We start from the raw sequence: 281,964 nt of genomic DNA, 5'->3' as shown, positions 1-281,964 counted from the left end.
TACTAGGAAGCCAAAACATTCACATGATTCACTTTATTATGATATCCACTTTATTGTGGTGGTCTAGAACTGAATCTGCAATATCCAAGGTATGCCTATATTTGCAATTCGCTAAGAGAGTAGATCTTAAATATTCTCACCACACACACAACAAAGGATGACTATGTGAGGTGATATGTTATTGTGATAATCATTTCACTATATACATATATATGTTTATATATAAAATAATCACATGTGCACTTTAAATTTACAATGTTGTTTGTCAGTTATATCTCAATAAAGCTGGAAAAATAAAACAGCTAGTGTGAGTTTGCACTTAGGTTCTATCTTACTAAAAAATGAGATGTAATAATGAACCCAGGACTTAGGCTTCATCACATATGCACCTAATATCACAATCTGTTACGTTTTGGACAATGACATGCTTGCCTCTCTAGGGAATAGAGGTGATATGCTACGACATGAGTGGGACAATGTTTCACTGGAGAGGCGCTGCGATGTGTCTTTTGCACCCTCTGCACCCACCACCCTGCACTCCCCTCCCAGCAAATGCTGACCTAGGGTAGGGGAAAGGAGGAGGCTGAGTGAGCTGGCACCAGCATCTTGGGGGGGAAGGCACCCACCCTCAGGACTGCACCCAGCCTGCAAACTCACCCCAGTCACCTAGCCAGTGGAGAATTTCATACAAGTGCTTCTCTTTAGTCTTAGCATCGTTGGAGAATGAGGTAATTTTCTCCAGCAAGATGAATCTGTTCTTGCCCTTTTGCTCTGTCTGGTGAGATTTTGCCTTTTTTTTTGAAATCATATCCTAATTCTTCCTGGAAGCGGCTGATGACACAGTTGACATTGTCCAAGATGTCTGAGAGCTGGGAAGAAATATCCTATATGGGAGGCAGCAGACTGTAGTGTTTTGGGGTGTGAACTCTGGTGCCAGATGCCATGTCCTAGTAGTGTGATCTTAGACAAGTCAGTTAATTTCTTGGGGCCTCAGTTTTCTTATTTGTGAAGTGTAGATAATTATAGTACCTGTGTCACAGGGTTTTTGTAAAGATTAAATGAACCAGTATTTGTAAAGCACTTAGGACAGCGCCTGGCACATAAAATAAGTGTTAGCTCTAATTACTGTCATTTTGATTATTAAGACCAGCTCAGGGAGAGAATACTAAAAATCCACAGCAAACATTTCTTCAGAATTTCAGAATTTGCTGGGGACTTCTGGACATCTCTCCTCACAAGGATCCAGAGGCAACAAACTAGAAAAATGAGGCCCCAAGAAACCCTCAGGATCAGAGGCTCCCGTTAAAAAAATGCACCAGAGGCTCACGTGCAGGGTGATTTGAATCTTTGGCCATTTCCCTGTGAGTTTCTAGGGCTCAGCTTGGGGCACTCTGACAGGCTGCCAAGAACAGACCCCAATCAGGAACTCTGGGCCCCTCCTCCTGCCCTGGTAGGACCCACCACGATGTGTCTCAGGGCCAACCTAGGGCTTCCCTGTGGGCTGTCTGCTTCCTGGGCCCATCCCTGCCTCGGGGGCAGTTTGATTCCAGCTCACCCTCCACTAAACTGTCCACAAACCCAGCTTGCTGAGGATCCCAGGACCCCTGAGGGCCCAGAGCTGGAATCTTTCCCAAATCTGGGCTCAGTCCCTAGCCTCCACATCAGACCCCAACAGAAGGATGACACCCTCATCTCAAGGGGTTACCTCCTGAGCCCGAGTTAGTTGGGCAGCCTCAATTCTTGAGATGATGGCTTTCACCGACACAGGGGTCACCAACAGTAGGGGCTTGTCTTTCTCCATTTGGGATCACTCTGTCAGTCACAAAGATGTCCAGTGTCTCTGGTACAGGGGCCTGGACACACGATGTTGGCTGCTTGGGGGTTAAGGACTCCAGGGCAGCTTCTGAGTACCCTCTTCCTAGCCACAGCTCCCTGTAACTGCCAGACATCACGTTCCAACTGACCTTCTTTTCTCCAGTGACATCATGAGGTTGATTGGAAGAATGACTCCCTGTCATCTATCTGCTTGATTATCTAGCTTTTTAATCCATCACCTAATATATATTAACTTGACCTGTTGCTTTTTAAAAATCATTAAATGTTATGCTCCTAAACTAAATATTAACAGCTAAAAGTAGGAAACAATTAGAAAACAATTAGAAAAGCAATTAGAAAAAGTTCTTTTCCCAAAGAACTTTTAATTAAAAAAAAATTACAGCCGATCAATAACTAATGGGAATATATTTCAATTTGCACCAGGGGTCAGGGCTTAACCAACACTGTCACTGAAGGTAACCATCAGTGCCAGAGGCCTTTCTAAAACAAATGATTAAAATGGACATCACTGTATGCCCAGGACTAGAACTTTGCCTGGTATATAGTAGGCACTTAATAAACATTTGTTGAATTAATGAATCTGTAAGTAAAAATACATATATGTGCAAATTATTCTTCCATGTTACTGAAACATTTAACAGATAAGGAATTAAACATTGTAACTTCAGTTCTTAGCAGTGCCATAGCCACTTAACAACTTGTCACCTGACACCCACCTGTCTTTTACATACTATCATTCATTCACTTATTCAAAGTTAATTCTTTCATTGCCTCACTTACTCAACGAACACTTACTGGTAACGTTCTATGTTCCAGGCATGGGGCTAGACGCTAGAAATACAAAAAACAGTGAGACCTAGTTCTGTCTTTGAGGCAGTCTCACCCTGGTTTATGGATACCTGTCTATCTATACATCTGGCACTGGATGGTCCTTTAATCCCTTATGATTTCAGAGCATGTTGTAGGTTACAAATAACTTATTTATCCTTACAAACATGTAGAGCCAGCTGAGGCTCAGAGTTATGAGACTTATCTAAAGTTACAGAGCTGGGAAGTACAGACTCAGGACTTCAACCTGCTTTTCTGATTCCCAATCTGAGGTCCTTTCCCCTTTTCTCCCTTTCTCTCCCTCCCCACTTCTTCTTTCTTTTACATATAATCATACTGATAATTAGATCACAAATAGGTACTTCCCTGGTGGTCCAGTGGTTAAATCTGCCTTCCAATGCAGGGAATGTGGGTTCAATCCCTGGGCAGGGAACTAAGATGCCACAAGCCTAAATTAGGGTAGTCACCAAGGAGAAGACACATAAAATGTAGACTGGGGGCTTCCCTGGTGGCGCAGTGGTTGAGAGTCTGCCTGCCAATGCAGGGGACACGGGTCTGTGCCCCGGTCCAGGAAGATCCCACATGCCACGGAGCAGCTAGGCCCGTGAGCCATGGCCGCTGAGCCTGCGCATCTGGAGCCTGTGCTCCGCAACGGGAGAGGCCACAACAGTGAGAGGCCCGCGTAGCGCAAAAAAAAAAAAAAAAAAAGAATGAACTACTGATACATGCAACAACATGGATAATCTCAAAAGCTTTATACCAAGTGAAAGAAGGCAGGCACAAACTACCACACACTGTATGACTCCATTCATATGAAATTCTAGAGATGCAAAACTATAGTGACAGAAAGCAGATCAGTAGGTGACAGGAGCCAGATGAGGGAGAAGCGGCTGACTGCAAAAGGGAACAAAGAACGTTTCTGAGGGGAGGAAATGTTTTATGTCATGATTATGGTGGTGTTTACATGACTGTACCATTTGTGAAAATTCACTGTACCCTACACTTAAAATTGGTGAATTTTATTATGTGTAAACTATACCTCAATAAAGCTGATTTTTAAAAATGCAATGTTTTATAATGCCCAAGACTGTGGCGGGATTGTGGGCAGACAGTGCAAGGGGCTGGAAGTTAGGAGGGTATAAGGAAATAACTCTTTCTCTTTTCTCAGGTGGCAAGTCTTCTCTTTTTTCCTTCCCTTAACCCTTGGGGCTGGGATGCTCCCTCCTCCAAGCCCCTCTCCCAAGCAGTTCAGGCCAGTAGCAGCTCCTTCACCACAGTTCAAGGGTCACACTAGTTGATCACTAGCCCAGAAGAGATGCTTCTAAACCTTTTTTAAAAAAGCAGCTAACCCCCTTTTGCAAGCAAAGCCTTCTGTAGAACCTCACTATCTAAAACAGATAAAAGCAATGTCTTATTAGAATACATTTGTAAGTTCAACTTCATGATATCTCTGTATTAGAAAATCATTCGATATCAACAAGCTTGTTCTGACAAACCCAAAAATTTTATACGTAGGACATCTGAGCGTATATATTTTTAAACTACTGTTTTAAAAATATTTAAAATATATTTAAAGTTTCTGGGTAAAAATGGTAGATTGAACACACGTATCTAATTTTGTTCTACTAAAAATATACTAAAACTATAGCAAAGGGATTTTTTTAAGGCATAAGTGCACAAAGACAGGGAAACAGGAGAGGAGACGAGCAAAATACTTTAGGAAGCTGTTAAGCATATGGATGAGTGGTTGCTGATAGACTAGAGAAGGATGAATCCTAAGGCAGAAGTGGGGCAACCATATGGCAAATGGAATTAGTTGTGCCAGATTGCTGACCACCCCAAGAAGGAAGTCCTAAAGATGTGACATCAGAGATTCCCTGCAGTGAAGCTCTTGGAGACAAGCCCCACCCATGTACCTCAACCCACAGAGCACAAACGCTTCTCACTGGGATTTTGGTAACCCATCCTTAAATGTGAGCAGACAACCAGGGATTATAGGACCTTCAAGCAAAGAATCTAACATGAAAGAGATCAAAACCACAGAAAAAGAAATTTGGAGAAAACAGTGATTATGCAAGAGAAGAAAACTTAAACCACCATTAGTAGTGTCAGAGATAAGCTATTGCAACATTGAAACAAAATAATATGCTATAAAAAGGAATAGCTGGAGAACAAAAATAAAGTGAGAGTAATAAAAGTCTTTAAAATATTGAAAAACTCAGTAGAAGAATAGGAAGATTTGAGGAAATCTCCCAAAGACAAAGTAAAAAAGATGAAAAGTAAGAGAGAAAAACAAGAAATGAGAAGGACCAGTCCAGCAGATCCATCATCTGAATTATAGGAGTTCCAAAAAAGAAATAAGAAAAAATGGAAGTGAAGAAATCACTAGTGGGATGATTCAAGATTATTTCCCAGAAGTTAGGGGCACTGAGTGCCCAGCACTACAAATAGCTTCTCTAAGACATATCACTGCCATTTTAGAACACTGGAGACAAGGAGAGGTTCAGAGAGGGGGTAGAGCCCTTGCTCCACAACAAGAGAAGCCACTGCAACGAAGAGTAGCCCCCGCTCGCCACAACTAGAGGAAGCCCACGCACAGCAACGATGACCCAACACAGCCAAAAATAAAAATAAATAAATAAATTTTAAAAAAACTGTAAAAATAAAATGTGACTGATAAAAGTTTATGGAACCTCTGAACCACTTCTGCTGTGCCTAGAGGTCTCAATAATAATGTTTGAAAACAACAGGACTAGGCCCTCATTTGAGGCCATCTAGGTATTACAATGAAAACCAGATGAAGTTTTGGAATTCCCTGGTGGTCCAGCGGTTAGGACTCCACCCTTCCACTACAGGGGGCATGGGTTCCATCCCTGGTTGGGGAGCTAAGATCCCCCCACGTCACAGGGAGCTGTCAAAAACAAAAATAAAACACCCACATGAAGTTTCTCTCTACGTCGGCCCCAAGAATGACTCTCTCTTCCTTTCCTCCCATTTGTCACCTTTAATTTAGGACTTCTACTTCGTATTGGTTGCTTTCCTACCACTCCCCTGCTAGACTCTAAGCGCCTTGGAATTGGACCCAGGTGAGACTTCTTTGTATCTTCAGGACCTAGCACAGTACCAAGCACGGAGCACAGGCTCGATTAAGTGTTAATAAATAAAGGAAAAAAGAAAAACCTTTACCCGGGCCTTGGACAGAAGGTGCTCGACCTTTCTGCACCCGTATGCCTGGAGCTCTGTAAGTTACTAGCCCTGAGACGTTCAGCAGTCATTAAATAGCTTTAGGCTATAATTCCCTTACCTGGACAACATAACATTTATCTCACATCTTTATTCCTAAAATAAATTGGGCCCCTCGCCTCACGATTTCACCACTTGGTGGGAGCCAAATCTCAAAAGAAGTAACTTTGGGGTCACGTAAGAAGCCCGTGTACGCCGCACAAGGGCAGGAGTTTCCAGGGATCTGTCTGCTTTTTTTCCCCACTGCTATTTGCCCAGTGCCTGGAACACTTCCTGGCACATAACAGGTGCTCAGTAGTTGTTGAATGAGTGAATTAAAGTGCTAAAAATACGCATCGAACCAAAAAAACGCTCTGTGAAGCGCAAAGATATCCCTACATTCGGAATGAATACTTGGGTCCAGCCTCTGGTCCTGGGAGCGAGCGCGTGGGATCCAGCCGCTCCGCGCGCCCTTGCAGTCGAGCCGCGAAGGCGGAGAAGCGGCGGGCCGAGGTCTGGAGGCGGCCGGCGGGAAGGGTGGGAAGGGCGGGAAGGCAGGAGAGTCGCGGGCGCGCGCTGAAGGGTCGGCACCCAAACTCAGGCCGCGAACCGCAGCCTGGCGTCGGCCCTCCGGCCGTCACTCAGAGTGCGGAGCGGGCGTGCCCCGCGTCCCGCCCCCCGGTAGGCGGACCCCGGACCAGGAGGCGCAGGGGCGGGGCCTTGCTCTCCGCGCCGGGGGTGGGGCCGGGCCGGGGCTCTCTGGGCCGGTGGAGGACCCGGCTGGTCGGCGGGAGCGACCGGAGCCCCGGCCACCAGGGCGTGCGACCCCCCACTGGCCCCGCCTTCCCGGCTGCGGCCGGCCAATCAGAGCGGCTTTTACTGGTGGGTGGGCCGAGCCGGCCCAGCTGCTCGGAGGCTCTGGCATGGTAACGTCCCCGCGCGGGTGTGGAGGGTCCTGGGTCGGTCCCACAGCGCCCCCGGCGGCCCGGGCCTGGGCCGGGGGGGCGGGGAGGGCGCCGGGGGTACCCGGGACCCCGGGGCAGAGCTAGGGGAATGAGGGGTTAGGGAGAGAAGCCAGGGAGGGGGGAGGGGGCGGGGATTTGGGGGAGAAGGGGCGGGGGAGGCCATGATGGAGGATGGCGGAGGGTGGGGGTGTTGAGGGGAACTAGGGTTGCGGGACTGGGTGAGGAGGAGCAAGGGATGAAGCGAAGAGTGCGTTCGTGGAGAAAGGTCGAGAAAGAAGAGGGGGCGAGAGATGTGGGAACCGGTGGACTAGGGGAAAGCTGGGGGCCACAGTTTCCCCCCTGGGATATTTGGCGTGCGACATGCCCCTTACCCAGACTCAGTGCTTCAACCCTTTGGAAGCCCTGGGTGCCCCATAAGACCTCTTGGAGACCCCCTCCTTCATTTCCCCGCATTGTCTCCTGAGGTGAGGAGGGGGCATTGTTTCCTGAGGAAAGAGAGGCTTCCGGCCCCCACGCAGTGCTGGACAGTCCAAGAAACGGGAGAGCAGAGGCTCCTTGGTCCCAATCCTGGCTCTGCCGTCAACAAACTCTGTAACAACTCTGTGTGACCTTGGGCAAGTCACTACCTTGCTTTGGGCCTCAGATTTCCTATCGATTAAAAAAAAAAAAGAAGATGCATGGGAATGACATCCTAGATCTCTTTCTGCTCCAAAACGGGGGGGTTCTTGAGAGAGTTCAGGAGAATGGGTTCTAGGACGTCGGGAAGCAAAAGAAAGACGAAGATGGAGGCTAGGCCTTCAGCTGGGGCTGCAGAAAATCCCCAGGGATGTGGGGGGATGGTAGGCACAAAGCAAGGATGGGGCAGGCCAGCCAGCGCCTCTGGAATCCTGTTGGAGGGATGGGAGAACTCTAAGTAGAGGAGGGGTTGAGACCTAACCCAAGAAAGATGAAGACCAGAAGTAACATTCTGTTCATCAGAAGGAGAGTGATGAGATGGCAGGATCAGAGAGAAGCAACGGAAGGTATTTTCTAGTATCTTTGGGGAGCAGGAGGAATAATGAGGCTGGTACAGGGGAGTGGGGACTAGAATGGTTTCGAAAACAGGGAGGGAGAGGCTGGTGCTGTTTGGGGCAGCTGAAGAAGGGCAGCAGGTAGATAATTAGAGCACAGGGTAATCAGCTGGTCTCTCAGTCTCCATGATACTTTTCTTTTTGATGATGGCTACCTCCTTCTGAGAGGTGTGCTTCCCAGCCTTCATTTTCCAGCACAAATCCCTTCAGGGAGTGAGCTAGACCTGGCCAACCTTGGGATCCCCTGGCTGTCTGAGGATTTCAGGATTGTGTGAGCATTGGGGTAAAAAAGAAAAGAGGGGAATGAATTTGAATGTGAGAAATACCTGTGGCACTATTGTCTTTGCTGGGAGGCCGCTTTGGGGTCAGACTGCTTGGATTCCAAACTTGCCTCTGCCATTTAATCTCTTGGAACCTTGGTCAAGTCACTTGATCTCTCCGAACCTCAGTTTCTTTATCTGTAAAATGGGGATAATAACCTCTAATATAATTGCAAGGATTAAACGAGTGTTTGGCATGGTATCTGGCTCATAATAAGCGCTCAGTAAATGTTATTTTTCCCTCTTTCCATTCTCTTCCTTCTGTCTCTCCAGTCTTCTCCTTTTCTCGTTTTGTTCTTCTGAATCTTCAGTTCTGAGATGCCCCTCAGATGTGGGGGCTGAGAAAAACTGATTGTATCTGTCGGGGCCAAGGGTGGTGGGGTGTTGGGGGAAATCCTCCAACTGGCCCAGGTGAACACATGATGATCAGATGATCAGTTATCTCTTCACTGTCTGTCCCCAGCCTACAAATGTGTTTTTGTTCCAGGGAAGACACATGATCTGCTTCTCTTTCAGCCCCCTTTCCTATATCCCTCTCTCATACAAGTTACGTCTTCAGATTCTCACACAGAAGTATAATAAGACCTGAAGTTGCATAGGCACTGCAGCAAGTGAGATAGGGGCAGGGGTGTTTCAGGAAAGAAAGGCTACACGTCGCACAGGGGAGGCTCAGGGAAGGGAGGGCTTTGGAAGTTCCATAGTAATTTATGTTCATTCCATTGCTGTGTCCTCTCTGGGGAACTGTCCAAAACAGGCTAGTGTCTGGATTCTGGCCAGGGGTCTCCATTCCAAGTTAAAGATGGTCATATACAGTAAGTTTTTAAAATTGTTTAGGTTTTCCCGTGCCAGTATTTGGTTCTAGTTCACTTTCCCCAGCCACACAGACCTCTGCCAAACTGCCTGTCTCTCACATCACGGTCAGCTTTTACCCAGAGAATTTATACAAATGTACCTGGGTACATGTGCACACACATACACATTTGTCTGTTTTAGGATATTCCAGTATGCAAAAATAAGTTAAGGGGTGAGTCTGCATCTTATCACAGCACTTTGTGTGCAGGGCCCTGACTAGACACTTCAGAGGAGGCTTAAAAGGAGAAAACGCAATCCCTAAATGTAGGGAAATCCCCACCTGAGTAGGGAGACAGGCAGTCCCATGTGAAACACCCAGCAAGCATCCACAGAGTAGCATGTCACTCTGTGCAAAGTAGTGCAGCATTTATCCTGAGGTAGGAGTGTGTGTATGTGTGGAGGATAGTCATAAAGGTAACCTGAAGGAGGTGACTATTGGATCATCTTGAACAAAATAAGAGACAAAGAATAAAAGAAACACATGGAGTAATCTAACAGTTTGTGCAAAGAGGAGGAGGGGAGCCATTGAGTCAGGGTGAGCCAAGAGGAGTGTGGGATGGGTCTTGTTTAAAGGCTTTGAATGAGATGAGATGAGAGATTCTGTAGGGTGGGCAATAGGGACCCACCACTGGTTTTCAAGCAAGAAAATGTTGGAACCTTCCCAGTTTAACCACATGGGTCTCAGGGGATATGCTAGAGTGAGGAAAACAGAACTGCTTCCTGTGGTAAGGACTGTGCTTTTAAGGGAGTAGGGCTAGAGGGCAGATTGGATCCAGCCCTGGGACCAATTAGTCCCCTTTAGTTTTTTATCTGAAAAATGAGGACTGCCTAGGGTGGTTGCCAGCATCCTCTCCAGCTCTGACATTCTGTGTTCCCTGAATAACTGCTAGACCTTAAGATGGCTTTGTTTTGTGGGATTTGCCAAGACCATTCAGTCAGTAAGTCAAGAAATAATAGCACATACTGTGTGCCAATAGGGGGTGGTGAGGAAAATACAATGGGCATAGGATATTGGAGTAAGCAAAAACAGTCCCTGCCCCTTAGAGTTTTCAGCCTAGTGGAGGTGCCAGATATTTCATTGATTCTAAGACTCACATTTTAACATTTTTGAACTCAAGATGCATCTTAAAATCAGTGGAGTATCATAATTTAATTGGCAGGATTTGTTTTTTATTAGTGCCACGTAAAATAAGAATACAATCAGAATTGTACGAATAACTGTAAAATTCCAGTGGATAATTGCTGAAGGGGGAGGTAACATGGTGTCTGAGTGTGTAAAAGAGGGCTCTGACTAGTCCGCTGGGTTGGAGAAAGGCATTCCTGAAGAAATGATGACTGCCAGATGTGAAGGATATGTAGGCGAGTTGTGTGGGCTTGGAAGGAAGATTGCCCCAGGCAGAGGTGGATGTCTGAGGTGGGAGGATTGAGAGAAGGAGCTTAGCATGGGTGAAGTAGGCAAGGCAGTTGGGAAGCAAACGTGCCACAGCCTCCCAGGCCCATTAAAGAGTTTTAAGCAGGGGAGTAACATGCATGGCCTGAGGTTGGAGTGGGTGTCGGGAGACCAGTCAAGAGGCCACTGAGGTAGGTCAGATGAAAAAAGAGGGGTGGTAGGGGTGGAGGAGGAAACGGAGAGAAATAGATGGATTCAAGAAATCTTTAGGAGGTAAAATTAACAGGACTCATTGATGTATTGACAAAAAAGGAGGTGTGGTGAGTGACTCACAGATTTCTATCTTGGACAACTGTGTGAATGGTGGCACCAGTCTCTGAGATGGGCGACCCTGGAGCCTGGGAGGACCCAAAGATGGTTACGTAGCGTCCGGGAGGTTAGAGAGGATCCTGAGGCAGCTTGGGTGGGAAAGTGTGGCACAGAGAATTGGATTTCCTCCCATGTTGATTGGTTTCTGACTTCCACGCGGAAGAAAGTTTCAGGGGGCAGGAGCAGGTCTGAATACAGGGCTTAGAATGTGTGATCCCTGAGAAAAGGTGATCCATGTTGGAGTAGTTTGACTTACCCTTCCTTCTCTTCTTAGGACAAGATGGGTGGGAAGAGAGGAAGTACAGATACTGCTAAAAGTAGAGATTAGAGCATTTTTAAATGCTGAGCCTTCATACCATAGGGATAATTGGGAAAGTAGGGAAATTGGGCAGCAGTGAGCCAGCTCCCACCTTTCTGTGGAACTCCTCCCTACCACCCCCCACCTTCCAAGCAAAGAGGAGGAAGGGCAGAGCCTTTTAGCTGCATCTCTGTGCCCTAGTTTACTTTAAAAATTTTTTTGAAAGGGTAAATATAGTCATATTCAAAGTTACAAAAGGGCAAACAGAATTCTCCTTTCTACCTGTCCCCATTCTCATTTCTTGTGTGTCATCTTTTGTCTCCAATTTTTATACAAGTAATAAAACTTTGCTGCACTTTGCTTCCCCCCCCACTTGTTTATGTATCTTAGAGATTATTCCCTATCAAGACAATGAGCCTCTTCATTCTTTTTTATGACTGCATAGTATTCCATTTTATGTTTGTGTAAAAGTCCATAGTTCCTTGCTGATATTTAGGCTATTATAGTCTTTTGGTTTTATAAATAATGCTGATATGAAAACCTTGTACACAGATGTAGGGCTATATCTATAGGATGAATTTTTAGAATCGGAAGGTTCTATATAAAGAGGATTTGTTCCTTCATTTGTTCGTTCATTCACTTAATATTTGTTGAGTACCCATTATGTGCCAGACACTGCGGCAGATACCAGGAATCCAGCTTTCAACAAGTCAGATACGATCTCTGCCCTCATGGAATGTTATTGTTCTCTGGTAAGGGGAAACATATCCAAGCAAACATAATAATTACGAAACTGTATATGTAAGGAAACTAAAAAGGGGATCACAATAAATTGGAAGTGCTTTAACTAGAGTCAGGAAGGCTTTTTAGAGCAAGTGATAATTACTCTGAGAACTAAGTGGAGTGATGTGGCTAGCCATTAGGTGTAGGATAGGGAGACCTAGGCTGTTCAAAGCCTCATGCACTGGGACATGAATTCAGAATCTGTAGGGGAGGTGATGGTCACTGGGTGCGGGGACTGGGGAATAAAGCTAAAGAGAAGAGGGAGGGAATGGGAATGGAAGATGTCAGAGTGAGTGAGTGACTAAAGATGAGGCCAATTAGGGGAGGGGGCTGGTAGTAAAGAGAGGAGAGTTAGGGAAACTAGTACTTAGGAAGGACTAGTGACTATGTTTAGAGACCTTTGGGTTGAGTCTCTGTACTGGGTGAATTCAGGCAGGCGAACAGGAAAAGAGGCCACTTCCTCCCTGAGTACTTTGGGGATGAGAGACCTCTGTTTGCCTGGTTTAAGGGAAGCACAGCCTTGCCCACAGGCAGGAGGGTGGGTGAAAAGCCTTGGGAAGAGCCCATCTGTGCCTGTAGTAGAGCCTCCTCCATCTTTTCTTGGCTTTGGCAAAGTGGAAACTTCCAAAATAAAGATGACATTGAAGGAGCTCAGCCAGCTGGCTCTGAGCTAGCAGAAGAGAGAGCAGAGCTACCCAGGGCTCAGAGCTGGGGGCGGGCAGGAAAATGGGCTTGGAGACCCTTCCTCTGAACTTTTGTTCCTTTTTCATCCTCACCCCTCTGCTTCCCTTCTGCAAAAGCCCATCTCTTTGCCCATCCTGGGTCCTATGACTTTTCTCTCCCTCAACAGTCGGTTCCCGATTCTGGTCCCCGGCCCCCAGCAGCGCCTGCCCCCTTCCCACCGGGGCCCCCCATGATGCCACCACCCTTCGTAAGTTTTATGTCTTTCCCTGGGCTTGGCTTTTCCAGCCTGCACCCCCAACTTCTTAGTCCCTAGCACTGCTGCATCGCCAGTATGGTTTTTGTGTAATGCCCCCGTCTGTTGCCCTTGGATGAGGGATGGTTTTGTTTGGGCATCGGGGTGGGAGGAGCTGCTTTTAAGCTCTCAGTCCATAAAGTTGACAGTTCTCCCTTTGTCTTTTTGTCCTTGGGACACACAGGGGCTGGGGAAAGGGAAAGGAGAAGTGGATGGGAAAAGACCCCCTTAGTGTGAGGGCAGGGTGGGGCTGTCTTTCTCTTTCACTGCTCCTTGTCTATATTCTTTTTTTTTTTTTTTTTTTTTTGGCCGTGCCTCATGGCTTGCGGGATCTCAGTTTCCTGACCAGGGATTGAACCCGCACCCTCAGCAGTGAAAGTGCCGAGTCCTGACCACTGGATTGTCAGGGAATTCCCCTTGTCTGTATTCTTTATACAAAAAAGTCAGGCTGGAATAGCAACTGGTGGTCATCAAACTGGGGAAAAAGAGGTAGGAGGCAGGGGACTGGGGGATTTGGGACTGGACACCTGCCTCTGGCCCTGCATCTGAAAGGCCTCTTTGGGGACAGGCATTGAAGCAGTGGAGCCTTCCAGTTGCAGTCTGGTGGCAGTTCCACCTCCCTTTTCCCTCTCCCTTCCCTGCCTCAAGAAGCTTCGTGCTTGCCTGTTATACCCAGAGGGACCCCCTGTTATCAGTCTCAGTGGTGAGGAGGGAGGCGGTTTCATGCCTCTCAAACCGAAACCTTGGAATTGTCTCAGAGCCAGGGTGGAGGGTTGGGGTGGGAGCCGAGTGGCTCTTTCCTGACAGGTGCAAAGCAGTGTCTTCTCTGCTCAGGATCTCTTCCTTTCCTCATTTCCAGATGCCTCCTCCAGGAATCCCCCCACCTTTTCCTCCAATGGGGCTCCCTCCGATGAGTCAGAGACCACCGGCCATCCCCCCCATGCCACCTGGCATCATGCCTCCAATGCTTCCACCAATAGGGGCACCACCACCACTCACACAGGTAATCCTCTCCCCTGTACCAGGGCCTCAGAAAACCCTTGTCATTTTAGCTGCGGGTAGAGGTGAGAGTGGATATCTGGACTTGAGAAGCTGGGGTGGGGAGGGAGGGAACGTGGGGCCAGGCCCAGGTGGATTTGTCTGCTGAATGGCTGGAGGACAGTCTGAGGCTTGGCTAAGAGCCCAGAGCCTGGGGTTTGCCTGCGGAGGCGCCCATGTGAGGGTCACAGCCCCGACAGGATCTCTCAGGACCCTTCACAGCCTGTGCTTACCTTCACCTCGGTAGCTGGTTTTTGTCTTCTTTGTATCCATAGATACCAGGAATGGTACCACCCATGATGCCAGGGATGCTGATGCCAGCGGTGCCCGTCACCGCAGCGGTAAGCACTGAGGGGACAGGAAGTAGGTTCTGCCCTGCAGCCCAGTGGGCCTGACTTGGAGCCCAGGGACATGGCTTCCATTCTTTCCCTCTTCTTATCGCATCCACCGTTGGCCCAGCTGCACTCCCCACACTGAGTCCTCCTCTCCTGTCCAGCCATGTACTCAGCTCTTCTAGTTTCTCACTCTTCCCCAAAGGCACATACATTCTCTCTTTTTACTCCCCCTGCTATGCGCAGCTCCCTTAAGGAAACACACTCATGCCAGACACTGCTTACCCTCACAGAGTTAGCACTGTGGACACTTGAATACAATTTCCTCTTCATCTTCTGTGTCTCTGGAGGAAGCAGCAGTACCTGGGGATCTCTCTGTACCTTCTTGTGCTGTTGTTCAGTGTAGTAGAGTCTGGGTACGATGTGGCATTTGGTATTCACTGTGGAAAAGATGTGCCATGGAGGTTTACTCAACAAAATACTCTCACTTGAAAACGAAGAAAGGAGCTGCTGTGCAATTTCCCTCTGGGGTCTTAGAGCCATGGCCCCAGAGGGCAGGGGAAGCCTGTTAGGGAGCAGAGATCCCTGGGAGCAGGATACTTGGATCCTGGCCTGGCCTGCTTCTTCATCCCCCATGGCCTGGGTCTTGGGGGCCACTGGGCTTGGCCCCAACCCTTCCCCCTCCTCTTTCTTCGGCAGACGGCTCCAGGTGCGGACACCGCCAGCTGTGAGTCTTCTGGGGGTCTGTTCCCCCCAGGCTCGGAGGTTGGGGGGGAGAGGGGACCATGGACTAGAGCCCACCCCGGATCATGCCTGTTGGGATGCCAGGGATCCTGGGATGTTGATGGGACCAGGGGATATTTATTGGGGATGGAATAAGGGAGGAATAGATGGGGATCAGACAGGGGTTGGAGCAAGGACTTAATATGTTTCCTTTGGCTTCTTTTCTAGCTGCTGTGGCTGGGACGGGCCCTCCGGTGAGTTCTTTCAGCTCAGGGGTCTCTGGGTAGAAAGGCTGAAAAGGGGTGCTAATCATTAAATTTTGGGGGTGAGGAGAAGAAGCTTTGGGAAAGGGGCCTTGACCACCATTCTGTGCACCCTCCCCTCCCCCAGAGGGCCCTGTGGAGTGAGCATGTGGCCCCTGATGGGCGCATCTACTACTACAATGCTGACGACAAGCAGTCCGTGTGGGAGAAGCCCAGCGTGCTCAAGTCCAAGGCAGAGGTCCTGAGTGGGGCTTTCTGTCCCTTCCTTTCAGCTGCCCTGACCCTTCCACGTCCTTGGCTTCCCCTGAGTCTCTAACCATACACGTGGTTCCTCTGATCCCAAGATCCCTGACCATTCCCCGACCTCCCTAGGATCTCAGGAAGTCCACCTTCCCCCACGTTGAGCCAGGCCAGGTGGTCGCTAAATACTCCTGTGTCCCCTACTCACTGGGTCCCCTTAGCTCCCCCAACTGTGGCTGGAAGGTATGCCCAGCCCACTGATGTTCCCTGGCCCATCCTCTTACAGCTCCTGCTATCCCAGTGTCCCTGGAAAGAGTACAAGTCGGACACAGGCAAACCTTACTACTATAACAACCAGAGTAAGGAGTCCCGCTGGACCCGGCCCAAGGACCTGGATGACCTGGAGGGTGAGGAGGGGGTGGGCCCAGGCAGGGGCTCTGGGTGTGGCCCTTGCTACCCTATAACCATGTTATCCTTTCCTGTTGCAGCTCTAGTCAAACAAGAGGCTGCAGGGTGAGTGACTTGCCCACCTTGCCTACCTATCCACCTGTACCTGGGGCCACCTAAGGGGTGGGAGTGGCCTCTCCCCACGATCCCTACTCTGTGGGAGGAAGAGCCAGCTCTCAGTCTCCTTGTGGAGTGGTCTGCTCTGGCCCCAGTCCTTCACAGGATAGAAAGACCAGCCAGCCCCTGACCACCTCTATCCCTGCTCTACTGGACACTGCCCTTCCGGCTCACCTGCAGGAAACGGCAGCAGCCACGGACACTACAGCCTCAGCCTTCTCAGCCACAGCCTGACCCCCCACCTGTGCCGCCTGGCCCCACCTTGGTGCCCACGGGCCTCCTAGAACCTGAGCCAGGTGGGAGTGAAGATTGCGATGTGTCAGAGGCTGCCCAGCCTCTGGAGCAGGGGTTCCTGCAGCAGCCAGAGGAGGGCCCCAGCAGGTGAGGGCTGCCCCCCATGGCATTCCAGACACTGGCCTCAGGCTCCCAGCTGGGTTCAACCCTTGACCTCTGCCAGGTTTCTCGGGAAGGGTGTGAAGATCTGGGCATGAGCTCTGAGGAACAGAAAATGGCTTCCCTGGGGAGCAAGGGGGAGTGTCCTGATCACGCAGGGCACTGAAAGCTATAGGGACTGGGGGACACTGTGGCAGAGTCCCCTTTGCCCCCCAGTTCTGCTGGACAGCATCAGCCACCACAGCAGGAGGAAGAGGAATCAAAGCCAGAACCGGAGAGGTCTGGCCTCAGTTGGAGCAATCGGGAGAAGGCAAAGCAGGCCTTCAAGGAGCTGCTGAGGGATAAGGTGCTGAGAGTGGGGCTCCCAGGGTAGGCCTGGAGGGGGCAAGAGATGGGCAGGCCCCATGACCCCCGCCTGCTCCATTCCAGGCTGTCCCCTCCAATGCTTCGTGGGAACAGGCCATGAAGATGGTGGTCACCGACCCCCGTTACAGGTAGGTCTGGGCAGGCCCTCCAGACCTTGTTCATGGGGGCAGCTGAGCCAGGGATTCCCCAGGAAACCCCAAGGGGGCCAGAGTGAGGAGAGTGATAGATGGGTGAGTGTGCTGGGAAAGAGAAGCTGGAGAGCCTCCAGGAGAAGGAGGGGAAAGGGATCTGACATGAGACATTCAATAAATGCTTGTTGAATTGAATTGATTTGAATTGAATTAATTGGGGAAACAGGGGGCTGGATAGGGCAGGGGCCTGACGGCAACTTGAGAACCCCAAAGCGAAAGGGCCCAGTGTTAGCAGTGTCTTAGAGCCCCGTCTTGTCACCTCACTGCCTCTTAACCCTCCCCACATCCCAGAGACCTACCTGTCTTGCCTCCCTGTGCCCTTGGAGCCCCTGCAGCCTGCTGTGCCCATGCATGGACACCTGTTAGTTCTATGAGACCTGTCCCCAGTGTGCCATGACCCTGCTTTGTGGGCTGTGGTTCAGGCTGACTCCTCTGTCCCCATCCCACTCCCACCCTGTCCACCCCAGTGCCTTGCCCAAACTGAGTGAGAAAAAGCAGGCATTCAATGCCTACAAGGCGCAGCGGGAGAAGGAGGAGAAGGAAGAGGCCCGGCTAAAAGCCAAGGAGGCCAAGCAGACCTTGCAGCATTTCTTGGAGCAGCATGAACGCATGACCTCCACCACCCGCTACCGGTCAGGGGGCCGGGCTGGGGTGGGGCCTGGGAACCCTGAGAGCCTGTGGGCCGTCTCTGTTCTCTGCCTGCCTACTCACGGCCCATATGCTCCACAGGCGGGCAGAACAGACCTTTGGGGAGCTGGAGGTCTGGGCTGTGGTCCCCGAGAGGGATCGAAAAGAGGTTTATGATGATGTCCTTTTCTTCCTGGCCAAGAAGGAGAAGGTAACAGTCACTGGGCTGGATCCATCAGTCACAGTCTCATCTAAGACCTTCCATGTCTTTGCTTCCTTGTGGACCCAGCCATTCACTTCTTGCTGCCCCCAGGGTCCCAGCTCCTTACTCAGAAGCTGGTGTGGCACCTACACATCCCCCATTTATGCTTTGGGCCTACAGCTCTGGGTGTGGGAGAACAGGAAGGTCTCTGAGGGCTTGGTCTGTAACCTGTTTTCTTCCCCTTTCCGGGGACATGAAGGCCTTGAGTCTGGCCATCCCAGAGTCCCCAGGCTGCCTGCCTTTCCCCAGGTATTCCTCTACCCAGGCCCACTTGAGTAGCCCCAGCCTGCCCTGCCTCACCCTGACCCTGTGGCTCCCTAGGAACAGGCCAAGCAGCTCCGGCGCCGCAACATCCAGGCCCTGAAGAGCATCCTGGATGGGATGAGTAGCGTCAACTTCCAAACCACATGGTCCCAGGCCCAGCAGTACCTCATGGATAACCCCAGCTTTGCTCAGGACCATCAGCTACAGAGTAAGCCTGGGTCTCCACTCCTTCCTGTCCCTTCCCTTTTCCTCACTGACCCCTAGCACCAGCCTCAAACCACTCTCCTGCACCTCTTGCCCTCTTGGATGTCTAGGAGTCCCCAGCACTTACTCAGCCCAGAACCTTTCTGGACTCTGGAGATCCCAGAGTGCTTTGGGACACCTCCTTTCTCCCTCCAGGGTCCACTGTTGACCTGGACAATGTGTGTCCTTGGGGGAAGAGCACTGGGGTAGGAATCAGAAGACTTGGAGATGATTTTTATAGCTCATGTGAATATGGTCTTAAATTGCTTGGTAGGGTGGGCCTTAAGTGGTCACACATGTTGCAATAAGCTGCTGTTGGCCTGTCATCACAGGCAGTATCTTCAGATATCACCTTCTGAAGTTATATCAAAGCCTGGTTGATTCCCAGTCCCATAAAAAATGAAATCTCAGTTCCTGAGATAACTGATTTCGTATGATGACTTCTACTAACCAAATTCACAAGAGCTGAATACTTCTAATTTTTTCTCATATAATCAAGGAACCCTCCTCAAGAACCATCATTCCAATAGCTTCTCCTGCAGAGTCCCCTGCTCCCCCAACCCCACCACCCTGGGTGTCCCCAACACCTACAGGGGCAGCATCTTTGAAGTACTGGGGGTTCTGGGTCTGAGAGGGTGTCCCGCTGGTGTGGTGCCCACTGAGCCTCCTCCCTGCGGTTAGACATGGACAAGGAAGATGCGCTGATCTGCTTTGAGGAGCACATCCGTGCTTTGGAGAGGGAGGAGGAGGAGGAGCGAGAGAGGGCCCGGCTTCGGGAGCGGCGCCAGCAGCGCAAGAACCGGGAGGCCTTTCAGGTAGCTTTGCTGCCCTCTGGATCAGAGCTCAGCTCTGCCCCAGACCGTCACCTCTTCACCCATGCCCTGCCTCTTCTCGGCCAGTCCCACTGCTTTCTCTATGCCCAGCCCTGTCCCAGCTCCACAAGGCCTCTCTGTGCCTGCACTTTTGCTCCCACTGTGTCCCCTCAACCTTGGGCTGTGCTCCTCTAGGGAGACTAGACATATGCACCACCCAGAAACTGCCAGCAGAGAGCGCTCTACAAGTGTGGCTCGCCAGCTAGGCCAAGTTTATTTCCCTTCGCTGGGGAGCCAGACAGGTATAGCTAGCTTGTCCCCCAGCTTGGAGGTGGCATTGGTATAGGTAGTGGCGGGGGTTACTTGGCTGTAACACATTTGGGAAGCTGAAACCAAGTCATGGGAAGATAATGCTGCAGGCAAGTTTCCGCTGCTTTGCTTCCTGGTCCGGCTCATTTTCCTTTTAAGTCTGTCCCCTTCTGTTTTACACTCTCTGATTTCACATTGCTCTCTGCCTCCCCATCCGTATCTCTTCATCTCTGCCTCTTGCCTGCATTTCCTCAGTCTGGGTTGTCCCTGCCTCTCTCTGCCAGCTTTTGTCTTCTTCCCCAGTCTGGCTCTGCCTCCCTCCCTTGCTCACTCTCCCTGTAACTGGCCTCTCCCTGCTTAGACCTTCCTGGATGAGCTGCACGAGACAGGGCAGCTGCACTCTATGTCCACCTGGATGGAGCTGTACCCAGCAGTCAGCACTGATGTCCGCTTTGCCAACATGCTGGGCCAGCCGGGTAAGGCAGCTGGGCTCCCCCTCCTCTAGCCTGGCTTTCTGCCCTGCCAGCCTCTCTGCACTCCCACTCCCTGGTCCTGTCCTCAACCCCACCCTCAAACCTTGGGAAGCTGCCGCCCGCCAGGCCCCCCTCCCTCCCTTCCCCGCAGGCTCCACCCCTCTGGACTTATTCAAGTTCTATGTGGAGGAGTTGAAGGCACGATTCCATGATGAGAAGAAGATCATTAAGGACATCCTTAAGGTGAGGGAAGCCTGGGTCTGTGGATGGAGGCAGGCTGGGTGCAGGGCAAGCTCCCAGGACAGAACTCCCCAGTAAGGCCTGTTTTGTGGGAGCATTGCAGCTCGGTTCAGGAGATAGCTACTGTGATCCTTTACTGTGCGCTGGGGACACACAAATGAATAATATACAATTTCTGTCCATAAGGAGCTCACGGTCTAGTAGGAAGATGACATGACAGTGGCTATACAGAGGGGCAAGTGTTAAGACAGAGAATCGAAAGAATTGCCATTTGAACTGCACCTCTAAGAACGAGTAGGTGGAGGAGGGTGGAGGTCCTGGGCGTAGGGTACCACAGGAGCAAAGAGGAGCGAGCAGCACAGCTAATCATAAACTGGTAGCCCACAGATATGTTCCTTCTGCCTGTACAGAGTTTTAGAAAAATTTGGAATTTGATGCTAACATGTTAAAATCAAGAGATTACAATTAAAATCTGGATCTTCAGCGTCTCTTGGAAATTTGGATTATCTAGCAGCACTAGGCTCGTTTTGTGAGGCATTCAGTGGACTTGAGCTGAGATGCCACTGCCTTTTAGAAGGGGCCTGTCCTCCTTATCTATCCTCACTCCTCCCTGTCACCTCCGTGATGTGGGAGCGAATTCACCTGCCATTTCTGATCGCACGTGCACGTTGGAGAATTCTCAATATCCATGTCTATCAAAGGGGGAAAAGTGAGTGATGGACTAAGAGAGCCCCATGTTTCAGAAAAAGATAACAAAGAGAAGCATGTGGAAGTGAAGACCATTCTCATGGGTTTGAGAGGGCAGTGTGGATAGTGGTTAGGAGCAGGACTGTGAAGGCGGACTGCAGGGGTAGAAGTCCAGCTTAACCACTTACAAATTGTGTGACCTTGAGCAGATTACTTAATCTTTCTGAGCATGTTTCCTCGTCTGAAAAATGGGGAGTATTCCTTCAGACTTCACCTGATTACCAAGGGGAGTAACTTGGTACCTGAGGTGGAGAGGGTCTGAGAACAAAGTGGGGAATGTCCCACTGCACACACATTTCTTTAAAGTCCTGTGTTTTGCCTTAAGAATTCATGCAGGTGTTGCATTTTAATACCATAATACTTCTCTGTTAATATAAACTTAATATTTTAAAATTACTTACCATTAGGTAAGATGTATCATAATGTCCTGTGGCTTCCTCTGTTTCTCTGGAACCACATGCCCCAGTTGGGAAGGAGAGCCCTGCCTGTAAAATTCCTTGAATGGTAAAATAAGGAATTTGGATTTTTATCTTGTAAGTAATGGGGAGCTGGGAATGATGTGATTAGCTGATGTCTTGGAAAAGCCCAGGTGGTTGTGTAGAGCAGCGCTTGCAGCCAGAGTGCTTGTATGCTTAGGGATAGGCGTGGTAGGAGGACAGGACTTGAAGCCTCAGGATAGTAGAAGTGGTAGTGGCCAGTGATTAAGATAAATTCTGAGCTTGAGTCTTCCTCTTCTTACTCACCCCCAGACCGCTTTCCTGCTGCTGGGGCCATTTGCTAGAAAAATCTGGGCAGCATGGACTCAAGGCAGGGTTCGAAGCATGGGGGGTGAATAGGGAGACCAGGCAGGAGCTGCTGCAGTGATCTAGGTGGGAGTGAGCTTGGCGAGGGCGGTGGGGATGGCCAGTGAGCAGAGCTGTAATGTTCCAGTAGTTTCTGAAACTCCCTAGGTCTCCTCAGAGGGGCCTTGGGACAAGCCGGAGGGGGTGGGGGAGTGGGGGGGGACTTTATGCTCCTTCCTGTATTTTCAAGTGTAACAGCTTGTTTCTCTTTTATACATCGAGGTTCTGCATAAGATTTTTATGGAAAAAAATGTTTCTGCCGTGAAAACAGAAAGAAAGTTTAAAACCAGTAGGCTAGAGTCACGCAGAAGTAGAATTGACGCATTTTTTTGTGAAACTGAGGGAAGGAAGGAGTTGGAGATGTCAGGAGTGGATCGATGGCACCATTGGTAAGGATTAAGCAGGAAGAACAGGGCTGGAGAAAATAGGAATTCCACTTCTGGAATTATTCTCAAAAGCAACCAGGGGCAGGGAGGAATAAAGCACATACCAAATTTTAAATAGGATAATTATATAAAGTAGAAATATCTAATCCAAGAAGAGCTAAATTTTATTGGACTCTTAACTTTTAGCCACAGAGCGGCCGGTACTGCTGACAGGCCTGTGGGAGTCCTATCCTTGCTGAGTCCTGTGTCTCCACACCTCCTGAGAAAGAATCTTCTTTAGATAGTTCCTCCTTCTTCTTCCCCCTTTTGGGCTCCTGCCTATGGAAGGCAGATGAACCCAGGGCTCCCTGAGACCATCTACCAGCCAGGCAGACTGTGATGGTACCTCGCATCCCATAGGGTAGTGCAGAGTCCTGGACTTGGAATAGCTGAAAGACAGAAGATCTGGGCCTGAGAGATCCATGGGAGTGGGGTGGGGGTCTCCCAGGAAATGAATTCTCTTGGGATCTGCTGAATTTGAAGTGTCTGCAAAATATCCAGTCTAGTATGGGTCTGAAAATCAGGAGAGAGGTGGGGAATGAGATTGCGAAGGACAGTGTAGATTGAAAAGACTAACTGCAGGTCTCAGGGGAACAAGCACATGCAAGAGAGGTGGTAAAAGAGGTCAGAGACAGGAGGGGACCCTGGAGAGGGGAGCACTGAAGAAGTGAACAGAGGACGAGAAGAGTGGGGACAAGGCATCCTTGGAGTTGACTCTTGGGACATGAGCAACCTCTAGGAGAGCAGTGTCCGTGAAGAGGGCAGAGTGAGTGCAGCACAGGCTTTAGAGTTGGGTAACTCCTGGCTGTTTATTGGTTGAGACCTCTGCACGTTAATGTCTCTGAGCCTCCGTTTCCTAATCTGTAAAATGGGGATGATAACACGTGCAAGGTCATGAAATTAAATAACATTTGTAGTATCTTGCTTATAGTAGGCTTAATAAATGTTTGTTTTCCTTTGCGCTGCATTTAAAGATTTTGAAACAAAGGGAAAGAAGCAGAGGTTGTTAGCTTGAGGAAGGTGGAGAGCAGAGTGGAAGGGGTGTTCCAGGTTAAGTGAGCTGTGTGCTTGACGGAAGGAGCCAGTGAAGAGGTGAGAGTGAAGCTTGCAGTTCCCTAAGCGAGAGAGATTGGTATGTTTGAGGAGAAGGGCTGGAGAGCATGGGTTGAGGAAGTCCTCTTGGAAGAAGCAAGAAGAGTGCGCCTCTGCCATCAGCAGGAAGGCCGGGGCAAGTTCGAGCCGAGTGGAGGGAGAGGGAGGGAACCTGGGCCCGTGCCCCAGACCTCGCACGCCAGTGGCTCCACTTTCCACTGAGTCATCTTGGGCCAAGTGAGAGAACTCTCCTAAGCCTCTGCTTTACTGGGGTGTTTTGAGGCTTAGGTGAGAAGCACAGCGCCAGGTCTGTGTGTGGTGTTTTTAATAGTGTTTCGGGAGTTGTACACCAGATGGCCTCTATTTGTCCCGTGGATGAGGTGATCTGTGTGGGTGTAGTGCTTAAAAGTAGGGGCTTTGTTGTTAAAAAGACCTCAGGCAGAATTCTCCTTCAGCCGTATATTAGCCCTGAAGACCTTGGGCAATTGGCGCTAGTTCCTCCAAACCTTGGTTTCTTCTTCTGCATAAAATTAGGATACTAGGACTTGTGCTTAAATTCAGATACGTGAGGATTAAATGAGGTAATGTGTGTGAAACACTCAGCATGGTACCTGGTACATAGTAAGCACTCAATAAATATAGCCAGAGGGTGGGACCTGCAGATGCTGGAATGCAAGGAACTTACTGAGCAGCAGGATGACCCAGCAGGGGCTCAAGCTTTAAGCCAAAGGGACAAAGAATTAATTGTGAGAAACACACACACACACCCTGCACACCTGCCCCTGTGATCCAACCCCCGCCCCCAGTTCCCTGTGACAGCCAAGCCAAGGGTGGGCATGGGAGTCTTAATTGTCAGATGGTGAGGACTTGGACGACTTGGTCTCCAAGTGCATCCCAGTCCTGTGGATCCCTTCCGGGGGAGGGGGCTCCTTGAGCATCCTGTAGTCTGATTGCCTGCCCTGGAGGCCAGCCAGCTTCAGGTTCGGGCCTGTGGTGCCCCCTGCTTCATGCGCTGCTGTGCCCACAGGACCGGGGCTTCTGCGTGGAGGTGAACACAGCCTTTGAGGACTTCGCCCACGTCATAAGCTTTGACAAGAGGGCTGCTGCGCTGGATGCAGGCAACATCAAGCTGACTTTCAATAGTGTGAGGGGCCACGTGGGGTGGGGCTGTAGCCAGGGCTCCGTTCTCAGACTCGTCCCTCACTCTTGTTCCGTGCCTTCTCACTCACTGCCCCAGTGTGACTCTTCCCCCGGTTCAGGGAATGATAGTAGGAGCCCAGGCTCCAACTTCCCACCTTTTAAGGTATGTCTGGGTGAGTCGGGGCGCCCACCCTTCTGGGTGACTCCGTTCTGTGTCCCGTCTGCCCTCAGCTGCTGGAGAAAGCAGAGGCGCGGGAGAGAGAGCGGGAGAAGGAGGAGGCACGAAGGCTGCGGCGCAGAGAAGCTGCCTTTCGAAGCATGCTGAGGCAGGCTGTGCCTGCTGTGGAGCTGGGCACTGCCTGGGAAGAGGTCAGGACTGCAGCCTGGCACCAAACACCACCCCCTCAGTCCTGAGGGCAGCGGTGCTTCTCCACCACCGGGGGCCCACCCCAGTCATAGCACAGCTCGGGGCCAGCTTCGGCTCCCTTCCTTCCTCTGCCCCAGCCCTGCCCTGTGCTCATGGCGGCATCATGCTGTGCTGGGGCTGGTCTGATCAGCAGTGCTCTCCTGTTCAAGGTCCGTGAGCGCTTTGTGTGCGACTCAGCCTTTGAGCAGATCACCCTGGAGTCGGAGCGGATCCGGCTCTTCCGGGAGTTCCTGCAGGTACTGGAGGTGAGGCAGAGCTTCTCTTCCTCTGCATCTGCCCCAGGCTCTTGAACACCTGAGGCTAGCTTAACGGAAGCCTCACCAGGGCTCTCCTTTCCCGGACAACTAAGGAAGGGGAGGTCTTAGGGTAACCTGGATAGACCTAAGGCCCTAGCCTCAGAAGAGGAGGCAAAACTGGATTGTAGAATGCAGGGTCCTTCCTGGGGCTAACCTTCCTCTCCCCTCCCTCTGCCTCCACCAGACTGAATGCCAGCACCTCCACAGCAAAGGCCGGAAACACGGCAGAAAGGGCAAGAAGCACCATCGCAAGCGTTCCCACTCGCCCTCAGTGAGTTGGCGGGTAGGAAGGATGTGGGGTGAGGCTGGATTGTCTGGGGGAAATAAGAGCCACTTTTCTTGCTTTTCTCCTACATCACCTCCCCTGGAGGAAGATCTGAGGATTCCTTTGGTCCTGGATTCTCCTCTTTGTCCCCAGTTCCCATACTTGAGGGCCTCTGGAGCCCAGGTAACCTCTGTGCTGACACGTGTCTGCCCATCTCCCCAGGGCTCTGAGTCAGAAGATGAAGAGCTGCCCCCACCATCTCTCCGGCCCCCCAGGCGGAGGCGGCGGAACCCCTCGGAGTCAGGCTCTGAGCCCTCTTCCTCACTTGATTCTATTGAAAGTGGGGGTGCTGCCCTTGGAGGACGGGGTTCCCCATCCTCCCGCCTTCTCCTTGGATCAGGTAAGCAGTTGGGAGCTGGAGAGGAGGCCTTCGGGGAGCCCCACCCTCTGAGGGTAGAGTGGATTGGGACGGCTGCACCTGTTGGAGAGTAAGGAGAACTTCCCGTCCCTGCCCAGGCAGGAAACGGAGAGAAGGAAGGAAAACTGGACTGAGACTTCCTCAGACAGGTCCCTGTCTGTGAAGAATGAGCAGAGAAAAGGATGAGGCCTCCCTTCTCCCAAGGGACTTAGTGGGGATTTTTCTGTCTCCAGATCATGGCCTTCGGAAAGTCAAGAAACCAAAAAAGAGAACTAAGAAGAGAAGACACAAGTCGGTGCGTAGAGAAGGAACTTCCATCCAAGGCCCTGCTGTTTTATGAGATGTCTTCACCCGCCTCCTGGGCTGTTCTCCACAGGAACTGAGGAGGCGGGCTCTGGGCTCTTACAGAACAGTCCTGAGAGTGAGACAGACCCTGAGGAGAAAGCGGGCAAGGAGAGTGATGAGAAAGAACCAGAGCAGGACAAGGACAGGGACCTCCGGCGGGCAGAGCTCCCTAACCGCTCCGCAGGCTTTGGAATCAAGAAGGAGAAGGTGAGAGGCAGGCACCCGGCCCCAGCCCAGTCAGCGCTGTGCCCAGGCCTCGGCAGCCCTCGGGGGGAAGCTGTGGGTGAGCTGTGCCTTTGCTCCACCAGACGGGCTGGGACACGTCGGAAAGCGAGCTGAGCGAGGGTGAGCTGGAAAGACGGCGGCGGACGCTCCTGCAGCAGCTGGATGACCACCAGTGACCTGATGAGGCACCGTGCCTCGGGTCTGTGTGAGGCTGTGGCCTAGTTTACCCTCGCTGTCTACCCCAGACTTCTTCCTTAGTTGGGTCTGTGTCCGCTTTTCCTCAAGTAGCCCCAACCCCAACACATCATCGCCAGCACCTCCCAAGGTTGCTCGCGGTGTTCAAGGGTCCTCCCAGCTTCCCGGACAGCTAGTGCGGTCCCTGCCCTCAGCCCCAGACCAGCGATTGGTGGTGAATGCCATGTGGGTGGGTGGTGCCAGTAATGTGAGAAGGGGCCCCCAGGAAGAGTGACAGGCTGGTGGACACAGCCTGGGTGGCAGAGGGCGGGGTCCTTACCCTCTAGCATCAGTACCTGCTCCTGCCTGCCCGGGCCCCGGGGCCCAGTGTATGTGTGTTTCGTTTTGGTTTTGGTTTTGTTTTTTAAATAACAATATTTATAACGTGCCCAGTGGCTCTTTTGTCTTCTCCGTGTGCTTGCACTGGGGCTGGCTGGGGCTGGACAGGTGCCCGCATGGCCAGCAGGGGGCACTGGTGCCTCACGGCAGGCCTGCCTCCCTTTGTGTGGCTGGAGCCCACCTAGCCAGGTTCTCCTTCTCCAGGCTTCCGCACTCACCTCCCCCTAGCGTGGCAGCTCTGCCCAGCCTCCTTTCTATCCCCGTGGCTCGGGTCAGCCTAAAGGGGCAGCTTAGCCCTGCCGCCACACTCAGAAAGAGGAGACAGAGTCAGGCCTGGTATTTCAAGCCTTTGTTGAGAGAAGGAAAGTCTGGAGTTTATGTACAAGAGAGAAGGAAGTGGTACATGTACAAAAAGGAGTGGGCCCCTGTATTCCCTCCCAGGGGCCGAGAAGAAACCGGCAGGGGACGGAGAAAATAGCTAAGACCGACATGACCCCGCCCCTGCCAACAAAACCTAGCTGGGGGAAGAAGGTGAGGACGTTCTTGGCACACCGTTTCTCTAGGCAGAGAAAACTAGTCCTCTGCCCACCTCGGCAAGGACAGTCAGCCTAGAACGCAAAGGGCCAAGGGCAGGGAGCATGGCATCTCTCCTTTCCCCTTATCACTAGGGCACACTGCCCAGGCTTAGGAGAGACTTGCTCCTGGTAAAAGATGATCTGAGACTGGCAGGGCCCCGCCCCAGGGCTCCCTAAGCTTGGACACTTCTAGATCGCAGCTGACCATTGGGTTGCAAAAAGTAAGGGGGAAAAAAGAAGGAAAAAATTGTTTTCTCCTCTCGTCCCTCTGGCTCTAGTGGTGGTGGGCCTAGGTGCCCGTTCATAGCCTAAAGCTGGAAATGGTTTTCTCCAGCCCTGAGCTGACCCTTGAGGAAATGATGTTGAAGACCTTGGGAGCAAAGTGCAGTACTGGAGGCACCAGGGAAGTGCCAGGCCCTGAAAGACCTAGTGCCCACAGTGGCGGCAGGCAAGATGCAGCTTTGAGAGCTAGGGTGGACACTGGGTTGAGAGCAGCATAGCCCTCTGCTGGGCCCTTGGCCAATTCCAGGGCTTCAGGTCTACTGGTTGGACTTGAAGGACTCAGGATTGAAGTGCTTCTGCCTCCAAGAAGGTCTCAGTGGGGGCCTGGAGCCCGAGGGGGGCCAGCAGGCGGTGCGGCACTCCTGGCTTGGTGGCGAACGACAAGGGGCTGGTGGTAGAGGCCTGTAGGGGAAACAGAGGCCTATGAACAGGCAGGGAGGCTGGGCCAGGCCCACCTTCTGAGGGCCCAGCCGCACAGGCAGGGCCAGCCAAGAGCCAGCCGTGAGGTCGATGAGGGAGAAGATTAAAGACAGACTGGAGGGGATGGTCAGGGAGATTTCTGGGGCGGGCTCTGCACATTCAGAAGAACAGGTGGGGGTACTAGAGGCCACTGGGGAGTGACAGAAACAAGGTGGACTCAGCAAGATCTAGAAGCTGGGAAGAGACCCCAGGCAGATTGGATATCAGGAAACAGAGGTCAAGGGTCATCTGATGCCCCTGGGCAGAAGCCACTGCCAGAGCTCTTACAGGAGACAAGGACAAATGATACCTGGGCCCAGGACCAGAGACTCTCAGCCTCTGTGATCAGCGGCGGTGGCGCGCCTGGTCCTGCCTGTTTTGGCAACTCCCTACCCCTTAGGTCTTAGTAGAAGCCAGACAGCATTAGTGGGAGAGATAACCACTTCCCTGAGGGCACATGCAGGGGATAAGCCATGCTTCTCAGAGCATGGGGCATGCAAGGGAAGGAGTATGTGTCCCCATCACCACGGGGCTGCCAGAGGATGGTTCCAAGTCATGCAGGAGAGGAGGCGCCTGTGGGACCCAGCAGGAGTCCTGGGAGGTGGGCATGCAGAGAGGGCAACTGTGGTGCCCAGTACCTGTCAAGGGCCCCAGCCTTGGGGGTTAACAGTTTGACTCATCATGATGGGCTGCATCGCAGAAGAAGCGTGAGCCCCGCTTGGCAGTACGGGCCGTGAAAGGGACACTCTTCAGCACTGTGGCCCAGGAGAGAGACACAGTGGTCAGGCCCCGTGGGGGTGGGGTAGGAGGAGGAGGGCCCAAAGGGCTATGGTTGGGGTTTGGGAGCTGGGCCCAGTGGCCAGGAACCAGGGATGGAAATGGGCCCCACCTGTGATGATGTCCTCAATGGTACCATCCTTCCCCTCGTAAACAGGCCGGTGCTCCTTGGCCTGGCGCCGCCTCAACTCTGCAATTAGCTCCTGCTGTTGCCACTTGTTCCGCTGGGATGGGGTCTAGAGCCGAGCATTTGAAGAGAAAGGGAGTCACCGCTAACGTACCGCGGGGCTGGTTCCTGCCCCGAGATGCAGTCTGAGGATGCCCTTGATTGTGCTCGCCCGCCAGCCCAGCCCCCATCATTGCCTAGGAATCCCCTCCCATAGCCCCCCTCTCCATCCCTCTGGACTCCATCATCAGGCCCTCTGGGTGGTCTGTGGGCTCCAGTTCTCCATCTCCTCTCCAGCTCTCTGCTCCACCCCCTCCTAATCCTTTGCCGTGTTTTCCAGGCCCCAGTTCTTGGTCCCACCCACCTTGGCATCCAGTTTCTTGGCTTCCTGAGCCAGCTGCTTCTCCCGCATTACCTCCTCCTGCTTCTTGCGGGCTTCATTCTCTTGTTCTGCTTCCTAAGAACCATGAAAGATGGTGTGTGTGTGTGTGTGTGTGTCAGTCACAGGGGCTGTGAGCTGTGAGGGGAGGGGCTGACACTGAGGGTGGAGAGTGGGTGTCAGTGGGACCAGCAACCCCAGGTGGCCACTCTCTGGAGGGGCACTTCCTGCCCCAAACAATGACAGGAAGGGCCTGGGCCCCCACCCTGCCCACCAGTTCACAGCTAAGAGGCCTGTGGCCAGCTTCCATCGCTCCCTCGCAGGACTCAGAGGAGGAGACGGAAAAGGCCCAAGCCTGAAGCCCAGCCCTCTCTCCCCCTACCAGTTTTCTCTCAGCCAAACTCCTCTTTAAAAGTCTCTCTTCTGCTCACCTTGTAAGAACGAATGAATCGGACAAATACTGGGAAGAATACAGAAGGAGGCGTGGTCTTGGGACTCTCACCAAAGTAGCGCACAACAGCATTGTAGGCCTCCTGGGGAGGGGGTGGGCAGAAGGGGTCAGCCTGGCGGGGAAGGAGAAGCCCGGCTCCCAGCAGGGGCAGGAGGCCCACAAGAAGCCGCAGCCCCCCACAGCCCCTGTGGGAGGGCAAAGAACTAGGGGCTCGCCAAGCCCCCTAGAGTGCGTCTCCAGAGGCAGCTGCCTGCCATCCCCAGCGCCCCCTCTCCCCACGATCAGCCAGCCAGCTGCTTGACAAAAGTTCTCTGACCCAAGAACCAGAACTAAGCCCGCCAGAGGCTCACGGCACCTTGGCCCCAGCCTCTCCCACCCACCTCCACCCTGTGCTCACCTCGGCTGTCTTGGCATCGCGCTGGAGCTTGTCCAGTTTGCCTTCGTTGGTGCTAAGGAAGCTGCGCAGGACGCTGTTGTCATGTATGCTGCACTCCCGCCGAATCAGCTCCATGCCCCGGCCCAGCTCCTTCACGTCTAGCAGCACGTTCTCCAGGGACACTGTTGTCACCAGAGCCCGGGCTGAGGACTACAGCCAGCTCCAGCCCTCCCGCTCAGCATGGGCTCACTCGGTTCCTCACGCCCCCCTTCCAGAGCTACCAGCGTGGACAGAGAGGGGCAAACCAAGCTAGCCAAGCTCTCACAGGGGCAAGGAAAAGGAAAAGAGGCCGTGGGCTCATGACCCCGAAGGTAGCAAGGGAAGGTGAGCCGCAGACTGCTGGGCTCCAAAACAGAGCTGCCCCAGGCCTGCCCCAGTTTCACGAGGGGGGCAAAAATAACAGCCACCCTATGTCTGTGGGGGGCTTTATGGGTTTTCTAAGCACTTCCCATACATCACAGAGACACAGGCTCTGGGGCCAGCTTGGGGGAGTTGGCAGTGAAGAGCCACCGCTGCCCTTCCCTTCCAGCTCCCACAGCACCCAAGTGGAAAGGGCTGGGTGGGGCCTGGTGCCTGTAGGAAGGCTCCCTCTGGGGTGGCCCCTGCCCATGGCCCCAGCGGAAAACTTTGAAGTGGTCAGAAAAAAGAAAACAAAAGCAAGAAAGAAAGGCACCCAAGTGCTCCCCCTCCTCATAGCTTCCAGGGATTGTCCTGAGCTGGACGCGAGGCAGGCTCGCTGGGCCAGGCTCCCCTCACCTGCCGCAGCTTTCTCCACAAAGTGCAGCTCATGCCAGAAGTTAGCCAGGTCTGGGTATTTCTCCTTTACTGTCAGGGCGATGAAATGCAGCAGTGTCATCTTCCTGTCAGTGGACTTGGTGTCCAGCAGCTGGTAGAGGGGGACAGCGGTCAGTGCAAGAGGGCTGAACACCCTGGTGCCCCAGCCGCTGCCCCATCCAGCTTCCTGGCCGCTTGCTGTCCCCACCATCTCACCAGATCCAGGCTCTGGAGCTTGAAGCCATACACAGCTCCCCGCTTGCTGCTGTTCATGTAGTTCCCCAGGGCAAGTATGATCTGTCCAAAGGAGGCACGGGAAGAACTCAGGGCAAGACCCGAGGGCTCCTTCCTCCTCTCTCTATAGCGCCAGGCCCCCACCCAGGACCCGGGAAGCCCCGGCACCTCCATCCCCAACCTCTCCCCACCTCCAACATCTGCTTCAGCTTCTGTGAGGACTTGACGGAGGCAGAGGCTGCAATGATGGCGTTGAGTTGCTGGAAGGCAAGATGAATAACTGAGTGACCCCATGCCGGGATGCGGCAAAGTCAGGGAGGGGCTGGCAGGGGAGGGGACTAGCAGGTAAAGGGCGGAGGGGCGGCCGCAGACAACCATGATACAGGTGGGGGCCGTACCGGCGTGAGCATCTGCAGGTTGTCCTGGAAGTTGCCCAGGAAGGCCATGCCAGCCATTCGCTGGGTCAGCCGCTCCACCTTGCTGAAGAGCAGCATGAAGCGGTCCTCGGCCGCCAGCTCCTCCAGGGGCTGCCGCTCCCGCTCGTATTGCCGCAGCAGCTTCACCTCAGCCTCTGTGGGCAGGAAGCGCATCAGGCACTCCACGAAGTCCACGGGTAGTGTCTGGAGGTCAAACCTGTGTAGGAGGGAGGGACCACCTCAGGTCTTGCCTTTGCCCACATTATCTGTCATCCCTTCATTTTCCAGCTCCTACAAGGACGGAGGGTGGGGTCTTGAGCACCACACAGCCAGAGGCAGAGGACTCACTGTCTCACCTCCAGTAACTCCAGGGCTGGTGTTACTCAGCACCAGTAGCAATCCTAGGGTCACATTCCATGCCCTGTTTAAGAACCCTTCAACATCTTCCCTCTGCAACTAGGGACAAGTCTTAACACCCGGACGTGGCTTACGAGGCCCAGCCTGCAAGACTTCTGCTCGCCTCTCTACTCTGTCTCTCCTACTCCCCTCCTTACACTAAAGCCAGAGTCAATTTTCAGTACTCAGGGCACCATGCCTCTCCCTCCAGGCCCTGACCTGGAGTTCATATACATCCTTCAGGTTGCAAGTGAGACATCACCTCCTCCAGGAAGCCTTCCCTGATCACCAAGCTCAGCTACCTAGCCCTCCCTGTTCTCCCAAAGCTGCCTGTACCTCCACTACCTTGGTGTTGTCACCCAGTGTTACTGGACTGTTCCCATTAGACTGGGAGCTCCTTTTTTTTTCTTTTTTTTTTTTTGCGGTACGCGGGCCTCTCACTGTTGTGGCCTCTCCCGTTGTGGAGCACAGGCTCTGGACGCGCAGGCTCAGCGGCCATGGCTCACGGGCCCAGCTGCTCCGCGGCATGTGGGATCTTCCCGGACCAGGGCACGAACCCGTGTCCCCTGCATCGGCAGGCGGACTCTCAACCACTGCGCCACCAGGGAAGCCCTAGGCTAGGAGCTCCTTGAATGAAGGTCCGGGCTGACTCCCCAGCACCTCACACAGTGCCTGGCACACAGCACAGATGCAGTAAATTCTGGCCAAGCCACTGGATGACTGAGGGAGTTCTGTCAATGCCCTGGAATCCAGGGAAGGCTAGGATCCTAGGTGGAGATCCTAGGTGGGTTACCAACTAGCTGGGGACCAGGGAAAGGTCAGTGGGAGCCTCACGTGTGGATGGCCCTGCAGATCTCCTCAGCTGAGCGGCCAGCCTTGCGGAGGGTGATGGCCAGGTTCTTGGCACGATTGGCTTCCAGCAGGGTCACCTTGCTGGCAGCCTTTTGTGCTGTCTTGTTCTTGGAGCAGATGAGGTCAAGGGCAGGGCCCTGGGCTTTTGTCTTGAACAGTTCTTCAAACTTGTCCAGATCCAGGTCCTGGCAGGAGTTGATGAGAAGGGAAAATGCTGTGGCCTCATCCTACAAGAGGACCCGCTGGCAGCACACCAGCATCAGCTCAGCTCTGGTACATGGAGGGCTGAGTCTGAGGGCTCTTCCAAAGCCAAGAGATCTACCTTAAAGGGCAACCTGGGCCCCAGCTCCCAACCCCAGCCCTGAGGGCCCCAGGCCCTGCTACCTCCAAGATCTTCTCATCATCAAGTTCGCTAAAGACAGTGCCGCTGATCTGGTTGGGTTTCAGTGCTGTCCAGTTGAAGACAGGCAGCCGGAACTTGGTCTTGATGGGTTTCTTAATGCGAATGGCTAATTTGGAAGGAGGATCAGTGAGGCAGGAGCCAAGGACACACTCCCTCGGTCCCACTAGCCCTGCCCAGAGCCCTCGGGACACTCACCTGACAGGCCTACTGTCAACACCACAGAGGGAGCAGCGCCGGGGAGAGGTGGGGCTGGGGGACACTTGTCTGGGAAAAGAAGAAATAGCACAGTGACCCAGGGGCCAAGAGACTCCCCTCTGTCCGCCCTACCTGTCCTTAAAGACTACCAGGGAAGGAGGCTGCATGAACTCCCTGCCCAAGTGGCTCCCAGGGGTCCTAACTGACGGGGCAGGTCGTGCGGTCTCTGACCCACTCTCCCCTGCTTTGGTCTAAGCCCTCTCCTTGGATGTCTTCAGAGGAATCGGGAGCAGCATCTTTACGCTCCTTAAAACAGATCCACGTCTGCTCATAGACATCCCTTCCCTAGTAATCTGAGCCTCCCTCAGATTCTAACCCTCCCTCAGCCTCTCCCACCTGACTTTACATCCTTCCAGCCACATCCCCAGTTTCTCCCTGTGGAGATGCTGCTGACTGGGCCTTTGGTCTGGCCCCACAATAAGGCTGCACCTCTTGCCTTCTACCAGGTAAGGGTCCTGCTTACCTGGTAACGGGGGAGGTGGAGGGGGCAAGGGAGGAGCCGGTGGCGGAGGCAGAGGTAGGGCCTCCTCGGGGGGCGGGGCCGGAACCAGGAGGTCCAGGTCGGAGGGGGGCATGCCCTCATTCAGTTCCTCAGGGCCTACCCGGGCCAGGGCCTCGCTGCCCACTGACTCTAGGTCCCGGGCGGTGGGCTCCAAGTGGCATCGGCGCTGGAAGGCCTCCTCCTTCTCTTTAATGAGCCGCCGCAGGGTGTGTACCTGGTGGCTCGTGTTCTCGTAAGTCTCCTATTGGGCAGACAGCACCATTAAGAAAAGAGCACCTGAAAGCGCAGCAGGCGATGCTCCTGGGAGTGAGACTTCCTACCCAAGGGTCTCCAGGAGGATACTCAGAGGCAGAGAGCGGCAGAAACCCAAGGAAAACTGGAATGCAGCAGAACAAAAGAGGGGGGCGGAAGAGCAAGCCTGCTTGGCTGGCGCCCTGCAGTGTCCTTCCTCACTGCTCCAGCCCAGTCTCACTGGTCCCTCAAGGCCCAGGTAGAAGGCTGCCCTTGTGAAACTCTCCTTAACCCACCAGCAGCCTGCTATGGCAGTCTCAGCCCTCTGTGCCTCAGTCCTGCTCTCATTCCATTTGGTTTGTACAGTCGCTCAATTGGAAGCCCCCTACAGACAAGACCCTGCCTTAGCCACCTCTGTATCCTCCATACTCCCGACTCAGCGCTTCAGACTCTTAGCAGGGGCTTGGCAGGTATGTACTGAGCTCAACAGAGCCAGCGTATTTGTATTCCTGTGGAAGAAGAGATGGGTTGGGGCATGATTTTATAACTAACAAAAAGTTAGGTGAGGGACAGAGAAGACACCGAAATGTGAGGAGGCCCTGCTCTCCAATCTGGAATACCTGGTAGATATCCTGATAAACAGCCCCAAGTACCTGGGCTATTCTGAGCCTGTTCATTGCGCTGGGCTGGGGAAGCACGTGGAGGTGCAGGTGAGGGAGAAGCAAGGGGGGTGGGCTGGCAGGAGGAGACAGGGGCTCCAGAGGTGCCCCACCTGCTCCCACCCTCCTGTGTGTGTATGTCTGGCCCACTCTGGCTCCAGCTTCCCTCTCCAGCTAAAACATGGGGTGAAATCATCAGCCCACCCTCATTCGAGTGCCTCAGGAGTGAATTAATATCTGGATGCTCGAGGACTTGACATGACTGACATGGAACGAAAAGCAAGCTCCCCAGGCCCCAGCACCCAGTACCAGTCAGGGGCTCCCTTCCCCACGTAACCTGGTACCTTGATGCTCTCGAGTTCCTTCTCCCGCTGCAGCAGCTGCTTCTCTAGCTCTGCCACACGCATCATGTTCTCATTCTCTAGGTCCAGAAGCTTCTCTGTGAGCTGCAGGATGAAAAGGGCAGGTTTGGGGATGGCCCTAAAGTCTGGGCACTCAGCACAGTCTGAACCCCAGTCAGGACCCAGGCCCGACCCCTCCACCCAGGGCCCCAAAGGCAGCTTGGCCCAGTGGCTTCCCTAGGTAACTCCTGTGAGCCCAGGGTCTGAGACCACATGAAATAGTGCAAGACAAATGGCCACATCTGCCTCTCTCGAGCCTGAGGCCACCTCACACCCAGTCCTGAGGTCAATGTGTGTTCCACCGCGGATGAACTAGTGTCTCAGCCAGAGCGTGCGCTAGAGAGCCCCAGTGGATTCTGAGGCTTCCCTGAGGCTCAATCGGGAGGTAAGCAGGTCAGCTCAGGATTCCTGGGACTCAGATGTCCCCACTCTCTCCCCACCCTCAACAGTGGTTCTGGCAGCAAAGGAGGACCACCTACATGGGACACATGCTCCTCCAGCTCTTCCACCTTCTCCAGGGCCACATTCTTGGTCTCGGCATCCTCCAGCAAACCCCCCACATCAAACACGTTGTCCAGGTATGCCTGGATCTGCACCTGCAGCTTCTCGCTCTCTGTGTGCCTTGACTTCTGGGGGAAAGCAGAGAGAGTAGTAGTTGGGGGAGCCTCCTCATCAGCCTCCATGACCCCTTCCTAGAGCCTAGGACCCAGGGAGCTCCTACTGTAGCCGTGTCAGATTCTCGCCCTGCGGAGCTGACTGACTGAGGAGCCCTCTGCGCAAAGGCCAGAGTCCCAGGTCACAGAAGACAGGCAGGGTGCCAGGAGCATCCGTGACTAGGCTCTTGTAAAAGAAAAACTCCTCGTGATACAGCTAAGCTGGTCCTCTTCCCCGAAGCGCCTCATCCCGTGAGGACTCCAGCCCAGCTCACCTGCAGGAACTCCTCCAGCCCCAGCTTTGTAAACTCATACTGCAGGTGGACCCGGAAGTTCATGTCCTCCACCGAGTGCACCACGATGTTGATAAACTGCATGCAGGCCACCTGGGGAAGGAGCAGCCCAGAGGGGCAGAGAGAGCCGAGACACGGAGGGGAGGCGGCTGTTAGAGCCAGCATCATCAGGCGGATCATCAAAAGGAGTAAAAAAGGTACGTCTTTCAGGGAGCAATAAGAGAATTTTAACTTAGAAAACGTCGAACTTAATATTCATTTTACGAAGACAAGTAAATTACATGAGAAATAGGTGTACATGAAGATTTGGCGGATTTCCTTTGCACACCAGCAGGTATTCCTTGAGACAACCCTACTAGCTGTATACCCTAGACTGAAGGGAAGTGAGGAGAACTGAGGAGAAGCTGGGGAAGAGGAAAGCAGCTCACAAAGGGTCCAAATCAGGGACAGTGCGGCCACACAAAGCGGGAAAGGAGGAGACCCAAGACAGAAATTGTCCTGGAGTTTCTAAAAGCTTTCTGGGGTGAGTGAGTGAGTGGATGAGGAGCGTTTGCTGAGAAAAGAACCACTCTGGGTCCTACACGGAACGTCAGAGTACGCTGTCGGCTCAGCCCCGTTCTCAAGGAGTGGGCGGCCCTGCTGGGCATGCACCTGACCCAGGACCAGCTCCTCACCATGAAGTCGATGTTGCTGTCCTCATTCCGGAAATACTCCATCAGCTTCTCAAAGCGGTGCAACTCCTTGCATACCTGAACAAGCAAACTTTCTCAGTAACAGGATCTGTCCCATGCAGAACCCAAGCCCCTGAGCCCTGGTTCCCAGGAACATCCAGCAAAGGGACTGGTACAGACCAAGTGTAACCACAATTCTTTCTATGTAACGGGTCACTTGGGACATGATAGAAGAAAGCCTGGGACATGGCATCTGCTCTGGGTCCCTGAGGGAGCTCAGTAAAGCGTGTGCCCTTAGTCTGGGCTCTGGGTGCCTCTGAGTGTAGGCCAAGAAGAAACACAGGGGCCTGGTGTTGCCGAGCTATTGAAGGAAAGAGGGAGGGTGGAGGAAGGTTGGAGGCCATGGCTGAGGCAGGAGGCTGAAGTCCTAGTGGGGACGCAGGAGAGAGGCCTGGGTGCAGGAAAGCCTCTGTGCTGAGAGGGGTCCAGAGACTCCTCTGAGCCTCTGGCTTCAAGGAGGAAAAGCCATTTCCTGGCTTGAACAATGGATGCTAGGGAAGAGGTCCAAAAAGGAGGAAGAGGTGGGACCAGCAGCTGCAGCTGTATGCCGAGGAATCCTATGTTCAAGCAGATGGGGGTTTCAAAGCCAGGCCAAGTCTGGGGAATTCCAAGTAGGAGCTCCCTCTCCCCTCACCAATGACAGCCAACACCCCAGGAGGATCCCTGCTTGCCTTCTCCTCCCACTACAAATATCACTGCCTCGGGTTCTACCAGTGGGTTCACTGCCTCAGAACGGCCTGGGGAGCCTGTTAACGCACAGATGGCCAGGCCTCCCAGGGGCCTGTGCATTTAACACACGCTCTTCAGGTATTCTGCTGCACAGCAGGTTAGAACTGCTGGACTATAGCCCTCAAGTGAGGGCATCCTTCGCTGGCCAGTCAGGAGCTTTCCCGGCACAAGATCTAGTAAGAATGAAGTTTTGGTTTTGGTTTAAAAAAGCAGGGGGCAGAATACCTAGCTAAAAGCACTAGGCTGTTAAAATCCCTAGGATGTGTGAGATCACAGGAAAGGGCGCTTACCTACCTGGCTCACACCTCCTCCCCGCCAAAAACACACACACACACACACACACACACGCACGCACGCATGCACGCACACACATGGGTATAGGAAACTGACCTCTTTGAAATTGTCAAAGGCAGCAAGAATGATTTCGTGACCTCCCCGTACCAAACACACGGCTGCCAGGAGCTCTAAGACAAGTGCTTTGGTCCTAAGGGGTGGAGAATGAAGATTAACACCCTAGCCCCTGACCCTGGCCACCACACAGCTCGCTTCCACAACTGGGTGAGTCCTTTCAAGAGAGTAGAGACAGCCTCGGTGGTGAGGGAGAGGGTGGGTTTGGGAAAGAAGGCAGGGGAAGGTAGGCTTTCTCCCTCCCTAAGCTGTGTAGACCAGAGGAGAGCAGAACACTCCTCCTCCAGCAGAGGTGAGGGGCCAAACCAAGGTGCTGACCTAAGCCGCAGGACCCGAGGCCAGGCGGGACTTCTTGGCAGGGACAAGTGCAGCCCAGTTCTCCAGAGTCCTGGGCAGAGCGGGGAGGAAAGGGGAGGGAAGGAACTCACCTTGGATTCTTGTTGTTGAGGCTGAGCGCAATCTCATTGACAGCGTGAGGGTGGGACATGACCAGGTTGAATCCATACTGTAGCAAAGGGAAAGGACAGGAGGAGGGGAGACCATGACGGTGGGGAAGACAGATCCCAGCCGGAGCTCCCTGACTGCAGGCCCAACAGCAAACCTGTCTTTTACAAGCTAGTGCCTTCCTAGCTCTCCTGGTGCGGGAGATGAGGCAGAGCACCCGTGGCTAGTGCTGTCGCCTTACCTGATAGTTCATGATGGCTCTGAGACAAAGGATACAGACGTGGACGTCATCCTTCTGGCTCACCAGGCGGGAGTTCTTCAGCGCCCTGCGCCCAGGGAGAGTGCTATACCTGGGGGAGAGGGGCTGCTGGTGAAGGGTCTAGAAGCACTTGCCATCACCCAGACAGCAGGCTGCCCCTCAGCAGCAGAAGAAAAGGGGGATGGAGGACTTTGCACCAGCAGCCCAGAGAGATGCAGGGGGTGCAGGTACAGGGGGCAGGGCACTCCACTGTTTTCACCTCCCTGGAACAGGTCTTTGTCAGTTAACTATCCAGGATCCCAGCATTACAACCAGTGCCCAAACCATCCTAAGCCCAGACGTCCTCCAAAATACAACACAAGGTGTGTAGGCCTTCCTAGACCTCAAGATGGGTCCAGGAGACATTCATTTGAGGCATCCTTCCTCTTCCTTCTAGTCACTGTATCTTCAACACATTCCCTGGGGCAGGGGCATCTTAGCTCCCATCCCACATCTATGTCCTAGAAAAGACAGAGCAGACCCCAAAGGCTATAGAAGGGCTAGGGACTATATCTGACTTTGCCCCTAGTGATGTTTCATGGAAAAAACAGGAAACACAAGTGGTATCTGCTCGTGCATGACTAGAATGGGCAAAACCCAAAGAAGACTGGGAGAAAAGCATGGCTGAGAGACAGAGGCCATGGAAAGGGCCATAGGACCCAAAGGAAAGCCTCCCTCTGTAGGAGGGCTCTCAGAAATCATCCGGTCCGTCCACCTGCCTCCGGGCAGGATGGCTCTTCAGATACTACAGACAAATGAACACGCTGTAGCCTTGGAGGGAAAAAAAAGGCCTAAAGGAAGAAGTGAAGGGAAGGTGAGCGCAGCAGGTTGGGTGGGAGCTGGTCTTCGGGCAGCCGATGGGGCTGCGTGCAGAGCAGAGGGAAACAGACATGAGGGCAGGTGCTGGACCAGCTGGTGAAGACTAAGGAGCTGGGTGAGGACCAGCCCTGCCCAGAGGCCTGGAGGAACGGCAGAGTGAGAATGATGAACGGAGGGGCCCCCAGAGACGGGGAGAGGAGAGGGGAGGGCTGGAACCCCAGATGGGGTGGGCACAGCCAAGGGTGACGTACTTACCCAGGACAGATCGCTGGGCAGAGTCAAGGAGACAGAGAGGACAGACCAGAGACAGACTGGCAGGCAGAGGGCAAGAGAGCTGAGCCTGGAAGCAAGAGTGAAGGGAGGAGCATGAGCACTCACCGCTGTCACCCAAGACCTGGACGGGGACGAGGGTGGGAGGCAGGCGGGCAGAGCGAGAGCACACATACCGGAGCACAGACTGGCGCGCAGAGCGAGCGAGGCTGTTGGTGAAGGGGGCTGACAGGGCGCTGGGTGGCTGCAGGTCCTCGATGGACCTGCTCCAGGACCGGAGCTTGTCAAATGCACCATCGTCACCACTCTCCAGAGCCTCAAAGTCAAACCTGGAGCAGGAAAGGACACAAGCGCACACACAGGAGAAATTCAGTGCCAAGCCGCCTGGCGAGCCCACCCCCGCCCTTTAGACGTCTAGGGCAACAAGAAGCAAGGGCAGCAGAAGAGAAAGCGGAATTGGGCAGCAGAGACCCAACCCTGGTCAGGAGGGCCGAGGAGGGCAGAGTAGTCACCGGCAGCAACCAGGAGGGGGATCTGAGGAGATGCGGGTGCTGACTGAGGCCAGCCGCTGCCCCCCACTGGCCTTCAGGAGTCACCTCCCCATGGGCCCGAAGAGACGCGGGGAGCTGGCAGACTTTCTGCACTCCCAGCCATAGAGGGGACATCTCAGAGAAGCTGCCGCTCCCCTCGGAGAATCTGCCCTGCAGAGCAGTGGTGGGGAACAGGCCAACTGAAGGGATTATTAGGGGGCAAACGGCAGCAGCCAAAGGGGCCTCTCAGTGCCCTGAGGGTGGGGCCCAGGTGGCTCTGGACTAGGTTCACGAGGCCAGGTCTGAGTGGAAGGGAATGGGGGTCCCGAGAAACCCAGAGTGGGACAGGCCTCTGTGTTCAGGAAAAGCACCATGGTCTCATCCTAGCACTGGGTTTTAATGACCGGGTTTTCTTTCCAGCCTCTACTTGAGGCTTCTGGGTTTTTCTGGTTTAGAGGCTCCTTGGGCTTCAGCTTCCCTCGGGGAAGAAATCACAGGTCGAGGGTGTGAACCGGGGTCCTTAGTCCCCACAGGAGTTGGGATGGTTTCTACGTCACTTCCTGCTTCTGGGACCAGGCATCTCCCACCACCAGCAGTTTGGGAGCGTAGCCAGGGCAAGAAGGACAGCTCAAGATCACAAACCCACAAGGCCTTCTCCTTTACATATCCCCACATCGGGATCTACCCTCTCTGAGAAACAAGCCCCACTCCTCTTTCCTGTCCTCTTCCCCCAGTAGGTCACCCAGGACTTAGCAAGCATTTCCTACAGGCTCTTCCCGCAAGGCCTTCTGCTCAGACACGCACAGCCCCAGGGTCAAAGGCACAGAGGCCGAGGCTCTCTGAAATAGGAAGCGGTATCTGCAGATGCCTGAGTGTTCCCAAGGAAGCAGGAGCAGACTTCAGGACCCTGACCATCAGATGCTTAACGGGGCTCTCAAGCAGACATCAGAGGAGTCTCCCGGACAGGGAAGCCACTTGCCAGTGGTTTCCCTCCGTGAATAACAGTATTCCCCAGAGCTGGGATGTGCAGTTTACAAATAAGTGCCTTCACTCAAACTCTATTTGGCTTCGCTCTTTTCCCCTCAACCCTTCCCAAAACACACACTCTTACCTCACCTGCTCCGAGTCTTTCTTTTAAAAACACAGTCAAAGGTACTGCTGTGGACACTACAATACTGAGGTTCCAGTGTATTTTGGTTTCAAGCAGCTGGAATTTGTTTGCTTTTGAAGCAAGATATGCTTATTTGGAAAAATAATCTACATCTTTTTCTATAAAAGCTCTGAATTTAAAAAAAATCGCTTCAGCAAATGTTTTTCATTTCTTTCTATAAAAAGAGTGAGTTTCTTTTAAGGGATAGGAGGATCATGAGCCTTGACTTCTGTAGGGACGGGAATGGGGAGTGGGCCACTCTTGGTTTTAACAGGCGATGACCTGCAAAAAATGACAAAGGCCAAACCTAGGAGAGGCATTAGTTTGAAACCCTAAGGAGATGAGGGTGAAAACCTGCTGAGGAAGGAGAACAGCCCAGGGGCAAGGACAGTAGCAAGGAAAGTGGAAGTCGAGGTTGGGGCTGAGTCCCAGAACTGAGGAGTTCCCCAGGACACGGGACTTTCAGCGCAAACACTCGGGAAAGTCACGGGCAAACCGGGGTGATCAGTCACCCGAGGGCCAACGTAAGTCTTGGGTCTGAGTCTGCATGTGCTGGCCATGCCATGAACGGTCAATATAATCCCTCTTTCCATATATTTAGGTAATTATGGTAGGGAGCAACCCCTTAAATAATAACAACTAACAAATAAAAAGCGGCCACCACAGTATAGACTATGTTCCAAATACTACAACTGCTTTACACACGTTATCATCTAATCCTTACGGCAACCCTGGAATATGGATCTCCTCTTACATAGGAGGCCCTCAGCAAACTTGCCTGAGGTCACGCAGACAGTAAAGGACAGAAGAGACCCACACCCGGCTTTGGGCTTTGTCTTAACTCGAAAGCCCTCGTTCCTTCCACTACCCCACACTGCCTTCTCCTCTGCGCTGATTCACTTCCAGCTGCCTCCAAACCCCCCATCTGCTTGCAAAAGGCTCCTGAATGCTTCACTTTCAGTCTGCGTCAAAGGTCATGCTCACTGCTCCTGGGGTGACCTGGAGTAACCCTCTCACAACTGGAGACCCAAAGTTGCTTCTTGAAGACTGAGCTCTCCCAAAGCAAACGAATCCCACAGGGCCTCCCTCCCAGAAGCCAGGACATTTCCTTGGACGGCTCCCAGCATGGAGTCGGATCCTTCGGGCTCGATTCTGAGCTCCCTTTCCACATCTCTCCTCCTGCTCCCCAAAATGCACCTTCTACTCCAGCCACCTGGCATTCTTCACTGATCTCAGACAGCCCCTTGGCCACCTGTCCACCCCCACGCTGCTGCCCAGGCCCTCCCCTCCTGCCTGGGGTTCCCATTCCCATCTTCACTACTGCAAGCTCACCCTTCCTCGTCAAAGTAGAATGGGACCATGTCCTTCCTCATGGTTCCCCAACCCTCGTCCCAGGTGGTACTCACATGACGGAACATTGGGCAAATGACAGGTAATCCACCAGCACGTCCAGGCCTTTGTTTTCATCATTCAGAAACTCCCGCACCCACCTGCAGATAAAGGAAACACAGTGGAGGGGTCTGCTAAAGTGGATTGAGGGGGAGGAGGAAAAGGTGTCTCTGACAGAACGACACCCCCTCCTGGATCCTCTGGAACTCAGCACCAGGCTGGGAGAATTCTGAAGATCAAAGCCTGTGGCAGACCCAGCCATGGTCACGTCACCGGCCTGGACCGCCCCTCGGCGGCAGAGCCAGGGATAAGGAAAGGTACAGGCCTTCCAACACCATGTTAGCCAAACCAGCTTTCAGAAGCCCCCTCCTCAAGGGCCAGGGCCCCACTCAATCATTTTCTAGGTCTCTGGTGTCTAGCACGTGGCTGGGTGCACTGTCCTGATGCCACGTTCCTGGGAGGAATTGAGGTTAGACAGAGCATTTACTGTAGCCCTCGTGCAGAGCTGTTCCTGACAGAAGCCAGCAGGTCCCTGACTTGACCGAAGTCTCAGTTAAAAGACAGGCAGGGAGCGTCAAAGAGAGTCCGGAACAGAGGCATACTGGGCCAAAAGACTCTCCACCAAGTTCAAGGAAAGGTATTTTGGGAAGTAGTGAGCAGAGGAATACGTGGGACTGCAGCGTTTTGTCAGGGTGAGTCTGGCAGAATAGGAAAAGGATGCGGGGACAGTCAGGAACTCAAGTAACCCCAGAATGGCTCTGGCCACTAAGAGGGTGAACCAGGGAGGCAGCAGGGAAGACAACTAGGCACCCTAAAGACAGTGGACCGGGGCATGTTCACCTTTCTGCCTTCAGGCCTTTTGAACTCAGACATCCCTGGAAGGAAAGTCAGGAGCGAGTCCCAGGACTGTTACAGGACAGGCTCATTCCTGTCCTATAGACATACAGGACCCAGAGAGACATAAAACTCTCAGGATGAACCCTGACTCTCCTGTGCTCTGTTCCCTCCGAGCGTCCAGGTGTCCTTCTAGGCCAGCTGCGCCAAACAGCCCTGCAAGGCCGCTTCTCCCCCACAGCTGGAACACCAGCGCCATGTTTGATGGCCACACCCCGGGCTACAGAGAGAGGCCGGGCCAGAGCACCAGGCCCGGCTAAGATCTGGCAGCAGGCTCTGGCTGCGGCTGACTGACACCAGAGCTGCCTGAAGTTAGCTTCCTCTCTGGGGGCCGACAGGCCTCCCGTTTCCTGTCTGTCTGCGCTCCAGCTCCCCACCCCCTTCTCATTTCCTGTCTGAGTCTACACTGCTATTTTCGGGATCTTGACACTTTGAGGAGAGGTTAAAGGGCACTTAGGCAAGGCCGCAAACCAATACAAACCAGGGAGAGGAGGAGCAGGAGAGGCTCTGGAATCCTACTTCCCAGCCCGCCCACTCCAGGCCCGAGTTCCCATCTTTGCAGGCCTGGGGCTGATCGGGCTGCTGCCGAAGCAAGATCCTCCTCTCCCTACCTTGCCCTGGGCTCCCACTGCCCTGAAGCACCCACACCCCAGCCTGACAGCCTGACAAACTCCTCCTGCCCCAAAATCCGGGACGGATCCGGGCCCTCCCACATAACTCTCCCAGAGAAGCCACAGTCCGGATGACAGGAGCTCCTAAAATGCCAGACACTAAGCTGCTCCTGGGAACCAACGACCAGGTCCAGACCTCTAGCTTGTGTGCCAACCGCCAAGAGGCCCGGGCCTGGGAACCATGCTGCTCTGGCCCCAGCTCCTGGCCAGTGGCCAGGGGGGTTGGCGCCAGGTAGAAGGGGCAGGCAGAGGGGACTGCCCTGCACTGCTCTGTGGCCCTCTCCTGAGAAAAGCGGACCCCCATCCTCACGTAGTAGGACTTAATAAGCAAGACAGGAGGGCCTGAGAGAGAAGGGAGCAGGGAGGGGTAAAGGCCCTGTGGAGCAAGGCAGGGTGGGAGATGGCGTCTGGAGCTGCCATCCGTGTCACTCTTGCTCTCTCACGTGGGGTAGCTGATGAGGCTCTGCAGTTTTTCCTGCTGTGAGCGTCACCATATAAAGGTGAAGGCTAGTTACACATTTCCAAGCAGGTCAGTTCTCAATGTCTGGTTCACAGAAGAGGTGTGAAAGCCAACTCTGGCCATCCAGCACAGCTACTGAGGCCAGGAACTGTCCCTTTCCTGTTCTTTCCTGTGCCATTTCCCCTACCACTGTTGCTGAGGCAGCTGGCTGCACACAGGTAGCCTCCATAAGAACCCCAGGCAGCCTCAGCCTGGGGAGGGGACAGGAGGGGAAGGCATATGATGTCATTTGGCTCTTTCTACCCCTGCTCTCAGGAAGCCTAGGACCCTGGGCCTGGAACCTGCCCAGAAACCTCCACCCCGAACCCAGGCTCGACTTCTCACTTGTGTAAGCTCTCAATGTTCATGCCAGGCCCCTCGGTCAGGCCTGTAGCCCTGCCTGCAGTTCTCCATCAGGTGTCCCTCACTGTCCTTTGTGTATACATATACATACACACACACACACACACTCTCTCTCTCTCTCTCTCTCACTTTCACTATATTTACTCTGGCTGGTTACGGTTTTATAAAACTGAGACCATAGCCGTCTTTCACTGTATCTCACGCATTAGCCCTCTGTCTGTTCAGCAGGTCCTGGTTCCCCACTTCTCTGGCAAAAAAGACGCATGTAGTTTCTAGGGGCCCCGTCAATGGGTTGGAAGTACCCTGGTCAGTGAATACGGAAGATGTTCAGCTCCTGGCCCCCACTGCCTTAGATCTTTCCTGGTACTTCAGGAAGCTGCTTCTGCTCATGAACTAAAATTGTCTTATAATCAAGCAAATAATCTTCTGGGCACCAAACAGTCCATGAACTAGGTAGGTCTCAGCTACCCAGTGCAACACACTCCTCCATCCCCAGCCTTCTCTGGGCCTCCCTTGGCCCAGCCCCAGGCCACAGGCAGACTCCAGTCTCAGCTGCTGTGGGAATGTCTTCCACTCAAAGCCACAGGCTGAGGACCCCAGGAGAGGCCCCAGGCTTGCCAGCAGCATCCAGTCAGCAGCTGGCAGAGCTGAGGGGGAGAAAAGCCAGAAAAGGAACCGTCTGAAGCTCTCTGGGGAAATAAAAGCCATTCAAGAGGCAAATCTGCCCTGTGGCAGGGAGATGAAACCAGGTCCTAAGAGGCCAGGTGAAAAGGCTCTGATGGTCACATCGGACTCACCCAATGTGGTTGGTACGAAGTGAGATCTCCAGCTCTCTCAGTACTTTGGTTGACTCCTGCACTCTTCTCCTGAACTTCTGTAAACATGGAATTTTCTGTCACTGATGGAGGTCCCCAAGCCAACTTTACAATACAAGCAAAAGGGGTAGAAAAGGAAAGGGAAGGCATACAAGAAGGCAGTTATAGTCTTTCCCTCTGTTACTAGCCAGCCACTCCAGGGCCATGGCCTCAGAACACAGAAACCCAACTCCCATTGCTCAGAAGCAGTCCCAACCCAAGTCAAACGGTTTGCCCCACAGGACTGTAAAGGGCAGCAAAACGGGGACTCCCTGCCTCGCACTTCACCTTCCGAGTTACGCTGGGGTCCAAGAAGCTCTGGAGTTTCTGGATGTAAGTGTGGGGAGGATTCTTCACCTGGAATCGTTCCTGTAAGGGAAACACGTGTGTGTACACAGCCACCCAAGGTTCTGAGGGGAGTGCTGAGGAAGTAGGGCACTCACAGTGTTTGATGTGAGGGGACTCCTAAAGTTATCACCTGGCCCTCAACATCATCCAAACCATAGGTTCCCCTTCTTGACTTATCCTCAGCTACTTCTCATCTGTTGCCATCTTCTCCTCCTTCAGTTAGTACTCCCTGAGCCTCAAATATTTTTCTACACTAAAAATTATTTTAAGAGTCTGCTGCTTCCTAAGAAGATGCGGGGATTACATAGCTCTAAACAGCATCCAAAATAAAGACATGATTGGGAAATGTTGTTCACTTCCTAGCCAGCTAATGGACAGCGGTTAGGAAGGCGAAAGGGAGGGAACCTAGGCCTTGTAGAAGTCAATTTTCTGAGCCCTGAGCCCAGACTTGGGACTGGACTGGTTTTGCTGTGTTAACACAGCTTAGGAGTGCAAACACACTTTCTGCTCCTTGCCCAGGTCCCAGGCCCCCACAATCCAAGCAACCCCAAATGCTGCAGGCTGTTTTCAGCAAGATCACTGCTCCGTCCCCTTCCACACAGGGCACAGGCTCCCCATTGTGGCCCAACCCCCTCATCTGACCCAAGGGAAAACTTTTAAGCATTCTGGTCCTGTAAGGGCCTCCACAACGGAGATATTTGAAGAGTTAGGGGATGGAGAGGGTCCAGGAGAATGATATAATGTTAGGAAACAGAACCTAAAAACAAATGAAAGAAAAAAAGGAAAGGTTTAAGAAAGAGCTGACATTATGTGACCTAGAAAAGACTGAGAGATTATCAATTAAAGACACTCAGTACCAAAGGGCTACTGTTCTCCAAACCCCAGGTAGGTGCTCAACTCCTCTTAATGCAGAATTCAAGGAAATTGGCCTTCCCTGGATAAGCGACTTGGACTAGGTTCTCTGAAGCATGATTCTACCTTAGGTCAAGCAGCATGACTTGGGAAGCAGAGGAGCACAATAGTTAGCACAGATGGAGTTGGCAGCCTGAGCCCTGGCTCTATCACCTACCAGTGAAAGGCAAGTTACTGAGCCTCAGGTTCTGCTTCTATAAAATGTAACAGTGCCTTCCTCAGAGGGTTTTTGTGAGGATTAAATATATATATATATATATATATATAAGTGCTTGGTCCATAATAAGTACTCAGTAAATGTTAGCTATTGTGATTTTTGTGATTTTGTTCAGGGCTTGAAAAAAATTATGTTTATGACAAAACTCCATCAGAAAGTGCTGGGTAAACAGAATGCCTACACTCTGGGCCAGGTGCTCCCATACCTCCCAAGAGGTAAGGAACTAAAAGTCAACTCTCCCAGCAGTGCAGACAGGCCTGTCTGAGTTCAGAAACTCATGACTTGTGATCTTCAAATGTGGGCAGGGGAAAGAGCAAGGCCGCAGGCATTACTTCTTGATTCTGAGCTAAGTGATAATCTCTATTTTCTCTTCTGTCTATAAACACTTTCGTGTAGGGAGAGCTTCCAGTCCTCATGTTCTGAGATTTGGGAACAGGAGACTAGAGGACTGGGGCTTCTCATTCCTAGAGGCCTGTAAATAATGGGGAAAATCCTGCTATTTGCCAGGTCTGGAGCAGAGTGAGAGAAAAATGGTGCTTTGAATTTCCCAGCCAGGGACAGCCCTCACCCTGGGGAAAGGCAGAAACAAGCTCTGCTGGGAAAAACACCAAACTCCTCCACAGCAGACCCTATACCTAAGACCTACACAAACCTCCTTGAGGCTGCTGCTCACTGGAAAGAAATCAAGACAGTTCTTTGTGGCAGCTAGAGGGGAACTTGGCCTACCAGCCCTGTCTCTGTTAGGAGAGGCGTTTTGGATCAGGAAGTAAGCATGGACTGATGCCACGCCCAGGCCAGGGTTCCTCAAGGAACCCCAGAGCTGCAGTCAATGCCCATGGTCCTGCTGCCTCGTCCAGCTCAAGACACACCCCCCACTTCTGGGCCCACTGCAAACCCCGTACCTGGTCACAGATCAGATCCCACTTCTTCTCGTTGTCATACTGCCGCAGGAGCCGGGCTTTGTCAGGAGGCAGGTTCATGGAGCTCTGAGGAGAGAACCTGAGTCAACAGGGCTGATAGGCTTCCCTTAGGCCTGGTCCCTCAGGCTTCACCCTGACACTCTGTGGCTCATAAGGAAGGCTCAGAGAGGCATGACCATCCTCCTGCTTCCCCTTCATATTTGCTTAAGCTTGGTTGAACAATGTTTTCCAAACCACAGGTTGTGGAATCAATTTAGTCAGTCAAGAGTAACTTTATTTTAAATGAAAATGAACAGATTGGTTATCAGGGGGTGGGGGTAGAGGGATAAACTGGGAGATTGGGACTGACATATACACACTACTATACATAACATAGATAACTAGTAAGAAATGGCTGTATAGCACAGGGAACTCTACTCAATACTCTGTAATGGCCTATATGGGAAAAGAATTAAAAAAAAAAGAGTGGATATATGTGTATTTATAACTGATTCACTTTGCTGTACACCTGAAACTAACACGACATTGTAAATCAACTATACTCCAATAAAAATTTTTTCTAAATAAAATTAAATTTAAAAAAAGAAAATGAACAGATTAAAATAGAATAGGATTGAAGATACCAGAATTCATTGCAAGTAGGAAGTATAAATAATGTTTCACAGACTTCCCTGGTGGCGCAGTGGTTAAGAATCCACCTGCCAGTGGAGGGGACGCAGGTTCGATCCCCAGTCCAGAAAGATCCCACATGCCACAGAGCAACTAAGCTCATGCACCACAACTACTGAGCCTGTGCTGTAGAGCCTGTGAGCCACAACTACTGAGCCTGCGAGCCACAACTACTGAAGCCTGCGTGCTCTAGGGCCTGCGTACTGCAACTACTGAGCCCGAGTGCTGCAACTACTGAAGCTCGTGTGCCATGCTCCAAGAGAAGCCACCACAATGAGGAGCCCACGCACTGCAACAAAGAGTAGCCCCCGCTCACCGCAACTAGAGAAAAGTCCCACGTGCAGCAACGAAGACCCAACACAGCCAAAAATAGATAAATAAAAGTTTCATGAAGTTTTGTTTCTTTTTATGTTATGTACACACACACACACACACACACACACACACACACACACACACACAGATCACGCTGTAAAATGTGTTTCTTAACATGGGACCGGGCAAAAAAGTTTGAAAGCTACCAATCTAAAGTGGCAACCTTCAATCGATTTCCCCCCACGGTCTGAGAGCTGAGCGGGCTTCCTGCACCACGTGTGCCCATGGGTGAATCCTGAGCCACCCACAGCCTGTGCAGATGTCACAAGTCTACCCCTTTCCCTCATATCAGGATACAAGTGAATGAGCATAACATTAACATAAAGGTAACTGCTCAAATTTTTAAGGAAATAATTTACAGAATTTCAGGACTTTAATTATTAGTATCAATTACTTATGACACAGCTCCCAATTACTTAAGACACAGTAAAGTGTCCCAACCCCTCGTTGAGACAGTCTAACCTAGAGTACAGGACAGACCAGGAGTCATTTTATTTTGTTCACTACTGTTTGCTGAGTGAATAAACGAATACAAGTGTAAATGAGTAAAAGCCAAGGCATCCATGGGTGAGCTCCACCCAGACCAGCAGCCCTACCTTTCCCTCCCTTTTTACCCCTGTCCAGCCAAGGCCCTCCTCTAGCCAGTCCGGCGGCTGCCTTGGTGGCAGTCACAGCCCTTGCCTCCAAAGGCAGATCACTCACCTGCACCCCACCCCCAACTCCTGAATCAGATATGATCTCCTACCTGAAGTATCAGAGCTGTCTGATGACCCACGTGACTACCCACAAATCTGGCCTCTTCCCCTAGCATACTCAGGCCACCTGGAAGGCCTTCCTCTCATCTTTCTCTCCTTTACCTACTGCTCCAAGTTGAGCTCTTAACTCCCGGGTAAACGAAGCATGACCACTTGGTTTACCGCTACCCACTCCTTGACATCCTCATCCCTGGGAACGTGAATCGTGTGTGCCCCGGATCCCAAGGAGTCACACAGGCCCTGCATTATTCCAAAAGCATCAGGAGTATCCTGGGAGTGGGGCCTCCATTTTCTAAGAAACTAAAAGAAAATCCTTAAACACCATTTATTTCTGTTACATGTATCTATTTATTATGCATTTATTTACATACATACGATTAAGCCAGTTGTATGCTCATCTAGCTCCTAAAGGACTGTATCTATTCATACGATCTCCAACCCCCAATAATGTCTAACCCTGTGACAGGCACTGAGTGGAGAGTAAGTTGATGGTAAACCTATGGTTAAGATGTCCCGGTTCTGAGCTCTGGGCCCAGCTCCTTGCTGGAAACAGGGTCACTATGGTTCAAAAAAGAAGTAGCGTTGGGATCTCTGCTCAGTGTTTAGAAGTAGAAGAACTCAGGAATACAAAAGAGGTCAAGAGAAGAAAAGAAGGGGACGAGACCACCACTTCACACCTCTCCCCATGGTTTCTGCTGCCCTATTAACCTGCCTGAGCTTCCGCAGGCAAGAGGGGCTAACCGAATCCTCCCCACTGCCGATGTAGCAGGGATGGCCGGACGGGCAAATACAACCCCAGATGTTTCTCTCTGGAATTACTTTGCTAAGGGCCAATCTCAGCATGTCTCTGTGGATAACAGGACAGGAGCAGGAGGCCATAACAGAACAGGGACCCAAAGATCAAAGGTGGCCCAGAGCAAGTTCTCCCACCTAACCAGGGCCAGGCTTCTGCCAGCTGAGCCCAAGTGAGACCAGGCCTGGTTCTGGCTCTGTGTGCATCCTGAGATGACTTCACTGTCATCTGCTCCTTTCTCCCAAGTCTGTGCCGTGAAGGTAGAAAACAGTTGTCTCCCTTGGAAGAACACGACCGGGCCGGGGGTGGGAGCTTGTCGCTACTGTGACAGACATCACATCCCGTCTACACCAACCTCCTCCCTCAGCCACCCACTGTCAGCTGCTGTGGCCTCAGACTTCCCCACCAGGTGAACTGGTGAGAAAACGTCCCCCCAGGGCTTCAAAGACGAAGCAGAGTCACCACCTTGGGGAACCCTAGCCTAAGAGCATGGAGGAGGAACCTCAGGGACCTGGCCAAAATTTAGATGCCCAGGCGAGAGGGACATCAGTGTATGGAAATGGGTGGCAGACGCATGAACCAGCTCCAACCACAGGCCCACATCCTCCAGTCCAGAGTTCTGGGTGGCACTTTCTGGACAGTGATGGCGGCGGTCTTCTCTGCTCCTTTGGGGCTAAAGTGTGATGGGGAAGGAGGTGGGTGGGGGAATTCCCCAGCCTGCAACACTCACAAGAAGCCCATCACTGACTGGGGGGTGGGAGCCACTGGCTAGGGGGCAGGACCAGGGCCTGGCAGTTCTCCCCCTGCCAGACTAGGGAATCGGGGCTTCTGCCTCCACCAGAAAACGTGCGTGAGGCCAGCAGGGCTCAACGTCCTGAGGAAGGGCAGCTTCCTGGGTTCCGGGGACAGCCAGGGAGCAAATCTGACATGATTCCTTCTGGTCTCAGTCAGAGGTTTGTTTCCTTGACATTTTCCTGCCGTGGTTCCACAGAGACCTCAGGCTCTCTTGAGGCAGAAGTTGGGCTGAGTTCTTGCTAACTCCTCACTGAGATCCTTGCTGAACAGAAAGGAGGTTCAGCTGTCTCGGAGCAGGGGGCACTGAAGGTGGAATCAGACAGCCCACGATCAACTTCAGGCTCTTCAGAGTCACAGAATCTCAGTGAGCTCACCCATAAAATGGAGATAATCTCACGACTTCACAGGGTTTTATGAGGATTAAATGATAAATACTTTGGGCCCGTATGTGTCTGGAACACACAGTTCCCTGCCCGCTCTTCCTAGAAACACTGAGTAATGTTCTGACATCCCAAGGACCTGCCCTCTGGCTCCTGGATTGTCCCTCTATCTCTGCCTCTGTCCCTCCTCCTTCAGCACTGCTTCTCCACACTCTGGGGACAGAGCAATCCCTTACCCCTCCTTTGATCCCTCTCTGGTTTCCTCGAAGCCTAGGAGGAAATGAAATACCACCATCCTTGGGGAGGGAAAGGGAGACCCCATGGAGATGGGAAGAGAGGGGGAAGAGGAACTCAGACTGAAAGCAACTCTGGGACTAATTCCTAAATCAGAGGGAACCAGCCAGAAGTCTAATAATAAAAACCTACAACAGGAAGAAGCAGAAAGGGGTGGATCCGATGCTTCTCCGGCAAGGCCGCTCTGGTTTACTGCCAGTTTGCGGCCAGGCAGAGTGCCCTGCTCAGGGGCCAACCCCTTCCTGGGCTCTGCGGGAGCAAAAGGGCCCAGTCCCCCCAAGCGAGGCTTCCTTACTCCCCACCGGACTCCTGTTGGCCCCAGAGAAGCAGAGGAGGAGGGAGGTGGCTCTAGTCGCAGAGGTTCCTTTCCCTTTCCTGCTCTGCACCCCAGGTCAGTTAGCCCCTCCTCGTTTCCTTCCCACTGCAGGGGAAGGGAAATGCCGGTAGGGTTGGAGTTTCCTTCAAAGCTGTGTCTCCTGTGCTGCGACTCACCCCTGCCTCTGTCAGTCTCCTTGGGCCAGGCCTGGGGAAAACCCAACAAACAGAAATAGGAACCACCCAAAATTCCCAGCTGCTTCTATTGGTCCCAGTCAATCACGATAAATCTCAGGAACAGAGACAAAAATGGCACAGGTCCTCTGAGGAGAGGGAGAGAGATGTCTGAAACTTTCCTGTGAAGGGGATTCTGGAGGCTTGAGGGAAGGCAGGCGAGGGCTGTCTATTTTGAGCAAATACAGAATGCGAGCTGGTGGTTTTCTTGATGTCTTCCCTCTCAGAACCTCCTCCCCACCAAGTCCCCTACGGCTGGCCACTTCTCCCCAGTGTGGCAGCCCCAGCCGCCAGGCTCAGCCCACAGGGGTGGGGAGCCCTGAGAAGCTGAGTCTAGAACTTCCCCAGAGATGAAATGAGGCACTGTCCCGGGCACTACATGCTGCTGAGCCCCAGCTCCGGGTCACAGCAGCCAGCAAAGCCTCTCGGGCATCCACAGATCAGCCCATTATACAGATGGCAGAGGAGAATGCAGTGAGGTCCCAGGTTTGGGAGTCCAGGAGACTGCTGTAGGAGCAGCTGGAGCCCTGCGTTCCCGCCCTGTGTTCCTGCCAGGATCCCCTCACATCTCATGCCCCCAAGTCAATGGCGAAACAGGCAACACTGGGCACAAAGGGCCATGCCCAGCCACCAAAAGGACAGAGTGTTAGGAGTGGCCCGGCCTACTCTCCACGTGTCTCTCCTGGTGGGCAGTAGACGCAGCTGTGGCCAGCTGGGCACTGCTCCCAAAGGGCAAGAGCCCAAGGAGGTGGGAGGTACCCGCCCCTGCTGCCTCGGCCCCCTTGGCGGCCACAGCCAGACCTGCCAGCCCTGCGCAGTAGCAGCTCCCAGACAATGAGAGTTATTTTCAGCCAACGCTTTAACACAAGCCAGCTGGCCAGTGTGCAGGGCGGGAGTCCTCCTCCACCCAGCCGGCCCAGACGGCAGGCCCAGCCTGTTGCTTACGCTGCTGCCGCCTCTGCGTCACTGTTTGTTTATCTCGTTGTTTCAGCACAGCTCCTCCTAACTGCCCCCCAGAAGTACAATCCTGGCAAAAGGAAACCAAAAACATCAGAGAATTTGGTCAAAGGTCCAAGAGCGAAAATTAAGAAGGTCCAGACATGGGAAGCACAGCAGTCCCTGCAAACACCCACACCTTCCCCCAGCCCCGTGACTGGCGGGAGTAATGCAGGGTAGGAAGCAGACCAGGTCGGTGGCCAGGTCTCACTGCAGCTCCCACAGACCGAGCCCAAGCCTGGCTTTGCTGCCAACCTGGGAGACGAAGCTCAGGATGGCTCTCCTTGCCTGCCTCCCTCCCATCCTTCTTTTCAGAGCTCAGGTTTGGAGAAGATAACTTGAGACAGAGTCTGGAATGAGCCTGAGCCAACTGGGAAAGGCTCTGGGAGAAGAACTATATCCTGCAGCAGAAAGGAAATCACAAGAACAGTTCATGACACTTGGCTGGAGGAAGAGGTAGCCCTGCCCGTGATGGAGTGGAATGAACACTTCAAGAATAGGAAGGAGTGGACAGCAGCAGTCACCTCCCTGGACTCGAGGCTTCCTGCCCTGGTGCTACCAAACCCCATAGCCTCAATGGTACAGCTGCCCCTCCCTCCTCACCTCCCTCCATCTGCAGCCCCATGCATAGGGGCTCATGGGTGTGACACAGCTCTAGCCACACACACGGTTTCCTCAAGGCCTAAGCTACCCTACTAGACTTATGGGTGGGTGCTCCTTGACTTAAGTCTCTGTAATGGCTTAGGTCTGGCTTTCTGGTTTTGTTTACTTGAAGCTATCACTTTGGGGACAAGCTGCCAGGGAAAAGCCAGCTTTCAGAGCCCTGTCTGGAGAACGTGCTTCTGTGGTCACTGATGACTCTATAACCAGAAATGACTTGTTGAGCAGTTACGGGCCAAGTCCCTGAGCAGCCTGGAGGAAAAAGAGATGGATTCGCCAGATGTCTCAGGCTGAGCTCTGCAACTCACACCAGGGAAGTCGGGTAAAGGAGAGGTCCTAGAAGGCCAGCAACAATCAAACAAAGAGGTGGCTTTATCCAAATACAACTATACCCCCCGAGGCCTCTTCTTCACCCTGGAACACTCCCGCGTTGGATCCTGAGCCGGCACGGGAAGTTGGCCATGACCCCAGTGCCGGCAAAGCCCCCCAGCTCTACCCTCTGCCACACTGTCGGCCTCATACCTGACATCAGGTAACCTTGGCAGGTAACCTGGCCCCGGCTAAGGACACCTTTCTGGCCTACTCAGTCAAGAAGCACACAGCCTCGGATAGAAGGACTTTTGTTAGCTAGGGGCCCCAAGCCCCAGCTTGAAAAGTCACTGCCACAGCAACTTGATCTATCTGCTGGCTCCTCAGCCCCTCCTCGCGGTTAGCCAGACCCACACAGTCCCCAGTTACGCAGAATGGAAACTATTCTGCTGGGGGCAGCTGGCTTTCCAAAGCTAAGGAGTCTTGGGGCAGAGCCTTACATTATCCCGGTAGCCAACCAAGGTCAACCCTTCTCTTCATGACATTCTGCCCTCCCGCCAGGAGAGACCTAATAGGCAGCGCTACCTCACAGAGGACACAACGTTTCTGGGGTAACATCCTACAAAAGGCATCTTCTTCTCTCTCCTCAGACCACAGCCCATTACCACTAGGACCCAGGGCGTGTCCTTCCCAGGGTCTCTCATCCATACCTTCCCTTCCCTTCCATTCCCACTGCCACCATCGGATAGGCCCTTGTTCACTCCTGACCTTCTGGGATAACCTTCTAGCTGGCATCCCTACTTCCAACCTGCATGTGGATGAAATTTCTAAATTTCCTAGCACATAAGATAAATCATGTTTCTTTTCAGTTCAGAAATCTTCTCTGACTCCTTACCATTTACACAAGAAAACCTAAACTCCTTGGTCTACTGTTCTTAGCATCTTAAATAAGAAAGAGCTTCACAGGTAAGATTCTCCCTGGGTTGGCCCCAGCATCTCTGACCAGCTCATTCTCTCCTGGACTCTCTCTCAGAACAGCCACTCTTGCCATAGGATTTGCTTATAACTGACGTTTCCCCAATCTTCTGAATCCCTACCTATTACTACCTGACTCAAAATCCAACTCTGTGACTACCCAACACAGCTCAATCCCTCTTCTGAGCTCCAAAGCATAATCATATGTGAAGAATGATATGGCAGAGACCTGCTTGTTATCCCCAACCTCCTCTCACCTTCCTTATTAATGAACCTCCAATGTTCAGCTGAGCACTTAGCAACCCAGAATTAATATATTTCTATAAACAACAAGGTCCTACTGTATAGCACAGGGAACTACATTCAATATCCTGGGATAAACCATAATGGAAAATAATATAAAAAAGAATGTATATATGTGTATAACTGAGTCACTTTGCTGTACAGCAGAAATTAACACAACATTGTAAATCAACTATACTTGAACTTAAAAAATAAATTTAAAAAATTAAAAGAATTAATATATTTCTCATCTTCCCTAGCATTCAGGTGTGGCTATGTGACCATGTAGGATGCAAGTAGAAGTAGTGTGTACAACTTCTGAGAAGTATCATTAAAGGGAGGGAGTATACCCTTCTTTTCTCCTTCCTCTGTCCAGCTGGTTGGAATGCAGAGGTAATGGCTAGAACTTCAGCAGCTATTCTGGACCATGAGGTGACCTTGGAAATGAAGTCCAGATGAGTGAAGCAAAGAGGAAAAAAATAGCTGTTCACTGATACCATGGATCTTAACACAAACTGAATGAAGTCATATAGTGTCTTTTCATGAGTGTATTTCCTTTATTTACAATTAGAACATGAACTCCTGGAGGGTAGGGGTCATGCCTTATCCTTCTGTGAATTCTGAGCAGGTGCTTAATAAATAACTGATTGATCCTGCTACTACCTCTCCCATCACCAAGTCTCTGGTTCAGTCCCTGGTTATTTCTGGAGGGGATTATCCAAATTCTTACAATTGTCCTTGCTATTTCTGGTCCCTCTCCTATAATCTGCCTAATGTGCTACAGCCCAAGTCACTTTCCTTAATGCTGCTTCTCCCTCAGCAAACTCCCACTTCTCATTCTGAGTTTCAACTCTGTCCTTCAGTTCACGCCATAAATCTAAGACACTCCCCTGACTCATCTTCTAACCAGACTCATCTTAAAGCCCGCTAGCCCACAAGCTCCTGAGCACAGGCACCATCATCACCAGCTTGTTTATCACTGTAGTAGGTGCTCAATAAAGTTTGGGCAAATTGAATTTCCCCATACATATACTCCTCTTTTTCCTGACCCTAAGATTTCTATTCTACATTGTCCTCAGAGATCATCTCCTTCCCAATTGCCAGCCATGCGCCTCATCCAATTCACAACGGGTGAAATCCCACCTTCTCTAGCAAATCTTTCATAAGCGAGACTGGTAAGGTCTACACTCGCCCCCTAACAGCGTCTCCACACATTTACTAACGCCTTTAAAATATGTTCATGGAGTTGTAATTTATAGCTAATGTCTCTTCACCTTTTCTTGGGTGTTCAATAAATATCCTATCACAAATCTCAGAGTGGTTAAAGCACAGAATGAGGAGCCACACTGCCCTGGTACGAATCTCGGTTCCACCACTTACTAGTGTGGCCTTGGGAGACTTATTTAATCTCTATGAGCCCCAGTTTCCTCATCTATAAAATGGAGGTAGAAATAATACTTACTTCATAAGGTTGCTATGATGATTAAAGTTAATATATGTAAAGCATTTAAGTCAGAATTAGGTAGTAAACGTTACACATAAAGCTAGCTATGCTTTTTGAGGGGGGTGGGGTTTGGATTTCTTATTCAACAATTAGCTGGAAAATAACATGCCAATCACTAAGCTAGGAGCTGGGGATATAAAAATAAATAGGACAGGATCCTTACATTCAGGAAGTTTATATCCAGAGGGCAAGGTAGACAAGCAAACCAGGGATGAGTGCACACAGCACAGCTGTGAAACAGGTGCACGTGGCACCGTAGGATCCCGAGGATGCAAAATCTAATAGAGGAGTCGAGTAAGGCTTCCTGGAAGAAATGCTATAGGATTTAGTCTTAAAACATCAAGCAGGAGGAAGGCAGGAAAAGCAATGAAGCAGGGGAAGATGGTGATATGCTAGGCAAGGACACAGCAATTGCAAGTACACAGACACACAAAACGCCATAAAAGGTCTGGGAGTCCCTGATTTACAATAATGGAATAAAAGTATATATGAGGATATTACAGCAGGCAGGGAACAGCCAGATGACACAAGGTCTAGGGAACTAAGGTAAGTAGGTAGGCATGAGTAGGATAATAATGATACTACTATTAAAATGATAAAATAATGACAAAAGCTAACATTTATTGACAAAACTTTGATAAGAACTCTGTATGAGGGACATCCCTGGTGGTCCAGTGGTTAAGAATCCATCTTGCAGTGCAGGGGACGCTGGTCAGGGAACTAAGATCCCACATGCTGCGGGGCTACTGAGCCCTCGTGCCACAACTAGAGAGCCCTCACACCACAACTAATGAGGCTGCGTGCCACAACTAGAGAGAAGCCCTTGCACTGCCATCAAGAGCCCACGTGCCGTAACAAAAGATCCGACATGCCACAACTAAGACCTGATGCAGCCCCAAAGTAAATAAATATTTTAAAATAAGAAGAACTTTATACGATTATCTCATTTAATTCTCACAAGAACCCTATGAAGTTGGGACTAACATCATTCCTATTTTACAGGTGAGGAAACAAAGGCTTTGAAAGGCAGGCCGTGGAACTTGCCCAGGGTCACACAGCCAGTACGCAATAGAGCTGAGATTTGAATCCAGGTCTGACCCTGAGTTTGTATTCCCATACAATGCCTCTTCTGAGACAACCAATTGTTTTAGCCCTTCTCTGAACCTTTTCAAATTGCATGCATCCTTCAGGATCAATACGATCAATGTTCCTCATGAAGCCCCCTCCAAACAACCCAGACCTCTGCACACTCCTTCCCCTGAACTTCTGTGGGGCTTCCTGCCCTTGCTTCCCATCCACAATTATATTCAATCATTCCTTCAATACTAAATACTGGTGTCTTCTAGGCATCATACACTGTGCCAACTGGAAGTCCTATTTTGCCTTGCAATAACTCTTGTATATTTACCAAAAAAGGGAAAACTATGGCCTATAAACGTCTACTCTGGGCCAAGCACTATGCTAGATCTTTTAATTATAAGATTTCACAAAAAAATTACTGCACTCTCATATTACTACTCACATTCTGTATTATTTCCTGAACTAGACTGTAAGCTTTGTGAGGGCATGGACTTTCCTTGACCACACCTGTTCCTAGACAACGATGTCTGACACACAGAAAAAGCTTAATAGGTGCTGTGAGCTGCCTGTGTGGATGGCAGAGGCCAGCTGGGGGCAGCACTCCATCTCACCCAGTGTACCAGCTGGGGGCCTGGCTTGGGCTTTCTAGGCGTCTCATAAATCCAGGAGCTTATTATCAAAACATAAAACTTAATGAATCCCTTCCTACATCCAGACTACACGTGGGAGGGGCACGACTCCTGCTTTATGCCCCAGCATGAGCTCACATCTGTCACCAGTCATATCATCTGGGGAGAGGCACTACAAGTCCTTTGTCTCTCCTTGCTTTTTCCAATTGCTCTCAAATGGAGGTGCATCTCAGTGCCTCAGTGCTCCTCTGCTCTTTGGGGAGGAATCGTAAAGACCCCAGTCTGCTCTTGATCCACAAGCCACCCTCCCAACATTGTCCCTCCTCATGACTTTAAAGGCCAGAGCTTGACACAGAGGTTATGACTGCCCACACCCTACCCCGTCTTTGAGTGCCCCAGCTTTTTTACATCTCATTTGATTGTCCAGCTAGAAAAACACCTCTTTGGAAGTAGCCTTCTGGGAGTTCCCACCCCAGAGAGACCCTGAATCTTGTCTGCTTCTCTCAATGTCTGGTGTCCTAGGTGCCATATTCACTTGGGGCCACAGATGGGAAGGAAAACATTACTGAGCGTCTCTTATATGCCGGGCACTTTTCTCACAAAATCTCACTTACTGTTCCTAATAACCAGTGGAGGTAAGTGGTATTATGCCTGCTTAACTGGTGAGAGAATTAAGAATCTGAGACCAACTAGCTCAAAGTCATACAGAAAGTGGCAGAACCCAGATTCAAACCCAGATATGTGGCCTCCAACAGAACTTTTGCCAGGACATGGCTTTTTCCACCATACCCTGCCATCTCCTTACAAAGAAATCAAATCTCCATTTCTAACTTGGGAAGGTCCATCTGTATTGGTCTGACCGGCTTTGGTTGATCATTAAAATGGTGCCTCCCTGTCCAGCAAGACTGGGTGAAACTAGCTGAACGAGGTATGTGTGCCAAACACCTGAAGTTCAAGGTTTCTGTCTCAGAGTAAGAAGGACACCATGCAGAGCAAAAAGACAAGGGAACTCCCCTCTTGGACACCACAAGGTGACAATTCCCTCATACCTGAATGGCATTTTAAACATTCAGAAAGCTATAAATAACAGCATGGGCTTTGGAACAGAGAGGACCGAGATTTGAATCCTGGTACTTTTCATGAGACAGTGGGAAAGTTACTAGCCTTCTCTGAATCTCAGTTTCTTCATCTATAAAATGTGAATCACAATCTCTACCTCCTAGAAGAATTAAGTGAAGGGATGAAAGAATGAAAAGGAGTTTGAATAGTGCCTAGCCCAGGAGAAGGGCTCTATAAATGGTAACTGGGATGAGCTACTCCAAAGAGTTGCAGGTGACTCAAAGATAGCTTCTAAGCACATACATAAAATATAATTTCACAGTACTTTAAAATGCATAAAAGAGAGAGTATATACATGTAGCTGAAGAGTATAGGTTAAATATATTTATACGCTTATTAATTCTCTAGGTTAGAGCAGTTGCACACACGCCCCTCCGAAAGGTAAGACTGAAAACACCAACAGTCACCCAGAGGATTCACAGGAAAGCTGGGACCAGAATTTGGGGGGACAGAATTGAGGCATCGACTAACTAAGGTGCTCTGCTGAGTGATCTGGGACAATTCCTCTAAACTTTGGGATGAGATTTTGCAAAGAAAATTGTTTTTCGTGTTCCACCTTATCTCAAGTCCCTCACCTCCCCGTTGTCTCCCAACCTCTGCAGGTTAAATCTGCCATCTGCAAACCTGAGGTTTGATCTACCACAAATCTCTGTTTTCGGCCCCCTCAGCTAACTACTCTTCTCAACAAATGTTTCTCTCCTTGTGACCTTGCATAAGTCTCAGGAGTTTTCCCTCCCAGTCCCTGAAGGTCTGTGCTGTCTGTGGGAATAGAGAGAGAGGCATGAGAATGTTTTGACCCCAAATTTTATTTGACCAGTAGACACCAATGACTCTCAAATATGCATTTCCATCTCAAACTAGAAATCTGGGTATCGTCCTGAATTCCTCCCTTTTCCCTTATCTCTACCTTTCCAATGTCAAATCTAATCCATCACTGAGTCCCCAAATTTAATCTTTTAAACTACTTATTGAGTCTGTCCTATCATCTCCACCATGCAAACCAGCTCTGGTTCAGGCTCCCATCATCATCACCACACTAGAAGGCCTCCCACTCGGCTGCCCACCTCCAGTTCTGATTCCCTTCCCATGGCTGCCACAATGACCCACTCACACCTCAAAATCTGACCATGACACTCTCCAACAAAAAGCATGAAGTATGGTCCATCCGCATGGCATTCAAAGCCCTCCTTACTACTCGAGCCATCCCCACCCCGCCACCACTGTCTGCCTTACACCTTACACTCCAAGAGCCCCGCGCAGCAGCGGGAGGATTCTCTGAATACATCACTCTGCCTCACCCTGATGGCGCCACTCTACCTGCTTTCTCTTCCACACTTCTCTCCAACTCCTAATTATCCCTTTAGCCAGCAGAGATTTCCTCCTACAGGCAGTATTCCCCAAGCCCCTCCCTGTGCTCCCCAGATGCTCCTGCATGTCTACACCATTGTGCTTCCCAAGCTGAAGACTGCAATTAGATGTTTAATGTGTTTGTCTTCCCCTCCAGACTGAACTCCTAGGGGCAGACACTGTCTCAGTCATCTTTATTTCTCTGGCACTTCACACAATCCTAAGTGCTCAGTAAGTGCTTGCTGAGCGAATGAACACCGTGCTGCACTCGGGAGTCTCTGAGGGCTAGTACTGCATCCCTCTCCCTTCCTTGTCTCCAGGCGAGGAAGATGACACCTGCGCCATTCTCAGTTCGCAGCCTCCAGAGGCCCTCCAGAGTCCTGAGTAAATTTTCACCTAGCCATAGAATAAGGCTGGAATAACCTCTCTGCCCTCTCACCTCCAAGACAGTCAGAAGCAGCTAGTAGTGCTTTTACAACATTATGACACCATTTGACATTTCCCTACAGGCATCTGTAGGCAACAAGTACTAGATGGTTTCTTTACAATTCTTAGAGGGAATCAACTGAGAAGCCAAATGCCACCCAATACTATCTGGCTGGCTACCCTTCAATTCCTGAGGTTTTGCTCACAACTTTTAACAAGGGTATTCTGGGGAAATGACAGATAAACGCTTTGGGAGCTCACCAGGCCCTGCTGCCCCGTAAAAGCATAAGAGATTCTTAATTCCTTACATACGATGCCAACAGTAATTAGTCAAGCCCAAAAGGAGCAATTGATAGTTGCTATTGCACTGTCAGTCTGGAACTCATGCCAGATACATCAGAAAATAATCTGTAGACGTGAGCACTTTACAAGGGACTCACCAAGTGCCCTGACTGCCAAGGGCCTGAGGATAACGAGTGTTTGTGTGATGCTGATTCTGCTGAGTGGCAAGTAAAAACAAAATAACCACAACCATTAGCAAGAAGTCTGTGCAAAGTAAGGGGCCCAAGCATACTCTGGACACAGAAGGTTCAAACTAAGATGCTCCTTCCCACTTAGCTATCTTTCGTCCATCAATTCTAGAACATTGTCTGGGTCTCACTCTGAGGCTGGTTTTAAGGGGGAGTCTGTGATCCCTTCAATCTGCAAATGAACCCACATAACAGTGGCCACCACCACCCCAGAGTTCAATACAGTCCCAGGGGCAGAGGTCTGGACCTCGGTAGCCCTATGCTGGCTACTCTGGCCTTGGTAAGTTCCCCAGTCCAGAAGACTCTTAAAGGCCGATCCTTCCATGGCTGTACTAGAGATGAAATGTGCTAAAGGATAGGCCAAGGGCCACGTTAGTTCCTGGAGATCCTAAGGCCCGTGCAGAGGCCATGACAAGGCCAACATGGAGTAGGAAAGCCAGGTGACTAATATGTGGTGTGCAATTCAGTGATTTCACAACTTTGAGGTACACAGGACCAGTCTCTTACCCATCAATAATAATCCATATTTCTTGAATATTTTCACTGGGCTCCTTAATACCAGACCCCTGACTTTAAGAGGTTAGTGGTCTTAGAATATGTCAACTTAAAATTTATTGAGCACCCACTATGCCAGACACTGTCCTGGATCCTTTATATATGTTATTCAATGCTCACCAAATCCCTAGAAGTCAAGTATTCCTACCCTGATTATATAGATAAAGAAAACAAGGCTTGAGGAAGCTACAGCACTGGCCCAAGGTCACAGAGCTAATAAATGGCAGAGCCGGGATTCAAATCCAAATCCACTGAGCCCCAAAGCCCCTGAAAAAGGCCTGGTGAGCAGCAGGCACAGGCAGAAGGAAGCCCTGCACTCCTTGCAGCTTCCCAGGCCAGATTTCTTAGTCCTCCTCTAGCCAAGAACACACGGTGACTTCAGGAAGTCTTGAGAGGACCAGGCTTGAGGAGCCCTGGAAAGACAGTTAACCAGCACCCTGCCCAGCCCTGCAGACAGTTCTGACCAGTGGAGCCGGGAAGAGGCAACCACAGGCTCCGACTGGGCCCACCTGGGCTAGGAAGCAGCCAGGCCCCTCGCTGAGCACGGACCTAACCCTGCCCTGCTCAGGGAGCCCCTGTCCTGGGGGGCTCTCGGAAGCTGGGGTCCAGAGTCCACAGAAAGTTGTCTTCACTATTCCACTTTTCTCCTGTACTTCAACCCCTCAAACTGCCACTTCATTAAAATAGTGCCCCTCTTACTCGCCACCCCTTTACCTTCTTTTTCTTCATGGCACTTATCCCTGCTCAACATTCTATGACAGACCTGAGTATGTGTTTATTGTTGTCCCCAACAAAAACGTGAACTCTGTGGGGCAAGTCCCTTTGTCTCTTTTGTTCACTATGGGATCCCTAATGTCTATAATACACAGTAAACACTCAATACATTTGTGTTGAATGAATAAATGAGTGATCACTCAATCAAACATTTAAAAACTCTACTTCCCTCCAAGTGGGTTATATGAGAGGCAAGACTGAATAATGCCAACCTCCCAGGAAGCACCATCAAACCTGCTGTTGGACCCTAAATTCCCTTCGAAATATCTCCCTAAAGCTCACCCCCAGGCCCAAAAACCCTAACTCACTGCAGAGCAGGTACTCAAGAGAAAATGCAGCAGCTCTTAGGGAGGAGACACATTTCTCCTCCAGTTAAATACAGCCCAGGACCCCTGCAAATTAAAAGCTCCCTCTTTACTGAATCCACTCAGCTTTAGTTATAGGTCACACTTTTTATTTTTGTAACCAGCCAACCCACCAAATTATAGGCTCAGACCATGGACAGGCACACTAAACACTGGGGCCAGCCCAGCAGAGGCACTGCCCTTTCTGGCCTGAGGAGGGTGTAGGAAGGAGGGTTGAACACCAGTCAAACCTGAAAGAGCAGAAGGCACGATCACTCTGCTGGGCAGAGTTGACTGAGGAGCCCGGTCACTTCCCAAACTCCTTATCAAGGCTGATAAGGTTCCATGACCTAAGCCCTGCTCACCTTTCTTCTGCCTTCCCTGATGTCTCTTTAGCATCCTTGCTGACCAATCTGGCATCTCTTCCTCGAAATGTGCAAAGTTCTTTCCCATCCCAAGGTTTACTCTCTCTTCCTAGAAAACCTCTCACCCAGATCTTTACACATGGCTATAAGGATGAATGGGGGGTGGGGGGCAGGAAGGTGGAGCTGGGTCTGCAAGACTGCAGTAGAGAGACACCTAAGGAGTCTACTACAATGGACCAGGCAAGAGATGAGGATCCTCTACCCCAGCAGGTGGGGCTTCTGGCTGCCCTTCATATATCTGGCTAATTCTTCCTCTTTAATCCCCTCCCACACTGCTCTGGCCTTCAGTCTCCTCTCTCCTGATCCACACCTGTCCCCTGTAAGACCTGACAAAGTCCATGTCTTCCTGAGAGCACTGCCTGATTAGCAATCCCATGCCACGCTAATCCTTCCCTAACCCTCTAGTCCTTCTGTGCTTGGAGCTGTGTGGCACCTCATCACTTCATGATCTCACTTGGTCTTCACAAAAACATGTGATTGGGCAAGACAAATATCCCCATGTTACGGATAAAATAACTGAGGCACATAGGGAGCCTCACGGATAATCTGAGGACACGCACTTGTTTTAATTCTCTAGTTGTTCAAAGTACAGTTCTATTTTGTCTCTCCAACTTGCATTATCTTCTATTTCTTTGTTATTCTCCAAAGCACTCGAGAAAGTGCTGTATATGCAGTAGGCACCTAAGACCTATTTCCTTAATAAATCAAGAAAGGAAGGAAAATGAAATGAAAGTAGAAAGTCTCTCAGAGATTCCAAGGCTGCCTCTGGCCTTCATTTAGAGGGAAGCTTTGGTTATACTCTCTCGTAACAACCTGTTCTTTGTCTCCCGAGGACATATAACTTGTAGTTAAGTATTTATTTGTTTAATATCTGCATTCCCATAAACTCCATGAAGGCAGAGGTGATATTTGTTTTTCACCACTGTATACCCAGTGCTATCACTGGCACACAGTAAATAAAAAAGGAAATACTTGTTGAATAGTGAAAGTCCTAGTGGGATAGCTGTGATTCAAACCCAAGTCTGGCTGACTCCAAAGCCCAAATCTTCCCACCACACCTCTTAGCAAAGGAAGACTTGTTCTACTTTCCCTGTGTTCTGCCGTAATGTACACAATCCCCACCAAAGCCGTACTGAAGGCGGGGGCGGGGTGGTGACCCTGGAAAGAGAAGGAGATTGTGGTTAAGGATGTGGGTTTTGGAGTGAAACTGCTTGGATTCAAATTCTGACGTCACCACCTACTAGCTGTGTGATCCCAGATGAGCTATTTAACCATCCTGGCCCTCCATTTCCTCATCTATAAAATGGAGATAATTATAACTACTTCATAGTTATGGTGATTAAATGAGATAATGCGTATAAAGAGCTTTGCCAGATGCTTGGCATACCATTAGCATGCAATGAACATTAGCTGTGAAAATGATTAGCTATCCACATTTCTGGGAGACAAGAATCTAGAGAACATAGTTTCCTTGGGGGTTGGGGCTGCTGAACTGACTTAACTTTGAGAAGCTTAGCTGCAGTGAAGCCCAGAGCTTGTTTATTCTCTTTGCTGACTTCACCTGCTAAACTGAGGCTGGAGGTGCAGCTTTCACTAGCCTAGAAATGAAACAGGCTAAAAATATACAACTTGGCTGTGTCTGGGAGACCAAGGTTGGGCCTACATTTAAGAATTTAAAATATAGCCTCAGGGCATAAGGGCATCTCTTAGGATTCTTTCTACTATGAAAACTAGTGCCAAGCTCAGTACAGGGCAGGGAACGACCTCACTGGTGTCCTTTCTCCCTGTTGCTCTCTTCTTTTGGGTCAGCGCAGAGAGTGAGAGAGAGGAGCTTTCTTTTTTGCAATAAAAGTTGAGTCATCCTCCCCTATTTTTATTCCTCCTTTTCCCTTAAAGGAGGAACAAATACATGGGTACATATTGTTAAAAAATTAATCAACTCAAAAGCTTATAGAATAAAAAAGGAGTCACTGTTCGGCCCCCAACCCTATCCATTTCCCTCCGTAGGTCACCACAGGGACTAACAGCTTGGTATTGACTGTTCCAGGCCTTTTTTCTAAACATTTACATACAAACATGTGGCTTTATAAAGCATTACATATACTCTTCTTTTAATTCCCTTTTTAGACGATTCTATTTATACATACACACACACACATATCTTCGAGATTCCATCAGCCACAACCATTTATTGAGTGCCTAGCCGGTGCTAGGTATTTGGCTGGACAGTGATAAGCATACAGAAAGTTTCCACCCTCATGGAGTCAACAGTCTGGGGAGACAGATAATAAGCAAGTGATTAAACAAATAATTTTAAAATGGAAAATAATACAAAAGAAGTTAATAGGATGCTAAGAGAATAATAAAGAAGAGAGGCCTCTCTGAGAGGTGGCATTACTAAAACTGAGCCCTGAAGCATAAACTAGATTGAGCCATTTGAAGATCCAGGGACAAGGCATTCCAGGAGAGGAAACAGCTTGTGCAAAGGCCCTGAGACAAGAAAGGAACTTGTCCTGAACTAAAGGAAGGCTAATGTGGAGGTCGGCAATCAGTACGGTTACAGAAGTCAGCAGGAGCCAAATAATGCAGTGTTAAGGGCCAAGGCCAGGGGTTTGCTTTTTTTTTTTTAGTGCAAAAGGAAGCCATTAAAGATTTCTAGGTAGGAAAATGATGCTATTTGACTTATATTTTAAATTTGGCTGTTTTGTGGAGAATGGCTGGGAGGATGGAGAAAGGAGCAGTAGAAGAAATTGGGAGGCCAATTGTTTGGATGTAATACAAGCCAGAGTTGACATCGGCTTGGACTGAGGCAGTGGCAGTAGAGATAGAGAGAATGGGTAGATCTGAGACATATTTTGAAGATGGAATTGGCAGAGTAATAGACTGAGTATGGAGAAGGAAGAAGGAAAAATTAAGGATAACTCCCAGTATTTGCCTGGAGTAACCAGATGAGTGGAAAAGAAACAGATATGGACAGGAAATGGACAATCAGGTTTCTCCCAGGTGTTTACTGTTAAACAATGCAGCCCTGAGGATCCTTTCCATGCACCTTCATGCCATGTACAAACAGTTCTGTAGGACAGTTTCCCGGAAGTGAGATGACCAAGTTAAAGGGTATGCACATTTGAAACTGGCAGACGCTATAAAACATCTTCTAAAATGTCTGTACCAAATTACACTACTACTAATGGTGTATTAATGTACCACTAATGACAACCATAGACATTGTCAATCTTTAAAACTTTGCCCAGATGATTAGTATAAAAGTGTATCATTGGGCTTTCCTGGTGGCGCAGTGGTTGGGAGTCCGCCTGCCGATGCAGGGGACACGGGTTCGTGCCCCGTTCTGGGAAGATCCCACGTGCCGCGGAGCGGCTGGGCCTGTGAGCCATGGCCGCTGAGCCTGCGCGTCAGGAGCCTGTGCTCCGCAGCGGGAGAGGCCGCGGCGGTGAGAGGCCTGCGTACCGCAAAAAAAAAAAAAAAAAAGTGTAGCATTGGAATGTTCATTTCCTTGATTTCTAAGGAGGTTAAGAATTTTTTATTTAACTTTTAATTATATAACTGACATATAAATACATTCTCCTTGTAGAAATGTTAACATTATAGATAAAGCTAAATTCCCTTTGACTTTCCTGGTCCTCTTATTATGATTCCCTCCCTACATTTCAGAGGTAATCATTGTTATTAGATTTACTTGTATTCTTCCAGAAATTTTTCTAGGCAGTTTAAAATATATATATATATATAATCAAGGATTAAGCATCTTTTAGAAGTTGTGGACTTCCCTGGTGGCACAGTGGTTAAGAATCCACCTGCCAATGCAGGGGACATGGGTTCGATCCCTGGTCCAGGAAGATCCCACATGCCGCGGTGCAGCTAAGCCTGCGAGCCACAACTACTGAGCCCACACGCCACAACTACTGAAGCCTGCGAGCTGCAACTACTGAAGCCCGCACGCCTAGAGCCCGTGCTCCGCAACAAGAAGCCACCACAGTGAGAAGCCCACGCACTGCAACGAAGAGTAGCCCCCGCTCGCCACAACTAGAGAAAGCCTGTACATAGCAACGAAGACTCAACACAGCTAAAAAAAAAAAGTTGTATTTCTAGCAGTCCTTTTAGCATTAACAAAAAATCTAACCAAAAATTTTTACTTAAGGCCTCTCCAAGTGACATCTAAGTTGAGACTTTCTCAAGGTTACTTAACCCCTCTGAGCCCTGTTTTCATCACCTGTAAAACAGAAATAAAAACCATATTCAAAAAGATACATGCACCCCAACGTTCATTGCAGCACTATTTACAATAGCCAAGGCATGGAAACACCCTAAATGTCCATCAACGGAGGAATGGATAAAGAAGATGTGGTACATATATACAATGGAATACTTCTCAGCCATAGAAAGGAACGAAATAGTGCCATTTGAAGAGATGTGAATAGACCTAGAGACTGTCATACAGAGCGAAATAAGTCAGAAAGAGAAAAATATCGTACAATACCGCTTATATGTGGAATCTAGAAAAATGGTACATATGAACAATTGCAAAGCAGAAATAGAGACACAGATATAGAAAACAAACTTATGCATACCAAGGGGGTAAGGGGGAGTGGGATGAATTGGGAGATTGGGATTTACATATATACACTAGTACGTATAAAATAGATAACTAATGAGAACCTACTGTATAGCACAAGAAACTCTACTCAATGCTCTGTGGTTACCAAAATGGGAAGGAAGGGCTTCCCTGGTGGCGCAGTGGTTGAGAGTCCGCCTGCCGATGCAGGGGACATGGGTTCGTGCCCCAGACCGGGAGGATCCCACATGCCGCGGAGCGGCTGGGCCCCTGAGCCATGGCCCCTGAGCCTGCGCATCCGGAGCCTCTGCTCCGCAGGGGGAGAGGCCACAAAGGTGAGAGGCCCGTGTACTGCAAAAAAAAAAAAAAAAAAAAAAAAGGGAAGGAAATCTAAAAGACAGGGGATATATGTATATGTATAACTGATTCACTTTGCTGTACAGCAGAAACACAAGACTGTAAAGCAACTATACTCCAATAAAAATTAATAAAAAAAGAAGTGAAATAACTGCCTTACAGTACTGTTGTCAAGCTTAATGAGATAATACATGTAAAAGCATGTGGCATATCCCCGACAAATGTTGAATTCTCTTTCCTTAACCTATACAAGTTAAATCTAGGCATTTGGTGGAGACCAGAAACTGAGCCATTCCTATAAGGATGAGATGGGAGACTCCACCCAGAAAAAAACAACATTTTTAATGTTGTTCTGAAAAAAACTTTTTTTCATAATAAAGCCCCCAAAAGATCTGAATTTTTCTTCAAAAATTTTGGTATGAAATATTCTGAGCAGTCAAAAAAAGTATAGGTAATTTTTGTCTGTTTGTTTGTTTGTAAGGTAGAAAGCAAAAGGATTTAAGCATAGAAGTAACTGCTAGAGACTGGATGTCAAAGTCCTCTTTAAGGCACACCCTGGGAAGCCACAACTGCCTGGATTTTCCCAGAGACCTTAGGCCTGCTGGAGAGAGTTGTGGCTTCAGGCAGACAGTACCTCAAAACATAGGATATGACCTAACTTTTGGGCTTCACTGCAAGGATGCCACTGGTTCCCCTGGCTTGTCAAAGTACATCCTGTCATCCCTACCTGGATGTTCCTGGAGGTTGAGGGTCTGGCTCAAAGGGGAAGACCTCACCACAAAGTATCCTTAGTCAAAGTTAAATTAAGGCATCATCAGAAAATCTACAAACAACAAATGCTAGAGAGGGTGTGGAGAAAAGGGAACCTTCTTGCACTGTTGGTGGGAATGTAAATTGATACAGCCACTATGGAGAACAGTATGCAGGTTCCTTAAAAAACTAAAACTGGAATTACCGTATGACCCAGCAATCCCACTTACTGGGCATATACCCAGAGAAAACCATAATTCAAAAAGACACATGCACCCCAATGTTCACTGCAGCACTGTTTACAATAGCCAGGTCATGGAAGCAACCTAAATGCCTGTTGACAGACGAATGGATAAAGAAGATGTGGTACATATATACAATGGAACATTACTCAGCCATAAAAAGGAATGAAATTGGGTCATTTGTAGAAATGTGGATGGATCTAGAGACTGTCATACAGAGTGAAGTAAGTCAGAAACAGAAAAACAAATATCGTATATTAACGCATATATGGGGAATATAGAAAAATGGTACAGATGAACCGGTTTGCAATGCAGAAATAGAGACACAGATGTAGAGAACAAACGTATGGACACCAAGGGGGGAAGCGGGGCAGGGTGGGGGGGATGAATTGGGAGATTAGGATTAACATATATACACCAATATGTATAAAATAGATAACTAATAAGAAGCTGCTGTATAAAAAATAAATTAAATTAAAAATTTTTTTAAGTTAAATTAAGATGTCCAAGGGCCAGAGTATCTCCCTCTGAATGACAGTCAACCAAGTTTCAACAAGCTCTCTTTTTTGGAACCACCAACAGAGGCATTATTTTATCTGAACTGACAGCCCTTTTGTAAGGGCTCCATTCCCCTTACAAAAATATTGAGTACTGTTTGTGTCAAGGAGCTCTTGCAGTGGCTTCTCCTCGCCCAGCTCTCCCTTCCCATTCCTCTAGGTTCAAAGTCAGGGATTCCCTAGCAGATCCAAGAATGGGTTTTAAACCCCCAAAGGACTGTATGTGTGCACAGAATTAGGGGTCACAAGTTTAATCAGATTTTCAAAAGAGTCTTTTACTCAAAAGATCCAGAAGCACTGTTCAAAAAGCTCTCAAACATATTCCCAACCTAAAAGAACGTTTACCCTGGCTTGAGGAGCTAATGGGGTTAGTAAAGGTCAGCAGTGAAGTATGTATACCCCAAACTGCTCCTTGACAAGTTTTAGGGTAGAGCCCACAGTACAGAAGGAACCAGGGAATCAGTCCTTAAACCTACAGACAGAGGTAATAAAAAGATGGATGTCCACCTCTTGCTTGAAGGTGTAATAGGAAATGGGAAAACCAAGAAAGCACCAAAAACTGTTATTCTGCCTTTACTTTTACTGCTCTTAAAGCTTCATCCCCAACTGGGACACAAGACAACGGAGGTACAGAAGAAAATCCAGGGACTTCCCTGGTGGCGCAGTGGTTAAGAACCCACCTGCCAATGCAGGGGACATGGGTTCGAGCCCTGGTCTGGGAAGATCCCACATGCCGCGGAGCAGCTAAGCCCGTGCACCACAACTACTGAGCCTGTGCTCTAGAGCCTGCAAGCCACAACTACTGAGCCCACGTGCCTAGAGCCCATGCTCCACAACAAGAGAAGCCACTGCAATGAGAAGGCCGTGCATCGCGACAAAGAGTAGCCCCTGCTTGTCGCTACTAGAGAAAGCCTGCACACAGCAACAAAGAACCAACGCAGCCAAAAATAAATAAATAAAATAAATACATTTATAAAACAAAAAAAAGAAAATCCAAAAAAGAGGGATATATGTATATGTATAGCTGACTCACCTTGCTGTACAGTAGAAACTAACACAACATTGTAAATCAACTATACTCCAATAAAAATTAAAAAAAAAACGAAACACCTGACTTCCCTGGTGGCGCAGTGGTTAGGAGTCCGCCTGCCAATGCAGGGGACACGGGTTTGAGCCCTGGTCTGGGAAGATCCCACATGCCACGGAGCAACTAAGCCCGTGCGCCACAACTACTGAGCCTGCACTCTAGAGCCCGTGAGCCACAACTACTGAGCCCGCGTGCCACAACTACTGAAGCCCGCATGCCTAGAGCCTGTGCTCCACAACAAGAGAAGCCACTGCAATGAGAAGCCCGCGCACTGCAACGAAGAGTAGCCCCTGCTCGCCGCAACTAGAGAAAGCCCGCACGCAGCAACGAAGACCCAATGCAGCCAAAAATAAATAAGTAAATAAATTTTTAAAAAACCAAAAAAACAGAGTTATCCCCCCCCCAAAAAAAAAGACAACAGAGGTACAGATTAGTAGAAGATAATTCTCAGCAGAAGCGCTATCAGCATTTTGGGTAAGATCATTCTTTACTGTGTGGGACTGACCCAAGTGCTGTAGGATGGTTAACATCCCCAGCCCTCGGGCACTAAATGTCAGAAGTAACTCGCCCCTCCCCACTCCAAGTCAGTGTGATAACCAAAACATCCTCACTTGCCAAAAAAGCTCCCTTCTGGGACAGTACCTTCCCCAGCTGAAAACCACTTTAACTGATGGGAATAGGGGTGGTATATACTGGGTAATGTATATGCCACAAACATTTAATTGTAGAACCTTTATAGATTATAAACTATTTTCATTATGTTGTCTACTTTAAACATCTTCAAAACCCTGTAAAGTAGGTATGATCATCACCAATTTCATAAGGATGAAATTGGCTCAGAAAAATTATAGACTTTGCCTAAGGTCATCAGCTGGGGGAAAAGAAAAACAAAAAGGGTATCAAGCTGGACCAGAACCCAAGTCTCCTGATTCCAAAACTGATGTTTTTTCTTTCAAAACACCCTAAGCCTGCAAGAGTCTCAAACCAGCTACTTCCTTCCAGGACATATTTTTTTTAAGGTTTCACGGGAAATACTGGGAAGATCTAGGGACTGGCTCTCCAGCTCCCTGCAAGGAAGCTGGTAAAAACTGAGCGGAAACTAACTCTGCTCTAAACTGTAGCTAGTCCTTAAAACAAGATAACCAACTCCAAAAGTACCCAAACACAAGGCTCATGCCCAGCTCTTACTTAGAGATGGCATGAGCAATTGGAGGAGGGCTGTGACACTCTCTAGTCCAGATCTAAGTAGAAATGAGCAAGCAGGGCAAGAAGAGAGTATATTCCTTCCCCGTTAATGCTTTTAGGGACCCAGAGACAGGACCACCAGCCCATCCAGCTCTGTCAATAACCCGGGTGAGGGTGAGAAGGTGGTAAAAGAGATGGGGAGGGAACGAGGAAAGAGATGAGGACAAGAATTGAACTATCACGAGCATACAACAGCCTAAATCCTTCCTCTACTTGCAAAATTTGTCACGTAAATAATTCTGATATCCCCTCGTGGTTCTGAACATTGTTTATAACACCCTTCAAGTACCTCAAAGTACTTTATAAACTGAGAAGAGTATGCATATTAGTAAAGGGCGGGGGAACTGCTCCACCAAAACCCTATCCAGGTCCTCCCCTACCCACCACACAAACTTTCAACCCACAACTTCGTTGTAAAGTGATGGAAGACAGAAAGCATAAGAGATTCTGGAAAGAGGATTCTGAAAGGTGAAAACAGAAGAAGTAGAGAGGAGTGTGGGAGGCACAGACAACCAGAGTATTTTAAGGACAGAGAGGCAGCCTAATACCTTTATATCTTTCTTGGGGGACTCATTCTCCCATGGAAGAAAAACAAGATAGAAAAATGTGGCTCTGCTGAGGGAGGCAGAGAGACTGGAAATGGGAACTCAGGGATTCTAGCTGCCTAGTTCATCTCTATTCTGGAAATCTCTTCTTCATGGATGACAACCTCGAAACCCTTCAGTTCCCACGTGGTGCTATTCAAAAAGAGGGGGCCCTAGAGTACCCAGCAAGGAGCAGGGGGCAGGGGCTGTGTAGAGACAGCACCCTCTCTTATCTTTTAAGAAAAAGGTCCTTCCTCTTCTCTGAAGTGCATTTCCGAACTGGAATGAACCCCTGGCCTTTCCCTGGCGCTGCTTCAGCTCAGTGCAGACTTAGGAGAAACATTCCCCAGAATGGAGGTGACCAGCCTGGCTGAGCAGATAACACGCTGACTTCAGGCCGCCAGCGCTGCTGTCCCCTGGGCCGACTACAGTCAGCTCTGGGGCAGATTCTTTGGTCTCGACCACGGAACTGCGGCCCTGGCTCCGACCAGCCTTCCCAGGCAACCCCAGGGGCAGGGGAGGATCTGTGGTCTCATTTCCTCTCCACCTTGGCTTCTTTTTTCACTTCATTGAAGATTAGCTATTTCCACCACAACCAGTTCCTGTTCTCACCAGCTGCAGTGGTTGTTTCCCCACAGACAGAGCTATGAAGCACTGGTGTGGCTGCCACCTGGACTGTCCCAGCTGCAGAAACAGACCCAATAAGTCCTGAGCTAAAGGGCTTTTTCATCCCAGATAAAATAGCAGAGAGAAGAAATTAAGGGGCAGGAAGCAATTCCAAGAACTCTCCAGTGGATACACTGTTATCCATTTCATTATTATTTTAATCTTACATAATAGTTATATATGCTCTTTCATATATGAAAAATATTTTATAATGAACAAGTGTGGAAACATATACATTTATTACATAGAAATATGTATGTATAATAAATCCCCAGCAGAGAGCTAAGAACACATAAAAAAGATGGCCAAGTGCTCACTTTGGCAGCACATATACTAAAATTGGAACGATACAGAGAACATTAGCATGGCCCCTGCGCAAGGATAATACGCAAATTCGTGATGTGTTCCATATTTTTAAAGATGTTTAAAAAAAAAAAGATGGCCAAAACACTTATGATGAAATGTTAAAAGAAATACAAATTAAAACAAAATACCATTGCTCACTAATTAAACTGGCAAAGGTGTTTAAAGTTAAACCATGCAGTAATGGTTAGCTTATGGAGAAAGGGAGACACACTATCAGTGGAAAAGACAACTGGTACAACTTTTTTAGAAGGCATACTTCTCAAAGGCCTTTAAAAGCAATTTATCCCAAGGAAATAATCAGACATGCACCCAAATATTTATGCACAGAAAATTCATCACAGTGTTAATTATAGTAGCAAAAAGCGGAGAGAGAGAGAAATATAAGGCAGTAATAAAATACTGTATTATGGAATACTTTACTAGCCATGAAATCATAAGACTGAAGAATATTTAGACAAATGAGAAAATGCTTCAAATAGTAAAATTAAAAATCAGTTTACAAAACAATATGCACAGTATGACTCTAATTGTTAAAATATATATATCAAAATGTTAATAGTAAATGGAGAGATTACAGGTGATTTTAATGCTCTTCTTTATACTTTTCCATATGTTTTATACTTTTCACACTTTTTACTTCTAAATTTGCTTACTAAATATGTCTTATTTTCATAATCAGGAGAAAAGAAGCTATCCTCAATCCTGCAACCTCCCTTTAAGGACACTCACATGAATTACTCTCTTTTTAAAAAAAATGTGGAAATATGTATTTAGGACCTTAAAAACATATCCTACAATCTAGGAAGTTCAATTTGGGGTTTCTATCCCAAGGAAAACTCTAACTATTGAAAAGGTACACCAAGATGTTCATCACAGCATTGTTTATGATGGCAAATAGAGGCAAACAACCTAAATGTCCAACAAGAGGAGGAGAGTTAAGTAAACAATGGTACATTCACTTGATGGACCATTGTACAAGCATTTAAAAATGTTTACAGTGACTATCCTGGGAAAACTAACGAAATAACAAAAGCAAAAAAAAAAAGCCATGTTGGATAAATATATGTGTGTGTACACACACACGCACGCACACACACACTACTATCACAACATTGTACAAAACCCTGTGCAGAGGGCTTCCCTGATGGCGCAGTGGTTAAGAATCTGCCTACCAATGCAGGGGACACAGGTTCGAGCCCTGGCCTGGGAAGATCCCACGTGCCGCGGAGCAGCTAAGCCCGTGCACCACAACTACTGAGCCTGCGCTCTAGAGCCTGCAAGCCACAACTACTGAAGCCCGTGCGCCTAGAGCTTGTGCTCTGCAACAAGAGAAGCCACCACAATGAGAAGCCCACGCACTGCAACAAAGAGTAGCCCCTGCTCTCCGCAACTAGAGAAAGCTCACACGCAGCAACAGAGACCCAACACAGTCAAAAATAAATAAATAAAATTAATTAATTAAAAAAAAAAACCTATGCAAAGACAAAAACATGGAAAGTTTTAACACACATTGTCGGGCTTCCCTGTTGGCTCAGTGGTTAAGAGTCCGCCTGTCAATGCAGGGAACACGGGTTCGAGCCCTGGTCCGGGAAGATCCCACATGCCACAGAGCAACTAAGCCTGTGAGCCACAACTACTGAGCCTGAGCTATAGAGCCCGCGAGCCACAACTACTGAGACCGTGTGCCACAACTACTGAAGCCTGCACGCCTAGAGCCTGTGCTCCGAGACAAGAAAAGCCACCACAATGAGAAGCCCACGCACCGCAACGAAGAGTAGCCCCTGCTCGCCACAACCAGAGAAAAGCCTGCACGCAGCAACGAAGACCCAATACCGCCAAAAATAAAACAATAAATTTTAAAAAATAATAAAAATAAAAAAAATAAAACACATTGCCTCCATTTGCTAAAGGAATGGAGAAAATATGGACTTTTTCCTTCAACCTAAATCATCAATCTTTTCTTCTTTCTAAATTGCCCAAACTTGTTTTTAGAGAATGAGTATTACTTTAAGGGAAAAAAGGAAAAAAGCTGAACTTCCCTTTGAGCCATGAAAACATTCCCAAATCACAAGGAGTCCACTGCATCAGTTCCATCTCCCTCCCACCTACCCCTACACCTCCCCAATCTAAAGCAGGGTCATATGGGAAAGTCAAGGAATGAGGTTTCTCTCTGTGCCCTAGGGTCTTCTCAGTGGGGTCTCTAAACGAGGGGGTTGCTCTGACAGCTGTCAAGGGCCCTTACCCTCCCCCAAGTTCTATCCCAGCCTGAACTAATTCACCACAATCCCCAGGGCTGGGAAAAACATTTCCACCATGGCGATTTGGAACTTGATATTTAGTCCAAGTTTTTCCCAGCCCCTTTCTATGTCAAAGGAGGCCTCTCAAAGCCTCTTGACAACTAGCACCCAGGCCAGCTTAGCTCCCACATCAATGCTACACTTATAGCAAAACCCCAAGTCATCAGTCTTCACCAGGGAAATGTGAAAGGAGGGGCCACGGCAGGGACAGCCCGTCACACAGCCCCACCCTCATGCCCTGAGAGCCTCCTCTTGAGGGATATCCAGGGCTTTTTCTGGCATTAGAACCTTTAGACTTCGTTTCAAATCTGTAGTAACCCAGTAAACAGAAAAATCAGGGTGCAAACACAGCAAAAGCAGACAGCTATCCTTTTAAAGCCATTAAAGCCCTCTGCCTCCCCTCTCTATCTAAGGAAAGGCCAGTACTGGCCAGCATACTAGCTTCTGAGCAACTAAGGTAGTAGACTAGTCAGGACCAAAACACAGAAGGGGGCTTTACCGGACCAGAGATCTCATCCTGGTATTAATAAAGAGGAGCTCCAATAACTGACCATCCTAAACTTCTCAGTCCTCAACAGAATAGGGGCTGCTGCCAAGACAGGGGGTAAGGAAGGATCCCAAGAAAACAGTGTAACACAGCAGCTTCACAACCTTTTTAATATCAGGACACACCTAGAAAATACTATTTGCACAGTATACAGGGTAAATGGTGGAAGCTGATCCAGCCAGACGGGACCAATCTGGGACCTGAGCTGCTGCCAGGGCTGAGGGGATCAGTATCCCAGCATACCAGCAGGAAAGCCCTGGATTAGGGCACTGGGCTGGGGTAGGACTATGTCCTGCACAAACCACCTCATGGCTTCAGACGAGTTACCCAACCTCGGCTGACAGGCTGTGGGTCAGATCATGTGTCTGCACCAGAAAGCTGGGAGCCTGTGGTCTTGACTCAGCAATGATACAACTTCCCCAGCCAGGGTGTTTTTCAGGGGGGGTTTCCATAGATACAGTGGGACTGGGGAAGCCCTCCATGTAACAGCAGCAGCATATCCTGAGTCTGGCTAATACAGAACAGGGTAACTGGTTTCATCAGATTACTGAACTTAAAATACCGTTTTGGGAATACAAGTGATCTCAGATCTGAGTAACTGCTGAGAGTTACACATTTAAAAACTACCATTTACCAAGCATATAGTAGATGCCAGACTCTGCTAACTAAGTACTTAACTTCTAGTTTCATTAAATTCACACAATAACCTCATGTGGCAAATACTATTATTATCCTCATTTATAAGAGGAAACTGGGACTCAAAAAGATTAAGTAACTTGATTAAGGTCAAACACTTTTCTAACTGGAGACTGTGAGGAGCCAGTATTTGAGCCCACTTTGACTTGAAAATCCATATGCTTAACCAGGACACCAGTACATCACTTCAGCAAAACCAACAAATAGCTTGTCCGTAAACCAAATCAATCTGGGGAAGAAAATGGTATAAAAGGAGCAACCTGTCTTACTCTTTTACACAATCAAGAAAAGAAACTGATCTATATTGAGTACCTACTGGGTGCCAAGCACCTTATATACACCCCTCAATTCTCAAAATCCCACCAGGATGGTAATCATTAGCCCCATTGTACAGATGAGCAAATCTAGGCTCAGAGAGGTTAAGATGATCGCTAAGACACGGCTCCTGCTTTTTCTACTGTACTATGCTTCTCCTGACTGTCAGGAAATATACATGAGCCTGTTCCAGGGTCAAACATCCAATAGTCAGTACTGTTCCCAAAGGATACTGGAAAGGGCATGTTTTAGAAACAGAGGAAAGAGGGATCTTTAAGAGTCCCTAGCGAAGAACTCAAATCCCCAAGAAAGCATGATTTCCCTGTGTTAGAAAACTGAGGTAAAATCTCCTCCCTTCCTAAGACAGCTAATTAGCCCTGGCCTGCCCTGTTACAACTCCCCATTAGCAGCGGCTCAGGCACACAGTAACAAGACGAAAACAAAAGCCACGAGGAAACAAATCAAAACTTTATGCTGAAAGTTAGGCTTACAAGTGGGTGGTACGGTCCCCAGTTTGACCTAGGCTCTCTGGCTAGTAATCAGGATACCATATGCATTTTGTAAATATTAAGCCATTAATCTGCCAACTAAACAAATGTGTCAACCAAACTCCAGTGAGGACATGACCAACTCTGGTTCTGAGCTCTCACAACAAACAGCCTGGTAGCACCTACCTAAGGCAGCCCCCTACCCAGTCCACCTCTGAACATCCCTTTACATCCCTTTTTCTCCAATTTCTGTAGCTACCTCATGCCACTCCATGGGGGTTTTCACACCCCCACTGGAGGGCAGATTCCCTCCCACTCTTTTCCCCCAACAGTTGAGCTCTTGTTTGCAAGGGCACCAAGTCCCAGGCTCTCCTCAGCCTCTGAGATGGCCACAGCACATTAGTAATCACTGACTCACCCCATCCCCCGAGGATGCTGGGGGAAATGCAGAGGGCCACAAGACATGTGGCCCAGATCCCTTTGGCCCTTCACAGAGCTGATGGGCAGATAGGTGCCAGCTTCCCCTTGGAACCCCGTGAACCCTCTCTGATCTGGCTATGGTGCCAGTGGGCTGATGTCAGGCTCTGCACCATCGGAGAGGCCAGGATCTCTAGACAGCTTCACTGGTGCCAACAGATCTAATCTTCCTATTCCAAAGCAGATGAAATCCAATAAGGCTGCTAAGTCACAACTTAACCCTCCTCACAGGCAAAGGCAAAGTCAGCCCTTCAGGCCATAGTAACAAAAACGGCAGCATTAACACTGCCTCTTAGAGAGTTCTTTGAGGAACTGGGAACTATTTCCCCAAGTTTCTCTAAGATTTACCTCTGTTAGCAAACGTTCCTTCACCTAGCTCACTTTCTTTCTCCAAAACTTCATTTTTAGCTCTGACATATTCTCTGCCTCCATCTCAGTGATACCAGTTCAGACGCTCTCTGTCCACAGAGCCACCGACATCAATGTCCAGTTCCCACATCAAAGAAGAATCTCAAAGTCAGCTCTAAAAACTCATCCATACAGATCATTTAGGAACCTACAGAAAGACTAAAAAGAAGCACAGGCAAAAAACACAAACCAGCCACTAGGGCTTAACATAAAAGGGGTGGGGTGGGGGAGGCAGGATGGTTTGTGTATTGTTTCAATTGGAAAAATACACTAGTGAAATGGCTTATCCACATGTTCAGCTCTTTTAGGCAAACCCACTGTAACTTTGCAGGATGCCTGCAGGCCGTTCTGAAAATAAGTAGAATGGCATCACTCTTTATTCCACCCCCTTCACGAGCTGCCAGTCCCCCTCCATTCCCCCTCCTCTCCCCCAAACATCTGGTCTGGGCTGGGAGTAGGACCCACTCCCTGGAAAGCCTCCATGTTAACACGAGAGGCGGTCTCCCCAGTCAGAGAACCCGGACTTAGGCTGGGGAGTGGGCCGGCCCTGAGCTTCTGAATTCCCCCGCACCAGCCAAAGGTTTAGGAATGAGAATCCTAGGGACCTGCGGAGACTGTCAGGGAAGTGAGGAGAAGTGCGAAGGGCGGCAGAAGGGGAAGGGAAGAGGAAGAAGTCTGGATCCTGGGGCGGTCCCGGGTTGGGGACCCCTCCTCCTAAGTGTCCAGCGGTTGAGGCGTCGGTTGGGAGGTCCCCGACGGGGCTGCTCAGAGGTTCCTGGGAAGGCGCTGGGGGCCGAGACCCATCGGGGGCCCTGACTGAAGGGGTGGGCCGGACCAAGGAACCCACCCGGGGCGCTGGGACCTGCGGGGCGGTAGGAGGGGGAAGGGACCAGGCTCAGCTCTCACCAGCACCAAGGCGAACCTCTCTTCCAGCTCACAGGGCTCAGGCATCGGCATTTTGCCGGGCGGCGGCAGCAGCGAGACAGAGGGAGGCTCGCCCTGGCCGCCCTCGGCGCTCTCCAGGTTGCCCATAGCGGCGGGGCCCCCTCGGGGGCCTCAGCCCCCCACCTCCACGCCCGGGGGTCTTTGGCGCGGCCGTTCGGACCCGACTCCTCCCTCAGCGCCGGCTACCCCAGTCCCGACTCCTCCGCCGGGTCGGGGGCTCCTCGGGGTCCGGCAGGAGGCGGCGCAGCGGACAGCGGCACCGAAGCGACAGGAACCACGGCCACGGCTCTAGCTCACACCCGCCGCCTCGCCGCTCTCGGCGCGCCGCCCCGGCGCTGCCCCTCCCCGCCCCCCGCGTTCTTTCCCTCCCCTCCCCACCTCGCTTCCTCCCACCCACTCCCGGCCGGGACTCCCGCTTCCCCCCCGAGCGCCGACTGCAGCCGCGCGCCTCGCGCCCCATTCATGCAGGCCCCGCCTCTCGCCCACGGGCCTCTAGGGCGGCCCGCCCCACCCTGCCCCCGCCTGCGCCCGATTGACTGCCGCAATTGCCAATCACAGCGCCTCCAGCCCCCGGCTGCCTCGCGCCTGGCGCTTGGCGCGCCCTGGCGGCCTTGGTGCGTATCTAATCACCGCAGTTGCTGCCGCGGGAAACGGCCCTTTTCCACAACAGCTCATAATGTGTACAAATAAGTGAGATATAGGGTACAGTGTGAAAAGATAACGACAAGAGAAGTAGAAACAACTAGGATGCTCAGAAGTGGGAGAGAGACCACATCTGTTAAAGAGTCATGGTAAGGGAGATCATATTTGAACTGGGCATTTAGGGACGGGGAATACCTTAACTGACAGAGACAGGTGAAAAGGCATTTAGGAGGAGAGGACTTTACCAACGTTCAGGGGTTGATCTAGTTGGAGGTGAAAATGGAGGGGCAGGAGAAGAATGTTGTTCTGGACTAGGTCTGCTGGGTGGGTCATCATTTATGATGTGATGGACATCTGTTGTTTCTGCTGGCCAAATCTACATCCCTCTTCTTCAAGTGATAGCACCCCCATTTCCTTTTAGGGAACTACATTCCCCTGTTCTCAGTCTGCGTAGAGCTGAACTTCACCCCCATCCCAGGAAGCCCCATGACCCAGGCCTGGCCAGTCACAGCATTTTCTTGCTCTACCTTTAGAGACTGTTTTAGGGATTGACACTTGACCCAAGCCAGAATATAAAACTCATTTCTAAGGCTTTCGCTGGAATAATCAGGAAAGAGGCACTCTTTTCCCATTAAGACTGCTGAATTGTGAGAATGTAAATCTGGAGCTGCTGGTAGCCAGCATGCCATTACCCATAACACCTCAAGCCTGTTTGAGAATGAAGTCAATGCAGAGGAAAGTGAAGCTAAGAGAGTTCTAATAGCATGCTGAGAACCTGACTCCAACCATTTTCATTCATTTATTCAACAAATATTTACTGAAAAGTTCATTATAGGTCAGATACTGTTTTAGGCATCAAAGATACAGCTGTGAACAAAAACAGGCATAGAGGGAATTCCCTGGTGGCCCAGTGGTTGGGACTCTGTGCTTCCAATGCTGGAGGCCTGGGTTGACCCCTGGTTGGGGAACTAGGATCCTGCAAGCAGCGCTGCACGGCCGAAGGAAAAAGAAAAGAAAAGAAAAAAAAAAGGCATACACCTTGCTCTCCTGGAATTTACATTCTGGGTAGGAGAAGAGATAAACAATAAACTAAATAAGTAAAACATACAGATGTTAGTGATCCATGTTAATAAAAATAAAATTGAAAGGGGATAGATGTGGAAGGGGATTACAATTTTAAATAGGACGGAGCAGACCTCACTATTAAGATAACATTTGGATAAAGATCTGAAGAAAGTGAGGAATTAAGCCATGTGACTATCTGGAGGAAGAATGATCCAAACAGAGGGAATGACAGGTACATACTATGCCTGATGTGTTAGAGGAACAGAAAGGAGGCCAATGTGGCTGGAGTGCATTGAGCAAGGGAAAGAGTAGTAAAAGATGAGGTCAGAAAGGTAACGAGAAGCCATATTGTGCGGGGCATTGTAGGCTGTTGCAATGACTTTGGTTTTTCTCTAAGTAGGATCAGTAGCCATTAGAAGAGTTTGAGCAGAGGAGTGACATGATCTAACTTATGTTTTAAAGGATCTTCTGGCTCTTGCATGGAAAATAAACTGAATAGAGGCATGGGCAGGAAGACCAGTTAGGTGAGAGATGATGGTGGTTTGGAGTGAGGTAGTAGCTGTACAGGTAGAGAGAAATGGTCAGATTTTCAATGGATTGAAAGTAGAGCCAATAGAATTATTTGACAGTTTGGAATGTGGCGGGCGAATGAAAGTTAACTCCAAAGCATTTGACCTGAGCAACTGGGAGAGTGGAGTTTTCATTAACTGAAATTGAGAAAGATTGTGGGAGGAGTCGATTTGGTGAGGGACAGCCAGAAAGGGAAGATCAGGAACAGTGTTTTGGCCATATTGAGCTTGATTTGCTGATTGGACATCCAAGTAGAGTTAGCCACTAGGCATTTGGGTATGTATGAGACTGGAGATCCAGGCTGGCAATGTCAATTTAAAAATCATCAGGGGGTACTTCCCTGGTGGCGCAGTGGTTAAGAATCTGCCTGCCAATGCAGGGGCACGGGTTCGATCACTGGTCCAGGAAGATCCCACATGCTGCGGGGCAACTAAGCCCGTGAGCCACAACTACTGAAGCCCATGAGCCTAGAGACCATGCTCCTCAACAAGAGAAGCCACCGCAATGAGAAGCCTGCGCACCACAACAAAGAGTAGCCCTCGCTCACCACAACTAGAGAAAGCCCGCATGCAGCAACAAAGACCCAACGCAGCCAAAAATAAATAAACTTATAAAAATTATCAGGAGGGCTTCCCTGGTGGTGCAGTGGTTGGGAGTCTGCCTGCCGATGCAGGGGACATGGGTTCGTGCCCCGGTCTGGGAGGATCCCATACGCCGCGGAGCGGCTGGGCCCATGAGCCATGGCCGCTGAGCCTGCGCATCCGGAGCCTGTGCTCCGCAGTGGGAGAGGCCACAACAGTGAGAGGCCCGCGTACCACTAAAAAAAAAAAAAAATTAGCAGGACACTTCCTTGGTGGCGCAGTGGTTAAGACTCTGAGTTCCCAATGCAGTGGGCCCGGGGTTCGATCCCTGGTCAGGGAACTAGATCCCACATGCCGCGGAGCAACTGAGAGTTTGCATGCCACAACTGAGCCTGCCTGCCGCAACTAAGACCCAGCACACCACCCCCCCCAAAAAAATTGCTTAAAAATAAAAATCATCAGCATATTGATGCAATTTAAAGCTGGTAGATTCTACTTTTTTGTAAGTCAGTCTGAGTTAGGTTTCTATTGTTTACAACCAAAAACTGAAGTCCCTGTCTTTGCAAACCATTGAAACTCCCGAAAAGCTCAGCCTCCTCCAGTCAGTTGGACAAATCAATTAACTCACATCTTATCCCCTCTCCTCGTCCCCCCACCCCAAACACACTTTCCCAATTGCTGTAGCAGACTCTTCTAGGACAGATGAGTTATAGCACAGCTGAAGACTTCCACTAGACAAAAAATTTAGAATTCAAGAGAGGAAATAACTCATCAGTCATTTATTATGGATTCTCAAGGAACATGTAGCAGAAAGGAGAGACTTGACAGTGAACAGCAATGTATTCACTTTGGTGCAGTTTCTTGGTCCCAAACCTTTTATTTGTGGTTTTATTTGATCACCAAATATACATACTCTAGGGTCTTCTGGAGTCTGCTAGATTACGTCTTTCATTGTTAACTCTCTGCTCACCCACCTTCAAAGCTTTCTTACTTTATACAGATAAAGCCGAAACTTAATCTGGTATTCAATGATCTGTATCATCTCCAAACCCCAATGCCTCTTCAATCTACTTTTCCTATCTTACCTGGCTCTACTATTCAGAAACCCTTTGCTTCAGCTGGAAAGGTCCATCTCCTAACATTAGCTGTGCATTCTTATGTCTTCAGACGGAATAATGGCTCCCCAAAGTACCACATCCTAATCCCCAGAACCTGTGAATATGTTATTTTATGTGGCAAAAGGGACTTTGCAGATAAGATCAAGTTAAGGATCTTGAGATGAGAAGGTTATCCTGGATTATCTGGGTGGGCTCAAGGTAGCCACAAGGGTCCTTAAAGGGGGAGGCAGGAGGGTCAGAATGAGAGAAGGAGATGTGACAACAGAAGCAGAGGTTAGAGTGATGCACGGTCACCAGCCAAAGAATGCAGCAGCCCCTAGAAACTGGAAAAGGTAAGGAAGCAGATTCTCCCCTAGAGCTTTTAGAAGGAACATAGCCCTAACACTTTAATTTTAGCCCTGTAAGATCTGTTTTCAGACTTCTAACCTCTAGAACTGTAAGATAATAAATCTGTATTGTTTTAACCCACTAAGTTTGTGGTAATTTGTTAGAACAGCAATAGGAAACACATACACTCCTGCTGTGTCCCTGATCTGTATTTCTGCTTTCTTCTGTGCAGCCTATTCAAATCCACCCCCACCCCAGGTTCAGCATAATCTTTGGTATTTAACAAAATGCAACAAACTCTATTGGATGCTTATCACATGCAAAGCATCTGGCTAAATACCAGTAGATAAAGAAGGCAAGGTACAAAGATGAGTGAGAGACTCGCCCCTCCGCACTTCAAAAGAGCTCAGAGTCTGGAGCAGAGGAGGTAAGGTAGAGAGGAGAAGTATGGATGAAGTTTGAAGGCACCAGATAGGATAATTGGTGTTATTTTAGTGGATACCAGCTTTTAAATCCCATCCTGGATTTCTCCCAGATTTAAATGATCATAATTCTTATTTTCTCTACTTTTCCTTTGGAACTTAATTCAGTGATATTACTGAGAGTCTACTACATGCAAGACACTGGGCTAGGTGTCATGGAGGATACCTGATAACTCGTGGTTCCTCTACTGCCTTTTTTGCTTAATTTTTTTGTGTATGTCTTGTCTGGGCTGTGGGTTTTTTTGGTTTGTTTATGGAAGACATGCGTATGCAGTACCTGCTTTGTTTCAAGTACAAAAGAAGATTCAGTGATGAATAAGTGTCTTTCTTTCAGGTTCTCAGAATCTAGTAGGAAAGACTCTGAAAATAGTGTTTACAAAACAATGTGGTAAGTTTTGTAATAGAAGGTTGTGCAAAGTGCTGCCTAAGCCTTCAGGGAGCAGATGACATTTGATCCAGGGCTGAAGGATAAATAGAGGTGCCAGTGGAAAAAGTGAGACAGTGTGAATGAGAAGGTGATGGAAGGAAGGGTGATCAGGAAGGGGAAAAGGCATTTCAGGAAGGAGGAACCATACAGGTGAAAGTGGAGAACTGTGAAAAGAGCACAGAATGTCTGAGCAATGGTAAGAATTTCAGTGAGGCTGGGGCATAGGGTATATAGTGGGAGGACAGGAGACAAAGCTAGAAAGGCATGGGAATCAAGTTTAGAGGAGTCTCATGCTCAGCTGAGTCTTTTATGCTGTAGATATCCTGTGTCCTAGTCAGTTTTTAAGTATACTCTTTGGAAGGATTCCTTTAGCAGCATTTGAGAACACAGAGAGGTCTGCAGAGATGATACGGAGAAGACAAGGGCCTGAACAGAATCAGGATGGGGGATGAAGAGAAGTAAAACAGGCTGGGGGGGCGGGGGGGAGGCGGAGATTACATTAGTCTGCTCAGGCTGCCGTAGTAAAATACCAGAGACTGGGTGTCTTAAACGACAGAGATTTACTTTCTCACAGTCTTGGAGGCTAGAAATCCAAGATCAAGGTGCCTTCAGGGTTAGTTTCTGGTGAGACCTCTCTTCCTGGCTTGTAGATGTCTGCCTTCTTGCTGTGCCCTCACCTGGGCTTTCCTCTGTACTCATATGGAGAGAGGGCTCTAGTGTCTCTTCCTCTTCTTAATAAGGACACCGTCCTGTCAGATTAGCACCCCACCTTTATGACCTCCTTTAACCTTAATTGCCTCTTTAAAGGCCCTGTCACCAAATACAGTCACATTGTCCACGTACAAATTTGGGGAGGACACAATTCAGTCTATAACAGAGATATACCTGTGACAGAATCAACAAGACTTAGGTACCTACTTGATAATAGTGACTAATATTTTTATAGTGCTTTATAATTTACAACGTTTTTTTTCACATCCACTATCTGATTTGACCTTCACAACACTGTGGGAGGGAGATACTGTCATTATCCTCATTGCATAGATGAGTAAACAGACTAAAAGAAGTTAAATAATATGTCCAAGACCTTATAGCTCATAAGCAGAGACCCTGGCACAGAACCTGGCTGTGGACTCGGAATCCCATGCCATTCTGATTCTCTTGTGAGAAGTGAGGGGTAAAGAGGACTGAAAAGTTGAGGCCAGCTTGAGGTTGCCTTACCCTTATTCTCTAGGGAAGCCCAGAATCTCTCTTAGGTCAACTGCTTCCACCCCCTTACTCAAAACGCTTTCAAACTCCTACCTCCGCCTGCTCCCTCCCCATCTAGGAGGCGCCTACATTATCCCCAGCCGCCTCCTTTAAGGTCTTTAGAGACACACATCTGCGCTCTCCTTCTCTCTCCTGGGGAGGGGTGTGTGTGTGTGTGGAGGGGATGTGACTAGACATTTAAAACTTTTGATAATAAACTGATATTGATAGAAGGATCTTCCCCTTCCTCTTGGCTGGCTAATTCTTATTCATCCATCAAAACTAGGCTTACAGGTCACGTCTTTCATGACTTCTCCAAATTTGATGAGAACACGTCTATGAGCACATAGTTTCCTAATATATCTCTATCATCAGATCATGAATCATCAGATTGTGTAAGCTCCTTCAGGGCAGGCTGATATTCCTAGTATCTAGCAACAGCGCCCACTTTGTGTCTGTTACATGCTCATTGAACAAATGAATGATTTCATACATTGTGACATTCTTCCCACACCACTGAGCCCTTTTACTCTTCATCATTCCTCTCAGATACAGTCTGACTGCTTGTATGACTGAGGGTTCAATGCAGGAAACAAAAAAACCCTCCAAGTAGTACAAGGATAGCTCTAGCAATGAGCTCCAGAACATGATAAAAGTGCTCTGTCGGGGAAGGTGCTACCTCTGCCATAGTCAGAGAGGGTGGGGCACCTAGAGGTTTCCACTGATGATGGGGCTTGAGAACAAGTGGTTGCCAACTGTGATCCAAGGATCTGGAATCTATGATCAGGACACTGCCGCTGCTACACTCTAATGCAACCACCTCTCAATATTTGCAAAGCTTGAGACATCATTGGATTACTGCAGTAGAAATAGATCATATCTCTATGGGCTTGCTTGCCTGGAGAAGCAGCCCAAGCAGCAGCATGATGGCCTTTGTCTCACTTCTGCCTTCTAAATCTCACCCGCATACATCTGACTGGCTACAGGGTATTCTGAGAAATATAATCCTTATCTTTTCAGCCTCTGCAGTATAAGAAAGCACACTAGAAGGAAAATACATGCTGGGAATGTGGGAATATATGCTGAATGCTAATAAACTATATCCACTACTCTGCTTGTGCGAAAATCCACCCAGTGCCTTAATCACCCGCAACTGGGTCTCTTCCTCCTCCCCCACCCCCCTTGCCCAGGGCCCCCCCTGGTGACTGTCTCTGGCCCTGTCTCTTCAATCTTCTCCTTCAGGCTACAGTTTGCCCTTTTCTGTGACCTGGGTGAGGCAAAATTTCTTAGTTATCCTTAGCACAATCCTTAAAAAGACATATGGATATACTGGACTTCGTCAAAACTAAAAACTAATGCTCTTTGAAAGGCATTGTTAAGAGAACTAAAAATAAGGCACGAACTAGGAGAAAGTATTGCAAATCACATATCTGACAAAGGACTTGTATCCAGAACATAGAAATAGCTCTCAAAAATCAATAATAAGAATGGGACTTCCCTGATGGTCCAGTGGTTAAGACTGCGCTCCCAATGCAGGGGGCCTGGGTTTGATCCGTGGTCGGGGAACTAGGATCCCACATACTGCATCTAGAGAAGCCCGTAGGCCACAGCTAGAGAGCCCGTGTGCTGTAATGAAGACCCAGCACAGCCAAAATAAAATAAATTAATTAATTTTAAAAAAACAAAAAATGTTTTTAAAAAAATCAATAATAAGAAAACAAACAGCCCAATAAAAAAATTGGGCAAAAGATTTAGAGGATTGTTCAGCAAAGAAGATATATGGATGACAAATAAACACATGAAAAGATATTCAACATCATTAGTCATTAGGGAAATGCAAATAAAACCACTATACATACACCTAAAATTCAAAAGTCTGATCTGAGTGTTGATGAGGCTGTGGAGAAACTGGATTTCTCATACGCTGCTGGTGGGAGTGTAAAATGAATGGTGCAAACACTTTGGAAACAATTCGGCAATTTTTTAAAAAGTTAAACATGTATCTACCATATGATTCAACCATTCTACTCCCAGATACTTACCCCAGGGAAGAAGAAACAGATGAGCACAGAAAGACTTGTACACAAATATTCTTGGCACCATATTTATAATGATAAAAAAAAAAACCCACAAAAAAACTGGAAACAAACCCAGAATTCATCACCAGGTAAATGAATAAACAATTCATGGTAATTCATACAATGGGATACTTCTCAGGAATAAAAAGAAATGAACTATGGTACCACACAATGAATGAATCTTGAATTTATGCTGAGAAAAAAGAGGCCAAAGAAATAAAGTATATATTGTATGATTCCACTTACATAAAATTCACACTAATCTATAGTGATAGAAAGCAGAAGTGGTTGCCTGGGGATAGGGGAGGGTGAAGGCAAGAGAGATTACAAAGGGGCATGAGGAGGCTTCCCTGGTGGCGCAGTGGTTGAGAGTCCGCCTGCCAATGCAGGGGACACGGGTTCATGCCCCGGTCCGGGAAGACCCCACATGCCGCGGAGCGGCTGGGCCCGTGGGCCATGGCCGGCTGAGCCTGCGCGTCCAGAGCCTGTGCTTTGCAACGGGAAAGGCCACAACAGTGAGAGGCCCGCGTACCACAAAAAAAAAAAAAAAAAGGGGGGGGGCATGAGGAAGTTTGGGGGAATAATGGATATGTTCATCATCTTGATTATAATGATGGTTTCATGTCAAAAACTCACAAAATTATACACTTTAAATGTGTGCCGTTTATTATATACCAATTATACCTAAATAAAGTTATTTAAGTATTAAAGCAGAGACATTTGGACTAGGGAAAAATACCCTATACTCCTTGTGTATATTCACTTACGTGATTTGTTGTTGTTTTTTGCCACACCACGTGGCTTGCGGGATCTTAGTTCCCCAACCACGGATCAAACCCACCTGCCCAGTCCACCCCACCTCCCGCCCCCCACCCCCTTCCCTCCGGCCCCAGCAGTGAAAGAGCGGAGTCCTAGCCACTGGACCGCCAGGGAATTCCCTCACTTCCCTCACTTATGTGATTGTTTGATGTCTGTCTTCCCCAGTAGAGTGAAAACTCCATAACGACTGGGGCCGTGCCTATTTACATCTCTAGTGTTTAACATAGAATCTGGTGCATGTTAGGGATTTGACAGATATTTGTTGAAGAAAGAAAAGAGAGAACAGTTGAGAATAACTCCAAGTTTTAACCCTGAGTGAAAGAGAGAATGCGTTGTTGTTGATAGATGTGGAGGAATGGGAGGAAAGGCAGAGATGGTACAGTCTGAGAGGGTGAAGGGGAGCCAGGTAACGCTGTGCCAGCAAAGCCAAAGGAACACGGAGTTTCAGGGAAGAGAAGAATTAGGAAAAGGCCTTTGGATTTTTGGATTCAGCAGTTAGAAGGCATTGGCTTCCCCGAAGAAAGTGACTTCAGACAGAAGCCAGGTTGTTTTTCCTTCCCCCAGTCTTCCCCAAACACAAAACACAAAACTTCCCTATACAGTGAAATATCCATTGGGTTCCCTCCATCTTCACAAGTTGCCATTTTAGTCCAGGCCCTCATTCTCTCTCACTTTTTCTGTTCCAATAGCTTAACTCCTTTCTTGGATGCCACTCTTGTTCTCTTTTGTTAGAATGTTGGTTTTAAAACCCTAATCAGGTCATGTGCCTAGTTCTTCCACAGAATCTCCTTGTCATTTAGTTCCCCTCTTTACCCCAAGGCCTGGCACCCAAATGTGTTCAAGCTATGAAACTCTCAAGCTACGTCACATCAGCTGGAATTAAGAATGGAAACTAAATAAGGGTATTAGTTATATATTTCTGCCTAACAAATAACCCCAAAACTTTGAGGCTTGAAACAAAAACAACCAAAGCAACGTTTATTATCCTACAGTTTCTGAGAGTCAGGAATCTGGGAGAGGCTTTGCTGGGTGCTTCTGACTCAGGGTGTCTCATGAGGTTGCAATAAAGCTATCGACTAGAGCTCCAGTCATCTGAAGGCTTGACTACCTTTTTTTTTTTGGCTGCATTGGGTCTTCGTTGCTGCGCTCGGGCTTTCTCTAGTTGCGGTGAGCGGGGGCTGCTCTTGGTTGTGGTGCGCGGGCTTCTCATTGCGGTGGCTTCTCTTGTTGCGGAGCATGGGCTCTAGTTGTACGCGCCCAGTAGTTGTGGCTCATGGGCTCTAGAGCGCAGGCTCAGTAGTTGTGGTGCACGGGCTTAGTTGCTCCACAGCATGTGGGATCTTCCCGGACCAGGGCTTGAACCCGTGTCTCCTGCTTTGGCAGGCATATTCTTAACCTAACTGCACCAGGGAAGTGGTGTATTTTATTTTTTTCTGTTTTGGCTACGCCGCATGGCTTGCGGGATCTTACTTCCCCAACCCTCGCCCTTGGCAGTGAAAGCACAATTCTTAGCCACTGGACCGCCAGGGAATTCCCTGGACTCCTTTTAAGATGCCTCACTCACATGGCTGTTGGCAGGATGCCTCAGTTCCTTGCTAGTTGTTGGCAAAAGACCTCAGTTCCTGACCACCTGGGCCTTTCCACAGGGCTGTTTGAGTGTCCTCCTGACATGGCAGCTGGTCATGAGTGATCAGAGAGAGAGCAGAGAGGAAGGTGCAGTGCTTTTTCTGACTTAGTCTTCCTAATCTTCATCACTTCTACTTTATAGGTAGTCCCCAACTTACCATTGTTAAACTTACAATTTTTCAACTTTATGAGGGTGTGAAAGTGATACATATTCATTAGAAACTGCAGTTAGAATTTTGAATTTTAATCTTTTCCTAGGCTATTGATATGCAGTACCATACTCTTTCCTGATGCTGGGCAGAAGCAGGGAGCTGCAGCTGCCTGTCAGTCATGTGATCATGAGGCTAAACAACTAATACACTTACAACCATTCTATACCCATACAACTGTTATATTTTTCACTTTCAGTATGGCATTCAATAAATTACATGAGATATTCAACATTTTATTATAAAATAGACCTTGTGTTAGATGATTTTGCCCAACTGTAGGCTAATAATATAAGTGTTCTGAGCACGTTTAAGGTAGGCCAGGCTATGATGCTGGGTAGGTTAGATATATTAAGTGCATTTTCTACTTAAAATATTTTCAATTTTTGATGAGTTTCTTGGGATATAGCCCCGTTGTAAGTTGAGGAAGATCTATATTCTATTTCTTAGAAGCAACTCATTAAGTCCAGCTTGTGCTTGAAGGGAGGAGAATTAAGCTCCGCCTCTTGAAGGGAGAAGTGTCAAGGAACTTGTGGACCTATTTTAAAACCATCACAGTAAGGCAAAGAAAAAAAGATATGTTGAAGCTTTACGGAAGAAAAGATTTGTGTGATTAGTTGTGAATAGTGATTCAAGAAGTCAGTGCAGTAAGCAACGGTTATACAAATGTAGTGCCTTTCTACTGAAACCGAGTCCCCCTAAAACCGAGTTTCCCTGTGGAGTTTATGATTAACCTCTCTATCCAAAACTTTATTCCCTTTCCGGTCCCCTCTGACCTCAATCCTGTACTAACTGAGTGCTAATCAGTCAGAGTCAGATGGCTAAAACTGCTGTTGTCAATAACAGCGTTAATGACTAAAATTGCTGTTGTAGATAATATCGCTACCGTACAAACTCAGATTGTTTCTCCAGGGCAAGATGAGCTAACAGACCCCCAAGCCATGGACCACCTGGCCAGAGACTCATAAACCAGAGATACCCTGGCTTCCCAAACTATGATTAAGAAGCGTCACAGAACTGTCACAAGATGATGATTAATCCCAGCCTCTTTGGTCTTCCCCTTTAAAAAGCCCCTAACTCAGAGACCGAGTGGGAAAGGATCTGAGGCTTGTCTCGCACTCCCTTACTTGGCACCCTGCAATAAATCCTTACTTTGCTGCAAATTCCCGCTGTCAGAGGTTGGCTTTCTGCGCCTTGGGCACATGAGCCCTTTGCTCTGTTTCACTACCTGTACTACATGACAGAGGCAGGACCAGGGAAAGCAGATGAAGAGGTTGGCCAAGTGTTCGGGGCTTGGAAGTGGTGATGGGATAGAAGAGTGTAGACTTTAGAGTGCTGGGAGATACTAAAGTAATTGATCTGGAACTCAGACTGAAGCTCCACAGTAAAAGGGAGAGAGCTAATTACTTCTAAGAATGAAGCATCTGTCATAGCTCTTTACAGAAATTAACTTCATCTAATTGAGTTTCAGATTCCTCATCTGTAAAATGGGACTAATAATATCTGCATTACCTTCTCCACTGAGTTGTTATACAGATAAAGTGAAATGACAGATGGAAAATTACTCTGAAAAGAGTAAAGCGTTCTTCTAATACTCTTGTTACTGTTAATCACTGCACTCTGAAAAGTTAAAAGGGACTGAGCTGATAGTAAAAAATCTTGCAAACTATATTTTTTAGTTTTTTTCTCCTGCCAGTCTTCAGTAGTAATAGCCCACAATACTGTAATTGGAAAAAGAAAGCTCAATTTTCTTCACTCCTGTCCTTCAGATGTCAGTGGAAATGCAAATGAGATCTTGGAAGTGAAAAGGCTCCTCCTGGATCTTAAACAGAATGTTAAATACTCACACATTTATAGGTGATGATGTGGATTTTAATGTGTTTTTTGATTGCTTGTTTGTTTTTTAATTTATTTATTTTGGCTGCATTGGGTCTTTTGTTGCTGCGCGCAGGCTTTCTCTGGTTGTGGCGAGCGGGGGCTACTCTTCGCTGCGATGCGCGGGCTTCTCGTTGCGGTGGCTTCTCTTGTTGCAGAGCACAGGCTCTAGGCGCACGGGCTTCAGTAGTTGCAGCACGTGGGCTCAATAGTTGTGGCTCGTGGGCTCTAGAGCGCAGGCTCAGTAGTTGTGGCGCACGGGCTTAGTTGCTCCGCGGCATGTGGGATCTTCCTGGACCAGGGCTCGAACCCATCTCCCCTGCACTGGCAGGCGAATTCTTAACCACTGAGCCACCAGGGAAGCCCTAATGTGTTTTTTTCTTGTTAGCTGCTTGTTCTCATAACCATAGAGCAGAACAAGGTCAGTGAGTTTGAAGAAGGGAGTGGCGTTATAAAAGTAGACAAAGAAAGGTGTAAGATTCAGAAGACATGACCTCAGGGAAGCCATGTTTATCGCCATTTGTTGGGGAACTACTCAGCCTCCCTACAGTTAAGTTGAGAGTAGGGCCTCCAGTCATTCCAAGTTGTCCTGCTTCTGCTCCTCTCCATACTTGCCCTAGGCTGAGGAATTCAGCCTGCTTTTCACCTCCTCCCTAACTTCTGGGATGAAGAATCTGTTGCTGTCTTCCCACATCCTCCCCACCATTTCTTAATCTCCCTTAGCCCTTAAAGTCAAGTACAACTGCTATTTTCTTTCAAAGATTTTATTCAAAAAAAAAAAGACAAAACTTTACAAAATTGCATTAACATGCAAATACATGCCAATTTTACAGTGAGAGGCAGTATAGCTTAACGATTAAAAGTACGGGCTTCAATGTGGTACATATATACAGTGGAACATCACTCAGCCATAAAAAGGAATGAAATTGGGTCATTTGTAGAGACATGGATGGATCTAGAGATTGTCATACATAGTGAAGTAAGTCAGAAAGAGAAAAACAAATATCATATATTAACACATATATGTGGAATCCAGAAAAATGGTACAGATGAGCTGCTTAGCAAGGCAGAAATAGAGACACAGATGTAGAGAACAAATGTATGGACACCAAGGGGGGAAAGAGGGGGGTGGGGGTAGGGGTGTGGTGGTGGTGGGATGAATTGGGAGATTGAGATTGACATGTATACACTAATATGTATAAAACAGATAACTAATAAGAACCTGCTGTATAATAAATAAATAAACACATGGGAAAAAAATGATTGAGGGACTTCCCTGGTGGTCCAGTGGTTAAGATTCCGTGCTCCCAATGCAGGGGACCCAAGTTCAATCCCTGGTCAGGGAACTAGATCCCGTATGCCGTGACTAAGAGCCTGCATGCCGCAACTAAAGATCCCGAGTGCCACAACTAAGACCCAGCACAGCCAAATAAAAAAAAAAAAAAAAGTATGGGCTTCAGAATGTGGTACCCAGAGCTCAAATTTGAGCTCTGTGACCTTGGGTGAACTGAGTCTTAGTTTCCTCATCCTAAATGTAATACTTGCTCCTGACTTGCAGGGTGATTGCAAGGATTAAATTAGTTTATAATATAAAGCATCTTAAACACTGTCTAGCATACAAAAAGCAGCACACAATACATATTAACTAGTATTATTACAGAAAGCAAAGTAAAAAGAAAAAAATTAACCTATAATTACACGTTTTGCTTCTACTCACTAATAAAAACAGACAAACAGTAACATTACAAATATGAGGAAGTTACAGGGTTTAAGAGATCTTCCTGAGGTCTTTTGCTTCTTGGTTATTATTTGCATATATGCTCTTTGAAATAATTGGAAACCCAACAGAATTTTCCTTCAAATTTATTTCTGTGGGAGGAGGTCACTTATCTTTCTCTTCTGTCATATTCCCTGCCTAGCCCTCCATCCTACACCCCAATTCTGTCCCAGGTTTAGGGCTGGCAATCATCCCAATTTGCCTGTCCTACTTTTAGCACTGAAAGTCCTGCATCCTGGGAAACCTCTCAGACCCAGGTAAATGCTCCCTCAACTTTAGGTTGGACATATACACACTGAGGATCTTCAGGTGAACTGGGTGATGGCCATTTCCCTGGGCCTCTGTCCTATATAGAAACAGTCTCCTTGAGCCATTTCCTAAGAATATTTCTATGCTTTCTAAAAGCCAAGTTCCAGGCTCTCCTGGGAGGTGCCTTTTATGTAACTGAGCTTGGCATTGGTGGGTAGAATGGGAACCAAAGGGTAGACAGTGATGTGGACAAATAAAGAAGCAAGGGGGAGAAAAACAAAGTCTAATTTAGGAATCTTGTCAGTTTAAATTTCACAATGTTGTGGGACTTCCCTGGTGGCGCAGTGGTTAAGTCTCCATGCTCCTTCCACATGCATGCCACAACTAAGAGTTCGCATGCCACAACTAAGGAGCCCAACTGCCACAACAAAGACCCGGTGCAACCACATAAATAAATAAATATTAAAAAATTTGTTCACAATGTTGTAAAAGGATCTAGGGTACAGTGCCTATCAGATAGTAAGTACTCCAAACATGGCAGCTATGGCTGAGTGCCTTAAATCACATTTTAAGATGTTCCCCTTTATTTTCCCCCTATTTTCCCCTATCAAGCAGTTAGTTTGCTTTATGCTTATTGCCTTGGGGGAAAATATGGCAAGTAGGACAGGGTTGGTGTACAAATAATGCCTGCCAAACGTTTCGCTCATTGGCAAAATACTCAAGGGTGTGGGTATAGTGTCTTGGCCAGATAAGAAAGGAGAAGGATCTTCATTTCACCAAACCATGAAGAATTTCCCTCCCTTGGATTAGAGATAGGACGGAGGGGAGGTCTGTAGGGGCCTGAGAGCAGAGGGTGAAGCAGGCAGGGTTTTTAAAAACTATTTGTTTTATATGCAAACCTTGTCTGCTTCATCCATTCGTATTCTATCTTGCTAAATTGGATTTCATTGACGCAGACCCACTCAAAACAGATGCACTGCACATACACCTAAAACAAAAAGGATTTTTTAATATTTAAATTTTCATTTTCTTTCAACTTGAAAAGTTTGGGAGAAAAAACCCCAGAAAAACGCAGAGAATAAAAATAAATGCCCACATTCCCATTGGTTAGAATTAATGAATGTTAAGATTTCATAACTTTTTCTTCAGATAATTTCTCATAAGGATAGGATATTATACGGCTTCCCTGGTGGCACAGTGGTTAAGAATCCGCCTGCCAATGCAGGGGACACGGGTTCAAGCCCTGGCGCGGGAAGATCGCACATGCCACAGAGCAACTAAGCCTGTGTGCCGCAACTACTGAGCCCTTATTCCTAGAGCCCATGCTCTGCAACAAGAGAAGCCACCGCAATGAGAAGCCCACGCACTGCAATGAACAGTAGCCCCCAATCGCTGCAACTAGAGAAAGCCCGCACGCAGCAATGAAGACCCAACACAGCCAAAAATAAATAAATAAAATAAATAAATTTATTTTTAAAAAAGATAGGATATTATAAATATGTTGAAACTTCCTTTCCCTAATTTCATTCACCAAGCGCTCTCCTCTGAGACTCCTATTGTCACGAATCTAATGTTTATACAGTCCGTTTTCTTTTTTAAACCTTTGCTATGTATATATTTAAGCAATACATATTATTGTTCTGGGTGTTATTTTACATAAGTCAATCGCACCATTTTGCGTGTAACATTATGTAATTTGTTCTTATTCACATTGTGTTCAGGAGGAGTCCGTGTTGATACATATAAATGTACTACATTTGTTGTAGCAGCAGCACGGTTTTTCACTGTATTAAGCTGTTTTTCAACCTTTCTTTTGTATTTTCCCCCAAAGGGAAAATTTCATTAATTATGAGTTATTAAATGAATAACATTTAATTTTAATTTCTCCCAACAACAGAAATTAAATACTAAGGAATAAGATTTTTGTTGGATAGGATTGAACTTTGAAGAGTCACTACCACAAACCACGTCTAATTTTCGGCATCCCTAAGAACAAATTTTCACCCCTTTCAGGGTGATATTGCCCCAGTTGAGAATGCATGGTATAAATATACCATGTTTCTAATTTTTTTCTTTCAAGAAATGTTGCAATAAATAGCCTTAGTTTTGTATCTTTATACATACGCCTTAAAATATATACCTAGAAGATATGAGGTATGTTCATTTCAGCTTTGCTGGATCTTGTCAAATTGTTCTCCAAAATGTTTATGCTAGTTTTTCATTACACCAATAGTGTATGATTTCCTGTTTTTCCACTTCTTCACCAATACTGGAGTTGTCAGACTTTTTGATTTTGTCAATCTTGTGTAAAATGGTATACCATTGTTTCAATTTGCGTTTTTCTAGTTACTAGTGAGAACGAACATATACTTTCAGTGTTTATTGGCCATTTGGGTTTTCTCTTGGGTGAACTGCCTGTTTATACCCTTTGCCCATTTTTTTGTTGGTTTGGTCTTTTTCTTACTGATTTGTAGAAAGAACACATTTATCCACACCACCCCGAACTTGGCATAAACCAACAATTATTTGATTAGGCCTGTGGAGTCTATGAGATAGGAATTTGGATACGGCACAGTAGGGTATCAGCTGGGAAGACTTGACTTGCTAGAATCGTCTGGAGCCTGGAATCGTCTGAAGACTCCGTTGCTCACATGTGTAACATCTGGGCTAGGATGACTCAGACGTTGGATTCAGTTGCAACTGTTGGTGGGAGAACCTTTACATGGTCTCTTCAAATAGCTTAGACTCACAAGCTAGCAGCTGGGTTCTAAGAGAGTCTCCAGAGAGTATTCCAAGTAGAAGTGCTCCAAGAGAAACAGGCAGAAGCTGCACGGCATTTATGAGCTAGTCCTGGCAGTTACACAGCACTACTTCTTCTGTAGTCTATTATGGGAAGCAGTTATAAGCTTGTCCAGATCCAGGGGAGAGGAAATAGACTTAATCTCTTGATAAGTGTCAAGCATTCAAGGCCATTTTAGAAAAACCACCCCAATTATGGCTCCAGATCCAGCAATTCCACTCCTAGGAATAGACCGAAGAGAAATTAAAACATGTGTTCCCACAAAAGCTTGTACATGAATGTTCACAGCAGCATTATTCATAATAGCCAAAAAGTGGAAACAACCCAAATGTCAATGGATGAATGGACAAACAAAAGGTGGTGTTGCCATACAATGAAATGTAATTCAGCCATGAAAAGGTATGAATTACTGATACATGCTACAACTTGAATGAACCTTGAATATATTATGCTAAGTTAAAGAAGTTAGACACAAAAGGCCACATATTGTATGATTCTAATACATGAAATGTCCAGAATAGGCAGATTCATAGAGAAAGGAAGTTAATGGTCGTCAACACTGTGGAGAAAGGGGAATGGGGAGAACTGCTCACGGCTACAGGGTTTCTTTTGGCGGTAACAAAAATGTTTTAGAATTAGGTAGTGGTGATGGTTGTGCAACTTTGTTAATATACTAAAAAAAAAATACTGAATTGTACAAGCTCCAAAAGGAGGAATTTTATAGTATGTGAATTATATCTCATTTTTAAAATGGATTACCAAATTTATGAGCCTATATGAGGTATAATGACTTATTGATGAAGATTTAGACTAATGGATAGCAATCAGTTTATTGTACACATCAGAGGAGGTGATGGTTCTTCAGTGTCCAGGTATCATCTCTTCTTGTTCAGGTTCAGAAATCATGTTCTTTACTGTCAAATGTGTCATTGCTGTCTAATTTCATATCTCCTACAAGAAGAAAAGTAATAGTAACACTTTTTTAAAAATTGAAGTATAGTTGATTTATAATATTGTGTTAGTTTCATGTGTACAGCAAAGTGATTCAATTATATATATATTTTTTCAGATTGTTTTACATTATAGTTTATTACAAGATATTAAATATAGTTCCCTGTGTTATACAGTAAATCCTTATTGCTTATTTATTTTATATATAGTAGTGTGTTGATCCCATACTCCTAATTTATCCATCCCCCCCTCCCTTTCCCCTTTGGTAACCGTAAGTTTGTTTTCTAAGTCTGTGAGTCTGTTTCTGTTTTGTAAATAAGTTCATTTGTATCATTTTTTAGATTCTACATATATAAGTGATATCATATGATATTTGTCTTTATCTGACTTACTTCACTTGGTATGATAATCTCTGGGTCCAATCATGTTGCTACAAATGGCATTATTTCATTCTTTTTTATGGCTGAGTAATATCCCACTGTATATATGTACCACATCTTCTTTATCCATTCCACTGTCAGTGGACATTTAGGTTGCTTCCATGACCTGGCTATTGTAAATAGTGCTGCAATGAACATTGGGGTGCATGTGTCTTTTTAAATTATGGTTTTCTCTGGGTATATGCTCAGTAGTGGGATTGCTGGGTCATATGGTAATTCTATTTTTAGTTTTTTAAGGAACCTCCATACTGTTCTCCATAGTGGCTGTACCAATTTACATTCCCACCAACAGTATAGGAGGGTTCCCTTTTCTCCACATCCTCTCCAGGATGTATTGTTTGTAGACATTTTTTTTCTAAACCTTATTTTTTTTTATTTTTTAATTTTTGGCTGCATTGGGTCTTCGCTGCTGCACACGGGCTTTCTCTAGTTGCAGCAAGCAGGGGTTACTCTTCGTTGCAGTGCACTGGCTTCTCATTAAGGTGGCTTCTCTTGTTGTGGAGCACAGGCTTAGTTGCTCCACGGCCTGTGGGATCTTCCCGGACCAGTGATTGAACTCGTATCCTCTGCATTGGTAGGCTGATTCTTAACCACTGCACCACCAGGGAAGCCCTGTTTGTAGACTTTTTGATGATGGCCATTTTGACCAGCATGAGGTGATACCTCATCGTAGTCTTGATTTGCATTTCTCTAATAATTAAAATTGTTGAGCATCTTTTCATGTGCTTTTTGCCTACCTGTATGTCTTTAGAGAAATGTCTCTTTAGATCTTCTGCCCATTTTTTGATTGGGTTGTTTAGTAACACTGTTAATGCAATGCCAAGGTCTTTGTACTCTGTTTATAGTGAAACAATATAGATATTCTTGTTCCTGTAGTTCCCTTATACTATTTGTTTTCTCCAGATTATATCATTACCCATGACACCACGTTATCCACATGTCACCCATGACTCTCTCAAAAATTATTACTGTGCTTTGTTTATGGTGACCACAAATGCAAGTCTTACCCAGAATATGCAAGAAAATTTGAACAACAATTTGTTTTACAGTCATGTTAAATTTTCATTCAGAATTTTATACCATAAGCATAGAAAAACACCTCTTCTAATCATATCTTCTCTTATACTCTTTAAACCATAATCACAGCATTCCCAGACTGTGATCTCTTTCAATGTTAACGACATCCTTACCTTCCACACATCATGGATAGAGCAAGAGGAATGATATCATTTGTACATGTCTCCTTTGGCATGACTTAAGACTGACATGGGTAAGAACATTGTATCACCACAGCATTCAGAAGAAAAAGAGGACATTAGTTGGGAAGGGCCTGTTGGCACTGTGGAGCGACAGTCTCAAAAGCAGCCAGAAGTGATCTTGGAGGAGGAAGGGGGGGCTACTCCCAGAGGACTGCCTGACATACGTCCCAGAGTCTTTGGAGGAGATGGAGTGACTACCCTGGGTGCCAGTGGTGGCGTGGGCAGGGGGTGGGGGTGGGAGTGGCTTGAGTGTAGTGATGTACAGGATAAAAGATGCCTGCTGTCATTCTGTTGTCCTCTGGTGCTGTGGACCACACACAGCTCCACAGTCAGAACACTGACAGGAGAGGATCAATACAGGGACCCATACATACAACTCAAGCCCAAAGGTTAGTAGAAGACTGTTGGTAGCCCAGAGGCCTGAGCTCTTCTTCTGTCTGACCCCCAAGTAGGCATGTCAGCATGATCCTGGAGACCCAATCTCATGCGATTCCACAAAAGAAATACTGTGCTGGCTAGCACGAGTGATCAGCTCACCAGGATGCCCTCTTGGAGTTGAGACCTGATCACAGGGCCTTGGGATAATGCCACAGGCATGAGTTTCAGAGCTCCTCGGGCATCCTGGAATTGGAGAACCCCATGAAGGGAGAAATTGGGAAAAGGGCTCAGCAGGACCTGGTCTGGGCTGAGCCTTGATGGCACTACTGGCCCAGGTTGGTCCCAGGCACATGAGGGAGACTTAGAAAATTTTCAGGAAGGCCTTCCAAACCATGAGGCCCTCTGAGGCACAAGACCCAGGACAGGGGTCTGGGAATAAGTGTATTATTATAAGTGATTGCAACTTGTAAAGATAAGTTGTAAAAAGAGCTTCCACCTAGTTCTGTCACTGGGATTGCTCACTCTGGGAGAAGCCAGCCCTCATGCTGTGAGGACACTCAAACAGCCCTGTGGAGGAGCCCATTTGGAGAGCATCTAAGGTCTCCTACCAATAGCCAGCACCAACTTGTCACCCATACCTTGGAAGTAATTCCTCTAGGTCCAGTCAAGCCTTTGGATAACTGCATCCTTGGCTGACATCTGATTGCAACCTCATGAGAGACCCTGAGTCAGAAATGGAGGGAATAATCTATGCCATCAATGAATGAATAAACTATGTCAGTCAACACTGTACAGGACAAACTCTTAGCAACCTCTTGTTCTAGGTGGAGAATTCAATATTAGCTTGACAAAAGATTTCTTGTGGCTTAAGTATGGCAAGGAAATAGCTACTGCTGTACCTGAAAGGGCCACATCAGTACAAAGGTAAAAACTTCTGCAGCAACCTGTGTGAATTGATGACCAGGAACCAGATAGGCCCTGTTCCCAAGCACTTTAGCCCCAGAAATGTGGCAGAAATTAGGGTGGGGTAGGGAGAGAAACCTCAAGGAAGACTTAATGTATTTTCTCCCACTCCAGTGGAATAAGGTTCAGAGTAAACATTAGGTTGCACTATAGAAAATAAAATGTTTATTGCATATCTGCATTTGTGTACTGAGAATCATACCCTGTCTATTTGTATTCTTTACTGAAAAGATAGTTATTCTAGCCTTCTAGGGATTTCCCTGGCGGTCCAGTGGTTAGGACTGCACGCTTTCACTGCTGAGGGCCCGGGTTCTGGGTTCCATCCCTGGTCGGGGAGATGCGGCCAAAAAAAAAGCTATTCTATCCTTCTAGAAAGCAGTTTCCTAAATCCTGCATTCTGATTTGATCTTCACTGATCAAATGCTTAATCTAAATTTCTTCTCTTATTTTGCCAGAACATTTTCTGTCCATGGGCCTGTTTCCTTATTTGTAAAATGAGGGGCAGGGGTGGATCTATGTTTTGTGCAGTCTCAAACATCTACAATTATAAGGCTGTATTTAAGAAAAAGAACGCAAAATTATGTAATAAAGTCAATATTTATTTAGAATAAAAAATCATTACAGATTTTAAAATGCTGACAAAACCACAAACATAACACAATTCAAAAAACCCACATTATTATTACTAAATTGCCTGTCAACCACTATACGCTTTTTTATCTTTTTCTACTTTTTTTGGCTGCATACTCTTTGCCTCTTCGTATGACCATGTTGTATTATTTTTATAAGATATTAAGCGATACTAGACAGATAAATTAGCAAAAAAAAGTTTTTGAAAAAAATTGATAGTGCAGAAACTTTTTTTTTTAAATCTGTCTCAGAACTCCTTACTATAAGTTCTTGCTTCTTGTCCTCGGGGAGCTCCAGTCCTTTGATTTTCCTTGGCTTAGTTTCTTCAGGGCTGCCAGAGCAGCTCAGCCAGATAGCCACACTCGTTCCCCTCCCACCCACTGCACTAATACCCACCTCTCCCAAGCAAGGTGGATGGGGAGGTGGTCCTTGCAACCCGCTGGCCCCGCCCAAGACCCCAGGGCCACCACTTAGGCTTAGAGTGTGATTTCCAGGGTGAGGTCCGTGCGTCCGATGCAGGAATGGGGCTGCTAATTCCTCCTCGAGTTCCTGGAGAATGCGCTGAGCCCGGCTTCACTAGATTCACGGTAAATTGGCCCTTGTGAGAGCGCTTTTATAGGTGTTCTCTGAATCTCTTTCCCCCTTTAACAGTCCATGACCAGAATCCCGGGACTTCGCGGTGCTATCCCACCGCGCGTATTGGAGGCTGAATTACTTGCTCTGTGTCTTGGGTGGGGCCTGCCCCTCTTCTTTTTGTCCACTAGAGGCGGCTTTGGACCGCGACCCTTTCTTACTATGAGGGAAGAAGGCGGATATCTTTCGCTACGACGCTGGTTGGCGGCTAGAGTCTTGATCGACACGGGCGTCAAGCAAATGGCTCGGAAGTAAGCAGCCATTGTTTATGCACGTACAGCCAATGGAAAGGCAGAAATGCAACCAACGGCCAATGAGGACTTGCCTTAAGCGGAACGCGGGGGCGGGGCTTCCCTCGAGGGGCGGACGCGAGGTAAAGAGTCCGGAGCGGACCCTGGGAGAGTCAGAAGCACATCCGGTGGTAGGAGAGCTGTCTGGGCTCCTGGGCGGCGGGTCAGAAGGTACGTCTGAAGCTAGGACTGCGCAAGCCGGGAGTGAGAAATGGAAAGAGGGTTAGCAGTTGTTGCTTGAGCAAGAGTGGGAGTAGTCTCCGTTTTCGGACTGACTGCATCCTGGGGAAAGTGGGCCCTGGTCGACAACTGGACTCCGGAAAGCTAGGCGGGGAGGGGAGGAAAACGAGAACTACTATCGCGCCTGCGCAACCGTACCGGAGCGGGGGAGGGGCGGGGACGAGTCCAAGGCGCGGATTCTGCATGCTAGCGCTAGCGAAGGCTCCTTCTTGGCCTTCTTTCTCCCCCCCCCCCATTGCGCGTCCCTCCTCCTCCTCCGCCCGGTGTAGACGGCCCAGGCCCAACCTCAATCCCTTGAATTCAGGGCACGTCCCCCGCACCTTCCTTCCGAGGAGAATGAAAGCGAAACCTTACGGGTTTGTGGTCATCGCCGCCCCACCCGACAGATCCCTGGCCTGCTAGGGGTTCTCTTGGCCGGGCCCCATTTGGGTGAGCGGCGGGGGCTGGGACTCAGGAGGGCCTGGTCCGGCAGGCTGCCCTGTCACGGCGGGGCGGGTGATGTCACACTCCTCTGTGACCCGCGAGGCTCCTTAGTTACTTGGAAGCCAACAGCAGAGGCGGGAGGTGAGGAGAGACCCGGGCCAGGCCTGGCTTGCCAGGCCCCCAGGGCGGCCCCGCTCTGGTCTGATTGGTTACCTTTGGACAGGTGAGGTGGCTTTAGCTTTGCTTGGTCCTGGGCCTTGTGGGCGTCTTTCTCAAAGTCCGCTCAGGAAAGGCGTCGTTGGGCGGTTGTTTTTCTTTTTTTCTTGGACGTACTTGCTGGAGCTGTGGTATTTTTGTGTGTTTATTAAGTGAGGAATTGCAGCCCGGTGCCAGCCCAGGTTGCATTGCCTGCCGCATGAGCCTTTCATTGACCAAACAACAACAAAAACCTTTCTGAACTTGAGTCTCTGTTCCAGTAATAGTTAACTTGTGAATGTGTAATCACGTAGAAGAGCTGACTGTGCCTGAAACATAGACAAAAATTTCAAGGTTAAAGGTTAGTGGCGAATGGGCTTTTCTAGTTATTTATTTATTTCAAGTTTATCTTTTGGTTGTATGTGTAGTTTAAGAATTAAGTTCAAGAAAGATAAAAGTTTCATAACTACATTTCTTACAGCTTCTGCAAACACATTTCTGTAATTATTTGATTTACCCTCTTTGGTGTTTTATTATTCCTCCTTGTCTAATTTTTTTTTGGCCTGGCTTCAAGAGTATGTTGACATTTAGATTCTCTGCCATTTTCCTCCAGTGGGGTCAGAATGGTTGAATCCTTGAGAAATGCAGTCTGTAATTTGGATTCAGAGTTTCCTTCTTTCATTATTCATTTTGTTGTGGAAACCTGGCTTAGTACCCTCTTTCTTCCCTTCTCTCCCTTCCCCAGTATTCATCCAGTGAAGTCTCACTCTCCTAAAGAATAGGAAAGGTAAAATTAATCCAGATATTTGGTCAGCATTTCCACGTCTTTTCTTGATTTATGCATATGGTTCGTACTTACTGTAGAAATGCTGAAAAATGCAGAAAAGTATAATAGGAATCAACATATGTTTGTTGTTTTACAATTTCTCTTGACCTATAGCTGAAACTATAGGAAAACTTGCTTTTCAGCTGTAGGGTGTAATAGTAGAAAGAGCACCAGGGTTGAGAGGTCAGAAGACCCCTAACCTGATTCTGGCTCTACTATTTAAAAAAATAATAATTATTTATTTATTTATTTTTGGCTGCATTAGGGGTGGTCGTTGCTGCGCGTGGGCTTTCTCTAGTCGCGGCGAGCGGGGGCTATTCTTCGTTGCGGTGCGCGGGCTTCTCCTTGCGGTGGCTTCTCTTGTTGCGGAGCACGGGCTCTAGGCGCGCGGGCTTCAGTAGTTGCTGCGCGTCATGTTGGATCTTCCCGGACCAGGGCTCGAATCCGTGTCCCCTGCATTGGCAGGCGGATTCCTAACCACTGCGCCACCAGGGAAGTCCGTGGCTCTACTATTTCAACTTTCTGATGTTGGTCAGTACTAATGTCCATTTAATGTCCATTGTAAAGTGTTTAGCACTTTACAATAATTTCACACAGATTTTCTTATCGGCATTCATTGAGCTTAGTTGAGCAGGTGTTAGCTAATCATCCTTCCAGATGAGGAAGCCTAGATGACCTTAGGTAAAATGATTTCCCCAAAGTTATGTGGTAGAATATGGCAGGACTTGTGACTCCAAATCGAGTGCTCGTGCCACTATTATGCTGCCTTTTTGAACTTACTTTTTAAACTTTAAAGTGGGACTAATCATTCTTGCCCTTTCTTCATGTGTGTGATGGTCAAAGGGAATAGTGTATATAATAAAACACTTTGAAATTTGTTTAATTTCATATAAATGCAGTCAGTGGTATTGTTATAAAAGGTACTATTGCTAGCCTGAAGAGTTTCACTTTATTTCATAAACTACCCAAGGGTATGAGTCTCCTCAGGGAAGACACTGAATATTCTCTTGAGGCACTATCCTGCTAAATTTTCCTTTGCTACTTTGACTTGGCTGTAGAATCCGCTAGAAGTGTCTTTTACTCCACCTTGTTTTCCTCTAGAGTTTCTAACCAAATTTCATGAAGTAGCTTTTATATTATACATACTCATTTTTGTTTTCAAAACCAGTATTCAAACCAAGGAGAAAAACTGTAGAGACTGGTTTTTAGGGCCACTTCAGTGGCCCTCTATTAAGGTAGGCTCCTCTCTGAGCCAGCGGGGGAATGTTGATTTGTGGTCGCAACACTTGATTAGATGATGGGGGTCTAGATTTACTCTAGAGACTTCAGTGTGGGGGGGGTGCTTACAGGGAAAAGTGTGAGAAAAGTTCCTGAACAATTAACTGGAATCCAGAACACTTGGGAAAAAAAGGGCTTCAAGGATGAGGGCTGAGTGGGTGTGCTGTTTGTCCTAATCTATGTCTACTCTCATTTGGGCTAAATATGGTTTTATTGGGCAGGGATTGCTGGTTTATACTGGAGGATGATTATGTATTTAGGACATTGGGACCGTTCTGCGATTCAGTGTCTGTCAAACAGTTGTGCTTATAGAGAGGGAGATTCAGCAAAGTGTGTTAGTTTGATGCAAAAAATAATAATTTATTGAAGGAAGTAGGCATTCCATCTCCAGTTACTGGTTTGGTTCTGAGGCAGCCTCCTAGAGATTCAGGGTTACCTAATCCAGGGATTTTGGTTCAAGTTAAGGGATGGGCTGGGACATCTAGAGTCCAAATCTAGGACAATCAAAGCCCAGCCCTAGTCGAGACAGAATTTCTTGGATTTCCTGAAATCAAACTGACCTACCTCCTAGGGGTTGCAAGGAAAGCATCAAGCTAATAAACATTTACTTCATCAAATCCTCTACCACATCACATTATCACTTAGTGGTCATTAGGCTGTCTCAAAACACCTTTGTGGTCCTGGGGGACAGGAGGTACCGTGTAAATGTGCCAGAGGAGAGGCATGCCATTTAAACAAAAGTCATTTTAATCAGTAGTAAGATTTACCAGGTTCCTTCAAATTCCGGTTTATAATTTTCTTAGACTCCCCCTCCCCCCCATTTAATTTTACTCTCTCATTTGGGTAAATATTATGCCTTCAGGATGTAGCTAGCTGTGAGTTAGTGATTCAATTATATATATATATATATTTTTAACATCTTTATTGGAGTATAATTGCTTTACAATGGTTTGTTAGTTTCTGTTTTATAACAAAGTGAATCAGCTATACATACACATATATCCCCATATCTCCTCCCTCTTGCATCTCCTTCCCACCCTCCCTATCCCACCCCTCTAGGTGGTCACAGAGCACTGAGCTGATCTCCCTCTGCTATGTGGCTGCTTCGCAGTAGCTATCTGTTTTACATTTGGTAGTGTATATATGTCCATGCCACTCTCTCACTTTGTCCCAGCTTACCCTTCCCCCTCCCTGTGTCCTCAAGTCCATTTTCTATGTCTGCGTCTTTATTCCTGTCCTGCCCCTAGGTTCTTCAGAACCAGTTTTTTTTTTAGTTCCATTTACATGTGTTAGCATACAGTATTTGTTTTTCTCTTTCTGACTTACTTCACTCTGTGTGACAGACTCTAGGCCTATCCACCTCACTACAAATAACTCAATTTCGTTTCTTTTTTATGGCTGAGTAATATTCCATTGTATAAACGTGCCACAACTTCTTTATCCATTCATCCATCGATGGACACTTAGGTTGCTTCCATGTCCCGGCCATTGTAAATAGTGCTGCAGTGAACATTATGGTACATGACTCTTTTTGAATTATGGTTTTCTCTGGGTATATGCCCAGTAGTGGGGTTGCTGGGTCGTATGGTAGTTCTATTTTTAGTTTTTTAAGGAACCTCCATACTATTTTCCATAGTGGCTGTATCAGTTTACATTCCCACCAACAGTGCAAGAAGGTTCCCTTTTCTCCACACCCTCTCCAGCATTTATTGTTTGTAGATTTTTTGATGGCCATTCTGGCTGGTGTGAGGTGATACCTCACTGTAGTTTTGATTTGCATTACTCTAATGATTACTGATGTTGAGCATCCTTTCATGTGTTTGTTGGCAATGTGTATATCTTCTTTGGAGAAATGTCTATTTAGGTCTTCTGCCCATTTTTGGATTGGGTTGTTTGTTTTTTTGATATTGAGCTGCATGAGCTGCTTGTAAATTTTGGAGATTAATCCTTTGTCAGTTGCTTCATTTGTAAATATTTTTTCCCATTCTGAGGGTTGTCTTTTCGTCTTGTTTATGGTTTCCTTTGCTGTGCAAAAGCTTTGAAGTTTCATTAGGTCCCATTTGTCTTTGTTTTTATTTCCATTTCTCTAGGAGGTGGGTCAAAAAGGATCTTGCTGTGATTTATGTCATAGAGCGTTCTGCCTATGATTTCCTCTAAGAGTTTTATAATGTCTGGCCTTACATTTAGGTCTTTAATCCATTTTGAGTTTATTTTTGTGTATGGTGTTAGGGAGTGTTCTAATTTCATTCATAAATGTAGCTGTCCAGTTTTCCCAGCACCACTTATTGAAGAGGCTGTCTTTTCTCCATTGTATATTCTTGCCTCCTTTATCAAAAATAAGGTGACCATATGTGCATGGGTTTATCTCTGGGCTTTCTATCCTGTTCCATTGATCTATATTTCTGTTTTTGTTCCAATACCATACTGTCTTGATTACTGTAGCTTTGTAGTATAGTCCAAAGTCCGGGAGCCTGATTCCTCCAGCTCTGTTTTTCTTTCTCAAGATTGCTTTGGCTATTTGGGGTCTTTTGTGTTTCCATACAAATGGTGAAATGTTTTGTTCTAGTTCTGTGAAAAATGCCATTGGTAGTTTGATAGGGATTGCACTGAATCTGTAGATTGTTTTGGGTAGTATAGTCATTTTCAGTGTTGATTCTTCCAATCCAAGAACATGGTATGTCTCTCCATCTGTTTGTATCATCTTTAATTTTTTTCATCAGTGTCTTACAGTTTTCTGCATCCAGGTCTTTTGTCTCCTTAGGTAGGTTTATTCCAAGGTATTTTATTCTTTTTGTTGCAGTGGTAAATGGGAGGGTTTCCTTAATTTCTCTTTCAGATTTTTCATCATTATTGTACAGGAATGCACGAGATCTCTGTGCATTAATTTTGTATCCTGCTACTTTACCAAATTCATTGATTAGCTCTGGTAGTTTTCTGGTAGCATCTTTAGGATTCTCTATGTATCGTATCTTGTCATCTGCAAACAGTGGCACCGTTACTCCTTCTTTTCCAATTTGGATTCCTTTTATTTCATTTTCTTCTCTGATTGCTGTGGCTAAAACTTCCAAAACTGTGTTGAATAATAGTGGTGAGAGTTGCCAACCTTGTCTTGTTCCTGCTCTTAGAAGAAATGGTTTCCGTTTCTCACCATTGAGAACGGTGTTGGCTGTAGGTTTGTCATATATGGCCTTTATTATGTAGAGGTAAGTTCCCTCTATGCCTACTTTCTGGAGGGTTTTTATCATAAGTGGGTGTTGAATTTTGTCAAAAGCTTTTTCTGCATCTATTGAGATGATCATATGGTTTTTCTCCTTCACTTTGTTAATGTGGTGTATCACCTTGATTGATTTGTGTATACTGAAGAATCCTTGCATTCTTGGGATAAACCCCAGTTGCTCATGGTGTATGATCCTTTTAATGTGCCGTTGGATTCTGTTTGGTAGTATTTTGTTGAGGATTTTTGCATCTATGTTCATCAGTGATATTGGCCTGTAGTTTCTTTTCTTTGTGACATCTTTTTCTGGTTTTGGTATCAGGGTGACGGTGGCCTTGTAGGATGAGTTTGGGAGTGTTCCTTACTCTGCTGTATTTTGGAAGAGTTTGAGAAGGATAGGTGTTAGCTCTTCTGTAAATGTTTGTTAGAATTTGCTTGTGAAGCCATCTGGTCCTGGGCTTTTGTTTGTTGGAAGATTTTTAATCAGTTTCAGTGCTTGTGATCGGTCTGTTTATATTTTCTGTTTCTTCCTGGTTCAGTCTCAGAGGTTGTGCTTTTCTAAGAATTTGTCCATTTCTTCCAGGTTGTCCATTTTATTGACATATAGCTGCTTGTAGTAATCTCTCATGATCCTTTGTATTTCTGCAGTGTCAGTTGTTACTTCTCCTTTTTCTTTCTTTTTTTTTGGGGGGGCGGGCCTCTCACTGTTGCGGCCTCTCCTGTTGCGCAGCGCAGGCTCAGCAGCCATGGCTCACGGGCCTAGCCGCTCCGCGGCATGTGGAATCTTCCCGGACCAGGGCACGAACCCGTGTCCCCTGCATCGGCAGGCGGACTCTCAACCACTGCGCCACCAGGGAAGCCCCTCCTTTTTCATTTCTAATTCTTGAATAATACATATAAAAAATTAAAATACAGAGCATATGTAAATTAGGCCTATGATAAATGTCTTCTAAAACTAGATTTTTTTTTAAATGTGGACCATTTTTAAAGTCTTTATTGAATTTGTTACAATATTGCTTCTGTTTTATGTTTTGGTTTTTTGGCCACTAGGCATGTGGGATCTTAGCTCCCAGACTAGGGATTGAACCCTTACCCCCTCCATTGGAAGTGGAAGGTGAAGTCTTAACCACTGGACTGCCAGGGAAGTCCCTAAAACTAGACTTCTAAAAGGGAAAATCATCACCTGTAGCCTGTGAAGGGTGTGTTTGGAACATTCATTAAATGATTATAGACAACAACAAAAATTTAAGAAAAGGGGGAAAATCGTGCACTGAGGACATGAGAGTAATGAATTACACTAGTAAAAACAATGGTTAATATATTGAGCTGGTCTTATGTACGAAGCACTGTTCTTAGCATAAAGCACTATTCTTAGCACGAAGCACTAGTCTTAGCACGTTGTATTATCTCACTTAGTCCTCATCCGTATGAAGTAGGGAATATTAAGTGTTACTATTTTACAAATGAGGAAACTGAAGCACAGTGAGGTTAAGTGCCAGAAACTTGCTCCATCACACAGCTAAGGAAGTAGCCAAGATTCCAACGCAGCAGGCTGTGCTCTTAACCACTATGCTAGGGACATGGTTGTAGAGTCTACAAACTATTCAGTAGAAAGAACTACTAAAAAAAATTACAATTCCCCCCCCCCACCACCACCACCTTTTTTTGTTTAACCACATGAGATTTTTCTTCTCTCAAGTATCAATTTGGTCCCTTTTGGGGGTGTGGGAACAGGATTCAAGATGGTTGAATTACTACAACAGGAATGAAGAATCCTATAATTCGTGCACTGAATGTTTAATTAAATGTGTGAACAATGTTTCTTTGGTTGGTTTAATGTTGGTAAATTGTATACACTGAGGCAGCTTCTCGGCTGGATCCAGGAGTCAGCAAGCTTTTCTTTGTTAAAGGCAAGGATTTTTTAAAAATGAATACTAAATGCATGATTGTTTTGCATAGCTTTTGGCCACTTGGCCATGTTTCATATGCATTGTACTTAGTAGTTGTTGGAATAAGATTGAGGAGAATTTTTTTTTTTTAATTTAAGGCTTGGCTGTTGATAATATTTTGTTTTAGGACATGGGTAAGGAAGATTCTTAGAAAACAACAAGAGATTTAACAATATGTAAGAAGACAAAGATGTTAATTGATAAGAATATCTGTCTCCTCCTACCTGCCCCTGCTGCCCTTCCCTCCTCAAACAAAAGCAGACTCCAGGAATACCTAACTCAGGACAGTGTGTTTACTTGAGTTTTTCTATCTTGATAAACCTATGCAGTAAGGGTTTTTTTCTTTTTGTTTTTTTGGCAGCATTGGATCTTCGTTGCTTCACGCGGGCTTTCTCTAGTTGTGGCTAGCTGGGGCTACTCCTTGTTGCGGTGTGTGTGCTTCTTGTGGTGGCTTCTCTTGTTGTGGAGCACGGGCACTAGGTGCATGGGCTCCAGTAGTTGTGGTGCGTGGGTTCTAGAGCACAGGCTCAGTGGCTGTGGCGCATGGGCTTAGTTGCTCCATGGCATGTGGGATCTTCCCAGACCAGTGCTCGAACCCGTGGCCCCTGCATTGACAGGGGGATTCTTATCCACTTCGCCACCAGGGAAGTCCTATTGTGCAATAAGTTTTTTGTTTTGTTTTCGGGTGGCTCTGGCAGAGAGGCTGGCCTGGGGAACCACGGATGGTGACACTTCCAACAAAGCTTGAGCAATATATGCATGACAAAGTTTGACAAGTTTTGGTATCCTGCCTTTCAAAGGATGAAGGCATAAAATGAGTCTTTAAACTAAATTAAAGGAATTTGGTTATGTAACACCTGAACATTTACTTCTCATTTACAAATGCAGTGCAGGCAAATTTCCCATGGGTCTCTGAGGCACTGTCCACCTCCCTGTTTTAGATTTGAGTATAGAACTCTGTATGAGTTGGGGTCCAGGGTGAGACAGACTATTGCTGGTATCCGTTCCGTAATGGGCTTCAGTGTATGTTAGGGGGAGTCCTATAATGAATAATTTTTGAGTAACTTGTAGTATACGTTTTCCCTTTATTTTGGTAAAATATATATAACATAAAATTTATCATTTTAATGTACTTTTACATTTATTTTTATTTTTTATTTTGTTTATTTTTTTGGCCGAGCTGCACGGCTTGCAGGATCCTAGTTCCTTGACCAGGGACTGAACCTGGGCACTTGGCAGTGAAAATGCGGAGTCCCAACCACTGGACTGCCAGGGAATTCCCTGTACTTTTTTTTTTAAACCGAGATTTTCGCTTAACTAGGGGGGCCCCTCTGGAATGTTAGCCGAGTTACTTGGTTAATGGTTTTGAATACTTAAAGCCCTGTTGAGAGCTGTCTGTCCCTGGGACTGAAAATACTTTTGGTATGGGAGCTGCTATTTTTGAGTTATGAATGCAATTTAATCTTGTTCAGCTGAGTTTGCATATGAACCATTGAAACGTAGATACCTTTTCTCTACAGCTTCTGAGCACAAGTAGTTGAGGCTAAGATAGAAAACTGGTAAGTTTAGTCTATCTGGCAAAAGTTATAAGAACAGTTTTTTTTTGTTTTGTTTTGGTTTTTTTGCGTTACGCGGGCCTCTCACTGTTGTGACCTCTCCCGTTGCGGAGCACAGGCTCCGGACGCGCAGGCTCAGTGGCCATGGCTCACGGGCCCAGCCGCTGCGCGGCATGTGGGATCTTCCCGGACCAGGGCACGAACCTGTGTCCCCTGCATTGGTAGGCGGACTCTCAACCACTGAGCCACCAGGGAAGCCCTAAGAACAGTTTTAACTCATTACTTACCTGTATGTTAGTTCTTGTCTGTCTAGAACAGACCGAGAGCAAACTGTCATATATTTCCTTGATTCTAAGACCTAACTTTTTTCTCCTCTAATTTTAACAGTTCTGAAATTATGTCATATATACATCATATCATATTTATTAAATGTATATTTTATTGCATTTTTCCCCATGAAGCTGCTGCTACTAAAATTGCTGTGTACCTTTGCATCTAGAAAATTTGGTGATTACATATTTCACTTAAATTTTAGAGTTGGTAGTAATGTTGGAAAACTGGTTTTAATTAATTTTTTAATGATTTTAAATTGCAAGGCACTAAATCATGGAGAAATTCATATTTGATACCTCTGTCCCTACCCTCACAACCTTTGATGGTTTTGGTTTTTCCATCAGCAGTTGTAAGAGAGACAGTCAGTACCCCCTGGGAAATGCCAGAGAGCAAACTGACATTCTCCCCTCGCACAGTTTCCATTCATTGGGGTCTGGTTACAGAGTGTTGCCCCTTTCTGACTAATAATCCCCAGGGTATTTGCGGATTTAACACACACACACACACCCACACACACTTCAACTCTTGAAATTGGAAGCAAGAGGCACTCTAGCTTTGTTGTGAATACTGAGAAACTTGGCTCTGAAGGTTGCTTCAGTGCTGTTGCAAGTTCTGTCTAGGGATGTCATTAAGGCGGTTAATGGAAGCTTTAAACAAAGCCACTTTCCAGGTGCTGGATTCTGCCATCCTGTAAGTGTGTTCTCTAGAGGACGGATTCATCATGGTTATGGAAGGCTTTGGTTGGCCGTGCAAAAGCCTGCAACCATTGCACCATCTAGATCAAGAGGGCCCAGAACCCCGTGACTTAGAGGTGAGAGGAACAGCTTTAGTAGGTTCTGCAGCTTCTCACTGTATCTATCCTTAAGAACAAAACTAACAATACAATTGAGGTGAGTAGGGATGTTGGTGAGAAAGGAAAGAGGAAATCAGAGAAAGCAAGCCAGCCATTGTAATTGTTCCATATATGAGAGAGAGCCTCAGGAAACACGCGGTAGTGATGCTTGTGAACTCTAAGAATGGCATCTTTCCACTGGCCCAGAATTCCTCGGGAAGTCATTTTGGGGATTGTTACTTTTATTGCCTGGATTAATTTTGCTGAGTTTTGGGCTAGGTGCCGATAGAATGGGTGTGAGTAGTAGGCCTGTCTTTGAAACAACTTAGCTTTAATCCCCTCCTCTCCACTGTTTTTGGCTGATTTGAAATGAATGGGTATTATGGGTCTAATAAGAATCTGGAGGATTGATATTTAGGAAGGATGAAAGCTCTTGATTAGATTTTTAGTTCTGTAGGTTAAATGTGTTTATTTAGGATTGCATGTGAGATAGGGGAGAGAGCAAAACTTAAGATCCTGACTTTATGGTAACCTGGTTGTAGTTCAGTTTTAAAATGCCCTTTCTGACACTTGGGACAGTTGACAAGATCTGAATAAGGTCTGTAGATTAGGTAATGGTATTGTATTGTTAATTTACTGATTTTGATCATTGTTTTCAGGATATACATACTGAAGTGTTTAGATGTAAAGAGGCATTGTGTCTTGCATAGTTAGGAAAAGGTCTCCATATATTGCTATATAGAGGGGGGGATAAAGCAGATATGGTGACACACTAACATTTAGGAAATCTGGGTGAAGTGTGCAGAAATTCCTTGTACTATTCCCACTCTTCTGTAAGAAAGGTTCTGAGATTGTGTTTTAAAAAATTCTCTCTGCACAAATTTCTTTTTCATGGAGGAACTTTCCTCTTTTTAAAACTGTGGCTCCCTTACAGTTCAGTTCTAAATTGCATTGGGTGGGAAGTTTCTAAATGTATATTTAAAAAATGCAAGCCCTAGTGTCAGATCCAGCTTTATAATTTTTCTTCTTTATCTTTAAACTTCTGTGCCTTTGCTGAGGGAATTCTCTGGCATCTTGAAAAAATGACAAGTTGCCTTATGTTCCAGTAAGACTGGGTCCCTTTAACTAGCTTGCTAATAGAGAATTTCTCAAAGAAACAAACTGTCTTTTAAAGGGGCAGGATGGGGCTTCCCTGGTGGTGCAGCGGTTGAGCGTCTGCCTGCCGATGCAGGGGACACAGGTTCGTGCCCCGGTCTGGGAAGATCCCACATGCCACGGAGCGGCTGGGCCCGTGAGCCATGACCTCTGAGCCTGTGTGTCCAGAGCCTGGGCTCCACAACGGGAGAGGCCACAACAGTGAGAGGCCCGCGTACCGGAGGAAAAAAAAAAAAAGATGTTAAAGGGGCAGGTTATCTTCTGAAAGAATAGAAATCAAATGGTAGTAATGAAACAGTTTGGGGAGAAGAAGATGGGTTCCTCTGTCCCCTTTAAAATGGTTGCGTATGATTGCAAATGTATTCTAGAAGGAAATATATAAAAATGCAAATGGTGGTGTTAGGGCAGTGGGATTTTAGATATAACTTTCATTTTTCCAAACTTGTATGTTGCTGTTTTTCATAAGAAAGTTGTTTGTTATTTTGTGTGTCCTTGTATCTTTAAAATTACTTTTCTTATTTCCTTGATTCCACAGAGTGGAGGCTGTGTCCCACAGAATCTAGCATCATGAACATATTTGATCGGAAGATCAACTTTGATGCACTCCTTAAATTTTCCCACATGTAAGTGCTTTGACCTTAACTGTACTTTCTTATTACATTTCCCTTTATATCTTGTTTCTTTTCCTTTTCCTGGTGTATTAACTTTTGTACGTGTAGACTAACATACTAACTTTGCTAGAATCCAGAGGATCTGATAAAAACACCCAAAGTCTAAGGGCTGCGGTGTGGTTGCTGGAAAGCCATTTAGTTATTTTAGTTTGGGTAATGATTGTTCATAGTTTGGGCATTGGGGCTTTCCTCAGCATTTAAGATTTTCTGTTTGTTAACCTAGTTTTCAAAGCATTCTTTTTTTTGTTTTGTTTTGTTTTGTTTTGTGGTACGTGGGCCTCTCACTGTTGTGGCCTCTCCCGTTGCGGAGCGCAGGCTCAGCGGCCATGGCCCACGGGCCCAGCCCCTCTGCGGCATGTGGGATCTTCCCGGACCAGGGCATGAACCCGTGTCCCCTGCATCGGCAGGTGGACTCTCAACCACTGCGCCACCAGGGAAGCCCCCAAAGCATTCTTTTTTTATTGTACCAAAACTTTCACATATTCCCTGGGAAGAAGAAGGAAAATTATTCTTAGCTTAGAGATGAGATTGGTCCTGGAGTAATGGCCATTATTAACATTGTTTCCTAGAACCCCCTCGACGCAGCAGCACCTGAAGAAGGTCTATGCCAGTTTTGCCCTCTGTATGTTTGTGGCGGCTGCCGGGGCCTATGTCCATGTGGTCACCCATTTCATTCAGGTAAGAGCAGTTTTCTCCTCTAGTTGCTGTGGCCCAAATCGCATTAGGAAGACACTAGCTCAGCAGGGTAGTACAAGCCTATGTCCTTCCTTAATACTTCTCAGTAGTTTGGGATCTGAACCCAGCCAGAGCCAGTTGTAAATCAGGACATGCAGAACCATTTAATTTTTCTGCCAACTCTGCCCTCTCTAGATGCTGAAAACAGGATGTTTTGACCCTGACACTGAACGGTGTGCTGCTGACACACAAGACCCCCACCCACTGGGGAGAGGTCTGCGTGCTGGGGTGGTTTTGCACAGTAACCTTTTTATCTTTTCTTCCTCTTTTTTTGCCTGAATGACAGTGTAGTACTGGGGTACAAAACACTGATTGTATGATTATCAGGAGAGACAGGGTTGAGACCTTTAAGGATTTGGCCCATTTTATTCTTTGAGAAACTCATTTTCCTTTGTTGAGTGAGAGTTTGAGTTTGGCTAGAAGCAATAAAAGGGATGGTTGAGGAATACTCGAAAAGTTTGAAGCTCACTAACCAAGACCTGTCCCTTTTGGAGTGGCCTTTTTAGTGTAAGTACAGGGGTGCAGCTTTGTTGGCATTTGACGCTGCTGAGGAGTGGCATGATCGGGCATCCCCGTGCTCAGGCACCTCCTGGCACAGGCTGTGTGAAAAATTGCTCTAGACACTCAGAGATAGGGCTTTGATCCCTCGAGTTCAGACTAAAACATATTCTACCTTTTAGGCAAAAGTGGCCCTTTTGGTTTCTGGTTGTGTTTTGTTTGTTTTTTAAAGTAATATAGTGAAATATAGTCATCCTCATTATTCATGGATTCCGTATTTGTGATTTACCTACTCAGCAAAATTCATTTGTAACCCTAAAATCAGTTCTAATGGTGTTTTTGTGGACCTTTGCAGCCATACACAGATTGGCAAAAAATTCGAGCTGTCCATTGCACCATGTTCTAGCTGAGGTTGAATGTGGCAACACTGCCTTCTTTCAAGCTCTCATACTGTAAACAAGTGTCTTTTTCATAGTCTAGTGCCACATTTTCGGCATTTTTATAATTTTTCTTGGTGATTTTGATGTTTAAAATGGCCTCAGGCATAGTGCTAAAAAGTGCTGAGTGGTATTACTAAGTGCAAGACTGTGATGTGCCTTGTAGAGAACATACGTGTGTTAGATAAGCTTTGTTCAGGCATGAATTACAGTGCGGCTGGGCACGAGTTCTATGTTGATGAGTCGACAGTATATATCCAAGTGTCTTTAAACAGAAAAGACGTATACGACAAGGTTTTGTATTGACCAGTTGATAAAAATGTGACAGGAGGCTCGAAAGAGCTTAAACCTTTACTTCCTCCAGGAGCATTTGTTCAGTATCACTGATTCATTGCTTACAGTGGCTGTATAGAGCAGAACTACTGTGAAAACTGAGGATTGATTCTACCTTTAAAAGAAGGAAGAAACTTTGGTGTCTACATACATCCTTGATGATTTTCCTCTCTTTCTAATGCTTGTAACTTTTCCCACTTGCTTTAAAACAAAATTTTTTTCTTATAAAACTAATGCATGTTCATTGTAGAGAATTTAGAAAACAGACTAGTGATAAGAAGGAAATATAAAACTCCATAATCCCATTATCCTAAATTAACTTAACATTTTGGTTCTTACTCTCTGTCTTAGTTCATTCTGGCTGCTATAACAGAATACCATAAACTGGGTGGCTTAAACAACAAACGTTTCTCAGAGTTTGGGAGGCTGGGAAGTCCAAGATCATGATAGGTGCTGGCAGATTTGTTCTGTGGTGAGGGCCAGCTTCTCCCGTGTCATCACATGGTAGAAGGGGCAGGGGAGCTCTCTGGGATCTCTTTTATAAGTCACTAATCTCCCTTTGTGAAGGCTCCACCCTTATGATCTAATCACCTTCCAAAGACCCCACCTCCAAATACCATTAAATTGAGGGTTAGGATTTAAACATGAATTTGAGGGGGGAGCACAGTGATTCAGTTTTTTCTGTGTGTGTGTATATACATTTGTGTGTGTGTGTGTTTTAAAGTGATCAAAGAGAGGTCATTCCTACTTGTTCTGCAGATTGGAATATGCTTCAAGCACTTGTCACTTTGATTCATCTTTTCTGTTTCTTGGGTCAGACTCATAATTTGATTTGGGCAGTTACAGTTGATGGACTGCCTCCAGCATCCACCATGGTCCTGACCTTGTCCTTCAAGCTTCTGGTTTTTCTCCTCAGCCCTCACTGCCTTTTCTGCTGCCTCCAGGTTAGAAGCAAATATTAGGAAGTCCAGGTGAATATTTGAACCCAATAAGGTCTCTTGCAAAATAAATTTGATACTTTCAAGTGTTTAATTATTGACTGGATCTGACAGGCTGGCCTGCTCTCTGCCTTGGGCTCCCTGGGGTTGATGATTTGGCTGATGGCAACACCTCATAGCCATGAAACTGAGCAAAAAAGACTGGGACTTCTTGCTGGATTTGCTTTCCTTACAGGTACGTTAAGGGATTGGTTGAATTTTGAGGGAGGGACACTGTATTTTTAGTATCTCTTTAGATTAAGGCCCAAGATACATATTTATTCAGATGCACCCCAGCTGGCACACTGTGCCATCCTGTCTTGTATTTGAGTGTGCCTTGTATTGCTTTCCTACTTCATGTAGGTGCATCTTGCTTCCCCATCTAGAGGGCTCTTTGTGACTAGTGTCTGTGACTTCTACTTTTGTATCCAAAAATAAGCATTTGTGTGCTTGAATGAATGAGGTTGAAGAGCTTAGGTAGCATAGCTTGTTAATGGTGGACATGGGACTAAACTAGGCCAAGGATCTGACTTAGTTGAACTCACACTGGCAACTATCATAGGAGCATCTGTTCTGAATCTTGTGGACAGTTAATTAAAGTCATACATTGAGATCCATCCTACAGGGCACTTTGCTGATTCTCAAGAAAAGAATTAAAAGTGCAGATCTTCTAGAACTGTCATTAAGGAAAACAGGTCTCAAAGTACATAGTAAAAATATTTGCAAAGCAACATTTGAGTTAGTACAACTCGTTCTGAGTGCGTCTAATCTATACAGTGTTGAAGAAATTGTAGAAAGGAAGGGATTTAGAGATTAAGATTTTTAGATCAGGGAAAGCTAGTTTTTGAAGGTATTAAAGGGGTGGGATTATCAGAGGGAGAGAAAAGCCAGAGTAGAGGAGATGTTGGAGCTGGAACAGGTTGCCGCTGCACCCTCCTGTTGGCAGGTGTCCACCTGCAGAACCGGTCTGGCCTTTTCTTCTACAGAGGGAGTCAGCCTTCATGACTACAGGTTGTTGGCCACAAGGCACTGCTTTGCTCTTTATCCTTTTCATCTAATTCCTGATCTGGCCTACATTACAGTCTCACATCACTGCTCTTCAGAGTTTTGCAGCCTTATAATTTAGCTGGAAAATGTTTGACATGCCTGGTTCATTTTTCCTAATGTCTATTCCTACTGGGTCATCTATGATTTTCAGCCAAGGGGACAGTTGTGCAGGTCTGTCCATAAATAACTCAGTCGAGTATTTGTTCTCTGGAAAACAGTTAAGGATGGAAGAGAGAAAGATTTAATTACGTTAGTCCACTTGTTTTGTTGTTTTCTAGGACTGTAGGCATGCCCATGCTATTGATAATCAGCTTTGGGATGAGAATCCTCTTCAGAAATTGGTGTTAATGCTGTGTTCTGCGGCTTTTTGTTTTCTAGGAGTTGGCCTGGGCCCTGCTCTGGACTTGTGCATTGCCATCAACCCCAGGTAACTATTACTAGTGTCTTATGAATATACCTTCTAAATATACCTTCTAAGTATAGGTTATATACCTGTAGCCCTTGATATAATGGTCTTTTCCCTTAACAGCATCCTTCCCACCGCCTTCCTGGGCACAGCAATGATCTTCACCTGCTTCACCCTGAGTGCACTCTATGCCAGGCGCCGTAGCTACCTCTTTCTGGGAGGTATGTGTGGACTGGAAAATAGGGAGAGAGTCTGCACTTTAGCCAGAATTCTCACTAGGACCTTTCCCCTCGCCTCCAACTTGTGACTGTTGGGTTGAAATTGAAAGCCTTCATTTTGGGGGGCAAGTAAAGAATGGCCTTAATGGGATTGCTTTGCTTCGCTTTGGCTTTTCTCAAGATGGCTTTTCGTCTTCTCTTACAGGTGTCTTGATGTCGGCCATGAGCCTGATGCTCTTGTCTTCCCTGGGGAATCTTTTCTTCGGATCCTTTTGGCTTTTCCAGGTGAGATTTGCATATACCTTTGCAGCAGCCATTTACCTTGCATTTCTTTTTCTTGCTTAACCCCCTATAGCCAAGATAGACTAAGAATTCTCATCTTTGTGGGGCAGTGCTCCTGAAGCCTCGCCACTCACCCTCCCAGGACGGAGCCTTCTGCTACAGGTGGAAATACAAACTGAACAGGGGTTGGACATTGCAGTGGAGATGGTTTGCTCAGAGATCATTTTTCTAAAGCCAGTCCAGCAGTGGCTCCTTGTTAAAATGATGGAAGCTCTTCCAGTGACCTGAAAAAATAAGTGCAGAATTGTACCTAGGGAAGTAATATGGTCTTCACTGTGGGCTTCAGTTCCCACGAATGTTAATGTCAGTAGGGTTAGCATTCGATGTACTTCCAAGTGGCCAAGGGCCAGAAAGAGGTATGGCTGTTTTTTCTCTACAATGTCTACCACATGGTAACCTCATCTCATTCTTCTTTTGTTAGGCAAACCTGTATGTGGGACTGGTGGTCATGTGTGGCTTTGTCCTTTTTGATACTCAGCTCATTATTGAAAAGGCTGAAAATGGAGATAAAGATTATATCTGGTGAGTGTGAAACCTGGTCTTTAATGAGTATGAAGTGGAGAGGCATACTCTTCCATTTGACGACTCTTTTCTCATTCTCTGGGATGATCTTTTGCTTGACTCCCCTTTCTTTCCACATCGGTAGGAATAAGAGTGGCCCAGATGGCACTGGCTGACCTCTGTGGCCACAGGGGCATACATGATCGGATAGCCATGGTTTTGGAACTGTGCACTAAAAAGCATCGTTTCCCTCAATTCCTGAAAGACATCAGATTTTTAAAAGTTGGACTAATTATATGTATTTAATTATCCATACTCTGAATAGTGGTTACCTCTAGGCAGAGGAGAGGGAAAGGAATCTTTCACCTTTTACTCTTAATACTGTTGTATTCTTTAAACCTTTAACAATGAGAAGAAGATATGCATATAATTTTTTTAATGTAGTAATCCTCTCAGAATCTCAACTAGTTAATGGTAGTTCCAGGGTTCAGACTTAGGCCTCTGCAGAGTCTAAATTTTCTTTTCTCTGTGCTCCATGGCTTCTCTGAGTTGAAGAGGATCTCAGACACTAGAGTTTTACTTAGTTGGTGGTGGAGTGCTGGTGAAGTTGACTCTTGGGGTTGGGGCAGGGTTTCTGTGTTCTGCACCTTTGTGGGCTTGTGGATAAAGGAAAGTGGGAAGTGCAGTTTGTGACCTGGTTCTTCTCTTTCAGGCACTGCGTTGACCTCTTCTTAGATTTCGTTACTCTCTTCAGAAAACTCATGATGATCCTGGCTATGAATGAGAAGGTTAGCACCACCTAAAGATGAAAGACTGGCTCCTGAGCTCAGCATCTATGTGTACTTAAAGCTTGAGAACTTGCTCACACTGTGTGGGTCCAGGGTAACTGTAAGGCAGGCCGCTGAGTAAGAGTTCAACTAGAAGTCTTTAGCTGTCGGAGAAAAAGGAACAAGTAAAAATCATCCTTTTTTTTTTTTTTTCTTTTTTAAATGAATCCCTGAGATTAGTATCAAAAGGAAAAGAGCTTTAGTGGCAACAAGAAGCAATCTACTATATGAGGAATTTAAAGGCTGTAAAGATAGTTGTGACTCAAAAAGATATCCTAGAGGATTTATATAATACCACCAGCTTTTGTATATATATTTTAGAAATAGGCCAGTTTTACCCATTTGTTAGTCTTAATTTTTTTCAAGAGAGGCATTCTATGTAGGGTTAGTAAGTGGCAGACATCATCCATTCCAGTAGTAGGGGAACAAATGAAAGCACAGGCCTTTCTTTACAGAACTTAAGGTGGAATGTGAGTCGGTACAGTGGTGATGGAAGCAGTTGACCAGATGGGATTGGTGGTCCTCTGTCTGGTCTGTACCGCGATTGGACTGAGGACCAAGCAGGTCCTCCAGTTTCAGTCAAAACAACATCCTTTTCATCCATGTAGTGATACTCTGGGCTTCCCCCAGTGCAATGAAGAGTTCAACTGGACTGTATTATTTCGAATGCTGATTTATGCTGAGGATTTATGCTTTCTTCTCAGGCCTAATGGAAAGTTGATCTTGGCTTGGTCTTGGCCTCTCGTTTAGTTATTTTAGGGTACACTGCTGGTCTGCAGCCTTCAGTGGTTGGGATCTGAGCTGTCGTGGTTGTGAGTAGCCAGGAGTGGGTAGGCAGCCCACCTAGCTACTCATGGGGTAGCAACGGGAACAGCTGCTTAACCTTTATTCTTGTCAAGTCTGTAGCAACTTGGGAGACCACCAGCAGAAGATGGTTAAGATTTAGTTCCTCCTATACTGAAGGAGCATCTCTCCTCCCTTTTTACTGTCCGGATCCCTTCCAATCACTAACCAAAGGCAGTGAGGTATCGGCTGACTCAAGAGTTTTAGCTTAAATGTCAATGCCAGAAGTTAATTGGGTAATTTTCCTCCATTTCTAGGATAAGAAGAAGGAGAAGAAGTGAAATGACCATCCAGCCTTCCCCAGTTTGACTTCCTCTCCCTCTGCCCCTCATTTCCTCTTTGCACACATTACAGGTGGCGTGTTCTGTGATAATGAAAAGCATCAGAAAAGCTTTTGTACTTTGTGGTTTTCTCTGTTTTGAATTTTTTGATCAAAAAACTGATTAGCAAATTATAGTTTGGAGTTTGGCTTCATATTTTTGGGGTTCTTCCCCGCTCCCTTTTCTGTCATCCCCCACCCCTAGCCTCTTCCTCTGCTCAGGCAGCCAGTCCGCCGTGATGAGCGGGATCTGCAGAGTCCGCCTTGGGACTGCGCTTCACCCAGTGGACCTGAACTGTTCGGTAGAGACGCCTTGCTCGGCCCTTCTTCCCGCAGCGTTGTTTGCTTTATGCGCGTTTCCTATGGGACTAGGCAGTGTGTTTTCCATTGGAAAGACGTTTGCTGGTCCCATTGCTACTCAGGCTTATTATGTCTGAGCCGCCGACCCCTGCAGAGAACATGAAAAGCCTCTTCTGGTGGGTGCTTCGCTTCCCCTGAGCTGCCGGAGTCACTGCTGCTCCGGCAGACGTGCCTTCCTGCCTTGCCGTCACGGAAGGAGTGTGGATTTGTGTGGGTTCCTTTTCCACTCCCTTGTCTGGCCCTTGGAATCTGCCTGCCTTCCATCCGTGGGGTGGGAGGGTTTCAGCACAAAGGGAAATTCTTGTCAGCATCTATGAAGTGGCTTATTATGTATGGCAAGATATAATGTAGAGTTCCCAGACTTGCCCTTTTTTTTTGTTTAATTGATCACTACCTTGGTTACTGAGTGGCCTCTACCAGGTGGCTGTGATTAAAGGTCCCGGGAGAGGAAGGATAGAGAAGGGGCATGGCTGAGCCTCTGAGGTAATTGTGACTAATCCTGCCAGACCCAGATGAGGGCCTGTTTGGGGCAGGGGAGAGTAGTGTCTCCCCCATTAACTGAGTGGGTCTTTGTTCACACCAGTGGCACGGGCCGTGACGGCTTGGGAGGCAGCGTTCATAACAGTCCTTAGGTGCGTTTTTGTCTTATCTTGGGCACTAATAGGTAGTGTCGGCCAGAGATTTGGGGCGGTAGATACATGTCCATTTTACAGATGCACTTCAGGTTTTGGTCTGTTCACCTGTTTCTGGAAATCTGCAGCCTTCTTTAGGCAGGGGCTGGGCGACCAAACCTGCAAGACTTCTGCTTTCCTACAGCTCTGTGTTTGCAAGTGTGTGTGTGGGGGGCAGTACTAACGGGGTCACCAGCTCCTTCCCTGTGAGCTGCCACAGCCACAGCTGGCACAGAAGGTCAGGCAGCCTTGGGAGCATTTGCAGCTCTGGCTACTCACAGGGCTTCAACGTAAGGGGAACTGAGCCATCGAAAACTCATTGCTAGTAGGACACCATTTTGGCTTTCCCTGTTCACAACCAGTACACAGTTTGACCCAGTGGCTACTGGTTCACAGCGCACCACGTCACTGTGCCATCCCGTGAAACAGTTTTGTTCCCAGGCTGTGTGATTCCTGGAGTGGCATGCCACTCGGAATGGCTCGCTGCTGCAGAGGATGCTGCCCTCTGATTTAACTGCTGTCTCCAGCCTGTGGCTTGAGACTTTACTAAAAGGGATTTCCTTCCCGTTCAGCCCCCAATAGCAACTCTCCCTACATTTGTTGATTCTCTGCTAGGCCTGAGAATCTGAGTTACATCTCCTGAAGCCAAACTCCACCTCTTGTGCTTTTTTTGCTTGGGATGAGGAGTTTTTCTTTAGAAACAGTGCCAAGAATGACAAGATATAAAAAACTACTTTTAAAGAAAATGCCTAACAGGTTTTTAATACAGTAATCACTGTAATTATCACTTTCTTTTCGAGTTCTTTGGTTTCCAGCTCAGGCTGCATTCTCTAACTCATACTGTGAAGACAAAGGTGTTTTTGATTCAGAAATATATGGAATCTACATAGTCTTAATTTGTAAAAAATAAAGAAAATTCCTTAACCTTTCCTTGTGTAAGTGTGTGTGAAATCCAAGGCCACAGCTGAACGGGAGGTTTGGGGTGCTGTCTGACTTCTTGTTCTTGGGGCTGGGAGTAGGACAGGATTAAGTTTGCTCTAGGTATGAATAGAAATAAAGAGACCCCCCACTTGGGCCTCTCAGTCTGTAGCCCCAGCTTGCCACAGATGTTGGGGATATTCTCTGTTCCATACACAGCCCAGGCCTTTTTCTGGTCCTCCTCCTACCCAGCCTTTATCATAGGGGGTTCACGGTAGCAGCACGTGTAGTTGGTTCCAGTATACAGCCAAGCTTTGCCATTTGGGGATGCATAATGGAAAAAGCATGACAATTCACTCATTTTGCAAGTACCATGGTCTGCAATATCTGTGGTCACCCACTGGGCCTGGCTCTATTCCCGACGGTAGAAATCATCAGTGAAAATATAAAAATCCTTGTCCTCATAGAGTTTATATATGTGATTATAAACCAAAATTTGCATTACAGTCAGTCAGGTTACTCCATTTTGTCACACTTGCCCTCTGGTTGTCACCCTCATTGTAAACAGCTTCCTGTTACTCTGACTCCTGGCTGAGGCCCCAGCTGAGGTGGAGCAGGAAATGTGAGGTGTTTCAGGTACTATCTATCTTTGCACCCTCAATCTTTGTAACCAGAGCAGGGCAGTGAGCTCCCTTTTAGTCTCCCAACTAGCCCATCAGTCACAAGTTAAACAGAAGAGGTTAACACACCGCTTGTTCCACGCCTAGCAGACCTGCAGGCTGAGCTAGAGCGGGGAAGGCATCGGTGGGCAGCAGAAGTGGAAGGATGTCTGTGCTGGGAGAATAGACGGTCTGTTCTATGAAGCAGGGGATCAGATGGGGGCGTCCACTTGGTGTCAGGTAATGTGCTCCATGCTGGGGCTAGAGGTGGATATAGTTACTGCTTTTCAGTCATCATGGCGGAGCAGTGCAGGAGAGCTACATGCAGACATTAAGTTCTTACAGGTAAACACAGGGCCATGGATAACAGAGAGAGCCCTGCTCCTGGTTCAGGGAAAAGTGTGTTGGAGATGATAACCTGAACTAAGGTGAAATCTCGAAGATTGAGTCAAGTGAGACAAGGGATGAGGTTAGAAAGGCAGTGGTAGGAGTGGGTGTTTTCAGATCAAGGGATTAGTATGAGAAAAGGCACAGGAGTGTGATTCAGCATGGGGAGTGCTGGGAGTGCGATTGCTGGGTTGTAAATTTTACGGAGCGGACCAGTAGGAAATGAGAAGGGGGGGGGTGTAAACGATAACTGAGGGCCTGCTGTTTGGTGCTAAGGAGCTGGCCTTGTCCTGACGGCAGCAGAGAGCACTGAAGGGCTTCTTGAGCAAGGGAATGGTCAGATTTATGTCCTCACATCTCAGGTGACTAGAGAGTAGACTGGGGGAAAGGGGCTAGTTGAAAGGCAATTATACACTACTGCCCAGATGTGATCTCTCTCCTGTCTCACGAAAAGGAAGCAGAGCTCCTTGGAGAAATGGCCCAGGAAATGTACAAGATGAACCTGGAACATAATGTTCTGCCAGAAGGCAAAGGAGCTGTCAAAGGTGACTACTGTAGTATCATTCAGAAGGACTCGGGGGCTAATCTAAAGAGGCTCCTCCTGGCCAAAGATGGGATAATTTGAGCATCAGGTAAACTCAAAAGTTCATGATATTTTTAAAATATTGGTCAGCTTTGGTGGATGCTAGAAACCAGTCACTTCGTCAATAAACAGCAGCATTTATCCTTTCTTTTCTGTATAAACTGTACTTCAGGGTAATCAAAAAGTCAGTAAAAGTTTCTCTCTATAGGGGCTTCCCTGGTGGCGCAGTGGTTGAGAATCTGCCTGCTAATGCGGGGGACACGGGTTCGAGCCCTGGTCTGGGAGGATCCCACATGCCGCGGAGCAACTAGGCCCGTGAGCCACAACTACTGAGCCTGCGCGTCTGGAGCCTGTGCTCCGCAACAAGAGAGACTGCGACGGTGAGAGGCCCGCGCACCGCGATGAAGAGTGGCCCCCGCTTGCCACAGCTAGAGAAAGCCCTCGCACAGAAACTAAGACCCAACACAGCAAAAATAAATCAATCAATTAATAAACTCTTACCCCCAACATCTTTAAAAAATATGTTTCTCTCTATAGAAGTACTCCAGCTATTACATGAAGGAATTATAGGATTAGTATCACTATTTTAACTGACGAAATAATGAAGCTAGGAGATGATAATCAATAGCCAACAACATCATATTAAGAGACAAGCTGACATATGCCTCCTGATGGAAGTAAGCAACACGTCCAAAAAGTTGAATCTCAGGCATATTACATTCTAGATCAAGTACCAGTTTACAGGGAAGACGGGTCAGAGGACCATGTTAAATGACATAATGGGGATGCAAGCCACAAAATCTAGTAAAACTGTAAGGACAAACCTAGATTCTTTTTTAAGAAAAAGAAAAGGCGAAGAAGGAAGAACGCAATTAAAAAACAACAACAACAATAGAGGGAAAGGAACCTAGAGGTTAAGACTTACGAGCCATATCAAGAAAATGGCAATGATGTAGACCTGAATTGGATCCTGATTCAAATAAACCAACTGTAAAGGAGAGAGAGGGAGAACTGGGGCAACTTGAACCTGTGGTAACCATTCTCCAGGATGCCCACCCACCCCTCAAAAATCCTGGCCTCCTGGCATTCATACCCTCTACGTGGAAGCAGGCTGGTACTTATAATGGGACGAACACTGCAGAACTGTGTGATTTACGCAGCTTGGTCATGAAGGGCATTGCAGCTTCCTCCTTGGCTCTCTGGTGCGAAGGAGGGAAACCAGGCATGGGATCAGGGCCGTTCAAGCTGCCCCGTGGAGAGTGCTTGCAGAGGGGACCCAAGCCACAGCCAGCACTGAATTGCCAGCCAGTGTGATTGAGCCACCTGGAAAGCGGATCCTCCAGGAACTGTCAAGCTTTCAAGTGACTGCAATCTCAGGAGACACTGAGCCGGAACTAGCTAAGCTGCTCCTGAATTCCTGACCCACAGAAACTGAGTGACAGTAAATGTTTATTGTTATTTTAAACCACTAAGTTACACAGCAATAGATAACTAATACCAACACAGACTAGATAGTTGAGGATTTAAAGTATTGCTAATGCTAAGTATATAATATAATTAATATAAATACTGCTAATCATGTAATTGTGATGATGTTCTTTAAAAGTTATCTTTTAGAGGTGCATACTGAAATATCTATAGATGTATTAATATGCTGTCTGAGATTCGCTTCAAAATAATACAGTTAGGGACTTCCCTGGTGGCGCAGTGGTTAAGAATCCGCCTGCCAATGCAGGGGACACGGGTTCGAGCCCTGGTCCCGGAAGATCCCACATGCCGTGGAGCAGCTAAGCCCGTGCACCACAACTACTGAGGCCTCGTGCCGCAACTGCTGAAGCCCGCGCACCTAGAGCCTGGGCTCTGCAAAAAGAGAAGCCGCTGCAATGAGAAGCCCGTGCACCGCAACAAAGAGTAGCCCCTGCTCGCTGCAACTAGAGAAAGCCTGCATACAGCAACGAAGACCCAACGCAGCCATAAATAAATAAATAATGAGGTTAGGTGGCAGCAGGGAGTGGAGGGTATAGGTGAAGTGAATGGTCATGAGTTTATATTAGTCGTAGCTGGGCAATGGACATATTCGCTGTATTATTCTCTCTACCTTTTTGTACGGTTGAAATTTTCTATAATAGTTTTTTAAAAAAAGGTACTTAGCAATGGTCCAGGCAAGAGAAAAGATGGTGTGAAATAGAACAGTTGTTATAAGGATAGGAAGGTAGACAATGAAATAAAATATTCAGGAGGTGAAATGTCCAGGCCTTAGTGAATGAATAGATGCAGAGAGGAGAGAGAGAAGAATCTAGGGTAACTCTCAGGTGTCCGGACGGTCCTACCAGCCACTTGCCAGCTCTGCAAACTTGGGAGACTCAGTCAGCCTTTCTGTGTCTCATTTTCCCATGTGTAAAATGGAGGTAAAAACACACTTACCTCATAGGATGATTGTGAGGATTAAGTTCATTAAAACATGTAAAGAAAGCACTTAGTACGGTGTTTGGCGCGTAGTAAATCCTCCAAGCCTTAGCTCTTCCACTGGGGAAGCCCAGGACTGGGGGTGGGGAGGCCACCATCAGGGATTTCCACAAAGGTGCCAGGAGGCCTTTGCATATAAATCTGAAGCTCGGGGAGAAGTCAGGGATAGACATGTGGATGACTCGGCACATTTTAAACCCATACGAACGAGTCAGCTCCTTGAACAGACACTTCACCAAAACAGATACACAAATAGCAAATAAGCACATGAAAAGCTCTTAAACCTCATTAGGTGTTAGGCAAATGCAAATGAAGTCAACCACGAAATACCACTATACACTGATGAGGATGGCTAAAATTTTTTTTGTTAATTGTGATAAAACCAAGTACTGATGAGAAGTGGAGCCACTGGATCCCTCACACTGCCAAGCGGTGAGGTAAAATGGTACAACCTCTGGAAAACAACTGGCAGTTTCTTCTAAAATTAAACATGTATTAACCACACAACGTAGCGATTGCACTACTGGGTATTTATCCTAGAGAAATAAAAATTTGTATCCACGCAAAAATCTGAACAGAATGTTCAGAGAAGCTTTATTTGTAATAGCCAAAAACTGGAAACGATCCAAACATCCTTCAACAGGGGAATGTACACACTAACTGATACATGCATGTAAATACATGCAGAGTAGCGATGGAATGCTACTCTGCAATAAAAAGGAAAAGCTATAGATACAGACAACTCAGGTGCATCTCAAAGGCATTATTTTATGAAGATGGAGTGAGCCCAGTGGAATTCCAGGAACCTGACCATTTAAGGAGCATATGGAAATCTTTTAAATCTGTGCACTACCCTCAAACTCAACTCCTGCTGCCTAGGTGCAGGCCCTACTGAATCTTGCCTGGAATATTGCTCCAGCCTCCTCACCGGCCTCCGAGTACCCAGCCTTGGGTCTCTCCCGTGCACTCTGCACACTATTTCTAGACGAATCTTTCTGATGGCGAGCACTGAACTTTTCAATGACTCATTTTTGCTGTCAGGATAAAGTCCAAACTTCCCATCATACATTCAAGTCTCCTGCTTACCTCTGTCCTCTTATCTTTTAGTCCTCCAGCCATAATACACTCATATTTACGCTAGAATGTTCCATTTGATCCCTCACTGCTAGGCCTTGGTATTTTTATTTTTCTGCCTAGAACTCTCACCCACACCCACTTGGCCTGACTCATCATACCCACCCTGCAGTTCTTAGTTTTGATACCACCTCATCTAGGAAGCCTTCTCTGAGCCCCCAAGACTGGGCTTTAGCCCCTTCTGGGGTCTCCACAGCATCCGGGCACCCTCCATCAGAGCACTACCTGCGCTCTCCTACGATCCGTCACCCAGTGACTGGCATCACCCACTAGAACTGTGAGTCCCAAGGGCTGGGACATGCCACATTTATCCCTGGGTCCCTGGTTTAGTTAGCTCAGTGTTCACACCTACTAGGTGCCCGGTGAATGTTCCTTGTGTGAACAACAGTGTGGGTGCATGAGGAGATGAAGGAATGAAAGGGGAGGCCCGGCGTGGGGCGCAAGGGCCCCTGCAGAGTGTCCTGACTTCAGAAGGGGCAGGAAGAGAGAGGCAAACCAGGCCCAGAGTTCCTTCTGCTCCCTTGCCAACGCTGCCTGCCTTGGGACTGGCTGTGGGAAAATTGCCCACCCTGAGGTCCAGCTGGGGCTGGACTGGCGAGGGAGGTTCCAGGTGAAACAGACTCTGACAGGGACAGTTTATGTCCGTCCAAGTCCACATATTCATGTTCTCTGTACTTTGTGCAACGCGTGTATTGGGTGTGGGGAGACAGTAGCCAGGATGCGGTGTGATGGTCACCAGGGGTGAAGGGAGGGGACCCTGCATCTCGTCTTCTCGCCACAGAGTGGCACTTCAGGCCTGCAAACCTCTTAGGTGGGCGCTGCCGCTATTGCGCCACCTGGTGGCCATGTATTTTCCGACTGTTCCGTAGGAAATGATTTTTTTCTTTTCAAGTTGAAGAATCTCAAACAAAGAACATATGCGGCATACTTGACTTTGAGGCTTTTAAATAACTCCTTGGATCGCTTCTGCCTTAGAGAAGGCCCCCAGTGCTACCCTGTTAGCTACCCTACGAGTTAACGACGGAAACCCGATTTTCTGGTGGCTTCTGCCACCTTAGGTCCCAGCTGCCCTCTGCTCGGACTCTTCCCTGCCCACTCACCCTCCCGCAGGAATCATCCGCGGCGCTTACCAGAGACCCGTGTTCAACTCCTGTGCTCCTGTGGGTGGCCCTCCGCCACCCACTGCCCGGTTCCTCGATCTTCACGCCTCCCAGGGCTTTCACTTCTGGCTCATTTCAGCTGGCCTCAGAGTATCGAAGTCTACTCTTCCACTCTCAGCCCACAGCCCACAACGTCCCAGCTCTCGCATGCTCTCTCCCTTGCATTCTGGGTGCATTGAAACTCCACTCCTGCCCCCTTAACCCCTCCACTTTATCCTGCTCCTTTCAAGGCCCCTCAGGCATAACCTCTGTCTTTGTTTAATGCAGACTCTGGAGCTGGACTGCCTGGGTTTGAATCACAGGTCTTCCACAGACAAGCTTTGACCTTGGGCAGCTTACGTAAGCTCTCTGAGCCTCACTCTCATATTAAAATAGGGATAAATACCTACCTAAAAAGGTTGTGGTGAGGATGGACTGAATTAATATGTGTGAGCACTTAGAACAGTGCCTGGCACACTGTAAATGCTGTGTGTGTGTTTGCTCTTATACGTTATTATTATTGCTCAGGCTGGAGCCTATGGTGGATGACATCGCCAGCCACCTCAACAAAGCCCATCCTTGCACTAAGCCCACCATCTTCCTTTTCTAGTCCTAGAACCAGGCCTCTGCACCTGCTAAGAGAAGAAACAGGAACCACAGAAATCCCACTTTCCTGCAGTTTGTGCCACTGGACGTTTCTGCTTCTCAGCCTCCGTTGGGCTCCAGCCTCCTTTGAAAAATCCTTGACTTGTCCTTACCCTGGTCCCTCTGCTCTGTCTGCAGTGACCATTCCGCATCATCACCACTTTCCCCAGGCACATGGTATGAAATTCAAAAGGTATAAAAGGTTACAGTGAAAAAAGAGTCCCTCTGTGGTAACTTGATAAACATGCCACCATATTTTGTAGTCTATCCTCTTGACGCGGGATGACCCCTTGTCTCCCACACTCTGATCCGCACAGCCCTGCACATTCCCTGCTCTGTTCCCGTCTCCCGAAACCCTTCCACTGGGTCCTCTCAAGCTCATGGCTCTTCATCAGCAAACTTCTCATGGACACAGCCTCTTCGAATGTTCCCTTTGACCTCCTGGCTTTCCCTGAGGACGCCCTCCCTGCAGACCTCTCAAGTGGGCACTGCTGTCTCTCCCTCAGCCCCTGTGCCATAAGGCCAGCGGGTGTGTAGGCACCCTCTGTACTCCTCAGTGCTTTCAGACCGTTTTTCTTCCCTAAAGTCCCTCAGCTTTGAATCTCATGTCAATGGACTATTCCACCCATCATGCCCCTCTTTTCCACTTGTCTATCAATCTCTGGGTTACTTCCTCTTATTTCTTGAGGTTTTGGCTCCTGCCTCACTGTCACCCCCTCTGATGCTAATTCTGTCCTAATTCTGAGAGCTCTCAATATCTACAGAGGTAATCCTCCCAGTACTTTGGCCTCTGCATTCCATGACCTCTTTTCCAATGACCTTGCCCTCTACCCTATCTGAGCCACTCACTCCCATGGTCATCCCCTGGTCCTTCTCATTACCCACAACTGCAACCCTTCTGTATTAGTGTCCCAGGGCTTCCGTAACAAAGTGTCACAGATTGGGTGGCTCAAAAACCAGAAATTAACTTGCTCACAGTTCTGGAGGCTACAAGTCTGATCAAGGTGTTAGTTAGCAGGGTTGCTTCCTTCTGAGGGCTGTTGAAGAAGAATCTGTTCCTCTCAGCCCTCTCCCCTAGCTTCTGGTGGTTTGCTGGCAATCGCTGGCATTCCTTGGCTTGCAGATGCCTCACCCTGATCTCTGCCATCATGTTCACGTGGCATTCTCCCTGTGTCCAATTTTCCCCTTTTTTATAAGGACATCAGTCATTTTGGATTAGGGCCCACTCAGATGACCTCATTTTAACTTGATTACTTCTGTAAGGGCATTTCCCAAGGTACTGGGGTTTAGGACTTCAATATTTTTTAAGGAGGGGAGAGACACAATTCAACCCATAACATCTCCCATTCTCCCATAATCTCAGTTTCACGCATCCCATCCTCTGACTATCACCTCTTTTCTTCCCAACGTCTTTCCAACTCATTCCCCCTAGTACTTTATCTTCAAAACTCTTTTGATTCCACCAGTACCTTCAATCTACTGATTCTACCTCCCTTCATGCCTCTCTCCTTTATTGCTCTCTCTTCCCTCTTTAACCAGTGTAAAGCCCACAGCCAGTTAACAGAATTGCTTCCATGCATGTATCTTCGATTCCCTTGCCTCTCTCTCTTTGTTGCACTTATTTGGCAAATTGGCAGCCCTGGCTAATCCAACTTGCTCCCTATTCGGTACCTAATATGGCAGGAGAAAACCCCCCCAACACATTCATATTAGTAAGTCTCACTTTTAATTCCTAATCACCTAAAGTGGACCCTTCACGCTGCCTGGTAATCCTGCTATATTCTCTAGCCTATTCACTAACTTTTGAGCTCCTAGATGACTACTCATTCTATCTCCTCTCTTCTCAAACCTCCAACAACTCTTTCTCCCATCCTTCCTCTTGGCCAATGACCGTGATTATTTCCTTGAGAAAATAAAAGCAATCAGAAAAGTTCTTCTGGGACTTCCCTGGTGGCGCAGTGGTTAAGAATCCACCTGCCAATGCAGGGGACATGGGTTCGAGCTCTGGTCCTGGAAGATCCCACTTGCCGCGGAGCAACTAAGCCCGTGCACCACAACTACTGAGGCTGCGCGTCTGGAACCTGTGCTCTGCAACAAGAGAGGCCGTGATAGTGAGAGGCCTGCGCACCGCGATGAAGAGTGGCCCCCGCTTTCTGCGATTAGAGAAAGCCCTCGCACAGAAATGAAGACCCAACACAGCCAAAAATAAATCAAAAAAAAAAAATTGATACTACTCAATGATGTAGAAGATAGTCTCACTTATACATTGTCGACGAAGCGCAATTTGCTAATACCTATAAAAGTTTTTAAATTAAGCATATTCCATAATGCAGCAATTCCATTTATAGGAATTTATCTTATGGAAATACACAAGAGTGGCCAAAGACACATATGCAACGTTCACTGCAGCATTGTTTGTCATGGGAAAACACGTAAACATTGCACACCCATACAATGGAAGACCGTGTAGGATAATGGATATTATCCTAATGGATATTCATGGGCTTTGGAAAGATCTCCAAGATACATTAGTAAGTGCTGAAAGAAGCAGATCAGTAATTATAGAATAATCTCATTGTCTAATAAAAGGTCAACATAAACATACTCTGTGTGTTTGTGCATTTAAAAAGCAATTTGAGGGAGCTATCCCTTAGAGCTATCTGAGAGACTGTCTCCTGGGCTTGAAGTCCTCAGAATGTCCACCGAATAAAACATAATTCTCAAAGGAAAAAAAAAAGTGATTTGAAAGGAATTCCAATCAACTTGGGTTATGTCTGGGGAGTAAGACTGGGAGTTGGAATATGAGAGACTTCCTCTTCCTTATATGAATATTCTATTCAATCTCAATTAGTTTTTAGACCATGAACATGCACTTTTATAATCTATGTCTTTAATAATTACAAAAGAAGGTTTTTAAAAAAGATCTTCCTTACCCCAAGATCAAAGAAATGCTCACCTATACTTACTTTAAATTCATATGTCGGGCTTCCCTGGTGGCGCAGTGGTTGGGGGTCTGCCTGCCGATGCGGGGGACGTGGGTTTGTGCCCCGGTCCGGCAAGATGCCGCGGAGTGGCTGGGTCCGTGAGCCATGGCCGCTGGGCCTGCGCGTCCGGAGCCTGTGCTCCGCAACGGGAGAGGCCACAACAGTGAGAGGCCCGCGTACCGCAAAAAAAAAAAAAAAAAAAAAAAACATATGTCTTAAAAAAAATTACTTATATGCTTGAATTAACTCACCCAGGACTATAGAAGGGGATACATACCTAGAATTTGCTGCAGAGAATGACTGTTTCCTTTAAAAACTTTTTGATAAAGGAAACAAAACACTATTTGTAGAAAATCTAGAAGAGGGTGAAGAAGAAAATAAAAACCACTGGCAACCCACAGAAAACCTCAGTTAACATTTTGGGACATTTCCTGCAAGAGACAGGGTACCCATTAAGGTGGAATCTGGAACCTTTTTATAGTCTTTTGCTGATGACTTGATGACATTTGTGGGGGACAAGGTAGGGGGGTCTGAAAGTTTGGGCTTCTTTTGTCTGGGAAATCCAGCAGAAAGGGTCATACACAATGGTAAGGCAAACATTCACCCATTGTTCATGGAGAAAAAAGTGAGGTCACCTTAACTCTGCAAGCAGATGTTGCAAACTGAGATATGAAGTGTCCTGCCATAGTGAGGATCAAGTGGTCTTTTAGCCAAACCCTTCCCTGAAGTACAAAGAGAAATTGGTTTCCCGGGAGTGTCTTGAACTCACCTGTGTGTCCCCTGCCACAGAATTATTTCAGATGGAATATTCTGTTTGTGTGGAGGGCACACACAGCCATGTGCGCCGGGGGTGGCTTGTCTGGGTCCAGCACCCCTTAGCAGCACACTAGGGGACCTAGGGACGAGAGCTGCCCGCCTTGGAATGGTTGGTAGGGAAGGGCTGGCTCCAGGTACCAAGTATGGCTGATGCTACTCTGCCCTGGTGACTGGCAGTGAGCTTTTTCTCAGGTGGCCCACGTTGCCCTGGGGCCTAAGAGGCCACCTTGCATTTGCAAACACTGCAGGACAGAGCCCAGCAGCAGACTGAGCAGACCCTGGTGACAGAAACATGCATGGATCCTTGGTCTCAGCTTGTAGGAGGTGGAGTCCAGAGTTGAACCCACCATGCCAAGCTCCTTCCCGGAAAGGAAGTAGGATAAATATCCTGTAGGCGAACAATTCTGTTTTAACAAGGAAATGAGGTAATGCATCAGGTTCAAACAGAATGAAGGGCTTAAGAAACCAAGAAATAAAAAGTTAAGAGAAGGATGTAGACTTCTTTAAGCCCGCCTGGCAAGAGGCAGAGATCAGCAGCTTGGTAATAACATCCTTAAGCCCCTAAAAGCAGAAGGGACAGTGGCATAGCTACCTGGAAGCAGAAGATAGAAGAAAATGCGATCCTGACATTTGAAGAAAATCAAGATGTCTGACTTGACACTTCTCTAAGTCGTGTTAATTTCCTCAATGATGACATCAACTAAGGGAAACAGGAGGGAAAATGGCCAGGTTGGGAGAGGGGTGGGAAGAGCAGAGAGCTGAGGAGAAAGCTGGTCTGGTCCAATTTCCCAATCGTCCATAGATAAGGAAAACCAAGGCCCAGAGAAGGGATGTAACTTTCCCCACAGAACCAGACTCAGTGGCTAAGAAAGACTCTTGACGCCCAGTCCAGTGCTCTCCAGCCCTGCCCCTCAGAAGTGATCCAAGGCCAAAAAGGGAGGAGGAGATTAAAGTCCTGGCAGAAGAGAGCAAAGTTACACACCCAAAAAGAATCACTCCCACCAGGCTCCATCATTTCTCAGCCTTGGAAAATCACTGAATATTTATTATTATTTTTTTTGGCTGCGCCATGTGGCATGCAGGCTCTTAGTTCCCCCACCAGGTATCGAATCCATGCCCCTGCACTGGGAGCACAGAGTCTTAACCACTGGACCACCAAGAAATTCCCCCATTGAATGTTTTCGAGCTTCAATGTCTTCATCTATGAAATGAAACAGGAGGCTGGCAATATGGTAGGTATTTAACGGGGAGTTCTTTCACTGCTCTCTGGACCATTCAGGGCTGGAGAGACACTGCTGGAAGGAGCTAGTATAAAGGGAGGCGTTAACAACCTCCCCGCCCCTGACCTTCCTTGGGCTGGTCAGAGTACAGGACAGCATCCAGTGGTATAACCGAGTTGTGAACAGGCCCAGCACTACTCCCTGTCCAGGCACCCCTTACCTCAGCTTGGCAAGCCTGTGATGTCAACAAAGACCATGTATTCAGTACAGGGCCCCCTATCTCCATGATGAACTGTCCAGAGTCCCAGCCACAAGGCCAGGGGTGTTAAGCATGCATGATGCCCAGGTGGCCTCCAGACGGTATGTCATGGGGCGGCGGTGAGTGCAGACAACGGCAGGGGGTGTGCTCTGGACGAGTCACCCCACATCTTGCAACCTGGGCCGGAAGGAGGCCTTCCCATAGGCCCAACTTGACTGGCCAGTGTGAGATGGGCTGGGGCCACCTGGGTCACCTTCAGGTCACTGTCCAACTCCACGTCTAACAGGAAATCCAAGGGCTGGAGGGCGACAACCACTCACCCCATGGCCTTCTCACGTCACACGGAGACCCTTCCACACAGCCTCATTCCTGGCCTCCCCATCCTAAAGTGAGAATTCGAGAGCCAGGGGAACTTCTGGCTGAAATCTGAGGTAGAAATAGGGGCAAGAAGCTCTGAGGAAAGCCCAAAGTCCGTGGAGAGACTAGAAGGCGGCAAGTTGGAGGCCCAGTTGCGCCTCACTTCACGACAACGGGAGGTGTGGACACTTAACTCTGTCTACTCCTGGGCCCCTGAAGCTCAGATGCACGTCCCACCTGAGCTGGTATGTCCAGTGTTTGAGCGCACGCCCAAAGACGCCCTCCCCATCTTCTCTCCGAGGGGCAGCCCAGCCTTCTGCCCCACCCAAGCTCTGTGCCAGGGGAATTTCCCCACCCCCAGGCACCATTCCAGGTCTAAACAGACCCCACTTCCCCAACCCTTAGTTACCTTCTAGGGTGACTCCAGTCAGTGGCCCTGGTGGAGGGAGCTGCCTCACAAGGGAGCCTGGAGCAGAGTCCAGGGCCCTGGAGTCCTGCACCCCGGTGCCCACGCAGTCTCCACCTGCCTGTCCATCCCTGAGTCCTCCCACAGAATGAGCTGAATCAGGGGCAGGGAGGGGCCTCCACGTTTTATTAGGGATACGGCAGAAGCAGAGGCTGGAAGCAGAGCAGCCGCGTTTTTTAACAACAGATAAATTAACCGCAGTGTGGGGATGGGAGGAGGGGGCGCGGGCGGGTGGAGACTGGGCCAGGTGCTTTAATATAAAAAAAAACACAACAAAAAAGACAACAAATGGGCCCCCAAGACATGGGGCAGGAGAGGGCAGCACCATCCAGACAGCGGGGAGGGCCAGGGCAGACAGAGAGAAGGCAACTTGACCCCTCGCCCCTGAACTCCACCAGCACGGGGCTTCTGAGGCAGGGGAGCTGCCAGGGTGGGTGGAGATGGCACGGCTGGTGGGCAGGAAGCCCAGCACCACAAGATGGCTCAGCCTGAAGTGGGAGCTGGGGGCCGGGACACAGCGGCCTCGAACCCCCAGTCCCGCAGAGGAAGAGCCTTACTCTGGGTGAGAGAAGGGACCAAGGGTGGGGTCTCTCCCTGAGCTGAGAGCGGTCATCTCCTCCACAGCAGCGGCGGGCAGTGGGGTGTGCCGGGGACCCCCTTCACCTTCTTGTCCATCTACCTCCTTGGTCCCTTCAGGGAGGGGCCCCACGGGCCCCGAGGGGGCGGGGCGTGAGGCGAGCCGGCCCAGTCCGCGGTCTCCGACGCCAGAGCGGGGCGTGGCCACTGCAACCGCTCAGCCCTGACTCCCGCAGGAGGACAGCGAGTCATAGAGTGAGTCACTGAGAGACTCTGAGGTCTCCAGCCCCGGGGGACCCCCACTGGCCACTCTCCCTTCCTCGCCCACGTCCGATGTGCTGGGGGTGCGGCTCCCCCCAAACGCTGGGCCCTGGGGCGCAGGAGCTGGGCGGCTGGGCTCCAGGCTCCGCTTTCCGTCCACGTCCACGGGCAGGGCCTGGGGAAGGAGGGAAGGCTCGGGAGGAAGCTCCTCTCACCCCTCCCCGCCTGAGAGGCTCTGCCCACCTGACGGGGGTGCTGCAGAGGAAGCAGGCTGGAGGCGCGACTGAGCACAGTCCCACAGTCCCACCAAGGTTCCGGAAGGGAGAGAAGCCCTTTCCCCAAGAGGGGTGTGAGAAGGTGGGGGTGGGGGGTGGGCTGCCCACTCAGTCCTCCTCCCGGACAGGGCTGTACCTCACCCCATGTCGTTCCCTCCTGCCCTCCAGTGCTGTTCCCTTTTCCCCTCCGGCCATGCTCACCATGGGGGTCCTGGGCAGCCCCTCCAGTTGTCGGGGTGGGCATAGGAAAGGGTCAGAGGAGCCGCTGGCTGCCCTCGCGTTGGGGAAGGTCCAGTTCTTGGCCAGCTGGACAGGAGCAGGAGGACCTGGGTCTTCACAAGGATCTATGCAGGGACAAGGGGAAGGTGGGTGGTGGGTGGAGCTCCCAGAGAGGCCCACCCCCCTGCCCAGGCACTCACCGTGGGGACAGGTCTGATGGCCCCGGTGGCCCGGAGCAGCGGTGAGCAGGGCGGGGAAGGCCGGCATGCTGGGGTGCCGCCCGCTCACCAGCAGCTCCTCTATGCCAGGCACCTCACGCTCCAGTGTGTGGGCACGGCGGGGGACTTTGGTAAGGGGTGGGGGCCGAGCTGGGGGCACCCCGGCTGGGGGCTCCAGCCGTGGTGGCTTGGTCTTGGGAAGATTCTTACTGGGGGTCCCACTGCTGCCATGGTCTGGGGGCGGGAAGGTCCCAATGCCACTGTCCAGAGTTCGAGTCAAAGAGCCACAGGCTGGGGAGGGGAGGGGAAGTCAGGGATGTGAAGCTGCAAACGGCTCAGCCCCTCTGCTTTCTTCTGGCTTTCTGCCCCTGCCCAGGTCCCACCCTTGGTCAGGGCCCCTCCTGGCCCCACCAGCTCAGTCATCCCTGCCTGCCCTGCCCCACCTCCCCTAGTCCTGGGGAAGAGGGCGGGGCAGGTACCCTATTAGGCTGGGAGGGATTTATTCCTGTGCAGCCCCAGTGCCCACTGATGCTTGGCACCAAGATGCTATAGGGCCTGGCACCTGCCGTGGTGACAGGAAGGAGTAAAGCAAGCAGGGGGTAAGGGGCAGGTCCCAGCCTTGGCCCTTGACCCTGCTGACCTGTGAAATGTGAAGTGGGCACTGGCTCAGCCAGACTGTCCTCTGAGGGCATCTCTTCCCGCCTCCCCGGCTCGCTGCTTGGCTGTACAGGGTACAGGAGACCTCAGAGCCCATTCCTCCTCCACCCTAATCCCCTCCATCAGGATCCTTGGAGTATGGGTCTGAGAGTCCTGGCAACCTGCCAGCCCTCAGGAGGCCCTCTCCCCTCCCCATTCTCCTCGGAGACCAGAAAGGCATCCAGCAGCTTCCAGGTCCCAGGGAAGGGGAGCCCTCCAGGCGGTAAGAGACCTGGCAGGGCCACAGAGCCAGGCCCTCCACCCAGCCTGCGCCCCAGGAACTTACCTTCCCAGGAGGTTTTCCGCAGCCCTGAAGAGGGCCCACCAGGCCATTTCGGGGCCCACAGGCCGGCCAGGGGTTCTTGGGGTCAGAGGACACTGGCTGGAAATCGCCATACTCAGGTTTGGGCTCCCGCCAGCTCTTGGGGGGCAGCTCCTTGCCATCCACCCTAGGGGAAGCAGTGCAGATTGCTGTGAGGGAGGCCTGAGCCCACTCACACATTCTGGCCTCCCTCCCTCCAATGGTGCTGGGCCTAGTGAGGCACCCACTGCTCCCTGCCCCTGGGGAAGAGGACATATCCCTGGTGGCTTCCCACATCAACCTCTCCTGACACCAGGAACAGGCCAAGACCCCAGGGAAAACTCCAGAGGATCAGCAGGGGCAGGGAATATGGGAGAACTCCCCCAAAGCTACTCAGGGTCAAGCCTAGAGACCTCTCCGACAATGTCTGCCGGTAGAGAACAAACTTGGTCACATACTGGTCCACACGTGACACACCCTGCCTACCCCAGCTGACTTTGAGCGCACTTGCTGTCCAAACCACACCCTACCTGGAGCCCGATTCCTGAGGACATTCTGCCTTACCTGGCCCAGACACAGCAACCCCAAGATGGGGTAGCCCCTTCTCTAAACCACAGCTCCTTTTGCCGAGTCTGTGGCAGGTGCCAAAGGGCAAGATGGGAAGGGAGCCCTCCTTTTTCTACAGGATAGAAAACCCCGGAGGGAGAAGACCTGCATCAGCCCAGTTAGGTACTAGCACTCCCTTAACTACTGCAATGCTGCACCTCAGACAGGCTGCCTCACCTGACTCAAGACAGTCCAAGAAAATGTGGACTGTTAACTCTTCTCAAATGAGAAACTGGCTCTCAGCAAGTTGAATATCAGCCAGCCACAGAAGAGGGGAGCTGGGACACAAACCCCTGGCCCCTTGTTCGAGGCCCCAGTCTCTCCTCTGGGCCAGGCCGTTAACCCTCAAGATGCTTTGGTGCCATTTCATTTGACCTCCTACACCCTTTGACCTCTGGGAAGCCCCAGTTCCTGGGAAAGGCAGTCCCAACCCCAGGGATGCCTGTGTAGGGAAAAGGGCCCCCAGCCACCAAGCCCCTGCCAGCTGGTCCCAGGCTCTCACCTGTTGAGCAGCTGCTGCATGAAGGTGTCCGCACCCTGGTACATGCCGGCCAGCTGGCCCTGCACCTGCCCCAGGCCTGCACCGGGCCCTGGCGCTGGTCCCCCGGGCCGTGGCCGGGCCCTGCTGCTCAGGTAGGCCTTCTCCTCCTCCAGTGCCCGGCGCAGGTCTTCCGCCTTGGCCATCAGCTTGGAGATGTTGAGGCTCTCGGCCTCCAGCTTCCGGGCTTCCATCTTGACCTCCTTCCGGAGTGGGGAGCTCCCGCCAGCCCCTTCCTTGCCCTTGGCGGCCTCTGTGCGGCGGTTCAGCGCTGGCAGCTTGCTCTTCTTAAGGCCGAACCAGCTGGCGATGCTGCTAGCGTTGCGGTGCTTGGCCTCGGTGCCGGGGGCCCGCTCCTGGCCCTGGAGCCGCAGCATGTTCTCCTCGATGCCCTTCATCACCTTCTCCTCAATGGCCGAGTGTGGGGCCCGCCCCTCAGGGCCTGGGCCTGGGTCGGCAGGGCCAGGTGCTGGGGGTGTGGGCTGGGCTGTAGTGCCGCTGCTGTCTGCCCAGGGTGGGCCCTTCCCCTTGTCAGGCTTGGGGGCCTCCTTGGTGGCTGGTGGGGCCACAGGTCGGGGCACCACCTTGGTGGGCGACTTAGAAGGCAGCTTTGTCGGGCTGCCATGGGGACTCTTATTGGGCTTGCCGAGGCTGGGGGTTGAGGTTGGCACTTTGGCAGGGGTGCGGGGTACCTGGGGGCACAGGGCCCCTGCCAGCCGGCTCTTGGCCAGCTCCACTTTGGTGAGGCAGCTCCTTGGTGAGACAGGCTCCAGGTCCACCCGGGCCCCCATGGAGTGGGAAGAGTAGACTCGGGACCCAGGGTCCCCCAGGAGCCCAGATTCCTGTTGCTTCAGGCTGCTTGTGCCTAAGGCCACGGCCCCCCGCAGGGCCCCCTTGGCTTCTGGCTGCTCAGGGGGCCTGGAGGCAGAGGGCGCTGTGTCTCCAGTGCTCTCCCCTGACTTCCCTCCTCCCCGGGCCTTCTCGGTGCCAGGCCTAGCTGGCACCCCATTCTTTTCTGGGCCCTGGGGCCCCTCGGGGCCAGTCTTCAGTTTCCCCAGGGCTGCTAGTCTGTCCCGCAGAGGTGTGTAGCCAGGATCCCCAGGTCGCCGGCCCGGCCCCTGACCAGTTTTCTTGGACGAGCTGCCGGGGGTCCTGCGGCCAGGGTGGGGAGACTCCGAGCCTGCCTTGTCCAAACTCTTCTCCTGGGCACTCTCATAGGAGCAGGATTCTGGGTGGCAAGGGCTGGAGGGGACTCCAGGGCTTCTGAGGACCTCAGGGGCCCGTGGCACCTCCAGAGTTAGTTGTGGGTAGGTGGGCACCTGCAGCGGGGATGGAGGTGGCTCTGGGGAAGGCCCCCTAAAGGTGCTCCGGGAAAGGTCCAGAATGTTCTCGTAGCAAGGAGACACCACTGGTCCCGGGGAAAGCGTAGTGGACAAGGCTGGCTGGGGAGGTCTGAGCTGTGCAGAATCTGGGGTTGTGGGGCAGGGTGACGGGCTGGTGGGCAGACCCTGCACCCCCTCTGGGGACAGCTCTCCTCCGCCCAGACCCCTGCGGGCCGGCAGCGGGGAGGGGCTGCCGTCTGAGCCACTGTTCCGACAGGGGATTCGGGAGTTCCGGGGGAGCTGGGGGCTGAGCTGGGGGCCCCCTGGGCTGGGTACCTTCTCTGAGGCTGGAGGCAGCTTTAGAAACTTGAGGCCTCTGGCTGGAGAGGGCAGAAGGGGTCCTTGGGCTTCCCCGGGAGAAGGGGAGCCAATTTGGAGCTTGCTTTTCACCTGAGATGAGGAGTGGGGGTGGCCAGACCGTGAGCCCAGGGGGGCGTCCCCTGCACCCATGAACACGCTGAGGAAGGGGAGAGGCCCCTGGCCCTCTGAGGTAGCACCAAAGCCCGGCCTGTGGGCCTCCGGGGTACCCCCTCCCCAAGCTGACTTGGGGAGGCCTTTGGACTTGGACAGCTGTGGGGGCCCCTGGTCTGGGGAGGATGGCTGCCTGGGACCCGGCTGTTCCCCGCTGAGTGGGCAAGCGGCCCCGGCCAAGAAGGCCTGTAGGTAAGACTCCGTGTCCTCGAGGAGCTGGCCCAGGTTCAGCTGTTTGCGGGCCAGGGCCCCGAGCAGGGTGTCAGGGCTGGGTGCCTCGTTGGGGTCACCTGCCTCATCAGAAGAGGAGGAGGAGCTGCTGCCTGGGGCGCAGGGTGGCCCGGAACCGGTGCCCTGGGCCTGTGGGAAGCCCCTACTAGGGCCCCAGGGCCGCCCAGCACTCTCTTCCTCCCCTGGGCCCCCTAAGAGGCGCTCCCAGTGCAGCAGGCCTCCCAGGCTACCAGGACCTAGTAGCAGGTAGGGGGCCCAGGGAGAGGGTTCAGGCTGAGGTGGGCCACATAGCTCGCCATTGATGGGCTCTGGGGAGCCGGAACCCTCGCCTGGAGGCGGCCAGGGGGTGGCAGGTGAGCACAGAAGCAAGGGGTCAGTCTCTTCCAGGGCTCTCAGCACCTCCAGGATCTGGGCTTTCTTTCGAAGGAACGGGGATAGGGCCTCCAGCGCTGGGGGTGGGGCGGCCGGGGGTACTGGGCCTCCTGGCCGCAGCTGCTGCTCCCAACACACCTTGGGGGAGAAATGGCATGAGGAGGAGACTGTGTGCAGGCCGGGGACCCGAGCTGGCATAACTGAGTATGCCAGGAACAGAGCTGGCCTGGTTTGTCTGTGTCCCCAAAAAGGAACTGATAGCTTCTGGGATATGCTGGAAAGCTTCCCCAGGAGTCTCTGAGTCCGGGTTACCCCAGCTGTCCTTCCTGGCACACCTCGGGTTGGGTGGGCACCCATCTCCCTTTCTGGTTATCTCAGCACCACTTGCTACCAGTATTTGTGGGTCAACAGGGCTGACCACCTACAACCCTGGTATCTATGTTTGCCCCAGGGGAGGGAGGCCTGTCCATTTCTCAGGCTCCAGAAAGAACACAGACTCAAGAAAGGGATGTGATGTGGCCAAGTCCTAAGTCAGTTGCTGCAGGCAAGCCCGGGCCTCCTCAGGTCAGGCAGCTGTCCTGCTGAGCTGATCCCCGTGGAGAAGCAGACTGGGAATGACTCCATTGCAAACCCTTTCCTGCTTCTCCCGGGCCCCTTCTTAGGCCCCGTCTAATCTGGTACAGTGGTTAACTACATGGGCTCTAGAGCCAGATTGTAGGGGTTCAAGACCCAGGTCCACTGCTTAACTAGTTATATGACTTTCAGCAAGTTATTTAATCTAAGCTTCATTGCATCACCTGTAAAATAGGATGGTGATTATGTTTAATCTCACAAAATAAGATGAATGAAACCAGATATGCAAAAGAATGAATGAGTAATAGTTCTGGACTGGGATAAGTAAATATGTGTATGATTATAAATTTATGCCAAAAATTACCAAAAAAAAAAATGAGATCCAGGTGTCCAGCACAGTGCCTGGCACAGACTAAGAGCTCAGGAAGTATTAACTGTGAGGCTCACTGCTGTACTATAACGCCTCTGCTCACGAGACCAGTGGCTGGGGGTGGGGATCTGTTTTTCTTGGTACGAGGCAGACAGCTGAGGGCTCACACCCAGCCTGGACAAGAATCTGTGCCCGGAAGCAGCCCTTCCCCTGGGACTCATTAGGAAACAGCCGTGGAGCACCGGCTGATGAGCCCGGAGCCAGGGGAGCCACAGACCACAGTGCCCAGCGCTCCTACCTCTCTCTGCCCAGCACAGCGCCCCAGAGGCAGCGAGGTGGACGGTCCCTCAGCGGAGCTCAGGGAGGGAGAGGCTGGTGGCTCCGAAGGCAGCTGGAGTGGGACGAGTGGGATCTGCAGGGGAGAGGCGAGGTTAGCACAGGTGCTGTCCGTCCCAGGTCCCTACTCCCACAGGAAGCTATGGCTTCCCATCCAGGGGCAGGGAAACATTCTTCCAAGTCTGTTCCTTGGGTGACATCTCCCGGCCCAAGGTGTGGCTCTCACCACTTGGTCAGAGGAGCCTCGGGAGACCACAGCACAGGTAGATTGAAGACGTGCAAGCCCAGGTGGCCGGGAGGTGGGACAGGGTAGGGAGATCTGGAGAAAGAGGAGTGCCCCTGGGCCAGCAGGCAGTGGCAGGCCTAACCCAGGTGTCCAGCGAGCCTCCAGGACCCTCTGCTTTTCTGAGGGGCCTCCTCCCTGATCACAGAGAGGGTGAGCCTCGAGGCCCCTTCTTGTTCTGACTACCTGTGACCCAGCATCCACGGGGTTGGCTGAGACTAAGGGAACAGGCATTTGTTACTGGGTCCTGGAAAAGAGACGGTGGGAGTTATCACTTCTGTCTCCCCTGAATGGCCTCATGTGAAATCTCTGCTCTGAGGATTACAAAAGTAGTACTGTTTTTGGCTGCACCACACGGCATGTGGGATCTTAGTTCCCCAACCAGGGATCAATCCTACGCCCCCTGCAGTGGAAGAGTGGAGTCCTAACCACTGGACCGCCAGGGAATTCCCACAAAAGTAGTACTTAATCATGGATCACTTCTCTCTCATTCCCCTTCTGCTAGGCATGTCGACTAGATACAAGTCAGCTTTAACTCTCCCCGTCTCATTCTCCATGGCTGTTAAATCCTGTCTCTGCGGTGTCTCTGCCTCCCCTCCAGCCTGGCCAGCTGCAGCCTCTCCTGCGGCCCACGATCCTCACACCTCTAGCCTGCTCAGCATTTCAGTCTCTCTGACCTGGCTGGGTGGCTTTTCAATCTCCTGTGTACCAGGCAGCCTAAAGCATCTTTTTCTTCTTTGTCTAAAGCGTCTCTGTACTCATAGCCTCCTCTGCCTGCCCACTGCCTCCAGAGACAAGTCTGAAGCCCTCTGCCGGCATTCCGGCCCGGCCTGCTGGTCCTTCCCTGACACCATCCCCAGCTCTCTCTCACTCACTCTTTACACATCCTTTGCTCAAGTCCAGCTAGACAACTCTCGGCTCCCTAGGATTCCCTGCTCTGTTCCTTCCACAGGGAACCCCTTCTCCCAGACCCCTACTGCAGTCTTTTAAAATCTCCCATCCATCAGGGCCCAGGTCTGACGTCACCTCCTTCAAGGAACCCTCCCCAGCCCATCTCTGATGGCCTCTCTGCCCCTTGGGCTCTTGGTCAGCAGTGTCACACTCTGTAGCCCTGCCTTAGTGTCCAGCAGCCCCAGCTCTCAGCAGTTACGTTCGCTCTGCACAGGCCACAGCTCTGTCCAATTCCATATCTGTTGGCAAAGGCACTGCTCACAGTAAGAGCTTAATTAGCATTTGCTCAATGGAGCCTCCATCCTAGCGAAGCACAACTTGGAAATAACATTAATAATGACAACTAGCCACCAGTCATTGACTATCTACTATGGGCCAAGCACTAGATATTATCTCATTTAATCCTCACAACAACCTGCAATAGAGGTATTTTTATCCCCATTTATAAGGGAAAAAACCTGTGGTTTGTGTGGTTAAATAATTTACCCAAGGTCGCACAGCTAAGAATTAGATAAGTTAGGGACCCAATCCAAGTTTATCTGAGGCCAAGGTTCGTGCTCTTTCCATTATGTCATGTTACTTCTGGGGAAGATCAATCTATGGTCCCAAACCCCAAAATTCATTAAAAAATTCCCAATTCAAATCCCAGAATTCATTTAAGTAAAAAACAAATGATTTCAGGATGATCTTCACCTCTGTTATCATCAGTCACTGAGAAGGGTATGGACAACAGGGTAAGCTTGGCTGGTGTGGGTCAGGTCTCTGGGGATTCCTGGGTCAACCCTACAGTAGGGACAGACCCAAGGCAGGGGGAGCTGCAGAGTCACTGCCGCTGATTCACCCAGGTCTGCACCGGCCTGGTGAGACAGGGGCTGCGGAAAGGCCATGGTGGTGAGACGCTTTCTCTGCCAGGGGTCAGGTTTCCCAGAGAGCTGAGGGCATCCTGCTCAGGATCTGGGGGCCAAGAGCTGCCTGGTTTGCATCACAGACACACAAATTCAGACATACACACAAGGCGTTTCTCTTCTTGTCAAGGTTGGGGTGGGTTGGCGGTGTGCTGGTTGACCTAAGAACCCCACCGTTCACCTCAGGTACCTGGAGCCGCTCCTGACCCACCCAGGTCTCACCCCATCCTTGGGGCTTCCTGACAGAGTGGACCCCAAGTGACATCTTAACTGAGCCCAGGACTTATTCCCAGTAGGCTCCTGCTTCTCGGGTCAGTGGGTGAGCACATGCAGCTAGGCATGCAGAGCCACCCAGGTGAAGTGCCTTTCCTGACCTCTCTGTGACACCAAGCATTGCCTTACACCTGGCCCCACCCCTGCCCCTGGCCAAGAAGAAGGCAACGCAGTGGCCAAAGGGGCCCCTTGGGAGCTCGAAATAATGGCATTTTCAGCCTCCACCCATCTGAAGGAGGAGGAAGCAAGGATCTTTTCTGTCAACAAGAAGGGATACCGTCCAGCTGGGCGGGGAGCACCTGGGAGGTGGGGGAGAGCCAAGCTTAAGGGAACTCACGAAGTTTCTCCCTCATCTAAGGCTCAGATCTATCAGGCTAGGTCGGCCTGCCCTGGATGGCCACAGCCCCCAGAATGGAGGGCAGTGGCTGACGGCCTACTTCTGTAGGTGTCTGGGAGAAGAGAGGGTGATGATATTGACAGGGCTGGGGGGAGGCAGGAAGCCGAGATGTGAGGAAGGAAGGAGAATCTCTTGTGCCCACCTGAGGGAGGGAGCCTGCTGTGAGCTGAAGTTTCTGCTGAAACAGGGCGCTCAGCATCTGGTTCTGCCGTTCCAGGTCAAATACCCTCTTCTTCAGCTTGATGCACTCCTCCCGCAGGTCCTGCCACCCCCAGGAGGTGGAGGAAGACAAAGAGAGGATGGTGGGGAGAGGGAGAGTGATATGAGCACAGTCGCCTTCATCAGAGCAGCGGGCACTCCTGCTGGGCATGCCCTTCTCTTGCAACCTCCTTCTTTGAGGGAGCTGACCCTGCCTATGTTTACGGCTATCACATCTTCTGGGGATGGTAAATTTTCTAACGTTTACCACCCCTGGTCAGAGGTAATTCCGTTCCCTTTGGCAACTTTCACAATCCTGGAGGCAATCCCCTGCCTCTTAGAAAGCACACGTCAAAGAAGGGCCCATATAAGGCAGAGGAAGACCTGGGGGTCAGTGGCCCACATGTCAAGAAATTACCCACACTACTTGAGTAAATATTTAGATGTCACCTTATGCTTACAACATCAACATTGCTATCAGGGCCATCGAAACCTGGAGAAACTAGCTGGGGCCAGGATAACAGAAGGATTCAAGCCCAAATCAAAGTTTCCATAGCTCAGAGACTTGGCCTTACCTAGCCAAGTATGGACTGTCCAAGACAGAGAAAGGGGACTTCACTGGAGGGCCAAGACGCCATTTCCACCCTCCTCTATTCCCTATCTAAACAGGTACAGGGGTCCACAGGAAGGCCCTCCCCTGCTGTACCCAGGGCCTCCTCCCAGGGCATCTGGGCTCAGGGCAGAGGGTGAGAAAGTCTCTTGTGGCCTTTTACCTTTTGGTTCAGCAGCGCCTGCACCACATGGTTGGCAACCTGGGGACAGAAAGGCAGAGCTGAGGAAGAGCTGTCAGCCAACCCAGCCTCTGCCTGGAATCGACAAGCTATCCGCCCTGTGGGGAGCATCAGTTCCACAGACCTCGTCCAGACAGCGCTCGTAGGTCTCCCGCTGGTTTTCATTGGCCTGGGCCAGTGCCGAGTTCTCTGCCTGCAGGAAGGAAGAGGAGGGCAAATAGGAAGCTAAGGGATCATTCTTCCCCCGGGCAAGTCCCTCTTGGGGAAGGGGAGGCAAGGAGCCTACTAGCTCTACCCCTGCCCCAGCTCTTGGCTCTGGTCTGATTCTGCCAGGGGGAGGCCTGCAGACCCAGGGCCTGAAGAAGGCAGAGCTGAGATGGCTGGTCTTTTGTTACCCCAACTTCAGTCAGTGAGGCTGCAGGGGCTGGGGAGACAGAGCAACCAGGAGGACCGAAGGTGGGAGGTGCCAAAAGTAACCCTTATTTCCCTGGGGAGAGGGCAGAAGAGCCTGGAGGGAGGAGGGCAGGGTCTTAGGCATGTAGTAAAAGGCCTAGTTTAAGGATCCATGTCTTTGTCCCTCAACTCCTGAGACCTTTCTGTGGCCTCTGCGGCCACCCCTTTCCTAGAGCAGGGGCACGAAAGGGGAGAAGAGGGGTAAAGAAGGGAGACATTCTGGGGGTTAGGATGGCCCCCCCTTGCGCACGCCTCTTGTCCTGCGCTGGCACGCAGGCTGCAGAGCAAAGAGCAAGGAAAGGGGTTCTCAGAGGGGCTCTGCTAAAGAAACGTTCAGCTCTGCTCCAGCCTGGCAAAGCAGGTTGAAGAGGAAGGCCCCCCGCACCCCAGAACCCACCCAAGCTCCCCAGGGCTCTGGCCAGCACAGCTGCCCCCCGCCGCCCCGTGCCCCACCTCCAGCTCCCGCAGCCGGTGCAGGAGCTCCTGGCAGGTGCCCGGCTCCATGCTGCCCTCACCACCCTCTCCTGGCTTCGGGTTTCCAGGGCTCCCGGCCGGCTGGTCCATGGCCTCCGACATCAGGCCCTGGGGACAAGTGAGAGAAGCCCTGCAGGCTACTCCAGGGCATGGGGAGATGAGCGGAGGCGGAGGAGGACAGAGATGAAACTTGTCAGTATTCTCGGAGTTTGGATCAGTGTGACCCCCGTGCCACGGACACTGTAACAACTCAGGGTCAGGCTAAGATTCCTGCTCACGGGACAGATACATAGACACACTCTTCCCATCTCAAGAACAGACCATTGTTTTATAAAACCCATAATTGCTCTCGCCCTCTCACAGGTCACACAGACACTGGCCAGGAGCCAAGAAACCTGAATTCTCCGCTGACGCTGGCCTCAGACTGGCGCCCGGTATCCTCTCGGGCAGAGTGGGAGGTGGCCTGCAGGCCTCCAAGACTCCCTGCTTGCAGCGAGGCCCCGGGGGACCAGCCTCTGTGCATGCTGGGCCCTCCACAGGGGTCTCTTGACACCTACCCCCCTACTGCTTGGCCAGCTCCTTCCTATTCATTCTCCAGGGCCCCCACTCCAAGGCCGGGTCAGGTACTGCTCCCGCACGGCTCTGTGACTGTCCCCCAAGACTCTGCGAGGGCAGGGTCACTGTCTTCACTTCACTGTCCACACTCACACTTCTTGGTGTGATACGTGGCATATAAGAGACAGACTGACAGCTGTACAGACTAGTGTGTCATTGCCTGAGCACACAGAGCCAGGGTTCTGACCTGTATCACATTATGTGATCCCCGCCCCCCCCGCCCCCAAACTGTTGCCATAGTGACTGGCTTTACCTGATTAGTCCTCACCTTCCATTTGAGTTTCAATTTCTCAGCTAGAGGAAAGTACTCATTTCCTTCCTCTACACAAATATTGCAGAAATTTCCAGTAGATGGGAAACCCTTCCTAACATAAAAGGCGGGAGGCCCCCAGTCTACCACCAGCTACTTGCCTCCCTGACCCACTGCAGCTCCCACAAAAGGGGCTTTAGCACTTTGGGACCAAGGAAGAGGGGAGCCCTCGGCAGCGATCAGGCATCTGAATGCTCTTCCCCCCCGTGGGGCACAGGGGCTGCCTCTCCCACCCCAGCCCTCCTCCTCCAGTCCCCACCACCAGCACGCACAGGCTCCACAGCCTCTCACCTGTCTCTGCCTTCTCACCCAGGCTGGCACACTCATGCAAGCAGCCAGAATGGTCACCTTGCCTGTGGAGACACAGAGGGAGACGACGTCAGCCATGCATTTATTGGGTTCCTGCGGCCTGGCATCCCGGGCCATAGGGATAAACAAGCCAGAGAAAGCCCTGCCTTTATGAGGATCCCATTCTATTGGGGGAGGCAGGTAATACCAGATAAACCAATGAACAGACACCAGGTTCCAAGAAGGCTGTGGAGGTGACAGCAAGGCAGAGACCTGAATGAAGGCTGGATGAAACCCTGGAATGGGAAAAGCATTCCAGGCAGAGGAAAAAGCCAGTGCAAACATCCCCAGCCCTCAGCCAGAGGGGAATGAACAGCCACACAGGCCTTCCAAAATTCTTCTCTAATCCTCATAACCACAAAGGGAATTAAGTGCTATTATCAACACCTATATGTGAGATGAGGAAACTGAGGCACAGGAAGCTACACCATATACCCAGAGTGCATCCTGTGTGCTGGCGCTTTCTCATGCATCATCAATCGCATCTGATTCTCCTACTGACCTCGTAAAAGGAGGGCAAGGCAGGGGTGCCAGCCTGGTCTGAAGCAGGCTCCAGAGGCAAAGGATGCTGCCCACATCATATGGCAGGTTCACAAAGCACAGTGGATGGGCCTGGGTCCCCCCTTCCTATGCAACCTCTCTACACACACGTTGTACTGTGTGCTCTGTGTAGTTAGTCCCGGTGCTCTCAGAGCTTTGCAGCTAGAGAGATCTGGGTTAGAATCTGACTCTGCAAAATCTGTTCCTCACCTGTAAAATGGGGATAAGAATACTTAGTCCAAAGGGTTGTTGGAGCATGAAGTGAGATATGTAGAGTGTCTTGCATGGACTCAATAAATGGAGGCTTTTCACGTTTTGGAGCCCACTGCTACTTCAGCGGTTCACTTGCAAGTGGACTCTGAGTCCCAGGCCCGTCACCCAGGGGATCTGAGCAGGAGGGTCTCCCAAAGATGTGAGGTGCTGCCCCTCTGCCCTGCCCTCAGGGGCCTCCTCCTCTTCAACCCCGTCCCTGCCAGCCCTCCAGCTGCAGGGCCAGCCCAGTCCTCATTCTTCTCTGCCTGATACCCTAGAAAGAGAAAGGGTAACAGCAGAAAGGGAGAATGCTCCTTTCTGGGTGGGATGGGGGAGGGAGAGAGAACAAGCATGTGTGCACAATAATGGGAAGGGGGCTTCTGAAAACCAGAATAAAAGGAAAAACTGTGTAATGCGTATTTTTTAACACTCTGCCACAATCTAAAGTCCTTTGTTATTTTAACGTCATAAAAATGTATCAAGTATAACTTCATTTTGCTCGCAACATTATCATGCATGATATATTTAGAAATGGACAGGCCTCGAAAGAAACGAAAAAAATTCAGGAAAAATCCTCCTTCCCACATACACAAATAGAGGTTAAAACCAAAAAAGGCCTCGGGTTACCTCCACCATTGGACCAGTTCCAGGCCACCCCACATCACCCATCTCTGGGCCACCATCCTCTTGCCAGGCAGAGGCTCCCACTGCTCTAGGAGAGGCCTGTCCCCACAGATCACCAGTGTCCCCTCAGCCCCCTCACCACTTAGTTCCCCAGTGGACACCTCCAGGAGTAGAGGGGCTGGGGTGGGAAGTTTAAAAAAAAAAAAAACAGGGGGATGAAGGAGGGGAGTAGGATGAACAGGGCAGTGTCTGGAGGCCAGAAAAGGGAAAGATAAAACAGTAGAAACCTCGAGTCTTTGTTTTCTTCACACAACAAAAACCAAACTAAGGGTGAAGGTGGTTTAGGAGGGTATCTTATTCTAAAAAAAATAAAATAAAATAAAAATAAAAAAGCATCCAGCTTAGGCATGAGGCCCAGACTGCGAGGGCTGGCTGTGCAGTAGGTATATGTGGCTTTGCGTGTTGAGGAGGGCAGGGACCCAACACACCCACAAAGCCAACTACTGCCACTCCTGATCTGAGCCCCTGGGGATCCCAGGGCAGGGAGGCCTGAGTCCCACTGTGACCTAGGGGAGACCCTCCAAGGGACAAGCCCCCTAAGTGCAACAACTTGGTCATGGGGGTCGGTCTCCGTATCCTGAGCAGGGCCTGGGAGAGGCTCCGGAAATGTCGGCTGAAGGCAGGCTGTGACTCAGCCCCACCTTGGGGAGAAGTTTTCTGCCCTCTGCCAAAGTGGTCCAGCCAACTCAGGGCGACGGGTTTTCTCTGTGTCTGCAGGGCCACAAGCAGAGGGCAGGCAGGAAGCTGTCAGCCTGGGTTGCTGAGTCACTCGGAAGAGGCCTGCATTTAAACTTGGCGCTGGGGAGACAACGCACGCACGCTGTGAGCAGGGTGAGTTTGAGCTCAAGATTTCTATGGTGAAAAGAAAACTTCCTGCATCTTTACCCTCCTCTAGGGAACATTAAGATCGAGAGAGATAATACCACCTCTAGCTCCCAATCTGAGCCCAATTAGGAATTTGGCCCTTCAGAGTCTGGGTTTTCGACCCAAATCTCATGAGAAAAAACAAAAACAAAAAAAACAAAAAAAACTCAGGTCGGTTCCCCAGTGGCTGTCCCTGCAGGGTCAGTGGGACCCACCTCCCCAGGGCCGAGCACCGTCATCCTCCCTCAGGCCCCACAACTGCTACTCACAGCTTCTGTGCTCAGCCCACCTGGGGCCCAGGAACAGCCCTGGCTTGGGTTTTTCAGGATGGCCCTGGTTTCAGGCATTCCTCTGGTGGTCCCACACCATATCCCAGATGGTGGATGTGGGTCTGGAACACATGGTGCTGGCCAGGATGGGTAGGGATGGAGCTGCAGTGGGTGGGAGCTCGAGCTTGAATGGGAGGCTTCTCCCGCCAGAACTGCCAGCGGGCAACCCCGCCCCGCAAAAGCCTGATTCAGAGGGAGGTGACCTCAGTGCTGAGGGGAGGGAGGGGGAGGAAGGGAGGAAGAGCAGAGCCTCTCTGGCCCTCCTTCAGAGACAAGGAGGGAACAGCTGCTCAGGGGGTTTCTGGCTAACCCGGGGATGAGGTGGGTGCAGCCCCATCCCTGAGTGAATCTGGGTGACCACTATCTCTTCAGCCTAGTCAGTCATGTAAGGCCCCCCAGCCCCAAAAGATGGGACTGTCCTGGCCTTTCAGTCAGCCAGATCAAAGGAGTAGAGTCTGCAGCTCCCACCCCCTCTCCAGCCAGGGCACCAGCAAGACCCCTCCCTAAACTCAGAGTCCAGGCCTGGGAGGAAGGGGCCAGAGAGATGGCAGCAAGCCTGTCCTCCAGGCTCCCTTACCCTGGCCCTTAGCCAAGGCCTTTGGGCCCTGATGAGCCCCTCGCTCACCAGCTGTTCCCCCCGGGAGTCCTCTAGGGAAAAAAGCAAGGGGCCAGGAGGTGGGGGAGGGGTGGGCAGCTGTGGGAAGGCAGAGATGGAGCTCACTTTAATAACAGAATCATCCGTAACACAACCATTTCCCCTCTGCTCCCCCCATCCCCCAGCTGCTTTCTGAAATCCCAGGCACACCCAAAAGTCTACTTGTAAACAGCAACTTCTTCACCCACAGCAAACGCTCCCTTCCAGACAAGATCAGCCCTTGCGCTGCCCTGGGGTGTGGGGAGGAAAATGAGGACTGAGGCCCCAGGGCATTCCTAGCCTGAAAGTGGCCACCTTAATCTGGCCTAAAGCATCTTTTAGCCCTAAGTATTCCAACTGGTCTCCTCCCCACTCAGGGAAAGAGGCAGACAAGAATTTCCTTTCCTCCTCCAGACAACTGGCCCCAAGACACAATAGCCCTTCTGAGAGGCAAGTGTCCATGGGGAAGGGGCCCACTGCACCCCTCCTCCAACTTCCTCTTCACAGGCACTCCAAGAACCTCCAGACCATGGTATAGGTTCTTTCAAACTGACAGTAGGACAGTCCCCTGCCTTTCTAGGCAGGGCAGGAGGAAGGGCAGCAGTGTTACAAGCTCAAAAGGCTTATAGATTTCAATACCCTTTCTCTCTCCTCCCCCAGATCCTCAACGTTCCCTGTTCACAGCATAACCCAACAATAAAAGCAACTGCTGCGGGTGGGGAGAGGGAAGGGGCACGGACAGACACAATGGGGGCACACACCAGGGGTTCTGCAGCCAAGAAGCTCAGGCCCCACTCCCAAAAGCCCAGCAGGCCCATCCCAGCCCGGCCAAGGGTACTGGAAAAAGCCTCAGACCAGAAGGCAGAAGGCTTACAGTCCCAACAATGCAATTTATTTGCTGTGTGACTTTAGGCAAATCACTCAGTTTCTCAAGGATAAGTTCCTTCATGCCAAGTGGAGGTTGTTCTAGAACAGTGGTTCTCAAAGTGTGGTCCAGGGACCCCGAGGCCCTTTCAAGGAATCTACAGGGTCAAAACTATTTTCACAATATGACTAAGACATTATTTACCTTTTTAACTCTCATTCTCTCTTGAGTACATAGTGGCATTTTCCAGAGACTACGTGATATGTGATAACACAACAGATTGAATACAGAAGCCGATATGAGAATCCAGCTGCCTTCTATTAAGTCAGACATGACAGATTTGCAAAAATGAAGAACAATGCCATTCTTTTCACTATTTTTTGTTTTGGAAAATATATGATTATTTTTCATAAAATATGTTAACATGGGTTTATTGTTACTTTTGAATGAATTAAATAAATGTTTAAAACTCTCAGTTCCAATTTGTATGACAGTAAATGTCAGTAGGTACAATCTATATGAATAAAAGCTCTTTGAGGTCTTCAATTTTTATATTGTAGAGGGGTCCTTAGACTCAGCAGTTTGAAAAGAATCACTTTTCTTAGAACAGTGTGGTCCAGTAGACCTTTCTGTGACGATGAAAATGTTTATTCCATGCTGTTCAATATGGCAGCCACCAGCCACACATGGCTACTGAGCATTTGAAATGTGGCTAGTCCAACTGAGGAGCTGAATTTTAAATTTAAATAGCCATATGCAGCTGGTGGCAACTATACTGGACAGTGAAGTTAGAAGATCCCTGGGATTCCTTGACTTGAGCATTCGAGGTCAATGCTTCTTTCCAGTCTAGAGTAGGGAAGGGAAGGACAGGACTTAACACTCCTGTCCCCAGGCTTTTGCTCCCGCTATTTCTCACTCTCTCTTCACCAAAGGAAGGCCATCTCAGCCACATGGGCAGTCCTGCTGGCACTCTTACCAAGGCTTAGAGTTGCTCTCTCATTCTCTGCAATGACTCACACCCTCTCCAATCGCCTCAAACTTCTGGTCTACCACCTCCCCTCGCTTCCCCAGCGGATTGAAGCCAGCAGAGGGGAAACCCCTCAAACCTCCCACCACCACAGTCCCAGCCCCATCGGAGTCCTTTGTACTTCCTTCTCTCCTCCTGTTACAACGGAGGGGCTGCCCTTTTCCCAGGCAAGGCCAGTCGTTCCTACCCCAGACCCTCCCCATTTATGTCTTCAGGGTCTACTTCCTGAAGGGATCTTTCCCATCTACCTTTACAACTTCTCAGGTACCTTTCATCTTAAAAATAATTTCCCCCTGACATCTCTCCAGATACTGCCCTCTTTTGCCTTTCACAGCCAAACTTCTCAAAAAAAAGCCATCCTCACTTCTCACTCCTTCCTCAACGTGGTCCAACTTCAGCAGTAGCTACCACAATGCTAAATCTTACAATGTTTTTCAGTCCCCATTGCCTTCTCAAGCACAAATGCCTCTGGTGGCACTTCCTGCTGGACTATGTTTTTTAAAGCTTTGAGACATAGTTCAACTCCCACACAACTCACCCATTTAAAGTGTACAATTCAGTGGTTTGTAGTATATTCACCGATATATACAATCATGGCCATCGTCAATTTTAGAACATTTTCATTACTCCTTAGCTACCAGCCCCTCACACCCAAACCAAGGCAACCACTAATCTATTTTCTGTCTCTATAGATTTCCCCATTCTGGACATTTCATATGAATGGAATCATACAATAGGTGGTCTTCTGTGACTGGCTTCTTTCACTCTGCATAATGTTTCCAAGGTTCATCTCTGTTGAAGCATGCATCAGTACTACATTCCTTTTTATGGCCACATAATATTCCATCATATGGCTGTGCCACAATTTGTTTATCCATTCAGCTATTGATGGACATTTGAACTGTTTCCACTTTTTGGCTATTATGCATAACGCTGCTCTAAGCAGTGTACACACCAGTGTACAAATTGTCTGGATGGATGTTTTCATTTCCTCTTGGGTATACACCCAGCAGTGGGATTGCTGGGTTGTATGGTGACTTTAGGTTTAACTTTTTGAGGAACTGCCAAACTGTTTCCCGAAGTGGATGCACCATCTTCCCCGACCAGGGATCGAACCCAAGCCCGAGTTCCATCAACAATATGTGAGGGCTGCAATTTCTCCACATCCTCACCACTTGTTATTGTCTGATTTTCTGATTCTAAGTCACCTTAGTAAATGTGAAGTGATTTTTTTTTTTTTTTTGGCTGTGTTGGGTCTTTGTTGTTGTGCACGGGCTTTCTCTAGTTGTGGCGAGTGGGGGCTACTCTTTGTTGCAGCGTGCAGGCTTCTCATTGCGGTGGCTTCTCTTGTTGTGGAGCATGGAAACTAGAGCGCAGGCTCAGCAGTTGTGGCACACGGGTTCAGTTGCTCCGCAGCATGTGGGATCTTCCTGGACCAGAGCTCGAACCCGTGTCCCCTGCATTGGCAGGTGGATTCTTAACCACTGCGCCACCAGGGAAGTCCTGAGGTGATTTTTATGGTTTTGATTTATATTCCTCCGATTGACGATGTTGAACATCTTTTCATTGGCTTATTGGCAATTTGTATATCTTCCCTGGAGACAAGTCTATTCAGATCCCTTTGCCCATTGTTTAGTTGGGATATGTGTCTTTTTACTGTCGAGTTGTAAGAATTCTTTATATATTCTGAACACAGGTCCCTTACCAGATATATGATTTGCAAATGTTTTCTCCTATTCTGTGGTTGTCTTTTCTGTCTTGATAGTGACCACTTCCTCCTGGACAACGTTTCCCTTGTCTACCACTCTCTGCAGCTATCTTCCACCTCTTCTTCTGTGTTAGTTATTTGTGAGTGTATGTGTGTATACCTTAAAAAACAAACAAACAGACATAGCAGCATGCTCTCACTGTTCTACATCATTCATTAGCAAAACAATTAAAAAAAAACCCACACGTGGTCCAGTGGGTAAGACTCCACGCTCCCAATGCAGGGGGCCCGGGTTCAATCCCTGGTCAGGGAACTAGATCCCACATGCATGCTGCAACTAAGAGTTCACATGCCACAACTAAGAAGTCCACATGCCGCAACTAAAAATCCCGCATGCCGCAAATAAGACCTGGTGCAGCCAAAATAAATAAATAAATATTTTTTAAAAAAACAATCCATAGACTTTATTTGGATCTTAACCAGTTTTTCCACTGATGTCCTTTCCACTGGTATTCTATCCCAAGATCCGATCCAGGATCCCACATTGTACTTAGTCACCATGACTCCTTAGTCTCCTGTGATCCATGACAGTTCCTCAGTCTTTGTTTGTTTTGGCCGCTCCAAGCGGCTTGCAGGATCTTAGTTCCCCGACCAGGGATCGAACCCAAGCCCTCTGTGGTTAAAGCACGGAGTCCTAACCACTGGACCGCCAGGGGATTCCCAGTCTTTGTCTTTTATGACCTTGACACTTTGGAAGGTAACTGGTCAGTACTTTGGAGAATATTTCCTAATATGAGTTTGTTTGATGTTTTCTCCAATGAGATTGAGGTTATGGATTTTGGGAAAGAATATCACAGAGGTGATGTGCCCTTCTCAGTGCATTCTATCAGGGGGTGTGTATACATGATGCTGAGATATCTTATTACTGGTGATGTTAACCTTGATCACTTGGTTAGGTGGCGTCTACTAGTGGGTTTCTGTACAGTAAAATGAAAACATACTTTTTCTTTTGTTAATAATAAATATTTGGGGGGAGGGCAATACTTTGTGACCATGCAAAATCCTGTTTCTGCTTAAATTTTCACCCCCTCATTTTAGGATTCATCAGTGGATCTTGCTTGCAGCAATTACTATGGTGCCCTAACAATAATTTTCAATTTCCCTCATTCCTTGTAATTTATTAATTGGAAGTTTTCTGTAAGAAAAAGCTGTCTCTTCACTCCCATTTATTTACTTAATTACATATTTGTATGAGTATGGACTCGCGGGCATTATTTTATTCTTTGGATTTTAATCCAATATTATCATCACCACTTATTTTACTGCTTAAATTCCAGCTTCGGCCATGCTTTCAGGTTGGCTCCTGTGTCCTTTCAACATGCCTCCATTAAAAAAAACCGTTTACTTATTTTTTAACATTTGCTTAGTTTCTGGCACGAGAAGATGTTCCAGGCTGATCTTGTATTTTCCCTGCCACAATCTCTTTTCCAAGGGAGCTCTAGCAGAGCAATCTTCTTTCTAAAACTGTAAATCTGATTGCGTCCTTCCTGCTTCAAATCTTCCCATGACCTCCTACTGCTTTGGGGACAGATGAAAGCCCTCAACATGGCCCTGGAAGCCCTACCCTGGGCTGGCCGCAGAGCAACAATCTTCTGAAAAGCTGTCCTGGACTGACGTGGCCCACGGTGATCTCTCTTCTTCAAGTGCCTCCTGCAGGATCAGTATTTCAAACTGTAATGCGTCCTGTTCTCTAGTACTCCCTGAGAGAAGGGGCAACTTCCATGCTGTTAGAAGGGGAGCTCCCTGAGGAGGGGCCCTGCTCATATTTCCTTTCCCCCACCCCTACTTCCTGCCAGGGCACTGCTCCTGCCAACGAGGTCCTGAACTTGGTGATCTCCTTTCATTACAGACAGAAAAAGACCAGAAAGACAGGACAGGTGAGAAGGTACAGTGGACTCATCAGGTTCCCTTAAAGATCCCCAGTGACAGCCCCCAACCCAAGTGGCTCTGAAGGTCCATATGACAAGCCACACTGAGAAGTAAACAAGGACATTTTCAGATTTGTCCCGAACATTGATATGACCTTTTCCAAGCTCTCAACCTTCTCCCAGGTCTCAGTGATGCCCTCTGGCAAAGGGACTAATCTATTCATTCTGCAAATATTCTGGGCAGATCACTCAGTGGGAGGTACAGTGCTGGGTATTGGGAGGCAATTGAGAGATGGGTCAGTTCTTTTCAGACTTCTTGGAGCTTTCAGACTAGTAGGGGATGTAAGACATGTAGGTAAATAGCTGTACTGTGAAGGAGGTTCCACAAGAGAAGTCTTTGGAGAACTTTAAAAATCAGGAGAGAAATATTAAGCTGGAACAGTTTTTCAGAATTTGAGCATCTAGGGAACTCAGCCTTTATAGACAGATAGGGTTTAGCTACAAGGAAAAGGGAAGGGGGTCATTCTAGGCAGCAGGAGGCAGACGTCTCTGGGTGTGTATGGAAACAGAATGACTCAGTGCAGCTGGACTGAAGGGCATTTGAAGGTGAGTGTTTCTTGGTCCCCTGGCCCATGCCAGTTACCAACTCATCTCCTATCTCCTGACCGAACAGGAGAATCAGCATCTTTTCAACATCCTGGGTGTAACCGGAGACATATGCTGGGTCCCACAGGAGGAACAGAGGCAGAGAGGCTCCTGGAGACAATACCAGAGCTGACAACTGGAACTTCAGCTATCTGCTCTCCGATCCAAGAGAAAAAGGGCCTGGGAGGCTGCACAGCCTATTGGCTCTCAGGCTGCACCTGCAGGCCCCAAAGAGCTGGGCATATACTCAGCCAGCCCCCCATGCTCAGTCCCTAGTACTCACTCCCCCAGGCTTCATATCCTGGCCTCTTTCTTCAAAGGGAACGGGCTCTGGCCAACCAAGTGTCTTCCTGTCCAGGCAGCTTTACTGTTGGCTCAGTGGGTGCCATTTGGCCAGAGCCCATAGGTGACCTCTTAAGCTGCCAGCTCTGCTCGGGGAGGAGAAAGTAGCTCTGGTTCACCCACAATTCCGACTAGGCTCTCCTCGTTTGTGCCCATAAATGGGAGTCAGGCTTCCTTGATTCCAGTCTGGCTCAGCCATACTGCATGCCCCTAGGTGAAGCCTAGAAACCCCCGACTCAGTTTTCTCATCTGTCAAATGGGGTGACCTCCCTCTCTGACTCCTCTCTTCCCAGAGGGCATAGAAGAGAAGGATGAGATCACGTCTGGAAATGGACTGCATCTGAGAAAAGAGATCCCCTTGTGTGGGGTGGGGGATGTGGGGGTGAGGAGCCCAGCAGGGCCTTTAGGGAGAAGCCCTTGGATTTGATGCTGCCTTCCTCCTATGGGCCCCACAGGCTTCCCAGGAAAGCAAAGCGGGTAGAGAGGAAGGGACAGCAAAACCAAGAGCTTTAGCCTTCTTCTAGCCCCGGGGACAGGAAGTGAGGTGCCGTCTACAGAGGAAGTGAGAAGCAAACACCCCCCAACTTCCCTTCAGCCTGCAGTGGAAAGGAAGGCTCTAGCTTCAGGAGCCCACAGGCCCAGAGCTGGGGAAACAGAAGGCAATGGGATGGAGGCAGGGGAGTAGGCATTTTCAGCACCATCTGGCAGAGAAGGGGGCCTCTTGTCTTGGACACAGTAAAACTCAAGGGGTCCAGGACATCCCACAGACTGGGGTAGTGGGGAGAAGAGACACCACTGAAGTCCAGTTGAGAAACCCAGCTTCCCAGGTCACGTGGTACCATTTCTGCAGCCCTGGCCCCAGATTCCTGCCCCAGCTCTGTGATGTGTCATGTGCCTGCCCCTAACACACGCACATCCCTCACACGCCAAGGTGGGGAGGGCCTCTGATTATCTGGTCTCACAGTACTTGTCCTTTTTTTGCAGCCTCCATCACAGCTGTAACTTTATAACTGTTTAATTATTTGATTAACATGGACTTCTGGGATCACCACTGTATCCCCAGAGCCTGGCACCACACCTAGTACTTAGTAAGAGCTGGCCATAGCTTGAGAATTCCTTGGTTTTGGCATCCGAATGAAGTTTGGTATATGAAGGTAAATGAACCCTGCTCCTGGCCTGGGGTCGACTGGGGGACCCTGAGGTGGGTGGTGAAGGTCAGAAACCAGAGTCCTGACATGGCGGCAGAAGAAATCTCTGTACACACAGATACTGCCAACTGGTGACAGATGAAGACAGTATATTCTATTTGCTATCTTTTGGGCAAGCGGGGGGGGGGGAAAGAATATATACTTGTGTTTATTTTTGTATTAAAAAACTAGGGATATGTAAGAAATTAATAAGTGATTATCTATGGAGGGAGAAGGGGTGGAGGGGGGAGTAAGATTTCTCAATGTATGCCTTTTTGTATCATTTTGATCTTTGGACTATGTAAAAAAAAATCTAGTGAAAAAATAAAAGAATATAAAACAAAAAAAAATAGAAGGAATAACCACTTGACCAGGTGACTTCTAAAGCCCCCCCAGATGGGGCCATCTACTCTCTTCTTCCCACCTTAGGAAGTAAGGACCAGGCCCCAGGACAAGGGAGGGGTGAGGAGGTCTAGACAGATGAGTGTGGGGTCTGGCCAAGGAACACCAGTTTCTTCACTCTCTTTCTTCTCAGCAATCTCTCCCCGACGTAGGGGAGAGGCCCCCCCAGCCCCCGCTGTGGTGGGCATTCGTAGCAACAAACTATTCAGAAGTTAGGGGACTTCCCTGGTGGCACAGTGGTTAAGAACCCACGTGCCAATGCAGGGGACACAGGTTCGATCCCTGGTCTGGGAAGATCCCACATGCCACGGAGCAACTAAGCCCGTGCGCCACAACTACTGAGCCTGCACTCTAGAGCCTGCGAGCCACAACTACTGAGCCCACGCGCCTACAGCCTCTGCTCCGCAACAAGAGAAGCCACCATCGCAATGAGAAGCCTGTGCACCACAATGAAGAGTGGCCCTCAGTCGCTGCAACTAGAGAAAGCCCGCATGCAGCAACAAAGACCCAATGCAGCCAAAAAAGTAAAATAAATATATCTCAAAAAAAAAAAAGTTAGTCAGGGCTACTTCCGCCTGGATAAGAGCTGGGTTCATTCTTACTCCTGGGAAGGGGGTAAGGTTTGGCCAAGGGCAGAGGCAGAGGTGGGAGCTTGAGCAAGGGGAAGGTTTGGGACAGGTAGCGGTAAGGTAGGGTAAAGGACTCCTGAAGTGCCTGGGGCTTCCGCGGGCAGGTTCTGGGGATGTCTCAACAGATCCTCACACAAAAGGGCCAGTTACAGCCCTCACATCAAGCCAGCTGGGAGTGAAATAAATCAGCCCCTGGAACAGCAGCTGCTGAGAACCCCACGGCCACACCCCAGGAATTCCAGGGCCTCTCACATTCCCCTCCAGCAAAGACCTCATCATTCTCCTACCCAGAGGGTCTTCAGGGAGGGACAATTTCAAGCCCTGCATTATAGTGAGAACTGCAGACCAACACCCCAAGCAGCACTCACCACTCAAGTCTTGCAGGCAACAGCACGAGCAGCAGAATGAGGCGTCTCTCCTTTTAAAATACCTATACTTTTTTTTTTTTAAAGCTTAGCGAGTCCTGGAGAACTCCCAGAGCTTAAGGACCAGCATAAGGTTCAGGGAGCTGTGCCTGACTGGGCTCTTCTCAGCAGCTGCTGGAGTTTTAGAAATCAGGAAGAGCAGCAATGATAATTCACCTTAATAACAACCTGGCCTCCTCAGGCCTCTTTCATCTGTGTGACTCCCAGAGTAGGGAAAACGTTAATTAGCAAGCAGGTGCCACACCCCAGTGATGATGTCTTATTAATCTATCAGCACAGACTGGGAAACTGAGGCCCAGGGAGAAAGATGTGGCTCACACGGAGCTAAGGATATAGGTGCCGAGGGCCACTGGGCAGTGAGGAACTAGAGCTCCATATCTGTCGTGCTTTGGGAAGGTGCTGAAGACAAGGGCGCTTCTTTCAGAGTCAGCCAGACCTGGGTTTGGGGTGAAGGTGAGGAAGACCCCACATATGTGCCCCAAGCCCCCTCCCCAGGCTGCCAGGGCCTGGTGGAAGCCTTGGCAGGGAGTCCAGGGTTCCGATCTTGAGCCAAAACACTCCTCTCCCAAAGCACTGTAAAGCAGGCCAACAGCTGCTTTGAGCACCTCCGCCACCTCTGCAACGTGCACAGGCACTACAGGCTAAGGGAGGGCGCAGCTCTCCAAATAGCCCCACGTGACAGGCGCAGTCCATGAAGTGGGAGCAAGAGGCACCTGGCAGCCAGGTGGGTAGATCAGATCAAAATCACGTCAAGTGGGGAGACTGCTTCTTTGGGACCCAAGCCCATCTCAGCAGCCCCCACCCACCTTTGGCACTGACCTCAAAATAATGAGATCTTTTCTACAGCAAGGCCTGCCTAGTCGGTCACTGCTTTAGAAACCGGCAGAGGAGGCTCAGCTGGTCTGTGCCTCCTCCAGGAGAGGAGGGGAGGGTGGTCACAGAAGACCAAATATCTTTTCCCACTGTGGCCGTGGAGGGAAGCAGCACACACCTGAATGTGGATGAAGTGTAAAGATGGAGGCACTGCTTGTGCAGATCCACCTGCAGCCTACTACGTGCTTGGTACTGTGAGAGATGCTGGGAACAGACACAACCTCAGCTCTGGGGAACCATAAGTGCCAAGCCAGGGAGCAACCAAAGACCTTGTCTTCCAACCCTCCAGGGTAGGGCCTGGGGAAAAATATTAAGGGTGTTATTCTAAGGGATTTGAAGTTGTTTTTCTTCAGCATGTTAAGAGAGCTGACCAGAGCCCATGGGGGACCCTGAGATAACACTCTGACCCCAAGGGCTTAGCTCTCCACAATATCAGGTTCAAGAACTGCCCTCTCTGCCTTAAATCTGGCCAGGCCCCCTCATGCACAAGAAATTAAGGCAGAATGGTACAACGTAAAACATTAGACCAGAGTCAGGAGCACTGCCTCTGACACTCATCATTGTACAAATCACTTCCCCCTCTAGACTTCAGTGTACTCCCCACCTTTTTTTTCAGTTTCCCCATTTTTAACATGAGGGCATTGGACTAGACTGTCTCTAGGATTCCTTCCAGCCTGTGACTCTATGTTGTTTTGACATAGTGGCAGATCCCAGATTGATTTACATAAATTTGCATGTTCAATCAGAAATCCCAAACTCCAAGTATAGAAAATCCAATCAGTCCATTAGTGCAGCCAGACTGGGGCTAGAGGAGTCTGCCAGGTTTGGGTGAGGATTGTCAAAGCAGACAGTGGTAGTGGTGGTGAATTAGGGGAGGAGCCGGGGAAGCAGGGGCAGAAGCGGCATTTGTTCTGAGAGACGCGCTTCTGGTGACCCAAGGCTGATGGAGCCAGGGACCCCTCTTTTGCTATCAGGCAAGAGTCCTTTCTCCTCCTGCTTCTAACGGGGCCTCTGGCTGGCTGGCCTCAGAGCCACACCCCAAGAGGAAACGGCAGCCTCTGCCTAGCAACAGCCACATCCTTCACTCTGACAGGGACTCCACTGTTAACCACTTTCTGGGAAACTGACCTTCCTGGGAGCTTCCATTCTCCATCCCAGGGGTTTCTAGCAGTGAGGAAGGTTTCCTTGGGGTCTAACCTAAATACCTCCTGCTGTAGCTTCACTCTCATGGGCAGCAGGGCCCAGGGAAGAGGGCTCCTGGGGAGCTAGCAGAGGGAAAAGCAATGCAGGAGAATGTGCTCCACATTCAACCGATCCCACGGCCTTTTTAACCACCACCTCTCCTTTAACATCTCCCTCAGCACCTGGGAGACCAAGGATGAAAACAAACAAGAAGAACGTGAAGGTCTTTGGTTCTTGGGCTAGAGAGCAAGTCCCAGCCTGGAGAGTCTGACTCCTGAGAAAGCTCTACCCCCCAGGATGGAAGAAGGAGTCTGGGAAAGGTGGGATTGCGGCAGTCTCTCCCTGCTGCTGCCTGGCTGGCGTGGCAGGGTCTGGGAGGCTGGCTGGGCGAGGGCAGTAGGGAAGATTCCTTACACCCCTTGCCTGGGAGCTGGGGGTGTGAGTACAGAGGTGAGGTGAATAGGGCCAACGGGTGGGATGGGCAACAGCAGCGGGGCTCTCCTTGTCCTCTTCCCATAACAGGGTAGATGAGTGTGCTGTACTCCCTGGCCCAGATCCTAAAACAAGTCCCAACAGCTGAGATGCAAACTGTCTCCTGGGAATCTGCTTCCCCTGCTGGCCCTTGGCTGCCTCCTCCTCTCTCAACCCCTCCCCAAAGGCACAGCTCAAAGACTGGCCTGCCAGGATGTCTCACCAGAGGCCTTGATGGGTGGGCCAAACCCCAGCCAGCAGGAGTTCATACTCCAAGGCACCAGGGGCGAGCAGCACAGTGGCTTTCTTAGGCAGGATAAGGGAGTCTGTGTCCCTCCACCCAAGGTTCTACTCCTAAGCAACTTACCTCTTCAAACTTAGCCACCCTGCTGGAGGACCTTACTCCCCTCCAATTTCACTCATCAGTGGAACCACACAATGTCAAAAAGTGGAAAGGAATAGTAGAGCTTTCTAATTCAACTGCTGAATTTTACACATGGTGGAAAAAAGCACCAGAGAGGCAAACTACCTTGGCTAAGGTCACACAGCAACCTATGAAGAGCAGGGACCAGAGCTTCTGACTCCCAGTCCACAGTGATAACAGCTTGGTCCTCATACACACTGGTTTCTGCTTGCCTATTGTAGAAGGGCCTTTTTCCCTGCAGCCCAGGCCATCTGCCTCTCCAGGTTCTCACTCTCTTCCAAAGGCCTGAGCTGGAGAGAGATGCTGGAGGGCTCACACCACCTCATGCACAGACCATAAACTGAAGACAAAGTTGAATGAAGTGGAGATTATCTTCCTAGACAGGGATGCAAGTGTTTCTCTGAGGTAAGAAACCCACTAACCCCACGTTGTTCTTAGAAAGACAGGAACCCAATAAATATGAGAAGTGAATTTTGTGTCTCCTTTCTTGAAAGACAAGGAGTCTCTGAGTCAGCTGGCATATCTTGCAAGAGAGGGTCTGCAACAAGGCAACTGGGCTAGGTTCATTTTCCCCAAAGTACCACCCACAGAACCATTAGACACTGACCATTAGCTACTGTCCTCCAGGACCACACCTGTCCCAGGCATTTGTTTCCACCACTATCTCTGGCAGACAACTGTGCTTAAGCAGGAGGACCTGTGGGGGAGGGAGAGCAGTGGTAGGGAGGGCATAGAAGCACTGCCTTTACAGCCAGACAACCGGGCAGCCTAAGATCCCTGGCTACTCAGGAAGGCAGGCATTTAAGAAGTAGCAGCTGGACAGGCTGGTGGATAGCGCTGAGACACCTGGAAAACCAGGCCTGTGGGAGGTAAGGGTCCTCCGTGCCCTTGGGGCAGTGCCAGGGCTGGAGAGACCACGGGGGCTGGGGTTCAGACAGCCGCTTTCCTAGTCGGCCTAGGCCAGTGGAGTGTCGAGCACAGATAAATTCTCTGCATTCTTCTGGCACCGCAGCCAGGACCCAGAGAGCCTTTCCTGCAAGAGCTGTCCTGGCTTCACTCCCTGCCCAGCCCTTCTCCCTTCCTCAGCCTCTCTTTAGTGTTCAGCCCACCCAGCTACCCTTCTCCTTCCCGCAGTCCCTCAGAGCCACTGAAGGGTCGTTCCGGGAGACCCCTATCTCTCCGCCTCCCCCCACCTCTCCCCCACCCCACCGCCCCAGGCCACGGAGACAGCAAGGAGTGCGAAGAGAAGCCAGAGGCTCGTCTCCGCGCCTGCGCTTTGGGGAGAGCCTCCCCCGCGCAACAACCCAGCACCGCTAAGCGGCTCCCGTACGATGGGATGCGGGTGGGGTGGGGTGCGCAGCTGGGGCAAGGTCAGTGCTTTCAAAGGGGGCGGTAGACCGGCCCCCGGAACATCGCCCTCTCCGGAAAGTTTCCCTTCCGGGGCCACGGAGTGTGCGCGAGGATGGCGCGAGGGGCGGGAGGGGGTGGGGTGGGGGTGGACAGAGTCGCGGCCGGACCCTTCGGCTTGAGTGAGGCGGGCTAGAGGGAGGGGAGGCCAGCGAGGTCCAGCAGGAAGCCGCGCCGCCCTCTCCGACCCAAGGCTGCCACGAGAGCCTTACCCTCCATATCTCTCACCCCCAGCCGGGGCTTAAAGACCCCCCCACTCGCCGCCCTTTAAATCGCAAGTGGCCCCAGAACTCACCGAAATCAGGTGTTGAGCTGGGCTAGGGCAGGCCGGATCCGCCAAGTCCATGGCCGCGGCTCGGGGGAGGGGGGCAGAGAAAAAGGGGGGTGTTGGGGCCGCCTCTTGATGTCAAGGCTTTAAAGGGGCCAGTGAGCCCCGCCCCTCGCTCAGACCCCGCCTCCCCTCCCGCGCAGCCAATCCACGTTCACCCTGGATACGCGCCCCTCCCAGCCCCCTCCAGATGTTCCCAGGACGAGAGCTAGGTCCGCCCGGCCCGAGCGCTCCGCTTCCGCCCTGGAGGAAAGGACCTCCCCTCCCCCCTATAGCGAAACAGACTTCCCAGACCTGGCCGGGTCGGGCCCGGTAAACCTCCCCAGTGCCGGGGTAGGAGAAGCCGGGCTGGGCCGAGCGGGGGTGGAATGGGGGGCATCTATAGCAGAGAAAACTAAGTAGGTGCACGCGGACCCGTGGGCATGCGCGTCTGCTTCTGTAGGGCTGGGCGTGCACGTGTGTATGTGATTGTGAGCGTCGGTGTTTGTAATTTGCCTTCCTGCATACGTGTTGGGTGTAAATCTAAGGGAAGAGGCTTGAGTGCCTGCTTGGCCTTAAATGCTCCCATCTCCCTTTTCTTCCTCCCAGATCGGGTCCTTCCAGCAATATGGAAACCTGGGCGCTGGGAACAGGCTCTGCACCTCTCAGAGCAGTGTTGGCCTTTTCCTCACTGGTTAAGGAGGAGGGAAGGCTGACCAGAAAAAGGATACAATCTTGCTCTCAGCCACTTGCTGTCTCAGTGGGGGCGAGTTCCTTCCCTGCTGAACTAACTGCGTGCTTGAAGGAGGAAAAGCAAACAGCCCACCTAGGCCCCAGCAGGGCCTCAGAGCTCCCTTCGATATCATTCTCATTGGTCCTTGGTTAAACAATTATCTGCCCTTGTCTGGATACCATATAATCTTCACAATCTGGCCCCTTAGTGCAGGTTCTCAAGGGGGTTCTGCAGAGAAATACAAAGGGATCCCTAGCCACAGGCTCTGCCCATTTTATTAAAATTGCTTCTATTGCGGGTATACACAGGATGTATTAAAGCACCATATTATCCAATAAATGAACATAAAAGCTCAGGGAACATAGAGTGCTCAAATTGGCTAGAATTGACCAAGAGTGCCTCTCTGAAGGAGGCTCCTTAATTTAAAATGGGATTTGAAGGGCAGAGAGAACTTGAATAGGATCCAGGTGAAGTAAGGACACAAGGAGATTCACGTAGGAAAGAGCAAATTATCTGCATGGGACAGTGAGCAGATAACGTTGGTAGGGTGGGAAGTGGGAGAAGTTAATGGAGGAAGTTTTGTATGGAGGAGATCAGAATAAGGATATGGATTTGACAGGACAGGCGATTTTAAAAAGTCATTTTGGATTCTTGAGTATAGAGGTAGCTTGATGAAGACTGCCTGAGGATAGTGATTATTGGAGCCTAGAAGATGTCGTGGAGGTTACTCCCACCAGCTCTCTCACCTTTGCTTTAAAACAATTTTTAAAATTGATTTATCTTTTTTTTTTTTTTTTTTTTGCAGTACGCGGGTCTCTCACTGTTGTGGCCTCTCCCGTCGTGGAGCACAGGCTCCAGATGCACAGGCTCAGCGGCCATGGCTCACGGGCCCAGCCGGCATGTGGAATCTTCCCGGACCAGGGCATGAACCCGTGTCCCCTGCATCGGCAGGTGGACTCCCAACCACTGCGCCACCAGGGAAGCCTGGTTTATCCTTAACATACAAGAAAATGCACAGATCTTGGGTGTTTTGTTTGGTGAATTTCAACAATAATATATACACTTATGTAACCCCCCAAACAAGATACTGAACCATCACCCCAAAGAATTCCTTCATTCCCCTGTATAGTCAATTACCCTGCACCTACCAACACCCACCCTCTGCAACTTCCTGAATTTTATCACCATGGTTTTGTCTGTTCTTGAATTTCACATAAGTGGAATCATACAGTATGTACTCTTTTGTGTCTATATTCTTTAGCTTAGTAACGTTTTTGAGATTCAGCCATGTGTAGTCTATTTTTTATATTGCTGAGTAATAGTCCATTGTATGAATATATTGTAATTTGTTTATCCATTCTCCAATTGATGGATATTTGGGTGTTTCCAGTTTGGGGCTATCATGAATAAGGCGGCTCTAAATATTCTTGTGCAAAGCTTTTTGTGAATGTGTTTTCATTTTGAAAAAGCTCACCTTATTTTTTGATTATAGCTAGTGGCATCTTTGTAATCCTGCAGCACTGATTAATTCTATTCATTCAATCATCTAACATTTATTGAATAGGAATCCGTGTCCCAGTCCTGGGCTTACAACAAAAATTAGACACGATCGTTTCCTCCAAGGGCTTAAAAGTCCAGTAAAAGTCCACTAATCTGTTGCATTCCAAAACCATGGGGTAGAAAAACCTTAAGAGTCTGCCAGGCATTTCTAACTATTTTTGGATGTTTCCAAATAAATAAATTTTGGGAAGCAAACAAACCATGTAGATTATTTTTTACTTTACATTCAGATGTTCGCCCCTGTTTAATAAACACAGCTGGAACATCTGCACTTGTCAGACAAGTACCTATTCTCCTTAATTTAAAGGCTCTTGCACACTTGAAAGTTTAGACATTCAGATTTGGGCAGATTCTCTATGCTTCACAGACCTTTATCTTCACTGACAGGAGGTGAAAGAAGTATAGCTGCCATTGCTCCATGCTTTCTGTCTTTGATGAGGCCCAACACACTTTAATTACCACACTTAGTGGTATTATTCACTTATTAAAAATTACACTGAAGTTCCAATGTTGGTTTTCCACCTTGTTGTATACCACCAATCATAAATTGTTCTTTACTTGAGTTATCTATGTTACAAAACAAGCCAGGCCTTTTAGGTCTCTGGTTGCTGCAAGCTGTTGGTAACAAACCAGTTTGGTGGCATGGTCTAACAGTGCAGATAGTGCTGATGAATGACTGGTAGATGGCATCTCAGAGAACCATGCCCTCACTGCTCACATCAGTACTTTGAATGGGATCCTCTGCTTCAATACTATGTGTTCCTTCATTCAGTGTTGGAGCATCTTCATTCCTCAGTTTGGCATTGTAGCCATTTGGCTACTGTGTTACATTGGTTGATGAACTGACCCCAGTTTAGAATTCCTGACATCAGGAGATGGTCAGGTTGGTAATTGACCTCTCAAAAGATTTTAATAATCTGACTATTCTCCAGGTTGGATTGACTCTGAGGGCATTCTCTTTTTTTTTTTTGGCCGCACCACGCAGCATGTGGGATCTGAGTTCCCCAACTAGGGAGTCTTAACCACTGAACCACCAGGGAAGTCCTCTGAGTGCATTCTTGATGTCTTTCCTGCTCACTAAGAGGAAGAAAGGAGCTGGGAAGAGGCTATTATTTGGTCCATTTGCTGAATAGGAATAGATCTTTGCTAGTGCTGCTTACTTCTACATAGGACAACATGTTCCTTGGGTTCTGACAGCATTGCCAGTATGTGCTTTGAAACCTCATACTTGGTACAGATATAATGGATCTGCTTAGGTCCTTGAACCCCTTTCTCCTCATTTTCATTATTCGAAAATTCTTATTGAGTCTTTACTGTATCCCAGGCACTGTGCATATAGTATTAGCTACCTAATAAAGAATTCATGTGGGGTATGATAAGCAATAAGATTGAAAAGATAAGTAGTGGGATGATCATACTTTATCCTAAAAGCAATGCAGAGCCTTTGAATGGTATTAAGCAAGGGGGTGTCATGATTAGAACTGCATTTTAAAAAGATCGCTGTGGTTGCAGTGTGGAGAACAGATAAGAGAGAGCAAGATTTGAGTCAGGGAGACCAGACAGAAAGTTTTTGTAGTAATTGGGAAAAATGAGAAACGATGTGCTCTGGACTAGGAAAATGACAGTGATGATGGAGAGGAGATGACTTCAAGAAATAAATAGTATTAAAGTCAGGAGGTCTTGGGATTGGAAGTAGAGAGAAGCAGAGAAGCCAAGACCTCTGGGCCAATCACTGAAATATCAAACACCTGAAGAAGAGCAGGTTTGGGAGATGATATACTCTCTTCCAAACATGTTGACAATGAAATGCCTGGGAGACGTCCAAGTGGAAATGTCTATCCAAGAGGTCAGAGCTTCCCAACTGTTGTGCCTCAGGAAGAGGTTACAGATGTGCTGCATGTTGATCTTCTCAACCCTCAGAGCAGCACAAGCTCGCTCCAACAGACAGCAATCTCAGTAAGGTGGACTGCCACAAAAACACCATCATCTTCTATGCGTGCCATGATGTGGGAAATGTTGGGAAGTACTAATATATGATGATGTTGGATAAATAATTCTGAAGCTCAGAAGAGATATCTGGACTAAGACATTTGTGAGTCATCAGAACATCAGATCATAGGTGGTAACTAAAGCCAGGGAGTATGGGACTTCCCTCTTGGCACAGTGGTTATGAATCCACCTGCCAATGCAGGGGACACGGGTTCGAGCCCTCGTCTGGGAAGATCCCACGTGCTGTGAAGCAACTAAGCCCGTGTGCCACAACTACTGAGCCTGAGCTCTGGAGCCCGCGAGCCAAAACTACTGAGCCCAAGAGCCACAATTACTGAAGCCTATGTGCCTAGAGTCCGTGCTCTGCAATAAGAGAAAGCCACCGCAATGAGAAGCCCGCGCACCGCAAGGAAGACCCAACGCAGCCAAAAAAAAAAAAAAAAAGAAGAGAGATTAAACAAATTTTCAGGTGTTATCTGCCATTATCATTTTCTGTGAATGTCTTTTTTTTTTTTTTTTTTTTGCCGTACGTGGGCCTCTCACTGCTGTGGCCCCTCCCGCTGCAGAGCACAGGCTCCAGACGCACAGACTCCGCGGCATGTGGGATCTTCCCGGACCGGGGCACAAACCCGTGTCCCCTGCATGGGCAGGTGGACTCTCAATCACTGTGCCACCAGGGAAGCCCTGTGAATGTCTTTTTCTAATAGATATATAAGAGTTGGTTGTATTATAATGAAAATTGCCCTTTGTCACATGTATTGCCAATAGTGTTCCTAGTTGGGAGTTTGTCATGTGAGTTTATTGGAATTTTTTTTTTCCTTTGCCTTAGGTAGTCAAATTTATTGATCTTTTTTTTTATGGCTTTTGTTTTTTTGTGTGTTTAGGACATACTCCAATTTTTTAATTGGAGTTTCTTCTCTAGTATGCTTATGGTTTTCTTTTTACTTTAAATATTACATCCAGCAGAAACATGGATGGACCTAGGGACTGTCATACAGAGTGAAGTACGTCAGAAAGAGAAAAACAAATACCGTATAATATCACTTATATGTGGAATCTAGAAAAATGATACAGATGAACTTATTTGCAAAGCAGAAATCAAGACACAGATGTAGAGAATGGACATATGGCTTACTGGTGGGGGGAAGGGGGTGGGATGAATTGGGAAATTGGGATTGACATATATACACTACTATATATAAAATAGATAACTGGACTTCCCTGGTGGTCCAGTGGGTAAGACTCTGCGCTCCCAATGCAGGGGGCCTGGGGTTCAATCCCTGGTCGGGGAACTAGATCCTGCATGCCGCAACTAAGAGTTTGCATGCCGCAACTAAGACCTGGCGCAGCCTAAATAAATAAATATTAAAAAAAAAAAAAGCACAAATGCCTTAACGGGAAGGGTTTCTCTTTAAAAAATAAATTAAAAAGTAGATAATAAATGAGAACCTAACTGTATAGCACAGGGAACTCTACTCAATGCTCTGTGGTGACCTAAATGGGGAGGAATTCCAAAAAAGAGGGGATATATGTATATGTATAGCTGTATAGCAGAAACTAACACAACACTGTAAAGCAACCATACCCTAATAAAAATTAATTTTAAGATATTTTAAAATAATAAATATTCCATCCAGAATCTATTTAAATGGCAAAGACCACTGTTATTTTTCACTGCTGCTCAGAATGACATCTCCATTCTAGACCAGCCAGTCCTTTCTGTTTTCAATGTACAAAACACACATTCCTGTGTACCTTTGCAGAGAGGTTCCTCTCTACGTGGCTCATAGGGCATACTCCTGTCCCTCTTGTTATCATTGCAAAAGCTATACAGCTGTCCCTTGGAAGCCATAGGCAATTGGTTCCAAGACCCCAATTGATACCAAAATCCATGGATGCTCAAGTTCCTCATATAAAATGTACTATTTGCATATAACCTATGCACATCCTCCCTTATACTTTAAATCATCTCTAGATTACATATAATAACTAATATAATGTAAATGCTACATAAATAGTTGTAAGTACGATGTAAATGCTATGCTGGAGGTGCACAGCAAATTCAAGTTTTGCTTTTTGGAACTTTCTGGAATTTTTTTCCCCAAATAGTTTTGATCCATGGTTGGTTAAATCTGTGGATGCAGAACCTGCAGATATGACTTTCAGAGACAGCTCAAATCCCATACGCTCCAGAAATTCTTCCATGCCCACTGTAGTCCACAAAGATTTTTCCTTTTCTGAAGCTCACATGATCACATGCTACCATGTATGAGCCTCTCCTTTTCTCCTCAACTTTAACATAGTTGCTAAAAGAATCAAGTCTAACCTTTAGAAGTCCCGGTTTGTTTAAGTGATTTTTCTTTACCCTCCACAGCAGCTAAAAGCATGCTGGGTATATGGAAGGAACTTGATAAATTACTTTTTGATTTGCCATAAATGTGCAGCATTAGCCACATGTGGCTAATAAGCATCTGAAATGTGGCCAGTCCAGAGTGAGATGAGCTGTAAGTATAAAATACACACTAGTTTTTGAAGATGGTATTAAAAAAATAATATATCTCATTAATAATTTTTATATTGACTGCATGTTGAAATGCTAATTTTTTAATATACTGGATTACATATCTATATATTTAAAGTATATCCAGGACCATTCTTCATTCTTGTCCCTCAGTAAGTCTCTTGTCATGTTTGGTGTTGGTTCCCAAATTAGGCTGTTTTGAGGATAGATAAAGATGATCTTTTCTTGAAGCCAAAGATATTCTTACCATCTCCAACGGCTCTCCTAGGCCATTACACAATCATTACCTTCTTGGTACCGAGACCTCATCGTTATAAGCACTATTTACACATCTTTTTTGAAACTAACAGCAACAGACTTCAAATACAACAGTTCCTCCCAACACGTCAGGTAACTGCTCAGCCAACAGAAATGTTGGAGGGAAGAGGTCAGGTTCAGATGCTGAAGGATCTCCCGAAGCTTTTACTGATCGAAGATTCCTCAGTTACCCATGTAGATGGAGCCCAGCCTATTCCTTTGGTCACTGTGGCTGTTTTCTGCCATCAGGAGTTATTTGAGACTGGTGCTGCTTGGCTTGTAGCCTAGTCTCATTGTAGTCAGAGTCCCTGTGTTAGTTTCCTGTTCCTGCTGTAACAAATCATCACAAACTTAGTGGTTTAAAACAACACAAATTTATTCTCTTACAGATCAGAAGTCTAAAATCAAGGTATTGGCAGGGCTGCATTCCTTCTGGAGGCTTCTGGAGAGAATCCATTTCCTTGCCTTTTCTAACTGCATTTCTTGGCTTGTAGCCCTTCCTTACATTACTCCAACCTCTTGCTTCTGTCATGACATCTACTGTGGTCAAATCTCCCTTTGCCCTCCTCTTATAAGGACACTTGTGATTACATTTAGGGCCAACCGTGATAATCCAGATTAATCTCTTGATCTCAAAATCTTTAATCCTTAATCAAGATCCTTAATCTACACAACTGTACACATCTCCAAAGTCCGTTTTGCTATCTAAGGTAGCGTTCACAGGTTCCAGGGATTAGGATGTGGACACTTGGGAGGACCAGTATTCAGCCTGCCCCAGAACCATATATATTTCTTTGCACTGCCTTGGTGAAGGGAGAGAGCACCAGCAGGGTCACAAGCTTTCAAAGTGTTCTTAAATTAAGATCTACAGAGAAGTAGGTAAATTCACGTCTATAATCAGTTATCACTCTGCGACCATCATAAACCTCATTTCCATTAGCAATGATCACTCTCTCCCCTCCAGCACTGCTTCCTTTAAAATGCTCTGTAGGCTGAAGTTGAACTACTTATTACTCCCTCATCTTAAAAAACAAATTATTTGAAATAGTAAGATGCATGTTTTCTACAGAGATGAGATGTTTTTCTCATAAGTCTTTGATCTAACAGGCATGGTTGTGGTCTGTAGCATGCTTAGAATGTAACAGCACTTTAACAATCCATATTCTGCAAATTACCATCATATCCTTTAGCACATTTGGGCATAGGAAAAGGAAGGTCTTGTTATTTCAGTTGTACAGATGAGTAAACTGAGGTTCAGAAATGTTAAATGAATTGAATAGGGTGGTCATACAATGAGTTACTGGCAGATCCTGGTTCCAAACCTGATGTTCTTTTCACTGCTCTGTTCCCAGGCCAAACTCAATCCCAGAAGGCTGAGGAGGAGCTAACCGATCTTGGGATCTTAATACATCCTAGAGTTGGCCTTGAAATCCCTACGTCCTGAGGATGAAACCCACTTTTTTTTTTTTTCTGCGGTACATGGGCCTCTCACTGCTGTGGCCTCTCCTGTCGCGGAGCACAGGCTCCGGACGCGCAGGCTCAGCGGCCATGGCTCACGGGCACAGCCGCTCCGCGGCATGCGGGATCTTCCCGGACCGGGGCATGAATGCATGTCCCCTGCACCGGCAGGCGGACTCTCAACCACTGCGCCACCAGGGAAGCCCGAAACCCACTTTTTTGAGGTCCTACCCAGAAGTCAAAGCTAGGGGCAGATTGGGAATTCAGGGGAAGGTCAGGGTTGCTGGCAAGTCAAGGGTACAGTAAGAGGGTAGTTAGGACTTATGGAGACGTAAGAGTCTGTGTTTGCTGTATGTGCCTATTTAACTGGTAGGCAGCAGCAGGGGTGCTACTGGGTACTCAACCTAGAATTAGGCCTGATTTCTGCGAGGGGAATTCTAAGAACATCAGGGATAGCTAAGAGTGGCCTGGCTGGGTCTCTTATTCCCAGGTCTGAACACATAATTTGAGGAAGCACAGTAACTCCAAAGCCCATGCTCTTTTTCACTGGCTCTCTGGAGTCTCTTCTCGGTCTTGATTTCCATGACATTTCAAGGGATAGTAGCCAAGGCCCAGTCTCGGCAGCCACACTGCCTAGGTAAGCCCAGCTCTGCCACTTACAAGGTACGTGACCTTGGGAGAGTCACTTAAGCTGTGTGTGCTTCAGTTCCAACATCTGCAAAATGAGGATGATAATAGTATCTACCCCAATAGGGTTAAGGATTTTAAAAGTTATGTTGGGGCTTCCCTGGTGGGGGGCTGCATTGGGTCTTCGTTGTTGCACACGGGCTTTCTCTAGTTGTGTCGAGCGGGGGCTACTCTTTGTTGCGGTGCGCGGGCTTCTCAATGCAGTGGCTTCTCTTGTGGAGCATGGGCTCTAGGCACATGGGCTTCAGTAGTTGTGGCGCGGGGGTTCAGTAGTTGTGGCTCGTGGGCTCTAGAGCACAGGCTCAGTAGTTGTGCCACAAGGGCTTAGTTGCTCCGCAGCATGTGGGATCTTCCTGGACCAGGGCTTGAACCCTTGTCCCCTGCATTGACAGGCAGATTCTTAACCACTGTGCCCAGTATCCTGGGCAATCTTTTGCCCAATCATATATCTCCCTTTTCTTCTCAGTACTTGAATTCGGGTGCATTTCTTTTTTGTTCACTCATATACTCATTCAACAAGTAATTCTCAGCTGCCTGCCATGTGTCAGACATTGAGCTAGGCTTAGGTATACAAAACTAAGGTGGGCTTGAGGAGCTCAGTCTCCTGGTGGTGGGGAAGAGGCACAGAAACAATTATAATATGATGAGGTAAACACTGTGATAGAGGCCTCTACACAAAATCCTCACTAGAATATAGTAACAAATGCAAACTGCTATAGGAGTTGGGGAAGATTTTTGAGAAAATGTAGTATCTGAGCCATTTTTATGACAAACAGTTGAACCACATTGCAAAGTGGGAGAGGTTGGGGAGAGAGAAGGGAAGCCGGAGTTTGTGCTAAGAAGTTCAGTGTGGCTGATGTGTAGAGGAAAGGCATGAAGACTAGCACTGTACTATACAACCTTCTGCAACAATGGACATTTTCTATATCTGTGCTGTCCAATAAGGTAGTCACTAGTCACATAGGGCTACTGAACACCTGAAATGTGGCTAGTAGGACTGAGGAGCTGAATTTTAAATTTTATTTCATTTTCCTTAATTTAAATTTAAATAGCAAGCGGCTACCTTATTGAACAATATTGGTTTAGGCACTGGATAAAGGACAGGACTCTAGGCACTAGGAAACCACTGAAGGTTTTTAAGCATAATACTAGCATAGCTAAATATTTGAGAAAGGGAACACTAGCAGCAAGACAATGGATTGGAGGGTAGAGGACTTAACATAGAAACCTTTGGTAGGCATCAGCCACATGGATGAAATAAGTGGAACTTACATGTTATTGGTAGAATTCACTGGACTTTGTGACTATTTCAATGTGGGAAGTAAAAATGAGGAGAATTAACTGAAGTTTGTAGCTTGAGCAATGGGTGGATGCCAACAATTGAGATAGGATTAGGTTTGGAATGAGGGTAATGAGTTTGCTTTTGGGGTACGTTGAATTTGAGGTGCCAAAGAACTATCCAGGGGAGTATGACTACAAAACAGGAAAAATATTAATCTGGAATTGTGAAGGTGGGGCTTATAACTATTGGGGGTTATTAGCATATAGGTAGTTGTTAAAGGTATGGGAGTGGAGGAACTCACCCCAGGAAAAAAATGTAGAAGAGGACTGGATGGACCCTAAGGAACCCTAAGCATCAAAGTGTGGTCTGTTTCGACTTGCATCATAATCATATGGCATGCCTGTTAAAAAGATTCCTCATTGTGAATGTATTTAATGCCACAGAATATACATTTAAAAACAGTTAAGGGCTTCCCTGGGGGCGCAGTGGTTGAGAGGCCGCCTGCCGATGCAGGGGACACGGGTTCGTGCCCCAGTCCGGGAAGATCCCACATGCTGCGGAGCGGCTGGGCCCGTGAGCCATGGCCGCTGAGCCTGCGCATCCAGAGCCTGTGCTCCACGACGGGAGAGGCCACAAAAGTGAGAGGCCCGTGTACCACAAACAAACAAACAAACAAAAACAGTTAAAATTGTACATTTTATGTTACATATATTTTTCCTCAATAAAAATTGCAAAAAACCCCAAATCAAACCAAACCAGAATCCTGAGCCCCATTTCTGACCTGAATCAGTTTCTAGAGATGAATCCAGGACTCCCCAGGTAATGCTTATGCAAATTAAAATGTGAACCAATTGCTTAAGGTGTAGAGAGAAACTAAAAGATTGGAAGAGAATAATGGCAGAGAATGGCAGAGAATTAAAGGGAGCGTGATTCCATAAGGAAGGAGTCAATAGTGTTGAATGGTTTCATGGCCCAGGAGGAAGACTGAAAAGAGGCCTCAAAATATGGCATTCAGGTGGCCACTGATGAATGGGAGATGAGGAAGCAGAGGTGGTGGCATGTATTCTTTCAAGGGCTTTGCTCATGTATGGTGGTGAAGAGATGGAGATTGCATAAGGCTGAGAGGGAGATAGGACACAGGAGAAGTTGGTGGTTTTGAAGGTGAGAGAGAACTGAGCATGTTGGTAGGTGGACAGGAACGTTCAATGAGGCCAAGGAGACACCAAGGGGATCCTTAATAAAATACAATTTGGGACAGGTAGTAGAGGTTGGGATCTGGAACTTAGGCAGAGGTTATTTGGGTAAAAGCTCACTGGGTAAGTTTAGAAGTGAAAACAAGGGAAGATGAAGGGGTTCAAGACTGAGGGCAAGAAAAGACTTCCTGACACAGTAAACAAAAATGGCACTAGTTGGTGGTTAGGTCACCTGCTTAGATGAATGGAGAATGGAGCAGGAATAGAGTCAAGAGCCTGCCTGCAGAAGGGTAAAAGTCTGGAAGAGTCACTAGTGACTCTAGTGATCAGGAGCAGCAATATAAAAAGACTGAGAAGTAGTATTAGAGCCTAATTGAGACTGGAAATGGCACCAACCATACAATTATCCTGCACAAAATAGAAAAACTGGTTTTCCTAAATGAAGGTTTTGGTTCCATCCTCCTATTATTTAGGAACTGCTCTGGCTTCTGCTCTCTCTGCATAAAGTTCAAATTCCTTAGTAGGAACTTTTACTAACTTCTTCAAAAAGTCCAACCTCTCATTGGTGGTTCAGACTCTCTTGTTCCCTGTTCCTCCTTCTATAACATCAACTCAGAAAATAACAGGATCTTAGAGACTGTGAAGCTCATCAATCCAATCTCCCTTCTTAGCTAGGTATGTTTTGTTTTTCCATCTTCTCTCCGCCAAATCTTCTCTATCTTTCACTTTCCCTTGAAGTGGACTCATGGGTGTTTTAAAAATCAACACCTGCCACACATCAGTGACACCTATCCCACAGCACTGACGCTGTAGCCATCCAATTGTAGGCTGCATTTTGTGCAGGCTTCTCTGCACGTATTCCCACCCCCATACTGGTGTATGCCCCCCACCTCCATACTGGTGTGCTTTGACAGAGGACACTGACAAAAAAAGTCCTGAATTAACTTACTCGCTGGCATGTTTTCTGTTTTGAGCTTGGGTGAGGTTCCTTTTCTTGAGTTGAAACCTCCATGGGTAGAGTGGTTAAAGGCAGAAATTTCTTTCCTACTCCAGATTCACAGGGCATTCTCAACCATACTCAAGTCACTTTTATTATATATAAAATATAATTGTATATATTCTATACAATCCCACTTCATTCATCCCATTTGTACCGGTTGGATTTTGAGTTCATAATTTAATCTTTTAAACATCTTTTAAATGCTAGTCGATGCATCTTGGTTAGTACTGTATCTGTAACTGCTGTGCTCAGCCTGGGCATGTTGGAAACTTGACCTGCTCTGGAAAGATGTTCTTCCTACCAAAGCTTCTCCTTTAGCCAGGCCAATGACCTTTCATTCCAGATTGTATTGTGAGGTTTTGTCTCATAGACAGGATGAGTAAGTCTAGAAGAAGCCTGAAGGCAGATCAGATTTAAGGAGCCCAGGGAAGGGACATTCTAAGGCTAACCTGGTCTAAGTCTTCCTAAATAACCACCAAAAGCAGCCCCTTGCATATCCCAGAACCAGGGTCACTTTCTCTAGGTCATTCCAGATAGGACAGATCATTGCCTCACAGGTATATTCTCCTCAGGGATCATCCCCCCAAATGAGGAAGATACTGATTCTTTTAATTGCATGTCCTGGACATTTAAAAAGCTTCTGCCAAGTTTTAAAGCTGCCTAACTATCAGGAGTTAAGGAGAATGAACTTAATTCTTTGTATAAACCTCTTTCAATATCTCTATCCTCCCTCCCATCTCATTGTCTCCAGAATCTTATTCTGTTCCTTTCTTTCCCTTCTTCTATCAGTGATTCAGGGATCGGATGAGTCTCTGTGGCTTGTTTTGCTCTGAAGAGCAGAAGGCTTCGGTCCCAACTGGTGTTGCCAAAGCAGCATACTAATTCCATGCCATGGTCCTGGGTCAAGATCTGCACAATCTGATTAGCCATATCACCTCGGATAGCTAGGGAGCGGAAGTGGTCAAAATCATGGAGGCCCAGCTTCCGGAGACGCCTTGCAGCTGCCCGATAACACTTCCAGGGCTGTGGTTCCACAAGGAGGTAGCAGCACAGGGAAGAAAGGTGGGCCAGGAACTCCCAAAGGCCTTGGTCCCCATGGTTCAGATGAATCCACATGGTTATTGACATGCAGAAGCCAATATCAAAAACTGAGCATCCAAACTGGCTTAAGAAAGAGCTCAAGAGAACTTTCCGGGTCCTGTGATTCATGAAGTCCAGGGTGATAAAGGTCAAGCCATCAGGAAAAGGGCATTCTTTTTCAGCTCGTTCCACCAGGACTGGATCTATGTCGCAGCAGAGGAGACGTAGCTCTCTTGAGGCATCTGAGCAGGTCTCCCCATCATGTAGGGAAAGGAAATGTTTGTATAGAGCCACACTCAGATCCTAGAGGAATCCAAAAGAGCTTTGTCATTGCAGCTCTCAACCAGGGAATGGAAGAGAAACCTATATCTCTTATCTTCCCATTGAGACTGCCACTTATTCCTGGCTTTATAGGATGTAAGGTTGTTAAACTATAGCCTAAGCAGGTTGCCCCCCAAAAGTTTTCCACAAAGCAGGCTCTCAGTGCCCTCCAGGAGTCTCAGGCTGTAATGCATTATCTCCATACTTTCCTGACACTGATGGGCTGTGTGGTTGAAAGTTACAGCCCAATGGATGCAGCAAAGGAGTCCAGAGCAGTATTTTCCAGCTTAAGTAATATGCTGGTAAGCTCACTATCTTTTTCTTTTTTTGAGTATCTCAGACCCCAGGGAGGAGGAAAAGATTTCAGGGGCATAACCAGTGCTCCTTGCCAGGAAGGTGAGGAACAGAGCAAGCACCACCTTATAAAAATCTACTTCTCAGACCTGTGGCTGAGAAAGTCTGCATTCCAAAGTCTTCATTCAGCCTTCACTCTACAGCTTCAATTTTGCTACATGTGTTATGTTTCACTACCCCTTTCTGAGACTTATTCTGCTTTTGCATCCATTACCTGCTGACCTCCTTCTAGCCAAATCCAATGATTTGTGATTTTCACCATCTTAGCACATTTTTGACTATTAAACAAGTCACTATTTCCTTTCTCTAACTTTGACTTCTATAACCATTATAACTAACTCAAATTCATGTTCTGTTTTTTTAAGGCATTTTTCTATTCACTACCTCATTTGCTCTGCGCAACAATCCTGTGAGGAAAATATTTATGCCCTTTGTGCAGGTGAAGAAAGTGTGGCTGGAAACAATCCAGATGTCCAATAATAGTAGCATGGATTAAGACGGAATACCAGATAGCAATTAAAAAGGAAGGAATTCAGCTCAGTGCAGCAACATGGATGACTCACACAAATACATAATGCCGAGTAAAACAGCAAGACACAAAAGAAAATACATGGCAAGCATCCATTTATATGAAGTTAGAAAATGGACAAAATTAAACTACACTGTTTACGGATACAAAAATAGCAAGCTATAAAGAAAAGAAAGAAACAATAATAGTAAAAGTTGGGCTCTCTGGGTGGAGAGGGGCGTTTATGAGCAGGGAAAGGCATATGGGAGACTTCTTGGGGTGCTGACAATGTTTTATTCTTGATATAGACAGTAGTCATAAAGATGTCTGCTTTATAATAATTCATAAAGTGTGAATTTATGTTTTGTGCACTTTTCTCTATGTGTGGCATAGTTCACAAAAAACCTGTATTTTAAAAATTATGGTTCAGAGTCTAGTGACTTGTCCAATGTCACATGGTTACTACATGGCAGGATTTAGGCAACATTAAGTTCTTTCCTCCATACCAGGCTTCTCATACTTCAATAGGCATACACATCACCTAGGGATCTTATTAAAATAAAGATGTTGATTTAGTAGATCTGGGTTGGGGGCGGAGATCTGTATTTCTAATAAACTTCCAAGTCATGCTGATGCTGTAGCTCAAGGACCACATTTTGAGTAGGAAGATTATGCTGCTTAAAAATTTCTCCCCGTCTTTCTATTTATTTCTCTGCTGTCTTCCTCCTCCTATCTGATCTTGGGTGTGCTCCATGTTTGACCAGTCATTTCATCACATCAGTCCCTCCTCTACCACATCTCTTAATCCTCTCCATCCTCAATTCCCCAATCCTAGAGACCCCTGGAAGCTTAAAAAAGAAAACACAGACTCAAGGGCTCAATCCCCAAGATCCTGATTCAGTAGGTCTAGAGTACAGCCTAGGAGTTTCTAAAATTCTAAAAACAAAGCACCCCCCCAAATTATCACACATCTATATTATGAAGCTGCTAAAAAAGACTGTAGTGACATGAGTGATCTCCAAATTATTAAATGAAAAGCAAGGTGCAAAAGAGTGTGCTATTATTTGTAAGGTGTATACTCAAGAAATTATAAACAGCAGTTCCCATTGTGTAGGAGAAGAGGATTTAGGGTCAGGAGTAGAGACTTGCTTTTTACTATATGCCCCTTTGTATTTTGAATTTTTTTTTTTTTTGTCTTATCAAGTGCAAGCATCTTTTCTTAAGTGCAAAATAAAAAATTCCCTAAAGGTACAGCCAGGTTTGGGAACCACTGCCCTAGTTAACTGCAACTATGTCCTGGCCCCTAAGGTACACGTATACTACTTTCAACTTTAAAATCTCCTGTCGTTTCCTAATGCCTTTCATGAAATCCCAAGTCTTAAACCAAGCCTCTTTACCCCTTTGATCTGCTATATCAACACAGTAGAGAAATGTTTGCAAGGGACAGCCAGACACCCACCCATCTGCTCATTCCAGCTTTTTAGCCTGTGTCCAAATGTCTCCCTCCCATTTACCAGCCCTGTGCCTACAGCCCTCAACCCTCTACCAAATTCTCTTCTGCCTAAGGCCAGAAGCACGATAAAATCTCCTCATCCCCTCCCACTCCGGGTCTGGAATGGAGTGAGGGTACTAACTTTTTGAAGCATTTGTAATCATGGGGTCAGAATGCCTGCTCCTCTAGGATATCCTAGTGGCTACAAATAGGTGTCAGAGAGACATTTCGCTATTTTGCTTGTGGTTTGACTATAATCATTCTTACGCCTAAAAATACTTTGTGGTAAGAAAATGTGGCAATGCCTTCCTCCCACAGAATACTTTATTTTTCTTTCTCGATCTTCTTCCCTGTACTCAGCCAACTGATTGCTTTTAAAATAAATATCCACTTGGCTCCAGGGTCCATTCTGCACCGTTTCACACTAATCTTAATTCCAGGCATGATTCTGTCACCCTTGGCTCCCAGTAAACCAATCCCAACCCCACGCTCCCAAACTTGGGTCTCGGGAAGTCCCCTCTCCCCCAGCCAGGTCGCCAGCCACGCTGGACAGGAGGCAAGCGCTGGAAGCCCAGGCACAGTGGCCCTTCCCACCCGGCGTTCTGCCAGGAGGCCGCAAGCGCGGAGGCGGGGACGCAGGAATTCGGAACGTAGTTGAAAACGATTCCTCCCCAAGATTCCTAAAAGAGATGGTGCTGGGACCCTAGAGGTGAGGTAGCAGCAGCACGGGGTCGAACACTACGCCTTTAAACGCATTTTGGGAAAGTTGTGAGGGGTCTGGTGCCACGCCCTGGCCGGAACCCCAGGGGATGTGGAGGCTGCCAACCTCTCGGCTCGACCGACGTCCGATCCCTCCCCCGTCACTCACCCCGGAGTTACACCCCACGTCGAGCCCCAGGATCGGCCTTGTCTCTGGACTCTGAGGGAAGAGCCGGCGAAGCAGCTCTGGAGGCAGGAGGCGGAGCCGTTGCTCTGGAGGGTGGAAGCGGGAATAATGAGGGAAATTTCCGAATGGGGCGGCCCCGGGTTCCAGAACTCGCGGTTCCTCTTCCGCCGCGGTCTCTTCAACGCCTCCGGTGGCTTGCTTCATGGACGCCGCCATTAGTCTCAGTCTGGCCTCGGGGTCGCCTCGGAACCGGAAGTCGGGAACCTGCAGGCTCGGCGAGCGCGGTCCGGGCTCCAGCGCGCCTGCGCTGCATGGCAAAGGCGAGTGACTATAAAAGCGGCCTCCGCTGAGCCAGCGCAGAAGTTTGGGGTTTCCGTTGGCGTGAGGAACCGTCGCCATAACCTGGGAGGTGGTTAGTAATATTATCCCGTTTTTCTGGTGAAACAAGCTCAGAGAGGTTGAGTGACTTGCTCAAGCTGACATAGTTTCAACTTGGGCTACCCAGAACAAGGAGTTTGTTGGGATTTGGAAGTCACTTTTGGTCCACCGTCCTTCCTTTACAAATGCATGTGAGATCCAGAGAGTAGGAATTACCTGTCCAGGGTCACACGCGAATCTGTGACGCTGGAACTTCACCCGGTTCATCCTGTGATGCCAGGAACTATGGGTCACTCGAGGTGCCAGAAGACCCAGATGGCCCTGCCTGCCACATGGGTCAGGTGGACAGGGGCAACCGTAGAGTGTGAGCTCTTGAGAGGCAAGGACTATGCCTTAAGAGCCGGTGCTTAAGAGTGCTTACCAGGCGCTAGACACCTTGCTAAGACCTTTACATGTATTTATTTAATTCGCACACCAACCCTGTGAGGGAAGAACAGTAACTAATATCCCTTTTATATAGATGAGGACATTGGGGCACAGCAAAGTTAGTAACTTGCCCAAGGTGTTGCAGTTAGAACTGATAGTACCAGGATTTGACCCAGGCACTTTGGCTCCAGAGGACGTACTTGCAGCCATTATGTTATTCTCAGCCTGAATCCCTTATACCTGCCATAATGCCTGACCCAAAGATGCTTAGTAAGTACATGCTGAATGAAAACTCAATATCTACAAATGGTATTGGGAAAACTGGTTATTCATATGCAAAAGAATGAAAGTAGGCCCTTACACAAAAATCAACTCAAAATGGATTAAATGTAAGACCTGAAACTGTATATCTGCTAGAAAAAAAACCATAGGGGAAAGGCTTCAAGACTGATCTTGGCAATGATTTCATGGATGTGATGCCAAAAGCACAGACAACAAAAGCAAAAATAGACAAGTGGGACTACATCAAACTAAAAAGCTTCTACACAGCAACAGAAACTACTGACAGTAAAAAGGCAACCTGTGGAATGGGTGAAAATATTTGCAAGCCATTTACTGATAAGGGATTAATTTCCAAAATATATAAGGAACTTCTACAACTCAAAAGCACAAAAACCAGTAACTTGATTTTTTTTTAATGGGCAAAGGACTTGAATAGACAGTTTTCCAAAGGAAGGCGTACAAATGACCAACAGGTATATGAAAAGATGTTCAGTGTCACTAATCATCAGGGAAATGCAAATCAAAACCACAATGAGATATCATCTCACACCTGTTAGGGTGGCTATTATGAAAACAAAAACAAAAGACAAGAGGTATTGGCAAGGATGTGGAGAAAGTGGAACGCTTATGCGTTGTTGGTGGAAATGTAAAATGGTGCAGCCTCTATGACAAACAGTATGGATGTTCCTCAAAAAATTAAAAATAGAACTACTACATGATCCAGCAATCCCATTTCTGGGTATTTATCCAAAGGAATTGAAATCAGGATCTCGGAGAGATATTAGTGCTCACATGTTCATTGTGACACTGTTCACAATAGTCAACATGTGGAAATGACTTAAATGTCCATCTGCAGATGAATAGATAAATGTGGTATATACATAAGTAGAATATTATTCATCTTAAAAAAGAAGGAAACCCTACCATATGTGGCAAAATGGATGAACCTTGAGGACATTATGCTAAGTGAAATAAGCCAGTTACAGAAGGACAATTACTGCATGATTCCACTTATATAAGGTATCTAAAATAGTCAAACTCACAGAAGCAAAGACTAGAATGGTAGTTACCAGTGTCTGGGGTGAGGGGAAGGGGGACTTGCTAGTCAACTGGTATAAAGTTTCAGTTATGCAAGATGAATACATTCTAGAGATCTGCTGTACAACATTGTGTCTATAGATAACAGTACTATACTATACACTTAAAAACTGGTTAAGGGCTTCCCTGGTGGCGCAGTGGTTGAGAGTCCGCCTGCCGATGCAGGGGACACGGGTTCGTGCCCCGGTCCGGGAAGATCCCACATACCGCAGAGCGGCTGGGCCCACAACGGGAGAGGCCACAACAGTGAGAGGCCCATGTACCGCCAAAAAAAAAAAAAAAAAAAAAAAAAAAAAAAAAAAAACTGGTTAAGAGGGTAGATCTCATGTTAAGTATTCTTGTTGCAATGAAATAAAATTTTTAAAAAAACCCAAACTCCATACAGGATGCAAGTAGGCAACTAAAGCCAGGTCTGATTTGGGAAAACTGAAAAGGAAGAAAGGGAACTGAACTGAAAGAGACCTGGTGGAATGGAACTAGGCAAAATGTGGGCTGAGCCAGAGATAAGAAAAAAAACTGAGCTGGTAAGAAACTGCGCCGAGGTGGCAGGATGGGGCATGGCATCGGCCTAGGTAGCAGGTTCAAGTCAGCAGCCGGGATGGGCCAGAATATCTAGCAGGGTCAGCCAGGGGTCTGCAGAGTTGTGCTGACCTCTCCCCACCTGGCCAGCCATCTTCAAGGGGCCTCCAGCTTCATGAGGCCAGCGATTTGCTGAACTTCTTCCAAGGACTGAAGCATGACTCCTGCAGACAGTACCATCAGAAGTTAAAATAGACCCTGTCCCTTTTCCTCTCAATTTTTACTTCATACTTTCATCTCTGTCTGATCTATCAGACAGAGAGGACATAAGTTAATGACCAAAAGTCACAGTGGGATTGAATTAACCACAATATTCTGCACAACTTCTAGAAAAAGGGGGGCAGGGGAGGGTGGGGGAACAGCAGCACCACCATTTCTCTCTCCAGTGTTTGACAGATTTTGGTGAGCTGAACTTACCCCGTTTTGTCACTAGATGATGCTAACACAAACACTTGGCAACCCTTAATTTCCAAAGAGCAGGAATCACCTTGCTTTTGTAGGCAGTTTTTTCTTTGCCTGTTTAAACACAGTATATATATATTTGCCAGTAAAGAGTTTAATTTCATCAAGGACATGGGCATGGTTTTTGAGCTCTCAAAACACTGTTCACCCGAAAAGAAATAGGCAATAGTTCTAGGTGGTGAATGGCAGGTTCCTCCTGACCCCGGGAGCCTCAAGAAGTAAAGATAGGAGTGGGCCTGGTAATGTTACTGGGGACCTGAAATGCCTTAGAGGTGAGCCCATAAAGAGGCATTAGAGTTTGACTCAGTCCGGGGACTTTTTGAACCTGTGCCCATTTTTCAGAGCCTGATCAGCCCAAGTGACCTGACAGTGCTCAGCTGGAGCCTGGGGCCTGAGTAACCAGCCCCAACACCTCAAATAGCTGTAGTAGCACCTAAGAGCATGCTCTGCACTGCAGTTGGCTAGATTTTGTGAAGCCTGATGCTTATGCAATTGTGTGGGTGGGCAGGGCTTTAAAGAAAAAAATTACAAACAAAGATAGGTATGAAAGTGAATATTTACAATGAGAAAATAAATCACAACAAATTACAATTTTTAAAAAGCTGACAAATGCCACAAACATCGCAAAAAATCCCATAATTGATGAATCAAATGCCAGTCACATTTGAATATTACTATTTTCTTACATTTTTTGGCTGCATACACTTTGATTGCTTCTTCACATGGTAATGATTTGAAAATACCATTTTACTAAGAGGACTAGAAAGATGATTCAGACTTATCAAATTTGCCTTTTTATTATTTAATCATTTAGAAAAGTTTCTTTCAGGTTCACAATTTGCTGTTGGCAATGTCATGTAAATGTTTAGGTTTTTTATCAAATTGGGGAAAAACCTTGATCAAGTTTCTTTCATCTAGGAGCTATACAATCTCAGAGCATTTCAAATTTTCTTGTGCAGGGACTGTGCTCTTCAAATTGACTCGTTTACTAACCAATTTGTCTTTGAAAACCTCATTATAAATGGTGAATTATGAGTTTTTTATTATTTGCATTGATATCAGTAATTTGTTGTCAAGTCATCAAAAGGTGTAAAGATAGGAGTTTTGATAAGTTGTATTTTGAACAGTTCTTATCAAAAGAGAAAAGAATGCATATATAATGATATTTGCTGTGTTATTGAGTATATTGCTGACACAACAAAATTTGTTTTGACTGGATGTCAATAAGGACAGGATCCTCTGCTTATATTTTTGTACAGCTGACAAGTAGAAGAGTTTTCTTCAGACTAGCTTCTGGCCTCATACATTTCTTTTCTTTTCTTTTTTTTAAAGAAAATGTGTTTATTTTTTCAATATATATTCTTTTTTTAAAATTAATTTTTATTGGAGTATAGTTGATTTACAACGTTAGTTTCAGGTGTACAGCAAAGTGAATCAGTTATACAAATACATATATCCACTCTTTTTAGAGTCTATTCCCATATAGGTCATTACAGAGTACTGAGTAGAGTTCCCTGTGCTATACAGTAGGTTCTTATTAGTTATCTATTATATATATAGTAGTGTGTATATGTTAATCCCAATCTCCCAATTTATCCCTCCCCCGCCTTTCCCTCTTGGTAACCATAAATTTGTTTGTTTTCTACATCTGTGACTCTATTTCTGTTTTGTTTAGGTTCATTTGTACCATTTTTGTAGATTCCACGTATAAGCGATATATGATATTTGCCTTTCTCTGTCTGACTTCAGCTTCATATATTTTCAAAACTTGATTTTCTTCTACTCCCATACAATTCTGGTGCCAGGTGCAGAAGGACACATTTAGACCTTGATTTGAACTCTGGCCTTGCACCTTCAGGTCACAACTTCAGGTGAGTCAGCCCGGTGGGCAGATAAGAGATTCCTGGAGCTAGTCCTTCATCTGGGCGTCAGGTAATAGCTGTAATAGGTCAACTATGCATGGAAGTGACTGTAAACCATGTGAATAGATCCCAAACAGAGCGTATCCCCAAGTAAACTTCCCCTTAGCTGGATTCCAAGAATGCCTGTGGCCATTCCAGTGCCATCTAACACAAGGGGAAATGTGAAGGAGGGTAAGTCAAAGTGGAAACAGCAGTCTTTTTTTTTTTTTTTTTCCCCCGGTTCGCGGGCCTCTCACTGTTGTGGCCTCTCCCGTTGCGGAGCACAGGCTCCGGACGCGCAGGCTCAGCGGCCATGGCTCACGGGCCCAGCCGCTCCGCGGCACGTGGGATCTTCCCGGACCGGGGCACGGACCCGCGTCCCCTGCATCGGCAGGCGGACTCTCAACCCCTGCGCCACCAGGGAAGCCCAGGAAACAGCAGTCTTAATCAACTGCAATTAAAATATGTTAACTTTTTCAAATTTTGTAAAATCAAATGACCTTGTAAACACTTAGAAAAATTTCTAAGGCCTTGGAAGGGTCCTGGGTATGAGTGAGGACCCTGAAGGTTGAGTTTCATTAGCTCCATGGTAAATCCATTTCTGTCCTGCACAGAACACGTATCCAAGCACAGTTAAAATGAAGAAGTATATGTAGAATTTGAAACAACCAAGTTAGGAACTATTCACATGCATAATGGCGTCTATGGCCTCCCAAGGAACCTTGCGCAGCTGACATCCTGGCCCATGGTCCAGCTCATCCTACCCTCCCATCCTGTCCCTCTCTAATCACACCCCAGAGCCTCTGCTCAGTTCCTGCTCTCCCACCTCACTCACTACCTCCAGCTGGGGTTTGGGGGGGCCTCAGAACTGATGGTTAAGCAGGAATCTATGCATATTTTAAAATATTAAATCTCTTTTCTCCCAGAAACAATGTTCCAATAAGGGACTCATACCTGGACTTTTGGAACACAAACCATCTATAAATGGAGAATTTACTTTTTATTATGGTTGAGAAACTCTGCAATTAATCCTTGTAGATTTTTAAACCACTTGGAAATAATATTCATACAATTTATAAATGTATGGATATGCAAACCTCTCATTTTCAGATGAGGAAACTGAGACCCAGGAGGTAAAGGCAATTTCTCCAAAGCTGGAACCGAATTAGTGAGGGTAGGTTAAGTGCTGTAACAAACAACCCCCAAATCTCAGTGGCTTACCACAATAAAGGTTTATTTCTCCCTCATGTCTCAATTCAATGTGAGTCAAGGGTAGGGTAGAAGGGGCCTCTGCTTCTCAGAGACTTCATGGACCCATCTAGAAGCTTTAAAAAACATATGGAAACATTAAAAAACATTTCACTGGAGGCAAATAAACACATGAAGAGTTGTGAAACATCACTAGCCATTAAGGAAATGCAAACTAAAGCCACCATGAGCTATCCCTATATATCTATTAGAACATATTGAAACATATTGAAAATAGAAAATAGAAACATATTGACAACACCAAATGCTTGAATTCTTGGATGCAGAGAAATTAGATCTGTCATGTATTGTCGGTGAGAATGTCAAATGGCACAGGCATTCTGGAAAATAGTTTGGCAGATTCTTAAAAACAAACAAACAACAACTGGAATTGGGAGGAGTGAGGATTAACTGTTCATGGATATAGAGTTTCTTTTGGGGGGACAAAATGTTCTAAAATTAGATTGTGGTGATGGTTTATTCATACCTTCTAAATATACGAAAAAAATATTAAATTGTACCCTTTATTTATTTATGTTTAAATATTTATTTATTTATTGGCTGCGTCGGGTCTTAGTTGTGGTGCGCCGGCTCCAGAGCATGTGGGCTCAGTAGTTGCGGCATGCGAGATCTTAGTTTCCCGACCAGAGATTGACTGGTGTCCCCTGCGTTGCAAGATGGACTCTTAACCACTGGACCACCAGGGATGTCCCTAAATTGTACACTTTGAATAGGTGAATTATATGGTATGTGAATTATATCTCAATAAATCTGTTCTTAAAAAAATGAACATACACTTACCATATGACCCAGCAATCACACTCCTGGGTATTTATCCTAGAGAAATGAAAACTTATATCCACACAAAACCTTTATGAGACTGTTCATAGTGGCTTTATTTGTAGTAGCTAAAAATTGGAAAGAACCAATATGTCCTTCAGTAAGTGAATGGTTAAACAAACTGTGGTACATCTATAGCATGGACTATTACTCAGTGATAATACGGAATGAACTACTGATACCTGCAACAATTTGGATGGATGTTAAAGCATTATGCTGAGTGAAAAAAAATCTCAAAAAATACAAACTATATGGTTCCATTTATATAACATTTCCAAAATGAAAAAATCATAGAAAATGGAAAACAGATCAGTGGTTTGCTAGGGTTAGGGGGGGTGGATGTGACCATAACATCGTGGCTTAATAGAGATGTTTGTGGTGGTGGAATGGTTCTGTATCTTGATTATAGCGGTGGCTACATGAATCTATGTGATAAAATGTCACAGAACTATTTACACACGTTGTACCAATGTTAATTTCCCAGTTTAAGTAGTGTGGTATAATTATATAAGATGTAATCATTGAGGGAAACAGTGAAGGGTACAGGGGACCTCACCATACCTTTTTATGACTTCCTGTACATCTATAATTGTTTCAAAATAAACAGTTAAAAAAATAAGAGGAATTATTAGAGAATCAATATAGGAAGCAGTTACACCCTCACCCTCTCCACCACCCAATGTAGCCATCTATGCCCCCGCCTGCCTCTAACCCTGGCAGCAAAGTGGACAGGGTAAAATAGAGAATCTCTGGTCTGGGGGACACCAGCCCACTGGAGGAAAGGATAACCTGCTGCAGGCTTAAGTGAAAGTTTACACAGTAAATGTTGAAAACCCCAGATTTCTCGCCCTACCACTTTCCAGATAACTGGCAGCCAGGGTTACACCCTTCAAGTGGGAGGTCTGGAGGGCCTGCTTGGGGAAATTTTTTTTTTTTTAATTAATTTAGTTTTTGGCTGCGTTGGGTCTTTGTTGCTGCGTGTAGCTTTCTCTAGTTGTGGGGAGCGGGGGCTCCTCTTCATTGAGGTGCGCGGGCTTCTCATTGCGGTGGCTTCTCTTGTTGCAGAGCACGGGCTCTAGGAGCACGGGCTTCAGTAGTTGTGGTGCACGGGCTCAGTAGTTGTGGCTCGTGGGCTCTAGAGCACAGGCTCAGTAGTTGTGGCACAAGGGCTTAGTTGCTCTGCAGCATGTGGGATCTTCCTTGACCAGGGCTGGAACCCTTGTCCCCTGCATTGACAGGCAGATTCTTAACCACTGTGCCACCAGGGAAGCCCTGCTTGGGGAAACTTACAGACATCTGGGGTTTCTCTAGGGAAACGGCCCAGCCAGAACTACTGAAGCTCACAGAGACTACCCCACCACAAGCTCAGAGCTTTTTAGTGCCCCAGTCATTTTTAAAAAATATTTATTTATTTATTTATCTATTTATTTGGCTATGTTGGGTCTTACTTGTGGCACATGGGATCTTCATTTAAGCATGCGGGACCTTTCACCGCGGTGCGCAGGCTTCTCTCTAGTTGTGGTGTGTGGGTTTTTCTCTCTCTAATTGTGGCGCATGGGCTCCAGAGCGCATGGGCTCTGTAGTTTGCATCTCATGGGCTCTCTTGTTGAGGCGCGTGAGCTCAGTAGCTGTGGTGTGCGGACTCAGTAGTTGTAGCGTGTGGGCTTAGTTGCCCCGTGGCATGTGGGATCCTAGTTCTCTGACCAGGGATCAAACCCCCATTCCCTGCATTGGAAGGCAGATTCTTTACCACTGGACCACCAGGGAAGTCCCCATTCTTTTTTAAATAGATTCCAAGTGTATGTGAAAGTAGAGAGAATGGTATGATTTCCATGTACCTGCTACTCAGCTCCAACAATTATCAAACATACAGCCAATCTTATTTCTTCCATACCTGTATACTTTCAATCTGTTGGTGCCCACCCTCTTTAAAAAATAAAACAAAACAAAAATAAAAACCTTACAGCTTATTTGTTGAAGAAATTAGATATTTCATCCTGTAGCATTTCCCATATTCTGGATTGTAGAAGTCATGTAATAATTTTCTCAACTTTTGTATTCTATATGAACTCTTGGTTAGCTCTAGAATCTTGTTCAGATTGAGATTTGATTTTTGGCAGGGAAACTACTAGGTGGGGATGTACTTCCTATTGTATCTCATCGGGGGGCCCACTCTTAAAGTAGAACAGATGACCCTAGATCATCAGACATTTGAGGAAAGTCTCTAACATGAAAAATAGAGTTCAAATAGCCTGGAAACAAGTAAGTCAGAGGAGCAAAAACCATGCAGGGAGAAGAAAAATATCCCCCAAATCCTAAAATACTAACATTCTCTATGAATTAAGAGAGATATTACAACCATGAAACAAGCTAGAAAAAGAACATTGAATCCAAGTGATGGTTATGTTTATCATAAAATTCTTTCAACTTTTCTATATGTTTGGAAACTTCTCACAGCAAAATATTGGGGAAAAAGAACATTTAAAGAACAAACAGAAGCGTTGGGAATTAAAAATGTGATAGCAGAAATGAAATACTCCATAGAGTAGCTGGAAGACAAAATTGAGGCAATCTTCTACAAAGTGGAGCAAAAAAGGCAAAGATGGAAAATAGAAGACAAAAGATATAGTCTGGCTTAGGTGGTCTGATATCCAAATAATAAGAGTTCCAGAAAGAGAAAGCTGAGGGAACTATCAAACTATCTGTCAAAGAATTAGCAAATAAATCAAAGAACTAGCAAAGAAATAATTCAAGAAAATTGCCCAGAACTGAAAGGCCTATCAGTTGTATAATGGATAAAAATAGTTTCCTTTCCATCCTCCCTCCCTTTCTCCTTTTTTCCTCTTATCATCCTTCTCTCCTTCCTTCCTTTTTTTCTCTATTTATTTTATTTAACTTCCCTTTGCAGGATATTTTATTACACAATTATGTAATTTTTGGTATAGAAAAATTAGTAAATCCAGATAAAACAAATAATAAACAAATACAGGGACTTCCCTGGTGGTCCAGTGGTTAAGAATCCTCCTTCTAATGCAGGGGACGCAGGTTCAATCCCTGGTTGGGGAACTAAGATCCCACATGCTGCAGGGCAACTAAGCCTGCGCACTCTAGAGCCCACGCGCCACAACTAGAGGGAAGCCCATGTGCCGCAACAAAAGATCCTGCATGCCACAACAAAGATCCCCCGTGCTGCAACTAAGACCCGACACAGCCCAATAAATAAATGAATATTAAAAGAAAACAAATACAGTAAAGTGACAGGGCACAGAGATCTGTTGTGTCTCTATACATTGACAGTGAGCTAGTAGAAACAGAAATTGAGAAAACAATTTCATTTACAATTGCAACAAAAAGAATAAAATAGCTAGGAATAAACTTAACCTAGGAGGTGAAAGACCTGTATGCTGAACACTGTAAGACGTTGAAAGAAGTTGAAGAAGACACAAACAAATGGAAAGGAATTCATGTTTATGGACTGGAAGAATTAGCATTGTTAAAATGTCCATATTGGGCTTCCCTGGTGGCACAGTGGTTGAGGGTCTGCCTGCCGATGCAGGGGACACGGGTTCGTGCCCTGGTCCGGGAGGATCCCACATGCCGTGAAGCGGCTGGGCCCGTGAGCCATGGCCGCTGAGCCTGCACGTCCGGAGCCTGTGCTCTGCAACAGGAGAGGCCACAACAGTGAGAGGCCCGTGTACAGCAAAAAAAAAAAAAAAAAAAAAACAGCATGGTATTGGCAGAAAAACAGATACATAGATCAATGTAAGAGAATTGAGAGCCCAGAAATAAACCCATGCATGGGTTTACGGACAATTAATTTATGACAAAGGAGCAAAGACCATACAATGGAGAAAGTATAATCTCTTCAATAAATGGGGTTGGGAAAACTGGGCAGCTTAAACATGAAACTAGACTACTACCTCACACCATACACAAAAATCAACTCAAAGTAGATTTAAAGACTTAAATGTAAAACCTGAAACCATAAAACTCTTAGAAGAAAACGTGTATGTTTTCTGTATTTGTCCCTTTATTTGTTTATTATTTGTTTTATCTAGATTTACTAATTTTTCTATACCAAAAATTACATAAATTGTGTAAAAAGGCAGTATGTTCTTTGACATCAGTCTTAACAATATCTTCCTAGATATGTCTCCTCAGGCGAAGGAAACAAAAGCAAAAATAAACAAATGGGATTACATAAAACTAAAAACTTCTGCACCCTCAACAAAACAAAAAGACAACCTATCAAATGGGAGAAGATATTTGCAAATGATATATCCATTAAGGGGTTGATATCCAAAATATATAAAGAACTCATACAACTCAGCAACAAAAAACCAAACAACCTGATTAAAAAATGGGCAGAGGAGCTAAATAGACATTTTTTCAAAGAAGACCTACAGATGGCCAACAGGCACATGAAAAGATGCTCAACATCACTAACTATTGGAGAAACGCAAATCAGAACCACAATGGATATCACTTCATGCCTGTTAGAATAAATAACAAGGCAAGAAATAAGTGTTGGCAAGGAGGAGAAAAGGAAGCCCTTGGGCACTGTTGGTGGGAATGTAAATTGGTGCAGCCACCATGGAAAACAGTATGGCAGTTCCTCAAAATATTAAAACTAGAAATGATCCAGCAATCCCACTTCTGGGTGTTTATCCAAAGAATAAGAAAATGCTGACTTGAAAAGATATAAGTACCCCTATGTTCATCACAGCATTATTTACAATAGCCAAGATATGGAAACAACCTAAGTGCCCACCAGTGGATGAATGGATAAAGATTCCCAGAGTGGAATACTACTCAGCTATAAAAGGATGAAATCTTGCCATTTGTGACAACATGGATGGATCTTGAGTGTGCTATGCTAAGTGAAATAAATCAGATGGAAAAAGAGAACTACCACATGACTTCACTCATATGTGGAATATAAAAAACAAGCAAACTGTTGGTGGGAATGTAAATTGATACAGCCACTATGGAGAACAGTATGGAGGTTCCTTAAAAAACTAAAAATAGAATTACCATATGACCCATCAATCCTGGGCATATACCCTGAGAAAACCATAATTCGAAAAGAGTCATGTACCACAATGTTCATTGCAGCACTATTTACAATAGCCAGGACATGGAAGCAACCTAAGTGTCCATCAACAGATGAATGGATAAAGAAGATGTGGCACATATATACAATGTGTGGGCCTTGGTCATGCTTCCCAGAATCCACTTGTCAAAGCCCTCCTCTTCCTAGGACAGTTTATGCAGAAGTTGGGGATTGAGAAGCTTGAGAAGGAATACAATATTCCTTCTTGAGGTTTTCTCTCACTATCTGTTTCTTGTGATAAAAAGCCAAAACAAGCCAACTGGCCCTTTCAGCGTTCTACCTGGAAATCATCTTAGCCAGATCCACCAGTTCATTAGGTATTTTTTTCTATTTTTCACATGAGTGTAGATTAAAGTTTTGCTAAACTTTCTACCATGACATAACAAGGGTCTGTGTCCCTCCGGGTTTCAATTCTATTTTCCTCAATTTCCTTTGAACCTTCATATGCAGTCTCCTGGAAGCCCCTCAAGCTTTCCTTAACAGTCTCATTGAGACTTGTCAGGCATCTCCTACCACCTGGTCCCAAAATCAATGCTGTGTGTTTGAAGTTTTGTCATGGCAGTGCCTCACTTCCAGGGAACAGATTCTGTTCCAGTTATCTGTTGCTGCATAGCAAACTACTTCAAACTTAGTGTCATAACACAACAACAATTTTGTTGTCCTCACAGATTCTGTTGATTAGGATTTGAACAGGGGACATAGGGGATGGTTTGTCTCTGCTCTATGATGTCTTGGGCCTCAACTGGGAAGACTCAAATGTCTGGGGGCTGGAGTGAGAGAATCTACTTCCAAATTGGCTTCCTCCCTCACATGGCTGCCACTTGGTGAGCATGGCTGGAAGACCGGGCTCAGCCTGGTCTCTTGGCTAGAGCACCCACACATGCCTCCCTAGCGTGGTGGAAAAAGGAGCTAACAAAGGGGCACAGAGCACCTACTGTGTACAAAGCACTTCCATAGCCAGCAGAAGATAGGAGAGGGAGAAATCACCAGGAGTGTTGCAGAAGAGAAACCATACCCAACAGCTCCGGACCATTTAGCTGAGAGTCCCAAGTGAATGTGCTTTAAAGTGGCCCCAGCAGGAAAGCAAGCGCTGAGGAGCTGTGGAGCTGTGGGAAGGGGAGGCCTCTGAGCGGGGTGGGGCCTCTGAATCGTTTTCTCAGCTTGCTTCCTGTCCATCGAAGTTCAGGAGTCCAAAGTCCTCTTCGTTTTGAGACAGGGTGAGGTTCGCTCCTTTTGGCAGAGTTTTCCCAGAAAAGAAAGCAGAGACCCCAGGAGGGGTTGGGGAGGGTGGGCTGGGGAGAGAGGATCTTAGCCGTCTGTGTGTGGGGATGGGGGTAGGGGACAATCAGTGAGCGGGCAAACACAGGTTCGCTGAGAGTCGCCAGACGTGAGTGAAGAAGATGGCAGGTGTAAGCCAGGTCAGGTCAGCTCAGCCCTGAGTTCCTCAGAGGAACTTGCTCAGAGGAACATGACCCCATGTGCCCTGTAATCCCACCCCTGGTCGCTCACTCGTGTATAAACTTGGACAAGTCACTGCACCCTCTGCTCCGGAGATTCCTCTTAGGTAAAATAAAAGGGTTGGAGGAGGTTCATTCATTAATTCCATTCATTCAAAGGCTGTGTATTGACGCCATTTGCCATAAGACCTATGAATTCAAGGGGGAACAAGACAGAGTTCATGCCTTCAAGCAGCTCAGGTCTTATACTAGGAGACAGAAGGAGAGGTTAAAACGCAGCTAGAGTGGTACAGAGCAGGAGGGGTCCGAGGAGGGAGTGGCCAGGGCACCTGGGGGAAGGACTGAGAAAGGCTTCATAGGAGAGGCAACTCTAAAAGCCGCTGTTCTTGGGGATCCTTCCAGGTACAACACAGGCTTTCCTTCTAGGGAACCAGATTTTGGGTCAAAATAAGGAAGAATCTTCTAACAGAACTGCGCACAAAAGAACAGGCTTCCATGGAAGGCTTCCTGTTGGGAGGAGCCTCTGTCAGGGCTGTCACAGGTGCAAGGATCCAAAGGGCCTCCGCCAAGGGTCTATATATATTGACAGGAGGGCCAGTGTGGAACGTGGAGATTTAATTCTCACTTAGCTACACTAGGAGCAGCAGCTCTGGCGTGAACCCCTCACACTGCCCCCCTCCCCCACACACACATACACACACACTCCCTGAGCCATCCGAGGGGACGAGCAAAAGGCAGGCAAAGGAGAAGATTCGGGTGTCATTATTACTTTTATTCTTATCTCCTGTCAGTCATGGACCAGGAAGGTGAGGCCAGGGAAAGGAACAGCGCAGATCCCAGGAAACTTGGAGGAGCTGAGGCCTGAAGGGCTTGTTTCTGGGGGTGTGTCTCTGCCCTCGGACACTCGAGAGAAAGCTCTGGGCCTGGGTGGCACAGGGGTGTTTCCAACAGACAGGTAAACAGCGTCTGAGATACGACAGTGGCTGGACTAAAGGGAACAGCAGGAGGCTGAGGCAGAGAGTGGTCTGGGGTGATCCGAGAAGAGCAGGGAATGAAGGCCAGTGGCCAGATCCGGCCCGCAAACCTCAGGCCGCACATCTGCTTCTCGCCTGCAGAACCAGGCCCTGCTTTTCCTCAGGCAGCCACTGAGGGGCAGCAAAGTGCTTGAGTGAAATCCCAGGTGGGCCAGGGAGGGGAGAGGTGGAGCCTTTTGGAACAAGGGTGTCTGTCTGATCCTGATGCCCCCAGGAGCAAAAGATGAGGATGGCAGAACCAAGATTCCAGGGGCTTCCCCAGGCGATACAGGCGCCACACCTGAGCCTGGGAATCGGTGCTAGAGGCCAGGGACCTGTGTGTACCTCCCTGGCCCCCCCATCTACAACCCCCAGGAGAGGATCTTTTGCTCTGTTTTCCCCTCAGTAAGAGACCTCTGACCTGCATCACAGATGGTCAGATTCTCGGCTGCCTGCAGTTTTATAAAATCCAACCCACCCCTTCCTGGGCAGGGAAGCAGGCTCCTCTCCTCCTCGGCAGCTTGTGCCACCTGCCCAGCTTCGGTTTCTCTGTTTCTTGAAATCCTGCATTCTTGTTCCCCACCCTTCCTCCTTCCAAGGCCCATCCAGGTGTCCCTGGGGTGCCTCATGGCTTCAGTGCAGGTGGAACACAGGAGCCTCAGCCCTGGCTCTGCTGCCAGCTCAGCATGTCCTGGACCCCTCTCAGGACCCAGAATAAGGGACTCCGCAGCATACTCTGCTATGCGATGGCCCTGAGTTGCCCTGTCACATTGTATATTGCTGAGTGCTTGCTTTCCCCTTCACGCTTTTGGAGCTCAGCCTTGGAAAAGCTGCGTAAACGCCAAATTCTGCATAAACTGTCCTAGGAAGAGGAGGGCTTTGACAAGTGGATTCTGGGAAGCATGACCAAGGCCCAGGCTGAGAATTACAGGGCAAGGGGTGGGGGAAGTAACCCCTCTAGCACTGGAACTGGAGATTAGGAGAGGAATCGAGGGGACCTCGGAGGAGAGGTGGCAACTGGATAAGGAAGTCAGCGCAAATAAATGTTCTGGTGCCTGTCCCTGCGGCACTCTGGCCACGGTCTTCCATCTTGCTGACAGGAAAACTGAATCACAGTCAGTAAGAAACACTTGCTTAATACCATGAGCCCGTTGGCAATGAGGCTGGAAATCAGACACCAGAATCCTGCTTCCCAGCTTGTGTTTAGAAGGTGGAAACTACAGAGTACAAAATCTGGTGGTGGTAACTGGGGTGGGTTGGGGAGGGAAGGCCAGGGGTGGTAATGAGGACGACGAATCCCCCGAGCTGTCAGGGCCTGACCAACCAGTCTCATTCCAGCCCCCATCCAGTCTGTTAGCCTCTCCATCACCTCAGCTTTCCTCTCTGCAATGGGGATGCACTGAGTACTACCCTCGTAGGGTTGCCGTATGGATTAATTTAGACCAGCACGCGGGGCGCATCCCACCTGTGCTCCCAGTTGCCTTTATCTCACACACCAACACCGCCATCCATTCTTGGTTCCCTCTCTCCTCATACCCGAGATGGAACAAAACTTCAAATGCTTCTGCAATATTTCTTACAAGTTGGAAATAGGAAGAGCGGAGAGGGAGGGATCAGGAGCACCTAGATAGCATACCTAGTTATCCCCCCACCCCCAGGGGCAAACAGAGCCACCGGCATATGGGGAGAGAGGCAACCCTGGAGGGAGAGGCCAAGGAAGGGTCCAGGTATCCACTCTGAACCTCCCCGACTCCACACAGTAACTTTCCACTGGCCCAGTTAGCCGCTAGCAAGGGCAGGCTGCACGCTTCCCCCAGGTGTGGCCCCCGGGTCCACTCCCCAGCAGACTTGCAGGGGGCTGGGTGGCTGACGCACACCCTGCGTGAGATCTCAGCCGCCCAGAGGCTGATAAGGAGACCCGACCCCATCACATGGGGACCAGCTGGAGGGACTTGCCCTGGTTGTTAACATCAGCTGGACGCCTTCCAAATTGGAGAGATGAGGAGATAAGGAGTGAAACGGCGACATGGGCACTGCCAATGGAGGCCTCAGGAGGCCTGACTGGGGATAAGCCAGCAACTGGCAGAGGATGGGGGGAGGCTTTAGGAAGTGAGATGGGCAGAAAGACCATGGGGAAGGGCTGGAGGCAGGGCCGGACTCCCTCCTGATGGGGCTGGCTCAGTTGCTAGATAAGCCTCCCTTCCCTAGAACACCCGGTCCTCCAGGGCCCAAGCCCTCACTCAGCCTCAGGTCTGTGGGAGCAGCCTGGGAGTTTAAGAGAAGAGGTGAGCAGATGTTGGTTTCAGTCCTGCCACGCCTCCCAGGAGGATGCAGGTCTGGGTGAGTTAGCGGTGCTGCAGAGCCCAGGCCTCCCAGTTGGTTGGCTGCCTGCTCCCACCTCCCATGGAGCCTCAGGACAGGTCCCCACTCAGTAGCAGGGCCCCTGCCCCCACCTCCTGCCCCAATAGCTCTGTGTCATGACCCAGGAGGGTAAACCAAGGCAAGCACAGATGGTACTGGCTTCCTGCCCCTCTCTCTGCTGCAGGGCTCTGGTGCCTAGAACAAGCCGCTGGTCCCAGAGCTGAGAGAAGATAGGCAGCCTGGAACAGCCATCCTGTTCACCCACTATCCCCATCCCCCCACTGCAGAGCACCCACATCTTGTCTCCCAGTTGTCCTCTCCACCCCTTTCTTACCGAATGTCAAAACCTAACCTGGAAGGAGGGAGAGGAGGCAGGGGGTGGGCACAGGACAGTGTGCCCCATAGTCCTACAGCTGTGGCAACTTCAGGAGGGATCATGGTGGGGCTGCAGGCCTCGGCCAGGCTTCCTGGGATCTTTTTCCCACCTCTGAAATCCTGCTGGGCTTCTCCCACTCATCCCTTGGGTCCTCAAACCCAGAGGAACTTCCAGCCTCGACTGTCTCAGTTTGGGAGATATAACTGGGGGGAAGGGGTGGCACAGGGGATGGTGTGACCTGGGTACCGCAGGGCCCCTGATGGCATGGGTACAAGCTGCAGAAGGTGAGGATGAGGGCTGGCTGAGGGAAGTGAGCAGGCTGGCCAAAGGCTGGGCTGGCAACTAGCTTTATATCTGGGCTGGCAGGAGCACGGGGTGGGGGTGTCAGAGGACCAGCAAGGGGGCATTCTCTGAAGGAAGGCGGGGGTGGGAAGGGCTCCTCATTCCCGGTTGGTGCCAAAAAGCTGCAGGAAGAAGGTGAAGATATAGATGATGTCTAGGTAAATGTTGAGGGCTCCAAAAATATACTCCTCAGGGCTCAGCGAATGGCGTCGGCTACCCATCAGCAACTGGGTGTCAAATGCCAGGAACTGAGGGAAGGGGGAAGAGAGAGAGAGAGGTCAGAAGGTCTGGTCACTGTGACACTGGCCAAGGGAGCCCAGTGTCCCAGCCCAGGCCCACCCCCAATTTTGTTATCACGGGCTACCTGGCTGCTCAGTGACCCTCCTGTGACAGCCCGGAATATGGCACTTTCCCAACACCTTCCATCCCTAATTCAACACTTATTTACTGAGCACCTACTATGTGCCAGCCACCAATGCAGGAAAGAACAAGACAGACAAGATCCCCGACTTCGTAGAGTTTAGAGTCTAGCGGGAAAGTAACTGTTAGTATGGTGAGTAACAAAGAGAAACACAAAGTGCCACAGGGGGCTGATAACGGGAACCTGACCAATGTGAGTGTGTCAGCGGTCAGGGAAGGCTTCCTGGAGGAGGGGACCTTCAAGCAGAGGCATAGTCTTCTTGCATTCCCTCAGGGCCCTACTCAGAGGATGAACGAATGCTCCATGTAACAGTGAGCAGGGAGCAGGCACTTGTTAGGTGCTTTACAGACATTAGCCTACTTTGTCCTAATAACGTCCCTATTGAGTAGGGATTCTACCTTTCTTAGAGGAAACCAAGGCCCAGAGATGTTCAGTACTTAACCAAGGTTACAGGGCTGGGAAGTGGCAAAGCCAGGATCTGCACCCAAGCAGGCTGGCTCCAGAGCCCCCTCATTTAGCCATTCTGCTCTGCAGCTTATGGGCAGCACCCAGGGTTAATGTGTTTCCTACGAGGAAACAGGCTCCCCCGAGAGCCCCAGTGACTTGCTCAGAGCTGCAGAGACAACGAGGAACACCATGCCATGCCTGCTTTCGGGGGCTCACCACTTAGTGGGGGACACTTACAGATGATTACAATAAAACCTGGTAAATGCCATAATTAGTGCTGATTGGGCAGGAGGAAGGTGGCCCGGGAGAGGTGACACTTTCCCTGGGGCTTGAAGTATGAGTAGGAGTTTGCTAGACTAAGCAGGCCTGGGGAAGCCCTGGAGGTGAGGGTGGTGGTGTGCAGAATGAGGAATTCATTGTGGCAGGAGCAGTGGGGCAAAGGGATGGATGGACAGAGGCTGGAGCCCAGGGGCCAGAGGCTCCAACAGGGAGCAGCTCCAGCATGTGGGACATCAAGGCATCTCACCCTTGAGGGCGGGGAGGTGGGCATGATTACAAGTATGGGCTTGAAAGTCAGACCGACTTGGATTCCAGTCTCAGCTCTGCTACTCACTAGCTCTGGGATCCTGGGCCAGGTTATTTAGTCGTTGTGAGCCCGTGAGTCCACCTCGGCAGAAGGGAGGTGAGTGTGCGTGCCTCCTGAGGATGTTGTGAGAGTGAGATAATGCGTGCAAGGTGCCTGGCAAGGTGCCTGACACACGGTAAGCACTGAATGAATGGTGGCTGTTAGTGGAGTTTTATTGTTATATCTGCAGAAGGAGAGGTGCCCTCTTGAGAACTTGTGTGCGCTGCTGCTGAGACTCAGGTCTCCTGCCACTCAGCAAGGAGGCAGAAATGTCACTAGGGAAGCTGTGTAGCCTTAACAGCAGGCAAATGGAGAACCAGAGCCAGGGCTGAGGGGGCCCTGCTCAGGGCATGAGAACACAGGACCGGAGCCGGAACGCCGGGGTTTGGGCTTCTATAGCTTGGAGCCATCACCCACTTGACCTCAGTGTCCTCACCTGAAAAATGGGACAGTAATGACAACCACACCAGGGTGTGGTTTTGAGGGTAAAGGTATCACAGCATATGTGTCATCAACTATAGTTATTCTTTAGTGTCGTTTTACTCCACTCTACCCTGTTCCTTCTCAGTGTGATTTGGATTGCCAGGTAAAGTTTCCTTCTGTAGCAAGAACAGGCAAGGAGAGCGGCTGATTCAATGCTACCAGCTGCTTCGCAGTCACGGCTGCCAGCATAAGTTAATAAACTGCTGATCTGGCTTACCAATCAGTCACTTGCTTGGTTGATTTCCCAGAGCCCGGTCATCCCTGGGTGAGCTAATGAAATTGAATCTCTCAACTAGAAGGCTTGGACCTGACCCGGTCTGGGGGTGGCCTCTCCAAGGAGCCTCCTAGAACAGCCAGCTGGCTTTTCTCTTGGAGAAAAGAGGAATGAAATGGTTTCTGCCCCTGTCCTTGGCCGATGGCCACGGATGCTTATCTACATGGGCTATCTGCGAGAGCCTGCCACAAATTTCAACCCCACTGCCCAGTAACACCCACCACTGCAACCTCATGCCTGTGAGCCAGCTGAAGGCTTTCCATTCATTTATTCCCAGCAGCATTTGTTGAGCATCTACTATGTTGTAGGGAACATGAAAGCAAAAGACATGATCAGAGATTACATTACGAGCATGCACTCACATAGGGGAAAGTAACTTGATAATCTCCCTGGGTGATGAGCGCTGTTCCCTAACATGTTGGCTGAGAGCAGATATCTTGGTCATAGTTAACATTGTAGTTGGCAGCTAAGATTTCAGTTGAGAGCCAACAACCAGATTGACCACTGACACCTAAAAGGACAGCAGGGGACTTCCCTGGTGGCACAGTGGTTAAGAATCCGCCTGCCAATGCAGGGGACACGGGTTCGAGCCCTGGTCCGGGAAGATCCCACATGCCAAGGAGCAACTAAGTCCGTGCGCCACAACTACTAAGCCCACACGCCTACAGCCCGTGCTCCGCAACAAGAGAAGCCACCATGATGAGAGGCCCGCGCACCGCAACCAAGAGTAGCCCCCGGTCGCCGCAACTAGAGAAAGCCCGTGCGCAGCAATGAAGACCCAATGTAGCCAAAAATAAATAAGTAAAATAAATAAATTTATAAAAAAAAAATTCCCCAATCCTGCCAAAGTCATAAAAAAAAAAAAAAGAGGACAGCAGGTGCTTGAGTTGCGAGGCAACTGGATACAAGACCCTGAAGGGGAGGCATGTGGGTCAGGGGCAAGAGGCAGGAGCTGGACGAGGATGCTACTAACTTACATCTGAACCGTCTTTTCACACGCTAGTCCTTTATCTCACTTGCCCAATTCACTCTAGGAGGTGGATATTCACCCTTATTATTTTAAATATGAGGAAAGGAGTCTCAGAGCAGGTGAGTGACTTGCTGATGGTCATTTATCTAGCTGGAACCATATTACCTGTCTCCTACATTCCAACAGAGAAGGGGGGAGGGTGGGCTTGAAGGGAGGGAGGAAGCACTCACAGAGGGCAGAGGAGACAAAGGCAAACTTTCCTGGTTCACCTTATTGGCCAGGGCTGCACCTGGTCAGGGTCCCACGGCCATATACTCGGCCTGACCCTGCCTCGTCCAGGCTTATGTCTGCTGTCCTTCCAGAGATGAGGCTGAGAGGCTCTGGGGGAGCCATGCCATGGAAAGGGTGGCTCAGAGCCACCAACAAACAGGCACTGAATACAAAAAGCTGGGGTTGCAATGTGTTGAATCAGCATAAAAAATATATGTGGACCATGTCCATGCTACAGAAATGCCAGCATAAGGGCTCAAAGCAGCACACCCAAGGCTGTTCACGGCAGCTTAGGTTCTAACAGTGAAACCCTGGAAACAAACCCAAGCTCTATTAACCAGGGGATTGTTAAGTAAACTGTGGGCAGCAGTGCTGAAGCAGAAACATCTCTGATATACACTCTTATGAGAAAAGCACAACTTGCAGAAAAATCCAAATCACATGAGCCCCTTTATGTAACAAAAAAACCTCACAAAACTATATGTTATAGGGGGCCTACATAGCATATATCTATACAATGCATATAGAGAGGTCTGGAAGGAGAGACAACTGACCACAGCTGTTACACAGCCAAATGACATTTGCTTTATCTATATCATTTAAGATTTAAAAAAATGAAATATATGAATAAGTGTATTCATACATTATATTAGAAAAAACTAAGAGAAGGGTTAAAGTAACACAAAAGAAGAGTTTGTGAACGCTTTCATTTAACTGTCCCCATAATCCCCTGGGACAGGTATTGCATGATCATCTCCATCATGGAGCTGAGACTGAGGCCCAGAGAGTATAAATGACTTGCCCACTTCACACAGCCGAGAGGACAGACAATCCCATTCTGTTTCCACCATGTGATTGACACTGCTTTGGGGGGTGTGTGTGTGTGTGTGTGTGTGTGTGTGTGTGTGTGTGTGTGTGTGTGTGTGTGTGTGTGTGTGTGTGTGTGTGTGTGTGTGTGTGTGTGTGTGTGTGTGTGTGTGTGTGTGTGTGTGTGTGTGTGTGTGTGTGTGTGCGCGCGCGCGCGACGCGCAGGTTCAGCGGCCATGGCTCACGGGCCCAGCCGCTCTGCGGCATGTGGGATCTTCCCGGACCGGGGCACGAACCCGTGTCCCCTGCATCGGCAGGCGGACTCTCAACCACTGTGCCACCAGGGAAGCCCTAAGCGTGGGCTTTGAGGATTCCAGAGAAAAGAGACTACCAGCTTTAAGCCCTTGTGCCCTCGGTTGGGTGCAGGACAAGGAGAGGGGAGCTGAGTGGAGACTCGTCTGGGGCCCATAGAAGATACTTCTCTTGTCTTCAGCAACCTGGGTGTCAAAAGTTGAAATGGCACAGACGACCTCTGCATGCAGCCCTGGGTCCTGGGGAGCACTCCCAGGTGGGTCACCACCACCAAAGGAACAGGGTCTAGCAGCTGTGTGAGCCAGAAAGTCTGGCCCAAGATAAAAGGGGAGCAGTGTGAAAAGGTATGTGAAAGAGGAAGGGCATGCGTGTGATACAGTGCTTAAGAGCACGGACTGGGAAGTCGCATAGACCTGGGTTCAAAGCTTGCCTATGACCTTAGGCAACTGACTACTACTAACAGGTAATATTATTGATCACTGATGACACGCCAGGCACTTTCTGACTGCTTTGCGCATATTAGTTCACTGAAAAGTCACAACCTACGAGGCGGGTACTATTATTATCTGCATTTTACGGATAAGGAAACAGAAGCACAGAGAGGTAACATGACTTGATCAGTCCACACAGCTCGAACGTGGCAGAGAATGGATTTGAACCCAGCTACTGTGCTCCAAAATCTGGTGTTCTGAATTATAAGGTTAACATTTACAATAAGGGTGAAAGCTACCATGGTAGTTGAGAGACTACCATGTTCCAGGTGCTAGGCTGTTTTCTTTTTTCTGTTCATATATTATCTTATAAAGCATTACCACAGCCTTGTGAGATAGTTAATATTAGCCTCATTTTAAGATGTGGCACAGAGAGATCAAGTAACTTGCCCAAAGGCCACAGTGGTAAGATGAGCTAGGCCTTGACTGTGGTTTGGGTGGGGTGCACGTGGCCACCAGAAGAGCCCCCCTGGCCCTCCTGATAGCACCTTTCCCGGCTCTGCCCCTGTATGCCTGTGTAGAGGCTCCCCTGCCCTGCTCCCTACAGGGACTCTGAATCACCCCTCCCTCAGTCTACCAGCACTGGGGCTGGGGGGTTCTTTCACCTTCTCCAGGTCAGGGTGTTGGTTTGAAAGGCTTGGTTTGAGCAGGGCATTGGTTTCGGAGGATTAGTGTCTCAGGAACTGAGACTGAGGTGAGGTCCAGGAGGGGGACACGAGTGCACTTTCCCCCCGAAGGAGCAATTACTGGTCAATCCACCCTCCCTCCTGCCACCCTCAGAGGAATCCACTCAATCTCGAGTGGGTTCAGATGAGGCCTCGGGTGGGCATCAGGGCTGTTGTGGTGGCAGAGGGTGGGCGGCAGGACAGAGAAGGTTCTCACTGGATATTTCAGGCTCATGTAAACCACTGAGGCAAAAGAGTCTCTAAACTCTGAATGAAATAAAGATGAGTCTAAAATAAAGTGATACCCCTGCCTTGGGTTTGTGTAGCCGTTTTTACTTTTCAAAGTGTTTCTCTAACTTTGAAGCAGGCAGGGCATCTATCATAGCCCCCGCTAGAAAAGCAGGGTAAGGGGTGGGGTGGGGACAGACTGGAGTCTCTTCCCCAAATCCCTCACATGCCGTGGGAGGATTCACAGGACACACAGATTCCCTGTTGGGGCTGAATGGAAGTAACGGCCCAAAGCCTAGCCTCAGGGTGACAGAGGCTGAGAAGGCCTCTCTGGGCCCTCCTGCTGTGGGGGGACCTCTCTAGGCCTCTATCTTCCCATCTGTGAAATGGACAGGGAGACAGAGTAGAAAGAATGCTGGGCTGAGAGTCAGGAAAATGGGGCTTTCATCCAGCTTGGCGGCCAACAGTGCATGCATGTGTGGTGTGTGTGTGTGTGTGTGGTGTGTATGTAGTGTGTTTGTGATGTGTATATTGTGTGCATGTGTATATGTGATGTGTGAGTGTGTGGTATGTATGCATGTGTGGTGTGTATGTGTGTGTGGTGTGTGTGTATGTAGTGTATATGTGATGTGTATATGGTGTGCACGTGTATACGTGTGTGTGGTGTGTGTATGTGTGGTGTGTGTGTGGTGTGTGTGTGATGTGTGTATGGCGTCTTGTGTGGTGTGTATGTGTGACGTGTGTATGGTATGCATGTGTGTGGTGTGTGTGTGTAGTATGTATGTGTGTGTGGTGTGTGTGATGTGTGTATGGTGTCTGTGTGTGGTGTGTATGTGTGTGTGGTGTGTATGTGTGACGTGTGTATGGTATGTATGTGTGTGTGGTGTGTACGTGTGTGTGTGGTGTGTACATGTGTGTGGTGTGTGTGTCTGGGTGTGCTCTCTCTGGGTCTCAGTGCAGGGAGGTCCCTGTCACTCTGAGGGCTCACAGTCTCAGTGTTCCTTTTCTTCTAGGAACTGAGAGCAGACGGTTGTGTGTGTCCCCTCAATGGTCAGAAGTCAACACCCAGCACTGGAGGCCCAGCACCTCTACAAACAAAGTACCTTCCTATCCAAGCTTCACTCATCCGAACACCACAGGCCCTGACGCATCCAGTACTGACCACACAGGCTCTCCGTGCCGCCCCATCCCTGACTCTGGGACACTGCAGTGGCCTCCTAACGAATCATCTCTCAGCCTCTCTCCTATTCATTAATCTGGCTTCTCACTAATCTTCCTTAAAGCATAGAGACTGATGTTTCCTGAGGTCCTCAAACTGGCCAGATGGGGCAGGCAGGAGAGAGTTCTGTTCCCATTGGGCCCATCACCTAATTTCTAAAGTCCTATGCCTGGTTTCTTCCCTAGGTATCCAGGCTTGGCTTCCTGATTTAATTGGCTGGGAGGCTTAGCTTCCCCAAAGAAGGACCAACTCCGAGGCAGAGCAACCTGCCCAGAGTCATGTAGGCAAAGAGGCTCAGTCCCTGCAGGAAAGCAGCTGGCCAGGCCCTGGGCGCCACCTGTGCTCCCTCGCTCGCTCGCTCTCTCTCTCTCCCTCTCCCTGCCTCAACCCTCCTGCTCTGTCCAAACCCCTCCACCTTGCCTCATCACCCAGCCCAGCCCTCATGTTCCTCTGCCTCACTTTCCATGGGCTCCTACAGAAAAGCACTCCAGGAGAGGGCACTAGACGGAGAGGAGGATGGGGCCAGCCTGAGGCCAGTACCTTTCGGCTGACTCACCCACTTCCGTTGGCATCTGAGTCTAGTGCCTAGAGGGGGGTTACGTGGTAGCGTGAGGGAGAAAACCCAAGCTTCTTGAGAACGTGCCAAGGCCAGTCGGGGTGAGGCCGAGGAGGGGCCCGTTCCTGCAGGCAGGACCACGGCCCTAAGAGGACTTGGCTCCCCACCTCCCCAGTCTCAGACTAGTCCATCTGGGTGGCCCTGCTCTCAAAGACGGCAGGGTCCTTCAGGGGAGGGGCTGAGGTCTCTAGGAGACAATCTTTTGCTGCTCACAGCCCTTCCAAGGCCCAGGCTGCTGGGGGTTGGGGTGGGTCTCACTGGGATCTGGGCCCTCCTCTGACACTTCTCTTCCCCCTTTTCTCACACATCCTCCTCGAGGCAGCAAGGAGGATAGGGATCGTTGAGTGACATTCTTGCCTAGCTGCAGTGCGGGAATGGCCCCTCATGGTGCTGAGAATTCTCCATCGGCTAGGGTAGGAGATGCCGGGATGGGCAGATGGAGAGACCAGGGGTGCGGGGCACTGATTCTGGGGATGGGTTGAAGCTACAGGACCACAGATTCTAAAGGACAGAAGTGATGCTGGAAGCAGGATCAGATTGAGGTCAAGGACCTTCTGACTTGAGCTCAACAGGGAGGAATGGGGACCTTAGTTCTCATGGGGCTGGGCCTCTGTGGGTCTCCATCCATCTGACACTGAGACGAGGGAGGGGAATGAGTCTAGCAGCCCCTCCTCAACTCTCCCCACGCCATGGGACCCAGGGGATGGGCTGCAGGTCGTCCCTCCTTTGAGCCAGGTGGCAGAGGGCAGGAGATGGGACTGGGGCATTGACACCACGTGCTCCTAACCATTGTTTACATAACCTGCAGGATGAGCCCCAAACTGTCAGAGCGTTGCTCTCCTAATGAGACATTAACAGGTAATTAGGCGCAGTGGTTCCTCCCCGCCCCCCCCCGCCCCCCGCCGTGACTCACAGAAGACTGACGCTTATGTCAGCTATGCACCCATGCTTTCTTTGCCTCACTCTGACAGCGCCTCAGCCGGACCTGGCCTCTCAGGCGTCTGTTCATTCTGCAAACATCCAGGGGTGCCTGCTGTGCGCCACGCACTGTTCTAGGCACCACGGATGCAACGATGAGCAAGCCAGACCCAAATCCCTGCCTTCAAGGAACTTAAATTCTGCTGGATGGAGACAAACAATAAATAAACCAGAAAAATAGGTAGTATGTCAGAGGATGAGATGTGCTATGGAGAAACGGGGGTGTAGGGAGCAACGTGTGTGCGTGCCTGCATGTGCGCGTGTACACACTCAGCACAAGAGATTGTAAATAAAGCAAACACTTGAAGGAGGGGAGAGAGGGAGCTGTGAGCAGATGGGAAGGAACAGACAGAGGCAACCGCGGGTGCAGGGGCCCCGGGCTGGGAGTGAGCCTGCCGTCCTCAGGAGCAGCAAGGAGCCAGCGTGGCTGCCCCAGAGTGGGCGACGGGAGGCCGTGAGGTCAGGGAGGGCCTGCAGGCAGTGGAGAGCGATTACTGGAGGCCAAGCGGAGGAATGGCCTGACCTCATCAATGTTTAACAGGATCACTCTAGCTGCTGTGGTGTGGGACACAGACTGTCGGGGCAGCACCCGTGGGAGGCCATTTCAAGAATCCAGGTGGAAGGTGATGGCGACATGGACCAGGAAGTAGCCGTGAAGGTGGAGAGAAGCAATCAGATTCTAGATAGAAGGTGAGGCCAACCGGATCTGCTGCTGGGCCAGTTGTGGGGCGTGGGGAGAGTGAGGAGTTGAGGTGTCATCAAGGCATTTGGCCTGAGTGACTGAAAGGATGGAGCTGCCACTTACAGCAACAAGGAAGGCTGTGGGAGGAGCAGGGGTTCAGGGGAAGAGCAGGAGCTCAACTCTGTGCACATTAAGTTTGAGGTGCCCATTAGATTTCCAAGTGTGGACACGGAGTAGGCAATTGGCAAGTCTAGTGTGGGATTCCCGGCTAGCGATGTAAAATTTAGGGTCATCATCATAAAAGATGGTATTCAAAGTCTTGAGACAGTCTGAGATCCCCTAGGGAGTGAGTGTGCACGGTCCATGGCCCCAGAGCCCTCCAGTGTGACCCGGGAAGCAGGAAGAAAACCAGGAGAGCTGATGCCTGGATACCAAGTGAAGAAGATGCTTCTAGGGGGAGGGAATGAGCAATTGTATCAAAGGCTGCTGAGAGTCGAGCAAGATAAGGACTGAGAAATGACAGCTGGATTCAGTCACAGGGAGGCCATTGTGGACCTTGGAGAGAGCGTTTTTAAGAGGGTAAGAGAGAATGGGAGGAGGACTGAGTAGAAAGAAGGGAGGAAGGGAGGAGAGGAATTGGAGAGAGTGTAGATTCCATTTTAAGGAGCTTTGCTCTAATTAGGGGGGCTAGAGGGAGATATGGGTTAAGAGTGTTTTGTGTGTTGTTGTTTTTTCAGTTGGGAGAAATTACAGCCTGTTTCTACGCAGATGGAAATAATCCAGTAGCGAGGGCAACACTGATGGTGCGAGAGAGGGAGGGGGAACACTGCTGGAGAGATCACCCCAGCCTCTCCCCACTTCAAGCCAACAGAAGTTGTCCTCTTTGAGGGGGACGATGGGGGTTCTGGCAATGGCACCAGGCTGGGCACAGGACACCTGGGTCCTGTCCTAAATCGGCCCCTTACTGGAGGTGGGACCCTGTGCCAGCCCCTTAACACCAGGGACTTCGGATGTGGAAAGCGGGTCTTCACATGTAGAAAGCAGGTCTAACAGCAGCACTACCTCCCTCCCTGGGTTGTGATGGAGATCCAGTGAGGTAATAGGTGTGAAAGTGCTTTGTAAAATGTAAAGGGTGGAACAGATGGTTGGGATTATTTTTATTATTCTAATAATGCAAGGGGTTATTAAACGAATTTCAAGGATTACTGTTCATCCAACCCAACTTGTACACACAGCCTCCCCGCATAGCTGACACACGTGCTGTGTCCTGATCGGCGCGAAGCCAAGTAAACTCCCTGACCCTCCATCAGCGCTCGCCCTCCTCCCACTCTGCCCGGCACGGACCCCTCTTCTTCCATGTGTCCCTGGCAAACACTGTCCTCTGAGGCCTCCCCAGTCTCCCTCCCCTCAGTCTGACCCTCCTTCCTTTCCTCCTAGCCGACACCCTCCCACCCCAACCTTTTCATCAAACTTTGTCTTTAGCAGGTACTGTGTGCAGGAAAGAGTGCTGACCAGGAGCCAGAGAAGTTAGTGTTGCAGGATGACCAACCATCCTGGTTCGCCCAACCTTGGAGTTCCTAGGGGGTTCCCCCAAGAAGTGAGACTTCCAGTGCTAAAACTGGGAAAGTTCTGGGTAAACTAGGATAAGCTGGTCACCCTAGTCTTGACCAAGGCCAATCACACTTAGTTGATTTACCATTATCTTGCAGGGAAACCTTGGAAAAATCACTTAACTTCTTTGGGGTTAAGTTTTCTCATCTCTAAAATGAGAGGCTTGAAGTTTCACTAGACCCCTTTTTCAGTCCTGTCCAGCCCTCAGCTTCTGAGCCTGGAGGCCATTTACTCCATAGGTATTTACTGAGTGCCACCATGTGGCATGCACTGTGCCCTTCCTGCTGACTGTGGCATCCTGGGCACATAGCACACACCTCACACTTCGTAGGTGCTCAATGAAGACCTGTGGAAATGAATGAATGAATCTGCCACACCTCCATTCCTGGCTCGATCCCTATCCACACCCCCAAAGTCTCTGCTCATAGTTCTGACCCCCTATTTTCCCCCCATCTCTGCTCCCCCACTCTGTCAGCCATAAGCCTCTGGAACCTGTGATTAAGCCCAGAACTCTGACCAGACTGAGTTGAGCTGAAAACACCAGTGAGGGAGAGGAGGGTCTGGTCACTGCTCCCACTGGCAGTGGACGTTTACCTTGGATGCCACCCCACCGCATAAGAAGATGTCACCAACACATCCTTGCCCTGGTGCACCATCACATTCAGGTGCTGGGAGCCCACTAAGCAAAGGACCTGTGTTGGGCTGCTCTAGGCAGACATCTGCCCCTGGTCACCTGCATCTCCTGGGCATCTGCCTCCAGCCACCCCACTCCCTTCCCACCTAGCCTCAGACCCTGTGTTGGGCTGCTCTAGGCAGACATCTGCCCCTGGTCACCTTCATCTCCTGGGCATCTGCCTCCAGCCACCCCACTCCCTTCCCCACCTAGCCTCAGACCCTGAGTGGGGCTCTGGAGCCATCTGTGCGGATCCCCAGTCTAACCCTCCACTTCCAGGATGCTGTCTGCTGTCTGCAAGTCATTTAAAGTCTCTGAGCTTCAGGCTCCTCATCTGAATCTGAGAACAGCAGAACCTAGTTTATAGAGTTATGGTGAGGATTCGGTACGTGTGCAGAGCTTGCTGTGGGAGAAGCAAGTGCTCAAAAAATACCAGCTATCATTGTTATCATAACCATAATCATCAGCATTAACACTCTCAGGCTGGTGAGGACGGCCAAGGACAAGCTCAATCTAAGTGCATCTGTCACAGGGTACCTGGAATCTCCCTTCCTCCAAGAAGCCTTCCCAGATTACTCCCAGCAGAGCAAGGACTAACTTAGTCCATGCGGCTGGGACACCCTCACTCTCCCACCCCAACAAGCAGCACTGAACCTCCCCAGGAGTCAGGGGTACCTCTTCCCAGCTCTGTCTAAAGCGTCAATCCTGTTGTTACGACCTTCCTTGCCCCTCTGCCCAGGTCAGCTGGTCTATCTTAGAGACCTGACAGCACTGAGCCCCTCTGCGCCCACTGGTACTTCACAAGGGTTCAGAGAAGAGGACTATGAGGAAGATGGGGATGGTGGAGGGACCTGAGGACATGGTGGGAGGCTGAGAAGGCAGGGCCCCCGGGAGGCCACACTCACCAACGTAAACACGCCTGCTCCCAGCACGGCATACACTGCATGGAGCCAGGGCACCTGCAGGGCAGACAAAAAGTGGGCTCAAGGATGGCGAGATGGGCAGTGCGGCAGAGGGGCAGGGAGAAGGGATCAGTCCAGGAATGGAGGGTGTGGCACAGACCTCCCCAGTGGGGGCCCTCTCTCACCCCCCCAACCCTGCCCCAGACTGAGAGGTCCTTAATCCCCTGCGTGCTCATGGTGGGTGGGGGAGCCCCAGGGTAACAGTGATCCTGGAGGGCTGGCAGGCGAGGTCCAGACGGGCCAGCACTTCTTTCCTCCACACACAGCCCCAGGCTCAGGCTGGCCCAGGGTGACTCATCCTATGGGGTCCCTGCCATCCTCCCAGCCTGGGTCTGGCCTGAGGCTGTGCCCTTCTCCCAGTGTGGACTCATCCCTGTGCTGTCTGTCCCCATGTCGGGAGCTTCCTGGCTCTGCCTGTGTGGGTAAAGGGGCTCAGGTAGAAGGGGACAACGACTTAGGCCCAGGGGTTGGGGGGGCATCTGGCATCCCTGCCAGCTGTGCTTGCTGGGATCCCCTGCAGAGGCTGGAACGGCACCCCTTCCCAACCTCTGCTCCCCCCGGGCCTCAGGGGCACCCAGCTGAGTGCGGAAACCTTGCAAGAGGTGCCAAACGAGCCGTGCCCTCTGAAGAGCCTTCCCGCAGAAGACTCCTGGAAACACAGGCATTCCATCAGCCTGACCCGGGTCGATAAAGGGTTCTTGGAAGCTCTGGGGCCCCTTCCTGTACCCCTCCCCCCCATCCTAGATACACAGAGGGCCCCCAGGCCAGCTCCGGCTCCTCCCTTCGTCAACAGGATCCTGGGAAGAGCCAAGGAAATGCCAGAACCAATCCTGACGTTCTGGACTGGGAGGCAATAACCTGGGGCTGGGCAGGATGGGGTAGGGAGGGGGAGTGAGGAATACTGCTCTCAGCCCGGCAGCAAAGGGGCAGTGGGGGACCCCCGTACTAGAGGTAGCTAAGAGGAGGTAGCGGCAGGTACAAGCCCTGAGCCCTCAGCACGGGTCCAACAGCTGCTCTCTTGGGTTCCCACGGTTCAAACCCCCTCCTGTGATGCCCCAAGTCTGCCCCTTCTCCACCTGCAGCAGCCTGAGTTCCTGGAATGGGTCACTGAGCCCTGAGCAGTCTTAGTGGGATTTCCCAGGCAGGCCAGACATTTCTTAAAGAGCTGAGATTCAGCTGTCCCCATGGACACCCTCATGGGGCAGGGGTATGTTCAGAGCCCCACTGTCCCATTTCCCGCCTGCCTGGACAGCCAGATCCTGCCTCTCTGCACTTGACTGATCCCCCAAGAGGCCCAGGAAGCCCTTCCTCAGGGCCCCTCTGGGCCTGGTGGCCCCATGGAGCTCCGGAGCCCCCTCCCCGGCCTAGGGTTTAAATGATCTGAGCCCTCCCCCTCAGCCTCACCTCCCCCCTAGTGGAGAAGATGGGAAAGGCGAAGCGGATGTGGCTTGTGGAGTGGGCAGGTGCCCAGACCTGTCAAGAAAAGCCTCGCTTCGTTGTTTGCTTACACTGCCAAGCAGCCCGGGGCAGGACAGGATGGCAGGCTGTGAGCCCTTGGCTCGCGGCCTTCCCTGGAGGGTGTAGGAGGAAACGGCACCCTCGGGCCGGCAGTCCCACCCCCGCCATCCCCATGGGGCCGGCTGGGAGACCTGGAGACTCACATATTGGAAGGGCAGGAGGATGGCCAGGATGAGTCCACTGAAGAAGAGAGTCATGAGCAGCACGAAGAGCACACCTTGGCAGGACGTGAAGTCAAACTGCAGGGGTAGGACAGGCGTCAGCTGCCAGGGCCCTCAGGCCTGCACGGAGCGGCCCGGCATTCCTGGGGGCCCCGGCTGGGCAGTGTGCTGGCCAGAAGGCCGAGGCCGAGGCAGCAGGCCACCTTCCCGTGCTCACCCCAGAACCCGCTGTTCCTCCCCCTCCCATCCCAGGCGGCCTTCCCAGACACTACGCATGCCTTTTACCTCCCCCAGCTGGGGAATCCAAGCTTGCAGCCCACCGCCCCCGCCCCACCAACCTTCCCCAGCCCGAAGGCCCCAGGGCTGACCTTGGTCTGGAAGCTAAAGACGGTGACCGAGAGGCAGACGAGGGCCGTGATGCCCAGGCACAGCAGCACAGATGTGGTGTTGTAGTAGCTGCAGGACGGGCAGGCCAGGGGGTCGGCTTCAGGGCAGGGCTTCTGGTCTCCCCTTGCCCTCCTCCCAGGTCCTCCCCTTCTGCCAGGACCTGATCCCACGACCTCTGGCTTCCAGGCTCTCCCCTTTCCCAGGATCCCCCTTCTCTCTGCTTCCTCATCCTTTCTACTGGGACTCACCCTCCCCAACATGCTCACACTCAGAATCCTGTTAGAAGGATCTCGAAGAGGTGGGAATGGGGGTGGGGAGGGGTTGTGCTGGTGCCTGGAGGTGGCTTATAGGGAACTGTGTGATCATGAACCTGGGGTCTTTTCAGCTGCAGCTTGAGAGGTGTCACCTTGCTCTCCTCCGTCTCCTACTCCCACCCACCAGCCTGGCCAGGTCCTGGAGGCCGAGTGCGGGAGAAGCGCGCTCCAAGCCCACGTCTCCTGCCTGCCTGAACGCCCCCCCCCAACCCCGTCCAAACGCTCCCTGGAAGGACTGTGCTTGGGGCAGCTCCCCTCGGGGTGTGGCCAGCCCCCTTCCGCCTGGCCCCTTTACCTGGACAACATCCCAGTGAGGTAGGCCATGGACAGGGTCTGAAAGGAGAAGCAGGATGAGGGAATGCTGGGGGCCCAGACACCTTCAAGGGCCAGCCTGGGTCTCCACCCCTTGCGTGTACCCCTCAACTCTGAGTCTGCTTTGCTCACACACACATTTACCTCCAGGATTTCTCCCGGTGAAGGAGGTCCCAGCCGTCCCTTTCTTTTTTCTGCAGCCCTGCTCGTCCCCCTTTCTAAGATTCACACCCTCCCCCCACCCCCAGCTCTTGTTATCCATAGCTCTAGGAGTCCCCATACAAACCTCTTAAAAACAAAATCACAATGGAAAGAGGGAGTGGATGGAGTGGGGAGAGAAAGGCTATTTGGAAAGAGAGGGTGGGGTGTCTTTGCAGAAGAAGTGGGGCGAAAATACCCCTGCCACCCCCAGTGACCTCACATCAGCTACCTCCAACTCCTAGCCCTCGAAGCTCACCCTTCAGCTCTCCTCCCCCCCATCCTCACTCAGCATCTGTCCCCACATCACTTACAAAGATGGTCAGGAGGATCAGGTTCCAGGGGAAATGCCTCCTGTAAGGCAAGCCACCGAGTTCAGAGGAGAGAGGGGGCGTGCCTGCAGCACAGGCTGGGTCATGCTGTCCTCGGAGCTTCTTCCTTCAGCCACATCCCCATGTGCCCCCATCTGTGCCTTCACCCTCCCCCCGCCCCGAGGTGCCAAGTAAAGGAGGGAGGGGCAGGCCTGCTTGATGGAGCCCAGAGAAGGATGGGGCCGTCTCAGGGGTGCACTGGCGGCAAGCAGGACTGGGGCCAGGACTTCCAAGGTCCTGCTCACGTTCCCACAGCCATGCTGCTCCTCAAGCCGTCATCATACCTTGGTCCAGAACAGCAGGCCAGGGTCAGGTAGGTCGCGAAGAAGACGGCGCTGTGAGAGACAGACGGATGCGAGAGCTGGCCGCCCCTGAAGGCCCTCCGCCCAGGCCCCTGCTCGTCCCACTCTCTGCCACCCCTGCCCACAGGGCACCAAGCAGGCTGCCACGGGCCAGGGGCAGGGGTTGGTTAAGCGCACGATCATCTCAGAACCTTGCAATGGGCAGGGTGATGGTGTAATTCCAAAAGAAAGGAAGGGGAGTAAGATGAGCCTGCTTCTAGAAATACTGAATCTTGGGTGCCATGTGGTAGCTGACCACCCAGTGCAAAGTGGTTCCCCCCAGACAATATCTTATTACTTATATATATTTTGAAAAGCTCATATACAGTGTTCTCCATATGCCAGGCAGAGGGCTACATGCTTTATGAGGATTAGCTAATATAACCCTCATATCTTCTCTAGGAAGCACGTTCTTCACTTTATAACTGAGGCACAGTGAGGCCAGGTGAGCTGTCCAAGGTCATACAGCTACCACATGGCAGAGGCAGGGTTAGAACACAGGCTTTCTCCTCCAGAGTCCTAGCTTATAACCACTACCCCATACTGCCTCCTTTAGGCCTTTCCCTGGCCCTGTCACTACCTACAATGATCTTGTCTGTCCTGCCAGCACCTGGCACAGCAAGAAGTACCTGTGGCATGAATTTCTGGATCAGGTGGCCGTATCCATTGGGAGACTGGCAGGAAGCTCAGGTGGAACCCAGAGACAGGGGTCAAGGATTAAGGATTTTCTGGAGAGCAGTGGAGGTGGAGGCCAGTCCAGGAGGTGGGACATGAGGGCTGAAGACCCAAGGCTGGGGCATGCTCATGTCTACCTAGATTGGTGCCTACACCAATGCATGGTCTCGTCTCCAGCTCTCAGTGTGCCCTCAACACACGGCACCTGTCATCCTTCCCCATCTCCCTCCTCGGTTCTCTCACGCATCCCCTACAGCAACAACGCCAACCATCCTCCTTCATCTGCAAACCTCCCAGGCTGCCTCACTCTCCCGCCTGGTCTGGCCTGATGTGTCCCAGAAAGATTCGAGATGAGGTGGGGGGCTCCACTGGCTCCCTGCCTGCCGCCTGCAAACATCGCGTCATGCATCTATGTGTCCTTCCTCCTGTCCCTCCTCCCATCCCAGGTGAATCCCCCCAAGCCTCTGGGTCCCACACCCTCAACTGCCCTGCCATCCACGGCTACATCTTCTCCCTCACAAACCTCCTCAGCTGTTCTCCATCTTTAACCAACATCTTTCCCGGCTCCAGCTACTGCCACTTTACCCACCCTCACAGCCAAGCTTCTTCAGAAAGTTGTCTCCACTCACGGCACCTTCTCCAACTCACAATTACTCCTCAACTTAACAAACCAGCCCCTGTCCCACTTAATGAGAGCTGGCTTTGCCACATCACTATGACTTTGTTGAGTCCAACTGACACTTGTCCATCCTTATCTGACCTGGACATGCTGACATCTGATCTCTCTCGTTGTTTCCCTGGTCCCACAATGACACAGCCTTGGGTCCCCTCCTACCTCCCTGGTCACTCCTCCTCCATCTCCTTCAGCACAGGGTCTCTCCCATCAGACTGTCTCTTCATGATCCTCCTGGGTGGGCTCACTCATTCCTAGGACTCCCTGTATCAGGCAGATGCCCATGACTCACACACCATATTTCTGATCTAGAATTTCCTTCTCAACCTCAGACCTGAATAACCAACTGCCTACTGGGCAAACACGGCTGTTATGCAGCAGGTTAGAGCCGAATCTGCCCTCTTCCTTGCTCCTTCTCCTGCATCCCCTGTTGCAGAGGATGTCATGCAGCCTCCGAGTCACCCAACCAGCGACCTCGGTCAGCCTTGACTCTCACCCTGCCATGCCCAGCTAATCACTTGGACCTGCTGATCCTCTACCCAGGCAGTTCTCAAATCTGTCCCCTTCTCTCCATCCCCACGACCACCCTTTTAGGTCGGGTCATCTCTGTCTATCGGGTCCTTCTGCTTCCAGTCCTGCCTTCCACTCTCCAAGCTATAGGCAGATCCCATCATGTGACTCTCCTGTTTAAAATTCCAAAGACCTGGTGATGCCCTGCCTGATCCGCCCCCCCGCCTACCTCTGCAGCCCACCCCGCACCGCACTCCGCCCCTCCATCTACCCTCATGGCCCTCTGCACCCTCACAGTGTGCCCACCACTCTCTGCCCCTACTGGAAAGGACCGACTGGCGAGGATGCCTGGGGCTGAGGTTGGAGGGGCTTCCTCTGTGCACCACGGGCATAACTCAACCAAAGCCTGCACCCCACACCCCATGGGTCTGCTCATCTGATCCCCACCCAGATGTAGCACCTGGAACAACCTATTGTCCAACCCGGGGCCTGGCACGGCTTAGGCAATCTTTAAGTACTTCTGGGTGAAATGTGAAAGCACAGGGAAGGTAGGGGTTGAGACGAGCCTATTGGGTTTGGTAAGTAGGAGCCCTCCATCCTCACCCTCTCCTATTCTTCAGGGGTTCTCAAATGAGGCATCACTGCTGTCACAGTGATGGAGGGGTTCTCAGTGCCAGGGCCAGGGCTGCAGGCCATCCTGTTCCGTGAGGAACAGTGGGGTCGTCCTGCCCCAGTTTTTAAGAAATACCCCAGCATCTGCTCTCTTTCGGTCTCCCTTGAGTCACCAGTTACTTCGACAACAATAATAATAATAATACCCTTGTCTATGTGTATCCTGGTTGTGGGGCCTGTCTCCCTGGCCAGACTGGAAGCTTCCTGAGGGCAGGGCCCAGCCTCCTTTTCTCTCTGGTCCAGAGCTCCTCAACCCTCAAGACGAGTGGTCGGGAGGAAGGGCAGAGGGACGGACGACCTGGAGCGTATGGGGCAGTTTGGGAGCCTGACCCTCATTTCACATCCCAGCTCTGCCACCACCATCGTGTGACCTTGAACGGCTACTTAATTGCAGAGCTCCAGCCTCCTGCTTTGTAAAACGGGAATGCTGGTACCAACTCACTGGGCTGTAGCGAGGACTGAATGAGAGCATGCAGTCCAGCCTTGAGCACAGAGCCTGGCACTGGGTAGGGACCTGAAGATGGGAGTTATTATTATAACTAGAACCTGGCTAACTGACAGCTTCCTGGAGAGGCTCGGACCCACCTCCCCCAAGTCTGGTCTCACACTTTTCCTCCTCTGTCCGGTCCCCCCACCTCCACCCCACAGCCCTCACTCCTCCCCTGCACGGTAGGGAGGCCCGCAGTTCCCGCTGCCAAGGCTCAGAGGGAGCAATCAGACAATAAGGCGAGAGCCCACTGAGGGAGATGATTGGGGCCTGGAGAAAGAGTGGGCGGGGGAGGGGGTGGTGCTGGAAGGCTGCCATCCCAGGGAGCGAAGAATAAATCACAGAAGAAGTGAAAGACAGACTTGCTTGTCAGAGCCTGGGCCTCAGGGCCTGAGCTAGAGCCGTGGTCTGTTTACAGAATGTCAAGACCAAGGCACGAGGCTCAGGTGGAGGCCAGGGTCCAAACCCAGTGTCCTCCCCCAACTTATGATGCTCCAGGACCAGTCCCAGGCTGTGGGGAGGCAGCAGAGCATGGAGGGGAAGTGCACGAGCTTCTCAATCAGAAAGACAGGGTTCAATCCTGGCTCTGCTGCTTAGGAAGCAACATCTTCTCTCTGAGCCTCAATTTTCTCATGTATAAAATGGGGATAATAGGGCTTCCCTGGTGGCGCAGTGGTTGAGAATCTGCCTGCTAATGCAAGGGACACGGGTTCGAGTCCTGGTCTGGGAGGAACCCACAGGCCGCGGAGCAACTAGGCCCGTGAGCCACAACTACTGAGCCTGCGCGTCTGGAGCCTGTGCTCTGCAACAAGAGAGGCCGCAATAGTGAGAGGCCCACACACCGGGATGAAGAGTGGCCCCCGCTTGCCACAACTAGAGAAAGCCCTCGCACAGAAACGAAGACCCAACACAGCAAAAATAAAATAAATTAATTAATAAACTCCTACCCCCAACGTCTTCTTTTAAAAAAAAAAAATGGGGATAATAACTGTATCTGCCTCGTAGGGCTGTTGTTAAGGATCAAATGAAGAATATCTGCAAATCACATGGCACAGTGCTACATACATAGAAAAAGACCTGTTTTATTCTTACTGCTATTAAGGGCTTGGTATTTGGAGGACGTGAGACCCACTAGGTGTCAGACCTGCTAGGTCTCAGACCCAGAGGCAGACTCAGGACTGGATAGCGATGTGGGGAGGGGGCAGGATGGGGCAGAGCAACAGGCTGGCTTTCTAGAGAACAGGGCAGCATCTTGGTGGTGAATTCCCAAGCACCTTTAAGGCTTGGCGACGCTCCATGGAAAGCACACGGTCCATGCCCACTTCCGACTTCTCTCCACACCCACCCACCCCTGAGTCTGGGACAGCATCTGTTTTCTGCCTGGAGATGCTGAGGAGGAAGGACCTCTCACCATTCAGAGGTCAAATTCTCACACCATTCTCAGTGGGGTGGACTCTGCCCTCAATTCTAGAGCCTGCTTATTCTTGGACTGTCCCCCTGCCACCATCTGCTTAGGGCACAGAGTCCCAAAGACCCTCCCGCAGGAGGCCTGACGAGGGGCCTGGGGACCGCATTCCCGAGGTGGCAGGGCGCAGAGGCTGCCAGGCGGTGCTGATGTGCCGGGAGCCATGCCAACCCGCCACGGGGGCTGGCCGGGGTGGCAGTTCCTGGGGCCTCATCAGTTTTAGCCTACAGTGCCCCCCATCCCCCCAAATGCTCGCCTCCCTGCCTGGTCTGCAGACAGGCCCTCTGTCCTGTGCCCTAAGAAAGGCTCTGGGTGTGAATGTCTCCTCCCCTGGGATCCCCAACTTGGCTGAGCTCCTCCTCCACTCCTCCGGGGAGCCCCAGAGGCCAGGATGTCTCCTTCCTGTCAGGCTTTGGCTGGCTTTTGTTAACTTGAGGCCCACTCTGGGACTGTTCTGGGCTCGGGTGGTCCAGGAGGCTCTGGGCTGAGCCTACGTTCCCACCAGACCCCCATCCAGGAACAGGCCTGGGACAGCTGTAGTGTGCAAGCTCCTCGGGTGGACATTCAGAGCCTCCACCCCGGAAGGCCTCGCTTCTCTCTGGGATGTCCCGATTCCCCTCACGGAGGCTTGCGGTGCTCCGCCAGCCTGGTCCCTAATTTACCCAATGTACCACGTGTGCTCCCACTCCCAAGCGTTTACTTAAGTCACCCCAGTCCCCAGGCCCCTTGGCTCATTCTTTGAGGCGCACCCGCTGACATGGACTGAGGGCTCCCCCTCCTCTGAATGCTGCTCTTTCACAGGCTGCCTTGTATGCCCACCACCTTCCCCTGCAGAGGCCTCCTCTCCACCAGCTCCAGTTCTGGCCTGGGCTCACAGTAGGTGCTGAAGGAGACTTTGCTGACAGTAGTTCTGCTTTGAACGGGGTGGTCTGGCCTGGAAGTATCCAGAATGACTCCTTAATTGCCCACATAGGAGGGTCAGAATAACCTCTCAAGTCACCTGCCATGCTCCTTAAAGAGTAGAGTATATAAGCAGAAGCCAACTGCTCGAGGGGAAGGGAGTCTGCCAAGTAGAGGGGTTAAGAGTACAAGCCTCAACCTGAATCTTGGGTTTGAATCCCAGCTCTACCACGGCCTACCTGTGTGACCTTGGGCAAATTACTCAACCTCTCTGAGACTTAGTTTTCTGAGGAGTGAATGCAACACTGCATATCAAGCACGTAGAACAATGCCCAGCCCTTATTAGGCACTTTATAAGTGGTATCTCTTATGATTAATAATTCACAAGCATTAATTACAACTATGTTAATATTGAGTAGCAACATTATCATTAGTGTGGGCCAAGGTGTCCCAGCCCCCCTTCTCCTCCAGGCCAAGGTCTGGGTCTCCCTAGCCATGACCCCAGTTCCACCCTTCCCTCCTTGGGCAGGCACCAGAACCAACGCCCATCTCCTCCCCTCCCCCTCAGCTCTACACACCCCAGAAGGCCCCTTCTGGCCATGCTCTTATGAGGCAGTTCCTATGGGATGGGGAGAGGTCATGGGCTGGGATTCTGTCAGCGGAGATTTCCCACCTTGGCTGTGGAGGGTGTTCTGGGAAGGGGCCTGGGTATACTTACTAGGATGCCCAGTACCAGCCTGGGTTGGCCTGGACATAGTCCTTAACGGGGTCACTGCAGAGAAGGGAGGGAGAGAGAATCAGAATTTACCCTCTGTCTCCATTTCTAGTTCAACATCTGCACCTGCCCCCGCCACCCCCCCACCCCCCGCCCCACCCGCCAGTTCACAGGACTCGAGAGGAAGAAAGGAGAGACCACACCACTGGTGGGGGAGGGAGCTCCAGCCACAGTCTCCCAGTCTCAGGCTGAGACGTGGATGCGCCCAGGTGTAGGGCTGCTGCATCTGAGAGGAACGACTGCTTCACAGACACCTGCAGGCCCAGAAAGCACGGGGCCACCCCCTGCTGGACGGAGGACCCCTCCCTGTGCACGGTCTAAGGTTCTTCCCAGCATGAGGTGGGCCGCTGCCCTGCACCAGCATCTTCAGGCAGACGGTTCTAAGAACAGTCTGACTCTGGACCCTCCTCCCCAGGACGAGACCTGGCGCCACCACCTGTGGAACGTGCGGCTCCACACAGCCAACTCACCAGAAGGTAAAGAGAGCCACGACACCCAAGGTCACCAGCAGCTGGATCAGCAGAATGGTATAGACCTGGGGGTGGGAGGGGGTTCCGCTCAGCTTGGGGGGCCCTGTTGGGGGCCAGAGAGGCTCAGGCCCCCAGCAAGGCTTAGGGAGACCCCAACTTCCCGGCGACTCCATCTACCCTCCAGACCCGCATCCTGGGCCTTCCACCCTCCTTCTTAGGGGGCATCGGAATGAATCCAGGACAAGGCGAAAGGACAGCAAAGACACTCCAGAGCCCACACCCATGGCATCTGGAGAGAAGAGACCACGTGTTCAGCCGCAGCAGGGGGCAGTGGGCACCCCAACTTCCCAGTAGGTGCCGTCCGTTGGCATCACAAGGATGGGGAGAGGGATGGCCTCTGGGCAGGAGGCTGGGCCAGCGGCTTCTCGAGAGGCTCCCCCCACCCAGCTTCCCAGTCTGGGAGAGTTGGGGGAGACAGTTACCTTTCTGATGAAGACTCTGCGAACGTTCTGGTCGTCCCAACTGAAGGTGGTGAAGAGCTCATGGTCTCCAGTGGGGAAACCACTCTCATAGCTAGAGCTGCTGCCTGGATGGGCAGGGGGAGGGCCATGAGCGCTCCCACACACATAAACACCACCCCCAACGGCTCAGAGCTACCTTTTGTCAGACTGGCTTTCTGGACCAGGCAACGCCCTTCTCTCCAGCCCCATTCTCAAACCTCCTCCTGCCCCACCCCATCGCATCCCACAGAGATCCCAGATCTCTCCCAGGTTGCCCCTCACCTTTCCTGTTCTGAGTGTGAGAAGGAACTGTCATCTCCCCTTCCCACCCCAAGCGGGAGCTCCCTGGGGCCCAAGCTCTGCCATACAAATGTGGCCCTTCCCTCTTGTGCCCCCCCCATCCCCCTTCCTGGACATTCTGGCTCCCTTGTGGCTGAGAATCAGAGAAGGACAGCCACTCCCCCGGGGCTACCTCACACATCCCAGAGTCAAAGGTCCTACCCCGGCTTGCTCTGAGGTCCCGGGGGTGGGAACTGGGGACTCGTAGGTGGGGTGGACCTGCTGGTGCTCCAGCTGGGAACCAGAGCTGGGGGAGGCTGGAGGGGAAACAGAGCCAGGACAAGGGCAAGAAGTGGCATGTGGGTGTGGGTAAAGCTTGGGGGCCTGGTCCCAGAACTCAGGCTTTTGGAAGAGCATGGGCTCTGTAAGCAAACACGTGGATCCCTCCCCAGGACTGACTAGCTGTGCAGCCTTAAGCAAGTCACCAGCCTTCTTTGTCTCTTCCGGGATATGGGTTAGTGATACCCACCTCACGGGGATGAAACGGAGAAAAGTGAAAGCTCTGTGCCTGACGCTGACGACACCACCCTCTCTCTTCCATCCCTCGTCTGGGTCATTCCTAAGGCCTCAGATGTGTCCGCTCTGCTCTCCACCATCCCTGCAGTTCTCCATGACCTTCCCCTCCACAGCAAGAGCCTGTCTTGGCCTTTCAAATCTGCCCTCAGCACTGTCCCGCTTTAAATTCTTTGATGGCTCCTCACTGCCTTTTACTCAAGTTCAAGTTCCTTAACAAAGCCTCCTCAGCCTCCCACGAGTCCTCCAGCCCCACTGCACACTACTCCCTTCTACTTTTCTCCAGCCTGACTATATTTTTTTCAGCAATGTGCTCTCTTGCCTCTGGGCCCCTGCACATTCTTTCTTTCAGCCTTGGACACTCATTTTCCTACCTCTTCACCAAGCTAATACATGCCATCCTTCAGGACTCCCCTCATGGATACCCCTTCCTCCAGGAAGTCTTCCCTGACTGTCAGGCGGGTTAGTTGAACTGCCAAGGCCTCCATCACTGCCTTTCACCATGTGGTAATCATCCATTTACTTGTCTACACTGTCAGCTCTGTGAGGGAAGGGCTTGCAAATCAATGCATCCCCAGAAATTAGCTCAGTGCCAGACACGGTGCCTGGTGCACGCTTAGTAAATGTTTGTCACGTGCTGACTGAAATGAGCTGCCTTCCTCTGCCCTGACAGTTCGTTGGAAAACATTCCTTAAGGCAGCCAGTCCTGGCAACGAGGATATGGGAAATGAGGAAGGGGGAGGGAGGTGGACCCACTGCCAACCTGGGGCTTGGAGACCCTCAACCTCTTATCCTTCACTCCTTCATGTTCTGTCCACGTCCCCCACCAAAGCCCAAATGGCCAGGCCACAGAGGGGGAGAAAAGGAGAGAAAAAGCAGTCCTGTGGGTGTCAGCGGCAGGAGGAAGGGCTCCCATGAACACCAGACCTTCAAAGGCCCTCCAGTAGATGACGGTGGGGTGGGTCTGCTTGGGTCTGGGCTGAAGGGCTCTGTGGTGGGAGGTGTGGACCATGGTGGCCGCTCCTCCTGAGTAGAGACGGTCTGAGGCATTGTCCCCAGGATCCCTTCTAGAATTCTGCTGGGGGTGGGGGTGGGGTGACAAGGTGGGGGAGGGGGCCGAGGGGGCCGAGGAAGACTTCCTTGCAGCTTGCGGGAGCTGTACGTTCCCAGCCCTGAGGCAAAGCTCCCACAGGCTGCCACACCGAACAGAGGGCCCCCTACCAGCCCGATTCTTAGTCTGCAAGGAGCTGGCGTCAGCCCGGGTGGGTCGGCCGAGGAATTGTGCCTGGCCCTGAGGGATGCTAAGGCTGGCATCCACACACCTTCCCCACATCCTGCTCTCCTGCCCCCAGTTAAGGCCTGGGGGAGGGTAGAGAGACAAGGAGAGTGATGAGTGAAGTGGATCCTCAGGCCCCCGCCCTAAACAACCCTGGGGCCTCCACGGGGACTGGTTTCAGATCAGCCAGCGTGTCAGCAAACTGCACCCACACTCACAGGGAGGCAGCCCCAGCTGAGGCCACAGTTAGCTGTAGCCTCGTACTGCTCCTTCCTGTGTCCACTCTGACCTCCCTCACTCCCTCTCTGCAACCCTTTCTTCTAGGACAGCCCCTGGTTTTTCTCCCCCATCTGTCCCCTCTTTTTGCCCTAGCTTGGTGACTTGAAAAAGCCCCTCTTCCCCATCCAAGGGAATTATGACTGCAGAAACTGTATCAGTCCTTCTTCATGGAGGTCTCCTTGACCTACCCTCAGAACAGTCCTCCAAATCCCAAACCTTTGACATCAGAGCCTCATACAACAACCATACAGTGCGTCTATTTCTGGGCAACTTCTTCCTATGCAGGTTTTCCATCTGGGCCCACCACTCCCCCTGATGCTCCAGCCTCCAGGAACTGAGAGACTTACTAGGGTCCACATAGGCCCAGCTGGGGTGGAGAGGCACAGCCGAGGGGGCTGGCGGGAAGACTCCTGCCTTCAGCCCCTCCCCAGAGGTGGCCTCCTCATAGGAGGGCGGGGCCGAAGGCACTGCTGGAGCCTCCTTCTTCTCACCATTCGCCTGCTGCTGCCCCTCTGTCCCGGGGGCCTTGTTAGCCACAGAGAGCTGTGGAGTAGAGGCAGAGAGAGACAGTCACCAGGGAGAGGGCACCTTCTAAGTCCTCTTCCCCAGCCCCTCAATTTCTGGAACTTCCATGGGTACTTTCTCACCTACACTAGGAACAGCAGTGGTGCAGACAAGAACCTCCCTATTTTACGTGGGGTATATATACGGTGGAATATTATTCAGCCTTAAAAAAGGAGGAATTCCTGTCATTTGCAACAACATGGGTGAACCTGGAGGACATCATGCTAAGTGAAATAAGCCAGACACAGAAAGACAAAAACTGCAGGATCTCACTTATATGTGGAATCTAAAATTGTCGAAATCGTAGAAGTACAGAGTAGAATGGTGGTTGCCAGGGTCTGGGGGGTGGGGGGAATGGGGAGATACTGGTCAAAGGGCACAAAGTTTCAGTTATGCACGATGAAAAAATTCTGGAGATCTAATTGCAGCCTGGTGACTATAGTTAACAATACTGTATTGTGTACTTGAAATTTGCTGAGAGGGTAGATCATAAGTGTTCTTGCCACACACACACAGAAGGTAACTATGTGAAGTGATGGATGTGTTAACTAGGTTGATTGTGGTAACCATTCCGCAAGTTATATGTATATCAAAATATCACACACCTTAGATATATACAATTTCTATTTGTCAATTATACCCCAATAAATCTGGAAAAAAAAGAATCTCCCTATTTTACAGATGGGAGAACTGAGCTCCAGGGGGGTCAGGGCTGGCCAGGGGCACACACTGGAGCTGGGATAAGAACTGAGGAAGGAGAAAATTCTTAGGAGAGCCCACCATTGGTGGTCACCGTCCCCCGGGGCAGGGACTGGCGCTATATGGTTCCACCATTTCCCTGGGGTCCAGGGAAGGGCCTGGCACAGAGTAGTAGGCCCTTAAAAGTATTACTGAATGAAAGGTCCTCTCATTGAATCTCCCTGCTACCTTGCTCGTTGTATTTTGATCCCTGTTTTTAAATGAAGGAACTGAGGATCAGAGAGGAAGAATGACTCAGAGCCACACATGGCCCACTGGGCTGCAGAGCCCAGGTACCGTCCACTGGGGCTGGCCTCCTTCTGCTGGGCTGGAGATGACCAAGGAGGGTGGGGATGGGAGAGCAGGGAAACAGAAAGGGGAGAGGAGAGGGAAAAAAAGAGGAAGAGGGAGACTTCCCTGGCAGTCCAGTGGTGAAGACTCCATGCCTCTACAGCAGGGGGCACGGGTTCAATCCCTGGTCAGGGAACTAAGATCCCGCATGCTGTGGGCAGTGCAGACAAAGAAAAAAAAAAAGAGGAAGAGGAATGGGGGCTGCAGTGCAGACAAAGAAAAAAAAAAAAAGAGGAAGAGGAATGGGGGCTGCAGGGGAGCGGAGGGGCAAGAGGCCCCTGGCTAAGAGTCCATTTTGGCCTCATGCTGTTGGAACCTCAGCCTCTCCCTCAAACCAGAACAGAATCTGACTGTCACTGATGGAAGGGGAAAGCACCTCCTCATTCAGCCCCTTCCTTCATCTTACAGATGAGGAAACTGAGGCCCAGTGGGAAATATCCCATGGCAGGTTGAAAATTCAAGTCTATTTACACTCAGATATGGCCCCGGTTCCACAATGTGCAAGTTTAGCTTTGGTGAGAAAATAGGGGCTGGGAGGTCCCGAATGATGCCGCCAGGGAAGGGAAGATTGGGGATGCGGGGATGGTATGAAAACTGAAACGTCACCGAAAGGACTGAACCTCAAAAAACAAACGGGATTTAGGTCTGGTTCCAAAAAGAATGAGTTAAACCTGCAGGGCCACTGAGGAAGGCTGCAAAGTTCCTTCTCTGCGAGCAGCATCTAGCTGAGGCAGCCCAGAGATGAACAAGCACCAGAACGTTTCTTCTTCCATCCAGCCCTGAGGATGACTGAACTGGAGGGGTCTTTTCCATCATCAGAAAGCCTGGGAGCAAGCTGGGGGTGAGGGGCCGAGGAGGCAGGGGCCATACATTCACCTCAGGACAGGAAGCAGCGTCAGCAAAGTGACTGGCGGAGGTGGAGGTGGGAAGTGGAGGGAGAGAATCCGCAGAGCGGGGAGCTCTTCATTTTCACCATGGTGAACCCCACCCCTGCGTCCTTAGGGAAGGGCCTCAAAACCCAGGCCTGTGGGAGCAGGGCCCGGGCTCATCCCTCCCATTCCCCAGCCCCCTTCATCACCCAGATCAGAAGGGTCATGCCCAGGAGAATCCATTTCAGCCCACCGGAACCAAGGTTCTCTGAGCCCAGACCCAGGGCTTGTGCCTGGGAAAAGGATTATCACCTCTGACCTCAGCCCGGTCCAGATTCGTCCTCCTCACCAACAACCACCCTGCTGACCCTAGGCCCTGGACCCCCAACGTCCAGCATTACCAAGTGAAGTCTGTCCAAATGGCACGAGGTGGTATCACCCAATGACATCATTTTGAGGCCTGATGAGCTTAAAAAACAGTGAAAGGAGGGTCTGAGAGCCCAGGAAAGATGCCATTGGCTCTGAGGCTCATCTCTGAGAAAAGAAGGGGAGTGGAAGGGAGGCCCTTCTTCTGTTTTCTCTGCCCAAACCTTAGCACCCCCAAGCAGAGGGCCAGAGGACCCTCCTTCTTTGCCCCAGGCCCTGGTGGTTGTGTAATTCCACAGGCTATTGGTGTTACATAACCCTACTAGGCCAGCCAAGTCTCTGCCCCAGCTCCTCCCCTACACTTCAGGCCTAAAACAGGAATAAAAAGAGAAGATGTTTTATCCGATCCCATTCAGTCCTATGTCTGGCCAAAGCGAAAACAAAAATTAGAACATCCTGAAGCAGGGTTGCCATAGGAACCCCCCAACCACAGGGGCTGTATCCAGATATGGAATAATGACAGGGAGTTTGGTGGTGGTGGTGGGGGGTTCTGTGGAGGGCGTCAAAGATGAATATATGGTTGGGGTTGGGATTGGACACAGTGGGGGTGCCCTATAGGGACTGCCCCTCAGGGCTCACCCTGGGGATGCGTGCACACACACACACACACACACACCAGACGCCTAAGCTGACTCCTTAAGGGGACATGGCGTCTGTGAAGGCTCCTGTGATGCCAAAGCAATTGATGGAATGTAGATGGGAGGAGAGGTGAGCCTGGTGGGCAGGAAGAGGCCACAACCCATTCCTTGAAACAGGCCTTGTGGGCCTCTGACTTCGGCAAGGACCACGGAGGACCTTCGCATAAGAGCCAAGGGAGGATGCTTACAGTGGTCCTGAGAGTTTGCTTAGGATGACAGGGAGATGAGGGAACCAGAGGATGGAGGATGATGCAGGTGGGGGAGATGCCGATACCTTTCCCTGTGTCATGGTGCCGTCTCTCCGGGAAGGGGTCCCTGAGGCACGGGCGGCCGCTTGGGTCACCGCAGCCTGCCTGCGTCTCTTCCTTCCTCCGCGTGGGTTCTAGCAACATCCACTGCAGCCGGGCCAGAAGGACCGGAGCGTACCATCCAGACGCGGGGAGGGGGGCGGGCGATGGGGGGAGGAGGGGGCCAGGGCGGGCCTGTAGGCTGCGGCGGAGACCTCTGCGGATTTGCAAGCGGAAGTGGAGGAGGCGGCGCACAGCCCTTTCCTCCCGCCCCCTCCTTCCTGGTATCCTCACCGCTCAGGGACCAGGCAGCTCTGCGCTGCGGAACTGCCCAAGTGGACGGGTCCAAGCGGGCGGGAGGAGGGGCCGGGAGTCCGTGACACCCGACCAGCTGATGCTGCCTGCCTGTAACTGGAGCTGGGTGTCAGGGCCGTATCTCTCCACCATCTTTGTCGCTGACAGGCTCCGTTGTACCTCTGCCTGTTTCCTCTCCCTCTTTGGATGCGGCCCTGCTTTCTCCATCACCACCTCCCCTCTCATCATCTCTATTTCGTCATTCACGCTGGAGGGGGAAAAGTCTCCGATGTCTTGTCTACCCTACCGGCTTCTAAAAGGCCCCCTGGGCCCTGAGTTCCTGTGGGCCTTTGGGCAAGCCATGTGGGCACCTCTCCTTGCCTCCCTTTTCTCACCTGTGAAATGGGAGCAAGAGACCCCTCCCTACCTTGTCACAGAGACATGGGGCTGGGAGGATGCAGCTTGTATTTTTTTCAACCCTGCTGGCACATTTTACCAGATCTTTCTGGAGAGGCCTCTAGGTCTGTCTCAAAACCTCTCCAACCCCCTACACTGCTCCCTTTTTGCCTCCATTCTCAGCCTCCACCGCCCCTGTATCTGTCATCCTCCCCATTCCAGAGCCTGTCCCACCCCCTTTCCCAGTCTTATCCTTGGGACTCGGCCATCACCGGGCCTTGTTTTCTGCAGTTGCTGCAGTGTTGCCGTGGGATTTGCCATTTCAAGAGCTGGGCTCGAGTCCCAACTTAGTCACCCACTGGCCGTGTGACTTTGACAAAGCCTTAACCTCTCTGAGCTGCAGCTTCTCCTATGGAAAGGAGGATAACAGCGGAGCTCTGTCCATCCTAGATTTACTGTGAGACACAGGGGTTATGATGGTGGAAGCACACTGAAGACCACAAAGGGTTGTGAGTATCTGAGTTATTATTATTTGAGGAATCTCCTGGAGCTGCCCCAGGGTGAGGACACAGAGATCTACCTAAAAGAAGGATCTGAACCTTGTAGGATGGGATGAGAAACCAAGATCTGGTGCAGGTGGGGGTGGCCCCCTACCTTCTGCTTCCCTGTCATCTCCCAGGTGGACCCACCTAATTGCCGGTGAGATAGCAGGGTTCTGGACCAGCAGGTAAATTGCTGAAGTCTTTTTATCACCTCTACTCACCTGGTATCTCCCACTCCATAACCACCAATTTCCAACACACTTGCTTAAACTTGGGCCTCCCTGTGCAGGTGCTCTGTCAGTCCCCACACACTCAAGCCCTTCCCCACCCCATCACTTTCCTCCCCAAGCCCTTCTCTTTGACCCCTTCCTCCCACAAGCTGCTCCCTGGCCCTGGCACTGCTGCTGAAGCTCTGCCCAGCATTCCGGGTTCTGGCCTTCCCCTCCCTCTCTGCGTCTGTGTTCTGGAGCGTTTTCCTTCTCCTGCTTGGCAGCTCAAGTGCTGTCTCCTCCAGGAAGCCTCCTTGGTCCCTAGTGTGGGTTAGATGTGCTCTTCTGTACTTTCGTAGTGCGCTGACATAGCACCTGTCACGTGGCACTGTGGCGTTTGTCTGTTTCCCCGTTAGACTCTAAGAGATCCTGTCTGTAGCAGTTTTTGTGTTGGCAGGACTGAGGACAGTGCCAGGCATGTGGAATGAATGAATCCTATTACTGTTACCCAGACGTGCAGTGTTACACAGAGCCTGAATTTATGTAGGCCTTGGCGTTTTCCTGTGTTTGTGACTCTCGCTTACTCCTCTCCCCAGTCCCTCTGCTCCAGCCACGCGGGCTTCTTGGCTGTTCCTAGAATGGGCCAAGCATAGCTCAAGGTCTTTGCACTTGCCGGTCCTCTGCCTGAGATATCTACACGTCGCTGCATGGCTCACTCCCCCACTTACCTCACTGCTCTGCTCAGACTTCACCTTATTGGGGGCGGGGGGGGGGCCTTCCTGATCCTATACAAGTAGCAGTGCCACCAATGTAACCCCACCCAGCTCACTGGACAGTCCCTTTTTCCTGACCCAGCTTTATTTTTTTCCATGGCAATTGTCACCTCTGACATATAATTTTTTTTAACATCTTTATTGGAGTATAATTGCTTTACAATGGTGTTTTAGTTTCTGCTTTATAACAGACTGAATCACCTATACGTATACATATATCCCCATATCTCCTCCCTCTTGCGTCTCCCTCCCACCCTCCCTATCCCACCCGTCTAGGTGGTCACAAAGCACCGAGCTGATCTCCCTGTGCTATGCAGCTGCTTCCCACTAGCTATCTATTTTACATTTGGTAGTGTATATATCTGACATATAATTTTTGTTTAGTTTTTTGGTCTCTCTCTCTCTCTCTCTCGCTCTCGCCGACTATATGAGAGGATACATTTTTGCACTACACCCTTGGGTTAAAATGGTGCCTGGCGTGGATGTAGTGGGTGCTTGGTAAATGTTTGGCTGAGCAAAGGGCAACATCATATACAATCCTTATATTCCTCAGACATTTTGACAGTGTCAGTGCTATGATGTTTCTCAGATGTTGGACTCTATGACCTTGACGTCACTTATATGTCCCGTTATGTGGTCTTGAGACAGCACCAAGATGTTGGAATGTCTGTCTATCACTTTGCTGGCCTCTGGAAGCAGTGAGGTCTGGTGATCAAGAGCACGGACTTAAGAGTCAGGTAGCCTCAGTTCTGATTCCAGCTTCTCTACTTGAAGGCTGTATGACTCCGGACAAGTTAGTTCCCCTCTCAGAGCCTCAGTTTCCTCATTTATAAAACGGGGGATAGTGATAATACTGACTTCACAAGGCTGCAGAGAGGTTTAAATGGTAATATATGTGAAGGGCTTCACACAGTGACCAGCACATAATAAGCTCTCAGCGTAAGTGAGCTATTAGCCTTAGGGGTTCCACAAATGTTGTTTAATGAAATAATTAATTTCCACCCTCATAAAGCAGCTTGGCTCCACTGTTATTCATTCGTCACGTGTGTCGTGCCTATCTCTGTGCGACACACTGTGGTAGATGCTCTGGTGGTTCAAAGAGGAATCAGACCTGCAGACTTTCCTCAGGGAAGAACGATCCATCACACATTCAGAACTCACCCCCGTGCAGTGCCGGGGTCGGAACCGGTGCCATCAGGGAGGTTAGAAGACAGGGTGCCTGAGGGGAGCCAGGAACAGTGAGGGACTCCCCAGGGGCGTTGGGAGCTTGTTGGGGTCACATCCTTGAATCCTTAGCCCAGGATTCTGTTAGCATGAAGTAGGGAAATGGGGCCGGGGGAGAAGGGGCCGGTTTCAAGGTTTTTTGAGCAGGGCATGCTCCAGAAAGACCACACTGCTGGAGTCAGTTTTGTCATTAAAGCATTTTCTTTTTTTTTTTTTTTTTTTTGCGGTACGCGGGCCTCTCACTGTTGTGGCCTCTCCCGTTGCGGAGCACAGGCTCCGGACGCGCAGGCTCAGCGGCCATGGCTCACAGGCCCAGCCGCTCCGCGGCATGTGGGATCTTCCCGGACCGGGGCACGAACCCGTGTCCCCTGCATCGGCAGGCGGACTCTCAACCACTGCGCCACCAGGGAAGCCGTGAAGCATTTTCTTAATCGAGAAGGGCAGAAGGATGCATCTGTGAGCAACACGTGGGAGGGACTGAATGAGGAAGAGACTGGAGGTGCAGCGACAAGCAAGGAGACTTCGGGAGAGGTCCCGTGAGGGGTGCTCAGAGCCCAGACTTGAGAGCAGGCTGCCTGGGCTCAAGTCCAGCCACTGGGTAAAATGCTTCACTTCTCTGTGCTTCAGTTTCCTCTTCTGTGAAATGAAAGTTATGCGTTAGTATTGGTAAAGCACTCAGAACAGGACTAGGCATATAACAAGTGCTCCATATGTGTTTGGTGATTTTAAAGTGAGACAGACAATCCAGGGGCAGAAAAGATGGAGAGAGGCAATCGGCTTGGGGCAGGATTGACAGGACTTGAGAAGAGGCTGGACATAGATAAGGGGTGAAGGGACACCAGAAGAGATGGGGGCTTGGGGGCTGAGTCTCTGGGCGAATGGTGCCATTATGAGAAGGAGGAAGGTGCTGATGTGCTCAGATGGGGTCAGGTTGAGTTTGTGGTGCCCGTGTGACATCCAGGTGGAGGAGTCCCGTAGGCAGTCGGCAAGAGGTCCAGGCAGGGCCTTACACAGCTCAGGGGGCAGCATGCACTGGATTCTAGGGGAACACCACTGCCCCTTCTGCCCAGGAGCCCAGCACTGGGGCCTCACGGAGTCGAGCAATGTGGGTGCCGGGGACTGAGAGGCCACTGGCCATTATTAGAATGTGGGCAGTGGCTGAATCACAGAGTATGTGAGGACATCCCTGGAGAGCGAGGCCAAGGAGGGAAGGGGGGTCGAGCCGGCCTGGAGCAGCACCTGGGGAATGGGGGAGATGGAAGGAAGTTCTTTCCTGCCTCCGGAATCCCCATCGCCGTCTTCAACCACCAAGCTGAGGTGGGAGTGGAGAGATTCGGAGACCATGCCTGAGTGTCTTCAGGGCTGCTCCTCGGGCAGGGGAGCATGTGGGCTGCAGCTCACACTGTGGCGGCCCATCCCGATCTTTGTTCTGCTGTGATTGCCAGCTAGCTCCTTTTGGGGCAGGTGCCAGGGGAGGAAGCCGATGGTGTGGACAGAGGCATCGCTTCTCATTTTACAGCCGTAGAAGCAAAAGGCTAAAGAGGGTGAGTGACTAACCCAAAGTTACATGACATGTTGGGGGCCAAGCCAAGGTAAGAGCAATGTACGTACCCCAGCAGGGGACCATCAGCCCAAGAGTGATTCAGTGGCAGCACTTAGACTGCGTGAAGGGGAGGAGTTGGGCGTTCCCAGGCTTCCTAGGTGGGCAGAATCAGAGCTAGCCAGTCACCTCTCCCCAGATCCTCCCCCGTGTCCCCCTTACACTCAAGCCTGCACACCCAGCTTGCAGCAGCGCCTGCGCCCGAGGGTGAAGAGAGAACCGCAGAGGCAGGGTCTAGAGCCCGGTGGCTCGCAGTAGGCAGATTTCAGGCTGGGCTGCAAGAGGTGGTGGTCCGGGCCAGCTCTGGCATATCAGTGCACCCCCTGTGTATACCTGGGCCTCAGCCGTGGTTGCCTCCCACAGATTTCGAAGGCTGTCACTGCCCTGCAGGTCCCTGGCCCCCTACCCCTCTCATTGCTATCCTTACAGGCCCTTTCTACCTCCCCTCCCCCCTTCCCATCCCCTCCCCAGCCCTACAGCAAAGAGCCCGACATCCTGTCCTGACCAGTCGTAACCTGGTTGCACAACCCCTCTGTGCTGGGGTGTCCATTCCTGCCTTCCCCTCCCCTCACCCCAGGACACACTGCCTCCCCAGATACAGTCTCCGAAGCTCAGGGACATGAAATCTTTGGCAAGCACCAACACCCTGAATCACCCTTCTTCCCAGCTGCAAGGGTGGCTTATGGAGTGAAACCGCATTCTTGCTGCTCTCGGCAGTGTTGAGTGCCTTGAGAAGTCATTCCTTCCCCTGAGTCTTGGTGTGGGCGCCCGCCCTCCCTGATTCCTGGGATGGTCACAGGTTGTACAATCACTTGTTGTGTTCCGTGTGCTGCGCGTGTGCATTTCTGCTTCTCCACCAGATGGAAAGCTCCTTAAAGGTAGGACTGTGTTATCTCGATCCTTTCAGCACCCACCCCGTCTCTTCCACCTGCTAGAGTTCAGTGGTGAAGAATACAGGTTTTGGATCCAGGTCCATCTGGGCACAAATTCTGACCTTGCCACTTATCACATGAGTGACCTTAGGCAAGTCATTAAACCTCTCGGAGCTTAGTAATGGACATCCATTAATTAATTCACTCATCCAACCAATATTTACTGAGGGCCTACTACATCTCAAGCACTCATGTATATATAGCAACGAACACAAAAGATGCAATTCTCAGCCCTGCGGGGTTTACTTCTTAGTGGGGAATATTAGTGCTTATCTCATAGGGCGATTGTGAGGACTCGATGAGCCGCCATATGGAAAAGCCTTAATTAGCACAGTGCCTGACACAGTAGGCATGACACACGGGAGCTGCTGTTGTGAACATGCATTCAGGACGATTTACCGAGAACTTACTGTGAGCCAGCTCCATGCTGGGTGTCAGGGAGACATAGGTGCAGAACACCCATCCATGCCCTCGAGGAACTCATAGTCTAACACACCTACTATGTAACAATGGGCAACGTCTCCATCATTGTTCAGAAGCCTGTAACCAACACCAGCTTATATTGCATACCACAAAGAAAGTTCTAGAATGTCAGGTATAGCGGAGACTGCTGTTTGTCCCCCAATATCCTTCAGACAAAGCCATGCATGACTGATTGTTATCAACACTATGGTTTGGGGAGGTTCAGAAAGAGGTGTGGTTATATTTGAGAGATCAGAAGGGATTGGAAGAGGTGGCTTTTCAACTGCATCTGGAACAAAAAAGTAAAATTTAATAGACAGAGACCGTGGTGGCAGAAATAGGAAGGGAGGCCCTTCAGCAGAGGAGAATGGCACACAAAGGCATGGAGAAAGGAAGATGTGAGGCACCAATTTTGTGCTAATCCCAAGATGGCCTAGCCTAGGGTGAGGTTGGAGGCTGATCTAGGGAAGGCAGCTGTATTCATTCACAGGCACAGAGACAACTGCCCTAGAGGAGGGGTTTGACGGACCCCCGTCCCAGCCTGCCCTTGGCCAAGAGGACAGCAGGCTTAAGATTCCACCATTAGAAATTCATTTCTTTCGGTAAGCATTCAGCCTCCAGGAGGTTGCTAGCAGGAGGCAAATCATCCCCCACAGGAATAACATGGAAAGATGGTTCTGGGCCATGAGAGGAATGGTGGGGAAAAGAGACCTAGGAACAGTGGAGAACAGGGTGATGTGACTGCGGGAATAATAATAATAATAGCTAACTCTTATTGAGCACGTAAATGCTAGGTACTGAGCTAAGTGTGCTACATGGATTGTTTCATTTAGTCCTTGACAACAGAAGTAGCTCCTCTTATCTCCATTTTACAGATGACGAAACTGAGACTTGGAGAGGGGAAGTGACTTGCCCAAGGTCTCCCACAGCTGGCAATCAGCAGCCAGACCCCAGAGACCAGCTCTCAGCCACATGGGGTCCTGCCTCAGATACTGGTTTTCTAACCAGTTAGATGGGGTTGGTGGCAGCTCCTCCACTGAGCCAAAAGTAAAACTCCCTGAGTGGTGTGACATGCCGTAGGTCTTCACATGTGCCCTGTCCCTTCCCTTTCTCCTGAATGGAAAGCTCTGTTTCATGAGCCAGGAGTCTCGTAAATATTTCAGTGGTGTCTGTGTGGTCGAGGCTGTGCAGCCTGTTCTCTGTAGCACTTGTGACAGTGAGGTCTGGGAGATGTCCCAGGCCTGCTGCAAGTATTTGATCAGCCTCAGTTAGAAAAAGGAAAAAAAAAAAAGACCTTTTCCTGGAACAGCTGACAGAGATGATAGTCACTAGGACAAGACAGATCTGCAGACTTTTTCTGGAAAGAGTCCAGAGCATGAGCCGGCCCAGGGTCCCATTTCCCAAGCAGGGTCCCATTTCCCAGGCTGTCTGGCTGCCAAGCCTGACAGCCATCCGTGGGCCCCTCCTTCCAACCTGGACACTGTGCCGAGGGCTCTGTCACACTTGGGGGAAGGGCTGCAGCGAGCCCAGAAAAGAAAACAAGGGGCATAGGTGGTGCCCCTACAGCAGGGGTGGAAGCTAGAATTGAGGGCAAGTTGACCTGGGTCAGTGCCTCTGGAGCACTTTGACTTCTTTTTTTTAAAAAAAAACAAAAACCAAAAAACTGTTGTGGTAAGAACACTTAACCTGAGATCTACCTTCTTAACCAATTTTTAAGGGCACAATCCAGTGTTGTTAGCTGTAGGAACAATAGTATATAGGGGATGTCTAGAACTTATTCATCTTGCATAACTGAAACTTGGTACTCATTAAATAGCAACTCTCCACTGCCCCCTTCCCCCAGCTCCTGGCAGCCGCCATTCGACTCTGCTTCTATGAGTCTGACTTTTAGATACCTCACAAAAGGGAATTATGCAGCATTTCTCCTTCTGCAATTGGCTTATTTCATTTAACATAATGTCCTCAAGTTTCATCCATGTTGTCACATATAGCAGAATTTCCTTCTTTTTAAGGTCGAATAATACTTTACTATATATACATCACATTTTCTCTATCCATTTATGCATGGATGGACATTTAGGTTGTTTCCACAACTTGGCTACTGTGAATAATGCTGTAATGAACGTGGGAGTCTAAATATCTCTTTGAGATCCTAATTTCAATTCTTTTGGATAAACACCCAGAAGTGGGATTGCTGGATCATATGGTAGTTCTAGTTTTAATTTTCTGAGGAATTGCCTTACTGTTTCCATAGTGGCTGCACCGTTTTACATTCCTCCCAACAGTGTACAAGGGTTCCAGGTTCTCAACATCCTAACCAACATTTGTTATCGGGTTTTTTTTTTTTTTAAATAATAGCCCTCCTGACAGGTGTGATGTGGTATCTCATTGTATTTTTGATTTGCATTTCCCTGATGATTAGTGATATTGAGTATATTTTCATATGCTTTTTGGCCATTTGTATGTCTTCTTTGGAGAAATGTCTATTCAATTCCTTTGCCTATTTTTAAAAATGTTTTATTGAAGTATAGTTGATTTACAATGTTGTGTTATTTTCTGCTGTACAGCAAAGTGAATCAGTTATACATATACATATATCTACTATTTTTTAGATTCTTTTCCCATATAGATCATTACAGAGTATTGAGTAGAGTTCCCTATGCTATATGGTAGGTTCTTATTAGTTATCTATTTTATATATAGTAGTGTGTATATGTCAATCCCAATCTCCCAATTTATCCCTCCCCCCCTTTCCCCCCTACCTTTGCCTTTTTTTTTTTTTTGCGGTACGCGGGCCTCTCACTGCTGTGGCCTCTCCCTTTGCGGAGCACAGGCTCCGGACGCGCAGGCTCAGCGTCCGCGGCATGTGGGATCTTCCCAGACCGGGGCACGAACCCGTGTCCCCTGCATCGGCAGGCGGACTCTCAACCACTGCGCCACCAGGGAAGCCCAGCAAACCACTTTTGAATCACTTTTGACCCATTGATAATACCTCCCACTGCCTCGGGTTCACTGAATTCTCCCAGGAATAATCAGAAAACTGACAAAATAGGATTTTCTCTCTACCATTTAATGTGAATTAATGTTTATCTTTATTCTTTTAAGTAATACATGTTCTTCATAGAAAAATAATTTTTAAACAGAAAACACAAGACTAAGAAAGTCAAGCTAGGTTTCCCTGGTGGCGCAGTGGTTGAGAGTCCGCCTGCCGATGCAGGGGACGCAGGTTCGTGCCCCGGTCCGGGAGGATCCCATGTGCCGCGGAGCGGCTGGGCCCGTGAGCCATGGCCGCTGAGCCTGCGTGTCCGGAGCCTGTGCTCCGCAATGGGAGAGGCCACAACAGTGAGAGGCCCGCGTACAGAAAAAAAAAAAAAGTCAAGCTAATTCCACCAATAACATTTTAGCCTATCCATCTCCACTCATATATAAAGAAGGGGGTTATGAGTAACTTTTTTTTTTTTAACAAAATCAAGTTCTTATTGTGATTTTTTTTTTTTTTTCTGCTTAAGGTACTTTGAACGTCTTTCCATGTGACATTCTCTCCCACAGCTGCAGGGACGCAAGTGCTGGACGCGAGTGCTGGATACTTGTGTGGTTTCCATTTTCTCTCCACTGTAAATAATACTGCCATCCTCATTCGTTACTTACTGTGCACACACACTGTGCACACTTGCAGGTTCACAGTAAATGAAATGAACACATTTTCAGTATTTGGTGGGATGGTGACCATTAATGGAGACTACTTCTTGCCCGGATTCTTACATGGCCTGCTAACTGGGGCCAGCCTGGTCTCCCCAGAACTCTTCATGATTCCTCCTTGTCCTACATGTGGTCTAACCTGGCATTCAGGCCCTCTGAAGGTCTGTGCCAGTCACCCTGGACACTGGCTACACTAACCCCACGCTTTCCCACCTTCTTTGCTGACGGCTCCCCCAGCCTGTGACAGCCTCCAGGTGAGAGTTTGGGGGACACTTTTTTCGTCTTTTTAAAAATATTTGTTTCCACACTTAACTATGACAAGCATGAACTACTTTTTAAATTGACATATAATTCATATAACATAAAATTCACCCTTTAAAAAAAGTGTACAATTCAGTGGTTTTTAGTATATTCACAAGGCTGTATCACCATCACCACCATCTAATTCTAGAACACTTTCATCACCCCCAGAAGAAGCCCCATACACATTAGCAGTCACTCGCCATTCTCCCTCTCCCTGGGCCCTGGCAACCACTAATCTATATACTTATTATCTCTGTGGATTTGCCTATTCAGGAAATTTCATATATGTGGAATCATAAAATAGGTGGTCTTTTGTGATTGCCTTTACTTCACTTAGCATAACGACTTCAAGGTTCATCCATATTGTAGCATGTGTCAGAATTTCCTTCCTTTTTGAGGCTGCATGAAATTTCACTGTGTGGCTATACCACACTGTGTTTATCAGTTCATCTGTTGGGGACACGTTGGTTGTTTCCACCTTTTGGCTATTGTGAATAATGCTGCTATGAATGTTGGTGTACAATCACCTGTTTGAGTCCTTGATTTCAATTCTTTTAGGTATGGAGTGGAATTGCTGGATTGTATAGTAATTCTATGTTTAACTTTTTGAAGAACCACCACACCGTTTTCTACAACAATCTGTAGTCCCACCGGCTATGTATGAGGATTTCAACTTCTTCACATCACTCTCAACACTTGTTATCGTCTGTGTTTTTTATTATGGTCATCTCAGTGGGTGTGAAGTAGCATCTTACTGTGGTTTTAATTTGCATTTTCCTAATAACTAATGATGTCGAGCACCTTTTCAATTGCTTTTGGCCATTTTCTATATATTTGTAGAGAAGTACCTATTCTCTCTCTCTCTCTCTCCATATCTTTAGAGAACTATCTATTCAAGTCCTCTTCCCATTTTAAATTGGGTTATTTGTCTTTTTATTGTTGAGTCCCAAGTATTCTTTACATATTTTGGATACCAGACTCTTATCAGATACATGATTTGCAAATATTGTCCTCCATTATATCAGTTGTGTTTTCAGTTTCTTGATAACATCCTTTGCAGCACAAAGGTTTTAATTTTGATGACATCCAATTTATTATTATTTTTTCGTTGCTTGTGCGTTGTATGTCACATCTAAGAAACCATCACTTAATCCAACATCAAAGAGACTTATCCCTATGTTTTCTTCTGATGGTTTTATAGTTTAACTGTTACATTTAGGTCTTTGATCATTTTGACTTAATTTTAGTATAGGGCTCCAAATTCATTCTTTTGCATGTAGATATCCTGTTGTCCCAGCATCATTGGTTGAAAAGATGATTATTTCCTCATTGAATTGTCCTGGCACCTTTGCTGAAAATCAGCTGTTCATAAATATATGGGGTTATTTCTGGACTGTCAAGTCTATTTCATTGATCTATAATATCTCCCTTATGGCAGCCCTACACAGCCTTGATACTTGATATAGAGTGCCACTACAGCTTTGCAGTGAGTTTAAATCAGGAAGTATGACTCCTCCAACTTCTTTGTTCTTCTTTTTCACAGAAGAAAAAAATATATATATATATTATTATTATTAACAAAATCCTACATATTCAGTTCATTCCAACCCAAAAGCCACCTTCTCCAGGGAACTTTTCGCAGACTTTCTATTCAGGATCTGCCTTCCTCTGGACGTTTCCTTTGTACTTGTCTTACAGCATCTTGTACTCTTGTGAGGTTGCTGGGATCACCAATCTCACTGGAAGAAGAGCTCGTTGAAGGCAGGGATTGTGTCTTATTTACTTGAAAATATACCCCACGCTTCCTGGCATGGAGCCTAAGACTATGGTAGGGCTGAGTACATGCTGAATGAATGAATGAATGAATAAGTGCATAAATAAATGAATGGTATTGAGTCACTCATATAGTTCATATTCTGATCAGAACTTGGGCAAACGTCCTTAACAAAGAAGGGCTTAGGAAATGCATTCATTAAATTCATAGCTACACTTCTATTGACAAGTATAGTCATGTGTGTTTTCACCTGAGGTTTCCTTAGTTTATTATAGTCATTATAATGCTTATTAACGAGAGGAAAATGTGCCTGAATTAGTGGAGGAATTACATGTGAATTGCACACTTAGGCATTTCACAGTCAGGCCCAACCTCAATCAGTACTGTAACACAATGACAGGTCTTGTCAAAGCTTCAGACTTCGCTTAAACTAAAAGATTATTAGCCTTTGAATTAGTACTCCAAACAACTCTCTCAATTAATCTGCTAATGATTTTCTTTCTTTAGCGGGATTAGCCCTAATCGATTCTAATATATACTCCCAGAGCTACATACACACATTGGCCCCTTAAACAGTCCAGCGGAGATCTCAATTTGAGCCCCTGCCTTCAGTTGAGGTGTGGAGACAGCACACATGTGACTCTTCTGAGTCAAGGGGCCAAGTGCCGGGTCACACAGTAGGCCCAGAGCAGCTGGGCGGGACTAATTCTGCTTGGGAGGTAGGGAGGCATCAGGCCACCTCAGACTTTTGAACTGAGCCTGGAATCCTGCCCAGGATTCTGTCAGGTAGAGACAAGGACTAAAGGATTTTGGGCAGGGTGGAAAAGGTGTTCCAGGCAGATGGAACCGCTAGAGCAAAGGTGTGTTCACAGGCATACATCGTACCTATACACACATGTACACTCAGAAGCATCCTTCTCCCAAGAACAGGGCCAGTCAGAAACTGTCTGAAAGATGTCATTGTGTCCACCTGAGTCAGCCCACAGCCCAAAGTCCCACCGGGCTCTGGGTTCCAGCTGTCCTTTCCACCAGAGGTCCCTGAATGTCTGCCATGCCCAGCCTTCCTTCCCATCAGTGCAGGTCCTCTCTCTGGCACCAGGCTGGGCATTCCCCTCGGGGTCCTTACTCACTGCAAACTCCGGCACTAATCCCTGAAGGCCCAGCGTGAACTGGGCCAGAGGTTCTTGGTCCTGATGAAGTTAGGGCGTCACAAGATGCAGACTTTTCCACCCGCCCCTGTTGGGGCCTTTGGCTGCCTGGCGGAGCCATGGGGGCAGAGAGAGCCTCCACAGCGCTGTGGACTGGTGATGGGGGTATAGGTTTGTCCACTAATTAAAAGTGCTTAGGAACAGTCCCAATGTACTTTCTTCCGTCAATCAATGGCAAGTATTTATTGATCACATACCTTTTAAATTTCGTAATTGACGTATTACTAGCATATATTAAGATATACATGTCATCAGTATATGGCCTGATGCATTTTCACCAACGGAACACACCTGTGTAACCAGACCTGGATCAAGAGACAGAGCATGACCAGCAACCCAGAACTCCTCCCGTTCCCCTGTCAGTCCCCACCTCCCCCGAGGATAACCAGCGTCCTGACTTGTGACGGCAGAGATGAGTTTTGTCTGATTTTGTACTTTATAGATGGAATCATAGAGTATGGACTCTCTTGGCACTTTTTCTTGAACAAACAGATTGGTCAAAGATCTGAAGAGAGAAAGCAAAAGAGTGTTTGAAAGACTGATCCTCCTGAGGAATAGGGAGTAAATCTCATGTATGGGGGTCTCTGCAGTCCGTCCGAGGGTAGAGAGGGCAGGTGGCCTGGTGGAAAGTGCTCTGATCTAGGACTCAGGGACTTGCGTTCAGATTTGATATCCGTCCACAGCTTGCTGTGCAACCTTGGAAAAATCTTTCCCTCTCTGGACCTCAGGTGCATCCTCTGCAGGGTTGGAGGGGAGAATAGTGTCCTGCCTTTTCCCCACCAAAGACACCTTCTGTTATCTATCCTCACTCCCATCACTGCCATGGAGGACATGCTTTGAAAAATGTTGCTGACGGAGCAGACCACACGTAAGTAATGATTAATTTGTTTCCCCATTTCTTGTTAACAGAAGACCTATGGAGCAGACTCAGATCTACAGCAGATAGCAAGCATGCCAACCAGGGTTGGTAGAATTCCAGAAAGAAGCTCTTTATGGCTCTTTATGGCTGAATTACTTGATGGCAACCTCGTGTCGGGGAAATGTTCAGAGCCTGATGCACCCATTGAATTATAGCGAATTACTTGAGAAGCCCCATCTCCGCCTTCATTCAGCCCTGGGCCCAGGAACCACCGACAAGACACACAGTCGCTAACTTCCCTTCCACCTCTGATAAGCCAAGCGTCTGGGGGTTGGCCAGCTCCCGCCTGGAGTGACCACAGAGCTGTGGAGTGTGGACCCCTCCCCTGAGTAGGGCCTCCTTCTCAACCTGACCTCAGCCCCCAACCCCACCTTGTGCCCTTTACTCCAGTGGGCCCCCTGCCCAGCCCCCTGCTGGACAAATCCTCCCGGGCCCAGGGTTGGCTTACGTTGCTCTGGGGGGACTATTTGGGAACTGCTGATGGAACTTGAATTCCTGGAGCACTGTGATAATTGCCCTCTGCCACTCCAGGCAGCCCCCACCAGTGTGGGGACGTAACTCTACTATTCTCTTCAGGGACATGGCTTGAGGCCTCCTTCAGGGTCTGCCTCCTCCTCCAGTCTTGACTACTAAGAGCTCGGGCTCTGGGGTCTCACTCCCCTCCATGCAGCCCCAAGAGCTTTCTACTTTTCAGCTCTGTCCCCGTTTCTGTCCATGACCAAGGATGGGATGAAGTCTGCTTGAGGAAAGGAATTGTGCTCGCTGTTGGGGAGAAGAACCACACACAGAATAAGTCAGAATCCATTTAGAGCTGAGGGCAGGGAGGGAATGAGCTTGGGGTGGGGAAGGATTTGGTCAAAGACAGCTTCTTGGTAAAGGGGACTCATGCATGGATGTGGGGGAGGAGGGGGCAGAGCTATACGGAATGAGGTGTGCTGGGGGGTGGCACACTGCAGACTGGACAGTCTCCATGCAGTGAGACAGTCTCCACGCACGCTCATATTCTGAGCAGTATGAGGGTGTGCGGGACCCCCAAGGGGTCACCTCTAGAGGGATGAAGTAACTGGAAATTCTCTAGGGTGAAGAGTTGGGTGGGGGGAGAGGGATGCAACTAGGTAGGGGGTGATGGGGAGTGGTGTGCTGAGAGCTTGGAACCTGAACCTGATATGAAGACATCTAGAAGCCTTGGTTGGACATCTAGAAGCCTTGCCTGGGACAGATAACTAGATGGCCCATGTAGAACAACCCATCAATCCAGCATATGTTCCATTTCACTGTCTTTGAGACAAGGTGCTGAGCCTTTGTACCATGAGGTGTAGAGGGAATTGGGGTAAGGCCTGATGTATCACCTTGAGATAAAGAAGTGCTTGCCTGCTAGTCCATCTGGGTAGGCTTCTTCATGTTTTTTTTTTAATATTTATGTATTTATTTATTTGGCTGTGCCGGGTCTTAGTTGCGGCACGTGGGATCTTCATTGCTGTGTGCAGGATCTTTAGTTGCAGCATGTGGGATCTTTAGTTGCGGCACGTGAACTCTTAGTTGTGGCATGCATGTGGGATCTAGTTCCCTGACCAGGGATCGAAGCCAGGCCCCCTGCATTGGGAGTGTGGAGTCTTAGCCACTGGACCACCAGGGAAATCCCTGGGTAGGCTTTTTGAAAGAGAAGTAATTTCTGGAACAGCATGACAGATTGTCTTGTTACAGGAAACCATTTGAGCATGTGTTGTGGGCTGGTGCAGCTCTAGGAAATAGGGGCGAATAGCTGTGACCCCTGCCCTCCGGGAGCTGACATTGTTGTGGAGAAGGCAGATCATGGAAAACTCAACCCAGTAAAGATATGGAGCTTGAGAAAAGCTCTGATGGGGGTGGGAGAGTGCCTAGATTCAGCTGTGTCTGAATTGCACTTTGACAGATGAACACTTCTCCAACGGGTGAAGCATGCACATACTCAGAGACTCAAAACATCCTGTGAGAATCTGATGAAAGTTATGGACCTTTTCTCAGAAACATACACACATGCTTCATGGATCTTGGAGTGGAAATCCCCAGAAAAAGCCCTGAGGCCAGCCAGAGCATGGCAGTGATCAAGGACATTGATCTCTGGGGCAGAGATCAATCCCAAGGAGGACCCCAGCCAGGACACAGCCTGCCCTCGGTAGTGGATGCCAAGGCGTGGTTCTGGTAACATGGCCAGACCGCTGGTGGGAGAGGGAGCTGGGCTGCAGCAGGAGCTGGTTCCCTGAGACAGAGCTGTGTTGAGGGTATGGCCCAGGTGGCTGTGGGGTGATGGTGGCGAACACCTGAGAAGGTACTTGGTGGTATTTCGGATCATGAAGGTGGGGGTCATGGTTAGCGCAGCACGGTGTGGAGATCAAGAGCAGTGCTTTCAGAGTCTAGCCCACCTTTGTTTGAAACCCACGGATGGTTATCACCTCAAAGATGGCCTGGAACTCAGCCTTCAACAGTGGTCTCTGGGGGGCTGGGAGATGTGGAGAGTCAGCATCACCCAGGGAGTTTCTCAAAGTATATGTGGTGCTCCCACTGTCACCACTACATAATTCAGACGATATGACATCTGGGAAGGTTGGCAATTGCATTGTGAAAAGCTTTCCAGGTAATTCTGATCCATCCCTGACATTTTGTCCTTCTCCCCCCAAAAAACTACCCAGAGAGGTCATTGAAAAAAGAACATGACACTGTTCCAACTCCACACCCAGAGTCATTCTGTACCCCTCCCTCCCTTGAGGACACATTCCAGCGCCCACTGAGTCCCCTCCAGGCTCCTCTTTAATATCCTCAGAATCCATCGTTACGCTTCTGCAATGTGCCAGGCTCCTCCCATGCAAGTGCTTGGCCCATTATTCATTCGGGTATTTGCTCAAGACGCATTTCTTGGAAAGCTCATCTTGTGCAGCACTGACTTGACGCAAGTTCCAACTCAGACAGTGGTCCCACGTGGTACCTGACCCCTGATCCCAATACTAGTAATTGACCTGAACTTCACCCTTTTTGACCAACTCTCTCACCTCCTGAGCTGCCTGAGAGTTTGGCTGCTTCTCCTCACGCTGCCACCCCGTTTCTGGTGGCCTCATCCTGCCACCCTGTCAAGTGGCGATTATGATGGGGCATCATGGTGGTTATGAAGGCTCGGTGGTGGCAGTGGCAGTGATGGGAAAACCATCTGAGATGGGGTTGGTGGGGATAGTGACCCTATTAGAATTCCCTTAGGGACATTTACTGACTTATGCACTCAATACATATTTATTGAGCATCTACAATGTGCCAGGTACTGAGCTAGGCCCTAGGGATACATCAAGGAGCAAAAACACATAGATTCCGCCCTCTCTCCAGGAGCTTACAGTTTAGTGAGGGAGATATTCATCATATCAATGTCATGATTATGACGAAGACAAGTGCCTCACCAGGGTGGCACATGGTGCTCAAGTATGTTATAGGGGGGCTTGGTCCTCTCTGAGGAAGTGATGGTGAAGGTGAGATCTGAAGGATGAAGATGTGTTAACTGGGAGAAGAGAAAAGCGATGAGCAGCCCAGGTAGAAGGACCAGCATGTGCAAAGGCCCTGGGGGGAAGCAGAGACAATGCATGGGACAGGAAGTCCCGCACAGAACACACTTTTGTTTTTTTTTTTTTTGTTTTTTGTTTTGTTTTTTGCGGTACGCGGGCCTCACTGTTGTGGCTTCTCCCGTTGCGGAGCACAGGCTCCAGACGTGCAGGCCCAGCGGCCATGGCTCACGGGCCTAGCGGCTCCGCGGCATGTGCGATCTTCCCAGACCGGGGCACGAACCCGTGTCCCCTGCATCGGCAGGCGGACTCTCAACCACTGCGCCACCAGGGAAGCTCCACACTTTTGTTTTTTTATTTTTATTTATTTATTTATTTGCTGTATGCGGGCCTCTCACTGTTGTGGCCTCTCCCATTGTGGAGCACAGGAAGCCCCACACTTGTTTTTTAATCGTAAAATAACATAACAAAATATTCACCATTCGGACTTCCCTGGTGGTGCAGTGGTTAAGAATCCGCCTACCAAAGCATGGGACGCGGGTTCGAGCCCTGGTCCGGGAAGATCCCACATGTCGCAGAGCAACTAAGCCCGTGTGCCACAACTACTAAGCCTGTGCTCTAGAGCCCACGAGCCACAACTACTGAGCCCGCGTGCCGCAACTACTGAAGCCCACGCGCCTAGAGCCCATGCTCTGCAACAAGAGAAGCCACTGCAATGAGAAACCTGCACACCGCAACGGGAGAGTCGCCCCCGCTCACTGCAACCAGAGAAAGCCTGCACGCAGCAGCAGCAGCAGCCGCGAAGACCCAACGCAGCCAAAAATAAATTAATTAATTAAAAAAAAACTCACCATTCGACCGTCTCAAAGTGTACAACTGAGTGGCATTTAGTCAATTCAAAATGTTGTGCAACCACCAGTCTCTTGTTCCAGAACATTTCACCGCCCCAAAAGTAAACCCTGTACCCATTAAGCAATCACTCTCCACTCCGCAGCCCCTGGCAACCACTCATCTACTTTCTGTCTCTGCAGATTTGCCTATTCCGGACATTTCATATCAATGGAATCACATACTTTGTGACCTTTTGTGCCTGGCTTCTTTCACTCAGCGTAACGTGTACAAGTTTCATCCACGTTGCAGCAGGTATCAGTACTTCATTCCTCGCTATGGCTAAATCATAGTCCATTGTGTGGATACACTGCATTTTGTTTATCCATTCATCTGCTAATGGCCATGTGGGTCGTTTCCCCCTTTTGGCTATTGTGGATCACGTTGCTATGAACATGTGGGTCCAAGTTTCTGTTTGAACACCTGACTCTTCAACTCTTTTGGGTCTAAACCCAGGAGTGGAACGTTGGGGTCATATGGTAACTCTGTGTTTAACTTTTTGAGGAAGAGCCCACACTTCTTATTACGTTCGTCTGACGTGACAAATTCAAGCTGTGGTGGTAAGACAGGGGTGAAAGTAACATGGGAGAGTAAGCACTGTTATTTTCCAATATTGACAGTTTCCTTCCATCTCTTTTCAGGTTGCTTAAAGTGGAGGAGAACAGGCAGGGAGGCGCCATCTAATTAACTGCCCATACGGTCAGCCCTGCCAAGTCAAGGATCTCGGTCTGTTTTTTCCCTGACGTATCTCAGAGCCCAAAACACTGCTTGGCACATGACTGGTACTCAATAACTACTTGTTGCATGAATAATTAAATACAGTGAACTGCTTTAACTGCCCTAAAACCCTGAGAAGACAGACATTCATCAGCTAGAACCAAGGATGAGAAGCCCACGTTGCAGCCCAAGGCGGGTGGTTGGGTGAAGAAGGGATTGTCCAGAACCGCAAGCCCTCAGCCCCTGGGGAAACCTCAGCTGGTATTTTTGAACACTTGCCATGTGCAGGTACTTTTACATTTGTTTACCGAGAAGCTTGGAAAGCCTGAGTGGCTTTGGACTCCACAGACAGGCCACCTACGAGGTGGACCCAGAATCCACCCCAGGCCGCTGGACATAAGGTCTTGCTCCCTTGGTGCGCACAGTGGTCCCTCTGTCCCAAGGCCAACGTTCATCCCTGAGCAGGCCCGGGGCTGTGGTCAGCTGGGGGGACTCCCAAGGGTGTCTCAGGACCGCCACAGAGAGTACTCAGTTCTCCCTTCCCCCCGCTGAGGCTGGAGGGAGGAGGGAAGGATGGCAGCAGAGCGTGTAAATTGAAGACTGATATTGAATTGCAGCAAAATGAGCAGAGGATTAGGTGCCCCACCTGGACCCACCCCGGGAGAATACCAAGACCTGGACCGGCTCTCATGAGAAGCTGGCAGGCCCAGTACCAGGCAGAATCGTGGTTGGATGAGCAGGAGTCATGAGGCAGGTGGCTGGGCCCACAGGCCGGAAGGTACCATTGGTTTGGCTGAGGCCTTCCTCTCCCGGGTCCTCCACCCCCAGGATGGGCATCCTGCATTCACAGAGTTCTTCTTGAGTTCTGGGGCAGAGCTGGGGGATCAGAGCCAGGCTGAGATGTTATCCCAGGTCCCTGCCTTCAGGGAGAGCAGGGAGAAGGGGGATAGGAACACACGCAAATACCCAGGATTCTGGGGAGTAGGGTGGAGAAGCTGCCTTGACCGAGTAAGTCTGGGAAGGCTTCCTGGAGGAGGATGAAGGGTGTGGGACTGGGTTGGGATCCAGGAAGATCTGAATTTGAATTATGGCTTAGCTACTTCCTAGCTGTTTGACCTTGGGCAGACAGTTCATTCTACAAACATTTTTATGAGTGTTTACACCAGGCCAATCACGTATTAAGCATTGGGACTACAAAGATGAATTCGATACAGTTCCTGTTCTCGGAGCTTGACCAAATCATCCTGGACAGCATGATCCGTGACGTCACAGAGGTGAAGCAGAGCACTGTGGGGCGGGGGCAGAGGAAGTGGCAGCCAGCTTAATGTTCTTGAACCTCCCTTACTCTATTCTGTACAATGGGGTTGGTGCCCACTTGCTCACATAGCTGAGATGACTGGTTGAGAGAAGCTGTGTGAGCCTAGCTCAGTGCCTCGCACTGGATGGGCGGGTGAGTCCTCGAGGAGAGGTATGAGGCTGACAGAGGCCGAGGTCTGGGAGGGACACGAGGGGGTGTGACGCCAGGGTAGAAGGAAGGCAGGCATGACGACGTGCTGGTGGGGAGAGGGGCCCTGCCCAGAGCCCAAACAGGGCCCTGCAGTTCCCACAATCGCTGGAGCCATGGATGCTGGAGACAGGCACCATGGAGCCAGGGTGGCTTAGCTGCAGCTATTCTGAGTGGGAAGTCAAACAGGTTTGGGTGACCTTTGCAAGCAAGGCACTGTCCACAACACTTTCAGCTCGTTACTACTCCCTAATCTGGCAATGACTCCAGCACGGCCTGTCCCTGGCATTCTCCACTCCTCTCTCTCCCTGTAGGACAGAGACAGCAGCTCTCCTGGGTCTGCTGGCAAACCCTTCCCCCTCTGCCCTCCAGCCCTGCAGGGAGGACCCGCCCGCCCCCCCAGGGAGGGTGGTACCAAGGCACCCTTGGTTCTTTGGGGCCTCCAGCCTGGCCAGCCTTCCCCAGATGTGACGGGGGAGGCAGCCGGGGAACAGGAGGAATTCAGTCAAGGGAGGAGCAGTAGGTTCTCCTCCTGGCTGGTCTCCCCTCCTGCTAGCGCCCACAATGGCTCCCAGACGCCCAGCTACGCAGCAGCCTTATCAACATGGCTGCCGGGCTTCTCCACGCGGCAGAGCTGTACGCAACCCCATTCGTCATCTTCTCCAGCCCTCATCCTGGTGCGCCAGCTCCTGCCACAGCTTCCCCAGTGTTTGCTCAGCCTTCATCGGACTCCTCCAAGAGCTCGGGAACTCACTAGCTCACCAGGCAGGCCTATTATTAGAAAGGTCTCCCTGCCCCTGTGCCCCTTATTCACACCTGATCCTCTTAAATGAGAATAAGCTTGTTCCTGACCCCTCCTCACCCCACAAATGCTCTCTTCCCCTTTGAGAAAGCTATTTTCAGCCAGGATCGAAAACAGTGTTTTGCAAACTGTGAGTGGCAACCCATTAGTGGGCCATGAAATCAGTTGAGTAGTTGTTACCTAAATGAGTTTTTTTAGTGAAATAGAGTAGAGGAATTTAAAACATCACATTTCGGAAATATTGCTTTGTGAAATGTTAGTTTTAGTTATCTGTCTCTTTCTATCTATTGAGATAATGTTTATGGGTTAGGATATAAAATGTATTTCTTCCTGCAGGTCTCAGTTACAAAGGTTTGAAAGTCACTTGCCTGGAGGAAGAGTTAGCCACGAGAAAATGGTGGTGACACCTGTCCCAGGCAGAGGGAACAATGCGTCTCAGGGCCCCAAAATGAAGGAGCTGGTCTGGCCTTGTCTTATGGGCAGTGGGAGCCGTAGGGTGGTCAGGTAAGGTCCCATCTTTTTCATCTCTGGGTCCCACCGCACGGGCGCAGAAGACAGGAAGCTGTCTCTGTGTCTCCCCAGGAGCTTGATCCTGTGACCTTCCTGCCTCTACCTGGGCCTCGGTTGTCAGGACTGCTTGGCCTTTGAGGACGAAGTCTGCCAACCGTGGGGGCAAAAACCTGAATTTCTGAATCAGACAGATTTGTATTTATAGCTTGTCTCAGCTCTTTACCAGCCTTGCGATCTCAGGCAACTTTCATAACCTCTCTGTGCCTCAGTTTCCTCCAGTGTTAAATGAGGCTAATAAGACTCATCCCCAAAAGTCCTTGTGAGAATTTAGTTGGAAACCCAGATGTTCCCAGGCCTTCAGTCCTCTGGCTTCCCTCTTTGCTTTCGCATAGAATAGGGTTGTCAGATTTAGCAAATAAAAATACAGGATACCCAGTTAGATTTCAATTTTACATAATGAGTAATTTTTCAATATGAGTGTGCTCCAAATATTGCTTTGAATATACTTACGCTAAACAATTCGTTATTTCTCTGAAATTCAAATGTACCCGGGCATCCTGCGTTGTATCTGGCAACCCGACATAGAAATCCAAAGGTTCGCATTCCATCCCAGAACTGCGTGGATCTGACACCCTGCAATACTTTTCAGGCTTCCTGAAGCGGGCAGAGCTGCAGTCTCCCAACCCCTCCTGCCAGCTGCTGCCTGGGGTTGCTCGTTTCACTCTGTCCCACTTCGCCCGACTGCAGATCTGCCCTGTCCCTTCTCCCTCCTTCCTCGGAGTTCCAGCCTCATGGGCTGGGGTGTGTGACCCACTTTTACCGACCTCGTGGGGAGAATGGAGGGCACTTGCAGCTCGGCTCAGAGCAGGAAAAACACCTCACGTCATCTGTCAGACAGCACCGGTCCTGAATTCTGTCACTGTGCTCCCACATGGGGCACCCTCACTGGCCCAGCTCCCCACAGACACCCTCCTCCTACCTCTGCTTTTCCAGAGTCTAAGCCCCCTCCTTCAAGCCACCAGCAAACAACACACAAATCACCACTTCTTTAGTATACAGAGTCCTTTAGCCTTCTTTCTCATTTCTTTCCTATCTTGATTATTTCACAGGGTGGGTATGAGGTAGGGATTCACTTTCACAGCTAAAAAGTCCTCTTAGAGTCAGACTCCTGAGACTTCCCTGGTGGTCAGGTGGTTAGGACTGGGTGCTTCCACTGCAGGGGGCACGGGTTCGATCCCTGGTCAGGGAACTAAGATCCGCAAGCCATGTGGTGCAGCCAAAACAAAAACAAAAATAAAAGCAAAAAAACCCCGTCAGACTCCTGGGATTCTAATTCTGCCTCCCCACTTACTAGCTGTGTGGTCTCAGGAAAGTTACTTAAACTTGCTGTCTCATTTTCCTCATCTCATAAAAAATGAGATGATCATTTTAGCTCAGGGACTTCCCTGATGGTGCAGTGGTTAAGAATCCACCTGCAAATGCAGGGGACACGGGTTCAATCCCTGGTCCGGGAAGATCTCACATGCCGTGGAGCAACTAAGCCCATGGGCCACAACTACTGAGCCCGCGCTCTAGAGCCCACAAACCACAACTACTGAGCCCGCACATTGCAACTACTGAAGCCCGCGAGCCTAGAGACTGGGCTCCGCAACAAGAGAAGCCATCACAATGAGAAGCCCGCGCACCGCAACGAAGAGCAGCCCCTGCTCACCACAACTAGAGAAAAGCCCATGCGCAGCATTGAAGACCCAACACAGCCAAAAAAAAAAAAAAAAAAAAAAAATTTAGCTCATAGGATTCCTGTGAAGATTAAGAGCATTAATACATGTAGGAATGTCTAAAGCAGTTCATGAGAGAGTGAGCATTAAATGAGCATTTAATATTATAACTGCTATATTTCATCAGTTCTAAGGTGTACCTTTTTCCCCTCATTCTAACGTCTTAACAATCATGGTGTCTTAACAGCAGCTGGGAGCAGTTGTCATTACCTGTGCATACTTAAACTTGGTCAGGTGAGTTTCATGCCTTCTCCTTCCTACATCTGTTCCGTTTAATTGCTACTTAAAATGTCTTCAAGAAGTTACACTGTGGTTTAGCAGTTAAAGTTATTTTGCGTACAGAAGGACATGGAAACGGAGCAGCCTGGCAAGAATTTGACATTAGTGAAGCAAATAATTCTCACTGAAGAATGACCGCAAGTCTGTCTTTTCTTGTAAAACAACTGCCAAGTGTTTCATGGGACCTAAGAAAGGAAGAGTCCCACAAACAGAGGCAATTGTTATGTTTTACTACTGAGAAAAGTGCAAGATGATTGCCAGTCACATATGAAGCAAGAAAACACCTGCAGAAGCTTCCAGAAGGAGTATCAGAGGCTTGGAAAGAAATTCTGGAAACATAGCAAACAATCTTATAAGAAATGGTGGATCACTACACTGCAGAGAGGGCACAGAGGGTGATACTGTGTAGAGAGATATCAAGGACTCGACTCGGAATCGAAAAGGGATTTAGGAAAGTCGGACTCTGAATGTGAAGAAATTTTGGAACTATTTTAGCCAATTTGTTTTGCTTATAATTTCCTTTTTTTATGTGTGCATGAGTGACTTTTGACTAATAGCTGATATCTACATAAATCCAAAAGACTTCTTTCAATATGTACAAAAATTGGGAAGAAAGAATTTTGGGGGCTGTTTTCCTCCACTGACTTTTAAAAATTATTTTTAACATAACATAAAACCTACCATCCTAACCATCTCTAAGTGCACAGTTCAGTGGTGTCAGGCACATTCACAGCGCTGTTCAACCATCATCTCACCATCCATCTCCAAGAAAGCGTGTTTGTCACACTCAGTTATTAGTACTCACGCAGTTGACGGCACCTTGTTCCTCATAAGACACTGTGTCATGGTCACTGTAAACAAAATGCAACCTTCCCCCGGGGGAGCTCCTCGCCAGCCAGGAACCACAGCTGGAACCCTCCGGCCTCTCAGGAACACCTTCCACCCCGGCTCAAAGGTAAAGCACAGAGGACTGCCCTGGTGGTGCAGTGGTTAAGAATCCACCGGCCAGGGCTTCCCTTGTGGTGCAGTGGTTGAGAGTCCGCCTGCTGATGCAGGGGACACGGGTTCGTGCCCCGGTCCGGGAAGATCCCACATGCCGCGGAGCGGCTGGGCCCGTGAGCCATGGACGCTGAGCCTGCGCGTCCGGAGCCTGTGCTCTGCAACGGGAGAGGCCACAGCAGTGAGAGGCCCGCGTACCGCAAAAAAAAAAAAAAGAATCCACCGGCCAATGCAGGAGACACGGGTCCGAGCCCTGGTCCGGGAAGATCCCACATGCTGCGGAGCAACTAAGTCCATGCGCCACAACTACTGAGCCTGCGCTCTAGAGCCTGCGAGCCACAACTACGGAGCCCGCGTGCCACAACTACTGAAACCCGCGCGCCTAGAGCCCGTGCTCCGCAACAAGAGAAGCCACCACAATGAGAAGCCTGCGCACCACAACGAAGAGTAGCCCCCGTTCGCCGCAACTAGACAAAGCCTGCGTGCAGCAACGAAGACCCGACGCAGCCATAAATAAATAAATAAGGGAAAGCACAGCCCAAGCAGGGGCCCAGTCATGGTTGGTGCCCTCCCCTCCTTCCACACTGGGGTCCAGACCAGAACGTGGGCAGGTCACAATCTCTCTGGACTTCATGCTGTAATCTGTAACGTGGGATCCATAGGCTAGATGACCTCTAAGATCCTGCTGGGTTCTAAATGTATGACCATGTGACTGAATGACCAACATACACATACACAAATTTGGGCTGGGGGTTAATGGGCTACAGAGAGGAGTCATGACACCGCTTTTGGGTCTATCGGGAGGTAAGAGATTTTACACTTGACCAGGTTAGGGGAGATCCTGCCCAGAATCAAGGGTCAGTGGGCCACTTTCTCTCTCAAGATCATGAACACTTTGACCAAAGAGGAAAGACAAGAAAGGCTGTGTGGCCCATCCAAGGGCACACAGCAACACAAGGGGCTCCACTCTTCAGTCTCCAGTCACTCTCAGATTTCCATTCCCGGGACTGTGACTTGCCCAGGGACCTGCTGGACAGGAGATAGAGCAGGGCCCAGAGCCGGTCCTCTTAGTCACACTCTGAGCTTGACCCTGCCTTTGGGTCCCAGGAGAGGGAGCAGGGCTGGCGGGATTAGAGAAGTGCGATGGAATGGGACGGGGGGGACTCCCAGACCTAAATGTCTCTAGACCTTGGGCCAGAGTGGCATTGATGGCAGGAGGTGGCATTGCCCAGATGCTGAGCTGAGTGGGCTCTGAGGCCGGAGGGTTGCTTATTGCAGCCTCCCTGAGCCTGCACAGCTCACTGCCCCACAGAAAATGTCCTCCCCCTGTGGCCTGGGTGGCTCTGAGCTCCAGGGTGTGCCTAGAGCCTGTCACAGCTTCTGGGACCCTGACATGTGAGTTTGGGGAGTCGTGGTCTCCACCTCAGAGTATTAATAATGTTATTAATAACAGATGATACCAATTGATAGCTTGCTGTGGGCCAGGCGCAGATCTGAGCACTTTCTATGCATGAATTCATTTACTCCAAACCCTAAGCCCATGTACGTTTATTATCCCTTTTAAATCACAGAGATGGACCGCGGAATGGAAGCCCACAGCTTGCTCAGTCGACCCCAGGTTGACTCCATCACCCAAGGCCAGGGTCCCAATGCCTCTGAAATCACCCCCTGCCTCCAGGCTATGGGAACTACTCTTTGGCTGGGGTTTCAGGGAGCGAGTGAAGCTTAATGACTTATGGGTGACTGACTGCAAGAAAGCAAGCACAGAAGATACACAAAACATTTATGCCTTGGAAGGTTCATATCAAATCAACCAGTCATTTTCCACTCCCTGCAAGAAAGAATAATTGGAGGTCAGACAGCAGGAAGAACTTCCCAATCACCAGAAGGGGTAGCGTTGACACCCTGTCTCATGGTCAGTTTTGTAAGGTGTTGCCCCTGCCTTGGCCAACAGTTTGAATCAGAGAGAGGGGTTTGGCGGTGCAATCCCCTAGAGAATTCCGCTAAGACGGGGGCGGTGGGGGCAGGGGAGGCCCTGGGGCAGCAGCCATGGGGTAACCAAGGGAACAAACACGGAAAACTAGGGGACGTCAGTCCTTATCTGGAGCTCATTAATGGGGAACATTATTCAGCTGTGAAGTCCAAGATGGGGTGATAGGCATGCTGCAGGCAGGGGTGGAGAGGGGGGGCAGGAGGCAGCCATCGGGGAGAAGAGGTATTGGCCCAAAGTCCACCTCCATCTCACGTGTCCAAAACCAGGCTGGAAAAACCCTATAAATGCCCATGACTAGCCTCCCCAGAGACCCTGAGAGAGAAAGAGAGAGAGAGAGAGAGCCGCAAGCTTCCCGTCCCTGAGACCACTGGGCTAGCCCACAGACGTCTCCACAGCATGTGGGAACTCCGGTCCATAGCCTTCTCCAGGGCGGTGTTTGCAGAGTTCCTGGCCACACTCGTCTTCGTCTTCTTTGGCCTCGGCTCAGCCCTCAACTGGCCACAGGCCTTGCCCTCTGTACTGCAGATTGCCATGGCCTTTGGCCTGGCTATCGGTACCCTGGTGCAGGCTCTGGGTCACGTCAGCGGGGCCCACATCAACCCTGCCGTGACCGTGGCCTGCCTGGTGGGCTGCCACATCTCCTTTCTCCGAGCTGCCTTCTACGTGGCTGCCCAGCTGCTGGGGGCCGTGGCCGGGGCCGCCCTGCTCTCTGAGATCACACCACCAGACATCCGGGGGGACCTGGCAGTCAATGCTGTGAGTAGCCAGAACTTTGTCCTTTCCACAGGGGCAGATCCGGGGGAGTCTCTTATAAAGGATGAGAGGGGAGGGACCAGATCTGGGTGAGGGTCCAGGTGGGGAGAGAGAGAGAGAGAGAGAGAGAGACAGAAAGAGAGGGAGGGTGGCCGTATGGGGGAGGGGCAGAAATTCGAGAGCCAGGAACACAGCTGCCATAGGAGAGTCAGGGTAGAGGGAACAGTCATGTCAGAGCAGAGGCTGGAATACACATGGGTCTCCTGTACTTTCTGTCCTGAGCCTCCTGGAGGAAGAGCAGCATCAAGGTTTCTGTTGACTTGGTACCTGCATTACAGGGAGGGCTGCGCTAGGACCCGGCAGAGGACAGGGTCCCAGAGCAGACATGCTTTACGAGCTGGGAGGAACCTCAGAGGGCTAGTGCCCAGCATCTTCTCGAGGGAAGAAGACCCAACATTTCTTCAGCATCGACTGTGTGCAGGCCTCACAGCAGGGGTTCCTCATGCGCCACAGGTTGATACCTCACACCAGCCTGAGAGGCAGGGGTGAGAAGATCCATTTCTTAAGGTCATGGAAGCTGAGGCTCAAAAAGGGGAAGTACCAGAGCCAGGCTTCAAACCCAGGCTTGACTGCAAAACCCAGGATCTTTCCACCCCACCAACATCCCCTCCCTGAGCCACCACCTAAGCCTTGTTTTGCAAACAAGGAAACTGAGGCTCAGAGAAGGGAAGCGACAGTCGAAAAGTCCTACAGTTTGTCAATACCAGAATAAGCACCGGAACCCAGGACAAAGCTAAAGGGGCAAGGTCTCTCCAGACCTCGGAGAAGGTCCCCAGAGCCCACGAGCTAACTGCTGATTCCATGAACAGTGGCTAATTGGGAGCCTTGGGCACTTTGGGAGCTGAGGGTGATGCCGCAGCCCCTTCCCCCTCCCCACCCTCCCCCTCTCCCGGGTCTGTGAAAGGCCTGGGCATCTGAGGGCATGGGTGGGAAGGGACAGTCTGTGTTCCCTCAACACAGCTTTTGCTCCATCCCCCATCCCAAGCCTCAGTCTCCTGCATTTCTTGGCCTTCTCTATCCCTGGGCCACTGGGTAAGAGCTCTGATGTCTCTGAAGAGTCCTGCACAGTCTCTGTGGCCATCCCCTCCTCGGCACAGGTGGCCTTCCTCATGCAAGGGCAGGGGCATCCCAACTGGAGAACTCGTCTCTTCTTCAAAATGGAAAATATCATTAGGCTGGGGGCTCAAGGTGGAGAAAAGGCGAGAGTGGCCATGGCGGTGAACAGACTGAGAAATCTGACCATTTCCATTGAGAATGAAATTAGTTCAGTCTGCAACAAGATGAGGTGTAGTTAGACTGAGAGAGGAACTTCCTGAGAGCATGGCCAAGAAAGTCTCGAGAATGTGTGGTTGGGGAACCTCCTCTAATAGCAGGGCAATGGGAGTGCTAAGGGGCCATGAGGACATGGCCTCCTGCTCTCCCATCATCTCACAGTTGACTAGGGCCCTCAGAAGGGAAGGGTCTGAGGAGGCCCCCCCCAAGTTACTGCTCAGCACTTACCATCTTGAGGGACTAGGGAGAACCTTCCTGGCTGGAATGGGGCAGCAGCGGGATTGACTTGTCCTGAGGCTAGTGAGAGCTAGTTGACCCCCATGGGTGTCCCAAGTGTCCTGTGAGGTCACTGGAAAAGCCAGTCTGTCCACCAAGAAGTTACCATTGATGCACATCTGCTTCATGCTAGGCCAGATTTCATCTCATTCTAGGTACAACACTGTAAGGTGAATTCTGTGATTCTCCACCCTGAGTGGTAAACTGAGGTTCAGCATTTAATTGGCTCAAATCACAGAACCGGTGTCAGCACCTGGAAGTGGACCCAGAGCTGTCTGACACCAAACCCACATCCACAGTGTCTTCCTTAGATCCACTGTTTACCAGAGGGAATGGAGCTGGGGTTCTGCCCTTGTCATTTCTGATTCTCACACAGTCCTCCAGGATCCATTCTATGATCCCAATTTTACAGAAAGACAAACTGAGGCTGAAATAAGTAGGGCCCCACAGCAAGTCAAAAGCGCCAAAGTGTCTGCCTTCAAAGCTCTTCACTGCTGCCCACTATAGGCTCTGACATTGGAAGACCTGGAGGGGAGGGGGGAATGGGGGGTGGTTGAAGTTAGACTCTAGAGAGACCCAAGGGTGCCAGCTTGAGGGCTAGGACCCAGGGCTGGGGTTCAGGGCCTGGAAAAGGATCGTGGGAGCTCAGAACTATCACAGCTCCACCCAGTGCAGTGCCCAGAGAGGGCAGGATGTAGGGCATAAGATGACAAAACCCAGAAAGAAATCCAGCACTGGGTGGATGAAATCACCTCTTTGCTCAGCCCCAAGTTCTCTTGTTACCCAACGCAAGGTGTGCTGGGACCATGGGCACCCCACATGGGGTGAGGAGGCACCAAAGTACAGGGCTCCAGCACCCCAACCTCAACCTCTGGAGGATGTGCAGGGAGCCAATCCACAGGGCAAAATTGAGGCCTGAAATGCAGTATGGAACAGGCAAGGTCAAAGGGAACAGGCAAAGGTTAGAGGAAAGAGTGGCACAATGCAGTCACAGAGGGAAGGGGCACACTAACGCCATCCCCAGAGCCAAGTCCCTAGATCCTGTTCCTGGGAGCCCCTTGACCACAGGAGGAAAGACCACAGGCCTCTCGTTACACCAGTATCTTATGGCTTAAATAGAGAGGAAGGTCTTCCTATTACCTGGCCTAAAGCTTCCTGCTGCAATGAAAACCTCTTCCCTCTTTGTTCTCCAGGAAGCAGAAATGATGGATCTCAGTATCCTTTTCCTTTCACACTGCAGGCGCACAACCCCAGCTCCCAAATCTAATGGGCTATGGAGTCAGGTTCCCTACCTCTGGCCTGGGGACCGCAAGCAGTTGTAGGGTCCATCCCCCTGCCTTTGTGTCATGGCCCAGGAAGAAGCCATCAGTAGTCTGGACTAAGGTGGCTGGGGAGCCCTGATGTTCTGGACTGCTGCCCGGAAGCCTATCTGGAGCTGTGACTGCAGGTGGGCAGGAAGAGGGCACCAGTGTGGGGAGCATGCTTAGTGTGTCCCCCCCACCCCCTCTCTGTCCCCAGCTCAGCAACAACTCGACAGCTGGCCAGGCCGTTACTGTGGAGCTTTTCCTGACCCTGCAGCTGGTGCTCTGCATCTTCGCCTCCACGGATGAGCGCCGTGGAGACAACCTGGGTACCCCCGCCCTCTCCATTGGTTTCTCTGTGGTCCTGGGCCACCTCCTCGGGGTAGGTCATGGCCACTGGTTCCAGCCTCCCTGGAGGGACAGACACACAGACCTACTGCAAGGAAACAGACACACAGACCACTCTAGAGACGGACACACAGAATGCCCAAAAGTGAGAGCCACAAAGACCCCAGAGGGACAGATACACAGAACTCCCAAGAGGGAAAGACACATGGACACACCCCTGAGGGTTTGACTCCCATATACCACAAAGGGACAGATATCACTCCAGCTTCAAATGAATAGAGAACCCTGTAAATATAACATGAACTCCATTGTCCATCGCATGGATTCCCTTTAGGCTGAGGTCAAGGACTGGCGAGAGGCACAGAGACTCCCCCCCGCCCCTTCCTCACCTCCGTCCCCTCCCTGACCCCTGCCTCCCATTGCAGATCCATTACACTGGCTGCTCCATGAATCCTGCCCGCTCTCTGGCTCCAGCTGTGGTCACTGGCAAGTTTGACAACCACTGGGTAATGGCTGAAACCTCCCTGCCTTCCCCTCCCCCAGAAACCCATCTGGCTGGAAGAGCTTGGGGTGGGATCAGCAAACCCTCCACAGTCCTCCTCTTGGGGCCCCCGTGGAGTCTTGGGTCCACCCTTCAGGTCTGACGCCAAAGACTCTGTTTCCACATCTGTAAATGAGGATAAGAGCAGTGGTTGCTCTGGCTTTTTGTAAAGATTAAGCGAGGTAACTGGTATAAAACAGATGACGCAGTGCCTTAGAACTCGATAAATGGCAATATTTATACTACGTAACACATTTCTATTATTTAGCACTTATCTAGTACTTAGTATGTGCCAGGACTTCTTCTAAGTGCTTTGCAAATATTGACTCATTTAGTTTTGCACAAGAACTCCAGAAATTACGTCTTATTATAGTGAGGAAACAGGCACAGAGAGGGTAAGTAACTTGACCAAGTTCACCCGGGCAGTCGGCTCCAATTCGCACCATTAGCCCCCATTACCAAGTCTTCCCAATTGCTCACTAGTCGTTGATAACTACATGCATACGCGTTTGATTACCTTCACCGCGTGAGGCTCCCTTTCAACGGGAAGGGGGAGAGGAGCACTCCCGCGAGCCGCCCTCTCGCTCGCCCCCAGGTCTTCTGGGTCGGACCCTTGGTCGGCGCCATCCTGGCCTCCCTCCTCTACAACTACATCCTGTTCCCGCCCGCCAAGAGCCTGTCGGAGCGCCTGGCTGTGCTGAAGGGGCTGGAGCCCGACACTGACTGGGAGGAACGCGAGGTGCGGCGGCGGCAGTCGGTGGAGCTGCACTCGCCGCAGAGCCTGCCTCGGGGCAGCAAGGCCTGAGCGCCTGGGCCGGGCTCGAGGGAGCTCGGGGGAGCGCCCGCCACCCCCGCCGGAGTCCCTCTCCCCAGGTGCAAAGCCGGCCCCCAGTGCAGAGTAGCTGCTTCCAGGACGTGCCGAGGCCAGGGCGGCGATAGCGGTGAGCGTGGCATATCCCTTGCCTTGAGGCGGCGGGCAGCGAGTAGTCGAGTAGTCGACCCCGTGGCGCCTTGCAGGGAGCTGGGGACTTGGGCACCGAGCAGGGTAGGAACGGCAGAGGAAGGCTCTGGAGAGCCTGCGCAGTGTACCGGGTGGGCTGCGGGGGACGGGGTCTGGGAATGGGGCATCAGGTTTTGTGCGTTCATCCCCCAGTGCCTCTCTGTCCCCAGGTGCAGGGTTGTTCATGCTCCTGAGTGTAAGCAGGTGTGCCTGTGGTGATGCAAGTGTGCAATGGCTGGCCACCTCTTACTCCCCTCTTGGCCCCTCCCTCCCCCACCTGCAATAAATCCACTTCCTCTGCAGTGGATGAGTCCTTCCGGCCATTCATCCCCAGGAGCTCTAAGTGTGCGTCCCAGCAGAAGGGAAGAGGAGGGTATGGAGGCCACTTTGAGAGAGCTGAAGGGGGGCACTGATGTCCACCCCCTACCCTGCCCCTTCTGGAAAATTTCCCCAAGCGGCAGCACTGGGTCCTAAGACTTGCCAGGACCCATTGCTAGACGTAGTGAGGTATCAACCAGGGAACAGCTCCCGAAGTGGCCTTCGGCCATCGCCGGGGGGGGGGGGGGGGGGGGGGGGGAGTGGCCAAGGACCTCCTTCCTGCCCTAAGAGGGGACCTCGCCCAGGGAGGAAGCAGGCATGTGCGTGTGTGTGTGCCGCACAAGTGTACATGCGTGCGACCTCATCTCCAGGGGGGGCTCCAGACTCCGAGATTAGCCTCCCACTGTGGCAGAGAAAACAAAAGGCCTTTGTAGGCCCCTGGCCTTGGTCTTGGGAGAGGGGGAGATTTGCAATTAGACACTTCTTGAAAGGAGACACTCAGTTTCACAAGTGAGTCCTCTCGCCCAGCACACACCTATGGCTGACTGGGCAAGGCACTCAGGCACGCAACCACAGGCACCAGGCAACACGCCTCCATCACCCATCTCACCGCCAGCCCGCCTCCCCAGGCAGCGCTCTTCTTCCCCTCTCTCCCTTCCACCCCCCAGCCCTGGTGCTCCCTCCCTTCTGGCTCCCACCAGAACATTACTGTGCAGAGAGCACCCTAGTGCTCTCAGGACCAAAGAAGGGAGATGACTTGTCCAGGCAGAGGCAGGACTGTGTCTAGAGCTGGGCTTCTAAATTCCCAGGCCAATGCAATGGTTCTCAAATGAGATTAACTAGGATTAAGTGAGATGATGCCTGTATAGATGCTGAGTGAACTGTATTCCTCATACCATTATCAGGCATTATTGGGATCATTTCATTATTTCTGATTCCTGGGGGGAGAATGCAGAAGGGGTCTGACCTTTGGCCTCCTTTATCTCCTTTAGTTGGTGGTCAAAGCAAAGGAGAGCCCTGGGGCCCCAAGGTGCAGGCAGGAGATGGGTTTGGGGCTGGCCCCATCTGGTCCAGTCCCTTAACCTCTCCCAACCCTGAGCACACACTGGCTGTTCTCCCCTCCCCTCTCCCCACCACCCAGACCGTCCATTCTACCCTCCCTCTCCAGCCTGCTGCATAGCTAACCTAAGAATCACACCTTGAGCCCCCTTCTCCATGCTCTGTTGCCTCCATGCTTTCAAGGGTTTTATCTGTGTCTGTCCCACACTGCACCAAGCACCACTGTGCACCAGTTTCCAGCCCCTTTGGGCCCTCCGCTCCCTTCAGAGACTGACTGTGTATGAGGAACACATCTCTGTAATTATGCCCACTACCTCCTCCATGCTCTTGTCTGTCTTCCTTGACCAAACCTCCCTTCGGGTTAGAAGGTCATAGGTGCTATGGAGATGATTCTCCCAATCCCCGACAGCTGATGACAGTCGCTTAGCCTCACTACCGGGGGAGGGGTTGAGTCAGAGACCAAAGTGACTTCTGGGGCTGTACTCCTGGCAGCTGAGTGTCTTTGCTCTGGAAGTTCAAGGGCAGCACGGCACTGAGCTGTGAGCCAAGGCTGGATGTGTCTCAGGTATTTCATCCTCACCTCACCTCTACCCAACAGATCCCTCTAGAAGTTGCCAAGAATTTCTCTCTAGTCTGTTCTTCTTCCAAGATTGCATCTTCCCCCCAAACTAAATGTGAGATCCCCAACACTTCCAGCCCCGATTGCCCAGTTTGGGGTCACTGAGGTCAGAGGTCAAAGCAGGATTCAAGTGATGGGGGTGGAGGGGAACTGACACCTATTAAGCATCTCTTGTGTCCCAATTTCTGTGCTGGGTGCTTTACCTGCGTTAGCTCATCTAATCCTCCTAAAACTTCAGGCAGGTTAGGGAAGGACAGCAGCCAGCAGTCATGCTGGGTTTTACTTTTTCCAAAGTACTCCCTTATCATCTCCTGTAATTATCTCCCAACCCCTTGAGACAGGGCAAGCAAATACTGTCCTTCCCATTTCAGGCTGAGGCTAAAAGACTGGTCTAAAGTTACACGGCTGTATATAGAGCTAAGACTTGAACTCAGGACTTCTTATGCAAAATCTCATGATCTTTCCACTCGAAAGTCAGACGAGACGAGGTCTGTGCTGAGGCCAATCCCAGGCCCCTCCTGGGAGCCCCTGGCAGAAACCAGCGCACACAACCCGGCCTGTCCAGCCCAGCCTGCTGCCTTGTGGTAGACATGGGGCCCTGGCGAGGGCCGTGGCCAGGGAGGGAGAAAATGACAAAGGCACGAGCTGGTTTCTGCCCTTGAAGAGCACCCAGTCTGGAGGAGGGTGGATGTTAAACACATGCCCAACCAGACAGAGGCAGGGAAGCATGGAGGCAGATGAACAGAACTTCAGGTCCCCCAGCTGGAGACTGAGAGGATTCTGAGCTGAGGGCAGGAGTGTCTGGCCACGGGGTCCCAGCTGCCTCCGCCTCCGCGCTCCCACTTTGTGCCAGACGACTTTGCACCTGCACATGTTGCTTCCGTATTGTTTTGTATCTTTTAAGCTGTGATTCTGTATCTAGGCAGTGCCTCCCAGCTAGACTGTGAGCCCGTTGGGGGCAGGGCTCCTTCCGTTTCTTGGGTGGCACCCGTCTCTCTATCTTCCCTCCGCACACAGTAAACACTCAATAAATGCTCATTTGTCAATAAATGCTGTTTCTTTCACAACTTAGAAATGGTCCGTGCAGTCCAAGGTGCCAGAAGACAGACTGGGGTCTGTGGCATGTCATGAGCTTCCCAGAACTGCTGCTAGGGACGGTGCAGAGGGGATTTCAGTGCTGAATCAGCTCAGCTAGGAGAACTCTGGTGGCCAGTTCCCACTGTCAGCCTGGCCAAAAGGTGCATGTTGGGCTCTGTCACCCAGGTGGTACCACAGGGAGGCCACCAGGACATGGGCCGGCTGTGGGTCCTCCAGAGAGCGAAGGACAGCCCCTTTCGGTGCCCTCGTGCTGGCTGTAGCACCATGTTGGGAAGTCAGGGCAGGGACCCTAGGGCCTAGGACAATGCCTAACACTCAACATGTCCAAAACTGGCCTTCTGCTCGTCTCCCCAAACCTGCTTCTGCCACAGTCCTCCCCATCCCAACTGATGGCAACTCCATCTCTCCAACTGCTCCGGCCAAAAGGCTTGAGTCATCTTTGACTCCTTCTCACACCCAGCCCCGACTCCACCAGGGAACCCTGTCAGTTCTACCTCCAAGGGATCCAGATCCCATCGCTCTCACCTTCAGCACCCGCACTCAGCGCCAGGCCACCGCCTCCCGGCTTCCATTCCTGCCCCTCCCATCTCTTCTCTATACAGCAACAGAGGTGTTTGTGTTAAAACTCTGTCAGCCCATACTAGTCCCCGTGCAATGACTCCCTCACTCTTTCGAGTGAAGCCTGCGGTCCTTCAGGTGACACACAAGGTCTGCCCACTGCCACCACTCTCTGCCCTCCCTTTCTCCTGCTTCAGCAACATGGGCTGCTCCCTCTGCCTGGAAGGTTCTTCCCCAGATACGTGCACAGTTCTTTCCCTCTCCTCTTGAAACCAAGCAGGACCCTGTGGGGCTCCTGGGCACAAAAGCCTTTCTGTGTCCCCTTCTCTGAGTTCCAAAGGGCAGGTTCAAACAGTTGCTAATCAGGGAAGGGAGGGGATATGGAGACAAGGAAGAAGCAGTCAAGAAACAGTAGTACAGCCTTGGGGGCAGGGTCCTGGTTCCCCCTCAAGGGATATATACATAATGTTATCTTTGAGCTCTTCTGAAGAACTAAAACCCTCACCAAATGGAAGATGTGATGAAGCACTCTTCATTCCAGAGAAGGTCACAGTTCACCCATCATAACCTGACACCAGATGATCTCTGGATTGAAGGAATGCGGTCCCTGCATGTACCCTGATCCTTATCGGCAACCCTGCCCCTGGACTATAAGACTTCTCACAGGCCCCCCCAGGGCGGAACACACAGTTTTGAGGGCATTAGCCTACTGTGTCCCCCTTTACCTGGCAAAACAATAGAGCTATTCTTTTCTACTTCACCCAAAACTCTGTCTCTGAGATTTAATTTGACGTTGGGGTACAGAGGCCAGATTCCGCTTCACTCTTCAAGTCTTTGCTCAGATGTCACCTTCTCAATAAGACCCACATGACAACCATTTAAAATGCAAAGAACCAGTTTCCCATAACATATTCTATTTTTCCATAGCACTTAACCACATTCTATTGTACTATATAATTTCAATATGTCCATTGTTTATTGTCTGTCTCCTTTCACTAGAATATTAGCTCCACAACGCAGAGACATTGTCTGCTGGCTCATGGCTCTATCCCCAGTGCCTAGAACAGTGCCTGGTACATAGTAAGTGCTCAGTAAGTCTTTGTGGAATGAATGAATGACCCTTCCCCAAACCTGGGGATATGTGGAGTCCTGGCAGCATCACCCGCTGCCAATTACCTACCATTTCTACCCTCAGCCAGAAACTGCTCCCAAAGAACCAAGGGGGCCCAATATCAGGAGAGGAAGAAGGGGTTCCCCCCGAGAGATTCTAACTTTCTGTGCCACACACGGGAAGATCCATCTCCCGGCCCAGAGTGGTCCCAGAGAAGCATTCCTCTGGGTCTGTGGCAGGGAAGGGTCCAAGTGCTCAGGGCAAAGATAATTCCAGCATATAGGCGCTCTTGTGACAACCTGGGGACAGAGTAACCCTGATGGTTAGAGAGAGGCAGAAGGGCTTTAAGCACAGGCCTAGGAGATGTAACCAGCTGCCCCCACTTGAGCAATCTGGACAGATATGGTCTCCTTCTTCAGCCACACCAGGCCACTTCTGACGACGCCGTGGGTCCCATCTCAGGTCACGTGTGACCCTGGGCAAGGCAGAACCTCTCAGTCTGATCTTCCTCACAGGCAGCTCGGAATTTAATCACACAGTGGAGGCCAAAGCCATTTGTTGGCTATAAAGGACTGGTCTCAAATCCTCAAGCAGGAGCTTCCTTCCCCTGGCGACACTGCCGAGTCCTTCCCACTCCACGTGTGGATTCAACAGTGCCTGAAGAGAGAGGATGAAAAAGAAGGTGGAAGGGGGCAGACTGGAGGCAAGTTCAGCAGTGAAAGGGCTTAGTCCCCAAAGGCCTCTGGGGTCATGAGCGTCATTGTTCCAGTCTGTTCCAGTCTGAACCAGGCCCGCAGAGCCCTGAGCCCTAAGCCCAGATGAAGATCCTGAATACAGCTGCCATGCTCTGCCTGGGGCAGGGCCCCAGGACCCATGGCAGAAGGGACAGATGGGCCTCCTGCCTTAAGAGGAGAGACCTGGGGGAGGAGCTGCTCCAGCAGGAAACCGGGGCAGAGCAGGAACAATAGCGAGGTTTCTTCCTTCCCTGTTTTCTTTGGCATCTTAGCTGCCAGAGCCCACATCCCGCTCCTCCAGGTCCTTGGCTTCCCTCCACGCCCCTCCCTTCAGCCCCCTGACAGAGGAGCACCTGTCCTCTCCCTCTGCTGCACCTTCTCACTTTGCTCCACACAGAGCCCTCAGGGGGGTTTTAACATTACAGTCACAACTTGAGGAAACTTTATTGAGCCTTACTCTGTGCCAAGCACTGTGCTGAGTGTTTCCCAACGACACGTCATGGTAGTGGTGGTGGGGTCATTAGTGCATCTCCACTCCTGGAATCCTGGCGGTGGGTCCCTGCCCCTCTTCCAAGCCCTCAAGGACCCTCCAGCCTCATTCCCCACATGCCTAACCTGGGAGTGGGAAGAGGGAAGGGTGGGAGGGGTGGGTGGAAAGCAGCTGGGAGCTCAGAGGGAAGGGGCAAGGCGGGGGGGGGGGGGGGGGGGGGGCGGGCGGCGAGGAATGGGACCGAAAGGAAGTGTCACCGAGTCCAGGGGTAGGAGGACTTGACTTTGGGGGAACTAAAAAAGACCAAATGTAAGAGAGACAGACATGGAAAAGGATGTAGAGACAAAGTCATAGAGACTAAAATCACATAGAGAGGAAAGGTGAAACAGAGTAGAGAGGACGGCTGAGTCCCGGCGCAGGCTGGCACGGGGCCCACTTATCTCAAAACGCCCCCTCTCCAACCCTGGAGGCCTGCCGGGCCGAGTTGGGGAGAGGCCCACGATGGCCGCCCGCCCCTGCCACCGGCCGGTAGGGAGCTGGATGGCGGCGACGCTGTCTTCAAGGAAGCGCATCATTCCAACCTTGCCGGCCGCGAAGCCCGGTCAGGATGCCCAGGTCGCAGGAGGAAAAGGAGGAGCTGGACCCAGCGCCCGAAGAGAAGAAAAGGGGAAGACCAAGGCCAGAGATAAAGGTCCAGCGGAGGCAGACGGCCGGAGGTCGGTAGGACGGGAGAGCCCGGACCCGACAAAGTCTCCCGGGGGGCCCGGGACAGGCAGCGCGGAGTAGAGCACGGGAGCCGCGCGGAGTAGAGCACGGGAGCCGCACGGAGTAGAGCACGGGAGCCGTCCGAAGCGCACCATGCGCGGGTCCCAGGCAGCCCGACGGGTCTACAACCGCCAGCCGGGTCACGTGGCCCGAGCGGGCGGGCTGCTGCCCGGGCGCGGGGGAGGGGAGCGCGGGGCCGGGGTCAGCGGCGAGACCGCGGCGGCCTGAAGTTCCCTCCCAGCGCGCAGTGCTGGCCGCCTGGTACGGGAGCCGCCCACTGCCCCCGCCCTCGCGCCCGCCCGCCCCGCCGCGGGGCGCCTGCCTTGTATATAGCGCGCCCCGCAGGGCCCGCGCCAGGAGACGAGCCACGCCGCGGGCGCCGGAGAGCGCTCGGCGCCGGGGAGCCAGCCCCCGCGGCCCGCTACACTGCCGCCCCGACGTGCGACCCCTGCGGGGGCTGCTGTCTTGAGACCATGAAGAAGGAGGTGTGCTCCGCGGCCTTTCTCAAGGCAGTGTTCGCAGAGTTCCTGGCCACCCTCATCCTCGTCTTCTTCGGCCTCGGCTCGGCCCTCAAGTGGCCGTCGGCGCTGCCCACCATCCTGCAGATCTCGCTGGCCTTCGGCCTGGCCATAGGCACCATGGCCCAGGCCCTGGGGCCCGTGAGCGGTGGCCACATGAACCCCGCCATCACGCTGGCCCTCCTACTGGGCAACCAGATCTCCCTGCTCCGGGCAGCCTTCTACATGGTGGCCCAGCTGGTGGGCGCCATTGCCGGGGCTGGCATCCTCTATGGGGTGGCACCACGCGATGCCCGAGGCAATCTGGCCGTCAACGCGGTGAGTGTCAATGGGGCTGGTTGTGGGGCAGGGACCCTGTGGTGGGCTCTGGACCTGGCCCCCAAACCCCATCTCCAGAATGGGTGCCACAGAGTGGTCCAGTGCACACCTCTGCCAGGAAGGTCACAGCCTCCTAAGGCCGGGAGGATGGATCTCCAGGTGTGCCCCTCAGCCCACTGCTGTGGTTCATATTCGCCTCCTCCGCCTGACGCCCTCATACTGCCCCATCCTGGCCTCTCTCCTGGTGCCTGCCTGCTGCCCCTCTTTTCTTACCCAAAACTTCTCTCTCTTCTGTCTTACCTCTGAGCTCTTCTGTCCTCTTGGGCGCCTCATTGCTCCTGTGTGCTCCTCAGTGGAGTGGTCTCATGGAACCATCAGAGAGAGGTGGGTTGTGGTACTGTCTTCTGTGGCCCTGGCCTCTCCCGGTCTCGTTTTTCTCACTCACACTACGTGGGAATGGCCATAACAGCAGGGACTATTATGTGGGACTCCTGCATAACAGCAGGAGTCAGGGACTTATGTTTAGAAACCGTGCTTGTGAACTCCCTGATGTGAGGCCAGTGCATACAGTCTCTGATGAGTATTGGTTCCTGCTCCTGGCCCCCTGCTGCCTCCCCCTCACGCAGCCCCAGATTCAGCCTCCATGTCCCATGCAAACTGGGTTCATTAATCAAACACAGAGGAGGATTTTCTCGGCCATTGTCAAGCGGTGAGTCAGCCCCACCAGAGAGACGGGTTTGAGGTTGGAACTGGCAGCAGGTCAGGCACAGGCGAGAGGCTGGCTTGGGGGGTGCCGTAAGCAAACTGGGCAGCTGCCCATAGGAGGGAGGGTAAATGCCAGCTTGTGGGGACTGGGGACTGGGCAGAACGCGTGACAGGCCTGTGTCCGGGAAGCGCTCCCCTCACACTTGCCCTTTAGCCACAGCTTTGCGCTCCAAGCTTTGTGCTCACTGCGAAGTATGTGCTCTCTTCAGCAGATGACCTCCCTGATGTGACAGGGCTTGGCTTCCAGGTGCTCAGGCTCTAGATGTCCCTGGAGGCCAAAAGCCCATCCCCCCAAGTCCCTGGCCATAGAGCCAGAAGAAGGCAGGGCCCCTAACACACCCTTCCCTTACAGCTCAACAACAACACAACTCCGGGCCAGGCCGTTGTGGTGGAAATGATTCTGACCTTCCAGCTGGCGCTCTGTATCTTCTCCTCCACCGACTGCCGCCGCATCAGCCCTGTGGGCTCCCCAGCCCTGTCTATTGGCTTGTCCGTCACACTGGGCCACCTAGTGGGGGTGAGCAGTGCTGCCCCTTGGGGCAGATAATGGGGAGTACCTTCTGGACCTATGAGCCTGGCAGTTAAGGCCTGGAGTGGAGCTGCTCTACTCTGGCCCAGACTTGATCCCCTCAAACCTTCTCCAGTCCAAGGAAAGATGGAAGTGAGTGGGAATTGGGATGGGGGCAGGAAGCCAAACCCAAGCGCAAGACAGAGAGGAGAGGAGGGGTCCGTAGGAACCTGTGGAGGGAGAGGGCACCAGCCTAGGAACTGGGAGACAGTTGGAGACCTGGCTGAGCCCCTGAACTGCTGGGGGACCCGGGGAGACTCCGGGCCGGGTGGGAGTAGACAAGCCCTCCTCACCACCTCCCTCTCTCTGTCCAGATCTACTTCACCGGCTGCTCCATGAACCCGGCCCGCTCTCTGGGCCCCGCAGTGATCATGAAGCAGTTCAGCCCCTCGCACTGGGTGAGTCTGGGCCTCCCCTGGCTCCCTGGCAATGAGGGCCTGGAAACCCGGCCTTAGCAGCTGACAGCTAACAGGACTTCCCGGATGATGGGGGCCTAGGGCTTGGGGGTGGCTGGAGAGAGAAGGGGATACAGCCAGAACAAGGACAGGGGCGCGGTAGGTTTTTCAGGCAGGGGACCCTGGCTTGAGGGGAGGGGCTGCCTATGTGTGTCTGTCCCTCTAGGGAAGGGAAAAGGATCTGTACTCCAGTGTCACGCTCTGAGGATTTTGCTTCCATCTTTCTGGATGGTGGGGGGCAGGGGGTCCGTGTGTCTGTCCTCTTTGATGTTTTATTTATCTGTCCCTGCTGGGGGAATGGGGAGAGTCTTCCTTCCTGTGGGTCTGTCCCTCTGGACAATCTGTCATCTCCTTTGAGAGCTCTCCAAAGTCTGTCTCTATCCCTGTGTGGAAGAGAGAGGCATTCTGTTCATCTCTCTGAGGATCTCCACGTCTGTTCCCTCTGAAGGTTCATTGGTCTCTCTTTAGGGTGGGGTTGGCGGGGCCCTGTCCCTCTGGAGATGTCTGTCTCCTCTGAGGATCTGGGTGTCTGTGGTCCATGTCCCTGTCATTGGGGAGTGGGGTGTCAGTGTATCTGCCCCTGAAGCGGAGAGAAGTCTTTCCTTCGGGAGGTCTGGAAGTCTGTCTGTCTGTCTCCTCTGAGAGGCCCATGGGTCTGTCCTCTGGAGGGGGAGGTCTTGGTCTCTGAGGCCTGGGGCTCAGCCGACTGACACGGCTCTGTCTCCACCAGGTGTTCTGGGTGGGGCCCATCGTGGGGGCTGCTTTGGCTGCTATCCTCTACTTCTACCTGTTCTCCCCCAACTCCCTGAGGCTAAGTGAGCGTGTGGCCATCATCAAGGGCGCGTCTGAGCCCGAGGAGGACGGAGAGGAGCGGAGGAAGACCATGGAGCTGACTGCCCAGTGACCAGCATCACGCAGGGGCCAGCCTCTCAGCCCCTGAACCGCAGGGGGAAAAAAGAGAGATACACGATGGCAAAGCTGCCTTCCCCCGCAGCTGGGGAGGAGGTGCTGGCTCCCCAGGCTGAACGGTTAGAGTTGGAGCAGGAACACAGGATGGGGCTCTTGGGGTGGGGGCCAGGGGCTGGGGTCTGGTGGGGAAGGGGTGTCTCTGGCACAGGGCAGACTGCTGCAGCGAGGTCAGACCTCAGGGATCGTGAACGCAGTGCTAAGCTTGCAGGCTGCCCCAGGCCACGCCAGGAAGGGGTGGCTGGCAGTCTGTGCCCCCTCCCTCTCCCCAGCCCCTCCTCAAGAGCCAGGGGGATCCCAGCCCCCGGGACAGCAGAGGCTGGCCCTCCCCAGAGCTCTTTAGGAGGGAGGCAACCTGGTTCATTACATGCCACCTTATTTATTTCTGCTCAAGGATGCATGGGGTAGGGCTGCTGGTGTTAGGGGCGGAGGCTTCCCAATAAACCACTGACATTCATGTTCGGCCTCGTTTCTCTCCAGAAGCCTCACCTCAGGGTACTCTGGCTCATCACCTCTCCTCCTCATCATCCCACACCCTCTTCCACCGTCTCCACAATCCTCTGTGGAGAGACAGGGAAGCTGAGGCCAGGGGAGGCTTAGAGAGTCAGAGAGGGGGTTGGGAGGAGAGAGAGAAAGAGACCAAATGTAGCAACAGAGCTAGAGGTCAGGAGGGGGCAGTGGGAGCAGAGAAGGAGGGGTCCTCACCGAGCCCAGCCTCTACCAGCCATGGTTCCCACTGTCTTCCCCTCTGGGCCTGTAGCTCTGCCCTTACCTGCCCTTGTCCCCTTGCCACTGACACTCCTTAGGAAACCCCCTTAAACTCACTAAGCCTCCCATCTCTTAAGCTATAAAGTGAGGATAAAAAATGCTTTCCTCACAGGGTCGTCGTGGGGTCAGATGAAGGGAGGGAGTGAGATTCCTGGGACTGGGCTGCTCTCTGTGGCGAAAGGGGCACACAACAGCTCAGGACACAACTCTTCATCAGAGTTACTCTGACTTTGAGTTCAAACCTGGTTGTGCAACTTTGGATAACACAAGCTCTCTGAGTTTTAATTACCTCATCTGTAAAATGGGGATACTTGTACCCGTTTCATGGATTGTTACGGGGATAAAATGAAACAATGGATAAAAGGGAAACACTTGTGCAAACAGGGACAGGCACCTCAGATCGAGGGCTCGATTTGCTAGTGTGAAGAAAAACGTCTACAGCTGGGACCCCAGCCACACCGCAGTTCTGGGCCTCTGCTCTCCCGAGAGTGTTTAAACCTGAGCTCGCGCTTCTCTCTGGTGTGGGAACCTCTCCCCCGTGGTTTTCAGTTTTGCCTCAGAAGAGGAGGGCCCAGCAGGGCCAGGAGATGGACTGAGAAGCGATGGGAGAAGCTATAGACAGTGGCTGGCCAGGGTCAGTCCCAGGGGCTGGGGGTGAGGAGGGGCAGACTCCCCAGCCCTCCTCCAAACTTGAGTCTAGTATATGTAAATGGTAGCGGCAGCCGGCACCCTGCCCTGCCTGCCTGGCGGCTTGCAGTTAACACCAAATGGCAGTGTGTGTGAAGCCCCGGTAAAGGAGCAGTCCCCCACCCGCTGCCTCCACCCCTGCCCCTACCCAAGAGGCCGGCGCAAGTGCCAGCTCCGACCAGCAGGGGGCGACCTCGTCCACCGAATCCACCGCTGCCGCGCTTCCTCTTCCCCGAGTCCCGGGTCTGGGCCAGATGCGGCGTGGAGGAGAGGGGACCCTGGGGAGTCTTTCAGGTCTGGGTCCCCTGGGCCACCAGGAAGCAGATACCCCAAGCCCCCCCCGCCACCCCACTGTCTGGGAGTGGGTACAGAAGAGAGGGGATTCCTCTGCCCGCCCCGGGGGCTGCCAGTTTCACCTGGTAGGAAAGTGGACAAGGTAACAGGATGGGGAGATGGAGGAGGACTAGGGGTCAAGGCCAGGAATAGACAGAGGGTTGGCTGCCTAGATGGCTGGGCAGGAGGAGGGGTTGCTGGGAGGGTCGGCTCTCTCAACCCCAATCTGAGCCTCAGCTTCCTCCTCCGGCGGTTGTGGACGAGAATATCAGACCTCCTCGCAAGACTTCCACACAAGACTCAAATGAGGCACAGCCGTGACTGGGAGGCAGCCATCTGCATCCAAGCCCAGCAACTTGGTTCCTTTCTCCGACGGGCCCCACGGGGAGCATGACGGGGTGAACGGTGGGCCTATGAGGGACAGGCCCTCAGGGATGGGCGGGGCACCCAGTCCGAGGGAGGTACTGGCCAGTCCGAGGGCAAGGGTCCGCCTAGGGCCTGGGGCTGACTACGTGCCGCGGGCCGGG

At 49.6% G+C, this 281,964-nt stretch overlaps 9 protein-coding genes, 1 long non-coding RNA gene and 1 other non-coding gene across 37 annotated transcripts in view; 5 read left to right on the top strand and 6 right to left on the bottom strand.

The window, feature by feature from the left end:
* The window catches only part of FAM186B (family with sequence similarity 186 member B), a 13,453-nt gene extending 11,652 nt beyond the window's left edge, over positions 1-1,801 (bottom strand). Inside the window, 1 exon segment of the mRNA XM_060306965.1 lies at positions 1,706-1,801. Coding sequence (XP_060162948.1) covers positions 1,706-1,801 — 96 coding nt within the window.
* A 4,826-nt stretch (positions 1,802-6,627) lies between these two features.
* Positions 6,628-27,093, top strand: PRPF40B (pre-mRNA processing factor 40 homolog B). Of its 15 annotated transcripts, none has more exons than XM_060306938.1 (26): positions 6,628-6,812; positions 12,784-12,864; positions 13,769-13,912; positions 14,223-14,288; positions 14,979-15,006; positions 15,231-15,256; positions 15,393-15,503; positions 15,792-15,912; positions 15,994-16,018; positions 16,250-16,450; positions 16,679-16,808; positions 16,892-16,956; positions 17,487-17,651; positions 17,749-17,857; positions 18,230-18,380; positions 19,097-19,230; positions 19,898-20,012; positions 20,161-20,252; positions 24,383-24,499; positions 24,727-24,864; positions 25,072-25,167; positions 25,403-25,501; positions 25,706-25,883; positions 26,135-26,196; positions 26,310-26,453; positions 26,555-27,093. In XM_060306938.1, exons 1-26 carry the CDS (start codon positions 6,810-6,812, stop codon positions 26,645-26,647), a joined length of 2,694 nt encoding a protein of 897 aa, XP_060162921.1. In that variant the 5' UTR covers positions 6,628-6,809; the 3' UTR covers positions 26,648-27,093. The 15 variants fall into 15 exon arrangements, with proteins under 15 accessions (XP_060162921.1, XP_060162928.1, XP_060162925.1 ...); XM_060306942.1 differs by lacking the exon at positions 6,628-6,812 and adding an exon at positions 7,042-7,873; XM_060306945.1 differs by lacking the exon at positions 12,784-12,864.
* A 136-nt stretch (positions 27,094-27,229) lies between these two features.
* Positions 27,230-82,572, bottom strand: FMNL3 (formin like 3). 6 transcript variants are annotated; one of them, XM_030835147.3, is made up of 27 exons: positions 82,208-82,572; positions 49,067-49,150; positions 46,976-47,056; positions 46,631-46,707; positions 43,424-43,507; positions 40,514-40,666; positions 39,192-39,300; positions 38,935-39,011; positions 38,489-38,582; positions 37,313-37,387; positions 36,621-36,731; positions 36,172-36,318; positions 35,636-35,737; positions 34,363-34,642; positions 33,840-33,908; positions 33,626-33,750; positions 33,224-33,426; positions 31,976-32,210; positions 31,769-31,837; positions 31,560-31,640; positions 31,326-31,455; positions 30,531-30,691; positions 30,114-30,215; positions 29,668-29,760; positions 29,250-29,373; positions 28,999-29,115; positions 27,230-28,303 (listed from the first exon to the last, which is right to left on the bottom strand). In XM_030835147.3, exons 1-26 carry the CDS (start codon positions 82,331-82,333, stop codon positions 29,024-29,026), a joined length of 3,084 nt encoding a protein of 1,027 aa, XP_030691007.2. In that variant the 5' UTR covers positions 82,334-82,572; the 3' UTR covers positions 27,230-28,303; positions 28,999-29,023. The 6 variants fall into 6 exon arrangements, with proteins under 6 accessions (XP_030691007.2, XP_030691006.2, XP_030691010.2 ...); XM_030835145.3 differs by having other exon boundaries at positions 27,232-28,303; positions 36,172-36,321; XM_060306934.2 differs by having other exon boundaries at positions 27,232-28,303; positions 36,172-36,321; positions 82,224-82,287.
* LOC115841451 (U6 spliceosomal RNA) lies at positions 76,017-76,123 on the top strand. The gene has a single exon (XR_004034823.1). It is a non-coding gene; the product is annotated as a U6 spliceosomal RNA (small nuclear RNA).
* A 23,171-nt stretch (positions 82,573-105,743) lies between the features above and the next one.
* Positions 105,744-127,798, top strand: TMBIM6 (transmembrane BAX inhibitor motif containing 6). Its single transcript, XM_030835141.2, has 10 exons — positions 105,744-105,854; positions 118,220-118,307; positions 118,925-119,033; positions 121,411-121,531; positions 122,761-122,809; positions 122,912-123,009; positions 123,212-123,291; positions 123,770-123,870; positions 124,562-124,637; positions 125,777-127,798. The coding sequence occupies exons 2-10, from the start codon at positions 118,252-118,254 to the stop codon at positions 125,798-125,800; spliced, it is 714 nt and encodes a 237-aa protein (XP_030691001.1). The 5' UTR covers positions 105,744-105,854; positions 118,220-118,251; the 3' UTR covers positions 125,801-127,798.
* Positions 127,799-141,012: 13,214 nt separating this feature from the next.
* Positions 141,013-171,534, bottom strand: NCKAP5L (NCK associated protein 5 like). Of its 7 annotated transcripts, none has more exons than XM_060305789.1 (13): positions 171,439-171,534; positions 154,269-154,330; positions 153,032-153,160; positions 152,250-152,318; positions 152,108-152,146; positions 151,279-151,398; positions 148,290-148,403; positions 144,557-147,186; positions 143,434-143,596; positions 143,092-143,173; positions 142,434-142,742; positions 142,216-142,358; positions 141,013-141,914 (listed from the first exon to the last, which is right to left on the bottom strand). In XM_060305789.1, the coding sequence occupies exons 2-13, from the start codon at positions 154,302-154,304 to the stop codon at positions 141,696-141,698; spliced, it is 4,053 nt and encodes a 1,350-aa protein (XP_060161772.1). In that variant the 5' UTR covers positions 154,305-154,330; positions 171,439-171,534; the 3' UTR covers positions 141,013-141,695. The 7 variants fall into 7 exon arrangements, with proteins under 7 accessions (XP_060161772.1, XP_060161773.1, XP_030690988.1 ...); XM_060305790.1 differs by having other exon boundaries at positions 142,662-142,742; XM_030835128.2 differs by having other exon boundaries at positions 142,216-142,742.
* A 5,669-nt stretch (positions 171,535-177,203) lies between these two features.
* BCDIN3D (BCDIN3 domain containing RNA methyltransferase) lies at positions 177,204-189,210 on the bottom strand. Of its 2 annotated transcripts, XR_009565392.1 has the most exons (3): positions 188,794-189,210; positions 184,120-185,553; positions 177,204-178,877 (listed from the first exon to the last, which is right to left on the bottom strand). XR_009565392.1 is itself a non-coding variant. In XM_030835140.2 (2 exons), exons 1-2 carry the CDS (start codon positions 189,208-189,210, stop codon positions 184,909-184,911), a joined length of 1,062 nt encoding a protein of 353 aa, XP_030691000.2. In that variant the 3' UTR covers positions 182,628-184,908. The 2 variants fall into 2 exon arrangements, 1 of the variants encoding a protein (XP_030691000.2); XM_030835140.2 differs by lacking the exon at positions 177,204-178,877 and having other exon boundaries at positions 182,628-185,553.
* Positions 189,211-193,391: 4,181 nt separating this feature from the next.
* On the bottom strand, positions 193,392-199,538 carry LOC132597990 (uncharacterized). Its single transcript, XR_009565582.1, has 2 exons — positions 195,159-199,538; positions 193,392-194,388 (listed from the first exon to the last, which is right to left on the bottom strand). It is a non-coding gene; the product is annotated as an uncharacterized lncRNA (long non-coding RNA).
* Positions 199,539-203,346: 3,808 nt separating this feature from the next.
* On the bottom strand, positions 203,347-236,585 carry FAIM2 (Fas apoptotic inhibitory molecule 2). Its single transcript, XM_030835122.2, has 12 exons — positions 236,418-236,585; positions 232,905-233,100; positions 230,133-230,236; positions 229,651-229,715; positions 229,124-229,177; positions 222,967-223,017; positions 222,626-222,665; positions 222,097-222,134; positions 221,469-221,556; positions 221,083-221,178; positions 219,365-219,418; positions 203,347-206,935 (listed from the first exon to the last, which is right to left on the bottom strand). The coding sequence occupies exons 1-12, from the start codon at positions 236,430-236,432 to the stop codon at positions 206,786-206,788; spliced, it is 951 nt and encodes a 316-aa protein (XP_030690982.1). The 5' UTR covers positions 236,433-236,585; the 3' UTR covers positions 203,347-206,785.
* A 27,567-nt stretch (positions 236,586-264,152) lies between these two features.
* AQP2 (aquaporin 2) lies at positions 264,153-269,242 on the top strand. The gene is made up of 4 exons (XM_030834997.2): positions 264,153-264,512; positions 267,636-267,800; positions 268,192-268,272; positions 268,903-269,242. Exons 1-4 carry the CDS (start codon positions 264,153-264,155, stop codon positions 269,110-269,112), a joined length of 816 nt encoding a protein of 271 aa, XP_030690857.1. The 3' UTR covers positions 269,113-269,242.
* Positions 269,243-276,280: 7,038 nt separating this feature from the next.
* Positions 276,281-280,106, top strand: AQP5 (aquaporin 5). The gene is made up of 4 exons (XM_030834996.3): positions 276,281-276,895; positions 278,013-278,177; positions 278,543-278,626; positions 279,414-280,106. The coding sequence occupies exons 1-4, from the start codon at positions 276,533-276,535 to the stop codon at positions 279,585-279,587; spliced, it is 786 nt and encodes a 261-aa protein (XP_030690856.1). The 5' UTR covers positions 276,281-276,532; the 3' UTR covers positions 279,588-280,106.
* Positions 280,107-281,964: the final 1,858 nt, after the last annotated feature.

Source organism: Globicephala melas, chromosome 10, assembly GCF_963455315.2.
Source record: "Globicephala melas chromosome 10, mGloMel1.2, whole genome shotgun sequence".
Classification (NCBI taxonomy): domain Eukaryota; kingdom Metazoa; phylum Chordata; class Mammalia; order Artiodactyla; family Delphinidae; genus Globicephala; species Globicephala melas.
Note: the sequence above shows the minus strand (reverse complement) of the source record. Positions and strands in the feature narration are given on the sequence as shown.

Excerpts from the sequence above, each read along its gene's own strand:
- PRPF40B (XM_060306935.1), top strand. The coding sequence starts at position 7,798 with ATGAAGACCAGAAGTAACATTCTGTTCATCAGAAGGAGAGTGATGAGA. Across the intron at positions 7,874-12,783 it reads TCAGAGAGAAGCAACGGAAG|TCGGTTCCCGATTCTGGTCC; the intron begins GTATTTTCTAGT and ends CTCCCTCAACAG. Across the intron at positions 14,289-15,230 it reads CGGTGCCCGTCACCGCAGCG|CTGCTGTGGCTGGGACGGGC; the intron begins GTAAGCACTGAG and ends CTTCTTTTCTAG.
- FMNL3 (XM_030835145.3), bottom strand. The coding sequence starts at position 82,333 with ATGGGCAACCTGGAGAGCGCCGAGGGCGGCCAGGGCGAGCCTCCCTCT. Across the intron at positions 39,301-40,513 it reads GCGCGCCAGTCTGTGCTCCG|GTATAGCACTCTCCCTGGGC; the intron begins GTATGTGTGCTC and ends CCTCTCCCCCAG. Across the intron at positions 35,738-36,171 it reads TGGAGGAGCATGTGTCCCAT|CTCACAGAGAAGCTTCTGGA; the intron begins GTAGGTGGTCCT and ends TTCATCCTGCAG.
- TMBIM6 (XM_030835141.2), top strand. The coding sequence starts at position 118,252 with ATGAACATATTTGATCGGAAGATCAACTTTGATGCACTCCTTAAATTT. Across the intron at positions 119,034-121,410 it reads TGGTCACCCATTTCATTCAG|GCTGGCCTGCTCTCTGCCTT; the intron begins GTAAGAGCAGTT and ends TGGATCTGACAG. Across the intron at positions 123,010-123,211 it reads TAGCTACCTCTTTCTGGGAG|GTGTCTTGATGTCGGCCATG; the intron begins GTATGTGTGGAC and ends CTTCTCTTACAG.
- NCKAP5L (XM_030835128.2), bottom strand. The coding sequence starts at position 154,304 with ATGAGTGTGCCAGCCTGGGTGAGAAGGCAGAGACAG. Across the intron at positions 143,597-144,556 it reads ATGCAGCAGCTGCTCAACAG|GGTGGATGGCAAGGAGCTGC; the intron begins GTGAGAGCCTGG and ends TGCTTCCCCTAG. Across the intron at positions 141,915-142,215 it reads GGCTGCCCAGGACCCCCATG|GCCCTGCCCGTGGACGTGGA; the intron begins GTGAGCATGGCC and ends CTCCTTCCCCAG.
- BCDIN3D (XM_030835140.2), bottom strand. The coding sequence starts at position 189,210 with ATGGCGACGGTTCCTCACGCCAACGGAAACCCCAAACTTCTGCGCTGG. Across the intron at positions 185,554-188,793 it reads ACGTGGGGTGTAACTCCGGG|GATCTGAGTGTGGCTCTATA; the intron begins GTGAGTGACGGG and ends GGATTCCTCTAG.
- FAIM2 (XM_030835122.2), bottom strand. Across the intron at positions 222,135-222,625 it reads TGATCCTCCTGACCATCTTT|ACCCTGTCCATGGCCTACCT; the intron begins GTAAGTGATGTG and ends TTCTCCTTTCAG. Across the intron at positions 221,179-221,468 it reads TCTTTAGCTTCCAGACCAAG|TTTGACTTCACGTCCTGCCA; the intron begins GTCAGCCCTGGG and ends CTACCCCTGCAG.
- AQP2 (XM_030834997.2), top strand. The coding sequence starts at position 264,153 with ATGTGGGAACTCCGGTCCATAGCCTTCTCCAGGGCGGTGTTTGCAGAG. Across the intron at positions 264,513-267,635 it reads GGGACCTGGCAGTCAATGCT|CTCAGCAACAACTCGACAGC; the intron begins GTGAGTAGCCAG and ends CTCTGTCCCCAG. Across the intron at positions 267,801-268,191 it reads TCCTGGGCCACCTCCTCGGG|ATCCATTACACTGGCTGCTC; the intron begins GTAGGTCATGGC and ends CTCCCATTGCAG.
- AQP5 (XM_030834996.3), top strand. The coding sequence starts at position 276,533 with ATGAAGAAGGAGGTGTGCTCCGCGGCCTTTCTCAAGGCAGTGTTCGCA. Across the intron at positions 276,896-278,012 it reads GCAATCTGGCCGTCAACGCG|CTCAACAACAACACAACTCC; the intron begins GTGAGTGTCAAT and ends CTTCCCTTACAG. Across the intron at positions 278,178-278,542 it reads CACTGGGCCACCTAGTGGGG|ATCTACTTCACCGGCTGCTC; the intron begins GTGAGCAGTGCT and ends CTCTCTGTCCAG.